This window comes from Carcharhinus amblyrhynchos, chromosome 16 (genome assembly GCF_965287045.1).
Source record: "Carcharhinus amblyrhynchos chromosome 16, sCarAmb.v2.hapA, whole genome shotgun sequence".
Classification (NCBI taxonomy): Eukaryota; Metazoa; Chordata; class Chondrichthyes; order Carcharhiniformes; family Carcharhinidae; genus Carcharhinus; species Carcharhinus amblyrhynchos.
The window spans coordinates 44691744-44980101 of NC_137339.1; the positions used below are offsets into that span (position 1 = coordinate 44691744).

Consider the following 288358-nt stretch of genomic DNA (forward strand, 5'->3'; position numbering starts at 1 on the left):
GAGGCATCTAGACTCGAAACATTGGCTCTATTCTCTCTCCACAGATGCTGAGATTTTCCAGCATTTTCTGTTTTTGTTTGAATTCCAGCATCCGCAGTAATTTTATTTTATCTTAGAAAAAGATACAGTTGTTTAATCATGTCAGCTCATTTTGAGAGTGATCCTCCCAGCCCACTATGCTGCTTTTGTAGTGCAGTGGGCCGGGAGACTCGGGTGGAGTTTCATAAAAACCTACAGTGTAGAAGAAAGCCATTCAGCGCATTGAGTCTGCATCGATCACAATCCCACCCAGACCCTATCCCCACAACCCCATGCATTTACCCTAGCTAGTCCCCTGAACACTAAGGAGTAACTTAGCATGGCCAATCCACCTCACCTGCCCATCTTTGGACTGTGGGAGGAAACCTGAATACCCGGAGGAAACCCACGCAGACACAGGGAGAATGTGCAAACTCCACACAGACAGTGACCCAAGCCGGGAATCGAACCCAGGTCTCTGATGCTGTGAGGCAGCATTGTTAACCACTGTGCCACCGTGCTGCAGGTTTCCCGCTGGGCACCACAGCCTCTGCACATCCCCCACAATCAGGAGTGTTTCACTCCAGCGGGGTTTACTATAGTCCCCACTTGTGAGGAGATGGAGGCCTCACCCTGCTGGAGTGAAGGGGGGCAATTGAGATGCCCCAGAGGGTCGGGTACCAGGGGAGTGGCCCCTAAGCATTGCCACCTTGGCAGTGCCAACCTGGGTGCCCTGGCACTGCCAAAGGGGCAAACTGGGGTTGGGGGGGTTGGTCAAGGGGTCCCACTGCCAGCTTGCACTGGCATCATGATCAGTGAGAGGAAGGCCTGTGATCAGGGCTGGGCATCGAGGTGGGAAAAATCGGGAGATCCGAGCCACAGGGGGAGGAGATCAGACCGTGTGGAGCCACTGTGCTGCTTTGATTGTGGCACTAACAGATCGACGCATGTGCAGTGGCCCACTCAGCTGTATGCTACCAGCCTCTCCAATGGGAATAAGCCCACCTACTGATTTTCAGCATGATTCACACTGAGGCACTCTGCAGTCTGCAATGCACAGAGTGTGACAGATTCATTTTGAAACTCCAGCTGAGAAAAAACAGTGAGATTTACTCCAATTTTTATGCAAATTCGACACTTGGAGAAGTTTTTGTGAGAATTGCCCCTGTTGTCTTGTTTTCGATGGCCCTAACAGACAATGAAGAAGCATGGCAGGCTGGTGCTAAATAGATATTGAAGGAGGATTGAGTAGATTTATACCAGGCCATTTTGCAGAATTTAAGCATGTAGTAGCCTGCGTGAGATACAATTAAACCTCGTGGACGACCTGCAGAAATTCTGCAGCACTGCCAACAACCATAACTCTCAAAAGCAACTTCTCAAGACAGATATTGCTCAGTTTTGCTGAAAAGTCACCAGCCTGAATGTCTCTCTCTCTCTCCACAGATGCCATCTGACATGTTGGCCGAAAACCTACCGATTCGCAAGTGGACGAGGTTCCCAATGGAAATCTCTGATGGCCTCGGGGGGGATTTCAATTCCCGCCCATTGAGTTTTTCCACGTTTTATTTGCCTACATATCTCATTGGGTGAAACCAAATGTGGCGAAGTTAACATCAGCTCACACATTTTTCCAGGCACATTATTGTTTCTCTGAATATATGACAATTATTTTAAACAAAATTATGGGGTTCACAATTCTGCTCACTTTCTTGCAAAAGATTCTTTATTCCAGTTGGAAGGCAAGAAAGTCTAACTGGTGATTATCGCACAAACATCAATGACACTTAGTGAACAGCCCTATCTGACTAAGCTCAGCCCACTGTATAGTGTGCTCCGCATACTGATGGAGTCCCTAAGAGTTCTGTTTTAGCTTGTAACCTCTTCCTGTTTTTGTGATTAATGTCACCATCTTCAGACGCATATCGCCAGGGACCCTGATTCAATTTCCAGCTTGGGTCACTGTCTGTTCAGAGTCTGCACATTCTCCCTGTGTCTGTATGGGTTTCCTCTGGGTGCTCCGGTTTCTTCCCACAGTCCAAAAGATGTGTTGGTTAGGTGCATTGGCTATGCTAAAATCTCTCTCAGTATACCCGAACGGGCACCGGAGTGAGACAATTAGGGGATTTTCACAGTAACTTAATTGCAGTGTTAATGTAAGCCTACATGTGGCACTAACAAATAAGTTCTAAAACCTTAAACTTTAAAACTTTGAACTACCCCAACCTGGTCCACCCACCCCCTCCCTGACCCTCCTCCCCCTACCCCATCTCCCCCAAGCCCTCCAACTGCAATTGCCTCCCATTTTCCTTGTGATGACGAGGCTCAATACTGTCCATTTATTTAGCAGCTGCTCTGTTTCATTTTCAGGTTCTTTCCCTAATTTGCCTGCAGCTCTCTGCCGTGTTTATTATACTCATGGATCGTTCTGGATTGTTTTGAGGAATATCTTGATAATTACTATGTAAATGTTTGCAATCTTGTCTGCTTATGCATTGTTAATGGTTTGATTTGGGTTTTCTTCGGTTTGGATTATAAGTTGCGTCCAATCATTGGTTTCCTACTGCACATTACTGTTAACATCAGCAAATAAAAAGCCATGACCAATGATGAATTCAAAGAACCATTAATCCGAGGTAAAGGAAACCAATGCGAAAAACACAGAGTGGAGCCGAGCGAAATGGCAGACCTAATAACTACAGATGATAATGGGCTATGCCTCAACCTGCTAATTTAGTCACTCACTATTGAAAAATTTCTAAACTTCACTGTAAGATGTTTGGGAATGCCTAGAATGCTGATGCAGGAAAGCTCCTCAAAGGACTCTGTGGCTGTGGAAGGTGGAGCTTGTCTCTCTGAACATAAAGATCAGAGCAATCTGGAGAAACATCTCAGGAGGCACATCACGGCTCTTCCCACTTCAATCTCAGCCTCAGAACAAAAGGGCAATTGGCACATCTCAGGACAAGAAACAGCACACAACCAGAATGTAAGATAACACATCATACTGCTGAAAGAGGCACCATGTAAGTTGCCAAGTCAAGTGAGTAATAAACATGAAACGAACAAAATAATTTTACCAACAACATTGCTTTCTTCTGTTTTCTTTCTCCGATAGTTTCAATTACTGTCTTAGTTTTTGCGTAAATGTTAAGCAGTAAGACATTGTGTGGCAACTGGGTAGAAATTGAGATTTTAACGGGTGGTGTTAGTCAATGTCTCCTCTAAGTATGGGAATGCACCATGCAGTAAAATCAACAGGCCACACAAACCAATGTTTCCTTTAAGATGTACAAAGTGCAGCTGTGAAGTAGTCTTGAATGCATCATGTAATTCAATAAATCGACTGCAAGTGACAAAGAAGATTGGAGAGAATGTCGGTGTTAACAATTACATGCTGTGACTTTGATTTTTACCCTGATACGCTCTGTTGATTGTTAAATTTTATCTCTGGCACTGGTCTATATGTAAATTAGGGATTTTAGCTTCAGGATTATAGTGCAGTGCTGCTAAGTGCAGTTCTCGGCATTGTAGCACATGTAGGAAATCTTGGTGGCATAGATCCCTTTAGTTTTTGGCTTATCACAGATTAATGTGACTTTGTTTTGAAAAAGACTACGCTGTTTATTTTAACTTTGTTGGTAAGTGATTTATATTAGTATTGTTGATACGTGACCTGAGAATTTGCATACCGAACTGGCCCCCGTAGATAAAACAACGCTACAAATATTACCAGGATTGGTTCCTGGGAATCTGGAACTGGCTGTAAATCAGATTTAGATAATTAGCCAGATTTCATGGCCAATGATCAACATTGGTATTGAGTAGACTATAATTACCTGTGATAAGGTATCAGAATGCCAAGTAAACCATAGGGAATGGAGTCAACTTCATTCTTCAGTTGCCAGGCATGTCCACCCTGGAATTATTCCTATTCCAGGTGAGAATCATCATATCATAGAATCATAGAGTCCGTACACTACAGAAGAAGGCCATTCGGCCCGTCGAGTCTGCACCGAACACAATCTCACCCAGACCTTATTCCCCTAACCCTTCATATTTACCCTGCTAATCCCCCTGACACTAATGGACAATTTAGCATGGCCAATCAACCTAACCCGCACATTTTTGGACTATGGGAGGAAACCGGAGTACCCGGAGGAAACCCGCACAGACACGGGGAGAACATGCAAACTCCACACAAACAGTGACCTGTGGCCAGAATTGAACCCAGGTCCATGGCGCTGTGGGGCAGCAGTGCTAAACACTGTGCCACCGTGCAGTCAGCAGGAGTGAATTGGCTCCCCTTCAATTCAATTCCCTTGATCAGTTGCAACAAAGCTTTTAAAATTTATTTTCCCTATAAATACTTTTCCAATCCAAATGTTACTTTGATAATGAGAAAATAAAACTTGATTCCTTGAGTCAAAAAAGAAGTATTAGTTTCTAAAGCTAAGAAAAAAATAATGATACAATGACATGGACCTTAGAAGTAAGGAAGTTATCATAGAATCCCTACAGTGCAGAAAGAGACCATTTGGCCCATCGACTCTGCACCAACCACAATCCCATCCAGGCCCTACCCCCATATCCCTACATATTTACCCACTAATCCCTCTAACTTAAGCATCTCAGAACACTATGGGGCAATTTTTAGCATGGCCAATCAACCTAACCCACACACCTTTGGGCAGTGGGAGGAAACTGGAGCACCTGGAGGAAACCCACACAGACACAAGTAGAATGTGCAAACTCCACACAAACAGTGACCCAAGCCGGGAATCAAACCCAGATCCCTGGAGCTGTGAAGCTGCAGTGCGACCCACTGTGCTACCATGCCACCCAAGTTAGAGTGCAAGAAAATGTTTAAAGAATGTTGAAGTCCTTTGCTTGACTTTGAGGCAAAGATTTTTGAGCGTTGCAGCCATTTGAAGTCAACTGGTTTCCTGTAGAATTCCTGTGTTGACTTGGATCAGGTCCACACTTCAGTGAAGGCACTCTTTTAGCTTGAGAGAGAGAGAGATATCTTTACTGCTCTGTTCCGGCAATGTTATCAGATGACTGTGATGTTTCCTTTTCTTCCTCCTGATTCTGCTTGGCAGAAAGTTTTTAAAATTCCTGTCTGTATATTCACAATAAGGAATTTGATTAGTACGTCTTGCAGTTATTGTTGTAGGTCAAGTAATCACATTTTTAATATTTTCATCGCTAAACTTTTGACACATTTCAAGATGGTATTCAAAAGAAAGCGGTGCTACTTTGTCCTCTTCAGGGGACTTCGAATGGCTGATAAGTATCTCGTTGGTGAGCATTTCATTGCCTTGATAGAATTTCTGCTGATCAAAGTCCAACACTTTGCATTTTTAAGAGAATCCCTGTTTGTAGTCAACCTTGACATCCCCTAGGTGTGAAATTCCATGCAACAGGTGACACGTGGCAGCTATGTTTTGATCAGTCTTTTCTTGTATTGTTTTTAAACAGATCTTCTTTAAACTGCTCAGTATAGAACATAGAACACTACAGCACAAACAGGCCCTTTGGCCCACAAGTTGCACCAATCACATCTTTACCTACAAAGCCATAGAACTATCTGTAACTTCCAATGCCATTAGATCCTATATACTCATCCAGAAGTCTTTTAAAAGACCCCAGTGAGTTTGCCTCTGCCACCACCGACGGCAGCTGATTCCACTCACTCACCATCCTCTGAGTGAAAAACTTACCCCTAACATCTCCTCTGTACTTGCTCCCCAGCACCTTAAACCTGTGTCCTCTCGTAGTGACCATTTCAGCCCTGGGAAATAGCCTCCGAGAATCCACCCTATCTATTCCTCTCAACATTTTATAAACCTCTATCAGGTGGTAGATAGGTAAACCTCTATCAGGTGGCTATATCTGTGGTTAGCTGGTGAAGTTGTAAGTGGATCTGACTCAGTCACAGCTTCCCATCATTGTGACGTTCATGCATTTTTTTTCTCCAAATCTCCCAGAAGAAATACTGTGAGTAGATGATATGGGCTCTCATGATTCCTTTATCCTGTGAAGTGTGCGGGCACCGCAACTCTTCTGTGAGTGATTGCTGGGGACAAGGGTTACCCCTGAAAATGTGCCTCCTGACCAAGCCAGGGCCATCTCACAGCAAGTAAAAGTTGAGAAAGTGGAAGAGGCTGATTAGGTGGGGACAAGGGATGTACTGCTTGATGGGTACCAGCCTCCTTGGGCCCTCTGACACAGAAATGATCCCTACCATAAGGCCCTGTGACAGAGGCTGCCCTTGTTATAATGCAGGGCAGCAGCCTGGCAAGGAAACCCATGGGTAGAACCAAGGAAAGGATGGGAGCCACAGACATCTCAGCAGGATGCAAGTACTATGAATTAGGCTGCCTCCTTCTCACCCTCAGCCATGGGGTGCACCCTGTAGGAATGAACACAAGCACCAGGCAACATATTGTTAGATATGCTTGATAGGCACAAAGTAATCTGTTTCTTTTATCATTTGATTTTTAATATTGCAGAAATATTATATGATGATATTGATTGGACTTCTGTGTTTTCATGAATTGTGGTTGTGACTGACAAGAAGGCCAGCAGAGAAGGGAGGGGGCCAGTGCAGGTGTATAGTTTTTCTGTGGGAGCCTGGGCTGTGATGTGGGGTGATGATGGTGGCGGAGGGCATGTTCTTCATGTCTTTGGGTGGCAGTGAGATTATCCCACTGAATAATCTCTCTCTTTGATGGAGGTTTAAGTTTTTAAATCATTTACCATAGGCCTGGAAGTTGTAGTACTGCTGAATCAGCATGGTCCCTCTGTGCTTCTTGTGAAGGGCAATGGGAGAACGATTTGTGAGGAAGCTGTGCTCCCTTAACTCTCAGAGCAGGAGATTGACATGAGCTGTTGTGTGCCTCAGTGGTGCTCCCTTCTTATTTCTAACCTATGTGTGAGTGTGGTTGACCTCTCAGTGATGGGACTGGGCATTCACTCTGACAATGTTAGAGAAATATGGGTACGCAGTCTGCTAAACTCATGTGCATGGTGTTACGGATGGGATTAGAGGCCGATTACCCCCGTACTACTAGACACTTTCCTTCCCAGATCTTACCAGGTCATTGAAATGCTTGCAGTTCAGAACCCACGGCCTCCTAGTGATTCCACCACTACTGATCTCCACCATGCCTGCCCTGCGGGTGGGGGGAGGGTATTTTACCCAGATACCTGGCCACAACCTCAGTGAAGACTTCCAAAGAGCCATTTATAAACCATGCACTTCTTCCCTTTGCAGTGCCAGTCTAATCCTGAGGCAAACCTTTCCACAGCCAGTGGCAGATTCTGCCATAGCAGCTGCTCATCTTTACAAAAGGCCCTTCAGTTCGAAATCCCACCTCCTCACCTGGTGTCACCATTTATGCACTGAACACATCCCTGGGCCAATTGAAACATTGCTTTTGAAAACCCTGTTGTGTATTAATACTGATGTGAAACAGGGATCAGGACCCCGAACTGCTTCAGCGGATAGGTTCTTGGCCCAGAAATAAAAATCCAGCCCGAGAGATTTTATGCTGGAAATGTGGAGATCTGAAAGTATATTTTCTCTCCTTGTTGCCCCAAAGGAACTCATTACATCAAATCACCACAGCACTGCCCTGGGATTGACTGGAACTTCCCAACTTGATGTAAAAGCAGACCCAGACCTAACTTTTTATGAGGCAGGCAGCACTACCTTAGGATCACGGCCTTATTTCATTCTTTGTTGGACTTCTGGGAAAGATAATGGAATAAGTTTGAAAGAAATCTGGCAGAACTTTAATACTGTGGGAATTTATAGCTTGAAGGAGACAATTATCCCCACGTGCTGCATTACTCAAGATGGTTGTAATAAACAGTACTATTGGGTCGAACTGAAGTTTAAAATCAAAATTATGAAACAATCTCATCCCAGTGGAAAATTCAGTTCACAGAGCGAAACTGATTCAAATGATCATTACAATGGATTGCATTTAACTTCCAAGTTGCAGACCTATTGCAAAGTATTGTTTTTGGAGATATAACATAGGAAAGAGGAGCAGAAGGCCATGCAGCCTCTCATGTCTGCTCCGTCATTTAATACGATTTCTGCCCCAACTTTACGTTCCTGTCTGTTGCATGGTGGCACAGTGGTTAGCATTGCTGCCTCACAGCGCCAGGGACCAAGGTTCGATTCCCGGCTTGGGTCACTGTCTCTGCTGAATCTGCTCGTTCTCCCGGCTTCTGCGCAGGTTTCCTCCGGATGCTCTGGTTTCTTCCCACAGTCTGCAAAATGTGCTGGTTAGGTGCCTTAGCCATGCTAAATTTTCCCTCAGTGTACCCGAACAGGTGCTAGAATGTGGCGACAAGGGGATTATCACAGTAACCTCATTGCACTGTTAATGAAAGCCTACTTGTGACACTAATAAATAAACTTAACTTCCAATCCCTTAGATTCCAAGGGTGGAAGTTTCCAGTTTTCTGCAAAGTGTCGCAGTGGGTGGGAAAAGCGGCATTGAAACCATAGGCCGCAATAGCATCCTTCTCCACCATATTGTTGGTCTGATAGAAAAAAAATTCCAAGGGGCAGGTTGCACGACATCATGCTGGTGGGGCGGTCTCTGATTGAGACTGCCCTGATCCTCAATTTAATTGTCAAATATCAGGCCACCATTTTTAAAGACCCCCCAATATATAAAAAAAACCACCCTTCCACCCACCACCCCCCAACCAAGATAATGTAACAGGGGGATGGGGTTTATCAGGTGAGGAGGCCTGATAATTAGATGCAAATTTATTGTAATGGAGTTCCCAGTGTCAAATATTGGGATTCCCATTATGTTGCAGGGGTGATGACATTTGCGTCATGTCTTTAATTTGCCTGAAATGAGTTTTGGGCCTTACGGGAGTTTCCATTTCCATCACTGATCCAACCTAATGAAAATTGGAGCAGAAAACGCCCCTCAGGAGTCTGTCAATCCCAATCTTAAAAATCCTCAACAATGAGGCACAACCCCTTGGATTCAAAAGATTTACAACCCTGTAAGGGAGAGAGAGAAAAAATGTTTCTAAATCACGATTAAAAAAAAGGTAGAGTTAAAGTTAATTTATTAGTCAGAAGTAAGGCTGACACTGCAATGAAGTTACTGTGAAATTTCCCTAGTTGCCACACTCTGGCACTTATTCAGGTCAATGCACCTAACGAGCACGTCTTTCAGACTTTGGAAGAAACCAGAGCACCTGGACGGAACCCACACAGACACAGGAAACTCCATACAGACCCAAGCCGGGAATCGAACCCAGGTGCCTGGCATTGTGAGGCAACAGTGCTAACTACTGTGCCACCATGCCGCCCGTTCCTGAGTCCATTCCTGAGTCACTGCCTCTTTGTTCTAGCTTTCCTAGTGAGGGGAAACAACATCTCAGTGTCTATTTGGTCAAGTCCCTTAACAATCTTACATATTTCAATTAGTTCTCCTCTAATTCTAAAATCCAGGGAATATAGGCCCAATTTACTCCTCATAGAACAAACCTCTCATCCTTGGGACCAATATCGTGAACCTTTGCTGTATTGGCTCCATCGCAACAGATCATTCCCTAAATATGAAGAGGAAAACTGTGCACAGTATTTCCGGTGTAGTCTCAGCAAAGCTTTATTATAACCAATTATAGAATGGAATCCAGACAGTGCAGAAGGAGACCATTCAACCCATCAAGTCTATACCAAATCTATGACAGGACGTCTTATCCAGGCCCATCCCACCCTATCAGTATAACTCCACACATTTACCTCACCAATCTCCCTAAATTATAAATGTCTGGATACTAAAGGGCAATTTCACATGGCCAATCCATGATCTGCACATCTTTGGACTGCAGGAGGAAACCAGAGCACCTGAAGGAAACCCACGCAGACACAGGAAGAATGCGCAAACTCCATGGACAGTCATTCAAGTCTGGAATTGAACCTGGGTCTCTGACACTGGTGAGACAACGGTGCTAACCACCGTGCCATGTGTAGCAAGACGTACTTATTCTTGTAGCCCAATCGCATAGCAGAAGCCACACAACCACCAATTGCTAAACAGCAGCATAATTGCCTTCACCTCAGCCTCCTGCCCATCCACAGAGTCTATTTCATCATAGGGCTCACTAGCTAGTTACTGGTTACATAAGGAAATATCCCAGCATGCAGGAAGAAAGGACTCACTTATGGGAATTGTTCTGACACTAAGCAAGAGGGAAATAACAGGGAAAACATTTCAAAAATGCAACAACCTTATTGTGAAGCCACTACCTCATTTATATTTTTAGTGTCTGCTGTACTCAAAAGTTTCCCCACCATATAATTTATAGCAGCTAGCCCTGCAGGAGTGGATTCGGCAAGTTGCCAAATTTATTGTATCAGATGATCAGCCCCAGGGTTATTGCCCATTTACTGCTCACACCGTCCTTTAGCCCTTTGTTTAACAACTGGCATTCTTCAACAGAAAGCTATGTCGAATTAAACCTTCAAAGGACCCGCCCAAGAAAGCACCAACAAGCCCTATAATACTGAGGTCTCTGAATCATTTCTGAGGTCCACCCAAAGAAGCCAGAAATGTGTTTTTTAATTAATATGCCTGGACATCTAAATATTACCCTAACGTTTCACCAGCATGCAATTTATATAGCTGCATTTGTATAATCAGCGGAGACATGGCAAACCACAGCACACATGCATGAACTGAGTGCCCCACTTGGTACTAAAAAGGTGTTGGATTTAGTCTTAAATCCAGGACCTTTGTATCTGCCAACTGAGAAACCATTCCTTTATTGTGAGGGTATTTTTTGAGTTGGTTCTTTGTTGTTCATCTCTTTAACTAAAGAAACAATTTTAATTTGTACTGCAGCTGAATCACGTACTCAGGGTGTTTCCAAAATGTTTCAATTCCAACAAATTGCTTTTGGACTGAAGCCCCAGCTGTTCATAGAATCCCTACAGTGCAGAAGGAGTCCATTCTGCATCAACCACAATCTCACCCAGGCCCTCTCCCTGAAACTTTACGTTTTTACACTGCTAATCCCTCTGACACTAAAGGACAATTTAACATGGTCAAATCAACCCAATCTGCCCATCATTGGACTGTAGGAGGAAACCAGAGCACCCAGAGGAAACCCACGCAGACATGCGCAAATTAAAAAATGTCTCTGGACTGGCTAACGCCCCATGTGTTCACCACAATTTAGCTTGTGCTTTCTATTATTTTTTACAATGCTGTAAATTTTCCAGCTCTTCCCACCGGCAGGATTTTCCAGTCCTGCCGATGATGAACCTCCTACCCCCATGGTGCATTCCTCCACGGCTCAGGGTGTGGGGCGCGCAAAACCTGGTAGACATTGGTGAGGATGGCACCACTGGCAAAATGGCAAGCCTCCTCTGTCACTGGAAGCTACATAGGGGTGGGGGTGGGTAACCCCCACAGACAAGTGACCTGAGGCCAGAATTCAACCTGGGTCCCTGGCGCTGTGAGGCAAGAGTGCTAACCATTATGCCACCGTGCCTTGTGTTGAGAGAAAAAAAACAGCCAATTTTCATACAGCAAGATCCCACAAACTGAATAAAATGAATAACCAGCACTCCACCCAACACTAAGATATCACCTGGATGATGCACCAGATGATTCACTGATTGGAGATTGAACCTAGGGCCTTTTCAATGGTTGGCTCCTACTCTGTATAAACATCAGGCAAGATTTTCCCACACCCTGACCCATGTAGTTTCCAGTGGCAGAAGAGACCGCCATTTGCCCGTGGTGCGATCTTCCAGCCCCAATAACGTCCATGGGGTTTTGCACGCCCCACACCCTCAGCCAAGGAGGAATGCACCATACAGGGAGAGGGGCGGGTGTTCACCTTTGGAACTGGAAGATCCTGGTGCCGGGAAGGGCCAGAAAATTTACGGCATTGTAAAAAATGACTGAAAGCACAAGCTACATTTGGTGAACTCGTGTCATGGGACATTCGCCAGCCCAGAAACATAATAAAGGGAGACAGCACTCACACATTCTTACCATACAAGATTCTAGAGTGAAGCACATGTAATCGTTTAACAGGCAGCGAACTCCAAAACTCCAAACAGGATTTGAAAACAATACACATTAAAAAGTGTTTCAGATGTTTCCTCAATTCAGCATGGCTAATGTTCCAAAAGACTGTTGTTTCAGCACTCTTCATACAATATGACATCACTTTGCAACATTAGACAGATTACAATCAGAATTAATTTGAATCCAACTAACAGTAGGGATTTGCAGTAATTAGTACAGCTTTGGTAGCATGTTAAAAGATAACTACAATCTTATAAACATGTCTGATATAACATTTCTGGGACTTAGAGTCCAAAATAAATCACTTATTTTGGTTTTTCAGACATGCCACGCCTCATTTGTTGGCCACGACTTCAGGTTTTTCAGAAGTATAGTCTCAAGTAGGCTTCCAGAGACAAAATTCAATTCAGCATGTTTTGCTCTGTTTTGGCACATTGTGAATGATGTTGGCTGCAAAAAGGGCCATGGATATAACCCTAAACACATTTGGACAGTCACCAGATAAAGCACAAAGAAAGTAGCTTGTACCTCAATTTACGCTTTGATCTTTGCAGATTGATGTTAAGTGACCTGCGTCGGAAAATACTTTTTGATCGTTGTGCTTCTCAAGAGAAGTTTGAATATTCATGCTGATTCAGACATCCCCCTCTGTGTAGCAGGACTCCCAAATTGGAACTGTGTGGAGGATTGTAACCCATCAGCGAGTGATCACAGAAACTGTATGAGAATATTGGTGCAACTTTCAGGACAGATGGTGCATGGCAACTGGGTGGTGATCAATTTGCATGTAATCCACACCACTCCTAATAAATCTCCAGTATGCATTCCTGTCAACTCTTTGTTTAACCTCCTTCTCATTGGCTTGTTAAAAATCCTTCAGGACTGAATGTACATATAGACATTCCCAATGATGCCTAACCTTATGACCTTAACATAGGCTTGAGGACGATGATCTTGTTCCAATTTTAAAACAGAAAGGTCACCTTTTGGCTCACATTTACCCAATGCCGGTTTATCATCTAACAAAACTGTGCCACATCTGTAACCATGATAGGCAACAGCCTATCAACAGCTTGATAGGCTGTTGCTTATCAAAAACAGACATGGCGTAGCTTTGGCATATTAATACAAACATTCATGGGCAAATATGGTGAGTGCTTTATTTGACATATTGACATATTTGGTAGCATGATCGCCAACACCTAATCTGCATCTGCAATCTAGAACTGATAATTTTATCAACCTAATTTTTTAGGAGTTCTGGAAAGTTGCCTGAAAAAGGCTTTTGGTTTCTTGAATTGGAGACCTTGTGTCTGTTGAAAGAAGCAACTGTTTGCAATGAACAAGGTGCTGAATCCTCCCCGCCCTGGATTTTTCAGTGGCCGCTATTTATTTTTCACCTCTTTAAACTTTCCTGTGAAGTCACAGGAGGAGGAGGGCTGTGTCTCAGACAATCATTGCAATCTATTCCCTTTCTACACTGACCTCTACCTGGAGCTTACCTCTGGTTTGCTGCAATGCTACCTGTAGAAACATAATTGGGGCCAATAGTTCACACATAAATTACAAATGTGCCCACTTTGAGGTGTGCATTACCTACACAGAGTCATGTCCGTACCCTGAAATAGGCCCAGACAAATTCCTACCTCCCACTTTTCCACTACTTTTTGTTTCAATTGGAGCAGGACATAGAAAGAGAGACTCTTAGCAGGAGTGCTGAGAGTAAGCAAAGTACTGGTGTTTTATTTATTTATTTATTCTGTTTTTCGCGGGTTTTTCTTTTCAAGGTTTAAACTAAGGGAAGTGAAAGTCAACCACAGGGGATTCTGTGAGGCTGAGTTTTTCTTTCCTCGAGGCTGTGCAGGCACCTGACATCAGCCAGTGGTGAGCAGGAGGTATAAAGGGCAGGCCACTCTATACAGCGAGCAGCATCGAGAGCGGGCAGCGGAGTGAGAGGGAGCAGAGTGAAGGGTGAAGGGCTTTGACTCAAAACAGGCTTCGGCGAGAACAGGCAGAGGCGAGAGTAGGGTTTTTGTTTTCTTTTCAGGAAGTTTATTCTTGTTTTTCCCCCAGAGTAAAAAAAACAAAAAAAATGCCAGGCAAGATGTTGGAATGCTCCTCTTGAAGGATGTGGGAGATCAGGGAGCCCTCCGGTATCCCGGATGATAACACCTGCAAAAGATGCATCCAGCTGCAGCTGCTAGCAAAGAGTGTTAGGGAACTGGCGAAGGAGCTTGATGACCTCTGTTTAATTCGGGAGAATGAGAAGTATATAGACAGTAGCTTTAGGGAGGTAGTTACACCTAAGCAGCAAAGCACAGGAAATTGGGTTACTGTAAGGAGAGGAAATGGAAATGTGAAAGGACAGGCAGAGCAGGGTTCCCCTGTGGCCATTCCCCTCCACAACAGGTATACTAAATTGGATACTGTTGTGGGGGATGCTTTACCTGGGACAAGCTGCGACAGCTGGAACTCTGATACTGAGTCTGATTCTGCAGCGCAAAAAGGTGGGAGGAAGGAGAGCAGTAGTGATAGGGGACTCAATGGTCAGAGGTACGGACAGGAGGTTCTGTGGTCGGGACAGAGACTCCCGCATGTTTTGTTGCCTCCCAGGTGCCAAGTTCAGGGATGTCTCTGATCGTGTGCACAGTGTTCTAAAGTGGGAAGGTGATCAGTCAGATGTCGTGGTACACATCGATAACAATGACGTAGGTAGGAAGAGTGAGGAGGTCCTAAAGAGAGAGTATAGAGAGCTTGGACGGAAGTTAAAAAGCAGGGCCCCGAAGGTAGTAATCTCAGGATTGCTACCTAAACTACGTGCCAGTGAGGGTAAGAGGAGGATGCTTGGGCGGATGAACACGTGGCTGAGAAACTGGTGTAGGGAGCAGGGTTTCCGATTTTTGGAACACTGGGACATCTTCTGGGGCAGGTTGGACCTATACAAGAGCGACAGGTTACACCTAAACTGCAAGGGGACCAATCTACTTGCAGGGAGGTCTGCTAGTGTTATTGGGGAGCGTTTAAACTAGATTTGCAGGGGAATGGGAACCAGAGTGCCAGAGCAGATAGTGGAGCAGGGGTAAAAAGACAGGTTAGTTCAAACAAAATCACAAATGGAAGGGTTGAGTATGGTGGAAATGATCTTTTGAAGTGTGTCTATTTCAATGCCAGGCGTATAATGGGGAAGGCAGATGAGCTGAAGGCATGGATTGACATGTGGAAATATAACATTATAGCCATTAGTGAAATTTGGCTACAAGAGGGGCAGGACTGGCAGCTCAATGTTCCAGAGTTCCAATGTTTCAGACTTGATAGAGGTAGAGGGATAAAAGGTGGGGGGTGGCATTGTTGGTCAGGGAAAATGGTACAGCAGTACTCAGGCAGGATAGATTAGAGAGCTTGTCTACAGAGGCCCTACGGATGGAGCTGAGAAACAGGAAAGTATGATCACGTTAATGGGGTTGTATTATAGACTACGCAATAGTCAGCAAGAATTGGAGGAGCAAATCAGCAGAGAGATAGCTGACAACTGCAAGAAACAGAAAGTTGAAATAGTAGGGGATTTTAATTTTCCACATACAGATTAGGACTCACATAAAGGTTTAGACAGGGTAGAGTTTGTAAAATGTGTTCAGGAGAATGTTCTACATCAGTATATAGAGGTGCCAACTGGAGAGGATGCGATACTGGATCTCCTATTGGGAAATGAGTTAGGGCAGGTGATGGATGTGAGTGTGAGGGAACACTTTGGATCCAGTGATCATAATGCCATTAGTTTCAACCTGATCATGGATAAGGATAGATCTGGTCCTCGGGTTGAAGTTCTGAACTGGAAAAAGGCCAAATTTGATGAAATGAGAAGGGATCTGGGAAGTGTGGATTGGCACAGGCTGTTCTCTGGTAAGAATGTGAATGGAAATTGGGAGGCCTTCAAAGGAGAAATTTTGAGAGTGCAGAGTTTGTATGTTCCTGTCAGGATTAAAGGCAAAGTAAATAGGGATAAGGAACCTTTGTTCTCGAGGGAGATTGTAACACTGATTAAGAGGAAGAGAGAAATGTACAGGCAGCAAGGAACAGATCAGATGCTCGAGGAGTATAAAAAGTGCAAGAAACTACTTAAGAGGGAAATCAGGAGGGCTAAAAGAGGACATAAGGTTGCTTTGGCAGACAGGGTGAAGGAAAATCCAAAGAGCTTCTATAGGTATGTAAGGAGCAAAAGGATAGTGAGGGATAAAATTGGTCCTCTTGAAGACTAGAGTGGTAGACTGTGCATGGAACCAAAAGAGATGGGGGAGATACTAAATGGATTTTTTGCATCCGTGTTTACTGAGGAAACGGGCATGGAGTCTACGGAAATATGGCAAACAGGTAGGGAGGTCATGGAACCTTTACAGATTAAAGGGGAGGAAGTGCTGGCTGTCTTGAGGCAAATCAGAGTGGATAAATCCCCAGGACTGGACATGGTATTCCCATGGACCTTGAGGGAGGCGAGTGTTGATCTTGCAGGGGCCCTGGTAGACATATTTAAAATGTCAGTATTCATGGGGGTGGTGCCGGATGATTGGAGGGTGGCTCATGTTGTTCCGTTGTTTAAAAAAGGTTCCAAAAGAAATCTGGGAAATTATAGGTCAGTAAGTTTGACATCAGTGGTGGGCAAGTTATTGGAAGGTGTGATAAGGGATAGGATCTACAAATATTTGGATAGACAGGGACTTATTAGGGAGAGTCAACATGGCTTTGTGCGTGGTAGGTCATGTTTGACCAATCTATTAGAGTTTTTCGAGGAGGTTATCAGGAAAGTGGATGAAGGGAACGTGGTGGATGTTGTCTACCTGGATTTCAGCAAGGCCTTTGGCAAGGTTCCTCATGGGAAGTTAGTTAGGAAGGTTTAGTCGCTAGGTATACATGGGGAGGTAGTAAATTGGATTAGACACTGGTTCAATGGAAGAAGCCAGAAAGTGGTTGTGGAGGATTGCTTCTCTGAGTGGAGGCCTGTGACTAGTGGTGTGCCGCAGGGATCGGTGTTTGTCATCTATATCAATGATCTCAATGATAATGTGGTAAATTGGATCAGCAAATCTGCTGATGATACAAAGATTGGAGGTGTAGTGGACAGTGAGGAACGTTTCCAAAGTTTGCAGAGGGATTTGGACCAACTAGAAAAATGGGCTGAAAAATGGCAAATGGAATTTAACGCAGGCAAGTGTGAGGTATTGCACTTTGGAAGGACAAACCAAAGTAGAACGTACAAGGTAAATGGTAGGACTCTGAAGAGTGCAGTTGAACAGAGAGATCTGAGAATACAGGTACAGAATTCCCTAAAAGTGACGTCACAAGTGGATAGGGTCGTAAAGAGTGCTTTTGGTACATTGACCTTTATAAATAGGAGTATCGAGTATAAAAGTTGAAGTGTTATGGTAAGGTTGTATAAGGCATTGGTGAGGCCGAATTTAGAGTGTTGTGTACAGTTTTGGTCACCTGGTTACAGGAAGGATGTAAATAAGGTTGAAAGAGTGCAGAGAAGGGTCACAAGGATGTTGTCGGGACTTGAGAAGCTGAGTTACAGAGAGAGATTGAATAGGTTAGGACTTTATTCCCTGGAGAATGACAGGAGATTTGATAGAGGTGTATAAGATTTTGATGGGTATACATAGAGTGAATGCAAGCAGGCTTTTTCCACTGAGGCTAGGGAGAAAAAAAAAAGAGGGCATGGGTTAAGGGTGAAAGGAGAAAAGTTTAAAGGGAATATTAGCGGGGGGGGGGGCTTCTTCACGCAGAGAGTGGTGGGAGTGTGGAATGAGCTGCCGGATAAAGTGGTAAATGCGGGGTCACTTTTAACATTTAAGAAAAACTTGGACGGGTTCTTGGATGAGAGGGGTGTGGAGGGATATGGTCCAAGTGCAGGTCAGTGGAACTAGGCAAAAAATGGTTCAGCACAGGCAAGAAGGGCCAAAAGGCCTGTTTCTGAGCTGTAATTTTCTATGGTTCTACTGTTAATTGCACCATGGCAATGCATCAAGCAATTATCAAACAGGCATGTGTATGATCCATGGCAACAGACTGGTGCCAGCAACTGAAAACCCCTGCACCAGTATCAAATTATTCCTCTGATGGGCTTGTATATGGTGGATAATGATGTTCAAAGTTTAATTTTATTCATTTCACAAGTAGGCTTACATTAACACTGCGATAAAGTTACTGTGAAAATCCCCTAGCCACCACACTGCGATGGGAGCATGAGGGGGTGGGGGTTGCTATCCGTGGGGGTGGAGAGTGAGAGATCTCTCAGGGTACTATCTGCACTCGCACAGAACACTGAGTGAATGACGCATGTGCAATGGCAGCCTCTAGCTTTGAGCAGCCTGCTTTCTGGCATGAATAGACCCCATCTACTCCCCCTTACATTGCAAATCACAATTTGCCTCTTTGTTTTGTACTAAGTGCCTGAGAGTTCATAGAAGAAATGGGTGCAATTCTCTCCCCTTTTCACACTTGTTCAGCACTTAAAATTGTTTTGGTAAGATTGCCCCGTGTCTCTGATTCTTGCAGTCCTGTAATAGCATGTGTCTGAACCCTGCAGTTCTGTAACAGCGTGTGTCTGATTCCTGCTGTCCTGTATCAGCATGTGACTGATTACTGCAGTCCTGTGACAGCATGAGTCTGCATCCTGCAGCCCCATAACAGCGTGATCTGATTCCTGCAGATCTGTAACAGCGTGGTCTGATTCCTGTAGTCCCATAACAGCATATGTCTGATCCCTACGGTCCTGTAACAGTATGTGTCTGATTCCTGCATCTTGTAACAGCATGTGTGTGATCCCTGCAGTCGTGTAACACCATGTGTCTGATCCCTGCAGTCCTGTAACAGCATGTGTCTGATCCCTGCAGTCCTGTAACAGCATGTGTCTGATCCCTGCAGTCCTGTAACAGCATGTGTCTGATCCCTGCAGTCCTGTAACAGCATGTGTCTGATTCCTGCAGTCCTGTAATAGCGTGTGTCTGCTCCTTGCAGTCCTGTTACAGCGTGTGTCTGATTCCTGCAGTCCCATGGCAATGTGTATCAGGCTTTATGGCAGTTTACTGTGAGCATTAAAAAGGAGAATCAAATTTTGACCTTGAAATTCAGATTTAGTAGAGCACTAACTGGCTGCACACTGCATGTGTGCTTTGTTGCTATCATGCCTGTCCTGAAACACAGAAGGATGGTAAATTAGTTCTATATTTAGGATGACAAAATAATCTCGTGGCCTTCGTGACTCAGCTCGTAAAGCTGTATCACTGCAATATAGATCTCCTGAGCGGTAAGACTCCCAACCAATAATAGACACTATGAACTGCTAATTATAAACTTAAAATATTTCTCTTGTCGCACATTTCTGATGGAGTTGCATAAAATACTTTTGTGCACTCATTTGATGAAGTTGTATTAAAATAGCGGAGAAATTTGAACTACTTAATTAGCAATGTCGTACCAGATAAAAATTACATGTCCTCAATGTTATTGGAGTCTACATGAACTTAAAGCAATCATCCCATTTGGCAATTTACAGAAATAACTTTCAGCTGACAAATGAACTACAGATATGGAATAAGTTGCTTTTAATGCAAGCTTTAATCAAAGGATGGCTAAGTTGACTTTAGCATGCAACTGAGCCAGTGATCAGAGCATAATTAAAAATTTATTGGTACCATTGCAATTCAGCTACCATCGTGACTTTCTGACTGTTATATCCATTCTTACTTTGAAAATCTTTAAAGTGTTTAGTCCTGTTAAAACACTTAGCTGGTCATTCATTATTCTGACAGCAGACATTCTTCCCCGTATGTAATTCCAAACTATTTCTAAACTAGTTAAATTTGGATTCCCCTGGTTGAACATGAAATATTATTTTAGATCTGCCTATCATAGAATCATATAACGTTGACAAAGCCATTCAGCCCATCATGCGGGTACTGAATCTTTGAAAGTGCAATCCAAGTTTCATTCCCTACTCTTTCCCAATAGTCCTGCTAATTGTTGCTTTTCAGTTATTTCTCTAATTGTCTTCTGAAAGTTACAGTTGAATCTGTCTTCAAGAGTTCTTGAAAGATTATAACAAATCACTGAATGAAATAAAATGTCTGCTCCCCTCTAGTTCTTTTTCACATTATCCCAAAGATTATTTTTGGTTCATTCAAAATCTTTTGGATTTCACAGAACCATAGGAACATAGGAATTAGGAGCAATAGTAGGCAATTCAGCCCTTCAAGCCCGCTCTGACATTCTATATGATCATAGCTGATCTCCATTTCATCCCAACTCCACTTCCCTGCCTATTCCTCATAGTAAGAAGGCTCACAACACCAGGTTAAGGTCCAACAGGTTCATTTGGTTGTACAAGCCACAAGCTTTCGGAGCACTGCCTCTTCATCAGGTGAGTGGGAGTTTTGTTCATAAACAGGGAATATATAGATACAATTTACAAGATAATGGTTGGAATGCGAGTTTTTACAGGTAATCAAGTCTTAAAGATACAGACAATGTGAGTGAGAGAGGGTTAGGCACAGGTTAAAGAGATGTGTATTGTCTCCAGCCAGGACAGTTAGTGAGATTTTGCAAGCCCAGGCAAGTCGTGAGGGTCACAGATAGTGTGACATAAACCCAAGATCCTCATGTGTGCGGAACTTGACTATCAGTTTTTGCTCAGCGATTCTGCATTGTCCTGTGTCGTGAACACAGTAAAAAGTCTGACAACACCAGGTTTAAGTCCAACCGATTTATTTGATAGTACACTCACTAGCTTTCGGGGTTAGTCCCTTCGTCACCTTGGTTGGACTTAAACCTGGTGTTGTCAGACTTTTTACTGTGTTCACCCCAGTCCAACGCCGGCATATCCACATCGTGTGTCGTGAAGGCAGCCTTGGAGAATGCTTACCCGAAGATCAAATGCTGAATGCCCATGATCGTTGAAGTGTTCCCTAACAGGAAGAGAACACTCCTGCCTGTGTTTGTCCAGTGGTGTTCATTCATCCGTTGTCGTAGCGTCTACATAGTCTCCCCAGTGTACCATGCCTCGGGGCATCCTTTCCTGCAGTGTATCAGGTAGACAATGTTGGTCGAGTTGCAAGAGTATATACCGTGTACCTGGTGGATAGTATTCTCACGTGAGATGATGGGATCCATGTCAATGATTTGGCATGTCTTGCAGAGGTTGCTATGGCAGGTGTGTGTGGTGTTGTGGTCACTGTTCTCCTGAAGGCTGGATAGTTTGCTGCGGACAATGGTCTGTTTGAGGTTGTGCGGTTGTTTGAAGGCAAGAAGTGTGGGGAATGGCCCTGGCGAGATGTTCATCTTCATCGATGACATGCTGAAGGCTCTGGAAAAGATGTCATAGCTTCTCCACTTCGTCATCCAGTACTTCTCCGGAGCATAGAAGCTACAACATCTTCTCTGGAGCCTTCAACATGTCATCAATGAAGACGAACACCTCGCCAAGGCCAACCCCACACCCTCACTTCTTGCCTTCAAACAACCGCACAACCTCAACAGCAAACTACCCTGCCTTCAGGAGAACGGTCACCACGACACCACACAACCCTACCACAGCAACCTCTGCCAGACGGCCGGATCATCGACACAGATGCCACCACCACACATGAGAATACCATCCACCAGGTACATGGTATATATTCTTATAACTCGGCCAGTTTTGTCTACCTGATACGCTGCAGGAAAGGATGTCCTGAGGCATGGTACATTGGGGAGACCATGCAGACGCTACGACAACAGATGAATGAACACTGCTCGACAATCACCAGGCAGGAGTATTTCCTTCTTGCTGAGGAACACTTCAGCAGTCACGGGCATTCAGCCTCTGATCTTCGGGTAAGCGTTCTCCAAGGTGGCCTTCATGACACACAACAACGCAGAATTACTGAGCAAAAACTGATAGCCAATGTCCGCACACATGAGGATGGAATCAATAGGGATCTTGGGTTCATGTCACACTATTTGTAATCCTCACAGCTTGCCTGGGCTTGCAAAATCTCACTAACTGTCCTGGCTGGAGACAACTTTAACCTGTGCTTAACCCTCTCTCCTCTCACATTGTCTGTACCTTTAAGACTTGATTACCTGGAAAGACTCACATTCCAACCATTATCTTGTAAGTAGAGTTTGTATCTATAAATGCCTTGTTTATGAACAGAACTTCCACTTACCTGATGAAGGGGCAGTGCTCCGAAATCTTGTGCAATCAAATAAGCCTGTTACACTTTAACTTGGTGTTGTGAGACTTCTTACCATGCGTACCCATAGAAAGAGTAAGAAATCTCACAATACCAGGTTAAAGTCCAACAGATTTATTTGGTAGTAAACACCACAAGATTTCGGGGCTCTGCCCCTTCGTCAGGTGAGTGGAGAGTTCTGATCACAAACAGAGTTCTGATCAGATAAAGGCAGTAAAAAGTCTGACAACACCAGGTTTTAGTCCAACCGATTTATTTGATAATACAAGCTTTCGAGGGGACTGCCTCTTCGTCAGGTGAATGGAGAGTTCTGGCCTCAGACAGAGCATATAAAGCACAGACAGTTTAGAGATTTAGACAGTTAGAGATTTGTCTGTGCTTTATATGCTCTGTCTGAGGCCAGAACTCTCCATTCACCTGACGAAGAGGCAGTCCCCTCGAAAGCTTGTGAGTATTATCAAATAAATCGGTTGGACTAAAACCTGGTGTTGTCAGACTTTTTACTGTGTTTACGCCAGTCCAACGCCGGCATTCCCACATCATGTCAGATAAAGGCACACATAGTTTGCAGAATACTGATTAGAATGCGAGTCTTTACAGCTAGTCAGCTAATCAAATCTTAAAGATGCAGACAATGTGAGTGGAGATAGCACTAAGCAGAGGTTAAAGAGATGTGTATTATCTCCAGACAGCACAGTAAGTGAGATGTAGCAAGCCCAGGCATGTCATGGGGGTTACAGATAGTGTGACATGGACCCAAGGCTGTCCTCATGTGTGTGGAACTTGGCTATCAGTTTCTGGTCAGCAACTTTGCGCTTTCATATGTCGTGAAGGCCGCCCTACGACATACCGCAAACTTAGCCACAGAACCATAGAATACTACAGCACAGGAACAGGCCCTTTGGCCCTTAGCTGTGTCGAATCATTTCTCTGCCTAGTCCCACTGACATGCACCTGGACCATATCCCTCCACATCCCTGTCATCCATGTACCTGTCCAAGTTTTTCTTAAATGTTAAAAGTGAGCCTGCATTCACCACTTCATCTGGCAGCTCGTTCCACACTCCCACCATTCTCTGTGTGAAGAAGGTCCCCCTAATATTCCCTTTAAACTTTTCCTCCTTCACCCTTAACCCATGTCCTCTAGTTTTTTTCTCCCCTAGCCTCCCCTACCCAAGTCCAATGCCAGCATCTCCTCATCATTATTTCACATACTCCTTTATCTTGCTTTTGATCAAATATTTATCTATTTCTTTCTTGAACCTATTGATTGACTCACATCCACTGCACTCTGGGGCAGTGAATTCCATAGATTCACAACGCTCTGTGAGAAGTAGCTGCTCCTTATCTCAGTCTTGAACCTTCTCCTATTACTCTACAATTATGATTTCTTGTCCTAGACTGTTTTGGGAAGGGGGAACATTTGGTTAATATTTACTTCATCAATCCTGTTAAGTATTTAATATTCCTCAAACAAATCCTCCCTCCTTCAGTACTCCAGTGAGTACAAGCCAATTTATTCCACTGCCCCTCCGTCAAACCTGGAATCAATCTAATGAACCTCTTCTGAACTGCTCCAGTGCTACCATATCCTTCCTCAAAGAAGGTGACCAAAACCGAACACGATACTGCAAATGTGGTTTCATCAATGCATTATTTAATTGTAACACTTCTCTACTTTGCAATAAATCCCAAGGTTCTAGACCCTTTGCAATAAATGCCAGGATTTCATTTATCTTCCTTATGACATTCTGTACCTGCATACCCACTTTTTGAGACTCCTGCACAAGGACACCCAGATCCCTCTGCACAGATACCTTTTGAATCTGTCTCCCATTTAAATAGTAATTTTCTCTTTTATTTTTCTGGCCAAATTGGATAACTTCACATTTATCCATGTTAAACTCCATCTGCCAGATTCTGGCCCATTCACCAGCCTATCAATATCCATTTGTAAACTTTTTGTCTCCTCATCACAGCCTGCATTCTCTATTTTTGTGCTGTCAACAAATTTTGTTATGTTACACTCTGTCCCTGCTTGTAGATCATTGATATATATTGTAAGTAGTTGTGGCCTGAGAACTGATCCACTAGTTACAGATCGCCAACTGGAGGAGGACCCATTTATCCCAACCTCTGCTTTCTATCAGTTAGCCAATCCTCAATCCAAACCACTACTCTACCCCCAACCTCTTGGGATCTAATCTTCTGAATCAGTTTCTTGTGTGGCACCTCATCAAATGCCTTCTGGAAGTCCAAATAGATCACATCCATCTCCTGAGTGTAATGATAAACATTGGGTATTTGTCAATGCAGTTTGAGCACACTTGCTTTTTATCTTACTTTTTAACACAACCTTAACTTAAATTTTACAAAGAGTCAGCATGACATATGTATGTCAAAATTATATCAAGAATAATATTTCACAGAGTTATGAGAGCCAAAGAACCCAATAATTCTCTTTATATGAGATGTTTTGCAGTCCTTAATAAAGGGCTTCGATCACAGGATTTCAGAAACATGAAGGAGCCTCTTATTAAGTGGTACTTCCCCAACACCTTCAATTTAAGAAGTCACAGGACTAGTGTCATTTGCTTACTGCTACATTTTCATTCAATACTGCCAAGAAAGGACACTGGATAAGTGAACTGAAGATGAAATAGGCCTTGCACTTCATTACCTTTCCCACGGCTGTGTCAAAGAACTTTACATTCAATCAACTGCAGCGAGCGTGATTTTATCAGTCAAAATTGATAGACATTTTGTTCATAACAAGGTTTCATAAATACTAGTACGTGAAAAATATTAGTCAGGACTCTGTGAAACTTTTATTCCATTCACTTATAAACAGTTAGATCCCTAATTTGGCACCCCATCTTGAAGATAGCGCTACTAACTATGGTTCACATTGTTATTATTTCACTGTGCATTGATGCTTGAGCATATAAGGAAAGCAAGTGATCTTGGTGAGTTTGAGACCACATAAAAAGCATGAGCTTAATGGGTCCAAATGTCCTTTCCCATTTAGAAAGAATACCTGTTGTAATAATGATGTTCAGGCACTAACAACGTAGTCGACATATCATAATTTATTTCTAACATCTCAAGCTCAAAGAATACTATTTAGACAATGCACATCCTCTTCCTCATCCACTTTTTTTTAAGAATAAAGAGCAGAATTTAAAAATTTGATCAAAAATTGTTCTGAAAAGAAAAAATGATGCCACATTTTGTGTTTGGACTTGCTTTGTGTTTCTTGTAGTATACAGTGACATTGGTCACTTCCGTAAGCAATCCAAATATTTGGCTTTTGTCGAAGTTGCAGATATGATAGTGTGACTCAAAAAGTGTGACAATAGTACCCTTGAAACCTGGACCAGATAATATTTCAGATTCCAGACCAAGGGTTGGTGAGATGAGATTTAATTCAGATCATTGTGTTTCTAATGACACATGGACATACAGAATGATAGTTATAATATCACAGGCTAACTTTCCCATATCGTTTGGTCATCTAACTTGCATTATGCAGTATAACCTGTCAAGTTCTGTGCTCAATGTACTAGCTGCAGGTTCTACAGTCTTCTAACCTCCGTCTTTTCTTCTCCTTGCCTGCCTTCAGTGTTAGCTTTTAACTAAATTAACTTGCCTGTTCATACTCATATAATTAGCTTTATTTAAGTTTAGTACTCCAGTTTCAGACTTAACTAGATTACTTTTGAACATAATATAAAATTCTATCACAGTGTGACCACCCTTCCTCGGACGGAGAATCCCTTATCCTGAGATTACTAATCAACCCCCTTTCATTGCAGAAGACAAGCTCTAAAATTGCCTCTTCCTTCACTGGTTTCATGGTGTTTTGTTCTAGGAAACTATCTTGAGTGCAATCTATGAACTCATCCTTTGCCAACTTGATTTGTCCAATGTGTAGCAAGATTAACATTTCCCATGGTTATTACACCTAAAGACATCCGTCATTAGTTCACTTGCCATTGAAAGTTTTGCAGGTTCTGTGAAAGAAAGGTCAATATTCACACTTGAATATGTTAAAAATATATACCAGACATATTTGGGTATTATTTTACATTTATTCGTACTGTCGTAAGTTCTTGGAATGAAATTCAGCATAGCAATTTTGATCATTGAGAGCACGAGGATGATCCCGGGTAAGGAAGGACTGCCTAATGAGGAAAGATTAAATAGGTTGGGCCTGTACACCCTGAAATTCAGAAGAATGAGAGGTATTATGATTGAAACATATTAAACTCTTACAGGGTTAAATCAGGGTAATTGTTGGGAGGTCGCTTCCACTCATGGGAGAGTTTGAGATAGTCACAGAATAAGGAGGTGCTCATTTCAGATAGATTAAGGAAGAATTAAGGCTGAATAAACTAGGCTTGTACTCGTTAGAGTTTAGAAGAATGAGGGGAGATCTCATTGAGACGTATTAGATGATGAATGGGATGGATAGGATAGAGGTGGAGAGACTCTTCCCGCTCAAAAAAGACAGTAGGACTAGGGGGCACAGCCTCAAGATAAAGGGGAGGCGGTTTAGAACGGAGTTGAGGAGGAACTTCTTCACTCAAAGGGTGGTGAATCTCTGGAATTCTCTGCCCGTTGAAGTGGTGGAGGCTGCCTCGCTAAATATTTTTAAGAAGCGGGTTGATGGGTTCTTGATAAGAGAGGGGATTAAGGGTTATGGGGAGAGGGCGGGAAAGTGGAACTGAGCCACAACAGATCAGCCATGATCTTATTGAATGGCGGGGCAGGCTCGAAGGGCTAGATGGCCTACTCCTGCTCCTATTTCTTATGTTCTTATGTTCTTATGAATTTCTTCTTTGAAAGAGTGGTGAATCTTTGAAATTCTTTACACGGAAGCTACAGAGGCCAAGTTGTTGAACACTTTCAAGATTGAGATTAATAGGTTTTTAATCAGTAAGGGAATTAAGGATGATGGAAAGAAGGCAGGAAAGTGGACTTAGTACATAAGTGTTAGATCAGCCATGATCTAACTAAATGGTGGAGCAGGCTTGAAAGTTGAATGGCCTACTCTTGTTCTTATTCTTATAGTCATCCTGTAATGCAAAAGTGTTGGCAGAAAGAAGTAGCAAATCAACTTTCTACACAATCTTCTCCTCATATTCAAATATACAGGTTCTCAATTTTAGAGATGAGACATTATCCACCTGGTGGGAAGGTGAATCATGCATGGAGCAGACTTAGGATCTTACAGCTGCTGGAAAAAATGCAGTGTCGGCTGGGATTAACAAATGAACATCACAATGTCTGGTTTTGGACATGAGCTATAAAATAGGTCAAAACCTACATTGTAAAAAATCCTCCATCTGGAAAGTTTGCAGAGATAGGGTTATGGTAAATCTTCAGGGGTTTTTTCAAAATCTTATTTGAAACCTCAGGTGAAAAATAAATATTTCAATTTGCAACAGGTTTAATAAAAAACAGTCTGACATCTTTTATTGAATAGCATGCCTCAACTAGTAAAGGAACAATGTCACGTATAAATTCTCATCTTGCTATTGTGGATCTTTCAGACATTCCTAAATTTCAAGACTCTCCTACAATACCAGAGCCAAATTTCCACCTATTAGCCAAAGCCAAAATTCCCCACCAGATAGGTATTCAAATACAGTCCATGCTATTTTTGGCCCATTGATCAGCAATGCTACATGAACTTCCTTTGTATATAACTTTACCAAAGTTATACTGTCTATTTTATTAACTGCTATTCCAATCTCTCTTTCTCTGCAGTGATAATACTTCTGATGTTCTTGTAAGGTCCCCAGAGGGCAGTGTGGAACCTATTAGCATTTAGAATGAGGACAGTAACAGAATTCTCCAGCTTTCCAGAGGATACCAAAATGGAATGCTAAGTTAAATAAATTTTCTTCTTTTAGAGTGGGCTTGAACCATGATTTCCAAAGCTGGAGGTAAAAGTGCTACCAGCTGATAATGCAAGGATTCTCAACACAATATCAAATGCAGACAAATCATATATTGCCGCTTTCTCCTGACATGATAACACCATTTTCTCATGTAGTCTTTTTCCGGAAATTCCCACAAACCATAACATCGGGCCCAACATTTTATTTCACCCACATGTTGTCATGGTTACACATAAATGAACTTCAATCAGAGATAAAACTGGACATAATGCCCAAATTCTTCAGCCGTTCATGCCAGCAGGATTCTCCGGTCCCGACAGCAGCGCGTGCCTCCTGCAGTTTTCCGCCGGCATGGAGTGATGTCAGTGGGAATTCCCATTGACAGCAGTGGGACCAGAGAATCCCGCCACTAGCAAATAACGAGTCACCTCCCGCCAATAGGAAACATGGGCTAGGAGGCCAGAAAATCTTGCCCAATATAAAAGAAAGGGATAATAAAGGTCATCCAACCTATCAAATGTGTTATTGTTTCTCACCTGCACCAGTTAGTGGACAGGACAGATTTTCATTTGTTCACATAGCAAGTTTTTTCCTGGAACAGGTCGCTAGCCTGTTGGCAGAGGCTTATAGTTGGGGATGCTATTCCACCCTAAACGTGACTGACCAGAAGACTCTCCTGCTCTTACTGCCAGTCATTGGTGTAGTTAGAAGGATTTGCAAACCTGTTTGGCCACATTATGAATGCACCTCCCTTAGCCATCAAGTTCTGGGGTGGGACTCAAACCAGAGCTTCTGGCTCAGAGGCAGGGATGTTACCAACTACGTCACAAGAGATCCTCATGATGCGTGATGCTTTGATGTTATTTTTAGTTCTGTTTAATTTAATGGCAGATACCTCCACGGAGGTTCCAAAAAAATAGATTGTGTGTTACTATTCAGCATTAAGTGACATTAATATTTAATTTCATCATTGTAAGGTACAATATTTGTAACATTATGTTCAAAATCATCACTGCAAATGGAAAACTGCTACTGCATTCGCCATGAAAGCTAAATGCATTAGTTGGAAGGAAATGGCATCTATTCATTTCATAGAAAGTGAAATGTTAGTTAGCCAAAAATACAGCTGATGACAATATATTTGGATATAGCAATAATACGCAGCTCAAATTAATCTTGGCTGAAGATAGTGAATATCATCCACCTTTGGAATGTCTTTGGAAGGACATAAAATTGAGTCATTGAAATTTTAAACTCTAGCTCCATCTATCTGAATAAATTGGTGTTTCTCCAGACCTAATTATCAGTACTCCATATAAAAAGAAATACAGGTTCACTTCAACTTCCATATATTATCACTGATATCACTTGAAAGGTAACTTAAGGAGTGACACATGTAAGCAGTCAGAGCTTGCTTATCAATTTAAGTGTGCGACCCTGTGTGCATTTTTAAGAATGGCATGTCAAAATGCATTATGTTTGAAAGTAAACTAAGTTTGACACTTCAGATGAATGACACTTAGCAATTCAACTCACACACATTTTTAAAGTCACCCTGTAATTTGTATATTGTAAATTCTAAGCAAGATTAAATCAATCCATCACCATTAGGAACCTGTCCTTCTTGTATCATGAATCAAACCCAGATTTGATAGACAGAGATTGATTATTTATGAATCACTTGCTTTGGAGTAGAAAAACACTGGAGAATATATAAAATAACTTGAGCTCGTCTGATGGTGCAAACAACACTGAGTTTGCTGGAATGTGTAATGGTCCCAAGCTGTTCTTTTTTCAAATTTTGCCAGCTTCCTATACTCTTAAGCAAAGAAACAATTGTGTAAAATTGTTTTGAAAATTTGAGTACCAATCTTCTTATCTGATATTAGAATATTCCAAATGTCATGTCCAAAGCTTTTATATAAATATGGTGTCTAATACTGGATTATGATAGATGTAAATCATTGCAGACTGGAAGCCATCACACATAATTCCAAATATTGCAATAATTACAGATTGAGGGGAGAACTTCTGATCTCTGTCCACAATAGGTATGAAGCCAGCTTCATCCTCAAGGAGCGTCAAGAGGTACTCAACCATTTTCTGGTTGAAGTGGCTGGTGAGTTGCAGGCATTAAACATAATTAACATATAAACATTAAACAATTAAACTAATTTGGAAGGGGGAAACTTATCTTTAAAAAGAAAGGGGGATGTTGTAAGATGCTTCTAAGGGATTAGAGCTGGCCAGGTACAGGTACACTGGTCCTTATAAAGAGCAGGCTTGAATGGGGAGGGAAACTCATCCTACAAGAATTAGAAAACAACAAGGCAGAGAGACTGCCCCTCCTGCTTCCACCACCCCTCTTTGATTTATTATTGTCACATGTATTAACATACAGTGAAAAGTATCATTTCTTGCACACTGTACTAAGCATACCATTCATAGAGAAGGAAACGAGAGAGTGCAAAATGTAGTATTACGGTCATAGCTAGGGTGCAGAGAAAGATCAACTTAATGCAAGGTATGTCCATTCAAAAGTCTGACAGCAGCAGGGAAGAAGCTGATCTTCAGTCAGTTAATACATGACCTCAGACTTTTGTAATTTTTTCCCAAAGGAAGAAAATGGAAGAGAGATGTCCAGGGTGCATGGGGTCCTTAATTATGCTGGCTGTTTTGCCAAGGCATTGGGAAGTGTAGACAGAGTGAATGGATGGGAGGCTGGTTTGCGTAATGGATTGGGCTATATTCACATAGTTTAATAAAGATACCTAAATTTGTGAAGTCGTCATCAGTACACATTTTAAAATTCATGGATTAGGTTGCTCACTGTCACGTTTTTATGTTATAAATGCATCAGTCACTCAGAAGAAATTTGCGATACATGTTGTGGGTTCATTTATTGAGACTAGGCATGAATACATGGGTCTAAAGCTTGAAGACATCGATGCTACAGAGCTACGTGTGTTTGTGCTCTGCTGGAAGCAAACGCAAAGTAAAACTGGATCACATGACACTTCCATTCTAGTGATATCATGCTGCAATCCCTTAAAGGCATCTTACAACATCCCCCTTTCTTTTTAAAGATAAATTTCCCCCTTCCAAATTAGTAAGACTATTTGCAATACATGCTCATGTTTAGTTACCATTAAATAAATGTATAGGATTGGTGAACCTATGAGTCTTTGAAGCTTAAAGATAACCTGCTGGTACACCCACATCTTGTGATGGTAACCTTGTTTGAATGTTTCTTTAATGGCTCACAGTGACCTGTGGGATTATAATTTTTGGATGTTTTTCTGGTTGTATTTGGGATCTAATCCTCAATGCAATAGGACTTCACGGTGGCTGAGGAACTGGAATGGATTTGATTTAACTTTAGTTATGTCTCACCATTGTGTATTTTTATATATTGACTTCATAGGACCTTGGTTCTGAATAAATCCTTTCCACCTCAACTGGTTACCATGTATCTTCTGTGGGTTCCTTGATGCGAACATGTTGTTTCCAACTCTAAACTTAGAAATTCTGTGCCCGCATTTTATCGTGCATGTTGGTCATCTTCTCTTGCGTAACCAAGGTCAAATCAGATCCATTCTGTTTTCCAGTGAGACTAATGGTGTGAAAAATGTGTTCGTCACTTTTCATCTTGTTGCACACATCACCATTTTCTTATTGGTCAATACCCCATGTATTTGTTTCCGACTGGATATCAGATGATCATACTTATTGCTTTAGAGTACCTGGTGTGTACAGTCTGTTTGGATTAGTGCATGGCTTTTTGTAACTGCATTAATAATTTAGTGCCCTGCACCGCCAATGGTCCTTTCTGCCACATGCTTTAAAGATCTTGCATGCAGAAGTCCACACATGTTTTGCTCAGTTTGGTTGTTCTAGTAAGTGCGTAAACAATTGCATCTATAAGCTTCATTGATCTATGAGGTTCACACCACATCTACATCCACATTTGAGTAGTTCTTTGATGCTCTACATTTCTAGAAGTCTTCCGTGGGCATGGATATGATCACCAACTGAACAATTCTGTCTACTGGCTCTACAATTCTATTTGAAAAATCAAACTACAATATTTCCTGATAAAATAGATTCTGTATGTTGTTGTCGAAATGACATGAAATCTAGTCAATTATTTGATTTGATTTGTTATTGTCACATGTATTAGTATAGAATGAAAAGTATTGTTTTTTGCGTGCATAACAGACAAGGCATACCATTCCTAGACAGGGAAAAGACAGAATGCAGAGTGTAGTGTAACAGTCATAGAGAAAGATCAACTTAATGCAAGGCAGGTCCATTCAAAAGTCTGATGGCAGCAGGGGAGAAGCTGTTCTTGAGTCCTCCGACTTTTGTAACTTTTTCCTGACAGAAGATGAAAGACAGTATGCCCGGGGTGCGTGGGGTTCTAAATTCTGAGGCAGCAGGAAGTGTAGACAGAGTCAATGGGTGGGAGGCTTATTTTACCGATGGACTGGGCTTTGTTCACGACCCTTTGTAGTTTCTTGTGGTCTTGGACAGAGCAGGAGCCATACATACCAAGCTGTGATACAACCAGAAAGAATGCTTCTTATGGTGCATTTATAAAAGTTGGTGAGAGTCATAGTGGGCATGCCAAATTTCCTTCGTCTTCTGAGAAAGTAGAGGAATTGATGGGCTTTCTTAACTATAGCATCAGCATGGAGTTATTGGTGATCTGGGCACCTAAAAACTTGAAGCTCTCAGCTATTTCTACTTCATCCCCATTGGTCATTGATGTAGACATGGGCTTGTCCTCCACTGTACTTTCTGAAGTTGATGACATTGTCTTTCATTTTGTTGACATGAAGGGAGCGATAATTTTCACTGCACCAGTTCTTTTATCTCTTTCCTATATTCCACCTCGTCATTGTTTGTGATCTGATCCACTACGGTGGTGTCATCAGCTAACTTGAAAATCGAGTTGGAGAGGAATTTGGCCACACAGTCATAGGTGTATAAGGGACTGAGGACACAGCCTTATGAGGCACCGGTGTTGAGGGTGATCATGGAGGAGGTGTTGTTGTCTATCGTTTCTGATTGCGGTCTATGGATAAGAACATAAGAACATAAGAAATAGGAGCAGGAGTAGGCCATCTAGCCCTTCGAGCCTGCCCCACCATTCAATAAGATCATGGCTGATCTGAAGTGGCTCAGTTCCACTTTCCCGCTTTCTCCCCATAACCCTTAATTCCAAAAACCTATCCACCCGAGTCTTAAATATATTTAGCGAGATAGCCTCTACCACATCAACGGGCAGAGAATTCAGGATCCAGTCACAGAGGGAGGAGCCAAGCCCCAGGCCACAGAGTTTGGAGATGAGTTTCGTAGGAATAATGTTACTGAAGGCCCAGTTGTCGTTGATAAATAGGAGTCTGACATAGGTGCCTTTGTTATTTATGTGTTCCAGGGTTGAATACAGCACTAGGGAGATGGCATCTGCTGTGAACCTGTTGCAACGGTAGACAAGCTGTAGTGGATCTAGGCAATCTGGGAGGCCAGAACTGATTTGTACCATGATTAACCTTTAGAAGCACTTAATAATGATGGATGTCAGAGCCACCAGACAATAGTCATTAAGGCAAGCTCCCTGGCGTTTCTTTCGTACTAGGATGATGGTCACCTTCTTGAAACAGAGATATGGAAATTTAACCTGATTCTGAACCGGACTTCCAATGTAGCTCTTATTCTTAGGGACCGTTTCGTTCTTCTTCTATTAATCTTGCCATATTCTGCCAGCGTAGACCTTCATTCCCAATTGCTAGGTGATGGTAATGGGTTGTTTGTCTAGTTTAGACAATCCTGAATTAAGAAACCATAGCTCCGTACACTGTTTAAACATTTTAAATTCAGATAGTAAGTCAACTGTATCCCAAGTCAGAATGGGGAATTTTTTGGACATTTTGACTATATCTCTTTGACCTTCCTTCTTTTGAAATACCTGGGATGAGAGTCACTGCAGCTGCTTTCACATGTTTTTCTGAAACTCTGCCTGTTATAATCAAAACTTTCTCTGGTCTGGTTTTTGGAGTTACATTTTTTACTTGGTCGACACTCATTCCCTATTGTTCCAGTCCACACTTTGGTCACATTCCTTCCCTGACTAATCTAATCTGGTGTTCCAGCCCTTGGCACACTGTCCCACTCACTGAGATGGCAAGCAGGGATCTGTTTGCTTTATTGAGCGCTGTGCCTTCAAAGCTTTGTAACACCACCACCATGCTGCAATTTCAATACTGTCTGACACTGAAGGTGAGATGTTACAGCCTCTCTCATCCCAAAACTGTAAAATCCCAGCCGGGGTCAACGGACGTTCCTATGGTCCATTTTTCACCCACTCTGATTCCTGTGGCAGAAGTCCAGCTGAAGACTCTGTTGTGTTCTAACCTGTCATGAGTTGTTTCATGCCACGTAGCAAACTCTTTACCAAGTCGTTTGTACGTATACTCAATCCTGCTACTGGACTGAACACCATGTCCTTTAGAATGAACCGTTGCAGCATAATGTGATAAATGCACCAATCACGCATAAGGTAAATATGTTGTGGGTTCATTTATTGAGACTAGGCACATGTGAAAGGATATAAATGGATATAAAGCTTAAAGACATCAGAGGTGCAGAGCTGTGTGCTACTTTTGGATAACCAGGTAAACTAAATCAATAAATTAAAAGGTTGCCCCTTAAAAAGATGCTGCAACAAAGTCAACGGAAACTTAAAACATCAGAATAAAATGAGCTTGAAGATGTTAGTACAATACTTCAGCCCCTGCAGTGTCCACCAGGAAGGAAACCCTTGATGGTGCCAGCATACCACATATTTTCTTTCTAAGGATACCCGGCACTGAATATGGCTGCAAAAGAGGGGCAGACAGTCAGGATGGATGGTCCTTTGACCACCCACCGTCTAGACCTATTAATTGACAGCTTGGCCCAGGAGCAGGCCCATGATGGTTCTTCCTTTCTTCGCAAAAGTGAAACTAAAACTGATCACACTTCCTTTCTAATGATGTTATGCTACAATCCTTTAAAGATATATTACAGCACTCACCGACTCATAGAAAATGAGTCACCTGCACGTATGGGGTTAACGTTCACAGTTATGTCATCACCACCCAGCCCTGTTATTCCACACCAACTTTGATCCTGCAATTGTCAAATACATAAGCTCGTTGTGCTTCTGATATGTGCCTCTAGCTTCCCCATCTCTTTCTCACACAATGCCTGACTAACTGTGCCCCTTCCTAGATAGCTGGATCGTCAATGTTTCCTCTCCTAAATGGCCCCTTTAAAACCGTCATGATCATCACTCCTCTCTTCACATACACAATTCTTCCCCCCAACATTTCAACCATGATCATGTACCCACTATGCCCAATTTCCCTTTATTTTATTTCATGCCCCATCTCTCCCACAATTTAAAATACAAATCCCTTCAGTTGGGAGAATTTCCACCCAATCCATAACATTGAAACAGCCCTAATCAAAGTTTCAAGTCACATTTTCTCTGACTAGAATTGTGATGCTCTTCTTTTCTCTCCTCCTTAACTCCTCCTCTGCATTCAAGCATATTAGCCGTCCTCCTCCAATACTGGACTTCCATCATTCAGTTTAACTGTTCGATTCCTACCTTTCCAAACAAAAACCTTTCCCCCATGAATCATATAGTCACCTTTGGAGATGTCCAAGGACCTATCCTTGGCTCCACTTCTTCACTTACATTGACATTCTGCATTTCTACCTCGCCATCAGAATTCTTGACCCTTCAGTTGCTTTTGTACATTTAGGCTGTTATTCTTACATCTAGTTTTCCAAAACACTGGGAAGGACAAACACCATTCCCCTCTCCAGCCACTGAGTTCACCTCTTTAAGTCTATCCACTACCTTGCACACCTTATCTCTGCAATTTTTTCCAACTCTGTTTAATACCACCCCAACCCTCCACACTCTAAACACTCTGGCCTTTCATGCCCCATTGCTGCCACAAGCGAGGACAGAGAAACCCCATTCACTCCGGCGGGGCCGGACAATCTGGTCATCTCTCTGACTCTGACCATTGCGTATAATCCCTTGTTCTTTGCTTTACATGCTCACAAGGCATTCAGCTGTAAGACTCTGATTCTTTGAGATTCCCTTTACAAATCCTTTGAAAATATTTCACAAAGTCAAGGCAAGTACTGTCTCTTAACTTGCAATCTCTGGCTCAACATTAGTTTTTACAATGTCCAACTTGATGCAGCTTTGAATACGCCTTCCATTACATGCACTGCATCAAGCATTTATTATAAGAACATAAGAACATAAGAAATAGGAGCAGGAGTAGGCCATCTAGCCCTTCAAGCCTGCCCCACCATTCAATAAGATCATGGCTGATCTGTTATGTCTCAGTTCCACATTCCCGCCCTCTCCCCATAACCCTTAATCCCCTCGCTTATCAAAAACCCATCAACCCGCGTCTTAAAAATATTTAGCGAGGCAGCCTCCACCACCTCAATGGGCAGAGAATTCCGGAGATTCACCACCCTTTGAGTGAAGAAGTTCCTCCTCAACTCCGTTCTAAACCGCTCCCCCTTTATCTTGAGGCTGTGCCCCCTAGTCCTACTGTCCTTTCTGAGCGGGAAGAGTCTCTCCACCTCTATCCTATCCATCCTATTCATCATCTTATATGTCTCAATTATCCTGACTGTTAGTTTCTCAGAGGTAAAGTTCCAAGTATTGAACTTTGTTTTGTCAATGATTTGATTTATTATTGTCACATGTATTAGTATACAGTGAAAAGTATTGTTTCTTGCATGCTATACAGACAAAGCATACAGTTCATAGAGAAGGAAATGAGAGAGTACAGAATGTAGTTTTACAGTCATAGTTAAGGTGTAGAGAAAGATCAATTTAAAGCAAGGTGGGTCCATTCAAAAGGTGGCTTTGTCACTAAAGTGAATATGTACATCCAGTCTGAAGTTAAACTCAGGACTGATCAAAGTCCTACATTGTCACACACAACCAGGGAGGACAGTGGAATTGAGTGAGAGGTTGCAGATTTCTGGCACAAGCTAGTTTTGTCAATGATTTGGTTTATTATTGTCACATGTATTAGTATATAGTGAAAAGTATTGTTTCTTGCACACTATACAAAGCATACAGTTCATAGAGAAGGAAATGAGAGAGTACAGAGTGTAGTTTTACAGTCATAGCTAAGGTGTAGAGAAAGATCAATTTAAAGCAAGGTGGGTCCATTCAAAAGTCTGATGGTAGCAGGGAAGAAGCTGTTCTTGAGTCAGTTGGGACATGACTTCAGACTTTTGTATCTTTTCCCAATGGAAGAAGGTGGAAGACAGAATATCTGGGGTGCGTGGGGTCCTTAATTATGCCGGCTGCTTTGATGATGCAGTGGGAAATGTAGACAGAGAATGGGAGGCTGGTTTGTGTGATAGATTGGGCTATATTCATGACCTTTTGTAGTTTCTTGCAGTCTTGGACAGAGCAGGAGCCATACCAAGATGTGATACAACCAGAAAGATGCTTTCTATGGTGCATCTGTAAAAGTTGGTGAGAGTCAAAATGACATGCCAAACTTTCTTAGTCTTATTTATGAGCTGATATTGACAGTCCATCAATATGACAAACAGTCACATATTCCAAGGAGGGCGTAGAGAGGAAAACGTGAGCGACATCAGCCTGAATAAGAAAATTATCATAATGTTATAGGCATTGGCACTGAGTGTCTCTATGCATAAGGTTAGATGGTGCCAAACTGTAATATTGGAGCAAATTGGCGATGACCAGGCAGATGAAAGAAGAGAAATTACTGCACCAAATCCTTTTGGAAAGGTGAGAATGGGGTCAGGAGAAAGCAATGTAACACAAGTAAATCACAGAAGAGAGGCAATGGGCGATACATATTGAGGACAACTGAAGATTTGAGTAAAACACAGAGGAAGAAAATATCACAGTGTATCACTCGTCACTTTGCCCAAGTCAGCTGGATGAAGCTAGACTTAAGCACCTCAATTTGTACTTCCATCCCACACTGCCAACTGGCACATACGGACTGGGGAGGAAAACTATTCCTTCTCTATTCCTGTAAGATGGTAGGATGTTCCTGACATAATTTAACTCAATGTGCTAAGTTCCAACATTCGAAGATGCAGAACACTAGATACAAATCATGTCCCTAGATATTAGGGCATAGTCCACATTCCAGTGCTCCCAGAATGAGTGAAGCTCACAAGCTCAATTTTAAGAAGTGAAAAATTACACGCTTTTACCTGACCAATTAGTAGTTAAGTTTAGAATATCTCACACTGTATTTGCTTCTCCTTGTTTGACTGGAGAATTGAATCAGGGCATCTTGCTGAAGATGACAAAACAACAGGTTCATATACCTTCAAAGAACTGTCTGCTATAGACATCAATAACTCTGAGATACCATTCTCCATGCTCCCTTTCACAACTTTGAATGTATTCAGGGTATGCTTTTGTCTTTAATGTTTGATTTTGAACATTTGCATGAAGTTCTAACATTGGAATGCAAATAAAAATAATACTTCAATGACCTCATAATAAATTATTCAGAAATCTTAATACTTGAAAGATTTCCATGAATAGCACGGTATTACGTTCACTGTTCAAAAAATACATCAATGTACAATTTATGTCATTCACAGGAAAGTATAAAATATTTAAGTGAACATTAAAGAATAATTCATATTTAAAATACAGTGTGAACCATAAAGTTTGCTGATGCATTAAGTTTAAAATGTAGTACCTCACACTTTTAACACCAGGATAAAACTATTTAAGTCAACTTAAAAGTCAACCGGTAGTAAGATGGCCTAGAGCCAATGTATAATCCGGCCTATGCAGTCAAGCTGTGGGCTCAACTAGTTTCCATGGAGGTTAAGTAAAAGTATTGAATTTCTGGCAGAATTAATTTATCTCACGTTCGTGTGAGTTCCATTCTGTATACATCAAAACATTTAAGGTGGAATTTTTCTGACAGATAAACATAACTAAATTTCCAATCAAGAAATTTAATGCCTTCATCCACTGCAGTCTTGCACATAAATAGTCAAACCACTGAAAGGAATAAATGCAGTTTTCAAAGAAACAATTCTTCTTTAAGCCCTGATATCACAGAAAGCAATTGAGGCAAATTCCAATAAATCTTTCACTTTCATTAATCAAACTTCGTCATCTTCAGCAAAATGGAAGAATTGGAGGCTTCCAGTGTCAGTCCTGTACTTGGCTGAGGAAGAGTAGCTTTTGATAGAAAGACAGTCACAAGTACACTTCATGCTTTATGTACTCATCCATTCCCAGCCACGGTGGCACATGGTTAGTAGTGCTACCTCACAGCTCCAGGGACCTGGGTTCAATTCCTGGCTTGGGTCACTGTCTGGGTGGAGTTTGCACATTCTCCCCATCTCTGCGTGGGTTTCCTGTGGTTGCTCCAGTTTCTTCCCAGAGTCTAAAGATGTGGGGGTTAGGTGCACTGGCTATGCTAAATTGCCCCTTAGTGTCCTGGGATAGGTAGGTTAGAGGGATTAACAGGGTAAATAATTGGGGTTGCAGGGGTGGGGCCTGTGTTGGATTGTTGTCAGTGTAGGCTTGATGGGCCAAAAGGCCTCCTTCTGCACTGTAGAGATTCTAGGAATACTATGAGTTCTCATTTACTGTCATATATAAACATTCTTAGGCATGTCAGAGGAGAGAAGCATATACTCTTCACAAATGCTACATAATATGCTATCTCCTGAAGGCTGACCTTCAGATCACCTATGAGCATTATTTTTTTAAATCTCATAATCCTTCCAAACCAACACAAATGCTGAAAATACTCTCCATGGATGTATTAAGTAAGTGGCAGACAATGCTTGCAAGGAGCACTGCGTTCATCACCTTCCCTGTGGAAAAGACACACTGAACAATCCCCGGATTGCGGAGTTGCCAAGAATCCAGAGTTTCATAATCAGCAATTAAGTATTGAATAGGACAATGAGGCCAATCCTCACTTCCTGACAGGAAAGGTACATTGCTTTGTTTTGGGTTGGCACTCTGTAGTGATAGGCATGGAAATTGGGCCTTTAATTGGCTAAGCAGGAAGTAGAGATGCTGCCCTTACCACTGTTGTATTTTCCTGGTGGCAGAACTTTGTAGAAGAGCCATCCTACACAGCTCCCCTCCATTTTACTGCCCTCCAGAACCCTACTCCTCCATCTCCTTACCTGCCACCTGGATAAAATCTCACCCTGAACTTGAAAAAGTACTTCATTCACTGAAAAATGCTTTGACATCCCAGGAGTTATGAAAGGCACTTTATAAATACAAGATTTTTTTCTCAATGAATGTCATCCAATGTTTGGGTAACGCATCTGTCATAGTTGAATAGCTGCCAGTGAGTGAGTGAGTTGAAGCATACGAATGGGTATGGGCCCTGATTGATAAGAATTGTTGGTAGGTGAGTGATGGGGCTGAGGTGAATTGAGCAATGTCTGAGATTAGCATAGAATCCATAGAATCCCTAGAGTACAGAAGGCAGCCATTCGGCCCATTAAGTCTGCACCTACTCTCCTGAAAAGCATCTTACCCTGGTTCACCCCATCCCTGTATTCCTATGCATGGCTACACCTAACCTGAAGAAGTAGCGATACTCCAAAAGCTTACGCTACCAAATAAACCTGTTGGACTTTAACCCGATGTTGTGAGACTTTTTACCGTACACCTAACCTACACATCTTCAGACACTAAGAGGAAATTTAACATGACCAATCCACCTAACATCCTTGGAGAATGGGAGGAAACCCATGCAGACATGGTGTAAAGGCACAAACTCCACACAGTCACCCAACAACTTGACGCAGCAGTGCTAGCTGTCACCATGCTGCCCAGTAGTGCATTTGGTTGAATATGACAATTACTTTGGCTTTTACCATTCACGTGAGGCCATTAAACAACCTGCAGCACCAGTGCCTTACAGCTAAACCCCAGGCACTGACCTTCCTGCCTTTCTGTCCCCACGGCTTTCTCATAACATAGCTGAAGGATCTCCTGCTTCCTTGCTAATGCAAGACATCTCTCATCCTTTCCACATGCTCCACCGAGACTTCCAGTGCATCATGAGAAAATTCTGGTCCACACTCTCTTTATTGAGGGCTTTTGTACAGCATTTTTCTCAATGATGGCAGCAGTACAAACAGCAACATTGCAGCTCTTCTTTTAGGAGGTGCAGGTTAGCTTAAAGTAATGTAAGCTTGCTTTATGTAGTACTAGCAAGTAACAATATTCAGGCCCCCTGCTGGTGTGAACAGCTAATGTTGACTACATGCAGCAATCATAATAATCAGCAGATGCCACAAATTTGGCATGGTTCCTGAATTATACCAAATATCATGATTGCTATGCCCATTTTCAAGAGATATCCAGTTTTCAGCTTTCCTGTTACAGTTTGTTTGTCTAATGTTACTTATCTGCGCCACTGATTTACAATGTTGCAAATAATGACGTCTTTTGAATATATTTCAAATCATTATAAATGCACTCATGCCCATCAATTTACCTACAAGTGGGCATATCCCTCTAAATTTGAGCTGGCAGACAGTCCATGCACATTTCAATTCAAAGAGGCAAGGGTATGGTGGGAGCTTATACTTATTATTCAAATGACCCAACTCCACAAAATCGTACCAGTGAGCAAAGTGGACTTTCAGCCACCAGCCAAAAGCTCTTGACACATATATTGCCTTGACTTCAATATCAAGACTTACATACTTCCTGAATTAGAATTGGCCACAAAAGAGATTTGGCAGCAACTGATTTTTTTTAAAAAAAGTTATTGCCAATCTTTATTTCATAGTCAGGGTACAAATGGGTAAAAAAGAAATAGAATGGCACAGGCTAAATCTATAATACTTCAGCTGATTAAAATCAGAGAAACAACTAGAAAGAAAATGTGAAGTTGAGTTCAAAGACTATCGCATGATTCAAATGATAATGTAGAGGGAACTGATTGAACACAGTTTGTATCCAACATACTCTTTTAAATGTTAAATTTCTGCCTGGATAAGATGATGTTATTCCTTGCCAGATGTAGATGAGGATGTCAGTTTCAAACCATTCTTACCATAGCAGAGCCCACACTGGCATTCTTAACCAGCATGTCTGATGTACAAAACAGAAATACAACACTTGCTACAGGGAATGCTCTTCTGATGTTGAATCAAAGGTGTAAAGCTACAACAATGTAGAGGACACTTTACTCAGACTAGTTCGTCATCGATATGACCAGAGGACATTGAATTACAGGGAAAAGGCAAATTGTTCAAAAGAGGGAATTGTTAATGTTATTTGGGTACTAAGGGACATGCAGGTAGTACAGAAAACCAACCAATCCCACAGTGAATAGCAGAAAGGTTTGAAGGGCTAAAAACCCTTTCTTACAATCTTGGAACCTGACCTGCAGCCTCAAAAGATGATGAAGACAGTGCTGCCAGTGGCCATCAAGGTGTTGGCAGTGCTTAATTTTTATGCAAGGCGTTCTGTAAGGATTCTTTCAAAGACTTGGACAATCCACGTGAGGTCATTGAAATTTTTATATCACTGCTTCCATGTACTGAGTTCCAAACAATAAACATTGATTTCTACAGACATCAGCTCCCACAACCTTCCGAGCAGTTAACTGGAGGACCTCCTTGGCCCCTGAGTGAAAAGAGCCTCTTACTTTTAGTCCAGCTGCTGCACCAGTGATTGCAGTGTGACATCCAAAGCACTAGAGGCACACTCTACTGCATCATTTTTGTTTGTTCCTAAAAGTCTTCCATTATTTCCAGAGCAGCTTTAGACCCTGCTGCAGCCAGAATATGCCTCATCCTGTTATTAAGTAGGGCAGGCAAGATTGCCGCACACAATCTTGGGATGTCTACAATGAGAGCAACCACTTAACAGAGCATTCAATGCTGGGCCACTCACCTAACCCAAGCAAGTGAGAAGGCAGCATGAAATTTTCCTGCAGAATAATCACACCCAAATGTGGACACTAACCCATTTAGCTCCCAAACAATTTACATTCGCTTTACATGTTCAACGTTAAAAAGCACATTGCCCAGTTTTGTGAAAAAGTAAAGCTTAACTAATCGTTAGAATCAGCACATGTATCAGAAACTCATCATTATATATTGGGAAACAAGAGTTCATGGAAACTTAACCACATAAACTGTAAACTCAATTTTGATGGTGAGGGAAAATAAATCTCACCAATTAATGGAAATTCGTTCTTACTATCCAAGGGAAACATTTAGATTTTCTGTTGGAATTAATTTCTTCAAACTTGAGCCAGACAAGTCTGTTAGTCACTTCAGAAACATTGTTTTTTATGCTGTGCCTTTCACAACCTCAGGGAAGCCCAAAGGACTTCATGGCCAATTATGTACATTTAAAATGCAGCCACTGTTGCAAAGCAGGGAATATGGTAGCTAAATAACACATACCAAGATCCCACAAACAGCAATATATTAATCACCAAATAATCTGTTTTAGTGATGTTGATTGAGGGATAAATATTCAAGTTTGGTGCGAAACTAGGTAGAAGGACCAAAGAACTGATGCGTGGTTGTTTTAATTTTAACCTATAGATTGAAGACTTCAAGGACACAATGAAGTGGGCTAGAGATCTTGTATTCTGCATTTCCATTCTCCACATAGTCAGTGTCTGGACAATTAATCCAGGATTTGAAGGAAAAATTACTACCAGAGGAATTAATTATGGTATGTGAGCGCAAATTTATATGCTTATACCTTAAATTGGAATGTCTGTACATATATGTAGCTCATTGGAAGTACCTAGGATATCACATATTTTTATAACACTTTTCACATCAACTTTGTATGAAGTTTGATGAACCGTTGCTCTAAAATCGTACGCATGCCTTATATTCATTAGTGGAATAACAATATGCCAATTGGAAATCAATATGAAACCAGGTAACTCTTACCTCCATTCTGCCTGAAATGCTTTTTAATGTTTAATTAGATTTTCCAATGCAGTGGTTAAGAAATCTTCCTCCTATAGTTAAACCGAACTTTCTGTAAATCATGGTTCTCCAACAATTCTTACTCACTCTCATTACAAAAAGTCAGCTTGCATAGGCAATGTCATGCCACCTATGAACTAAAATTTAATTTAATGCAACTTACAAAAGGAAATGACATTTGCCAGGATGGCCTATCCCTTTAGCACTAAAAAATGATAACAATAACTTGTCTATTGTATGGTCCTGATCTCTCCAACCAGTGAGAAAACAAAATTATGACTGACCTTATATTTAAGAGTAAACTACTATTTCTGTTTATTGCCTACTTCAAATTATAAATCAGCATGTAAAATAGTAATCCCAAACTCACTCAGTGAAAATTTAAACTATTTACTGTGGCCAACATAATGAATTTCTTTGTATTATTGGTTACAAAGTCTTATACTGTATATTTTGATGACCTTTTTAAGCTTGTAAAGCGAATTGAATGAAGCCTCAATTTTATCATCAAAGTCATTTATTCATTGTATCATTAATTACACATGAGCTTTGGAAATTGGTGGACAGGACAAAATCAGGTGGTCCTTGAAGTCTGACATATAGCATGATGGCTGGGCCATTACAGCACTGTAATCAGATTTTATTAATTTATTCTTATTTCTATTACCTTGTAAACTCAGGAGATGTTCCTGCTTGGCCCCTGCCACAGCCTTAACCTCAAAGAAAGATCATTCATCAGACTATCAGAGCTCTTTTGGAGTCACTCCAGCCCTCCTGAATAGTCCCATTGTAGTAAATCCCATAATTGGCCCAACAGTGATAACTTCTGTTTTGACAACAAGGATCTAAGGATAGGGTGGGGAGAGATTAGATTGACAAAAAATGGGCCAGCACATTGAAAGAGTTTAGCGATGATGTATGCAAAAAAAAGTTAATCTTGTAATTCCCTCATTTTCATTTAGTGGGAGATTCATAATTGCAAATTAGCTGTTTCGTTTATCAGAGAACAATTTGAACTGCAACTCAGAAGTAATTCATTGCTTTTAAAATATCTGAGGAGGATTCTGCATTAAATAAAGGCAGATCAATGTTGATTAGTTTCCATTTTCTTTCCCCAGTGATTGGGTTTGTATTCAGAAATAGGAAACTTGAGGCAGCCCTTGTCTCAATTTTGTCCTTCTTATTCTTCCTCTGAGTTCAGGTAATTATGGCATTGGGATAATAGATAAGGATATCAGATTAGATTTGTCAGAAATCAAACCTGTTCCTGGCTCTAATATCTGAATGGGTGTTTTAGTTAGATGAATGTGTATAAATAGCAACTTGTGGCTACAATTTCATTCTTTAATTTTAATTTTGAGAGCCACAAAAAAAAATCTTAGGAACATAGGAGCTGAAGTAGGCCATTTGGCCCTTTGAGCCTAGTGCACCATTCAATAAGATCATGGCGGATCTGGTTATGATCTTAGCTCCACTCTCCTGTCTGTCCCTAACACTCCTTGACTCCACTGCCTAACAAAAATCCAGCCTCTACTATTTTCTGGGGAAGAAATTTCACATACCAATAAATTGTTGGGAGAATAGATTTATCCTCATCTCTATCTTAAAAGGGAGGCCTTTTGTTTTGAAAATATGTTCCCTAGTTTTAATCTCCTCCACAACAGGAAACATTCTCTGGGTATTAACCTATCAAATCCCCTCAGGATCTTATGTGTTTTAGTAAGACCACGCCTCATTCTGCAAAGTTCAAAGAGGTGCAGGCCCAACCTGTTCAAATGTATCTTCATAAGACAACCCATTCATCCCAACAATGTGTCCAGTGAGCCTCCTCTGAACTCCTTCTAAAGCAATTACATCATTTTGTTTTAAAATAAGAAGACCATAACTGCAAGTACTTCAGATGTGGTCTCACCAAGGCACTGTACAGCTGCAGTAAAACTTCCCTACTTTTAAATCCCATTCCTCTGGCAATAAACGGCAACACTCTACTACTGACTTTGTCAGGAACACAATGGATTTTTTAACGAAGAAAAACTGTAGAGAGGCCGGCAGCACTAGGCTGCCCCAATCCCTTTAAGTCCTCTACATGTCTTCAGTCTGACTTCTGCCCAAGAGAGAGCTCCACCTCCTGGGGTGTTTACTCTCTCTCAGTTCCAGTTGGTCCCCCAAGCCAGGTGACCCTTTTCTACTGTGTTACTCTTAAAGGAACGATCACCAAAGTTATCACATCCCTAGTCCCTTAAGTTTTTTACACAATCTTAAAAACTAGATTACTAAATCCCATATCTAACTAAACTAGTTAGACAATTCTGGGGGTTTTTTTTGTTTTGTGTAGAAAGGTGTAATTCTGTAGTCTGAGATGTTTCCAAAACATCAATGTTAACAGGAAATGCACTAGCAGGTACCTCATCTGCCACAGACCATTCATTGCTACTTGCTTCCAGGGAGACATCAGGGAGACACCGCTTTTTTCCTGTACTTCCAGTTCTCGGGGCTTGTTAGAGTGTAGTTTACTTCCGTACCGGAAGTTAGGCCAGGAGATAGTCGTTAAGGGGGAACGGGGGGTATAAATCGGATACTCACCCGGGGACCCACCTCATTGTTCTCTGGAGGATTGAACCTGGTGGCGGTGGCTGTGGCTGTGGTGAGTGACTGATTTAAAGTAAAAACCGCTTTTTTCCTGTACTTCCGGTTCTCGGGGCTTGTTAGAGTGTAGTTTACTTCCGTACCGGAAGTTAGGCCAGGGGATAGTCGTTAAGGGGGACCGGGGGGTATAAAAAAGGGGTAGCAGCGTACAGTGGGCAGCATCGGGAGCGGGCAGCGGAGTGAGTGGGAACTGAGTGAGAAGGGCTTTGGCTCGCTGGGCTTAGGCGAGAGTAGGCTTAGAGAAGGGGCGTTGCACATTCTACCTTTGGGCACTTACAAGAGGTTGGGACTTGGCAGGGAATATAGGGAGGAATGTAAGTTGTGTCAGGTGCCACATGTGGGAGTTCCTGGTGGTGTCACGTGTCCCCAAGGTCCACATCTGCAGTAAATGTTTAGAACTGCAGCGCTTGAGGGCCCGGGTCAGGCAACTCGAGGGGCATCTGGAAGATGCGTTTCTAGTCAGGGAGAACGAGGAGATAATGGCTGGGAACCATGAGCAGGAGGAGGTCTCAAGGGCTGAAGAGAAGGGAGGATGGACGACTGTGAGGAGGGGAAAGAGGAAGAAGAAGAGTAGTCAGGGTCCCCCGGCCTCCCCAGAGGCCCCCCATGGTTCGTCGACAGGGGTACAGAAAGATAGGCAGGAGGGGGAGACTGACTTAGAGGGACAGAAGGGGGCTGGCAAGGTGATAGTGGTAGGGGACGGGAGGATCAGAGGTATCGTTAGGAGGTTCTATGGACAGAGGCGTGACTCCAGGATGGTGGTCTGCCTCCCTGGAGCAGGGGTAAAGGATGTAACGGACAGGGTAGAGGGAATTTTGAATGGGGAGGGGGCACAGGCTGAGGTCATAGTACATGTAGGGGAGGGCGACATAGGAAGGAGGAGTAGGGTAGAGGTCCGTAGGCAATTTAGGGAGTTGGGGGCCAAACTAAAGAGTAGGACCTCCAGGGTGGCACTCTCTGGGTTGTTGCCCAATACCAGCAGGGCAAAGAATGACGAGATCATGCAGCTGAATGCATGGTTGAGGGATTGGTGTAGGGTAGAGGGCTTTACTTTTGTGGATCACTGGGAGGTGTTTAGGAGAGAAGGGCAATTGTACAGGAGGGGTGGGGAGAATTTGAACGGGAGGGGAACTAATGTCTTAGCGGGGAGGTTAGCTGGGGTGTTTATGAAGGATTTAAACTAATATGGAGGGGGGAGTGGGGAGGTGGCTGGGAGAGAGTCGGGTGAAAGGAAAAGTATCAGGGAGAAGGAGGTTCCGAGGGACACTTGTGGGTTGAACTGTGTCTGTTTCAATGCTAGGAGTGTGGCAGGGAAAACGGATGAGCTTAGGGCCTTGATGTTTGTGAGGCAGTTAGATGTGGTGGCTGTAACAGAGACATGGTTAAGGAAAGGGCAGGACTGGCAGCTGAATGTTCCTGGGTACAAGTGTTTTAGGTGTGACAGAGGAGGGTTGAAGAGAGGTGGAGGGGTGGCACTGTTAGTCAAGGAAAACATCACAGTAGTGCAGAGGGAGGACAATATAGAAGAGATAGGGATTGAGTCACTGTGGGTGGAGTTGAGGAATAAAAAGGGAGAGATTACGTTGCTAGGGGTGTACTATAGGCCACCCAACAGCCCGAGGTCAGTGGAGGAAGGCATTTGCAGGGGCATTTTGGATAGGTGCAGGAAGAATAGGGTGGTTGTAGTGGGTGACAATCTTCCTGGAGTGAATTGGAGGGGGCCTAGAGCTGGGGGTACGGAGGGAGAGGAGTTTGTGAAATGTGTTTTGGAAGGGTCACTAGAGCAGTATGTAACTAGTCCGACTAGGGGAGGGGCTATACCGGATTTAGTGTTGGGTAATGAGCCGGGGCAGGTGGTTGAGGTAGAGGTAGGCGAACATGTGGCTAATAGTGACCACAAGTCTGTCTACTTTAGGATAAAAATGGAAAGGGACGAGTGCCGGCCGAACGGGAGTGTGCTGAACTGGGGAAAGGCGAGCTATGGCAGGATTAGGAGGGAGCTGCAGGACACTGATTGGGAGGGACTGTTAGCTGGCAAGTCCACGGTTGGCAAGTGGGAGGCTTTTAAGGGCAAAATGAAATGGTTGCAGGGGAGGTATGTTCCGGTTAAGCGGAAGGATGGGAAAGGTAGGATTAGAGAGCCGTGGATTACAGGGGGTATTGAAGACTTGGTCAGGAAGAAGAGAGAGGCGTATGTTAGGTCGAAGCGACTGGGTACGGAGAGTGCGCTGGAGGAATATAGAGAGAGTAGGAGGGAGCTAAAAAGGGGAATTAGAAGGGCGAAGAGAGGGCATGAAATGGCTTTGGCTGGTAGGATTAAGGAAAATCCGAAGGCATTTTATTCTTATATTAGGAGCAAGAGAGTAGTTAGAGGGAAAATTGGTCCTCTTAGGGACAAAAGTGGGGAGATATGTATTGAGTCGGAGGGAATGGGGGAGCTCCTGAATGAATACTTTGCGTCGGTATTCACAAAGGAGAGGGGTTCGGAATCGTGCGGTCTGTTAGAGGGAGCTGAGGATCAGCTGCAGGAAATATCTATTACGAGGGAGGAAGTGCTAGGGCTTTTAGGTAGCGTAAGGACGGATAAAGCTCCGGGGCCTGATGGTATTTATCCCAGGCTGCTTAGGGAGGTGAAAGATGAAATTGCTGGGCCTCTGGCGCAAATCTTTGTCTCTTCTTTGGACACAGGTGAGGTCCCAGAAGACTGGAGGGTAGCAAATGTGGTACCGCTGTTCAAAAAAGGTAGTAGGGATAACCCTGGAAATTATAGGCTGGTGAGTTTGACATCGGTGGTAGGGAAATTAATGGAAAAAGTACTTAGGGGTAGGATGTATGAGCATTTGGAGCGTTGCGGTCTGATTGGGGATACGCAACATGGCTTTGTTAGAGGGAGGTCTTGCCTTACGAATCTGGTGGAATTCTTTGAGGAGGTGACAAAAACGGTTGACGATGGGAGAGCCATTGATGTCATCTATATGGATTTCAGTGAGGCGTTTGACAAAGTCCCTCATGGTAGGCTGGTAGAAAAGGTTAAGGCGCATGGGATACGAGGTCAGGTAGCTAGGTGGGTTGAGAACTGGCTGGGTAATAGGAGACAGAGGGTAGTTGTGGAGGGGACTTTGTCCGGCTGGAGGCCAGTGACCAGTGGTGTGCCGCAGGGCTCAGTACTGGGACCTCTCCTCTTTGTAGTCTACATAAATGACTTGGAAGAGAGCGTAAGTGGTGTGATCAGCAAGTTTGCTGATGACACCAAGATGGCAGGGTTGGTGGGTATTGAAGTGGATTGTGAGGTGATACAACAGGATATAGATAGGCTGGTGCATTGGGCAGATAGGTGGCAGATGGAATTTAATCCTGACAAATGCGAGGTGATGCATTTTGGAAGGAATAATGTAGAGAGGAGCTATGTGATTAAAGGTAGACAAATTAGGAGTATAGAAACACAGAGGGACCTGGGAGTGCAGGTTCACAAATCCATGAAGGTTGCGACACAAGTGGAGAATGTTGTCAGGAAGGCTTATGGAATGCTAGCCTTTATAGGAAGGGGTATAGAGTTTAAAAGCTGTCGTCTAATGCTTCAGTTGTATAGAACGTTGGTTAGACCGCATTTGGAGTACTGCGTCCAGTTCTGGTCACCTTACTACCGGAAGGACGTGGAGTCTCCGGAAAGGGTGCAGAGGAGGTTTACCAGGATGTTGCCTGGCATGGAGGGGCTGGGTTACGAGAAAAGGTTGGAGAAACTGGGACTGTTCTCCTTGGAAAGACGGAGATTGAAGGGGGACATGATAGAGGTATATAAGATACTGAAGGGAATAGACAGAGTCAATAGTGAGAGACTGCTCCCTAGATTGGTTACAAATACAAGAGGACATGATTTAAGGGTGAGGGGTGAGAGGTATAATTTGGATATGAGAGGAAGGTTCTTTACGCAGAGAGTTGTGGGGGTATGGAACGCGCTACCGAGTAGGGTGGTGGAGGCGGGAACGTTGGACTCGTTTAAGGTTCAGTTAGATAGGCACATGAGTGAAACGAGGATGGAGGGTTATGGTAGGGGTTATTAAATAAGGGTTAGAACCTCGGGAGACACCGGAAAGGCAGGCTTGTGATTAACGTTTTTGTCTTTTATTCCGCAGGTGGAGGTCCACCTCGTTGTCAAACGAGGGGCATGCACACGGTGGGTCGTGCGTGGGCTACTCTTGGAGGTTCCGGGAGTGGCCTAGTACTTCGTGTCGGTGTGTGTGCTTGATCCTGGACCGGTAGACGGGCGCCGCAACAGCTCGGTGACTAGCACTGCTAGCTGTGCAGATACATGGATTTGGGCCTGTGTCTGTGGGAGTTTGTGCATTCTCCCTGTGGATGCGTGGGTTTCCTCCGGGCGCTCCGGTTTCCTCCCACACCCCAAAGATGTGCTCTTAGGCTGATTGGTTTTACCAAATTGACACTATTCTCCCCTGAATCTGGCTAAGTCAGGGGTTCTATTTATAGATACGCAGGGTAGAATAGGTGTAGGGTGATGCGGCGGCGTGGGCTTGTTGGGCCGAAGGGCCTGTTTCCCGTGCTGGGTTGTTCTTTGTTCTTCTTTGTTCTTTGTATGTCTGTAACATGTCAATCAGGTACTTCGGTGCTCACAGATTCAAAGATATTTCTTGATGGCAACACTGACTGCTGGAGTGCCTCTCGTCCTCAAGTGATCTATATGTTTACGAACGATCCTTCCCTCCAGGTTGAGGATTTCTTTTTAAAACTTTGGAATTTGTTACCTATAGTTTCTCAGTGCAGGGACCGCTACCCAGAGCCCACCCTCCACCCCACCCAGGCATTGCTTGTATCAGGAACTCAGCAACCTCAGCCTCTTCACTTTCCCATACTCTGTAGACCAAGCTACAACTCCTTGGGATAATTTTTTAAAAAATTATTCTAAATGCTGCTCTTTTTATTTAAGAAAAAAACTTGCAATAACTTTTTGTCCTTTTTAAAAAAACTTAAATTCCATTTTTCTTTAAAGACAAGATCACAGCTCTTAGGGATTTCACAGCCTCGATGGAGCAAGATCAGAAATTCCTGCCTGAGGTCAACAGACATTTTTGTTGTCTGCCCCTCGCCTGCTCCGATTCTGTGGCAGGCAGGGCGCTAGAATTCCGGTGCTTGCTTCTAACGGTTACTTTTCCTTTTTCTTTATGTATTCTATAACTTGTGACTCTACTGGCCAATTCAGGTCTGTTCTGCAGCTGTCCCTCAGGGTCTGGCAATATCTCAACATTTGACTACCTACACCTGTCAGGACACAGTCAGTGTCCTCAAAATCCATCCCATCCGTGTCACCAGTGTAAGGTGTGCACACTACAGACTTCATCAGGTACACACAGGGTATTTATTAACGAGGAAAATCTGTACAGAGGTTGGCAGCCCACCAGCTGCCACAGTCCCTACACCTGACCCACACCTATCCATTTTCTTAGTTTTATTCCGATCGGCTGAAGAGCCCTGTTTCTTTAGCCCTGTTAACAAATGCCAAAGATTCCCAAAAATTGATGCAGGGCATCAGATACTCAAGGAGAGCGAGCTTATGCTGAAAACAAACACAGCAGATGGCAATCGAAGCTCCTTAACCACTGACAGCAAAATCCAATATATTTTCAAGTGCACCATGATACTGCCAATGCAAGGATTATTGAATCACAGAGTTTGACAGCAAAGGCCAAAGCGAGATAATAGAATCACGCCAGTTATGCCAATTGTGGAAATAGCTCTCTGTGTGGTTTTATGTGGGAGGGCGAATGAAAATTGCTGAAGACATTTGACAATCACAAAGCCCCATTAAGATTAAGGGCTATTTTGCCATTTCAAATTACTTGAAAAAAATCAGTCCAATTGTTTTCCAGGTTGCCAGATCGTAATGTCTGTTTTGCAAAATAGATTGTTCAATATGAAAATTCCAGACATTTCGGGCATCAAACACACTAAGGTCTTACATCAACTTCAATACAACATAGAGAGGTATGTTAATTACAGTTTTTTTAATAATAATAGTCTAAAGGAGGTGAGTGGATCATATTATTATTCTTAGTATATGTTATCAGAGACTCCGCTTCCTTAAACTCGACATATCGTCAAGGACAAGCATTACAAAAAATGACACTCATGAGGAAATAGCATTTTAATTTGATTTGATTGGATTTATTATTGTCACGTGTATTAACATACATTGAAAAGTATTGGTTCTTGTGCGCTATACAGACAAAACATGCCATTCATGGAGAAGGAAGTGAGAGAGTGCAGAATGTAGTGTTACAGTCATACCTAGGGCATAGAGAAAGATCAACTTAATGCAAGGCAAGTCTAGTCAAAAGTCTGACAGCAGCAGGGAAGAAGCTGTTCTTGAGTCGGCTGGTACATGACCTCAGACTTTTGTATCTTTTTCCCAAAGAAGAAGGTGGAAGAGAGAATGTTTGGGGTGCATGGGGTCCTTAATTATGCTGGCTGCTTTGTCAATGCAATGGGAAGTGTAAAAAGAGTCAATGGATGGGAGGCTGGTTTGCGTGATGGATTGGTCTACATTCACGGCCTTTTGTAGTTCCTTGTGGTATTTCAAAAATACAATAGCAAAAGCTACTCTTTTTTATACTTCAGATTCAATAACACTGTAGGTGGTAGTAAAAGTTGTTGGGTTTGTTTCTGAATCAAGGACTGAGTCAAGTTAACATCCCCTTACCTTCAACGTTTGGTGTCTATATATTGAAATCCCCTTACTGTACAAGCTTGACATAATCATGTTTCCAGCAGCACCATCATATACGAAAGAGTAATTCATTTTCCAACATTTTGTATCTGTAATTGTTTTGTATTTGTTGAAATCTAAGTGTCTCAATATTCTCTGGTGAATATTAAAGTTGGTTTAAGTTCAAAAATTAAAGTTCCAAGTAGCATTCTTACTGTGTCATTGGTTCATTCAGGGTCAATGCTGGATAGCTTCCTTTCTCTGTGGTAGCAATGTAAGGGGTGGCTTCTGATAAATCTGTGCACAGTGACACAGTGGTTAGCACTGCTGCCTCACAGCACTAGGGACATGGGTTCATTCCCAGCTTGTCTGTGTGGAGTTTGCACGTTCTCCCCGTGTCTGTATGGGTTTCCTCCAGTTGCTCCGTTTTTTTCCCACTGTCCAAAGATGTGCAGGTTAGGTTGATTGGCCATGTTTTGGGGGGATTAGCAGAGTAAATATATGGGGTTACTGGGATAGCGTGGGATTGTTGTCGGTGCAGGCTTGATGGGCCAAATGTCTTCCTTCTGCTCTGTAGGGATTCTATGTTAGTAGACATTGAATGAAGTCAGAGTCCCTAGATCTTCCTTATACTATTACCAAATGTCCATATATATTCCAGCACACCTTTAAATATCTTGGCCTCAAATTTGCATAAGGGAATGAATTCCACCAGATGCCAAAATATGTGGGATCAGTGGGAGTGCACTTCATTTTTATGGATCTTACAGATACCACCTACTGGGGTTGCATCTTGGGTGTCCTTTCACCCAAAGGCTGTAAACTCTTGCACTTGCTTCTCACCACTCACAGAGAAACTAATTTTCTCACCTGACCAATAGGTCTCACTTGCACTGGCTAGAGTTACATCAGCCCTCTGAGTTAACCAGCCTTCAGTACCCACTGAGATCAGGGCTAATGCTGTTGCTTCATGGCAGGGAACTATAAGTTCAAGAGGTTTTTCTCAATCAAGGTCCCTTACAAGTCCTTGTGTTGCCCAGGATTGAGCCTAGCAAGCTCAAGGCCCATTTGCAGGGCTATCTGCTCCACACCCACCAGCGTTATGTGTGACAGAGTGTGCAGATTCTGGGCCCTTTTCACTAATGGCTAAAAGAAAAGTACATTTTTTCTGTTCACGTAAGTCAGCCTTCCTTCGTGAAGTAAGAGAATTTTTCTGGCCATTAAAGTGATGATGTTGATGCTAAAGAGTGAAACAAATATTTCTCTAATTTTTCACATTCAGGAAAAGCACGAAGACCATCTAGCTCAGGTATAATGCGGTGCAGATGTTATATAAACCTTCCTCCAGCCTGGTCCAAACAAGCCTTAACTGCAATCTCAGAGCAGCGCTAGAGTAATTTTATTTTTCATTTCCTTATCAAGCATTCTAATAAGCTACCAAAGATACATAATTTAGCGTCAATTTGTTCCAAATTTATGTGGCGTTTTTGCAGAATGTTTAATTGAAATTGTATTCAAAATATTTTACAACATTGAGGAAGGTCAGTCAGCCTACCACACTTGTGCCAGCTCTCTCAGATACCACAGGATCACATTGTCCTACCTTACCCCCTCATCATTTTATTTCTTTTTTTAAATGCATTTGCACTACCCTTTAAAAGCTATCATAACTTACGCTTAAACTGTTTCTGACAAGGCTTGTTCTCATAGCACATGACAAATAATTCCCTACGTGATTTGTTGTTTGTAAATGATTTATGCCCTTTAGCTACCTATTCATCAAACCTATAACTAGTTTACCTCACCTACAGCCATCATCACCCTGTGCCCAACTTCCTCTTAATCTTATTTGTTCCAGTGAAAACAGTCCCACTTTTTCTAGTCTCTCCTCACAACTAAGGACAAAATCTTCTGCTTGCTTTCTGAAGTATCATGCATAAAGCTAGATATAATATCCCGGACGTCTCCCTTTCTCTCTTGGCATATTCAGGGTTACCAGCCCAAGCTTTGGACTTGCTTCAGTGAAATAAGAGGCTATCATTTATTATTTGGCTTTCTAGATCTTCCTTCATGTGGCTCGGTAGTATAGTAGTTAGCACTGCTGCCCCACATTGCCAAGGACCCAGGTTCAATTCCAGACTCGGAGTTCGCACATTCTCTCCGTGTCTGCGTTGGTTTCCTCCAGGTGCTCCGGTTTCTTCTAACAGCCCAAAGATGCGTGAGGTAGGTGGATTGGTCATGCTAAAATTGACCCTAGTGTCAGGGAATTAGCAGGGTAAACATATGGGTTATGGGAATAGGGCCTGGGTGGGATTGTGGGTGGTGCAGATTCGATGGTTGAATGGCCTTCTTCTGCACTGCAGTTGCATGCTGTTGCATTGGGCCCTCAGATTAATTTGTCCTTGCCAAATGAGTATCGTGTTATAATTTCAATCTTATTTTTGAGGGTTTCATTTTCGGAGCGCTGTGCTGAGCCACCCTGGACCGGTCTGTGAAGGTCATTATGCTGCATGATGCACCAGTGTCTATCTGACATTTTTTGTTTACTCTGTGGTCATTATTGTAACAGTGATAAACTATTTGTCCCCTATAAACTTGTTGGACCCAACTTTGTTATACTGTACACAATTCTTCATCAGACACATCTGCTGAAATCTCTGCTGTAGCCATTTGTATTGGCTTATTTTGCTTCTTTGGGCCAAACACTTGTGCTCAAAATGATTCTGCTTCTTGCAATGTCTCTTTTTCTCCCGCATAAAGTTTGCAAAGCCAGGAATGTCCCATCTCTATCGTGCTGACCCAGGAGATAAAATCAGGCCAAGCATAAAGATCCTAAATTCGAAGCATTGAGGAACCATTCAGTGAGATCAAGAGAAAGGAAAACAGGGCTGGAGCAGGAAGTCAAAGCTTACAGATGGTGAATAGTGGAAAGTGGTGGGTTAATTAATTAAAGTTGAAGGCAACAATAGTAGAGAAGAGCTTTGTTGGGGAGGATACAGATAATGTTGCTGCTCAGTTCAGATCATATTTTGTTTGGGAGGAGAGAGAAGCAAACATTGTTGTTAGCATTGGAGTAGGGTTTATGTCAGGCGGTTAAAAAAAAAGCTTAAGGCTAGAATTCTCCAATTTCACCCGTGGCTGGGATTTTCCAGTCCTGTTGTGGTGAATGGAAAGTTGTCTAAGTGCCAAGTTCTCCGTTCTCACTGGCAGTGGTCACAGGGTGTGGAAAATTCTGGCTTAACTCTTTCCAATGTTCAATGGAAGTTTTGACTCATCCAAGCCTTAGGCCACATTGTAAATTCTCCCATTTGGCCAGTTATTACAGTCCTGCAGAATTGATTGGAGAGTTAAGTGGCCTGCCGCATCCATTGGGCAGAGACACACCACAGAGGGGCCATAGAATCCTGGTCTAAGGGTGCAATTTTAACCTAACATGCGCAGAGGGACTGATGGGACTGGCCACTCATTTAACATTTTACATGAAACATATAAAAATGTATTCCCTGAACATTGAAATTCTATGTAAGTATGAGAGTAAATTAATCCACTTGTGCAAAGATGCATATCTATTTCCTTAGTGAGTGTCATGGAAGTAGCCCCAGTGGAAATCAAAGCTGAGGAACTGTGTACCCATATTGCTCAAATTATAAACACAATTCATCTCACAGAATTTTTTTTCCCCTTCCAGGGTTACCATACGTAATGTGAACTTACCAAACACGAATATCATCCTAGTCCCTAATATGGGACTGAAAGTTGCTATGTCCAATGGTTACATTGAGACGAATGGTAGCTGGCAGATCAAATCAAATATTTTGTAAGTACTCATTACCTTGGAAGAAAAATTACATAATTTGAAATTATTTCTCTTGGAGATTTATTTGCAGCATTATTGTTGAATTAAGTCATTCCAAATACATCGGTGTATACGCTGAATACACCAGATTTGACCATTGCCTCATTTTCAATTAGTGGTTGAGCCTTCTCCCAACATATTTGCAATGTTTGAAAATCCAGTACAAGTTTGGCAGTAAAATAGGGTAGGATCGAGATTAGCCATGACCAAGCTTTATCTAAACATTTTTGTATGGCCTTGTGAGGAACAAAGTTTCTGGCTATCCCAATAAAGCTAGAGAGATATGGAAGGCAGTGCGGCTGGAGTCAACATCGCAAGTACCAATGTCCCTGGTCAACCAGATGTCCAGCTGATCATTGATGAGTGGTCTACCAGGCCACTGAAATGCAAAATTGAGGCCACCTAGAGATCCAAGTCTGCTTTGTGGCTTTAATTCTCAATGAAAATAATTACATTTTTTCCAATTTATTAAGATGCAACATGAACTTGTTTCTGGTTAAAGCAGCAAAAGTTTTCAAATCTCTGGGGGTAAGTGAGCAACCCTTGAAAGACAACAGTGGTCTACTCTGCTACCATTGGCAGTTAATTTAAGAAACTTTGCCACGACCTGAGCATCTTTGGTGTCATTATCATTACCCTGGATGAGCTCACCTCAACCCTCTAGCCAGACTGTGTTTATCACATCTTCTCCTGAGGCCAACAAGCCAAGTGTTCAGAAATAGATATGTGTACCACAGAGATTTTAGATATAACAAATTTTCACATTTCAGAAACTTTCAACCCATGGAACATAAGTCTCTAGATTTAAATCAAAGCTGAATAAACATAGCTGTGACTTAATGCCAAGGGAATTCTTTTAATTTTATGGCCAAGTCTTTGAAGTTTTCAGGTAACCTGAGAATGCAACAGTAAAGAAAGATATCAATGTCAGGATATTAGAATCTCTCAGCAAATGTAGTTTAATGATTTATCCAGCAGAGTGATTGAGTTTATTTCTTTTCTTGTTAACCTGCAAGATCATTTTGAGTATTCTGTTCCAGCATCAATTAACATCTGGCTTTTATCATTTTTACCTTCCACTATCTGTAGCAGTACTAGTGGTATGCTAAAGGCACAAGTCAACAACATTGCTGTCTCATTTCACCTTATGTTTGGCAAAGATGATACAGGCAGGCCAACTGTCTCCATAACGAATTGTGCAAGTTACATTTCAAAACTCCATATTTACGTTTCGGGAAAAGCTAGGTAAGTGTCGTTCTGTGATTTTGTACTTAACTGTCATACTTTATCATGTGTCGAATAAATGATTGTGTTTTCATTACAATTTTCAGAATTCTGCCCGAGCTGCTAAGCATTTCCAGAATTTTCTGTTCTTATTCCAAATTTAAATGATAATGTTGCAAACCCACACCCAAAGCCTGCAGCTGTATAACCCGACCATGTACTTGTTCTATGAGGGTACAGAGTGTGTATTGTGTGTCTGCTATGAGTGCAGTCAACAAGGCTGAACATTTACCATCATAGATTTTTGAAAGATTGATCCACGGTTGCCACCTCTAAGTATTGATTCCCCATTCATCTATCCACATATTTAGACTACCCTGTTTTTCAATTCACTGCAGTCTTTCTTGTCTCTCTGTGTTTTTATACAGCAATATGCTCATGCTCTTCCACTGCCTCTTCTATTCTTCCTAAACTCTAAATATACTGTTCTACATGATTGTTTCTTCACTGCACTCTAACCATCAAAATAGAGGTTTATTGTACCATTTCTTTTTATAAGTCACTTATTGCCAGATTTCTGAACTCTGGTGTTCTTTATCTTCCCCAAGCCATCTCTACCTTTTATTATTTTCAGGCTGATGAATACACAGTTTGACTCCACCGAACCAATACCTTCTCCCCCATTCTTACCATCCTTAATAATGTCTAACATGGATTCTTAGCTCTTCACCCACGTTAATTTAATGAAAAACAATGATCCACTCATCAGACTTTTCATTCCCTTCATCCCTTAAAAAGATGTTCAGGTTCAGTGGATTGGCCATGTTAAATTGTCCATTAGTGTCCCAAGATTTGTAGTTTAGATGGATTAGCCATCTGAACTAATCTAATGGAAAAGGAAGAAAGGGCCTGGGTAAAATACTCTGTCAGAGAGTTGGTGCAGATGGGCTGAATGGCCTCTTCTACACTGCAGGATTTCTGTGATTCTAAGTCACAGCAAACAATATAAAAGAGAAACAGATCTTGTTTTTCACTGGGGAAGAAGAGAGCCACCCATCACTTTCACCTGAATTGCATTATGTGTAAGTAAGGATGAGGCAGATTTTCTTGCTGTTAATCTCCAAAACAAAATGGCCATGATTTTACCATTTCGCACCATGGCCAAAGCAAGCCAGTAAGATCATGAGAAACAAGAAATTGGGTTCATGCACAATTGCTTGCCTCTTGCAATCTTACCAGCACAGGATATGTGGCTCGACCAGCCTTGCACAGAGACTGATCTCAATATTAACTTTGATTTAAAATCAAATTTTAATACCACAAGTGAGCCTGGGATACAATTGTTGCCTCTGCGGTCTTGCTGGTGAAGGTTCACTCCAACAAGAATCACATTTAGTCCCTATCAATGGGGACTATGAGATGTGAGAGCCTTGCTGGTAGAACTGTGGACCGTTGTGACCACCCAGGTGGTCCGGGGCAGGGGCTTGCTCTTGGGCAGTGCCAATCTGGCACCCTGACAATGCTAGCCTGGCACACTGGGCACCAGGGAGTGCCAAGGGGCCTAGGCCTAAGGGGGCAGAATAGAGGGCACAGGGCCTGAGAGGGGTCAGGCTAATCAAAGTGAAAAGATGCACTGTACACTCTGCAACAGTGATTGGGGATGGAGGAGGAACAAACTGTGCACTCTACAACTGGTGGTCAACTGGCCCATGCATGGGAGGTGATGGGTGGGTTCAGGCTGTGGAGCCCCACATGGTGGAGGGGGTGAGGAGGAAGCAATGGGCCCATATGGCATGGCATCCAGGGGTAGGAGTATTGGATGGCCTATGTGGAGTCGGGGGGGGAGGTGCAGAGGCTGTGGTAGCTGGTGAGTAGGTGGGGGGAGGGCCGAATCAGCCATGATGGCCAGCTATAGTTGGGGGAAACAATGAATGATAGATCTCTGTGTTGACAGATCACAGAGATCTGAGTTTGCACGACTGCACCCTCTACTGCTATCTGCCAGTTTTTGGTGAGCTTAGGCCCTGTCCCTGCTGGCGGAAAACAAATTTGGCTTCATTTTTTGACAGCAATGTAAGATTCCACTCCAGAAAAGTAGTGTGAATCTCTCCTGTTTTAATGCTCATTTGGCACTTGGAAATTTTATTGGTAAGATTACCCCCAAAATGTTTCCATTGCAAGAATAAGGAAAACAAAATGGTCATACGTAATGCCAGTTGTCCACCCCCATTATGTTGCCTGAATTTCTCAGGCTAATCCCAAGGGAACAGAATAAACTTGCATCACCTATAATCAGAAACCAATGCAGCCATGGCAACAAGGCATGAGGGGGCTTCCCCCTTATGTTCCTGTTGTTGTGTCTGAGGTTAAAACCATTTCCAGTATTATTCCAATGCTTCAAGCTTGGACCTCATTGAGATTGCAGATCTAAGGAGGCCCCTCTCAGGTTTTCTGACCCTATTCCTCAGAACATAACCTTTGGGCTAGTGCCAGGAAGAAGATAAACCATATCACTGACCAGGCCCAATAAAATATTGGGAACACAAAAACCTGGGTACGTGGAATGTTTTAAAGTACAACTCAGCCCACACAGCACTCCTGTGAGAGGCCAGGAAAATCAGCTCATTATGCTTTTCCACCATGTCATATGTATAGGGAAAACAGTTAAAAGGTAGATTATCGTACTGTTTTGCACTGAAACATTTGATAATTATTTAACTTCCTATTATGGATGTCAAAGTTAGAGGAATTACTCTTGCAACAATAATTCAGTCAGGCTGGTGCCAAAATACGAGGGCACCAGATACAGTTGGTGGCACCTTCTGAAAAAGAGCATACAGCAAAGTCAGAGAGGCATTTAAAGTTGTCCTTGCCCCAGTTCAAAGTGCTGCTCCAAATCTTTAGAGCTGGAGAAATTGTGTGTGGCTGATGTTTTTAGCCATGACTGGATCTCCTGCCATAGAGCATACACACACCTGGGGAGAAAATCACACCACGTGCAAATAACCTGAACCTGAAACAGCAGGAGCTTGAGCGTGCGCCACTTAACTGTATAAGGGTGGGGAAGTGTGGATAATTGAGGCCAATACCTTTTAAGATGGTGTTAATTCACCAATGTACCTGTGCATACGCCAACCATTAGCATTTGGGAATTCTGGGCAATGACAATATTTGGTGACACAAATCATCACAGTAAGTATTTTAATGACCTCCCACCAGACCACCCAGTCAAGTGACTAAATATAACTTGCCCTCTACACCAGTTGTTGCTAGTACTAAGGACACTTGTGTCTGTATGCTAAAAATTACAATTTCCACTTCCTGTAGAAAGAGGCACTCATCAGACCATCACTAGAGAAACAAAAGGAGGAGAAATGGAAACTGTCCTATTTTGGTATTCCAACAATGGCTACATTTTAAAATTACTCATTGTATGTAAAGGAATTTGGAATGTCCTGAAATGAGATTACTGTTCTATAAATGTTCTAATGTTTCTTCTTTTAATCATTGACCCTAATTTTGAGCAAAGGTTTTATCGGCTTGACAGCGTAATGCAATTAGAGGCTGAAAGAATACAATCCGATCAGATTGTAGGGTGTCCGAGCAGATCATACAATCAAGTCCTTGGGGGCGATTCTCCCAGCCCACAGCACTGCTCCAGCAGCACAGCAGGCCAGGGGACATAAGCAGAGACTGTTTAGCAGGCTCCCTGCTGGGCACCATGGCCTCCTGGCTTCTCCAGCTACCTGATTTCTGGAAATTGGCGTGGAGCTGATTTGAATATTTAAATCCACATTTAAATCTTATTAGCAGGTCCAGGACTTCAGTCTCTGTGCCCGCTAGCCTCTCCCCACTGCTTGGAGTGGTTCACACTAGCACGGTTTACAACTGCTCCCCGCTGTGGGGCTGCCAGCTTCCCACTGGGGAGCTGGCAGCCAATCCCAATGGAGTGAAGGGAGGCCATGGAAGTCCTCAGGAGTCAGGGTAAGGGATGCATGGCCCTGAGAATTGCCAGCCTGTCCCCCTTGCATTGCCCAAGAGGCACCTTGGCACTTCCCACGGGACATTCGGCAGTTCCAAGGTAGCAGGGCACATTTGGGGGTGGCTGGGGGGGGTTGGAGCCTGTGGGGGAGATGGGGGGGGGGGGTCCCGCACTTGGGATCAGTGAAGGGGGAGGGTGGACAGCAATCGGGGTTGACAATTGGGTAGGGATGGGTTGGTCTGCCGGGAGGATTGGGGCTGTGAGAGGGTCGGATTGGGGCTGCTGGGTTGAGGGCGCTATCGAAGCAGGCCGGCGTCCTGGAGGTGCTCAGAGATGTCCGGAAGGCCAGCAATCAGGAGGTGCAGGGTTGTGGGATTGGCCAGTGATCGAGCTGGCCAGCAATCAGGAGGCCGGCAATATAGGGCTACTGCGCACGCGCCGACCTCCACTATGACAGATCAGCACATGCGCAGTGGCCCACTCAGCGCTATGCTGTCGCCCTCTGCAGCAGGAATAGGCCCTGCCCACTGATTTTTATTGTGATTCACGCGCTGGGTCTCTGTGATGTACAGAGAGTGGGAGATTCATTCCCAGTTAAAAAGAACAAAGGCTCCAGGTTTTATGCAAACCCGGCACTTCGAATTTTTTTGGGAGGAACTGGTCTGTATATTTTATGCTCATAATAGTAATTACATTTCTTACCTAAAACATTCCATAACTGTGTTTTTATATCCAGCTGGTTATACAATCTAATCATCAGATGGTATGAACCATCCTTAAGAAGATATCTGAATGACAAGGTATGATATAAAATATATTTAATGTCTCCAAAGTAACACATGGAGTAGAAACATCTCTAGACCTCCATCCATCACTATATACTGTTAACGTAAATAATACAGTTAAATTGGCAATTCGAAGATGTAATGATAAAAGAGAATACATTTTGTGCACTGCTTATTTGATATTTCAATCTGTTTGGAATAAATTCATTTAAGGTCAAGCTGAATAAACACATGAGGGAGAAAGAAGTAGAAGCGTGTGATGCTGGGGTGAGATGAAGTAGGATGGCTCATGTGGAGCATTAACAGTGGCTGTGCCGAATGGTCTGTTTCTGTGTTGTAAATTCTGTGATGTGGGGATGCTGGCGTTGGACTGGGGTAAACACAGTAAGAAGTCTCACAACACCAGGTTAAAGTCCAACAGGTTTATTTGGTAGCAAACGCCACTAACTTTCAGAGTGCTGCCCCTTCTATGGCCAAGATGACCAGGGAACATGCAGAGAGGTGGTGGAATTGTGAGTAAAATAGGTTTGGATGCTGGAGGAGGGTGGCTTTCTGAACATCTTCCCATCAGCACTTGTAAAATGCGAGCACTGAAATGGGTGCTGGACAGCACCCTAAGTGACCAATTAAGGGACACTTCCTGCTCTTCCTGCCACCACCGGCATGTACCAGTGGGCTGGCACTTTTCCATGTGAGCCGAGGTTTATCCTGGCAATCGTCCCGCTGGCCTTTCCGATCGAGCACACTGTGGCCCAAGGTGTGCCTCCTGGCATCAACAGCAGCCATACAGAATGATCCTCTCCATTGCCTCACACCAAACCACCCCATCCCCACCACCATCACCCATTTCCATTGCCTGACTGACTGACCCCAGTGAAAGCACAAACTCAGCCTAATTCTGGGGCCTCCGCCATGTGGCCTGTTGCAGTCCAGTATTGACCATTGCTGCCAGCGGCACTGCTAGGACCGAGGAGCTGCTAGCCCTTTGATTGTTTGGCAGCTCTTGGGAGTGGAGGGCGGGAGACAGGGTGGATGGTGGGGCAGGCGGTGGGGTGGGTGGGGAATGCCCCCACTTAATGCAACTAATAGCCTGAAGAATATAAAATGCAACTGGGGCTTCCTTAGCTGGCCATTTCAGGGTTGCCCCTGACTTTCCAGCTTGTGGGTGGGGCCAACTGCTGCCCCATGAAATTCCAGTCTGTGTTATTAAAAGTAAAATATATGGTCATTCATACAAGAGAGGAGAGAAATAAGAAAATGTTTCTTCTTTGCACAAGTTTTCATATTTTAAAGAGTATATGCAATTTGCCATGATAAATGAGGCATCTCCTAAAAAGAACATGTCGGAAAAGATGATCAGGAAGGAATCTTGTTCACTACTATAAAAGAACAAACTTCAGCAAAGATGTTTACTACATTAATAAACTGGGAAGGGTCAAATTTGCTGTGCAAAAGGTAATATTAAACAAAATAATATTAGTTCCTTATGAATTGTTTGATGGTGGGATCAATAAGTATGCAAATAGATCTTCCAGCTTTCATGAAAATAATCTTCACCAAAGATACTGAAGAAATCTTTTCTTACCTCACTGCCCCATTTTTTACAAATCTGACATTTTAAATTTCAGGTTGCTTACTGAATCAAATTCATGTAGGCAATTTACACTACTTTTGGCCAAAGATTTAGAGCTAATCTTGTCAATACTTGCTATTTATTTCCTTGGTTAAGAGAATTTTCTAATATTTATAAATCTGATACCAATTGTCAGAACAAAGAATAGAGCCTCTGGAACAAGCTTCCTTCGTTCATGCATAACAGACAGGAGCAATATGACAAGGTATTTATGTTTGTACATGTAAAACAAATAGCCCAAGCTATAGAAAACCTAAATGGGGAAGGGCACTGATCAGAAAAGAATTCCCAAAAATTAAGATTGAACAGGTCATGATATAATAAGTCTTGACAAATTCTTCAGAGTCCAAACAGAAAGGTAATTTGAGCATCATTTAGACAATTTTAGCAAAGAAAATATTCCCCACCCCCCAACCTAGTTTGATTCTTGTCCTGGATTCCAGCTGGGTCACCTTGGGCTCAATATAGAGACAAGTTGTTCATCCCCTCTCCCAATGTCGGATAGTCACAGGCCGGAGTAGAGTACATGATTCCACCATTTCTGCACCATTAGGGTGCACTAAAACAATCTGTGAAGAAATAACACTTGGGGCGCAATCTTACCAGCCGTTCACGCCGCGCTCCCGCTGCAGTGAGGTCAGAGAATTTAGTGCCCAACCAAATCTCTGTTCCCTGCAGCAGGATAGGAAAATCCTGCTGGTGTAAACGGCCATAACATTCCAGTTTCCGTCACTAACATATGCAAACAAAAGGAGCTGATGTATAATTCAAAATATAATGGAAATAGACAATTTTTACAAATGGTGGTTCTTTTGTTAAGTCGCCTAAGTTCACATGTTTAAAAAAGGAAAAGAAATTTGTGCCTTGGAGCATCATCATATTAATTTTTTTTAAATATTAAATGTTAGGTTCTGTAACAATTGTTTTAATGCTCGCAATAACTTTCTTCACTTTTTCAGATCTGTCTTGAATTGCAGAAAATACTCAGTGAAAAAATAGATCCGTTTCTCCAAACTATGCCCGGTATGAGAAAAATATTAAATACCCAGACTACAATATTGAAACATAACTGGCCAGTATGGACTCTGTGGGCTGAACAGCCTCCTTTTGTGCTGCAATGACTCCGCGAATGTGAAAATGTGAAGTCAGTGGAGCCTGACGAATTACAGCATTGTTCATTTATTATGTAATTAAGTCAAGTATTTGAGAAATTATTTAGATTTAAGGGTTTAAAATTAAAATGAACTAAACAGGTTATAAGACAGAATCACAGAATTGTTTTGGTGCAGAAGGAGGCCATTTGGCCTATTGAGTCTGTACTGGCTCTCTGAATGAGTATTATGACTTAGTGCCATTCTCCTGCCCTTCCCCATACCCTTGCCATTGTTTATAAACAAATAATCAATTAATGCCCTTTTGAATGTCTCAGTCGAAACTGAGTGGGATTTTCTGGCCGTGCGCACCCCGAGACCAGAAATGTCCACCTGAGCTCAATGGATGTTTAAATGTTCCACCGAATTTTTTGTTTTGTCCACTGCGGCAGGTGAGATGGGAAATTTTCTGCCCCTGCCTCCTCCACACTCCAGACCCAAAAGACACGTTGGGTAGGATTCTCCCAAAAAATTTCTAAGTGTCAAATTCGCATAAGAATTGAAGTAATTCCCGTTGGTTTATTCAGCAGGACTTTCAAAATTAATCTCCCGCCCACTGCAGCGTCCACACTGACATAAATGCCACTGGGCAGGGCCTATTCCTGCTGGAGAGGCTGGCAGCATAGCATTGAGTGGACCATTGCACTGATCTGTCAGCGTGAAGCCACTGCGCCCCGCTGACCCCCTACAACCTGATCTGCCCCACACTCCCCCCCGCCCTCAACTCCCCACCAGTCCTGATCTCCCAGTGGCCCGGAGATTTCAGTCCCAGGCCTTCTAATAAAATAACCTCTTAAATAATCTCTGCACCAATTTCTGGCACTGGAAATCCAGCCAAAGACGCACAGGGGCCATGGCGCCCAGCGGGAAACCCACTACACGGCCTCCACTTAAGTCTCCTGGCCCGCTGTGCTGCTAAATCAGTTACGCAGGCTGGGAGAATCACCCCTACATTATATGGAAAGGACTTTCCTCATATCATATTTGCTTCTTTTGCAAATCACTTTCAATCTGTGCCTTCTCGTTCTTGATCCTATTATTCGTGGGAACAGTTTCTCCCTAGCTTCTCAATCTCATGATGTTGAACATTGCTATCAAATCTCCTCTTAGCCTTCTTCTCTCCCAAGAGAACAGTCTGAACTTCTCCAATCTGTCCCCATAACTGAAGCCATGGAACCATTCTTGTAAACCTCTTCTGCGCTCTCTCCAATGCACTCACATCCTCCCTGGAGTGTGGCACCCAGAACTGTACACAATAACCAACTCAGGTCTAGCTAGCATCTTGTGTAAGTTCAGCATAATCTATTTGCTCTTGCAGACTATGTTCCTATTAATAAAACCTAGGATACTATCTGCCTTATTAGCTACTCTCTTCACCTGTCCTGTCACCTGCAATGATATATGCACAAATACACCCAGGTCCCTATGTTCAAGGATTCTGAATTTTATTCAATTAAAATCTGGTATATAACAATAATAAATAGGGGTTCAGGGAATAACAAAATAAAGGAGCTAATAAATTTTAAAATGTCTAATCGAAGATTAAAGCAATTCCATCAATAAGATAAAATCTTGATCTAAATTATAAATTGATGTGAACAAATAAACAGAAATGATAAAAATGGGCATTTTTGAGAATATGTGGATATATGCCATACTTGCCTTAAAAGTCTCAGGTTGGAGACACTGGATGGGCTTATCTGGTCTCATTACCTGCTGGACCACCCACCTAAAGTCAATAGATCTTTTGAAGGTCTTTCAGATTATCCTTCCTGCCCACAATGATTCCCGCAATAGGTAGGATCAGAGAACTTGGGCCATTGTGGCTCAGACTTGGCATTGGAATTTGAGTTAGAGACACACTGACACTTAAAGCAATGGGTTGGGGATGTGGGGTTTTGGTGGAGGGTAGTTTCTGAATACTTTTCTCCAGAGTATAATTGCACCTCCAAAAGGCCCAGGTGCATGAGGAGTGATTGTGATCATTGATCAGCTGGAAGAGGGAACTAAGGTGAGATCAAAAAGGAGATCCAGAGTCAACGAAGCTCTCCAACAGGTACCATGTACTTGCTGCCTGTGAGGATAAGGGTGTATAGCTTCCAGGATCGATAAGTCAGAAAGTTAATGATGGCACCATGAAGCAAGATGCAGTTCAAGGATACAAGGGTTTGGTGGGGAAGGGGCAGAGTAGAGATATTGTGATCAAAGAGAAATGGATATAATTAGAGGGAGAGATAGTGTCCTTTGAAATTGGGCTTCAGTATCCTGAAGGGTGTGTTACTTCCCTAGGGCAAATCTACATGGACATCTCAGAGCAGGTGGAGCAAAACCTGGAAAGGGAGCAGTAAGATCCAATTTATGTGAACCATTTATGAGTTAGGGAAGACAAGAGAAGGGCCTATGGGGAGAATTAGAGATTGTGAACTAAATGAAATAAAAGGACTTCACAGTTGGTAATCTTGGGATAGCCACATGTGTAAACTGCACAGAGATATTGAGGACAGGAAAGTGAGAATTTGCTGTGCAAAAGAGCTGTGTTGTTTCACGGGAGAATGGCATCATTGCTGGAAGGATCTGTACCAGTAAGATGTTTCCAGAGTTGGAGCAGTGTTCAAGCACACAGATAGTCAATATGACTTTAAACTAGCTGGGAGAGAGGGACCTGGTGAAAGCAACATAAATCTGCAGAGATTTCAGAATTAAGGCTGGGCCAAGGTAAGAAACCATTGGTTACCATGGGTAGTCATGAAATAACTATAGGTATATAGTAGAAATATAAAAGGACAGGTTTAAATAAAACAGAAGGAACAACATTTTTAAAGATAAATTAAACGGCTTGTACATCAATGTACACAGCATCTTAAGTAAAACAGGAGAACTGGAGGCAATAATCCACATGGAGAATTTGGAGAATCCATATGGATGGAGCTAAGAGATAAGGAGGGATCAATCATACTTGGTAAGACTTTCCCCCATAATCTTCTACGAAGGAATTTTCACAGAAGGCGCATAATGAGTGCAATCAGTGGTCACATTTATTTAAAATGCTCAACAATTGAATACGCTAACAGACCACTTATTATTGAAAACGGTGGAGGAAGCAAATATAAGCAAATATGTGAAATGAGATCATTAACCAAACTTGGAGAGGTTCAAATCCCAGATGGACTGTACCTGAATAGATTAAACTGGGAAAGTGATAGACATGTCTTTAATAAAAATCATTTGAGAAACAATAGTGTCAGAGGACTGGCAATCAGCTAATGTGATTCCTATATTTAAAAAAGGGAGATAGAACAAGTCAGGGAAACTACAGACCAAGTAGCTTAACAATAATGAGGGACATAGATCAGCTAAAAAGTCAATATCTTTTCCCAAAGTAGGGGAGTCTAAAACTAGAGGGCACGGGTTTAAGCTGAGAGAAGAGAGATACAAAAGGGTCCAGAGGGGCAATTTTTTCAGACAGAGTGTGGTGAGTGTCTGGAACAAGCTGCCAGAGGTAGGAGTAGAGGCGGGTACAATTTTGTCTTCTAAAAAACATTTAGACAGTTACATGCGTAAGTTGGGTATAGAAAGATAAGGGCCAAATGTGGGCAATTGGGACTAGCTTAGGGTTTAAAAAAAAGGGCAGCATGGACAAGTTGGGCCAAAGGGCCTGTTTCCATGTTGTAAACCTCTACGACTCTATGACTCTAATAGTAATAGGAATTTTAGACCCTTTTCTGACAAGAGAAATCTATTGCAACAGGTTGGAGACATGTGACATTAAAGTCAGCTTCTGATAATGAGATAATATTATGTACTTATTCACCTAGTCCAATTAAATAATTTTAGGTAAACTTGATACACATCCATCTTATGTAGGTTTATAGGATGAGTGTGCTTGGCGAAACAGGTGATCTTTGCTTATTCCACAGGTTTCTGTTTGCATGTTTTAATCTGAAGAACACTCAAAAATTTGTTAATATTTTAATGTTTTTTAACTTCTTGATTCTTCCAGTGACAAAGAAAATTGACAAATATGTTGGGATTGACTATTCTTTAACCAGTCCTCCAGTAGTGGCAAATGATTCACTGATTTTGCCCCTCAAGGTAATGATAAAATGGAGAAGCAATGGTTTTCTAATTGAAGGAAAATAGATATTTCACCAAAAAGTAACCTTTTACACAACAGTATAAACAAAAAAATTGTTTCATGACAAACTTGATAAAATATAAATGGTACTCACTTCAGATCTACAATTGTGTATTCTGGAGAATTTTTTGACTGAAAATGTGTTGACTTATTTTGACATTACTTGAGTCAGACAAAATGTAATTTTAGCAGCGCTATATTGTCAGAGGTGCAATCCATTATATAATATGATCTCCTGATCTCCTGTCCCATGGCTCATAAAAACTAGTGTTGCTGAAATTATCCATCTTGTTCTTTTCTATTGTCTAATCTTCCTACAACACTTACTGCATTTTCTATTTCTCTTTTTTGGGCAGCAGTGTGGCATATGCTTAGCACTGCTCCTTCACAGTGCCAGAGACCTGAGTTCGATTCCTGGCTTGGGTCACTGGCTGTGCACAGTCTGCATGTTATCCCCATGTCTGCTTGGGTTTTCTCTGGGTGGTCCGGTTTCCTCCCACAGTCTGAAAGACATTCTGGTTAGGTGTATCAGCCATGCTAAATTCTCCTTCAGTGTACCTGAACAGCTGGAGTGTGGCGATTAGGGTTTTTTCACAGTAACTTCAATGTAGTGTGTTAATGTAAACCTACTTTTGACACTAATAAAATGAGTAAATAAATAGAGATTGTTGATAAAAGCCCACACCAAGTCTTGAAATGCAAACTGTGCTCCACCCCAGCCTTTGATGGCAAGTTTTGTTTTGGAGATGCTCTCACACAAGATGAAACTTGAAAAATAAAATTCACTTGTCTGTTCAAGTGGTTTTGAAAACCACCTGAACATTTTCAAAAAAAAATAGGGAATTCTACTACCTAACTAATCTTTGATCTTTGTATAATTTTGGTGAATAAACAAATTGGTTGCTTCTTCATCTCATTATGAAACATTATTGCTCCAGGATAGCTGCTGAATTTGACTTGACAATAACAGTTGGTAAACAGTAATTAATTGCATGGAATGCTTCAAGATTTTTCAATATGATATGGCATGACAAAGTGTTTCTTTTTACTTCTTTGTACTTGCTCATTGGGTATATTTTCTTCTTCATGTTTTGTGAACATACTACAAAGTACATGAAGGTGTAGAAAGAAAAACAATTTTGATGGTTTACTGAGAAATATTATGCACCTGTAAAATACTAACTGAAATGTAATTTCATACCAGGGGAAATTCTATCATCTCTTAAACCAAACCAGCATTCCTTTTACTGCTCCACCGTTGGATGTTTTAGTGGACCATGACCGCATGATTTACATTGGATTCTCTGAGTATTTCTTTAATACTGCTGGTTATGTATTCAACTCAGTCGGAGATTTATCTATTAACATTACTGACGACATGGTGAGTAAAAGATGATTCACGTATTAGTTCAATCACATAATCTCTAATCTCTGCAGACAGTTTCCACATTTAAAATTGTGTCAAGGATCCCCCAACCTGAATAAGACTGTCTGCAAGTCATTACTTAATCACAAGACTAAATCCAGAGGTCTTGCTGCAACTGTACAGGGTACTGGCGAGGCCGCAGCTGGAGTACTGTGTGCAGTTTTGGTCGCCGCACTTACGCAAGGATATTTTGGCCTTGGAGGGAGTGCTGAGGAGGTTTACTAGGCTGATACTGGAGTTGAGGGGGTTGAACTATGAGGAGAGGCTGAATAAACTAGGCTTGTACTCGTTAGAGTTTAGAAGAATGAGGGGAGATCTCATTGAGATATATAAGATGATGAATGGGATGGATAGGATAGAGGTGGAGAGGCTCTTCCCGCTCAGAAAGGACAGTAGGACTAGAGGGCACAGCCTCAAGATAAAGGGGGGGGCGATTTAGAACGGAGTTGAGGAGGAACTTCTTCACTCAAAGGGTGGTGAATCTCTGGAATTCTCTGCCCGTTGAAGTGGTGGAGGCTGCCTCGCTAAATATATTTAAGATGAGGGTTGATAGGTTTTTGATAGGCAAGGGGATTAAGGGTTATGGGGAGAGGGCGGGAATATGGAACTGAGCCACGACAGATCAGCCATGATCTTATTGAATGGCGGGGCAGGCTCGAAGGGCTAGATGGCCTACTCCTGCTCCTATTTCTTATGTTCTTATGAACCTCCCTCAGTAAAGTTGAGGCTATTCAAAACTCTGTATCCTAACTCACACCAAAATCAGATCACCAGGAAATTCTCTGCTCATTGATCTAACCTGGCTCCTTGTTAAGCAATGGTGCGATTTAAAAATAGTCATCCTAATTTTCAAATTCCTCCAATTCACAACCTTCTCTATTTGTGTAATCTCCTCCAGCCATATGACCCTCTTAAATATCTGCGCTTCCCTAATTCTGGCCTCTCTTGCATTCCTGATTTTAATCCTCCAGCGTTGGTGGCTGGGCCTTCAGCTACCTTGTAAGCCCTAATTTCTGGAAACTCATCCTTAAATCTCTGCAACTCTCTACCTCAAACTCCACATTTAAAACACTTCTTAAAACCCAGTACTTTTACCAAGTTTTTGGTTATTTGCCCTAATATCTCCTTACAAGGTTCTGTGCCATATTTTGCTCTAAAATGCTGCTGTTTATTCCATTAAAGGCAGTATTGGATATAAATAGAAGTAGTTGTTACTTTCAGGAAGTTTATATCCTTCTAGAAATATTTATTGATATACTAACAAAATTCCCCAGTACCACAGAATTCCCCCAAAGTTGGTTGTGAAATGGAGGCAGGCAAGAGCTAATGTGAATATCCCCATTACATTTAGAATTTCCCATGGAGTTACCATGGAGTGGAAGCCCAATGGATACAGGTTCTTCCCCAGATTCCTGTCCATCAGCAGATATAACTCCAATTTCCACCTCCTCCCTCACAATGAAATTCCAGGCCTCATTTATTCTACTTGTACCATTGTTATGCAACATAACTGCATGTTCACTGTTCTAGTGGAAGGGAATCTCAGTTCTTGCTTGAGGCTTGTTAACTTTGTTACATCCTCTAACTCTGTAGTAGATTTACATGATTATAATTTAGTACACATGTCTCCTCTCAAATATTTCCCTAATGCAAACAAGATCAGCTCTGTGAATTTCTCCTTCCAAATATAGCCCAAACTCTTGGAATAATTCTTGTTGATCTACTTTAAATCTTTTCCATCAATGTCCTTTAAAAATGCTCCCTATAAAATATCGCTTCAAATTTGGAAGCCTTCCAATATTCTAAGTGCAGCAAAGAAAAGGACATACTTGCGCTGACTTGCCCATCTGGGCTTAAGTTCCAAAGTGTATGCAGCCTAGACCTTCCTTGCTGCCCCAGCAAAGCTCACAAAGTCAGTGAGAGGTCCTTCATATATCATTAGTGAACTTGTAAGTGACCAGGGATGCGTCTGCATCGCCCACCACTGAGGTAACCATAAAAGTTCATTATAAGTGCTAGGTTCTTTTGAAAGCTGACTATTGTGAAATGTAAATCTCAAAGCTTGCCGGTTTTGTTGGAATGCTGTTGTGTTTATATAGAGGGGGTACTAATAAATTGAACTGGAAGATTGCCTGGATTGTAAGTAGAGCCCAGTTTCTCAAATATACTTCAGATGGAAGATGTCTATCATTGAATCTACAAATGAAGCATTACATTTGGGTTTGGAATTAACCCTTGGAATATCTTAGTTATTACCCAGTTTTTTTCAAAAAATCAAACAATAGTCAACTCCTTTCATTGCAGAACATTATTTACATTTCTTCCTTTATTTTTCTCCATTATATACTTAATTAACTAGCTTATAAACATCCAGCAATTTTAAAACACCCTGTACGACTATTATAAAGATTGGGCATTATTAGAAAATGATGAAAAACAGGTCCAGTTTACAAAAAAGCCCTCCCTAGTTCAGTTCCCTTAGATATCAGCATGGGCAGTATTAAAATCAGATTAAAGTTTGTGAATATTTAAAAGCAAATCTGAATATCATTTTGACCAATGTGAGGTGATGTGATTTGGAAGGTTGACTGCAGGAGGAAAGTATATGGTAAATGGTAAAGCCCCCAGAAATATTAGCATACAAAGAAATCTAAATGTGCAGATCCACAATTCCCTCAAGGTGGCAACTCAGGTGGACAAGGTGGTCAAGAAGGCATATGGCATGGTGGCCTTCATCGAACAAGGTGTTGAGTATAGGAATTGGAAAATCTTGTTGCAGCTGTATAAGACTTTGGTTAGGCCGCATTTGCCGTATTGTGTACAGTTCTGGTCGCCACACTACCGGAAGGATGTTGATGCAAAGGAAAGGGTGCAGAAGAGATTTACCAGGATGTTGCCTGGTTTAGAGGATATGGACTATGACGAAAGATTGAACAAACTTAGATTGCTTTCACTGGAGCATCACAGGATGAGAGGAAATCTGATAGATGTTTACAAGATTGTGACAGGCTTAGATAGGTAGATAGTCGGAGTCTTTTTCCCAGGGTCGAAGCATCAATTATTTGGGGGCATAGGTTGAGAGTGAGATGGGGAAAATTTAAAAGATATATAAGGAGCAAGTTTTTCACACAGAGAGTGGTGAATGCCTGGAACACACTGCCAGAGGAACAGGTGGAAGCAGATTCTATAACAATGTTCAAGAGGCATCTGGATAGATACCTGAATCGACAGAATAGAGAGATATAGACCATGTAGAGGCAAGAAAGTATTAGATTAGAGAGACAACTGTATCAGCACAGACTTGGTGGGCTGAAGGGTCTGTTCCTGTACTGTTCTTTTTTCAATAGAACTACACCACAAGATTTCTTTTTTTTTAACCAAAATGAATTTTACTGTATATAAAAGAATTAAATAAAACAAGCTCTATTAACTTAACAAGCTGGTCTATAACTGTGTACCTTACGCATTCAAATTTATTTCTTACACCCCTCCAAAAATTATCTTACAGGCCAAACTTTATGGCTCTGTCACAGAGGGGGTGGATCTGTCAAATACAATAAGCAATTCAAAAGTCCTTTTGTCTTCAGTGGAACCATCAAATCCTGCCAGCACAAAATTCCTCCCTTAAAGACACAACAATCTTAAAGTTATGTACTTTTGTAGGAACCACACATAAGGGTGCCACCTTCTGCACCAGCTATTCTCTGAGATACGGCATTCATTTACCAATTTTTGACTGTGATGGCCTAAGTCCCTTGTTCTGGTTACTTCTTTGATACTTCTTATCTAGTCTGTTGGCTGCTTTCTTTTGCAATAAGACATTGTGAGGCACACTGTACATTCTCCCACTCGCTTCAAACTAGGCAATCTTTCTGCTTCTGATCCTCACACAATTCAAACTGAGATAAAACTCACCAGCCATCTCCATGGCCAATGAAGGAGTTTGTGTTTTACTTTGGTTACAGTGCAGATCAGCCTAAAAATAATTTATTTTGGCTAACTTCTCTCAGTGAGCTGCAAACCACATGAGGTCCAAACTAAAAACCTCTCCCAGGCAAACTGAAAGCAGAAAACCTTCCTAAGCTCTACATATCTCCATGATGTCGCAACCTGTTCTGGATTATCCTCAAACCAACCTTTATGTCAATTATCCCTCATTTAAAATTTCACCGGCTAAGTAAGTTTATCTGCTGTGTAGCAATCACTAAAGCCCAGTATTGTATTACCTTATCTTTAAAGCAATAATCTTCCCAGCGCTAAACACTATCCCTAATGTATTAACACGAACCATGAGCAACAGTATTAAGGTAAGTAAAATGGTATGGACCAATTCAACAATGATTCCTTTGTTCAGAGAAAATGAAAACGTACATTAAAATATTTCCAGTCATTAAGCTTAACTGATAATGTGCATTTTTCTTCTTGCAGCTTCCCAAGAATTCCCATATACATTTGGATACAGCAACCATTGGAACTCTGATACCACAGGTATTTTAAAATGCACTTCTTACATGGTATTAATATTTGTTTTGCAATAACTGCATTAAATGAAAGGTGTTATAATTCTACAATTAGTCACAATTTAACGTACAAATGATCCTGCTTCCAATTGGCATGTTTTGCACAAACTGTTGCTCACGTTGAACAAACTTAAGCATGGTGAATGGAATGCAGTGCAGATCTGTATAAATATCCTCACATGTAACAAACAGATTGCCCATTTGAAATTAACAAACAACAAACAATCTGCCATTAATCCAGAATACAATTCTTCCATTCGCGAGTCAGATTAACAAGAGAATGTGGATTGGATATCGGCCTGCAATGTTGCAGCCATCATTGTCAGGTGCACGATTTATAAAAGCACGACTCTCCATTGGGAACACGGCATCAAAGAATCATCCTTCATAAGTCAGATAACTGCAACTCCTTTCAGAATTCTGCACAACTTGTCCAAACTCCTGCCTTTATCTGCTTGATCCTTTCATTTGTATGAGTGAGATAACTAATGTTATTCTAATTGGTGCAGAAAAATAGGAACAGGAGAAGACCTTCAGCCACTCAAGCTTGTTGCATTACTCAGTTAGACCATTTACTCACCTAAGTCCCAAATTCCTGACTACCCGAGCCCAACAAGATAATAATTGGGTGAGATTTTCCAGTCACGCTCACCCCAAGACTGGAAAATCCTGCCCAAGGTCAACATGGTCTAGCCCTCGCCAGCTACAATTCCCATGGTGAGTGGGACAGAAGAATTCCACCCAATATCCCACCCCTTCATCATTATTCAATGATGTCCAGCATTCTATGTGCTTAACTGCTCGGGTCAGTAGTAAAGAGGCCATTTGGATATAACATCTGCCATATCAGCTTTACATTGGCTCTCTGCTAAGACAGAATATTTTACTTCTGTTGCCTAAATTGACATGTTAGGAATGACCACTTGGTTGAGCTACAAAAGGACAACTAATAGCCTTGGAACCTTTTCTTTATTGAGAGGGAGAAAGGGAGAGGAAAGAAGGAAATAGATGGAAATAAATAAAACAGCTCCTGATGTGACCATAAAAACCACCTTGACAGATGGGAAACATTTCTGTAGGTCTACAAACTTCTGTCTTGAAAAAAAAATTTAAAAATTCAAGAGCGGGAACAAATACAAAAAACAGGTTGAATTGTTCAGATAGAAGGAAAAGTTATTCTGGACAAGATACTTATGAACTCACTCGAAATAAAGGCTTAGTTTTTTTAAAATTTATTTTTAGTTATTTTTCTCAAATCTAAACTGCTAATCCAGCACACCCCAGGATTTGATTTTTTTTATATAAAATGAATTTTTGATCAATGTAACAATAGTGACCCCTTCTGGTTAGTTATCACTAAATTCAAGCTAAGCTTACATAAACCAGCAAATAAAACTGACTAATTTCTTTCTACAATGTACTCAAAGGTAACGTTTTGAAATATATAAAGCTTATTAACACAGAATTATGAATAGAATTACTAAAATCCAACCTGCAAAAATTACACAAACATTTTCTAAGTTAAACTGCTATTTTTAAGAGTGCATTCACAATATACCTGTAGCGTTGACATAAGGGGAATTTACAATTATAGAGTTTGGTATTCCTCTTCCCTTTACACTTGTATCCATATGAAGGGATTGGGGCTTCAAATCATTAGCATAGTGCCAACATGCTACCACTAATGAGCTGCCCTTAGCAGGCCAACATTCAACATTTCAAAGGCTGCCATGCAGTCTCCTCTGCATGCTGGCATACAAAATGTATAAGCCGTGGGCACAGAAACATTTCCTCCTACTACATGCATGTGAACATCTATACGAATTAGGAGTAGTAGGCCATTTGACCCCTTGGGTCTTATTTGACAAGATCATGACTGATCTGTTTTTTTTATTTGTTCATGGAACATGGACATTGCTGGGTGACCAGCATGTATGGCACATCCCTAGTTGCCTTCGAACGATTGACACAACTGAATGGCTTGCTAGGCCATTTCAGAGGGCAGTTGAGAGTCAACCACATTGGTGTGACTCTGGAGACACATGTGGGCCAGACCAGGTAAAGATGGCAAATTTCCTTCCCTAAAGGGCGTTAGTGAACTAAATGGGTTTTTCTGACAATCCACAATGGTTTCATGGTCATCAGTAGATTATTAATTCCTGGTTTTGTTTATAGAATTCAAATTCCACTATCTGCTGTGGCCTCAATTCTACTTTCCAGTCTAACGGCTATAACATTTGACTCCCTTGTTAATCAGGAATCTATCCAACTCAGCCCTAAAAAAATTCAATGACACTCCGTCCACTGCACTCTGAGGAAAAAAAATTTCACACACTAGTGACCCTCAGCAAAAAAAAATCTCCTTATCTCCAACTTAAATGGGGGATACTTTTTTTAAACTGTGTTCCCTAGTTCTAGTCTCTCCCACAAGTGGAAGAATCTTCTAGGCATACACCCTATCAAGTTGCCTCAGGATCTTACCTGCTTCAATAATATCACCTTTCATTCTGCTCAAGTCCAGTGGATAGAGGGTCAGCCCTGCCCAACCTTTCTTCATAAGATCAATCCCTTCATCCTAGGAATCAGCTGAGTGAAACTTCCCCGAACTGCTGTTAATGTTTTCTTCCTTAAGTAAGGAGACCCCAACTTTAGTTTTGGTAGATAGTTGAAATGTGTTCTGAAGGGGCAGTATTGCAACGTCAATGTCAGCAATTACACCCTTGTCCTTCGACAACACTTGACAGCCCTATTATGCTGTTGTTACTCTGTGATGTTAATTCAATTCCTCTGTAAAGAGTATCTGATGAATTTATTCTCAAACTGCAACCTAGCTGATCACCCGTGGGCTGTCTGAAATGATTTATTGTTTGTAAGAGTTGAGAGTGGTGATCATCCCCAAAGCCGAGCATTGTGGGCAGAGGACTGTCATTATGGTAGGTCATTACTGGGCAAGACGACAGCTCAGTGACTATCGCTGATTGCTGTGTAGACACATGGATTTGGGCCAGTGTCTGTGGGAGTTTGCGCATTCTCCCCGTGCTTGCGTGGGTTTTCTCCGGGTACTCCGGTTTCCTCCCACACCTCAAAGATGTGCTGTTAGGCTGATTGGCAGTAATAAATTGTCCCTAAATCAGTTTCCCTCAACCTGGATGGCCATAAAACAGTAGACAAGGGTCGAGGGTGGAGAGGGGGACTGGTGGTGTTGAGATGGCGGCGCGGGCTCGTTGGGCCGAAGGGCCTGTTTCCCGGGCTGTTTTTGTTCTTTGTTCTTTGGTTGCCCTCTTGACTCCAGCACAATTCCTCAGCAAGTTCATCAGTTGACCTTGTTGCCTCTATAATCTGTGGGAATTGGGAGAAGGTACAGTCAAAAGGCTGAATATTATGCATCAGGAGTGAGCTAAGATCAGAGGTAAAACTTTTAAAATCTGAAACCCAGTACTCACCCACCTACTCCCATGTTTAAAGGAGATAGAATAGGGTGTGACAGCTAATCCACTCCCAGGGGATGGGTTGGCCAAATTAAGAATTTATGAGGATAAAAGGCTCTGAATTAAGCTGTTCCGTATGTTTAGTCCTGACCAGCCAGCTCTCCCGGCCTTAGGAAACTTGCAACTGGAAAGAGGAGAGACTGCTTCAGGGAAGGGATAAGTGTTTCCACTGAACCCTGAAGCACCCCCTCCCCAGCAGCAATAAAACTTTCTGGGCTCTGTAACTCTACACCTCCATCCGTTTCAGCTCTAATGCTGGCAGCAGGTCAACCTCGTAAATCCAAGTCTAAATTACTCTGAGTGTGTTTCCTGTGTAAAATCAGGAAACTGGGAGCCGGGCCACTGTCCAGATGTCATTTGGGTCCTGAGCGGATTGCAAATGAGCCAAAGAGCATGAGGAAACCCTAAGATCGGGCAGGGGAAGCAAACTACCTGTGGAAAATAAGCAGAAATTACTTTTACATCAGAAATACATCAGCAATGGTTTGATATGTGATTTATTATTGTCACATGTATTAGTATACAGCGAAAATATTGTTTCTTACATGCTGTACAAAGCATACCGGACATAGGAACAATAAGGAGAGAGTGCAGAATGTAGTGTTGCAGTCAAACTAGAGTGTAGAGAAAGATTAGTCTAATGAGAGATAAGTGCATTCAAAAGTCTGATGGCAGCAGGGAAGAAGCTGTTTTTGAGTCGCTTGGTACGTGATCTCAGACTTTTGAATTTCCAACGGAAGGTGGAAGAGAGTTTATCTGACGTACGTGGTGTCCTTGATTACGCTGGCTGCTTTTCCTAGGCAGCAGGAATGTCAATGTCAATGACAAGGGAATTAATTTCTTTGACCCTTCACCTACCCAAACCCTGCACCCAAAATATCACTTAGCATTGGAATCCATCTCAATTGTAAATACTCTTTGTAAACTTTTTAATGGCAAAAATTATCAATCTGGGACTTAAAACCTACTCATTGGTGAGCAATCACTATCATTTTAGTGGTCCAATTGCCAAGCAGTTCCTTTTTAAATTATAATTTTTGAAAGATCCTTCATATATAAGCAAATATCAACGATAATCTGCTGCCATTGGACCAGCCTGGCCATGGGATCTGATAATAAGTGTCTTATTTAATTCAGACAAGTTAAATGTGTACAATTACTGGTTCAATCATTCCAGGTGAAAAACATGTATCCAATCATGAAGATAAAACTGCATCTTATAACTGACTCAGCACCATCTGTAGCTTTTTTGTCTGGGAAAATCATCCTCACAACATCTGGAGACATCTATGCTTTTGCTATCTTACCAAATTCTACGTTAGCTCCACTCTTCAGTATTAAACTGGTAAGTTTTTGACTTCTCGTAACTTGAAAATCAAATTATTTTTGCTTGTTGTGTTGGAATCTGACAACTGAATATTTCCATTCACAGAATGCTCAGATCACAACCACAATAGGTGTAAAAGATGACAAGATTACGGGGCAACTAACGTTGGATAGGTAATATTAGAATATGTGATAATAAAGTGATTGATAGAAATTAGCTTAATTAACTGTGTTGGTTCAACCATTCTCAATTTGTGGTCATAGTCACTCAGGTATAAATATTTGTTAAATGAGTACTCTAACATCCCTGATCACTACCCTTCAGCAGTCCTCAAAACTGATGCATCTGTTGTCTCTGATTTGCTACATTGCTTGTCCAGCATCCAGTCCTGGATAAGCTGAAATTGCATCCAACAAAACATTAGAAAAACCAAAGCCATTTTTTGTGGCCCCTACCACAAACTCTGCTCCCTCACCATCAGCTCCATCAAACTGACAACAGTTTGAGGCTGAATGAGGCTATTCACAAACGTGGTGTTATATTTGACCCCAAGATGAGCTCCAATCACATATCCACTTCATCATCAAAACTACCTACTTCCACCTCTACTCTGCTGATTCTGTCCCTCAGTTCATCTGCTGTTGAAAACTCTCATCTTTGCCTTTATTACCTCCAGATCAATTTGAACTCTGCTGCTTCTACTTCCATAACTTCACTTGCACCGAGTCCTGTTTACCCGTTATCCCAGTACCCACAGGCCCACATTGGAATCCAGCCCAACAACACCTTATTTTCAGAATTCTTATCGTTGTTCTCACAACCTTCCAGGACTTCACCTCTCTCTATCCCTGGAACCCCTCCAGCTTTACAAGCCTCTGAGATCTCTGTGCTCCTCCAAGTTTGGATTCTAGTGCATCCCGGATTTTAATCACTCCACCTTTTGGGTACCATATCGTCAGCTGCTGGAGTTCTAAGCTCTGGAATGCCCTCCCTAAACCTCTTCACCTCTTGATGCCTCTTTCCTTCTAAGAGAGTCAGCTGTCCTGCTATCTTCTATGGTGGACAAATGTCAAATGTAACGGAATGACAGTTGTCCAAAGTGTCTTGGATCATTTTACTATGTTAGGGCACTATATAAATGCAAGTTATTGTTGTTGTTGTAATTTGAATTACTAATGCTAGAGACGGTGCTTGTGGGAGAAACACAATCCATGATATTATACAAGTTCTCAGGCATACCTTTACTGACACGTCTTTGATGAAAATTACCAGGCTACAATTCCCAGCATGTATCTGACAAGTAATTTAAAACAGTTTCTTGTGAATTGTGTAACTTTTCATGTGTCTATGTCATAAATTGTGTTTTCAGATTTAGAGATTAATTAGTTCAGGAAGCAACATGATCACCAGTAGTGTTTGGTGACAATTGAGTAATTTGACTGTGGAAAAGAACCAGCTCACAAGAAAATTCTGTTTGACCTTGTCCTCACCAACCTTCATATTGCAGGTACATCTGTCCATGACAGAATTGTAACAATGGCTACCACAGAATGAAACTCCGTCTTCACACTGGAATAATGGTGCATGTCACTGTCACTGTACAAAGCGGAATAGATTCCAAACACAATAATTCAAAACTGTGTGTTCTTGAAGTGCTGTGGACCATCAGTGACAGCAGCAGAATTGTATTTCAGCATTATGTGAAACCTCATGGCCAGACATTTCACTCACTCTACCAAAACCATCAAGACAAGTGACCCATTCTACTTCAATGAGCAGTATAGAAGACCATGCCTGGAGCTGGATCTAGGTTATCTAATAATGAGGTACCTACCTGGTGAAGCCATAACATGCAAGCTAAGCAGTGGAAGCAGTGTGATATGAAAAGAACAAGTAATTACAAAACAAATAGATCTGATCAAGACTCTGCGGATATTGCATATCCAGTCATGAATGGTGGTGGATAATTAGACAGCTAATTGGAAGAAAAAGCTCAATAAATATCCCTATCCTCAATAATGGCAAAATACAAGGGCAACAGACAAGGCTGAAGTGTTCTCAACCAGCTTCAGCCAGGAGCGACAAGTAGACAGTCCATCTCAGAAATTCATATCAAAACAGATGCCAGTCTTCAGACAACTGGATTCACTCCACATGAATCAAGAAGTGGCTGAGTGAACTGGATGTGCAAAGTCCAGATCCTGACAGCATCCAAGCTGTTGTATTGAAGGTTTATGCTACAGAATTATTTGCAAGTCTGCTGAAGGTGGTCATGTACATCAACAAATGAAGCTGGTCTTCTACATCAAGTTATCTACTTGACAAAGTAGAAACTTGCCCAGGTATGCCTTCTCCACAGAAACCAGAACAAATCCAACTATTGCCCAATCAATCTACTTTCGGTCATCAACAAAGTGATGGATGGTGTTGTTCACGGCACTATCAAACGTTCACCAATAATTGACTCACTGATAGTCAGTTTGGGTTCCAGGACAACTCTGCTCCACTGTAGTATGATCTGAAAGTGGACGAAGTGTTGTGTTCAGCGGATGAGGTGAGAGCAACTTCCCTGAACATCAAGGTAGTATTTTACCTAGTGCAATACTAACAAACCCTTGTAAAATCACCTCAAACCCAGACATTATTACAAGATTTTCTCAGGATGGTGTCCCAGATTTAACCATATTCATCTCCTTAATCAACAGAACAAAAACTTGCACAATTAAAAGCATGACACAGAGCCTCTGAAGGTGTTTTGCAGGGCAGATAACCAAAAACTTGGTTAAAATGATAGATTTGAATTGCATCTTAAAAGAGAAGACAGAGGGAGACAGGTGCAGATGTTTAGAGAGGAAATTCCAGAGTATAGGGCTAGGCAGCTGAAAGCATGGCCACCAATGGTGCAGCTGTGAAAATCAGGAAAGCACAGGATTACACAATTGATGAAGCCTGGAGATTTCATGGCTTTAAGGGCTGGAAGAGGCCTCGAGGTAGGGAAGGGGCTAGGCCATGGAAAAATTTGGTAACAAGGATGAAGAGTTTTAAATTGAGGTGCTGCCGAACTGAAAACCGATGTAGATCAGCAACTGTGGGGTAATGGTTGAACCAAATTTAGACAGCAAAGTTTTGGATGAGCGTAAGTTGATGGCAGGTGGCACTGTGGTTAACACTGTTGCCTCACAGCGCCAGGGACCGGGTTCATTTCCTGGTTTGGGTCACTGTCTGTGTCGAGCTTGCATGTTCTTCTCATGTCTGCGTGGGTTTCCTCCAGGCACTCCGGTTTCCTCCCACACTCCAAAGATGTGTGTGCCATGTTAATTGGCCATTCTAATTTGTCCATTAGTGTCGGGGGATTAAAGGGTAATATGTGGGGTTAAGGGGATAGGGCCTGGGTGAGATTGTTGTATCTGCAGGCTTGATGGGCTGAATAGCCTTCTTCTGCACTATAGAATTCTATAAAATTCTTCCTCAACATACCCGAACAGGCACCAGACTGTGGTGACTACAGAATTTTTACAGTAATTCAATTGCAGTGTTAATGTAAGCCTACTTGTGACACGAACAAATAAACTTTAAACTTTAAAATGTAGACCAGTAGATAGGAGGTAGGATGGTATTTTAATTAACCAGTCTAAATGCATGACTGAAGGGTTCAATATCAGATACATTGAAGAATGCTACTAAGGTGGAAGAAGCTAGTTTTGGTCATGGAGCTGATATGTGGTCAGAGGGTCAGTTCAGGATCAACCACAACATCAATATTGCCAAAAGTCTGGCTGAGCTTCAGGCAGTTGGCAGGGATGGGAATGGTGATCAGGGAGCAAAGTTTTTGATGGGCCCAAAGCCAATGGACAAAATTTTCAGCCCTCCTCCTCCCCACCCCATAATTTGGCATGTTTTCTGGTGATGGAGACAATCTGCCATTGGCTGGCAGTGGGATCTCGCAGTCCTGCCAATGTCTATGTGGCCTCCACCATCCACTGGAAGGTCCCACGGCAGAAAGGACCTGAAAATTCCACCCAATTACTTTACTCTTCACTATATTTAGTCATCCAATACAGGGTGCCAAACAAACAGTATGACAAGTCAGAGACAGTGGAGATATGAGGTAGTGAGGAACAGCTAGGTGTTGTCAGCAGACAGGTGAAACATGATGTTGTATTTTTAGATGAAATGAGGCACAGAAGGGAGCCAAGGATAAATCTTTGGGAACTCCAAAGGTAACAATGTTGAGGTGGAATAACTCCCATTGTAGGTGTTTCTCTGGTTATAATCGAATAGACAAGAATTAAATCAGGCAAGAACAGTTCCACCCAACTGAACAACAGAAAAAAGATCCTGGAGAAGGAATGGTGTACTTACAGCACATGGACTGTAGTGAGTCTATAAAGCACTACCTTCTCAAGAGCAGTTAGGAATGGACAGTAAATGTTGGCCTTGCCCATATCCGGTGGAAGAATAAAAGAAAACTATCAACATCCTGAGGTCAGTATTGACCAGAAACTTAACTGGACTAGCCACATAAATATTGTGGCTCGATCGTTTTGTGACAAGTGATTCATCTCCTTGCTTTCCATCATCTGCAAGGCGTAATTCAAGAGTGTGATGGAATATTCTCCACATGTCTTGGCAAATGCAGTTCAGAAAACATTCAAGAAGCTCGACAACATCCAGGACAAACCAGCCTGCTTAATCAACAGCACATCGACCACCATAATCATTCAGTCCCTCCCCCACCAGTGCACTGTAGCAGCAGTATGTGCCAACTACAAGTTGCAATTCAGTGCTTTCCAAACCTGTGACCTCCACCATCCAGAAGAAGGTAAGCAAGTTTATCGGAGTGTCATTGCCTTTGGGTTCTCTTCCAAGTCACACACCATCTTTCTCTCGAACTACATTCCTTGTCCTTCAGTGTCACTCGTTCAAAACCCTACCTAAGCAAAAGTGCGGCTGTGACTTTGCAATACAGACTGCAGTGTTTCAGGAAGGTATCTCACCACCACTTTCTGAAAGGCAACCAGGGATGGGTAATAAATGAGCAGTATTTCCATATCACATGCAGGAATAAATTAAAGAAGAAACTTTAGATGCGAAGTTTTTGAAATAATTGGCATCACAGGCTTACTCAAATCTCTGTATGCCTTTTATATAGTTAGATACAAAATACCCCTTGCTGCCTTTCCACTTCAAACTATTCCATCATCTCCTAAAACCAGCTGTGAGGTATCTAATTACTAGCAAATGTAACTTTGGATAAAATTAATGGATATCTATTGTTCTTATTTAGGATACAATTGTCTCTAAAGAAGTCAAACATTGGTCCTTTTCAAGTAAGCATTTTTCAAACTTCATTTTCAGTTGCAGCAATTCAAAACATTGTTTTAATGTTAAGTTAAATGGGGAAAATGAGGATAAGATACTTTGGCTAAGAACTTCCTTGGAGCTTCTCTGCATACCCACCGCATTGCAGCCCGACGCCCTCCCCCAACCACCATAACTTACATAAAATGAAAAACCCGCTTATTGAGGGGTGATTCTCCAACCTCGCCACGCCTTTAGCAAATTGTGCCAATCCTGGAGAATAACGTGCAGGCCTAAAACTTGGATTCGTACCCAGTGCCAAACAATGTGCAATTCTACCACATCCTTTCTGATGGCACAAATTGATTTGCACCCAGAAAGGGCATAAAGCTAATTAGCATAGTTAAAGCAGCATTTAAATATGCTTAGATATGCACACAAAATTTTCTGGCCCTCAGATGCAGCGCAATAACACCAAGGATCACTATTGGTCTCTACAAGTGGAGGCCTGGTGCAGTGGTCATGCCAGGGGACTCAGGCACCCCCAGGTGAACGGGAGCATGACTGAGCAGTCCCCATCAGGCAGTGACATCCCGATAGTTCCCAACTGGCACAGTGGTGGTGCCTAGCGGCATACTGGCTGTGTCCACTAGTGGCCACTGGACTACCTGTCGCCAGTGTGCCAGGTAGGCACTGTCAAGGAGGCTGGGCTGACATGGGAGACTATGTGGGTGGGGGGTGCATTGCTGACAGTGCTGACGATGGGAAGGAGAATGGGGGTCATGCAATGGTGAATTTGAAGATGGTATTGATGGGAGTGCACATTGGGAATCTTGATTGGTGGGGTATTGGCGATTGGGCAGGGAGACCCATTGGAAGGGCCCTGCTGCTGTGACGTTGCTGACCCATGTCAGGGAAAGGTTGGGAGAACATGCCGCTGATTGGGGGAAGATGTCACGATGTCTGTGGGGAGAGGGAGGAATGGCCAGAGTGCTCTGAAGCCAGGCTCAAAGGCATGTTTAGGCACTACCCTACCCTAGTATTGATGCGTAAATCCCAGTTCCTCAAAAATTAAGAGTGGAAAGATTGTGGCATGTGCCTGAGAGACTGGCATGGATCACTCCATTATTCTTGCCTTTATGTCACTCAGAAATGTTTTGGCAGAATTCCACCTATCAATCACCCATTTTCCTCTCCCCCCACCTCTCCCCCCCACCCCCTCCCTGCACCCCCTCTCTCCCTAGTGTGTTTTGCAGCAATAGAGGTGACTTACCACTGATCAGCAGCAGAATCTTCCAATGCTGCCACTGTCAGCTAGGTTTCCAATTATTCACACCTCCGCTACCAGGGAACACACGGGCGGCAGGGCGGGGGAAGGGGAGACTGGAAATTGCCAATAATGGACGTTTTACTGGTTTGCCAGATTTTCCATCCCACTGCTGACAGGTCCCACCATCCCAGCCAAACTCCTTGAAATATAGTGACAGCTGGACTAAGCAATATGCTAGCAAGTAGGATTTCATGTTTTATAGCTGCTTTTACTTTGTTAGTGCACTGTTACTGAACAGGCACTTTGTCCACTTTATCTTCACTCTGGCATTTTAAAGTTTGCGCAAATGATTTATGGATCATTAGGCTTGAAGCAGATCCCAAGAGGAATGTAAAATGGCAAACATAACTCCTACTTCCCAGCTGGTGATAAAAAACATCTATAAGAACTCCCAAAAACTCCAAATCTTAAAAATTCTTCATGAGAAGAAAAAACATTTCCTTTCTGGCTCTTCTGCCACTTATTTTAAATCAGTGATGATTGGTTACTAACACAGTTACCAAAGGAAATAATTTCCCCATAACTTGATCTTTCAAAACCCATCATATATTTGAATACATTTCAAAACCCATCATATAGTTGGGCAGCATGGTGGCACAGTGTTTAGCACTGCTGCCTCTCAGACCGGGTTCAATTCCCGGTTTGAGTCACTCTCTGTGCAGAGGCTGCATGTTTTCCCCGTGTCTTCATGGGTTTCCTCCAGGTGCTCCAGTTTTCTCCCACAATCCAAAAGATGTGCTGGTTAGGTGCATTGGCCATGCTCAATTCTCTCTCAGTGTACCCGAATAGATGCTGGAGTGTGGCGACTGGGGGCTTTTCACAATAACGTCATTGCAGTGTTAATGTAAGTCGACTTTTGACACTAATAAACAAATAAGAAGAGCATTATTAGGCTTCTCCTTAACCTTTAGCTGTTATAAGGAGAACAATCACAACGTCTGTAATCTCTCCACCTAGCAGAAATCCCTCCCATTTTTTCACGCACAGAGATGTTAAGATATGGACCTCTGTCAGTGACCGAAAGGACAGTGGAAAAGTCTCAAAAAGCATTTGGGCATCTACTTAAGAGGATTAATTTGCAGCAGGATTATGGAGTTTTAGAAGGAAGGGTCTGTTTCTATGCTTTGCTTTTTTTTAAAAGCTGCAACATATGGAGGTCAGTCACCAGTGGAGTGCCCCAGGGATCTGTTCTAGGACTCTTGCTGTTTGTCATTTTCATAAATGACCTGGATGAGGAAGTGGAGGGATGGGTTGGTAAGTTTGCTGATGACACAAAGGTTGGTGGTGTTGTGGATAGTCTGGAGGGATGTCAGAAGTTGCAGTGTGACATAGATAGGATGCAAGACTGGGCGGAGAAGTGGCAGATGGACTTCAACGCGGATAAATGTGTAGTGGTCCATTTTGGCAGGTCCATTGGGATGAAGGAGTACAGTATCGAGGGTAGGACTCTTAGCAGTGTTGAAGAGCAGGAAGATCTTAAATCGGCCAGGTGGAGGATGTGGTCAAGAAGGCGTATGGTGTACTGGCCTTCATTAATCGAGGGATTGAGTTTGGGAGTCAGGAGGCAATGCTGCAATTTTATAAGACCCTTGTCAGACCCCACTTGGAGCACTGTGCGCAGTTCTGGTTGCCTCACTACAAGAAGGATGTGGAAGCTATTCAGAGGGTGCAGAGGAGATTTACTAGGATGTTACCTGGATTGGGAGGCATGCCTTAGGTTGAGGGAGCTAGGTCTCTTCTCCCTGGAGAGACGAAGGTTGAGAGGCGACCTGATAGAGGTTTATAAAATGTTGAGAGGTATAGATAGGGTGGATCCTCGGAGGCTATTTCCCAGGGCTGAAATGGTTGCTACGAGAGGACACAGGTTTAAGGTGCTGGGGAACAAGTACAGAGGAGATGTCAGGGGTAAGTTTTTCACTCAGAGGGTGGTGAGTGAGTGCAATTGGCTGCCATCGGTGGTGGTAGAGGCAAACTCGCTGGGGTCTTTTAAAAGACTTCTGGATGAGTACATGGGATTTAATGGGATTGGGAGTTATAGATAGTTCTATGGCCTGATAGGTACGGATATGATTGGCGCAACTTGTAGGCCGAAGGACCTGTTTGTGCTGTAGTGTTCTATGCTCTATGTTCTAACGTGGAACCAAATTGGACAGTTACTTCAATGAACTACCAGAAGGGCCAACTGAATTCCTTGTGTGGTGCTGCATTGAATTAATCAATTCCGGCCTCGGGTCTCTGTTTGTGTGGAGTTTGCACATTCTCTCCATGCCTGTATGGGTTTTCTCAGGGTGCTCCAATTTCCTCCAACAGTCCAAACATGTGTGTGTTAGGTTGATTGGCCATGCTAAATTGACCCTAGTGTCAAGGGATTAGCAGGGTAAATATGTGGGGTTACGGGAATAGTACCTGGGTGGGACTGTGGTCGGTGCAGACTTGATGGGCCAACTGGCTTTCTTTTGCACTGTAGGGATTCTATGATTCCATGATAATGACTAGCTGAGATAAAAAAAAGGAGCAGTTGTAAGTGGGAAGACATCTAAGTCAGAAGTAGCTGCTAACAATGCATCATAGAGAGTCAGTTCAATGTTACGTGTCTTTTCAGAGAGAAGCAGAATGGCCAATGGTCAGTGGAGGGTATCGATGTCCCAAATTCAGAAAAATAAGGAAATGCCTGGGCTAATTTTCTTCTACTTAGATCCCAATTTTTATTTTTCATTGATCCTGTTTGGGATATGGATGTCACTGGCCATCCCAGCATTTGTTGCACATTTCCAGTTGCAGTGGAGATGATGGTGGTTCAATCCCCTTCTTCAACCTCTGGAGCTTGTGTAATAACAGTACTCTCATAGTGCTGTTAGCAGGGGAGCTCTAGAAATGTGACCCAGTAACCATATAGCGATAGAGACATTTGTCCAAGCTGAGATGGCATACAATTTGGAAGGGAATCATGAAGGTGATGATGTTTCCATATGGCTGCTGGTCCCGACCTTCTAAAGAGCAGAGGGCATGGGTTTGGCAGTTGCAGTCAATAAAACCTTGTGCATTGCTGATCATGTAGATACCAATGCATAACAGAACTGATGGAGAGAAAATATAAGAGGAACAGAAGCAAATAAATGATGCATGCAGAAATGGAATGGCGATAATTATGGGGGATTTTAATCTGCATATTGATTGGATGACCCAAGTTGGACGCGGTGGGCTTGAGGAAGAGTTCTTGGAATGCTGTTGGGATAGTTTCCTTGAACAGTATGTGACGGAACCTACGAGGGAGCGAGCTATCTTAGATCTGGTGTTGTGCAACAAGGCAGGTAGAATTAGGGATCCTCTTGGGACAAGTGATCATTGTATGGTTGAATTTTTGATGCAGGTGGAGGATGAGGAAGTAGGGTCCTGAACCTGTGTCCTCTGTTTGAACAGAGGGGAGTACGATAGGATGAGAGCGGAATTGGTGAATGTAGATTGGGGGCGCAGATTGGTTGGTAGGACTGCTGAGGAACAGTGGAGGATCTTTAAGGAGATCTTTTTCGGTTCTCAGCAGAAATATATTCCAATGGTAAAGAAGGACTGTAGGAGATGGGATAACCAGCCGTGGTTATCTGAGGAAATAAAGGAGAGTATTAAATGAAAAGCTAATGTGTTCAGAGTGGCTAAAAGTAGTGGGCGATTAGAAGATTGGGAAAAATTTAAAAATCAACAAAGAATGACTAAGAAGGTGATGAAGAAAGGAAAGATAGACTATGAAGCTAAACTAGCACTAAATATAAAAAAGGACAGTAAAAGTTTTTACAAATATATAAAGAGAAGGCTGGCTAGAGTGAATGTTGGACCCTTAGAGGATGAGAGGGGGGATTTAGCAGTGGGAGATGAGGAAATGGCTGAGGCTTTAAATAAGTTTTTTGCCTCGGTCTTCACAGAGAAGGACACGAATAGTTTGCCGGATCTTAAAAATAGAAGGATGGTAGGAGTTGAGGGCCTGAATGCGATTACTGTCACTAGAGAGGGAGTGCTTGATAGACTAATGGTACTGAAGGTGGACAAGTCCCCAGGACTGGATGGAATGCATCCCAGGGTTCTGAAAGAAATGGCAGAGGTGATAGTGGATGCCTTAGTAATTATTTACCAAAATTCGCTGGATTCCAGGGAAGTGCCGGAAGATTGGAAAACGGCTAACGTTACGCCGCTGTTTAAAAAAGGTAGCAGACAAAAGGCAGGGAATTATAGGCCGGTTAGTTTAACGTCTGTAGTTGGAAAAATGCTAGAATCCATCATCAAAGAAGAAATAGCGAGGCACCTAGAAAAGAATGGTTTGATAGAGCAGACGCAGCACAGATTCGTTAAGGGCAAGTCGTGTTTGATGAATTTATTGGATTTCTATGAGGATGTGACTAGTGCGGTAGACAGAGGGGAACCGGTGGATGTGGTGTTTTTAGATTTCCAAAAGGTGTTTGATAAGGTGCCACATAAAAGGTTGCTACAGAAGGTTAGGGCGCACGGAGTTGGGGGTAAGGTGTTAGCGTGGATAGAGGATTGGTTGTCTAATAGGAAGCAGAGAGTTGGTATCAATGGGTGCTATTCTGATTGGCGGTTGATGACTAGTGGAGTGCCGCAGGGATCGGTTCTGGGGCCTCAGCGATTTACCATTTATATAGATGATCTGGAGGAGGGGGCTGAGTGTAGGGTGACGAAATTTGCTGATGACACGAAGATGAGTCGAAAAGCAAATTGCATGGAGGGTGTGGAAAGTCTGCAGAGGGATCTGGATAGGCTAAGCGAGTGGGCAAGGACCTGGCAGATGGAGTTAGCAAGTGTGAGGTTATCCACTTTGGCAAAAATAATAGTAGGAGGGATTACTATTTAAAAGACAAAAAGCTGCAGCATGCTACGGTGCAGAGGGACCTGGGGGTCATTGTGCAAGGGTCGCAAAAACCCAGTCTGCAGGTGCAGCAGGTGATCAAGAAGGCAAATGGAATGTTGGCCTTTATAGCAAGAAGGCTAGAATATAAAAGTAGGGAAGTCTTGCTGCAACTGTACAGGGTACTGGTGAGGCCGCAGCTGGACTACTGCATGCAGTTTTGGTCGCCACATTTGCAGAAGGATATATTGGCCTTGGAGGGAGTGCAGAGGGGGTTCACTAGACTGATACCGGAGATGAGGGGGTTGGACTATGAAGAGAGACTAAATAGATTGGTTCTGTACTCATTGGAGTTTAGAAGGATGAGTGGGGATCTTATAGAGATGTATAAGATAATGAAGGGGATGGATAGGGTAGAGGTAGAGAGATTCTTCCAGCTTAGGAAGGATAGCAGGACTAGAGGGCACAGCCTCAAGATAAGGGGGGGGGGTGCAGTTTAGATCAGAGTTGAAGAGGAACTGCTTCACTCAAAGGGTGGTGAATCTCTGGAATTCTCTGCCCGTTGAAGTGGTGGAGGCTACCTCGCTGAATATATTTAAGTCACGGGTAGATAGGTTTTTGATAGACAAGGGAATTAAGGGTTATGGGGAGAAAGCAGGAAAGTGGAACTGATCCACTTCAGATCAGCCATGATCTTATTGAATGGCGGGGCAGGCTCGAAGGGCTAGATGGCCTACTCCTGCTCCTATTTCTTATGTTCTTATGTTCAATTCCTGGACAGCACCCATTTTGGGTGAGCAGTTCTAACTTTAGACCAGAGTTTTTAAATGGTTTGCAGATGATGCAAGTTTTTTCCACATCATTTTCCAGTGGTTCTGTCAGGTAGCTATCTGGAATGATACCTTGAAATGTATCAAATGACAAGTGTTGGAATCTTCAACAGGAAAAAGCAGCCTTTTCATATCAGGGGATCCACTGAGCAAACAACATCCTCCACTTACTTCACGTCTTTTGTTCTGATTCTTCAATGCAGAGCGGCATGGTAACGCAGTGTTTAGCACTGCTGCCTCACAATGCCAGAGACCCAGGTACAATTCTGGCCTCAGGTCAGTGTCTGTGTGGAGTTTGCACTTTCTCCCTGTGTCTGCTTGGGTTTCCTCCAGGTGCTCCAGTTTCTTCCCACGTTCCAAAGCTGTGCATGTTAGGTTGATTGACCATGCCAAATTTATCCAGTGTTAGAGGGATTAGCAGGGTAAATGAGGATTAGGGGAATAGGGAGCGGGGGATTCTGGTCAGTACAGACTCGATGGGCCGATTGGCCTCCTTCTGCACTGTGGGGATACTTTGATTCTAGAGCTATACTGTTTTAGCAGAAATCTTTGGTTCACTCAGCAACACAAAATGCCCAGAATTTGCATTATTATAAGCCTTTAAGAGCTGCAGCAGCGTACAGCTCACCTGATTCCTGGCTTGTAGTCCCACAGTTTGTGAAATTCAGTTGAAATTAATTCCAGTGTTACAAAAATTGCAATGCCCAACCTGATGCTGAGGTAAAGAGGCAGAAAAATCTGCTGAATTCACTGGCAGAAAATTGACAGTGCAGCTCTATGCAGATAGAATAACTGATGACATTTAGCGAAAGGTAACATCTGGGAAGTTGAAAGGTAGCATCACTGTATTGGTTGGAAACATGCCAGAGATATCAAACCAGGAGAGATTTTGGAATATTCATGAACAAACTACTGACATCATTCACCCATTGCTCCAGGGTGCTAAAGAGAGCAAAAAATAACACTGGTTTGCTGAGGAAAAGGTATTATTACAATTGTATTTGCTGTTGGTGAGGAAGCATACATTGTTCCACGTTAAATTCTCTTCTTCCTTTTTCAAAAAAGACACTGTTATTCAAAAAAAGTGAAGGAGATGGTTCCAAGATAACCAGAATTTACAATGAAGAGCAAGTGTGGATTTGTTTATTTACAGAGGAGGCTGTGGAGAGACTTAATTGAATCTTTTAATATTATGAAGGGGTTGATAAGCAGGTCCATTTTTCTCCAAAATACAAGATTCCAGAAATGGATGGGGATACGGCTTTAAGAAAAGGAAACGATAAATAGGGGAATTAGGCCAGACTATCTTGAATAATAGTGAAACATGTTCCAGCACATTGAACAAACAAGAAGCTTCAAGGAATTTTAAAAAGGAAGTAGATAAATTTATGTCATTGGAAGGATACATGGTTATTAAATTTTATAAATAAATCAGACATTTCATGTAAAGAAGGATAAAGGAAAAGATTAGATGCCTAAAGGCTTGTCCTGTCTGAAGTACATTAATATTTTAGCTCCAAAATAGAGGAAATCATTTTAAAGAAGACTTTCGCAATGACTGTGGAAAGTAAAGCCTTTATTTGGTTCCAGCAACCTAGCCAGGGTTGGTGACACTTGAAAATAGGACATTAGAAAAGAGAGCAAAAGATTAGTATTCAGATTACCAAGTTCCTACATTAATCTTACTTTAGAATAAAAATGTAAATTTTACTGAGAAATCATTTAGTAAAGCGAGAAGCAGAAGTATTCTCGCTTGTATTAAACTTTCATTTTGCTTTGAAAGGTAAGACTGATAATTAGGCCATTTCCAGTTTAGAAAAAAATCAGCGAGATTTTCTGAGATTTTTCTCATTTTGATTTCATTTATTATTGTCACATCTATTGGGATTGAGTGAAAAGTATTGTTTTTTGCATGCTATATAGACAAAGTGTACCGTTCATAGAGTGCATTGGGGAAGAGGAGAGGGTGCAGTGTTACAGTCATAGCTAGGGTGTAGAGAAGAATCAACTTAATATAAGGTAGGTCCATTCAAAAGTCTGATGGTAGCAGGGAATAAGCTGTTGTTTAGAGAGTTTGTACATGATCTTCGACTTTCGTTTCTTTTTCCCGATAGAAGATAGAAAAGAGTATGTCTGGGGCGTGTGGTGTCCTTGATTATGTTGGCTGCTTTTCCAAGGCAGTAGGAATTGTAGACTGAATCAATGGATGGGAAGCTGGTTTGCTTGATGGAATGAGCTTCATTTACAACCCTAGTTCCTTGCGCTCTCTCATTTGCAATTTTTTTCTGGCATTGATGATGAAAATGTTGGAAAATTACAGTCAAAATATACTTGAAATCACACTGGTTAGGTTACATTAAAATCCAGTTTCTGAAGTAAATTAAATACTTTTTGACATTAAAATGCTTCTAAAATGTGCCGAAGGAAACGATTGTAATTCGAAACAACATTGTGGGTAGTATCTCACAACGTGACCTGGGACATGGCCAGTTTTGTGGATGGGGCTTGACTCGAGCGAATTGAATCCAGAAGCACTTCAAAGGAAATGGAAAATATGAACTCAAGTAACTTTCTTTGGTCATAGGTCATTATCATTGAAAATTCCCTGATCTTTTGTATTGATTTGGCCAATGGCACAAAACTAATGAAAACATTTCCCCCATTATTTCTGCCTGTGATGGAAAAAATACTTTATTACTTTCACTCTAGACTCAGAAGTATGTTAGCTCTGACATAAGCAACTGTTGTGAAGCTTCACTGAGATGGAGCTTTCGCATTTTATTTCCTTTCAGTACAAAACTGCACAGTTGAACTCGAGGATAATGAGACTGGGAAACATGGTTATTTAAAAAACGTCTTATTCTCTATCTCTTTTTATTTAAGTAGTGGAATGTAAATCAACTCAAATTTTATGTCTAGAGCCATTAATGCTGTAGTCAGCAAAGCCTGTGATATATTTATTACATTTTGGTTTTCATTCAAAATTGGCTTTTAATCAAGTTTCTTACTTGGCATAGTCAAAAATAGTGAATAAATTACTCCGGACTTTCCTGATCATTTGAATCAGTTTCATACATGTATGAATGTGGCTCTTTTTTCCTCACTGTACTAATGTACTTTATTCTCACAGGTAAACTGCCTGCAAACTGCGATTGATTTCCTGGTTTCCATTGTCATTTTACCACATATTAATGGTAAGTGTCGATCTGGAAAATAAAACCGAACTTTCCAACTATTTACTGTCATGAAAGATTATGACTTACAATTGAGATTTTCTGCATTAAAAAGGACAGCAATCTCCAAAAGTATAAAGATCACTCACTTATGATATCAGCTCTCCTGATGACCCAGTGAGCTTTGCAAATGAGTAGCTGAATTATAAAGTCTAGGAAGTCCACCACTTCAATCTCAGTCTTTGTTCAAGTAGCTGATTGCAGTAAGTGGTGGCGATAGGAGGTAAAGAAACAAAAATGAATCAACATTCCCCCTTCTGAACACAATGCAGCAGTACTTGGCTCAACAGAATTGGCTCACATATTAACTATGGCCACTTGCCTGAACTCCTGCAAATTGGCCCAGAGATTCTGATCCTGGAGGGTTGTATCCTACAGATATCCTGGCAGCTGCACCAGGGGACTCTCTGGATGTCCCATGCAAGGAATGCACAGGAACTGGTGGGAAGTTTATACTTCCGATGGAGAATTACCCTCACCAGGGGCCATCCAAACCTCTGATATGAATCGAAGACTTCAGATGGTTCTGACACTCATGACGGAACAGTTAACTTCTGAATCCACCCTGCCACTTCCAACTGTTCCACTGCATTCCCTAACTACCTATCACCTACCCCCGCAACCAAACCCTCCCCAACCCTGTGTATTCTCCCAACGCCCTGATTAACACACATACCCATTTCCAAACTTTCACTTTAACTACTCCCTCACCCCTCCAACTAGCTTCCCACCCCTCAAATATCCACTCCCCACACTCCACCCTCAGCTACCATCCCACCCCAACTAATCACCAATCCACTGATTACGCTCCCACACCCTCTTCCCTGACTCATCCTACCCACCCTCCAAAACTCTACCCACATATCTTATACACTTAGCTTATCCCTGGCTTCTCAAAGTGGCATTTGAACACAGGGATCTTAACCTCACCTGGTTTACAGCAGCTAGTATCATACAAAGATGTCACTTCACTTCCCCTAACTCCAAGGTTTCAGGACCCAGGTGCACATTTATCACTAGGCCCAGGTCAGATGAGCAATGAGCAGGTCCGAATTAAGGTGGGGAGAAAAGGGGCAGAGTGGCATTCCAACTGTGACTGCCACTGACCCGACCTGACACTCTCCCAACCCAACCTGACAGCGTTTCCCCCCTTCCAGTATAACTCCCTAACCAAAGCCAACCCAATTCCCTGTCTGACTCCGCTCTGTGTCTGACCTCTCCCACATCTGAACTCCCCCTATCCCTGATGACTGAAAACCCACTCACATCTGTGCCCCTCCATGTCCGATCCCCACTCCCCACATCCTACACCTACTACCCCCACTGGCTTTGCTTCCAACTCCCCACCCACCCTCCAATCTTCAATCCTCCCATTCTGATTTCTGACCTCTCCCGACCTCTGACCTCTCCCACTACCCTGATATCCAAACCCCTCCCACCCCAATGCCTGACTCCCCACCTCCCATTTCCAACCCCCTCACACCTTCCCATTTCTGAGCCTCCCCCCACCTCCTATCCGAGCCCCTCCACAACTGACCCCACTCCCATATACCATCCAATTTCCTTCCCCCCAGCCGCTATTTTCAGTGGGATCTAAAAACTCACTCGCTAATGCCACAAAAAAGGACATGTTTTCCTTAGCGCAGTTATTTTAGACTCAGAAGCCGGAACCAGGCAACTGCTGCACTGTTTGAATCTCACCCAGCCTTAGTCAGGAAGGTTGAGTGAGGTGGGCACTGAAAAAATTTAGCACAGGTTAATGTGGTGCGGAGTGGCAATCCAATGCTGACTGCTAATCTGAGAAAGATATGGCTCACCATTGCTTCTTTTGCCAGTAACCTTAAAGCTGTGCCATCTGGTTCTCAATGCTTCTGTTAAAGGGAACAGTGTCTCCCTATCTGTTCTGCCCACCTCATTGGAATGGTCAAATGGAACTGTCAAAGGAATCTGCCAAGCAATTTAAATCTCTTACTCCTTATGTATTTGACTAAATTGCCTACATTGCTAAAATAAATCAGTGCCAATCACTGTTTGTTGACATAAACCTGAGGACTACAATTGTAGGATAAGTGCTGATTGGGGCAACATGATTGTGGCATGGTGGCACAGTGGTTAGTACTGCTGCCTCACAGCACCAGGGACCAGGTTCTATGCCAGCTTTAAGTCATATTCGCCCTATATTTCCTCCACGTGCTCCAATTTCCTCCCACAGTCCAAAGTTATGCAAGTTAGGTAGATTGGCTATGCTAATAATAATAATAACAGCCTCCAAATCCTGCCTATTCTGGTTGCAGTTAGCCTCCCCCAATTTAGCACCTTAACCTTAGGACAACACTTGTCCTTTTCCATGAGTATCTGAAAGCTTACGGAATTGCGGTCACCACATTCCCCCACTGCAACTTTGATGACCTGACCGGGCTCATTCCCTAGCACTAGATCCAGTATAGCCCCCTGCCTAGTCGGACTATCTATGTATTGTTCCAAAAAGCCTTCCTGGACATAATTTAAAAAATTCTTCACCATCTGGATCCTTAGCCCTAAGGGATTTCCAGTCAAATGAGGAAAATTAAAGTCTCCCACTATAACCCTATTATTTCTACAACTGTCCAGAATCTGCTTACATGTCCGTTCCTCAACTTCCCATGGGCTGTTGGGAGACCTGTAGTACATTCCCATCATAGAGACTGTCCCCTTCTTGTTTCTGAGTTCTATCTTCAGTGACTCATTACATGATTCTCCAAGATGTCCTCCCTCTGTACAGCTGTATTATGTTCCCTAACCAGTATTGCAACTCCCCTGCCTCTTTTACCTTCCCCTCTGTCTCACCTAAAACACTTATGTCCCCGAATACTTAGCTGCCAGTCCTGTCTCTCTTTTAACCAAGTCTCTGTTATTGTAACCACATCCAAGTTCCACACAAGAATCAAGGCTTTGACTTCATCTGTCTTACCTGTTATACTCCTCGCATTGAAGCAGATGCACTCCAGATCTCCAGCCCACTGAGTTCGACCTCCCCCAGTCTGCTCTTCCTCTCAGCTAACCTGGCCTTGGTTCCATACTCATCCCCAGTCTTTACACTTCCTGATCTACTATTTTAATTCCCACCCCCACCACCACATTAGATTAAATCCACCTGAACCATACCAGCAAAGCTCCCAGCCAGGATATTGGTGCCCCTCCAGTTCAGCTGTAACCTGTCCTTCTTGTACAGGCCCCATCTTCCCTGGAAGGCACCCCAACGATCCAAAGAACTGAAACCCTCCTTCCTGCACCAGATCCTTAGCCACGTTTTCAGCTGCACTATCTCTCTCTGTTCCTGGCCTCACCAGCACGTGGCACGGGGAGTAATCCTGAGATTTCAAACTTGTACCTAATTCCCTAAATTACCGTTGCAAGACCTTGCTACTGTAGGTGGATTAGCCAGGGAAAATGCACGGGGTTACATGGATAGAGCAGAGAATGGCCTGGGTGGGATGTTTAGTTCAGACTTGATGGGGCCAGATGGCTTCCTTCTGCACTGTTGGGATTCTATAGTTCTGTGGTTCATCACGAGTATGTAACTTTACCAAGAGATAATGCAACACATAGCAAAAGTGCCATGCAGAAAGGCTTAATTTGCAATTATCCTTTTTTTTTAATATCCATTTTATATTGGCAGCTTGCTGGCCAATGGCAAGCCACCTCTGCCACCGCAAAACACATCACGGGGTGGGAAGTTCCACACTATTTATATATAAAAAGCATTTTGTTACAAAGCATATTTAAGGACTCTTGCATTTTAAGTAGCTTTTTCTTTTCAGATTGATTTTATCGTTCAGGGTGTTCTTGGAATTGTATTACACACAATCTTGTGCATCTTCCATTCTGCATATAAAATATATTGAACTGCTACTAGTTGGATAAACTAGTTGGTAAAATAGACACAAAACTGCCTTTTTGGGTTAGTTTTAACCCATTCAAAATCTACCCTCTTACAGAGAGTTAAAATTGGTCCATTCATCTCAGCAATCTGTATTAAAGTCTGGCCCAGGCTGATGTAATAAAGGCCTCCATAGTGTGCTGTCAGAGTATAGACTCATACTACCCAGGAAACAGTCATTCAGTCCATTGTACCTGTGTTGATTCTTTGAAAGAATTCTCCAATTAGTCCCAACCTCCTACTCTTTCCCCACTGACCTGTAAATTTGTACTTTTTAAGCATACATCCACCTCTTTTTTGAACTCGCCAAAACGCTACATTGAGGATTTGTCCCTTTTAGATTGAAAAATTACATATATAATTCCATTATTTAAGAAAAGCAAGAAAGATAAATCAGTAAATTATTGGACTCCTCATTTAACATCTGTGGGGGAAAGATAATGGAATCCATCATTTAAGATCGTGGAATGCTTCTGGATACATTTTATATGGATTGCCTGAAGCCATACATAAAGTTTCAACTGTGAGGCTATTAGCTAAATTTTAAGGTCGTAGAATGGAAAATAAATTCTTAACATTATTAAGGGATTAATTAAGCAGCAGAAGATTGAAAGTAGGAATAATGGGTAAATACTCCAATTGAGAGGAAGTGAGTAGTGATGTCCCACATTCTTGTGCTGATGCAGCAACTCTTCAATTTATAATTAACAATTTAGATAACACAATAGAGAGCAATATATCCAAGTTTGCTGATGACACAAAGATTAGTGGCTTGGCAAGTAGTGTAGACAAGAGCAAAAAATTACCAAGGAACATTTATAGATTAAATGAGTGGACAAAATAAATGGATTTCAACACAGCTAAGTATGAGGTCATCCATCTTGTACCAAAATAGAATAAATCTGAGCATTAATCTGAGGAGCAATGAAGGTGGAAAGAGATTTAATGGCTCATGTGCACTGATCATTAAAATCTAGCACTCAGATACAAAGAAAAACAAAGAATCTAATGAAATGTTAGCTTTGATACCTAGAGGGCTAGAAAATAAAGTGGATGACATTCTCCTGCACCTATTTAGCACTTGATTAGATTACACATGGAGAACTGTGTGCAATCTGGGCACTGCACCTTAGAAACAAGAGACTGACCGAAGAATTAAATTCACAAAATAGATTAGATAAACTAGGTTCCTCTTCTCTGGAATATGGAAAGCTGGGAAATTTCATTGAGGTGTATAGGATTTTGAAATGATCTGATAGTGTAAAACTGGGGGTGGGGGAGTAGTGGTGGTTGGGGGGGGGTGGGGAGCAGAAGAAGTCACTTCCACGTTGGCTACAGGCATGACATGTAAGAGCAGTTGGAGCACCTTTTGTACTAAACTGTTGAAGTTATTACCTGTGTCATCATTCTGGCACAGCCACACAATGTGGCCTGCTCTGGTTTCTGGAGATAGACTTTTCCAAAAGAGGAAAATATAATACAAGATATAGGGTGGAATTTTCCCCCAAAAAAATCTGAGCGACAATTTTACCAGAAAAATTCTAAGTGCCAAATGGGAGAGAATTGTGCCCATTTTTAGGAGAGCTTCCAGATGCAATCATACAGCACTTAGTTGAAAAAAAGAGCACAGATATGACCCTCACCAATAGGGGGAAGGGCGGAGCCTATTCTCACTGGGAAGTCAGCTGCTGAGCTCTAGGGACACCATTGTGCAGGTATCTCAATCTCCCTGTGCATACTGATGTCACCCCCCTCCAGACATTGCCACCCCCTGCCAATTGCCAACCCAGCCAATCATCGCCCTGACTTCAACCCCCCCAATCCTTGATCACTGTCCCAGTTGATTGCCCTTCCAACCTTCTTCAATGTAGAGATGCCCTTCTCTCCCCTTCCATGCAGCTCCTGCCCCACCTTCCCCCCATTATGCCCTGCGCCTTATCATGTCCTGCCCCGTCAGGTTCCATCCCCATCAGGCCCTGCCCTTTGGCACTGCCCAGCAAGCAGTGCCAGGCTCGCACTATCCAAGGGGCACTATGCCCATCTGTGGGCATCAATGGCCTTCACTTCAGGTCCCATTAGTGGGGGCCATATATCACACCTGCTGGTAATGACCTCGACTGGCAGGCAGATAAGGGCAAGTGAACCCGGACGATAGCGTTGGGAACTTGCCAATCATCTTCAAATATGCCCATAAATTTCAAAATAAGTCAAATTTGCCTTACTCAGCATCAGTAACATTGTGAGAGGTGAGAAATTAGATGCAAGCCCAATTTTTCACCTCTTGTCTGATTTTACCAGCTCACCATGTCGACCCTCATCAAGACAAGTCAATAAGATTGTTTCCTGAATGTATAATCGTGAGAATACCAGAGCAGTCCACGCCAGTCTCTCCCGTTTGCTCTAGGTTGCAATCGTCCCACATTCAGTCGCTTTTTGGGAGAGTGATAAGTTGTTAGTGGAGATCAGTATTGATTCCTGCCATTCTTGTGTCGCTCCTGAAGGCCAGAGGATCCTGTGCATGCTGAGTTGAACAGGTTATGCATATTTAAATGCTACTTTAAATATGCTAGTCAACTTCATGCCCTTTCTGGGCACAATCTGTTTCGTGACAAAAGGGACCGGTTACAGACTATTTGTCGCCGGACCCAAAGCTGATTTTTAGGCCCTCCCGCAACTTTCAGGGATCAGCGCAATCTGTGCCAGGTGCAGTGAGGTCAGAAAATCCCTCCCAACCCCCTTAAATAAAATCCAAGCCGTTTGAAAGGTGGTGGGAGAACTTCTTCGAGGAAGGGATGATAGTAATGTCGAACATTCTCCCATAACAAAACAGTTGAAGTGAGCTCAATTATTAACTCTGAGATCCATAATGTTTTGCTATAGCAGTTGCTACCCTCTTCCAACTGCCCTTTCAAGCGGAGCACTCCATTTATAAAGCTCTCCACACCAACCCTCCCACCCCAAACCCCCACCTCCCTCTGGAATAGGTTATAAAGAGCTTCATTCTTAAACTGTGTACAGTACCTTGCTCCAGAACTGCTTATTGGTGACAAAATGGAAAACATCTGGTCTCCCAACATTTTACTGGCAACAAAAATTCACCATCTTAAAAAATATCACACTGTGTCATTCACATAATTGATGTATTGCAGGTGAACATAAGCTCAATGGAAAGTCTTGCTTTAAAATGGGAAAATATTTAAGAGGTGAACAATGAGTAAAAGAAAATGCTCCAAAATTATATAAAGTATTGCAGAAAATGTTATTAGAACCAAAATGAACATTTCAGGAAAACTAACAGCTGAGAATGAGAGATCTTCCACTTCAGTTTACCTGTGAATCTTGACATAGGCCATCCATGGCAAAACAGCACATCTTTCAGATGTTGAACACATCCAACAAACAGCTTGTTCTAAATTTTGCACCAACACAGCATTCTACAATTTTTGCAACAAATCATATGTAAGATTTGCTCACTTTGGGGATGAGTAGTAAAAGCTAGTTGCTCATTGAAGAAGTATGCCTGTAATATTTATAGCCATCATGAAAACTATTGTTCTCTGCAGAGGCCCTGGACAATGGATACCCACTTCCTGTGATCGACCACTTCAAACTTTCCAACCTCATTGTACAACCACGCAAGGTAAAGTTACTGAGTTATAGATCTATTCAATAAGGAACAGCCTTTTGACATTATGAAGCAATATAAGTTTAAGTTTATTTATTAGTGTCACAAGTAGGCTTGCTTACATTAACATTGCAATGAAGTTATTGTGAAAATCCCCTAGTCGCCATACTCCATCGCCTCTTCACGTACACTGAGGGAGAATTTAGCATGGCCAATGCACTTAACCATCATGTCTTTCAGACTGTAGGAGGAAACTAGAGCACCTGGAGGAAACTCACGCTGACACAGGGACAGCATGCAAACTCCACACAGTCAGTGACCCAAGCTGTCAGGCAGCCGTGCTAACCACTGTGCCACTGTTTTATACATTAAGTACACAAAAAGGCTCTGTTTTAACACATGTAGCAACCAAAAATACGGGCCAAAATTTTCTGTTCTTGCTTGCTGCTGGGATTTTCCATGCTGAAAGTGAACAGAGTTTTGTCTGGATCACCAAATATTCCATTCTTGCTTGCAACCAGTACAATCATGAATGAGATCGGGGAATCCTGCCCAAGATTCCACTATTATGCTATATAATAAATCCAAGTGCAAGAATATTAAGGATTGCAATGGAGAGGGTATGAGTACATTTGATACTAAAATATCCATCTCTGCAGAGCAACAAAAAAACAAAGGAAATAAAATACTAAATCAAGTAGATTAGGAGGAAGTCATACTTAAACTATTCAGTGTTCTGGGAACACCACTCTGAATTCTGTGCCTAACTGTGGACACTAATTTGCCATGAGACACCATCTCTTGTCTTGTGTATAAGTTTCATACTCAGGTTTCCTTCTTTCAATTACCAGGTGCCCAAGATCTGGTGCTTTGAGGCACCCCACTCAAGGAAAGCCATTTCCCTCCATCTAGTCAGCTACACCCAATTCCGTGCAGGATTTTTCTTCCTTTCCGTTGCATGTTCGGTTGCAGCAGCTACTCACTGGAGGTGGGATCTTATGGTCCCACTGTTGTCAGTGGAGTTTCCAATTGAATGCACTCCTTGCTGCTGGTAAACCCATGATGGGGGTGCACTGTCAGCGGGAGCATAAGATCCTGCCAGCTTGAACGGCAGCAAAATTTCAGCATGAATTTAAATTGCTCCTGTTTTTCCTGGATGCCACTCAACTCCATCATTCCTGGCTCACTCTCGCCTGACCTCCTACATCAAGGAGGCTTATATTTTTATCCGCCCCTTATTGTCTGTCAGATGCAGATCTGGTTGCAATTGCTGCTGTCTGTTGCATACACTTTGTCCTTTCTACATTGCTAACCAGTTTATTTTCATTGATATCTGCTGATTAGAAGCTTTCACCTCCTTTAGGTTGGGCCCTCTTACTGGTTTGGTAACCTTCTCTCTTATCAACTTCTACTTCTCTTATCCTGCTTAGGTCTCTCCCAGTAGTTGCAGCATGCCTACTGAAATAACCTGTAAATTTCTACATTCTATCCATTAATCAATCTTCCGTTCATCCAGATGTATTATCCCCAATCTCACAGGTGCTAATTTTATGTAACAACCTCTTGGACATCATTTTAACAAACGTTTTTTGCAATTCCAAATACACAACGTTTTCTGGTACCCCCTTGACCACCTTGCTAGCTATAACCTCATGGAATTCCAACAGATTTATCCAACACAATTTCCCTTCAGTAACTCCCTGTTTATTCTGCTTAATCGTATTATAATTTTCAAAGTGCCCTGTTACCATAGATTCATAGAAGCACTACAGTGCAAGGGAGGCCATTCGGCAAATCCAGTCTGCACTGACTCTCTGAAAGTGCACCTTACCCAGGCCCATCCCACAGCCCTTTGTCCGTAACTCCACACACTTACCATGGCCAATCCACCTAACCAAAAAATCTTTGGACTGTAGGAGGAAACTGATCACCCAAAGGAAACACACAGAAATGGGGAGAAAGTGCAAACGCCACACAGTCACTCAAGGTCTGAATCAAACCTGGATCCCGTTGCTGTGAACCAGCAGTGCTAGCCACCATTTCACACATTCCTGACAATAGTTGCTAGTATTTTTCTGGCTTCTGATGTCAGGCCTCTTGTTTTAAATGGTACCTTTGCAATTCTAAATACAGATTTTCTACATATTCTTTGTCCAACTATGATTTTTTTTTCCATTATTGCTTTTCCAGAACAAGTCCATGAATCATTACTTTTTGTAGCTGCTTTTCAAAGTACACTTTTCTGGTGTGCCAGGTAGTAATGGAGTACAGTACTTCAGTTGACTGGATGGTTGGCTCATGATGCAGAATAACTCCAGGGGTTAAATTCCTGCATTCTGAGGTTATTCATGACAGCCCTGACTGCTCAATCTTGCCCCTCGCCTGAGGTGTGTCATCACCAGGGGAGAGCTGCGTATGGTCATCTGGAACTATGGCGACTTTATCTTTTCTTTCACATACAATTAAACAAATGGCAATATGTACCTCACTACCCATCCTTACAAAGCTACAAATTAATGCATTTGTCTGAACTCACCTATTGGGAATGCTCATGCTACTACACTGGACAGATGTGCATAAAATGAGTTGTGATAACTTCTAAACCATTGTTCTCAATGCTTACTTGTTTTTTTATTAATTATATTTTAGAATTTCCTGCTGTTCGCCACAGATTTCACCTATACTTGAATACCCAAAGAATTTGCACATCATGGACACTGAACAAAAATTGAAACACCAAGGAGAAATTCATTATACAACTCTTTATCCACAGTCAGTTGTTTGCCTAAAGCAGTTTTCCTTTGCATTTAATAATGCTTTACATAAAAACACATTCATGCTTTGTATTATATATTATAATGTTTGTCTATGCCACATACAATTTTCCACATTTTTGAAATTATGTAATAAAGACTACAAATGTCTATGTCTGATTCTTCAATGTATTTGTTTACTTTGATTGATTCAGCAAATTGAATACCATGTTTTGTCATGTCACTCACTCCTGTATTTGTGTTTTACTATTGGACACTGCGGATTATTTGCTTACCATATCACAGAAATTCAGCTGTTTTCCCAGCTCATTTGACTGATCAGCATGTTCTTCCACATGCTTTGTTCTCCCACATTCATTCACATTGAAGAAATATAAGTAAAGACAATGGCCAGGATTCTCCCAAAAAAGTTCTAAGTGTTGAATTTGTGGGAAAACTGGAGTAAATCACACTTTTTTTTCAGTGGGATTCACACTAGAATCTCCCACACTCTGTGCAATGTAGAGGCCACCAGTATGATTATCACTAGATTTCCCGCCCGGAAGGCTGAAACAAGCTGTGCATGCGCTGTGGCCCTGAACTGTCAGCCACCCCATTTCCTCAATCGCCAGCCAGATCAGAACCCCTGCAATGTAGTCCCCCAACTACCCCATGGCCCGATCGCAGCGTCCCCATCCATTCGTGGGCCAGGCCAGCCCAAACCCCCTCCAGGCCCGGACCGTCTGATCTCCAGCCCATCTCCATAGTAGTGACGATCCCCCCACCTCACCCGTGAGAACAACACCCCCCCCACACCCTCTGGCAGACCCTTCTCACCTCCCCCCCAGGAGGCAAACCCCCACCCCCATTGCAGTAGAAAATTAGTGCAGCAGGGTGGGAGAAACACACCCCCCCCCACCTCCAATATTTAGTGCATCACCCCAGGATATGAGTAGGTGAATTGTTTTATCATACATATATATGACCAATTATATAGAAAAATGATGGTGGCTGGGGACAGTTAGAGGCCATCTGTTGAGATACACAAGCCAGGTGACTTTCATCAATATTCTACATAAAATAATTAACTTAAAAACACTAAATTGAAAGCAAAGTACTGCAGATGCCAGAAATCTTAAATAAAAACAGAAAATGCGGCGTAATTTCAGCAGGTCTGGCAGAATCTATGAAGAGAGAAACACAGTTAACATTTTGAGTCCATATGATCCACAGGGACTCAAAATATGGGATTTACCATGGAGTTCTAACTGGCATGAACAACTGGAAATTTCTGCTGTCTTTTTCTTTTTCCACAAATGCTGTTTGACCTGTTGGGTTTGTCCAGCATTTTCTGTTTTAACTTAACAGCACCTTTACGGTTAAATCTTACCAAAAGATGGCTGAGTGTTAGTTCCAGCATGAAAAACAGAGTGATTCCTGCTGACAGAGGCAGTGTGATAACTCCCACGAGGTCAATGGGGGGGTTCGATGAGTATGAGTTCCCCCGACAACAAGCAGTATGTGGCCTGCCCAGCTAGAACTCATTCCCTGAACCTTTTGTAAGGCAGGCCTTAGACTGGGCCTGCTAACAGTCATCTCAGGCAAGGACTAGTATACACCATGGTAATAGTTTTACTTTGCATTCTGGAATAAATTATGTTCCTTTCCAATCAGGCCTCCTAAGTCATTACAGCCAAGTGTTTTCGGGCCAAATCTTATGCCTCATTAGTAATAATTCTTATGTCCATGAGAATCAGGCTGCTCCTGCGGTGTGTTCCCCTGATTCACCCATTCCACAACAACTTAACTTCTACAAGGGGAGCTCCATATAAACGGTTTCCCAACGCTATGCTTCCCAACACTTCTTCCTTCTTCCACTTTGTGATTAACTATTTCCATCTAGATATTTTGCCTGACTACTGACTGCGTTCCTGAGTTGTTGCTGCACTGATAGTATTCCTAACACGAAACAATGCTTGCATCTTTGCTGACTTAAGATGTTGAAATTTAGGAGCAGGAGGCCCTTGACTCTATTGACTGCAGGTGCTTTTTGGAGGGGCCCTTCAACAGGCCCTTCTCCACTCCAAAAAACAGCCTTCCAGAAGGATCACTTGGAATGCAGTACCAGCCCTAGTCAGTGCAAGCGCAGAAGATGGGGCAGCAGTTGTTGGTGAAGATGAATGATCTTCTTCACTCAGACGGGGTAAATGAACCACCCACAGTCTCCAACTGGACCCCCTTGCATACCTCTCGCACACCCAACCCTTTCCCTCACCCAGCCACCTTGGTCATTGCCAACACCAAGCACCAGGTTTCCGCCTCCATTATACAATAACCATGTTCCCTCAGTAACTCTATGCTCCTCACACTCCAGCTCTCATCCACGCTTCATGCCTGCCATATCTCATCACCATCTTAAATTACTCCCACCTACACTCTATCAGTGTTATTGCAAGACAAATTCAACCATAACAAACATCAGTGGGTGCAGTCACGCCCGAATTGAGAGCCCTCTCATGTTTTGAGGAGTGAGCCGTCGGCTTGGCTGGGGAGGAGGAAGACCATGCCTGCACTGCTGGTGAGGTGGGAGCAGCTGAAAAACGTGAGAATCCTCAACACATATGATGTCATTCCTCAAGTCACAAGTGCGTAATCAATGTTCCCTCCGTATTCCCTGTAATGGACCAATGCCATGTTCCTTCTCTTGCAGGCCAACCAGGCTGCACCATCTTTGCGCCCCATAGATGCAGCATATTCCAACAGCTTAGAGGGGGACTTCCCTAACCCCACCATTGAAGAGGCATCACAGCTGTCACCTGCACCCGGCACTAGACACTCACACCTCGGTGGGTTCACTAAATAGGCAAGCTTCTGGGTCACTCATTCATGAGCAATTCGCAGCTGAAGAATCACAGCATGTGAAGGCAGGGATCTGGAACTCAGGGAGATGCTGGAGGCCAGAACTCTGCTGAGCCTCTTGCCAATGACGCGCCCCAGGCCCGGTCATCTCACAGTTGCCAGAACTGCAAAGGCAGAGTCACAAAGAGCAAGAAGGGATGACAGTAGCCCTCCTCGGAGTGCAAGGCCAATTGGAGGAGTCCCGTCACCTTCCATCTGAGGAGATGGTGCCATCACTGCAGTGCACTGAGGTCAAACTGCAAAGATGGCATCCACAGTACAGCCCTTGGTGCAGGACTTGTACTCCATGGCAGGTGATTTCCACACCTCAGGGCATCAACTACATGGTGCAGCACTGGTAGGATCTCATTCTAGCTGCCCCTCCATCCTATGGAGGAGCACAAGGCCCCCGTGACTCCAAAGAGAAGAGGATCAGCTGGAGTACAACACAGGCCTCTCCAGCCAGGGGACTGTGGATGTCTCCGGCCCATCTGACACCCATCTCACCATCAGCAACACACCTCCAACCCCTGACACTGAGGAGGGGAGCAGTCAAACATCCATGCTGCCTGAAAGCAAGCCTGGGCTCTCCGTGACTCTCCATAAGAACATTCTTATGTTCTTACGTCCTGGCCCCACAGGGGATACCAGCCAAAGTCATCTCAGGCAAAGCAGCATGGAAGTCAATTAATCTCAGCTGTGGATCCTAGGGATACACCGAGATGTAACGTGAGGGTCAGGAAAATTAAGAAATCATCGACACTGAGTGGGTATGGGTGAATATAGGCACTCGTGTAAATAGGTCACCATTTTGTACTGAATGTTTGGCATTAAATTTCACTTCATTCATCCACAGAGCCTCCACCCTATCTGCTCATGGCATCAAGCTTGGGGCACCACTACTCTCACCCACTGCCTCAGCCCTGTGGATTGTGAGAATGTCAGTGCCATGTCCCTCCCACACTGATGACACAGTAAAGAGGTGCTGCTATTGACATTCCCTCACCTCTGGAGCCCAGCCCCCGGTCATGGATGGGTGAACTTCCTTGTCCCCTTCCAGCAAAGTGCATCCCTCTCATGTCTAACAACGTTCTCTAGTGATCACAAGGCCATCTCAGCTGTAAGATGGGTGTGAACACCAGGGCCCCTCAAGTGGGTGGAGCCTGTAGTAGCAGACACCATGCATCCTGCAGTTATAAGCAGTGTGATAAGCCCATTTGATGGCTGGATGCATTAGGCTCTCTGTCAGGAAGGAGTCAGACTTATCGCTGATGATGAGAAGAGCATCACTCTGTCCTCAATACAAATCACCGCCATTCTCCTGCAGAGTCCGACCAACAGCTTCAGCACATTGCCCATGATGCCTGGCAACAGCATGGGAACCCACCACTGACATCACATAACTGGTTAGATGTCAGTCCCCATGGTAGGAGAGCTAATCAATCCAAGTCCTGCTTGTCCCCAAAACAAGGCGCTATGGGGCCATCCTTACTGCATTGGCCCAGTCATGCCTTTACTACAGCCTGGAGTTTTTCTGTTTCCTCCTCTACATAGTCACCCTATCATCCTCCTTGACATCCTCCTCATCTTGGGAGATGTGGCACTTCTCCAAGTCCAGGTGGTCTCCCCTCCACAGCACCCAGTTATGGAAAGCACAGCAGGCTACAACAATGTAGGAGTCCCTCTGGGAGCTGCATTGTCACCATCCCGCCAGTCAGTCCAGGCATCTGTATTGCATTTTCAGCAGGCTAATCATTTACTTGACCAGCAGATGTGCCTTATTGTAACGAGTCTCCAGCGGCGTTTAGCCACCTCTGATTCGGTACCTCCAGTTCCCCAGAAGCCATCCATCCTGCCACTGCTCTCCCTCAAAGAATACTGGGATCTGGGAGCACCCCAAGATGTATCTGCCATGGATGTTCCCCAGGAAATGGGCACACACCTGTATGAAGCGCATTGTGTGGTCATAAATAAGTCACACACTGAGGGAGTGGAATCCCTTGCGGATTATGAATGCAGCATGCAGGGCCACGTTGTACAATCAATTAAATCTTGTGCTGGTAGAAGCTTGCTAAGATGATGAAGCCCATGGCCCTGACCATCTAGACGTGGTCCTGGTCCAAGTTCCATAAAGGGCACCTGCAACCTCCCAGATGCATCTGTGTGTGGCTGACTGGGAGATGCCACACTGGTCACCTGTGCTGCCCTGGAATGAGCCACTTACATAAGAATTCAGTAAGTAGTCTCACAACACCAGGTTAAAGTCCAACAGATTTATTTGGTAACACAAACTTTTGCAGCACTGCCCCTTCATCGAGGAGCTTTCCATTGAAACATACCATTACATGCAAACACCCCCCTGACAACTATTTTGGGCTGCCAGGCAACTTTTACCCTTTGTTCTCACAAAGCTGTCTGAATGTAGGTTCCAATGACACTGCAATCATTCTCCTCCAAGTATGAGGCTACATGAGACGAACTATTCCAAAATCCTCACTTGGCCTCGTCATGAGACTCCAGCCGGACAACTCCTAGTCACCCTCAGAGCTAAGCCTCTTATTTTCAAGCTCTCCCACCCACTTGCCAGCCTCACGTGGAAGTATTTCTTCAAACATTTTCAACAAATTTATTTTGTTGTAGGCAATGTTTAGGAAGCAGCAGCAGTTAATCCATTGTGTAACTTGGTGCATATTGTCCATTTACATAATAATGGTCTCTAACTGTCCCAGCTGGAGACAATATACATGTCTTTAACCTGTGCTTAACCCTCTCTCCATTCACGTTGTCCATACCTTTAAGACTTGATTACCTGTAAAGATTGGTATTCCAACCATTATTTTGTCATTTGAGTTTGTGTCTTTACATGCCATGGTTGTGAACACAACTCCCACTTACCTGATAAAGAAGCAGCGCTCTGAAAGCTAGTGTTATCAAATAAACCTATTGGACTTCAACCTGGTGTTGTGAGATTTCTTACTGCGCTTTAAAGATGACAGCACATTGCCTTTACGCACGCGGGAAGGTCACATGCCTTTACAAAGATGGCAGCACATTGCTTCTACTCAAGCGTCGCGTCACACGACTTTACAAAGATGGCTGCATGATGCTTTACGCATGCGTCATGTCACCGCACTTTACAAAGATGGCAGCACTGCCTCTACGCATGCGAAAAGTTCACGCGACTTTTCAAACATGGCGGCACATTTCTTCTTAACGCATGCGGGAAATACACCTGACTTTACGACGATTGCAGCGCATTGCTCTTCTGCGCATGCGGAAATGCGACTCTCGTGTCATTTCATTTCACTGTCAACTCCCGCGATGGCGGCTTTTATGTCATGCGCACTGGCGCTGCTGGCCGCTCCGGCGATGAGGCCGTTAGGTGCTGCGAACAGGCTGTTGTTGGACTATTGTGTGTCCCGGCGTCATGGGCGGATTGAGGCCGGCTGCCGTGCCTCAGTGTCCAGGAGCGTGGTCGGACGCAGACAGTACAAGTCGGAGCGACCTCCTAGCGGCCGGAAAGGCGACACTGCTGCTGGACTGTCCCTCCGGGACTTTATTCGGAGGGCACCCGGGAATGGGGTCGGGGCTGCTGGCGGGACGGACCAGGAGGCGCCGCCATACCTGTGCGGGGTGGGAGTGTCAGGAAGCGGGAGGCGAGGTGGGTCACGGGAGACCCTCCAAATCAGAGGCGCAACTTATTGACTGTTCCGGGTTGGCTTAGGCGGGAACTTCCTTACGAGTTACGCCAATTTTGCGCCGTTGGAATGCTTCAACTAAATCTGAGCGCCAAGCTTATTAACTAACGCCAAAGTTTTAAAAATCCGGCAGAAGCAAGGCTGGGAGTTTCCTGAGTTTCTATAAATGAAAATTAATAATTAAAATTATGTAACTTAATTATTTACATTGTGTTGCCATGAAATGATTTAATGTTTGCAGGCAACACAGTGCAGATCTCCTGCCAGAAGGAATGCATTTTAAAGATTACTAAGAACACTTCTAACCTATGGGGCTAGTAGATGTATTGAAGTGCCCAGTCATCTAGTATTAAATGGCAGAGTAGGCTTGAAGGGCTGAATGGCCTTCGCCTTTTCCTGTGTTCCAAATTGTGATGTGAGTGAGCTCAGGTTGGTGCTATGTTTGCCTCTGGGTGCATCTTGTCTGGCATATCATGGTGATATAAGCTCTGTAACTCACTTACATGATGTGGAGATGCTGGCATTGGACTGGGATGAACACAGTAAGAAGTCTCACAGTACAAGGTTAAAGTCCAACAGGTTCATTTCGTAGCAAACGCCACTAGCTTTTGGAGCGCTTTCGGAGATCTTCCACTCGCCAACGAAGGAGCAGCATTCCAAAAGCGTTTGCTACCAAATAAACCAGTTGGACTTTAACCTGGTGTTGTGAGACTTCTTACTCTGCTTACAGCCAGATGGTTTATATAACGGGTATGTTTTAACTTGCCCTATTTCATCAAAAATCATTAGTAGGTTTTATGAAGATTTTATGAAATCTTGTTTATTTCCAGCAAAAGTACAATTTATATCAAGGATTTTCACAATAATACAATGTCAAACTGCAGCATTAAAATAAAACTGCTGAAAGTAGGAGCATCTCAAATCCGGGGACACGGTCTCGGAATAAGAAGGAAGACATTTAGGACCGAGAAGGGAGGAATTTCTTCACTTGGCAAATCTTTGGAATTCTTTACCTAAAAGGGCTGTGGAGGTTCAGTCATTGAATATATTAAAGACTCAGATGGATAGATTTTGAATTATTAAGAACATCAAGGAATATGGGGATAGTGCAGGAAAACTTAGTTGAGGTACGTGATCAGCCATTATCGAGTGGAATGGCAGAACAGGCTTGAGGGAGTGAATGGCCTATTTCTGCTTTATTTCCTACATTCCTGTAAAGGACTGTTCTTGGGATGCCCAAGGTCAACATGGAGTAAGCCGCTGGCAGGACTTGTGGCAGTAACTGCCAGTTCTATATGTCTTTGCCTCCTGCCATGTGGCAGTGCTGCCTTGCTTGACTTCACCAATATCTCAAACCGCGTCACCTCCACTTTGTTAGCAGTTAGATGGTTAGAATGTTGTGCCATTCCATCACATGGGCACAGATTTGCTTTGTAGGACTATAGATAGAAGGTGAGGAGGTGGACCAAGGTGAATTGCCCTTGCAGAGAGCTGGCACGGATGTGGCAGGTCAAATGGCCCCCTGTGTTATAACCATTCTGTGATTCTATGATTCTTGCCTTCAAATTCCACATGACAACCATGTTGTTTTGCTGCACAATCACAAAAGCTGAGATTATACTTTAAAATAAACCGTCTTTATAATAGCTGTGAATGTATGTGTTGCCATATGTAATCACTTGCATTCAAGTGGCAAATTGAAACCAATTTCAAACTCTTCCCCCTCACCCCAAATCATGAATTTCCATGCACAGTTTTCGCACTCCTTTTCAGTACATTCTTAATGCCAAATCCAGCAGAAACTGGAGCTTGCTTATGATAATGCAAGTTCAGTTAATGGATGGCACAGTGGTTAGCTTTGCTGCTTCATAGTGCCCAGGAACACAGGTTCAATTCCTGGCTTGGCTCGCTGTTTGTGTGGAGTCTGCACATTGTCCCTGTGTCAGCATAGGTTTCCTCCAGATGCTCCAGTTTTCTCCCACAGTCAGAAAGGCATGCTGGTTAGGTGCATTGGCCATGCCAAATTCTCCCTCTGTGTACCTGAATAGGTGCTGGGTTGTTGACTAGGGAATTTTCACAATAACTTCATTGCAGTGTTAATATAAGCCTATTTGTGAAACTAAAAATAAACATTGCATCCTGCGCACTAATAGCAACTGTCCAATGGAGTCCGATTGTAAAGTCTACTCCATTGTTTCACTGTCTTCATACAGCCAATATCTTGTTTCTTAGAACTGAAAAGATTTTTTTGTACCCTTGACTAAAGAATATCATCTGATTCCTAGTTCTACCTACTTGAGTTTATAAATCCATTATTTTTATGGGTGCAGGAAAAAAGAAATCGACTATTTCTGGTAGTTTTGGCTTATATTTTAGTAATTTTTAAATTTGTAAATTTGGAGTGTTAGAACTGTCAATGGAATCACCCCTTTAACAATGGACAATAAATATATTTTGTTTGCAATGGAAAGTAAAATATGAAAGGCTATTTTCAGCATTTTTTTAGTGCTGCAAATTAACATTTCGATCAGGGAAAAACCAAGAAATAAATTGGACTCTTGCTGTAAATAAGAGATTTAGCAAGTTGGCAAACCTACAAATAAATCTTGATGAAATTGGGTAAGCTACAGCATTCTCCTGATCCCCTCAGCTTGGGAAAATGTATAATGGATGGGTGTTGCAATTGTTTGCGATTTATTATTGCTTTCTTACTGAAGTACCTGATATTTACCTATCTGTTTTAAAGAGTAAGCACATAGCTACGCAATTTGCCTTTAAAGTAGTAAAACATTCACTTAATGGAGGGAAATAAAAGATTGCAAGAATGTTGATTTGAGGATTGTTGTTGCACTTGAAGTATGCAGTTTGTATTGTCATTTCTAACATTTGATTTGTTTTACTGTTTGTCATTTATAGTGTATTTTGAAACCTACGGGTGTCAAATGAATGTTAATGACACAGAAATTGCATGGTCCATCCTCCAGAAAAATGGTTATGTGAAAACCAGCAACTGCACAGAGGTAAATAATGCCAATTTTCTTGACTTATAGCTATATTAGACCAGTTTATTCAATATTTTTGACACTGTGGCAAATTGACCACAGATATGTGGTGAATTGATGTTTTTTAACATTAGAGCCTCACAACATTGCGTTTTAAAAATTGCAACGGTGGGAATGAATACGGTTGTCAGTCATTAGACCACAATTTGGTTTCCTAATTGAGCAAGGAAAGTCAACCTTGTTTCTATTAGAATCGCATCTCACTTAGACCATGACTATGATTACCATAATATCGTTCAGTTGTTGGGTTTTTAGGGACCTCGAAGATGAAAGGCTACTCACTTAATGGAACAAGAAAAAAAAGTCCACCACTTGTTACTTTCTCTGTATGAGCAGCACAATGTATTGTTGCCTCACAGCACCAGGAACCCCGGTTCAATTCCAGCCTCGGATGATTGTCCAGTTCAAAATAAACTCGGGCACACTGTCAGAAGCAGAACACACAAGGTGACATTTGTTCTAAAGACTGTTTTTTTGTATTAATGTTGCCTGTAACTTGTATCATGTGGTAAATATGGCGACCTGATTGCCACACGTTTGGCAACAATAAAAACCTATTGGACAACACTACTTTAGACACTAAAAATATTTCCTGCAGATCCAAATGTGTTAGAAACAGAGCCAACAGTACTGTACCTCATTTGTTTGTGTTTAAAAGCTATATAATAATTTGTATCATTAAAATAACTGGGAGTGGGCTGAGGGAAACAATCAATGAATAATGACCAGAGGTAATGTCAAAAGCAATCTGTCTGAGGTTACCAGATCCAAATCTATTTTCCACGTTTGGAATATTACTTTCAGTTTCAGAAATTTATTAAATACTTGGAAAATTGATGGAACCCTTGGACATTGTTCTCTGAACTTTAATGCATTGAATATGCTGGTTAAAAGCAGTCAAAACATGCCACCTCACGTCTTCTATTTATATCTTATGCTTTAAAAGTAAAACTGAAGTCTTGGAGAACTGCTTTAACCTTGTAAGTTATATTCTGTTTTGGAGCCAGAGGGAATGTTAGCACTGATTTTCTGTTTCCAGTTGTTTATATGACCTGTCGATTTCATGTTGTAACAGTGAAAAGAGGCTACAAGAAACTGACGTGCCCAAATGATATTTAGCAAGGATTGTGCTAAAAGATTTTAGAGTTATTTTCAGGATCAGTTTAAAGTATTAATGGAAATCTGACATATTGGTGATTATTTGCTCTCTTGGAATCTCTTAGTTCTATCTAATCTTATTTCTTGAAAATAAATGTAACTTGCAGTTTGTTTTCAGTCAGTATGTATGTATGATATAGGTAATTTCCATTTTATAAAGTAGAAGGATTGCATAATGGACATTGCCATTTTCTATTTCTGATGTGAAATATTATGATTAAAAAGGTGACTGTTAATCCTGTTGAATGCTATTCCCACTTACTCCGTGCATAAGATTGTAAATGACTGAGCATAGCAAAGATGGCTGCATATTGCCTTTTGCAGATAACACAAAGAAAGTGTGTTGGGAGAAAGTTTGAATTGTCCCATGGCAGTTACCTGATTATTCACACATTGATCTGCACACAGATGTAATGAGGCTTCAAAGTTTAAAATTTGTTTATTAGTCACAAGTAAGGCTTACATTCACGTTGCAATGAAGTTACTATGAAATTCCCCTTAGTCGCCACACTCTGGCGCATGTTCGGATCAATGCACCTAACCAGCACGTCTCTCAGACTGTGGGAGGAAATCAGAGCACCCAGAGGAAACCCACACAGATGGGGAGGACGTGCAAACTCCACACGGACAGTGACCCAAGCGGGAATCGGACCTGGGTCCCTGGCGCTGAGGTAGCAGTGCTAACCACTTCTACACACCAGCTTTCCTTCTTCCACCCCCATAAACTTCAGTTTGTCCAAAGTGCCACTACCTACATTGCTAGGTGCACAAACCATTCCATTCCCAATGTCTTCAACCTCGGTAAACTGCATTGACTTCTGTGCCCCAGAAGATTCATGTTTGATGTCCTTGTTCTACCACAGTGATGGTCAACATCGGCTAATGAGTGTGCCTCATGGATGGTCCTCTATCTCAGTAGGCCACAAGATTGAAATCGAGCTTGTACATTAACCTGACCTCATGAATAAGATTAAACACATTTAATACGCACCGAATATTCCATAATGTTTTACAGAAAATGCGAAGTAATCCATATATTAATGAACCTATCGTCAACTTCATATAGAAAAAAATGAAATATTTACACTTATGTTAGGTATTTTCCAATTTTTTCTGCTTATCAAAGCTAAAATCAGCGACAACTAAAAGTTATACGTTTCTTAGTTGCACAGATATGCTTTACATATTTATATTTATTTATCTCTTAATTAATAAAACCTTTCTCCCAAGAAATTTTTCTACTGCTGTTATTAAAACTCTTTATTATGAAGAAAACCTTGTGGTCACAACAAATTGTTAAAGTATTTAAAGATAAATGAGGAAAACCAACCAATCGCTCCACTCTTAGTCTCGTTCTTTCCTATGGCCTTTATTTCCTGGCTCTGTTCTCAGTCTCGCAAACTCCACTCTCAATCTCACTGTCTGTACGCAACATCACATGGGCCACAGTCAGAATCCTGATGGGCCGCAAGTTGCTTACCACTGTTTTACCTAGCTTTGCCCCACCAAACTTAATCCAGCCCCCAGCACACATCCTGTAATCACCTATATTAACTTGCTTTTCTTCTGTCCCTCTCTGCAATCAGTCAATGCTTCTTCTGATTCTGTACCTTGGCTTTCTGGAATGAGGCATTTGAAAACTCTCTCCTGCTTTCTAAACTTAAAGTTCTTCTCTTTGATCACGCCTTGGCCTCTGCTGCTCAGTACTAATGGAGTAATTTAGTGTTAATATTTTGATTTGATAACACAATATTGTCAAGATTTCTGAACAACTTATAGGTACTTTTTGGTTAATAATTGTGTGCAGAACCCTGCAACAGCTTAATTACTTTTTTATTGACTCTTTAGGCTTGAGACAAATATATCAGGTTAATTTCAGTTTATTTACCAATATGCCATAAAATAGATTGCTCAATGATGTTTAAAATCCACAAACGTGCATCATTGAATAACCTTGTCAGCAACAAAGAAATAAGTTGTCACCAAGACCAGAATAAAACTACTCCTTTCACCTGTATGTATTTGATACAGTAAAAGACTAGTGTGTGCGTTGCAGTGCTGTGAACTATGTCTGAGTTTGGATTATTTTGATAACCTCAGTGTATATGTTCTATAATAATTAATTCTATCCTTTATCTCATTGCAACTGGGGTTATATGTAAAGCACAAACTGTATTTAATTTCTGTAGATTTCTATGCATTGCTGATTACTGACTTCTTGAGAACCAATCTGACTTATTTTTCTTTTGATGCAGGCTGATGTGGTTTTACTCGTAACATGTTCAGTCAGGTATTATCTTTTTCTATGATCTTTCTGTATTCTTAATGCATTTATTTTAATTTGTATTTCCACAGTGAGTTTTGCAGGTTTCTTGTTCCAAACCCAACTTGATCTCATTTAGGTGAATTGTAGGACAAAGTTTACAAGGGCACTGGTTACTGGCATGATCTTGAGGCTATCCATTCAAATCAGACCCCCTATCTCCCAGTGCTAATTTGGGGTGAAAAATGAGGCCATGCTACCAGTGTGCGCACACATTGAGACCTTCCTGAAATTTGTCATCCAGCCGAAAGGAAGCCCAGACAGCTTTATTAGCTGCTACTTAAATTTTAAATGAGGGAGGGAAATCATATGAAGGCAAACACGGGGAAGCTACAAATTTAGTTTAGCATAAGATATGAATGTTTAGAAACTTTTGTTTTTTATAATAAAAGACTACTTTTATTTGCAGGGAGAAGGCAGAACAGACCATCTGGAACAGGCTGAAGCAGCTTGCATCACTGAAATCCAAGCGGACAAAGTCTCAGGTTCCACTTAAAATAGGAATTTTGGGTATGTTAAGTAATCCAATGTTTATAAAACCAACAAATGGGTAACCATGGAGAGAATCCATCTTCTCCATTGGACCTGTGTGAATGTGATCAAACCCTTTCAGCTAGCCCAAATGCATCAGTCATACAAATATTGTAGTTGTACGGGACTCGTAATTTAAGAAAATAGTGTATGTTATTTATCTATGATTTGGCCATAACTTCCAGCTCCAGGGTGGTGTATATGGCATGGGGTAGCCCAAAGATGCACTGGGGAAACACCTCGCCCTGAAAGTTACCTGGTAAGGATTACAGGGCAATTGCCAGGGAAGCACAGATTTCCCGTGGGCAATTGCCCTGCGCTGGAAACGATCTGGTAATTGCGATTCAAATCACAAACTTTGGATATTTCTGACTGTGCTACTGAGTTACTGAGAAAAGGTTAGAAGAATTAAAACTGCTTCTGGGTACCTAGTAACTATTCTACAGACCTACGCTGAACTGCCGCTCATCTCCAGAACAACACAGCTCCTATGAGTCTCTATGCCTTTCTTCTCCCTTATGAATATTCAACTCTCAATGGAATTTCCAAAGGACCTGAGCACAGTATTCACTCTACATTTAGCAAGATTTGGGGCACAAAGTAGTTGGATGGCCAAGTTATTGAATTTTGGGGGTAAAAAAACACCTCCTGGAGGGGAAAAATAAGAAGTGTCAGCAGTGTTTATATGGTTAAAATATAAATTTGAGAACATTGGAAATTTTAAAAGGTGAAGTGACAAACTGTCTTGCAAATCGAAAATTCATCATACTGGAGAATCCAAGCTGTGGAGGCACTGCTCTGCAGAGCCACGGGAATCTGCAATTGCAAACAGATGCAAAGCATTTATTTGAAACCATATTTTTGCTATAAAGCAGCAGCAATTGTGTCAAGCCAAATGTTCCACATTGTTGGCAAATTGTGACACCCTAACATTAAAAACACACAGCACCACTAACAGGTTTAACAGTTATGCTGGTAATGTGAACATCTTTTACAAAGGGATATTGTTGGAGATTGTTGACAGGATTTCAATATAAGCAGACCAAATAGACTGAATTTAATGTAGAAAATGGATGGAGTAAAGCATTAATATGGTTCTTTTTTTTTAAATCACCATTTCGTTTTCTTTAACCTCAAGGCATTGTAATGGAAAAGTGCAAAATATCTGCTTACACTTCTCATTTTCAGTAGTTAAGTCAAAACCTATCTGGACCGCGAAAACATTCAATAGTGCAGATTCTTAAGTAAACATTTTCATTTCCCTGTTTTAAACAAACATATCCATTCTGATGAAAATGCTACAACTTAAAACCTAGAAATGAGGGGATGTATATTGACATGAATTATTCACTTTCTAAGTTCTTCAAAAGCTGAAATTCTGTGGCCTAACACTCTTGCTGTATTTTGGTGATAGGTTGTATGGCTGAGAGGCTGAAAGAGGAGATCTTGGAAAAAGAGAAACTTGTTGATGTAATTGCTGGACCAGATTCCTACCGTGATCTTCCTAGACTCTTGACCGTGGCTGAAGCAGGCCAAAAAGCTGTAAATGTTTTGTTGTCACTGGATGAGACCTATGCAGATGTCATGCCAGTTCAAATCAACTCTGACACAAAATCTGCATTTATGTAAGTGTAATATCCATTTACTTTGCGATGGCGGTAGTAATATTCCAGCCGCAGGACGTGCTTTCATAGATCCCCGTCTCTACTCATTTGCAGTTGGCCCATTAAGAGGCAAACGAGATCTTAGGAAACGATGGAGAAAGCATCATACTTTCCCTTTGGAAATCTCAGCTGGGACAAATAGGATCATAAATTTGCTATCTTTGAAGTTGCAGATCCATAACTGAATTCACTAATGTTAGTCCTGGCTCAGTTGGTAGTACTTTCATCTCTGCGTCAGAAGGTTGTGGGTTCATGTTCCACTTTGGGTCCTAAGTACAAAAATTAAGTAAGAAGTCTCACAACACCAGGTTTAAGTCCAACCAGATTATTTGATAGTAATCCCACAAGCTTTCGGAGACGGTGTTCCTTCGTCAGGTGTGTGGAAGGTTCAAATAATTACTGTCAAACAAACTGGTTAGACTTAAACCTGGTATTACTGAGTTTACCCCAGCATCTCTACAACATTACAAAAATTAAGCCAGATGCTCCTGTGCAGTACTAAGGAAATGCCACACTGTCAGAATTGTTAATCTAAGACCCCACTTACTCTCAGGTAGCATGTAAAAAGATCCCAACACACTGTTTTGAAGAAGAATGAGGGTATTCCCTGTGTTATGACAAGTATTTACTCCTGAATCAACATCACAAAAACAGATAGCCAGGTCGTAATCATATTGCTATTTGTAAAAATGTGCTGTGTGCAAACTGGTTGCTGCATTTCCTACATTAGTGCGTACATTTCAAAAGTACTGAGTTGGCTGCTATGTGTTATCCTGTGCTATCAAAATGAAAATCTTTTTGATTGGTCAATGAGGGTGGTCAAGCAGTTTGTTCCCATGCTTCTGAGAATATGGCTCCTTCAGTTGGGCAGTAGGACTTGCAGATGAATGTTTCCATATGATGTGTGTCCCTCCCTCTGGTCTAACCTTCATCATGGAGTGGCCAAGAAAATGTGATTAACCTCAGCAGTGAGCTCTGTATGTCACTGCTTTGAACATAAGAACATAAGAAATAGGAGCAGGAGTAGGCCATCTAGCCCTTCGAGCCTGCCCCGCCATTCAATAAGATCATGGCTGATCTGTCGTGGCTCAGTTCCACATTCCTGCCCTCTCCACATAACCCTTAACCCCCTCGCCTATCAAAAACCCATCAACCCGCGTCTTAAAAATATTTAGCAAGGCAGCCTCCACCACTTCAACGGGCAGAGAATTCCAGAGATTCACCACCCTTTGAGTGAAGAAGTTCCTCCTCAACTCGGTTCTAAACCGCCCCCCCCCTTTATCTTGAGGCTGTGCCCCTAGTCCTACTGTCCTTTCTGAGTGGGAAGAGTCTCTCCACTTCTATCCTATCCATCCCATTCATCATCTTATATGTCTCAATGAGATCTCCCCTCATTCTTCTAAACTCTAACGAGTACAAGCCTAGTTTATTCAGCCTCTCCTCATAGCTCAACCCCCTCAACTCCGGCATCAGCCTAGTAAACCTCCTCTGCACTCTCTCCAAGGCCAAAATATCCTTGCGTAAGTGCGGCAACCAAAACTGCACACACTACTCCAGCTGCAGCCTCACCAATGCCCTATACAGCTGCAGCAAGACCTCCCTACTTTTATATTCAATCCCCCTCGCTATGAAGGCCAGCATCCCATTAGCCTTCCTGACCACCTGCTGCACCTGCAGGCTGGGTTTTTGCAACTCATGCACAAGTACCCCGAGGTCCCTCTGCACCATCGCCTGCTGCAGTTTTTCGCCACGTAAGTAATAGTCCTTCCTACCATTATTCCTACCAAAGTGGACCACCTTGCACTTGCCAGCATTAAATTCCATTTGCCAGTTCCTGGCCCATTCGCCCAGCCTATCTAGATCCTTCTGCAGACTCTCCACACCCTCCGCGCAATTTGCCGTTCCACCAATCTTGGTGTCATCAGCAAATTTCGACACCATACACTCGGTTCCCTCCTCCAGATCACCTATATAAATGATAAATAGCTGAGACCCCAGCACCGACCCCTGGGGCACTCCACTAGTCACCAACCGCCAATCCGAATAGCACCCATTAACCCCCACTCTCTGCCTCCTATTTGACAACCAATCCTCTATCCACGCTAACACCCTACCCCCAACTCCATGCCCCCTTACCTTCTGCAATAACCTCTTGTGAGGTACCTTGTCAAACGCCTTCTGAAAATCAAGAAAGACCACATCCACCGGCTCTCCTCTATCCACCGCCCTAGACACATCCTCATAGCGTAGTGGAGATTAATTGCTTTTCATTCTGTTAAATGTAGTTTGACTGTTCAGCAGAATATATTGTTGCTGTTCTCCAGGAATAATTAATAGGTTAGGATTAGCTTGGTGAGACTGAAGAGTCTGGCTAAAAGGAAGTATTTCTCTTGCTCTAGCTCTGTCATGCGGGGATGCAACAACATGTGTAGCTATTGTATTGTTCCTTTCACCCGTGGACGGGAGCGAAGCAGACCAATTTCTTCCATTGTACAAGAAATCGGAATGCTTTCAGATCAGGTAACTCCAGTTTTAAATGCTTAAGACACATAGAGCTTTGACCTTAAAGTGGAATTGTAGAAAAGTTCAAAGACATGCACATTCATGTTTTATATATAAATTTTACACCCACATTTTATAAGATCAGACCATTTTTCCACAGAGCTGCCGTGAAATCATCATGCAAAAGGTTGATTCCCTTGAAATCAACAGCTATGTAATATAGTATCAGCCTAGAAACATTTCTGACCAGTTGTTTGCCTCCACAATCATTGGCTAAGGATCAGTTCCTTGGCCAAGTTGTCAGAAATGTTCAATCTGTTCTACCTTTTTGGTCTTCTAAATATTACACACATGAGAGAATTAAAGAAGCGGAAGTGATTGCTAAAAACCACTTAATATACTGAAATTTCTGTCTTGGATGCCGCAACCTATGTGGAATCTAGCAGTTTGCAAAGCATAACGTGACTCTAATTTTAAATGGAGCGCGTGTAACTTAAGTTAATGAATACAGAATGGAACGATTTGGTGAATCAGGAACAGCTGAGTTTTTTCTCATTGAACTGCATCAGTTTACCAATGATGCCTGGTTCCCTTAAGCAAATCCATAAATATAATTGCAATGGCATTCTCTTGAAATCAAATCAAATATGGGCTGTAATATTTGCAGGTGGGAATCCACTTCGCGTGCTAAATTCTGTACACAGTGAACTCTTATTTTGACACCCTGTGGTTTGTCTGTCCTAACTGAGTAACCAATTATAAAATGGCTTTCGTCAGATATGGAAGACTGGTCTATCCTCTTGAAGAGAGATGATCATGTAGAAGCCATTCAAAGATTGGGTGAAGATCAATCTAAAAAAGAAAGATGGGACTCCGTAATTGGTATATGCTGATTAAACAGAATTTTGTCTTTGACTTCAGGGAGTGAAGGAAGCCACGTTGCTGGGACAGAATGTCAACAGTTACTGTGATACATCGGAGGTTTCATTTCTCATAAAGGAACCCACACATCTAAGCCATGGGTTTAGTACCATATACAGGAATAAATTTGGAGGCTTGCGTTTTGCTGATTTACTAGATCGGGTTTCAAGAATCGATTCTGAGATGAGAATCCGTTTCACATCTCCCCACCCCAAGGATTTCCCAGATGAGGTAAAATGCTGTTTGGTTTGCACCGTTGAAGTGGAATTATCAAAGTTTCTTCCAAGTATACCGTTTCTTTCTGCTGTTCTATATAAATTTTACAACAGTGTGCCAGTGTTAAGACTCGGGCCAGAGACTCCAAAATGCTCTGTGAAGTTGGCCTAGACCCTAAGTTTTACATTTGTTTTGGCATGTTTTTGTTATGGAGTAAAACACAATCAGGTATTTCATTCCAGGTATGATTCAAGTGACCCACTAGGAAGCTTTTATCAAAGCTTATTTAAGAACACAGTTCACACATAACAAAAAGAATTAGCGTGGCTTCGACCAATTACAAGACTTAAACGTGACACAGTATAATTCGTAACAGCTAGCTAATTCTGCTGTTCCAATTTAAAACAATATCCCACAGACATACACTCTTCTTCAGAATTAGCATAAACACAAGTATGCTCATGTGATGCTAGATTTTCAGCTCTTTGACACTTCTGGACAGGGATCCCGACAGCAGTTTTCGGAGAAAACTGTTTGGAGTTTTACTGTTTACATCCTCCAAACAGTAAAACTTCAGAGAGGTAAACCTAGTCTCTGGTAGTTCCCAGTCTTCAGATTTCAGAGAGGGGTAAAGAGAGAGACTGCTCTCTGTTAACTCAAAAGCAGCGTCTAAGACAGCAACACTTGGACAGCAAAATTTTGCATGATGTGGATATGCTGGCATTGGACTGGGGTAAACGCAGTAAAAAGTCTGACAAAAGTGTCTCATTTGCAAGCAGTTTTGAAAAACAAAACTAAACCTGGACTTTACTGTGAAAACGTTACTGTCCCTAATCATATGACCTGACTTGTCAATCACCTCAATCTACTCTGCCATCCCAAGGGGGAACACTAAAACAACAGAACACTATATTAGCTCAGATTAAAACCAAAATGATGTCAACTGTACTGTCAATAAACGTCACTGGCTGCAGATGACACAGCTTCAATAAAATCCCAGGGACTGCGAAAATATCCTGCAGAGAAATATGATCATTAAAGTCAGCAAAGCAATGCCGTTAAGAGATGTAATTTTGAAATAGTTTTCCATACTGGAAGCTCTGGGGGCAATGTTCTACGAAACAAAGGGGAACAGATCCAAAGGGAAATTAAATTTTAAAATTAAGATTGAAGTTGGGAATATCAACCAGATAAATCCTGAAGTATCTACAAATGGTCCACCTCCAGGAAATGGTCACAATTGCAACACGAGATAGGCCGTTAGAAGCTGGGAGAACCTAATTGCATTTTGTTTATAGTTACTGTTCATATGTTTGCTATTTCTGGTAGTAAATTCGGAGAATGAAATTTGTGCAACATTCGACCGATTTATAGAAATCAGCAAGGCGGTGGTATCATGGGTTTCTTGCTGGACTAGTAATCCAGAGACTTAAGGTAATGCTCTGGGGAGCCAGATTTAAATCCCTCCACAGATGGCGAAATTTGTATTCAATAAAAATGTGAAATTAAAAGCGCAATGGTGACTATGAAACCATTGCTAATTGTCATACAAAAACCATCTTGATCACTAATGTCCTTCAGGTGAATCTGCCATCCTTACCTGGTCTGGCCTACGTGTGACTCCAGATCCACAGCAATGTGGTTGACTCTTAAATGCCCATTGAAATGGCTGGTTTATTTATTAGTGTCACAATTAGGCTTACATTAACTCTGCAATGAAGTTGCTGTGCAAATCCCCTAGTCACCATACTCCAGCGCCTGTTTGGGTACATTGGCCATGCTAAATTGCCCCTCAGTGTACCTAAACAGCACATCTTTCAAACTGTGGGAAGAAACCAGAGCACCTGGAGGAAATCCACGCAGAGACGGGGAGAACATGCAAATTCTTCACGGAGAGTTACTCAAGCTGGGAATGGAATCCGAGACCCTGGCACTGAGGTGGTAATGCTAACCATTGTGCCACCATGCCTAGCAAACCACTCAATTCAAAGGCAATTAGGGATGGGTAATAAATGCTAGCCCAGCCAGTGATACTCACATCCCCTGAATGAATAGAAACAAATTGTACTAGTGATATCCAGCTGTAGATAACTGTTCATTTCAAATCTTTTCTTTTGATTCAGCATTTGTTGGTGAGTGCATTGTTATTTTGATTTTGTTTGTCCACCTCCATAGGTTTTACAAATTATCCAGGAGAGAGCCAACATTTGCAAACAGATCCATTTGCCAGCACAGAGTGGGAGCACTGCCATCCTTAAAGCTATGAGACGAGGGTAACCAACTTGCTGCTTATTCTTTATAAAGTCCCCTGTTCAACAGTCAGTATGACACATAAAGGTCATTCATGCTATAAAATTCACAAAGGGGCCTTTTTCTGTGCTGTATACCTTTTTGATTCTATTATCGACTTGGAGTATACAGCAAAAGAAACAGGCCTTATGGCCCAAATAGTTTGTGCTGATGTTTATACTCAAGATTGGTAGCATTGTTACAATTTAAGAGTACAACCTTAAATCACTGGGTATATTGCAAAGTACAGTGATTTCATGCTCTACTCACACTGCCTAACTGTGTGTTCATCTCCAGCAAGAGAACCTAAACATCTCCTCATAATATTCAATTCATTACAGCACTGCATCCTCCATCAGCAACATCCTTGGCATCAACATTGACCAGAAATTTAACTAGACCAGCCACATAAATACTGTGGCTATAATAGCAGGTCAGAGGTTGGGAATTTTGTGCGAACAGCCTCGCCTTTTGCCTCCTATTATCTTTCTATCATAAGATGCAAGCTACAACTGTGATTAAATATTCCTTTCTTGTGTGGGTGACTGCAGTTACACAACACTCAGAATTTGGCACCATGCAGGACAAATAAGTTTGTTTTATAGACATCCGATCCAGCACTTTAAACATTCATTTCTTCCACCCCCCTTGGCGCATGGTAGTCGTCGTGGGTATCACCCAGAAGATGCACTGCAACAACTTGCCGAAGTTTTTGTGAAAATGCTTCCCAAACCAGACACTTCGAGCCAGGGTGTAGACCCATGGGAACACCATCTCGAAGTTCACTTCATTTGCAAGCAACTTGTAAATTTATCACCATTCCTTTAGTATCACTGGATAAAAACCCCTGAACTTTGTACTTAAAAGCACTGTGGGAGTCTCACAAGCAGCAGAAGTTCCCGATGCCGGATGCCTTGATCTGGCACATGTGAATGAGGTACCCCCTCTGGGAGCTCACTGGCAACTCTGAGTGGATTTTTTTGTTATGCTCCCTACATGACAAGTCCCTCCCCACCACTGCGTTAATGCAAGCAGCATTTGGTGGCATGGGGGAGGGGGTGGGTGGGGTTATCCAGTGGCCTTTCTGCTACGTCTAGATTTAATCACGGTGTAGGTGGAAAGGTAGGGGCCCCCACCCTTGTCCTCCTGTCTAACTAAATGCTACCCCTAACACCAGTGTCAGGCAAATGTGATGCCACTGTTTAAAAAATGAGATAAACAAAGACAGGTAACTATAGGCCAGTTAGCTTAACTTCTGTAATAGGGAATATGCTTGAATCTATCATCAAGAAAGAAATAGTGAGACATCTAGATATAAATTGTCCCACTGGTAAGATGCAGCATGGGTTCATGAAGGGAGGGTCATGTTTGACTAATTTGGTGGAATTCTTTGAGAACATTACATATGCAGTGGACAATGGAGAACCTATGGAACGTGGTATGTCTGGATTTCCAGAAGGCATTTGACAAGGAGCCATATCAAAGACTGCTACATATGATAAAGGTGCACAGTATTGCGGGTAATGTATTAGCTTGGATAGAGGATTGGTTAACTAACAAAAAGCAAAGAGTGGAGTTAAATGGATGTTTTCCTGTTTAGCGATCAGTGACTAGTGGTTTGCCTCAGGGATCAGTGTTGGGTCCGCAATTGTTTACGGTTTACCTAGATGATTCGGAGTTGGGGACTAAGTATAGTGTCAAAATTCACAGATGACACTAAGATGGGTGGAAGAGTGAAGTGTGCAGAGGACACTGAAAGTCTGCAAAGGGAATAGATAATCTAACTGAGTGCGTGAGGGTCTGGCAGATGGAGTACAATGTTGGTAAATGTGAGGTCATCCATTTTGGTAGGAATAACCGCAAAATGGACTATTATTTAAATGGTAAAAAAAAATTGCAACGTGCTGCTTTGCAGAGGGACCTGAGTGTCCTTGTGCAGGAATCTTAAGGAGTTGGTTTGCAAATGCAGCAGGTAATTAAGAAGGCAAATGGAATTTTGTCCTTCATTGCTAGAGGGTTGGAGTTTAAAAACAGCGAGATTATGTTGCAGCTGTATAACGTGCTGGTGAGGCCACACCTGGAGTACTGTGTGCAGTTTTATTCTCCTTACTTGAGAAAGGATATACTGGCACTGGAGGGGGTGCAGAGGAGATTCACAAGGTTGATTTCGGAGATGAGAGGGTTGGTTTATGACAAGAGATGGAGTCGACTGGGGCTATACTCATTGGAATTCAGAAGAATGAGGGGAGATCTTATAGAAACATATAAGATTATAAAGGGAATAGATAAATTAGAAGCAGGGAAGCTGTTTCCACTAGTGGGTGAAACTAGGAGGCATAGCCTCAAAATAAGGGGAAGAGATTTAGGACTGAGTTGAGAGGGAACTTCTTCACACAAAGAGTTGTGAATCTGTGGAATTCCCTGCCCAGTGAAGCAGTTGAGGCTACCCCATTAGATGTTTTTAAGTCAAGGATAGTTAAATTTTTGAACAGTAAAGGAATTAAGGATTATGGTGAGCAGGCGGGTAAGTGGAGCTGAATCCATAAAAAGATCAGCCATGATCTTACTGAATGACGGAGCAGGCTGTTCTTATGTCACTACAGGGGAGGGAATTAAATTCTATTCTAGATATTTGGTCATGCCTGCAGTCATCTATTTGCTAATCTATGGATTTTCATTTGTCTGAAGTTCCTTTTCTACATTTAAATGTGCTAAATGTCAATTTTATTGATTGATGGACTATGTTTCTTAATTGTCTGTTTTCATTGCAGGTATACTAGAGAAGCATACCTAGAACTAGTTGAACATATACGCAGGATCATCCCAGGTAACTTCACCTTCATGATTTCCTAACAGTAATGCTGTATTCCATTATTACCTTTGGTTTATATATTAAAAGCTCTTTATTTTCTTTGCTAAAAGCAGAGACGTGTCAGTATCTGTGATGGAGTTCCATTATACTTTAGAATGGAAATAGTTTTAATTTATATGACTGCAGATCTACAGGATAACATTTGCTTTTTTAAAGAAGTAAGGTTAAGATAGAATTTGTCTGATAGTCACAGGCAGGCTTTTGTGGTCCAATCATTAGTATATAGTAGTTTTTTATTTAATGTGGTAGTTGAAAAATCAATTGTTTGTTTTTTGTAGACTGCAATCAAAGGCGAAAAATTGTTGAGCTCAGCTGTCAAACACTGGACATTTTTATCTGGAATATTAGAAATGGTTTATAGCTTAATTGACTCTTAACTGTTCTTGGGATGTGAATGATGCTGACATGGTCACAATTAATGGATTCAGAAAATGGAAGCAGAGAAGTTGTGATAAGGAATCTAGTTATTGGAGAGGAGAGATACCTTTGGGTGGGGAAATATTGTTGGGAAATGCAGTTTGATGGAGAGGAGGTTTTTGTAAAAAGGAAAAATTAAATGAGGTATGCTTATCATGGCAGGGGAGTGACTGGAGACAGTGAGAGTTGGAGGTTAGGATGTGGGGGAAATTGTCAGACAGTGAGTGGGATAGAACTGGAAATTCAGCCACTTGTAGGAAGTGCTGATCAGTAGGAGGAATCTTTAAGGGGAAGTGACCAATTGTTGCTGAATTTGGGGCGGGGCTTGAGAAGCAATAAAATGCAGGAAGGTGAGAGTGAAAAACATCCACAGTACAGGACGGGAAGTTTAAGAGCTGAGATTTGAATCAGTGTATGGACAGGATTAGGTCCACTTATTGTACTGAGTGATGATGGGCTGTAAAGTATTTAAGTGTTGGTGGATGTTGGGTCTGATCCAATTGAAGCCAATTGTTCATATAGTGTTAGAGTTCTATGGCCGCCTGCAAAATTCTGAAGCCACTTGCTTTTGAATTTATTGTTGTTGATTTACTTGGTTACCATGTCATTTGCATTTTTCTATGAATGTCTTTCTGAAACAGGTGTCAGCTTAAGTAGTGACTTCATTGCTGGATTTTGTGATGAGACCGAGGATGATCATCTGCAGACCATTTCTCTTCTTAGACAAGTCCGATTTAACATGGGATACCTTTTTGCCTATAGCATGAGAAAGGTGAGCTATGATGTGGAGATGCCGGCGCTGGACTGGGGTAAGCACGGTAAGAAGTCTCACAGCACCAGGCTGAAGTCCAACAGGTTTATTTAGTAGCACAAACCACAAGCTTTTGGAGCACTGGTCCTTTATCAGGTGAGTGGGAGTTGTGTTCACAAACAGGGCATGTAAAGACACACACTCAATTTACAAGATAAAGGTTGGAATGTGAGTTTTTACTGGTAATGAGTCTTAAAGGTACAGACAAGTAAGTGGAGAGAGGGTTAAGCACAAATTAACAAGATGTGTATTGTCTCCAGCCAGGACAGTTAGTGAGATCTTGCAAGCCTGGGCAAGTCGTGGGGGTTACATACTACAGATAGTATGACAAGAACCCAAAATCCTGGTTGAGGCAGCCCTTGTGTGTGGAACTTGGCTGTAAGTTTCTGCTCAGCGATTCTGCATCGTCGTGTGTCATGAAGGCCGCCTTGCAGAACATTTACCCGAAGATCAGAAGCTGAACGCCAACAAGACCATGACACCACACAACCCTTCCACAGCAACCTCTGCAAGATGTGCCAGATCATCAACACAGATGCCATCATCTCACATGAGAACATCATCCACCAGGTACACGGTTCATACTCTTGCAACTCGGCCAAAGTTGTCTATCTGATATTCTGCAGGAAAGGATGTCCCGAGACATGGCACGTTGGGGAGACCATGCAGATGCTACGACAACGGATGAATGAACACCGCTCGACAATCACCAATGTTCCCTTCCTGTTGGGGAACACTTCAGCAGTCACGTGCATTCAACCTCTGATCTTTGGGAAAGTATTCTTCAAGGTGGCCTTCACGACACACAACAACACAGAATTGCTGAGCAGAAACTTATAGCCAAACTCCACACACACGGGGATGGCCTCAACCGGGATCTTGGATTATGTCACACTATCTATAATCCCCACGACTTGTCTGGGCTTGCAAAAATCTCACTTGCTGTCCTGGTTGGAGACAATACACATTTATTTAACCTGTACTTAACCCTCTCTCCACTCACATAGTCTGTACCTTTAAGACTTGATTACCTGTAAAGATTCACATTCCAACCATTATCTTGTAAATTGGGTTTCTATGCCCTGTTTATGAACACAACTCCCACTCACCTGATGAAGGGGCAGTGCTCTGAAAACTTGTAGCTGGTGCTACCAAATAAACCTGTTGGACTTTAACCTGGTGTTGTGAGACTTTTTAAAGGTGAGCTATCCAGATTGACCTGAAGGATATATTTGGAAGAGATGGTGATGGCTGAACATTGTATTTTTGTGATCCCATGATCTCATTACTACCATTCTTCTTGTTTGAAAGCTATTTATTCACCTCTGTTAGAACATAGCCTATTTACAAAAATTAGGTAACTTAGGGATACATAATACCTATACCTATGTTTGGATCATCCTGTAGCTGTGTCCTATCTCACAAGCAGATCCCCAAACTGACTTTTTCTAAGATGTCTGACTTTCTTGTTCTTTTACCTCAGTACAACATACCACCATAACTTGCCACTTAATGGTTAAACCAGGTAATTTAGAAAGTCATAGCTTTCATTAATTATTCATAACCTAACTTCTGAGAAAATGAAGTTGTCACGATGTGAGTTTGATTTTGATTTTATAATTCAGATGATTGTGAAGAATTGGATTAACTGCTATTAAGACTTCAGGTAGTTTAGTTGCACACAGATGGATCATTTTCCATTCCATCATATTGTTGTCTGCCAAATTTACAGCCAACACTAAGAGGTTTTCTAAGAGAAGCAGTTAGTTTGTTGTATACTTCATTATATTTGTTTTCTTCATCTTGACCTCTTAATTTACTAGGGATCCTCTTTACTGCCAGACATTAGCGCAAAAATAAAGTGTTATAGTAAAATTGTTTTTTTCCAGAAAACACACTCCTATCATAGACTACAGGACAACGTTCCTGCAGTTGTGAAGCAGCATCGTTTAGAGGAACTCATCACTGTGTTCCGAGAAGAGGCAGCTAAACTCAACTCTGAGCTTATTGGAACTGAGCAACTTGTGCTTGTGGAAGGGGTATGTAGGAATATTAAAGCTGTTTGAACTGTGAGTTTTATTTCTTGAGAAAAAGAAATAATCAACAAATGTTGAAATAGTAACATGTTCTTGATCAGAATGTTCTGATCAATGGACAGTATTGCTGTCAGAAGATCAATAAAGGTCAATCATAAAGTCTTTGCTAGTACTAATTGGTTATGTTAGGTTTGATGAATAGTTGCAACTTTATGCAGAACTTGTTTTCAATTTCGCATTTATATCAATGACATTACTAAAAATGATGCATAAATTTGCATTTCATGTATGATACACTATGCTCAAATTTATGTCTCGCAATAAAAGCTGGAAATATTCAGCAAGTTAGGCAGCATCTGTGGAAAGAAAAAACAGTATTTCAGCTGGATAACTGTTTCCAAACTAAAAAAGGTTAAAGATTAAACTTTTTTGGAAGGGGCTGCAGTTTCACTTTACAAGAGTGAGAAATTTCCACTATTTGCCAAATGTCCAACGGTGGTATTCTGGAAATCTGCCATTTTGAATTTATGTTCTGATTTTCAGGGCTAGTTCAAGGTACGGAGATTTTTTTTTCCCCCATTGAATTCCTATAGTGCAGAAGGAAGCCATTCAGCCCATTGAGTCTGCATCAACCCGCCAAGACTGCATCTTGCCCAGGTCCATCCACACCCTCTCCCCCTCCCTAACCACTCCCTGTCTCATAACCCCATGCATTTGCCATGACCATTCCACCTAATCTGCACAAATTTGGACTGTGGCAGGGTAGCTTCATAGTGACTTGCATGTTACTTTGAAGTTTCTATTTGTAATGAAGCTACAAACTATTAATGGATATTGCTTTTGACTGGCATTGGATAGTCTTTGTTTAAGTTGATATGTTCAAAAATGCAAGATCATATGAATTTACAGTAAATTCTTCTATGAAGATAAAGCTGAAGCGTTTGGTGCAATCTTCAGCCACGTGTGCCAAATGGATGGTCCAGCTCTGTCTTCTTTGGAAGATCCCAGCGTCAGAGATGCCCATCTTTGATTTATTTCACATGAATTCAAGAAACAGTTGAAGGCACTGGTTACAACAAAGACTATGATCCCTGACAATATTTCGACACTAGTACTGAAGACTTGTCCTTCAGAACTTGCTGCACCCCCTAGCCAAGCTGTTCCAGTACAGCTACAACCCTGGCATCTACTTGGCAATGTGGAAGATTACCCAGGCATGTCCTGCACACAGAAAAGTCATATTCAACCTGGCCCCCTGACAGTCTATTCTCAATCATTAATAAATTGATGGAAGGTGTCATCAATAGTGCTATCAAGCAACACTTACTTAGCAATAACTTGCCCATGGATGCTCAGTTTGTGCTGTGCCATAGTCATTTGGCTCCTGACCTCATTATAGTCTTGGTTCAAACATGGACAAAAGGGCTGAACTCCACAAAAGAAGTGAGAGTGACTGCTCTTGACATCAAGGTCACATTTAACTGAGTATGGCATGAAGGAGCGCTAGCAAGACTGGAGTCACTGGGAAATGGGGGAAAACTCTCCACTTGCTGGAGTCGCACCTAGCACAAAGGAAGATGGTTGTGGTGGTTGGAAGTCAGTCATCACAACACTAGGACAACACTACAGGAGTTTCTCAAGGTAGTGCCCCAGGCCCAACCATCTTTAGCTGTTGCTTCATCAGTTACCTTCCTTCCTTCAAAAGATCAAGAGTGGGGATGTTTGCTGATGATTGCACAGTGTTCATCGTTTACACCTCCTCAGATACTGAAGCAATTCATATCTAAATGAAACAAGACTTGGACAATGTCCAGGCTTGGGCAGATGAGTGGCAAATAACATTCACATCACACAAGAGAGAATCTAAGCATTGCTCCTTATTTTTAGTCAGTGACCCCTAGTTCTAGATTCTTCCACAAGAGTAAACATCCTGTCCACATCCACAGAGTAATGACCCCTCAGGAACTTATGTTTCAATCAAGTTGCCTCTTACTCTTCTAAACTCCAGGCACTAAATGCTAGCCTAATTAATGAAGCCCACATCCCTTGAATGAATGTTTAAAAATGCCAAATGCTACCCTTGGGTGTTTCCTTCCTTTATAAATAATCAGTAGTCACAGGATAGCCTGTGATGTTCCATAAACCTTACAACAATTGAGTTGATTTTAGTTTTGTTTTATTTTAAATGTTTGCCCTAAGCATTTCAGAAAATACAATACTTCGCTATTGAATTTGTAACTTGTAATATATGACTGGTATTCTACATTTGTAAATCTCTTGGGTTTTGTATTATAGTTTAAAACCAATAATACAGAAACCAATGACCAATTATTTCATGTTGTTACATATTCCCAGGCCAGTAAACGGTCTAAGCTGGAATTGTGTGGAAGAAGTGATGGTAATATTAAAGTAATTTTTCCCAATGTGGAGGTACCATGTGACTGGTCATCTAGAATGCTTGCGCCTGTTGGAACGGGAGACTATATATCTGTGCAAGTAAGTGAATAACTGGTTTTTCAGAAATAGTTCTAATGTACAATGGACATTTGAGAAATTGTCACATTTTTGCAAAATTCTGAATTGCAAGCAAAATTTGCACAATGGTTTCTGTAAATCAGAGATTGGTGTCTTCAAAATCAGAATGGAATGCAGTCTGTGTCTCTTTACGAAACTACTTTATTAATACAACTGAGAATATTGCAGGAACATTGAAGACCAACCTTCTTGAGTTCAATACGAAGCCTTTTAAACAATGATCATTTTATAAAGAGAGTTTTTACATTGCAACAATTAGTGCATCTAAAACTGCATCTACCCGTGTAGAACTGACAACACAACCACAATAAGATGCAAGAGTGGTTATTGCTAATCCTATTCTTTATCTTACCGTAGCATTGAATTTGGAAGTTTTGAAATGCTTGCACAGAGCATTCCTATTGTTTGCTGTTGTTGCCCGTGCAGCATGTAGTTGAGAAGTAGCAAGGGGCCTAGGACAGATCCTTGAGGGACTCCAGTGGTAACAATACAAGATTGGAAAGAGAAGCCATTGCAAGTGATTTTTCTGACACTGGATAGATAAGAATGTAATCAATTGTAAGCAGTCCCACCCATCTTAAAGACAGAATGAGATATTTTGGAGGAGGATGGTGTGGATAATGGTGTCAAAGGCAATCGACAGATGAGAAGAATGCTGTAACTGTGCTTTGGTCTGAATGGCCTCCTGTCCTGTAATGACACTGACTCTATGCAGAAGAGATTGGAGAGGCATTGAACCAATATTTCTCTTCGGTGTTCACGCAGGGGGACATAAATGTAGCTGTGGAGAACACTGGGTTACAAGGTTGTAAACTGGACAGTATTGCAGTTGTTAAGGAGGATGTGCTAGTTATTCTTGAGGGTTTGAAAATAGATAAGTCCCCTGGGCTGGACGGGATTTACCCTAGGATTCTCTGGGAGGCAAGGGAGAAGATTGCACAGCCTCTGGCTCTGATCTTCAGGTTGTCGTTGGTCACCGGTATAGTGCCAGAAGATTGGAGGTTAGCGACTGTTGTCCCATTGTTTAAGAAGGGGAACAGAGACTTCCCCAGGAATTATAGACCGGTGAGTCTTACTTCTGTTGTGGGCAAGGTTTTAGAAAAAATTATTAGGGATAGGATTTATAGTTATTTGGAGTGTAATGAAATGATTAGAGATAGTCAGCATGGTTTTGTGGAGGGTAGGTCGTGCCTTACTAACCTTATTGAGTTTTTTGAGGAAGTGACCAAAGAGGTGGATGGGGGTAAGGCAGTTGACGTGGTATATATGGACTTTAGTAAGGCGTTTGATAAGGTTCACCATGGAAGCCTTCTGCAGAAATTGCAGATGTATGGGATTGAGGGTGATTTAGGAAATTGGATTAGGAATTGGCTGGCGGATAGGAGACAGAGGGTGGTGGTTGATGGTAAGTATTCGACATGGAGTTCAGTTACGAGTGGTGTGCCTCAAGGATCTGTTTTGGGGCCACTGCTGTTTGTAATTTTTATAAATGATCTGGATGAGGGTATAGCTGGGTGGATTAGTAAATTTGCTGATGACACCAAAGTCAGAGGTGTGGTAGATAGTGAGGAAGGGTGTCTTAGTCTACAGGGAGACTTGGACAAGTTGCAGAGCTGGGCCGAGAGGTGGAGGATGGAGTTTAATGCGGAAAAGTGTGAGGTAATTCAGTTTGGCAGGAATAATAGATGTGTAGAGTATAGGGCTAACGGTAGGACTCTGAATAGTGTGGATGAACAGAGGGATCTAGGTGTATGTGTACATAGATCCCTGAAAGTTGGGAATCAAGTAGATAGGGTTATTAGGAAGGCATACGGTGTCTTGGCGTTTATTTGTAGGGGGATTGAATTTAGGAGCCGCAGCGTCATGTTGCAACTGTAAAAAACTCTGGTGCGTCCGCACTTGGAGTATTGTGTGCAGTTCTCGTTCCCACATTATAGGAAGGATGTGGAGGCTTTGGAGAGGGTGCAGAGGAGGTTTACCAGGATGTTGCCTGGTATGGAGGGGAGGTCCTATGAGGAGAGACTGAGGGATTTGAAGTTGTTCTCGTTAGAAAGAAGGCGGCTGCGAGGGGACTTTATTGAAACATATAAGATGATTAGAGGTTTGGATAGGGTGGACAGTGATAGCCTTTTTCCTCAGATGGAGAAAGCTAGCACGAGGGGGCATAGCTTTAAATTAAGGGGTGGTCGTTATAGGACGGATGTCAGGGGTAGGTTCTTTACCCAGAGGGTGGTGAGGGATTGGAATGCCCTGCCTGCTGCAGTTGTAAATGCGCCTAGTTTGGGGGCATTTAAGAGATCCGTGGATAGGTTTATGGATGGAAAGGGTTTGGTTTAGGTTAGAGGGTCATTGTTTTTTAACTGGTCGGCGCAACATCGTGGGCCTAAGGGCCTGTTCTGCGCTGTTATGTTCTAAGTTCTATGTTATATTCTGCCGGCCCATTGCACTGCGAGAGACAGAAGCAGGGGCAAGTTTTTCACCACCGGATTTCTGGTGTCATCTGATTTCTGGTGCAAAGTTGATTGAAGTATTTAAATGAGCATTTCAGTATGGTTAGTGGACCCGGGACTGTAGTCTGCGGGCCCACTAGCCTCTCTTTCCCCACCCTCGTGCCAGGTGTGTTTCACTCCAGTGGGGTTTACAATAGCTGCCCACTAATGAGGAGCTACTACTGGAAACCCTACTAGAAAGAAGGGAAGCCGTGGAGGCATTCTAGAAGGTTGGGGGTAAGAAGGGGGTGCCCTCTAAACATTTCCAACTTGGCAGTGCCAGCCTGACCCTGGCACTGCCCAAGGAACATCTTGGCACTTCCCACTGAGCATCAGGTAGTGCTGTGGGGGCAGAGCCTCTGGGGGCAGTTGTGAGGGGTCCTGCTGGCACTTTGCATTCAGGATCAGTGACAGAAGAGGTGTAGGAGGGAGAGTGGGGCTCAGCGAGATTGGGACTGCCTGCGGGGGAGGGGTGGGGGTGGGGGCGAGAGCTTCGCGTGGCCAGCGAAGCAAGATTGAAGGGCTGGCCAGCAGTTGGGACACCAGTAGTGCAGGGCTACTGTGTATGCGCTGATCTTTGCTATGACAGATCAGTGCATGTGCAGAGGCCCATTCAGTGCTCTGCTGCCGGCCTCTCCAGTGGGAATAGGTCCCACCCCCAGGTTTTTATCATGATTCACACGAGTGCATTCTGTGATGCCAGAGTGTAGAAGATTCATTTTGAAAGTCCCACCAAATAAAGTAGCGGGATTTACCCCAGTTTTTACGAGAATTAGGCACTTAGATCTTTTCGGGAGAATTCCACCCCAATACTTTGATTTTGATGAGAGTTGTTTCAGAGCTATGGAGTAGAAACTTAATTGGAGAAACATGATTTTTAGCAGAAGTCACTAGAAAATAAAGCCCTGTGTTTTATTTATGCAGCTTTTAGCTTAATCATTCTGAGGTCAATTCAATTGCAATTTTAAATAAGAGTTAATGGTGTTTGACTATAATTGTGAGTCATTTCACGATTGGGTTGTGAACCAACCCAACCCACTCTGAGGTTCTCTGTACTGTGCTTGAGTAGCGCATGAGGTGGTGTATGGGAGCAGCTCAGAATCAGATAGATACTGCAATATTGTTTTCCATTCTTTCCACTGTCCCGCAAAAAAAAAATGAGAACTGCAGATATGTAAAACATTGTAAACCACTTGCAATTATGTTTTTAATAAATATATTTTTGGATATATTTAATTCAGATTTTTATCTATATTTTCAGATAACATCTGCCAGTTCTCAAAGTTTGAAAGGTATCCCAATCTGCCATACAACACTGAACAGTTCAGCAAAAATGATATCAAAACAACTGCAAGCTGTCAATAGTGGACAGTAACCTCTATCTGGGGCTGGAGTTGTACTGTAAGATAATTTGGAGAAAGTATAGAGTTTGTGGTTCTGCACTTGGGGCATCACTGAGAATTGCAAAGTGAAACCCGATGCATGCTTTCACCATAGAGGAAGTAAATACGCGTTGATTAGAGCTTAAATACAACGAATCAGTGTGTGTGTATCTTCTTGAGTTCTGACCCTGGCAATGCGTTAAATGTTCAGTTACTTGGTTGGTATTACAGTATGGAAACATTGACACATCGGTTAGAGATAAATAATTGTATAAATTATGTTGCACGTGTATTTTGTAATAAAGATTTCTAAATGTTTGCATATTGCTTTATTTCATTGAGGATCAGGCACTTTGCAGTCAAGCTCACCACACTGGAGAAGAAATTTTGAAACCTTGAATTTGTTGAAATCATCAAACTCATCCTTCACAGCTCTGACAAAGGGTTATCCTGACTCAAAATGTTCACTCTATTCTCTCTCTATAAATGTTGTCAGACCTGCTAAGAGTTTACAGTATTTTCTGGTTTTGTTTCATCCTTTACTTTCCCAGTCCACAGCCTTAACTCAGCGATAACACCCTTACTTCTTGAGCACATAATGGAACCCCTGGCATTATTCAAAGAGCAGGGAGTTCTCCCAGTGTCCTGGTCAACATTTATGTCTCAGCCAGCATTGTCTGGCCACTTATCTCATTTGCAGTTTGTGGACCTTATTACATATGCACAAATTTGATTGCTGCATTACAACAATGGCTTCAGATTTATTTTATTGGCTGTAAAGTGCTTTTGGAAGTATGGAGGAAAGTGCACTTTGGAGATGCTAGTTTGTTTGTTAACTTTTCCAATCTCATCTCCACATTGGCCCTTAATATCTGTCATGCCTTTATCATCAACTTTGTATTTTCTGGACACTTCAACACCCTTCTGGTATATACTAGCCTCTGCACCCTGGGGAGAAGAAAATTGCTCAACTTCAATGCAAGCTCTAATCTTTCCTTCTCTGCCAGCTGTCCGATTCCTGAAGCTTCTGTCAATTTGTTTTGTAGCTGTGTGGGAAATGCTAAAATGATGTTAGTTGATATTTTGAATCTAGCTCAAGTGCGCATGATGTGTGACAGACCTTCCTGTCCATCACCTGATCTACTAGGCAAATTACATTTTTCAAGAGTTTGGCAGCTATTCCCCTTGTATCTTAAGATAGTGAGAAGCTCGACCGGCCAGCAGATAAGTGTTAAGTGAGCCTGGGTGATAATGTCACACACTCACTAATGATGTCAATCATGTTTTTTTTGCCTCTCACCCGATTGTACCACCTTCTCTTGCCAAATGATGGGTGGGACGACGTTGTAAGATCACACCCACTGTTGTTGTTGAGCCAAGTTCAAGTTAGCTGCATGGTCATGCTCCTGCAAGTAAAGATTGATGGATGCGGAAGGTCTGGTTCACAAGGGAGCAGCAAGGGAAGCCAGAGATTTGTGTGAGGAATCAGGATGATAAAGGGAAACTCAGTGCAGATTAAGATCCAAAATACTAACAGCATGTGCAGTAGTTAAAATAAAAAAATTAAGGGCATTAATTTGAGGAAAAAAGACAATGTAAATCATACTAATCTTCCTACAGTAAAAGAAGAACTGAAATTATTGGAACTTTTTTTATCTTTGCTAACATACTTCAGTTTTTTGGTGGTTACTGTTGCAGATCGGAAATAAAAAAAGCTGCTGGTTTTCTGAAATACATTGGTTGCAATTTGATGATCACAGTGTCTTTTCCGTTTATTTGTAAAACAACAAATTTGTAGGTTAAATTCATGTCAGTGTAGATATGAGGGTTTTCAAATTAAGATTAAAGTTCTTAATTGAGTAGTCCATCAGCAAGAATAGCTACTTGATTGGTATTACAGTATGGAAACATGCTTTAAAGTTCCATTGTATATATTACATCGCAACCAAGGTGAAGACATATGCATGGTCCTGTGTTTAATGAAATTCTTCAGAAGTTCCTGTTGCATTTACTTATCAATTATTCTAAGTTCCTTCCCCAAATAATTGAATCAAAAAAAAACTCCACTTCCTGCATTGGTTGCCCCCAAGTAAACTTGAACAAAACAATTTTTTTCCTTGATTACATTGTTAAATATTGTGGCCAAATGAGCCATCTAAAATGGCAATTTGTAAAGCACCCTGGGACAATTGGCAAAAAATTAAATGACAGGCTGCAGCCTGAAAGACAGATAAACAGGCTGCAACCCAGATGAATGAATGCATAGGATATGGGTCATCTCCAGGACAAACGAGACTTCAGTCAAACTGGGTTGTTTACTAGGCATAGGGACACTAACCATTTATTTGGGAGGGAGGTGTGAGCCTTACCTGCTCCCAGCACCTACAGACATGGACATTGGGGACACACCCAGAGATTGGTGTGGCAGCCCCTGATTGGACTTTATTGATCAGGGTGAGCAAGACCTGATCGATTCATTGGCAATGGCCAAAAGGGGTGAGAAAACCAACAGGGTATAAAGGGTGCTGTGCAGCCAAGAACCTCTCTGTCTGACCTCACAAACGAGTTACAACAATGGTGACCGTCGCCAGCCAATGACCAGCACAAAGAGAGCCACCACACCCGAGAAGGAAGGAAGACCAGAGCCAGAGTGCCAGACCAGAGCAAACGATCAGAGTACGCAGAGGACAACCGAGACCAGCGTACAGATAAAGGCCAACCTCTGCTTAGGTATTTGCCAGTTGCGCAAAGTTAAGTCAAGGTTTTGTATTGGACTTGAACTTTCGTACTTTCTGTAAGATAACTTATTTTGGTTGGGTGTGTGCTTATTGATTGTGTGTTTTAATTAAACATTGGCTGTGTGAACAAGGCATCGACTCGCAGTTCTTTGTCCACCGTATAAGGCTAAAGCAGACTGCAGCAGGTGCAACAATTGGTGAGCTCCGCCGGGACACCGAGTCAAGTAACTTTGTTCGTTGATATTGAATCCCCAGAATCTGTATTGAACGATTATTCAAAACTCAGAGCCAAAAGATATAAACTCTGTTGGACAAGTAACTGCTTTCAGGAAATTGTTTATTGTGTGTGCATTGTAACTAACAAAGAGGATAGGGTAAACTCTGTAGGTTTGCATTAGAATCCGGAGGGATTAGGACCGGAACATAGCCCAAAGCTGTGTTGTTCGTCCATCGTCATTGATGAGGATCTCGACACCATTAGTCATTTTGAGGTTGGATGCGGTGTGTCTGATGATGACTGATCAGGCCAATTTGGGCACAGAATGTCCTGGCACATATTGGACAGATTTGCGTAGACACTGCAGTTGTTGCGCTGGTGGCTCTGGACTTGCGCAGCTCGCGCTTAAGTTGTGCTTCAGCAATGCACCTTGTTTCGTAAGCTTGACGGCCTTTGTGGATGAGGCAGCGCCAGGTAGGGCAGTTTTGTGCCAATGTTTCCCAGGTGGTCGAGTCAATGTCAAGCAACTTCATGGAGGCTTTGAGTGTGTCTTTGAAATGTTTCTTCTGCCCTCCATGTGAGTGTCTTCCTGCAGAGAGTTCCCCAAAAAGGAGCTGCTTGGGTATGTGCTCGTCTGACATACGGGTGACATGACCTGCCCACCGGGTCTGCGCGCTCATCAGCAGTGTGTGGACTGATGGTAGACATGTTCTAAAGAGAACTTCAGTGTCTGGTACTTTGTCTTGCCATCTGATGCGTAATATTCTGCGAAGACAAGTCATGTGGAAATGATTGAGCTGTCTTGCATGCCTTCGATACACAGTCCACGTTTCACAGGCATACAGGAGGGTAGTGAGTACCGCGGCACTGTAGACCTTCAGTTTTGTTGCTGGGCTGATTCCTCAACATTCACATATAGTGGGGCGCAGTCTACCGAAAGCAGAAATTGCTTTTGCTATTCTGCAGTTAACTTCCATATCAATAGTCACTGCTTGGTACAGGGTGTTGCCAAGATAAGTGAACTGGTCCACTGCCTGTAGTTTCTGCCCTTTGATTGTGATTATGGGTTCTGTGTACGGTGCATGAGGAGCAGGCTGGTGCATGACTTCGGTCTTTTTATTGTTGATGGTGAGTCAAAAGTTGTCACAAGCCGTGGAAAATTTGTCCATACTGACAAAATGAGCCAGCATACAGGGCACAGTCATCAGCAAACAGGAAGTCTCTCAGAACAGTCTCCTTCACTTTGGTAATAGCTTGAAGTCTCCTCAGGTTGAAGAGCTTCCCATCCAGTCTGTACTTCAGGCTGATTCCAGCAACACTGTCCTGGAAGACATCATCATCATGGCAGTAAACATCATGCTGAACAGTGTGGGTGCGAGCACACAGCCCTGTTTGACGGCATTGGTGACTGGGAATGCCTCAGAGGATTCTCTGCCATCCAGTACTCTGGCCATCATGGAACTGGCATACCATCTGAATGAATTTGGAGGGGCAGCTGAACTTTGACATGATCCTCCACAGGCCTTGTCGGCCGACAGTGTCGAAGGCTTTCGCGAGGTCAGCAAAGGTTGTGTAGAGAGCTTGCAATTCTGCTCCTGACACTTCTCCTGAAATTGGCACTGTGACTCTGGAAGCAGGCCTAGCTCCAGATGAGTGACCAGACAATTTAGCAGGACTCTTGCGAGGCTTTTTCCTGTGATAGAGAGCAGCAAGATTCCTCGGTGGTTGTCGCATACTTGTCGATTGCCCTTTCTCTTGTAGAGCTGTACAATGGAAGCATCTTTAAGTTCCTGAGGAATGGATCCTTGCTTTCAAAAGGACTGGAACAACTCGGTGAGCTTCTTGATAAGTGCAGGACCAGCAGCTTTATAGATCCCTGCAGATATGGCATCTGCCCCTGGGGCTTTGCCACTGGATAGCTGGCTGACAGCTTTCGTGACTTCAGCTACTACTGGTTGGTCATCCATGGTGCTGTTGATATCCTGGGGAATCCTGTCTATTGCTTCATCGTTAATAGATGACAGCCGCTTGAGGATGGCTTCAAAGTGTTCAGCCCATCTCTGCAAGATCTGAGCCTTCTCTGTAATGAGAGTTGTAACATCTGTACTCGGAGGGGGGATATCCAGAGAGATTGAGGTCTGTGGAGAGTGCTGAGGGCTTCACAGAACTGTTGCGCAGTGTCAGCCTCACTCTCTCTTCCCAATTCCCATCTAGATCCAGTGGCAAGACAAATAGCAAGACGTTTGGCATGTATGAGGTGTCAGGGAGGGGTATTACCTTTGTTGGGGGAACATGTTGCATCCTTTCAGGGTGGTTTGTCCACCCTTTTTCCCCACCTGGCACTCAGCTCTCACCTGTGGCTCCCCGTAGCTGTTTGAATGCGACAGCGACCACACCCTGTGCAATGGCCTCAACAAGCCGGCTAAACCAGTTGAGATAGGGAGATGTCAATCCCAGCATGTGAAGACAATCCGGCGGATTGAGCGGATGAGACCAATGGAAGGTCCAATGGTCAAGAAGGCGGTCTGTGCAAGTGTCATGGAATGTGAAGAGCAGGACACGATACAGAAGACATCCTAGTCATCCACTGCGCACTGCGCCTAGTCCCACCTCCAGCCGTCTTGACTCTTATCTCGCCCAAAGATGTACCCGCAGTCCAATCAACTCCCTATCCCTTGTAGTTGAATATAGAATGGCAGGAAATAGCACAGAGACAGAGAAGCGTCTCATATGGGAAACAAAAATCAAGGAATATATTAAGAAGAAAGGGTGGGCCCCTCTGGCCAGAATCTTGTGCCAATACTGAGATGGGACTGGGATCCCTAGGGCAGAAGTATTGGGATGATCTAAGGAAAGTTCAGGGAAAATGTGAAAATGAAATTGCCATTATGAGCTGCTTAGGACAGCTGCTAGGAACAGAAAAAGAATTGGATGCAGTTCATAAGGAACTGGAGGAATCAAAGTGGGCACAGGAGGAAAAGGAAGAGGAGATAAGAAACTAAAGGAACAACAGCAGGAGAGGATAGAGCAGATAAGAGCCAAAAAGGACAGGTAGATGAATTAGGGCGAACCAACCAGGCAAATTTATTACATCTGGGTAATTTTCAAACTGTGTATGAGAGAGCCTACCGAGATGCCCAGTGCATTGTCTTGGCCAAAGGTGAAGCCGAGCGAGCGGTAGCACAATTGGAGTGCCCCAGGGGTCGGTGCTGGGGCTTCAGCTATTTACCATTTATATAGATGATCTGGAGGAGGGAACCGAGTGTATGGTGTCGAAATTTGCTGATGACACCAAGATTGGTGGAATGGCAAATTGCGCGGAGGGTGTGGAGAGTCTGCAGAAGGATCTAGATAGGCTGGGCGAATGGGCCAGGAACTGGCAAATGGAATTTAATGTTGGCAAGTGCGAGGTGATCCACTTTGGTAGGAATAATGGTAGGATGGACTATTACTTACGTGGCGAAAAACTGCAGCAGGCGACGGTGCAGAGGGACCTCAGGATCCTTGTGCATGAGTCGCAAAAACCCAGCTTGCAGGTGCAGCAGGTGGTCAGGAAGGCTAATGGGATGCTGGCCTTCATAGCGAGGGGGATTGAATATAAAAGTAGGGAGGTCTTGCTGCAGCTGTATAGGGCACTGGTGAGGCCGCAGCTGGAGTACTGTGTGCAGTTTTGGTCGCCGCACTTACGCAAGGATATTTTGACCTTGGAGAGAGTGCAGAGGAGGTTTACTAGGCTGATGCTGGAGTTGAGGGGGTTGAGCTATGAGGAGAGGCTGAATAAACTAGGCTTGTACTCGTTAGAGTTTAGAAGAATGAGGGGAGATCTCATTGAGACATATAAGATGATGAATGGGATGGATAGGATAGAGGTGGAGAGACTCTTCCCGCTCAGAAAGGACAGTAGGACTAGGGGGCACAGCCTCAAGATAAAGGGGGGGTGGTTTAGAACAGAGTTGAGGAGGAACTCCTTCACTCAAAGGGTGGTGAATCTCTGGAATTCTCTGCCCGTTGAAGTGGTGGAGGCTGCCTCGCTAAATATTTTTAAGACGTGGGTTGATGGGTTTTTGATAAGCGAGGGGATTAAGGGTTATGGAGAGAGGGCGGGAAAGTGGAACTGAGCCACGACAGATCAGCCATGATCTTATTGAATGGCAGGGCAGGCTCGAAGGGCTAGATGGCCTACTCCTGCTCCTATTTCTTATGTTCTTATGTTATGATTGGAAGCTAAGTGCACTGATCTGTATGCGGCAATAAAAGTGCTACATCAAGCCAGTAAAGAACAGAGACAGGCAACCGCTGACCACTCCAACTGCCAGCGAGAAATTTCATGGATAGAATCCCTGTTATTGGTTCAAAATGGATTTGTGTACCTTCGAGACAGTAGAGGAAGAGGAGATAGAGAATGCGGATTGGGGAGAGTTAAAAGAGAATGCTAGACTTTACATTACGCAAACCGGGGATTGAAGTCCACCACCATCTTTTCCAAAGGCAGTCATACCCACTGCACCCCCAGCTGTACCCAGTGACGACTGAACATTGGGAAGGAGAGTCTAAGGACCCAGCTGTTACATTCACGATCCCATTTACGGTGGCAGAATTGACCAAAATCACAAATAAAATCACAACCTTTGAGCCATTGACTGATCCACATAGTTTCTTTGAGGATGTTAGGCAGCAGAAGATAATGCATGCCCTAGATGAAAGGGAAGAAGTAAAGCTGATAGTCATGTGCATAAGCAAGTCTGTATGGTCTGCCCTGCCAGCCCCTCAAAATGTTGGGATATAAACCTTAAATGAAATTAAGGAAGTGATATTGACCGCGATAGGGTTTAATAAAGGGGATCCTATAGATGGGTTAAATAAATGTAGACAGAGGACAGGGAAACATCTGGCTGCCTTTGCCGGTCGTTTATGGATCTACTCCACGGGAGTATATGGGGAACTAGATCGGACTAGATTAAATGAGGCTGATTCATCCAAATGGGCTAGGACATTACTCTCACACACCACAGAGGAAGCAAGAAAGCCTGCACTAATTTTGACCCCACAGACCACACACAACGAAGCGTGACTTCTCAGGCGCTTAGCTCGAGTCTGGGAACAGAAAGTTCAGGGAGTCTCAATGTCACAGTCAGAAAGAGAAGTGAGAATGCTTCCAAGAAGGGCTAACCAGGGTCCAGTATGAAGAAATGAGGGTAGAGGGGATCACCAATACTAGAGAGGTACAGCTCCACCTTACACAACAGCCCCGGGGAAAGATAGAGGGACAAGTTTTAATTGCAAGCAGCCAGGACACTTCACCCGAGATTGTAAAAGACCCCCGCCGCCATATACACAGTCCCTGAGACTACCAGGACCACCGCCTCCTCCAGTTAGGCCAGCTCCTAGGTACGTGAAAGAACACCACCGATGGAAGGTCCCGGTCAGGTCATGCATACCATAAGCACAAGCCCATCACTGTATCCAACTGTGTCCACCTATGGAACCCTAGATTGATGGTGCCCAGCCTCCCCAACCTGGATCTAAAGCACCAGGTGGGTAGCGTAGGGAGACCCCTAGTTAACGGTGAGGTAAGAGGCCACCTCGTAGAGTTTCTTTGGGATATCGAGACTCCCAAACTACCCTGAATGTATCAAAATTAAAAACAGACATCCCTTGGCCAACAATGGGCACAATTACACTCAGTGGATTCACAGGTTACGTGCAGGAGGGACACATTACAAGCCCCTGTTCAGGTACGCCTAGGCAACATGGTGAGTGATCAACTGATGGTGTTAGTTGAACTTCCCACAAATGCTGAACACATCCTTGGGTCCAATTACATGAATAAATGTAATCTTTCATTTGATCCAGCTCATCAATGCATTTGGCAGATGGCTATGATTAGCAGAGCGCTATCAATCATCCCAGTCAGGACATATCTTTTTTTAAGTATTCACCAAGGAGAGGGGCCATGTTTTTGAGGATGAGAGTGTGATACAGGCTGATAGACTGCAGGAGATAAATGTTCTGAGGAAAGATGTATTAGCAATTTTGAAAAAGCTGAGGGTCAATAAGTCCCCTGGGCCAGATGGGATATATCCTAGGATTCTTTAGAGGCAAGGGAGGAGATTGCAGAGCCTTTGGCTTTGATCTTTGGGTCGTCACTGTCCATGGGGATAGTGCCAGAGGACTGCAGAGTGGCGAATTTGTTCCTCTGTTCAAGAAAGGAAATAGGAATGACCCTGGTAATTATAGGCCGGTCAGTCTTACTTCGGTGGTTGGTAAGTTAATGGAAAAGGTTCTGAGGGATAGGATTTATGACCATTTGTAGCTTAATCTGGGATAGTCAGCTCGGATTCGTGAAGAGTAAGTCTTCCCCCACAAATTTGATTGAATTCTTTGAGGAGTAACTAAGAGTGTGGATGAAGATAGAGCAGTTGATGTCATATACATGGATTTTAGTAAGGTGTTTGATAAAAGTTTCCCATGGCCGGCTCATGAAGAAAGTAAGGAAGTGTGAGATAAAGGGAAATTTGGCCGATTGGATAAGTAACAGAGAAGACAGAGGGTGGTGGTGGATGGGAAACTTTCAGACTGGAGACCAGTTACCTGCGGTGTACTACAGGGATTAGTATTAGTCCTCTGCTATTTGTGATTTTTATCAATGACTGGGAGGAGGCGGCTGAAGGGTGGGTCAGTAAATTTACTGATGACACCAAGATTGATGGAGTAGTGGATGAGGTGGAGGGCTGTTGAGGGCTGCAAAGAGAAATTGACAGGATGCAGAGCTGGGCCGAAAAATAGCAGATGGAGCTTAACCCTAATAAGCGTGAGGTGATTCATTTTGGTAGGACAAATTTGAATGCGGATTACAGGGTCAACGGGAGGATTCTGAGGAATGTGGAGGAACAGAGAGATCTTGGGTTCATATCCACAGATCTCTGAAGGTTGCCACTCAAATGGATAAAGCCGTGAAGAAGGCTTATAGTGTGTTAACGTTTATTAACAGGGGGTTTGAGTTTAAGAACCATGGGGTAATGCTGCAACTATACAGGACCTTGGTGAGACCACAATTGGTATATTGTGCGCAGTTCTGGTCACCTCACTATAAGAAGGATGTGGAAACATTGGAGAGAGTGCAGAGGAGATTTACCAGGATGCTTCCTGGTTTGGAGAGTAGGTCTTATGAGGAAAGGTTGAGGGAGCTGAGGCTTTTCTCTTTACAGCGGAGGAGGATGAGAGGCAACTTAGTAGAGGTTTATAAGATGATGAAAGGGATTGATAGAGTGGACGTCCAGAGACTATTTCCGCAGGTGAATGTAGCTGTTTCTAGGGGGCATAACTATAAGATTCATGGTGGGAGATATAGGAGAGATGTCCGAGGTAGATTCTTCATTCAGAGAGTGGTTGGGGTGTGGAATGGACTGCCTGCTGTGATAGTGGTGTCGGACACTTTAGGAGCTTTCAAGTTATTGGATTGGCACATGGAGCACACCAGAATGATAGGGAGTGGGATAGCTTGATCTTGGTTTCAGACAAAGCTCGGCACAACATCAAGGGCCGAAGGGCCGGTACTGTGCTGTACTGTTCTATGTCCTATGTGCTGTTAGGGTTAGCACAATAGGGGAATTCTGATTTTATCCCTTAACGATTAGCCAGATCCAACCATCAGGGAGGTGCTTCAAAGAAACAATGGGGTGCTTGTGCGACATAAACATGACTGTGGCCAGATACCTGAGGAGGTGTAAGTTGAAGGGCCGGATCCGAAACCACAGAGACAATACAGTTTCCCCAGACAGGCAGAGGGGGAGGTGGCCAAAGTAATTGATAGTCTATTGCGGCAGGGAGTGTTGAGACAAGTGGCATCCACAAATAATGCACCGATATGGCCCGTGAAGAAAATAGATGGATCATGGACGTTAACAGTCGATTATCAGGAATTAAATAAGGTTTTGCCACTCGCGGCCCCAACAGAAGTCACAAGCCCTGTCACCATGATGAGACAGGGAGCCCAGGCAAAGTTCTTCATGGTTCTAGATACTAGCAATGGCTTCTGGTCCATCCCTTTAAATCGGTCTTGCCAGTACAAGTTTGTCTTTACCTTCCAAGGACAGCAATACACTTCAACTTGCCTACCATACGGTTTCCATAATTCCCCATCCATCTTCCACAGGCAACCAGACTAGAAAAGTTTTCCCGACCCAAGTGCTTGGTCCAATATGTAGGTGAGTTATTGTTACAGACTAACACCAAAGAGGAGCATATGATAGTGCTGGATGAATTACTCACCATGCTCCAATCATTAAGCTGCAAAGTCAACCTGAAAAAGACCCAAATTTTGCAACCTAAGGTTATATACCTAGGTACAGTGATTACCCGTGGAAAGAGGAAGATTGAACAGAAAAAGATAGTCTATAGTGCACCTCCCACTGCCCTGAGATGAGTGCCCTCCGATCTTTCCTAGGTCTAGTAGGATACTGTTGGAACCATATAGACAGCGTCGCCACCAAGGCAGCCCCACTTTCCGAATTGCTAAAACAAAAAGTGACCTGAAGTGGACTGCGCAACAAACAGCTGCAGTAACCGATTTAAAGCTCACCCTCGCGAGCCTTACTAGTCCCCGACCCAGATCAACCATACACCTTGGAAGTTGCAGCCACTGACCACACACTTTCAGCAGTATTATTACAAGAAAGACCTGGTAGACCAGGCCCAGTAGTCTATGCCTCATGTGTATTAGACCCAGTCGATCAAGGCTTCTCCGTGTGAATGACACCTGCTCGCGGTATTTTGGCAGTGCAGCACTTTGCCTATACCACCGGTCTGAACCCAATAACCGTCCTCACTGAACACACCCCAACACAGCTTCTGCTGGATGGCTGCCTTAAAGACAACTCAGTAAGCCAGGTCCATGCTGCCCATTGGACAGTACTACTGCAGGGTGGGGATATCACTGTAAAGTGAACTAAAGTGCCCACGTTCCTGGGGAATTATGGGGGAGATCCACATGAGTATCAGGTTATAGGCACGAAGGATCCCACAGGTCCATTTATCCCGAAACAACAGGAGAGATAATCAGGGACAAAACAGAAGCCACCCAACAGACAGTATCAGCCATGATAATTTATGTAGACGGTTCATCCACCGTAGAGAATGGGACCAAAATCACAGGATATCACATTTATGTGGAAAATCAACAGGGACAGCCACTAATAGAATACGCCCTCAAACTACCCAGCCATTTGAGCGCTCAAGCAATCACATAGCAGTTGCATACGTAGTGAGCCACCCAGACCTATTTCCAACCCCTGCCAATATACATTCCGATAACATGTACATGTGCAACAGCCTGACTGAGTTCCTACCGTTATGGGAAGCCAAAGGCTTCGTATCTGCAGACGGAAAGCCGCAGATGCCCCAGGACACTCACAGAGGGGAACTTTGCTTTGTACAAAACAAGAACTGGGCTGAAGCCAACCCCATCTTATCCCATTCACTTTGTCCTGAAGCCACTCCTGGACCACAGAATGGATTGATACTAAAACACACAGGGAAAACCCTGAATGACAACATCCTCCACAACTTGGTACCTGAGGTGGTGGATATAGCTGGGACCCAACTGCTAGAGTGGTGCTCTCCCCAACTTAATAAACTATACTTCCACTTGACTTGTAGACTGTTAGGACGGAAGATAGGAGTGGATGAAAGACAGGAAAGATCCAGGAGGGAGTTAGTCAATGACATGGCCACAGCATACGGGGCAGGGGTAATAACCATCAACTCCCTTGATTTAGCCGACCTGGACAATAAACTTAGGGTTCTGACCCAACAGGTTAAACAGTCACTAATTTCTATCAATGAGGATAATCAGCCAATCTCCAATGCAAATGATAAGCACTTTAACACAAATAAATAAGGTATTTCTGTAGCAATCTTTGAGACAGTAAACGTGATTATAATAAAACAAAAATGCACGATTTGGTCTTTTAAACTTATTTTTAAGGAACCTACTCAGATATTTGACAGGAGCCAAGTTTTGAACCTATTATTAGTCTACAGATAGGTTAAATTATGCCAGTTATTAGGAATGACCTACAATGACTGTTGTAGATCATGGAACTTGTTGGTGCTTTTATTTTGTGACCAAATGATTGAGTGTTGAAACATTTGATACTGATCTTTAATATTGCATATGTTTGTGGTGAAACTACTTCAAATGAAGTCTAGATTGCTGATCATTAGATTAGGGCATTATTTTATTTTCCTTATCATTATTTTTGACATTGAAGGAGCAGATATATTTGGTTCAGAACAGGTATGCTCTCATTGAAGAAGAAGGGCGATATTCACAAATCCAGAACATTTAGATGTCAAGAAGCATGTGTGGTACAGTAGGGTATAAATGGAAAGCTAATATTAAATAGCAAGGACGTAACATTGAAACCACCTTGGTGTCATTCAGGAAATGTCAATTTATTCTTTAAAAAAAGTGAAGGAAAGGAGAGGAAGTGAAAATATATTAGCAAGTAAAATCAAAGACAACCTAATGGTGTTTTATAAATACATAAAAAGCAAGAAGGTGGCTAACCAACAGCTGTGCCTATTAGAGTCAAAAAGATAAGCTATGTGTGGAGACAGAAAATATGAGGATAATTCCGAATGAAGACTCGGGTCTAGATTTTCACCCTGTAGGTGGGAATTGTAAGTCAACTGTTTCCTCATGTCACAATCCCACTTCCTGCCTCGTAATGCCCATGCATGATAGATTTTTGGTGGGGTGAAGGAGATGGGATAAAGTTAGGGTCACCATCAACTGATCAGGTGGGAGGTGAAATAGATTTGGCAGATGCAGCTGCAAGCCCATTTATCCTGTGCATGATTATTAGATAGACTAACCCTCTTCCTCTACCCATTTTTATGCCTACTCCAAACCTGTGCCAGCTTATCCATTATGAATATAACCTGTGAGCTTTATTATAACATTGAGAAGTCTTTGAGATGCTCATGAAACTGTCAAAATAAATAAACAGCTATTCAAATCCTCTTAAAATAAATCTTCACTCATAAAACTGACATTCAAACTCTGCTTGGAAAAGAATTTACTCTTCTAAAGTAGTCATGAAATTAACAAAATAAAAAAAAGCCAAAATGTAATTTTACAAATGGCTCATATACCTGCCAATCACAACTAAAGTTCACAGTTCTCTTGACAGTTGTTGCAACAACACTGCATGGATGAATCCATTGTGGGCTTTGGAGTTCAGCCAAGCATTCATAACAGGATTCCACTACATGCCTATCTCAACACAGCCTCCAGAGCTGAATGTATTAAGTCTTTAAGCAGCGAAACAGATGGCCAACTGTTCCACCACTTCAAAGGCTCAACAGATTTCTAGACTGTCAATCTCAGAAATGGTCAAATCACAAGGGGATGTTGACACATTAAAATCTGAATTCCAATATTGTGAAATGCTGCAGAGCATGTTATCCATTTGGACATTTTGATAATGTTGGTCAATTGAACGGTCATGTATCTTTTCTGAACAAAGCCCTATCATTAATTACTGAATTGAAAGCATATTTATCTTATGCACTATTATGTTATGGCATGTGAAGTTGTCAACACTTTTGAACTTACCTGTTAAAAGGTTCCTGCTTACAGTCTAGACATCCTTCATGGTTCATGACTCCTCTTGAAATGCTTTCTACCGTGTCTACCAACATGGTCCTAACTTTATGGAAATACAGGGCTGGGGGGAGGGGATTAATATGTCCACCCCTTACAATGGCAAAGGCAAGGATGGGATTGCTGCATGCAGGATCGCTACCCACACCCTCATCCTGCATCCTGAAAAAAACTAATATGATGGGAAACTTTTTTTTGGCTGAAAGTGATGTAGCAGCTGAACACGATAACATGGCAATTGGCCAATTAATGTGTGGCATATGATGCGATGGCAGCAAGAAACTAATCTTAGTGTCACATAACAGGAAGGTGCGAGTAACATCTTGAACAGCAACCAGATCCAAATGCTGTATTCCTTTCTTCTTCCAGATTGCCAGAGCAGCTAGTATATAAAGTCCCTCTGTCTCCAGCAAAACACCTCTCACCCAATCTCTGCTGCAGGTCCCTTAGCCCATTGTCTGTGGTGCAAGACCCCCCATCCAACTCCCACACTGTCTCCAATGCAAGATTGTATAATTCCCCTTTCTTCCGCCTCCAACTCAGAAGACAATCCAAGGAATTGAGCATGGATGCATCAAACAGCAACCTGATTGAGGGAAGATGCATGTGACCTCTTGGTTTAGCAATGCATTCCCTTAAGGCCTCTTCCAGATTTGACAGTAAAGGGCAAAGGTACTCTTCCCTAGGGATGAGATCTTCCTGCCTGAGCAAGGAAGCCTGGATGAAGTTTGCAGTGGAATTAGCAGCTGTGAGGTCTGGCAACATTCATGGGTCCAATGTCACAAATCAATGACCTCCTCTGCACATGAAAGGCTAAGTCTAACTTACTGCTAATACTGTTATCGCTATTAATACAGATAGATTACCATATGGGGAGGGATTGCCCAGGTGGGCTCTGGTACTTGACATCTCCAGAACCATCTACCTAATGATGCACTGATGTTTCTAGATAAGCATCGTCTGTCAATTGGCTGCCCTCTCCATGTCTCACGACTATAAACAAATAGAGTAAAGGCATCCTGGGGTCCTCACTCTGTATCAGATGGATGCCAGCAGAATATGTGTTCAGCAAATCATTGTGTGCAGAGCCAGGCTAGGCCCACTCCTTCAGCATGCAGGAGAAAGAAGAAGACAGTTTCCAAAAGAGCTCCACAAGCCTCAGTTCTAGGCCCATTGCTTCATGTGGTATAAATATACCTTAATATCTATCTCATTGATTTAGATTTAAATGTAGGTTCTGGATTAAGAAATTTCTAGTGTAACAAAAATATGTCAAGTAATTGGTAATGAGAAAGACCTATACTGCAACAAGGCAGCAATGGACAGGACAGCCGGCAGAAAAGTGGCAAATGGAATTCAACACGGAAGAGTAAGGTAATGCATTTGAGGAGGACAAACGTGGCAAGGGCTACAGAATAAATAGGATATCGAGAGATGTAATGGAACAGAAGGACTTTGGTGTGTCTGGCCACCAATTGCTGAAAGTAGCAGGGCAGGTTTAAGATGATTATTAGACTTATTAGCCGAGGCATAATGTACAAAGAGCCCTAGCAAAATGAGTTAATGAGAATTGGGAGGGAACTCTCTGCTAGTTGGACTCATGCTTACCACAAAAGAAGATGGTTGTGGTGATTGGAGATCAATCATCTCAGCTCCAAGACATCACTTCAGGAATTGCTCAGGGTAATGTCCTAGGTTCAATCACCTTCGGCTACATCATCATTGATCTTCTTTCCATCATAAAGTCAAAACTTGGGATGTTCACGGATGATTGTACCATGTTTGGCATCATTCATGATATTGATGTAGGTCATGTCCAAATTCAACAAGGCCTGGACAATATTAAAGCTTGGGCCAACAGTGGCAAATAGCTTTCACACTAGATTACTGTGAGGCACTGACAATCTCTAACAGAAAAGAAACTAATCATCTAACCATTGACATTTAATGGCATTACTCTTGCTGAATCTCTGTCTTATGAAGCTACCATTTGCAATTTGATGGCATTATCATTGCCAAATCTTCCACTATCAACACCCTGGGGATTGCCACTGACCAGAAACTGAACTGAACTGGCCATTTGAATACTGTGTCAACAAGAGCAGGTCAGAGGACAGGACTCCTGTGTTGAGTAACTTTCTTCCTGATTCCCCAAAACCTGTTCACCATCTACATGGTATAAGTAAGGAGTGCATTGGGATACCCTTCCTGTGCCTGGATGAATGCAGCTCCACCAACACTTAAGAAGCTTGACACCATTCAGGGCAAAGCAGCCTGCTGGACTGGATGTTCACTCCCTCCACCACCGATGCACAGTGGTAGCAGTGCCCTCTACAAGGGACTCACTAACCCTCCTTAGCCAGCACCTTCTAAACCAATGATCACCACCATGTAGAAGGACAAGGACAACAGATACCTGGGAACATCATCACTTGGAAGTTCCTCTCCAAGCCACTCATCATCCTGATTTGGAAATATATTGCTGTTCCTTCACTGTCATAGGGTCAAAGTCCTGGAGCTAAGTCCCTGACAGCACTGTGGGTGGACCTACATCTCATGAATTGCAGCAGTTCAAGAAGTCAGCTCACCCCCTCTTCTTCAAAGGGAATGGAATGGAATGGGGCAGGGGGGGGCAATGAATGGCCTAGCCAATATCGCCAAATCCCATGATTGAATAAAAAAACAGACTAGGGGCATCATGCTAGAACTGCAAAAGATACTAATTAGACAACAACTAGAGTACCTTTAACTGTTCTGGCCACCATGTTACAGGATGGATGTGATCATACCAGACAGGGTACAGAAAAATTTTACAGACATGTTGCCAGAAATGTAGAATTTTAGTTACAAGGGAATATTGTATGGGTTAGGAATATTTCATTGAAACAGAAGAAGTTGAGAAGAGATGGACTTGACATGTATAAATTTATGAGGAGCCTAGATAGAATGAATAGGAATTATCTATTCTCCTTAGCAACGAGATCAACATCCAGCTAGCAAAGATTTAATAGTAAAGAGTGATCGAGAATTAGAGGAGGCAAGGAGAAACCTTTTCACCCAAGGTACAAGTTAAGAGGGTGGTGGAATATTCTCTATTTGCCTGCATGAGTGTTGTTCCAACAGCACTCAAGAAGCTTGACACTGCGCAGAACAAAGCAGCCTGCTTGATTGGCACTGATATACTACTTCCAACATCCACTCCCTCCACCAACGCACATTGGTGTGTATACCAGCTACTAGATACATTGCAGCAACACACTAAGGCTCCTTCAACGGCACCTTCCAAACCTGTGACCTCGATCACCTAGGAGGAAAAGGGCAGCAGATGCAAAGGAACACCACCACCTGCAAGTTCCCCTCCAAGCAAACACCATCCTAACTTGGAACTATATCATCAGTGTTACTGGGTCAAAGCCCCATAGGTCCCTCTCAAAGAGGCCTGTGGCTGTACCCACACTACATGGACTGCAGTGATTCAAGCTCACCATCACTTTCTCAAGGGCAATTAGGGCAATAAGGCCAATAAAATGCTGGCCTAGCCAATGACACCTCATCCCATGAAAGATTTTTTTTTTAAATCCAGAATAGGTAGGGGCCTAGAGTTCACTGTCTCAAAGGGTGGTAGAGACAAAAACTCTCATTGTATTTAAAAAGTACTTGGATATATACTTGAAGCCATTGCCTACAAGACTACAGAAAGATGATTGGTTTTTTTGCCAGCACAAAGGGTTGAATAGTTGCCACTATTGATTCTGTGACATTTGTCTAGCAAATTTGATGTAAATCTGTGAGTCATTGTATTTATAATCTCAAAAATCTGTAGCAAAGGGGAACCAGTTTATAAATTTAGCCACAGTACTGGAAGGAAAGCTAACTCTGAACTGTGAAATGGCATGTATATGCACTGTGTTTTGCCACTTTCCAAATCTTGTTAAGCCTTAGGAATGATGAGGTTCAACATAGCACATTTATATGAAGATTAATTATGATAAGAATATGCATTACTTTTCTTTCAATTTTTGTTTGCTGACCAAACCTCTAGGGGACTTTGAGTTAAGTATAATATGATTAATTATTAATGGTACTGTTCTTTCATTCAATGGACATTTCCTGTTTCTGTAGAACTGAAACAAAAATACTTTGGAGAAGTATATTTTGCTCATATTAGTTGCACTTGAACCATGCATAGAAGGTAAGCTGATCACAGTGGAAGACGATGCTGTCCTTACTTTGATAGTTGAAGTTTATTTAGACTATAGTTCATAAAAGTAAGCATCAGAACTGTTTGTGCACCGTTATTGTACATAATATAGAGCTTGACAAGTTTAGTGCCTTCAGAAAGTATGCCGCATGTTGCTAAATCTAGCTTTAGAAAGCAAGTTTCAGTTGAAGTTGATTTTTTTATTGTTACTTTAACTTGAAAATCTTATTATCTCAACAAAATACATGAAATCCTGCAAACCATAGGTTTCTAATATACAAGAAATTATAACTAATGGCAATCTAATATGGCAGTGATTGTTGAGACCATCAGTTTTGGATGTTACCAAGCAGAATTTCCTTTGGCAATGTAATCCTGAATATTTTGTTAGCATTGCTGATGTATGTGTGAACTGTAATAAACTTAAATAACATCAAACATAATAACAGGAAATTTTTGTTATTCAATGTAATATTTTGCAGCTGTATCCTGCTGATGCAAACAAAATGTCCATAGCAAAAATGTACCTGTCAACCTGGGTCACTCTTGTTTTGGTTGGAACTGCGCTTGGAGAGACGGGCCCCAGTCCAGGAATACAAAGTAAAATTACACAAAAAGCTTTGGAATATGGTGCGTATGCTGTGAATACTGAGTCTCAATGTTTCCTGTGGCTTTCATTTTGAGTCAGGGCAGAATTCTCAAAATGTGAAATGGCGCCAGTTTATAACCTTCCTATTTCAAACTTACATTAGAAATGTATAGTAAAATGGATGCAATGTTTCAGCCAAATCAAATGCACAAGAAAGAGAACAAGCCATGAAAGAAAATGACAATAAGTTTGTAATGTCATTTTCAAACTCCTGTCAAAGGGTGGGATGTTCTAGTTAAGTACCTGTGCTGTAGATTTTAAGAAAATCTAGCTCAGGAAATTGGACAGGCACTTTTGCAATATGAGTTTGGTAAATTATGGGTGCTGTGGCATGTTGATGTACACTCATGGAATAGAACCATGGAATGATTACAATATAGAAAAGTTCTTTTTGTCACAGAGTTATTGAGGTTACAGCACAGAAACAAGCCCTTCGGCCCAACCAATCCATGCCGACCGTGATGCCCTCCCATCTCAGATAAAGACACCTGTTTCACAGGCACCTTAAACATTGATCCCCCCACCACTGCTGCACGTTGGAAGTAGTGAGTTCCATCTGCAACAAGATGCACAGTAACAACTCATCAAGACTCCTTCAACAGCACCTCCAAAACTTCTGAGTTCAACCAACTAGGAGGGGAAGAGCAGCGGTTGCGTGCAAACACCACCACCACCATGGGTATGATGTTCTGTTGGAGAGTTGATGCAGATGCAATGAGCCAAATGGCCTCCTTCTTCACTGTAGGGTGAAAGTCTAGAACTGGGCTTAATGAGTGAAGCTTATTAAGATGCCAAATTAAGTGAAACCCACAGTTGTAGTAATCTCAATCTGAAAAGCAAGGCACTGACATAGTGAAATAAAAGGAGCAACTTTATAATATTGGGCAGATCCAGTCTTCCACTGTCCAAATATATACAGATTTAATTCGAGGTGGTTTCATCACATAAGCGCGTCAAGGACGATAGACAATAATCTGATGTTTTATCTCACATTTAATTTTGACAACTAGATAAAAGAAGGTATTGGCTAAGATTTTGCAGTCAGCAGTAATTGAATGACATCAGCCGATTAACGCATTTACATTTGCCCATGAGTGCTTGAACTTCTGTGAACATGCATTGGGATGTTCTGCAATTGGGAGGTCAGTGAAGCATTGCAGTCACTACCATAACAACCTGTGTGAACAGACCAAACACCAATGTAATTAATGAACCAATCAGAATATGGAATGTTTACTGGAGCAAACAGAGGCCGGGATTTTACCAGCTCACCCCGCCCATTGATGGGTAGGGTGAGCTGGTAAAATCACGCAAGAGCCAAGAAATCAGGATCACACCAGTTTTCTTGTCTCTCATGATGTTATGTGAGCTGTATTTCTGGCAAGGCCAACCTTTCCCCGGAAATGGGCAAGTGGCTAAATAACTTAATTAAATTTATTTAAATTTACTTACTTACGTTTGTTTAGTGAGCCCGGCATTCAATCACCTGGTGTCACTTGCCTTTATGGCCATGCCAGAGGCATGTTCTCTCCAGTGAGGAAAACACCTGTGCCCCAGGAATGTGAAACAGTTGTGGGGCCCCTCCGGGGTGGCTGAGGGCATTGCCACCCTGGAAACTTGGCACTGCTGGGCTGGCACATGGGCAATGCTTCTGTCCACTGGGCGGTGCCAAGGGCAGGTTCTATGGGAGTGGGGCTTATGGGGGCAGGGTCTGAAGGGCACAGCCTGATCATGGAGGGAGGGGGCCCACTGCGCATTCTGCAAATGCTATTGGATCGGGAGGAGAGCATGCAACTAGTCTCGGCAGCGAGGACTAGATGTCCATGTGTTGTGGGGCTCATGATCGGTTGCAAGTCCCCATGATTGCAGTGGGGTGGGGGGGGGGGGGGTGGGGGGAGAAGAGTTTGTGAAGCTGTCTGCAGCAGGGGCCTGACAACTCTCTCTCTTACTGTCAGACCCCTGCCATTGCAATTGTTCATGTACAGCATCAGAGGTCTGCACATGCACAGTAGCTCCCTCTACAGGTTAGTGAATTAAGTTCAGCCCACTGCCTGCTGCAGCTAGAAAGTCTACATCGTTTTTTTCAATGAATAAGTACATTAGATTGGGTGTGAAAACTCACCCGAACAGAAAAGGACCAGGAATTAGCCCATTTGCACGCTAGCTGGACACTTAAAATCAATCTCATAAAAATCTGCCTAGAATCTAATCAGGAAGTAACAGAGTATTAAATTCAATGTCAATACAGGAAGTATTGAATGCAGAAAGCAAACAAATAGAACGGAATAAAAGACATTTTTAAGAGGGAGAATTAAACAATTTTTAAAACTTTAGTTACATATGTTAAATCTCTAATAAAAATTAAAAGCTGAAGGAATAGAACTCCACTGTTGGAAATGTTAAATTTCATTGCCAAAGATGTTGTTTGGTGATTGTTAAGACCTATCAAGCTTTTGAAAATGAATTTACACTGAATTGTGTGAAGTTGCTGTATTTACCTGTTATATGCAAAATAAACTCACCACAAAATGTTCCATCATAATTTTTTTTGTATTTCAATGTTATGTTGTTTGATGAGATGCCCATATAGTATAGCTTCTGCAGAAACAAAGCATTTTGGCCACTAATTTTCTGATTTCCAGATTTAACCATGCATGTATATCTACTGCAGATTGCTGCCTGATTAAACTTTAACTGATAACTCACTGTTACTTTTCGCACAAAATCTGGGCCCATTTGAAAATTATGCTATTGAAACAAGGTGAAATATCATACTGTCCAAAAACTTAATTTCATAAGAAAAAATCTGTTAATATGCTTAACATTTTTTAATGAAACAAAGCCTGGTCATTAATACTTGAAAGTGCCCCTTAACCTAAGATAATGCTTGTTTTCAATAAAAATATTAATTGACTGTGCAATTTAATGTGGGCAAACTGTAAATGATAATTAGGGAAAAATAACAAACTAATTTGTTATTATTCATTAGTATGTTACAGATTAATCTGTGACAGGTTAAAATTATTGCATATCATTGGTAATTAGTGACAATGAATCATAGAGTCCCTACTGTACAGAAGGAGACCATTTGGCCCATTGAGCCTGCACTCACAACAATCCCACCCTGGCCTTATTCCTCACAGCCCCACATATTTCCCCTGATAAACCCCCTGACACTAAGGGGCAATTTAGCATGGTCAATTAACCTAACCTGTACATCTTTGGACTGTGTGAGGAGACCAGTGCACACAGGAAGAGTGTGAAAACTCCACACAGACAGTAATCCAAGGCCAGAATTGAACCTGGGTCCCTGGTGCTGTGCGACAGCATTGCTGACCACATGAAGTTGAGATTTGGAAATGTCATCCAGTATTATGTTTTGAATATATTCAGAGAAAGCTTCTATTATTTTTAATATGTGTAAATTTATAATTTCCGATCAAGTTTATGTTCTCTAGAAATGCCAGTAATGCTCCCTTCTGATTGACTTTACAGCTGGCAATCTTTACTGTGAGCATTCACATTTTGCAGGGTAGCTTTTTGATGCTCTGTCAAATAATAAAATCCACTGCAGAAAGCAAGAAGTTGAATTTATAATATTTTGCATGGGTTTGACACTCTTTATATATTGTGCTCCTGTTTTAAAATGATTAGCCAAGCAAATTGCCATCACTGATGCTGAGAAGAAGATAATGGAGTTTCAACCACCAGATTTAAGTGGGACAATAGACCTACTTGGGTGGATGAAGTATCGTATCACAGGGTATGTATGATAAGAGGTAAACATGTTTTTATTGTATAAACAACTCTTACTGTATTACAGCCTCAATCCCTTTGTAAAGTCACGAGGCAGTTACAGAAATGAAAAATTTACAGCCTATTATCTGTGTGCTGGATCCAGTAGAGTTAATTACCTACCCTAATCCCATTTTCCACCTCTTGGTCCTATAGGGAATTACAGTTCCAAGGGAACTATCCCATTCTGCCTGCCATGAGAATCGTAGTGGGCAGAGGGGACAAGGACCATGCAAAGGTTTGTTGATCTCAGGTGGAATTTTTCTATTTTGGCGAGTATGGCCAGAATATCCTACTCTTCAAGTGCATTATTCAAATATTCCTATACTTTAGCAAATGACGAAATACTAATGGATTTAATTATATTACCATACTTCTATTACCATATACCAGAAAGTGCCATAAAATCTAAGGAAATAAAGATCTATTTTTGTAAAGAAAAATACTACCTGTCCGTATCCATTCCTTGGCATAATCATTGTGCCTGTTTGTATCTTGCTGTAGCATCATTTTCATTGGAAAAAATGTTTAAATTCTTTCATCTTCTGCTCTCTAATTGACTATGTTCCATCAATTAATTTGTTTGCAGAAGATTATTCTTCATAGATTGTTCAAATAAAAACAAAATATTGTGGATGCTGGAAATCTGAAATAAAAACAGAGAATGTTAGATAAACCCAGCAAGTCTAGCAGCACCTATGGAGAGAGAAATTTCTCCATGATGGTGCCAGACCTACTGAATTTATCCAACATTTTCTGTTTTTATTTCCTAGCATGTTATTTTTCTGAACACTAAGCAATTTGAGATTAAAGGATGAATTTGGTAAAACAGGAGGAAACCCATGCAGACACAAGGAGAATGTGCAAACTCCACACATACAGTGGCTCAAGGCTGGAATGGAACTCGCGTCCCTCAATGTGCCAGGGACCTGGGTTCAATTCCGGCCTTGGGTCACTGTCTGTGTGGAGTTTGCATGTTCTCATGGCTGCGGGGGTTTCCTCCGGGTGCTCTAGTTTCCTCTCACAGTCCAAAGATGTGTGGGTTAGGTTGATTAGCCATGCTAAATTTTCATTGAAAAAAATGTTTGCACTCTGAATTGGGACAGATCAGTTACTTGCCTCTCAGAGCCCTTAAAACATCACCCAGCCAACCCACTCCAATGATTCATACAAGTATAACCATTTACTCCTAAAGATGACTTAGGCAGGGAATGGCACCATGTCATGATGCTCATTTAGTGAGCTGCTGCAGACATGATGGGCCAAGTGGTAGTGATTCTGTGATGTGATGCACTTGGTTTTGGGACCTTTCTGTGAACTTACACAAGAAAGTGCATGGCCCCTGCTACTTTCAAGAGCCATCCTTTTTCAATCAAGCAGCCTGTCATCAACCTTCCTCATTCTCTCTCAGATGAAAATCAAACATAATCAGCATGGGGAAATCACAAGAACACAATAATTAGGAACAGGAGTGAGTCATGTCACCCCACAAGCCTGTGGGTCACCTCCACCTTGCCCTTGACTTTCCCAGAGGGGCTTCAGTGGCCTGCGGTTCCACGAGTGAAGCCAACTAACTGCTCCACATTCCTGGGGAGCACGTGCTTTCCTCACCAGAGAGAACCTCCCCCAGCGAGGCCATAAAGGCAAGTGAGCCCGGACGATTGAGTGCTGGGATTATTAAATAGATGTAATTAAGTATTTAAATAAATTTAAATAAATTATTCAGCCTCTCACCAATTTCCAGCAAGAGGCTGACCTGGCTGGAAATCTGACTCACGTAAAATTGCAAGAGCCAAGAGTTTGGGTGTGATCCTAATTTCTCGGCTCTGGCACAATATCATTGGTTGCCATCAACCCAACAGATTGCTGCTCAGACAAAAATGATCCCATTGGTCTCTAAAATAAAAGATTTTTCATGATTTAACATCCAAATATTCTGAAAAAGAGTCTTGAATTGTTCAGTCTATTTTCTCTCTCCACTAATGCTGCCAGAACTGCTGAGTTTTTCTGGCATTTTTTATTTTAGTTTGTGATATTGTCTGCAGTATTTAGCTTTTATCTAAATGTTATCACTGAGTGTGAGTGAAAATAAGAGTGTAGGAAGCACTTTTACCATGATCTCCTCATTCCTGAACTTTGGAATAAATGGAGTATACTGACTTTATTTTCTAACACTGACTATATTTTACAGTCAAATTAAAGAGAAAAGGTTATTTTTCTATAGTTTGAAATGGATTGGTGTTTCTTACTGTTAACTTTTGCAACAGTAGGGTGCTAACAGATAAATAGACTGTTGTGCAACTTAATCTTCAAGAAGATATTCCTTTGCTCATGCCAGAGACTATCTCTCTCAACTATATAGTGCTTATTAATAGTGCTTTCATGAGAGTGTCTGAACAAATCATCACCAATGCAATGTTTTGAGTATGCACTGCAATCTCTTGGTTACAGATATGGCTGTGGTCCTAGTACACATTAAAAGTTACAACCTACATTTCGAAGCTATGGAAATATTTTTGATAGAGTAAATTGAGATTGTGGTAAAATTTTTTGGAGCTGCCTTCAGTATATCTTGAAATCAATCTACACATAATATTTTTCCATCTTTATTCATGAAGGTACAAAGTTAATATTTCTTTGCATTTGCAGGATGCACATAAAGAGTTTTGGATTGCCTAATTCTGACATAGGATTCGTCTCCAATTCGGGTATCAAATTTTCAATCGATAATGCCCACATTGACATTGCTGGGAAATGGCATGTGACATTTGGACTGATGTATGTTTTTGTGCTATATTCCTTATAGCGTGCTAAAGGATTAAGTATATAATATTCTGTTAAAATAGCAAATGTCCAGTTTCAAATGTTTACCATAGACAAAGGTAGAAAATATACTGTCAAAGTACAGTATTTTGTGTAGTTTTTTTATACAGTATAATTGCTCTGTCTGAGAAGTATAAGAAAATCAAATTTGTGCCTCAACTGTGTACCCCATAACTCCAACATGAAAACTGTTTCTGATTTACGTGTTTATTTTAACAAATATACTTTAACAAATCTGTAAATTTATTTGTTAAAAGTAGCACACAGGGCAAAAATTTCAGGTTACCCTTGAAGAATATTATTAAATTCGAGAATTTCATCTCCAAAAAGCAGATATTGGATTACAAGTGTCAGCTGTGGCTCAGTGTAGACACACTCACCTCTGAGTCTAAAGGTTATGGAACAATGTTCCAGTGCAGTACTGATGGAATGTTGCACTTCAGAGCTGCCATCTATCAAATAAGGCTTTAAACCTAGACCCCATATGTTATCTCACGTGAACATTAAAAAAATCCCATTACATTATTTTGAAGAAAAGCAGGGGATTGTTCCTAATGTCCTGGCCAATATTGATCCTCCAAACAACGTCACTAAAATAAAATGTAACAGGACATTACTATTTGTGAGACCTTGCTGTCTGCAAATTGACTGCTGCATCTCCTATACTCCAGGAATAACTAAAGAAGTTTATTGACTATAAAGTGTTTTGTGGTGTCCTGAAGTCACACCAGGCACAGTCTGAATGCAAATTATTTCTTTCACGCATTGGGATTGTTTAGAGAGATAGGGCTCATGTCTTCTGATGGAAGCAGGAACTTTCAGTAAAAAATTTAGAATTTTTTGAAGTGAAATTCTAATTTTCAGTCCCAACCTCATCTATTTTTGTGTAGCCTTTCCATGGGCCGTGAAGTTCTTGATCTTCTGAGGTTGGACTCGTCTTTATCAGGACAATCAGAAACCTGAATTTCCTCCACCATGCTATTCCATGTGCTGATCAGTCCCAGTCTGATGATTGTTGCCATTCCTCTGAAGATTCAGCCCTGAGTTTTGGTGGCAGCCCTTCATTGCTGATTTAAGACTCTAACATCACCCTTGGTACATTGTTCCAAGCTTGTTTCAGTGCCTTTACCTTCCACAAACATGCAAACCAAAACAGGTTTCAGCACTGCAAGTGAGGCCTCTTTAATTTATGCTGTGGTTATGTTTATAAACCCAGATCTCTGCCTATGCTGTCACTTGTGGCCAGTGATTAGTGCACAAAAATATCTAAGGGCAATTGACCATTGTCTTTTCAATCACTACATGTGGCAAAGCCCATAATGTGAGCCATAGTGTGAATTATCCAATACTGTAATTAAAAATGGGGACTCTCAAATTAGTAATTTGGTGACAATTGCTTTCATTAGTTATATTTCAGCATTCTAATATGTTAACATGTCTAATTATTTTTATGACTATGGTTAAATCTTCTATATTTGACAGTGCTCTAATTTTTAAATAACTGCTTCAAGTTTACTTCCCTGTTTTGTATTTACCTCAGAATCCATTCTGTAATATTATGCATTAAATAACAGAACTTGGACTTAATTTCACAAGTAGGAAGGACTTGAATAGTTGTCAACAGTGGCACTGTTGATAACTATTATCTACACCTATTATCATTAAATCTATGGACAGGGGAGCAGGAGCAAATGCTGCAAGGAAGATTCTAGCTCAGCTGGCAGACAAAAGACTGTTATAACATTTAACAAGTCAGTTAATCATTTTGGAATAAACAACATTGGGAAGTTAGAGATCTATCTAAGACAGCAGTGCTGCTCATTACTCCACACATAGTGGTTTTGCATTTTACCCTTGAGTTATTTATAGGACCGTCTCATTTTTCAAGTTCAATTTGTCTAATATTCTCAGTCTCTTTCTCCCTGTTTGTCTACACCCTCCTAGTCTTCCTTCAATCTTCTCCTTCAACTAGTTCTCATGCCTTAGGTTACGGCCAATCCAACCTGATTGCCTTTTTTTCATGATGTCGAGCTTTTCTTCTCCACCATCCTGAGAACTTTTTCATTAACCTTGTGTTCTTTCCAACTGACCCACTTGATCCATCCTTCTGCAGAACTACATTCTACAATTTTCCAGTCTTTGTATATCCATATTTCTTAAGGTTCAGATCAGTTTTGGTAATTCTTTGCTTTCCTACTCTTCCTCTGCTAAGAATTCTTGATATTTGGAGAGTGAAGACTTTGCTATTGCTGAAACCAGCCATTCCGTCAACTGTGATTAATCCGGTTTTAGGTGGAATTAAGGAGGTTATAACAGTGATGGGATTATTAAGAGAAAGCATAGAATACCAGCAAGAAATTTACACTTGCTTTCTGGATTATGAGAAAACTTTCATGTGGGTGAATTAACAAAAGCTGTAAGTTTTGAAGGCATTCAGAGTCGACTGGAGAGATAAAAGAATGATTTAGTTCTGTACATGGAACAGACCGCTACAATTGGAATAGTATTTGAAGAACATGTGTGAGATAATACTTCCATTATTATATGTGCCAACATTATTAGCTACTCTGTACTGATGCTTTGTTTAGGACATAAGTAGCAGTTTAGAAAAAATGCTGCAACTAACGAGCATTAAGTAATTTATTGGTGATTGTAGCAGATGTATCAGCAATTGTAACATGTGCATTACTTTCAACAGAAAAGATGGAGGAACCTTTGAGCTGAACATTAACGATCTTGCAGCTACCTTCGTTGTTAATGTTTCTCAGGACAACGGTCGACCAGTTCTGAGTTACAAAGACTGTGACGCAAAATTAAACAGTTTTGGACTTCATCTTCATGGAGGAGGGAGGTAGGCTCACTGGGCAATCTGGAAGGTGTATATAATGCAAATTCCTTCTGTAAAGGAATATATGTTGTGAAACACGCAAGGTATATATATTGTGATTCATTCAAGCATATGCATTGGACATGTATAACATTAAAACAATTCTCATGACAGTCAGTTTGACAGTAACCAGATGCTTCAGGTTTCTTCACAGTAGGGGGTAATTTTCTTTTACTGTGCAAGCAGTAAACTGGTATTTGTGGATCAACCATCTGTTATAAACCTCTCCTGCTTTTACTTTTCAATGAATGCAACGGAGAGAAATTGGGCAGTTTATGTAATGTGTACCTCCTTTCTATGTTGAGCAGAGAATACATTGCAGAGAAATTAGAAGTCAAGAAAATAGGTAAATAGGGAAGAGTTACTTTCCCATCCTAAAATTGTGGAGTCATGTTGTTGTTGGAAATGTCCGTTGACCTCAGGGAGGATTTTCCAGTCTCGTTCAAGCAAGGATGTAAAATCCTGCCAAAAATCCTGTCTGGGAGGTGTATTGCCATCCCTTCACTGTCGCTGGGTCAAACATGATGTGGAAGTGCCTTCGATATACGCAATCTTCTTGGAGATCCTCTCCACTTGGAACCTGCAGCTTGCAGTGTTGATGGTAGCCATGATGTGGAGATGGACTTTAACCTGGTGTTGTGAGACTTCTTGCTGCGCTGGGTCAAACAACAGAACAACTGTCCTAACAGCACCGTGGGTATATCTACTCTAAATGGACTGTGGTGGTTCAAGTAGATGGCTCATTGCCTCTCAGGGACAATTAGGGATGGGCAATAAATGCAGACGGTAAGGGGGCATGGAGTTGGGGGTAGGATGTTAGCGTGGATAGAGGATTGGCTATCTAGTAGGAGGCAGAGAGTGGGGGTCAATGGGTGCTATTCAGATTGGCGGCTGGTGACTAGTGGAGTGCCCCAGGGGTCAGTGCTGGGGCCTCAGCTATTTACCATTTATATAGATGATCTGGAGGAGGGAACCGAGTGTATGGTGTCGAAATTTGCTGATGACACCAAGATTGGTGGAATGGCAAATTGCACGGAGGATGTGGAGAGTCTGCAGAAGGATCTAGGTAGGCTGGGCGAATGGCCAGGAACTGGCAAATGGAATTTAATGTTGGCAAGTGCGAGGTGGTCCACTTTGGTAGGAATAATGGTCGGAAGGACTATTACTTACGTGGCGAAAAACTGCAGCAGGCGACGGTGCAGAGGGACCTCGGGGTCCTTGTGCATGAGTCGCAAAAACCCAGCCTGCAGGTGCAGCAGGTGGTCAGGAAGGCGAATGGGATGCTGGCCTTCATAGCGAGGGGAATTGAATATAAAAGTAGGGAGGTCTTGCTGCAGTTGTATAGGGCACTGGTGAGGCCGCAGCTGGAGTACTGTGTGCAGTTTTGGTCGCCACACTTACGCAAGGATATTTTGGCCTTGGAGGGAGTGCAGAGGAGGTTTACTAGGCTGTTGCCGGAGTTGAGGGGGTTGAGCTATGAGGAGAGGCTGAATAGACTAGGCTTGTACTCGTTAGAGTTTAGAAGAATGAGGGGAGATCTCATTGAGACATATAAGATGATGAATGGGATGGATAGGATAGAGGTGGAGAGACTCTTCCCGCTCAGAAAGGACAGTAGGACTAGGGGGCACAGCCTCAAGATAAAGGGGGGGCGGTTTAGAACGGAGTTGAGGAGGAACTTCTTCACTCAAAGGGTGGTGAATCTCTGGAATTCTCTGCCCATTGAAGTGGTGGAGGCTGCCTCGCTAAATATTTTTAAGACACGGGTTGATGGGTTTTTGATGAGAGAGGGGATTAAGGGTTATGGGGAGAGGGCGGGAAAGTGGAACTGAGCCACGACAGATCAGCCATGATCTTATTGAATGGCGGGGCAGGCTCGAAGGGCTAGATGGCCTACTCCTGCTCCTATTTCTTATGTTCTTATGTTCTTATATAAATGCTGCCTGAGCCAGCAGTACTCAGATCCCAACGACAAATATAAAAAAGGTCATTTGGATTAACCAATCTTTTTACAACCAGCTTAATGTAAAGTCCAAAAACCTGGTTCCAAATTCAGTCACTCTTAGAAGCAAATAATGGATTAGTAAAAAATTATGTAACTGCCTTGCATCATGTTACTGCACTTTGAAAACATTATTTTTCTTTTCTCAAAGCTGGTTTTACAATATGTTCCTTGCTCAAGTGAAAGATAAAATCAGATATATTGTTCCTCAGAAGGTAAGCTGAGACTACTGTTCTTTTTCTCTTTGAATCCAAATTGGTAGCATAGATATGTTTATAAAATGCAAGAGATTGTGGGTAGTTAGTCATAGGATCATGTGTGCAATGAGATAGATAGAACTGAATGAAAATGCTTAAAAAGGATTAGGTTAGGCGGTCAGATATGTGGGGGAAAGAGGGGGCAAATGGGAGGATAAGTAGCACAAGGAGAACATTGTTAATAAGTTAAAAGTTAATAATGATAGACATTATTTGTTGCTGAGATGTGACACTGATAAGATAATACTTGTTGCCCTGAGGATTTCAGTATTTACATTCAGGACTCCAAACAGGACAATTTTGAATTTGTGGATTTTTACAATAGTTCAGCAACCTTTAAATCTATTGCTAGCCTGCATATTGTTAGATTTGACTCTGGGCAACATGAGACCCAAATCAGTCCAAATGAAACCACTGGAATCACAGGAAGAAAACTGATTTGTGGCAATTCCGACAGGCCACTGACAAGTAGGAGATTGATTCATCTGAATGACTGAAAATTGCATCAGCAACAGCTGTGGGATGAAATTACCCTTCCCACAGCACAAAAAACAGCCATAGTAAATTGACAACATGGCTGGTTCTGAAGTGGCTTAGCAAGCCACTCAGTTGTATCAAATCACTACCAATATAGACTGCAGCAGTTTGAGAAGAAGGCCCATGACCAGCTTTTAATATTTAATGGCCTTCTCAGTCCTGAGAAGAAAGATAAAAGAAAACAAAATTAAATAAGATGAGGCAATAAAAATATCTAGATATATATATATATATAGATGTGTGGGCAGCACAATGGCACAATGGTTAGCACTGTTGCCTCACAGCCACAGGGACCTGGGTTCAATTCCGACCTTGGGTGCCTGTGTAGAGTTTGCACATTCTCTCCATGTCTGCATGGGATTCCACAGTAAGAAGTTTCACAACACCAGGTTAAAGTCCAACAGGTTTATTTGGTAGTAAACGCCACTAGCTTTCAGTGTTTGCCCCTTCATCAGGTACATGGAATCATCATGGGATTCCCCCAGGTGCTCCAGCTTCCTGCCACAGTCCAAAGGTGCGCAAGGTAGGTGGATTGGCCATGGTAAATTGCCCCTTAGTATCCCAAGGTACATAGGTTAGGCGAATTAGTAGGGGGGAAGTGTGGGGTAAGCCTGGGTAAGAGTTGGTGCATACTTAATGAGCTGAGTGGCTTCCTTCTGCACAGTAAGAAGTCTCACAACACCAGGTTAAAGTCCAACAGGTTTCTTTGGTAGCAAAAGCCACTAGCTTTTGGATCCACTAGCTCCTTTGTCAGGTGAGTGGGAGTTCTGTTCACAAACATGACATATAAAGACACAAACTCAACTTACAAAATAATGGTTGGAATGTGAGCCTTTACAGGTAATCAAGTCTTAAAGGTACATACAATGTGAGTGGAGAAAGGGCTAAGCACGTTGAAGAGATGTGTTTTGTCTCCAGCCAGGACAAGAGATGTGTATTGTCTCCAGGCAGGACAGTTAGTGAGATTTTGCAAGCTCAGGCAATTCATGGGGTTACAGATAGTGTGACATGAACCCAAGATCTCAATTGAGGCCATCCTCATGTGTGCAGAACTTGGCTATCAGTCTCTGCTTATTGACTGTACGTTGTGTGTCGTGAAAGTCACCTCGGAGAATGCTTACCCGAAGATCAGAGGCTGAATGCCCATGATCGCTGAAGTGTTCCTCAACAAGGAGAGAACACTCTTGCCTGGTGATTGTCGAGCAGTGTTCATTCATCCATTGTCATAGCGTCTGCATGGTCTCCCCAATGAATCATGCCTCAGGACATCCTTTCCCCACATATCAGGTAGACAACGTTGGCTGAGTTGCAAGAGTATGGACCATGAACCTGATGGATGGTGTTCTCACGTGAGATGATGGCATCCATGTCAATGATCCGGCACATCTTGCAGAGGTTGCTGTGGCAGGCTTATGTGATGTTGTGGTCATGGTGCTCCTGAAGGCTGGGTAGTTTGCTGTGGACAATGGTCTGTTTCAGGTTGTGTGTCTTTTTGAAGGCAAGAAGTGAGGGTGTAGGGATGGCCTTTGCAAGACGTTTGTCTTCATCAATGACATGTTAAAGGCTGCAAAGAAGATGTTGTAACTTCTCCACTCAGAGGAAGTATTAGATGCGAAGGGTACTTTGTCCGCCGTGTCCTGTGTTTGTCTTCTGAGGAGGTCAGTGCAGTTTTTCGTTGTGGTGTGTCAGAACTGTCAATTGTTGAGTTGAGCGTCATATCTTGTTCTTATGAGGGCATCTTTCAGCATCTGGAGGTGTCTGTTGAGATCCCTGATATCTGAGCAGATACTGTGTATACGGATGGCTTGATCGTAGGGGACAGCTTACTTAACGTGTTTAGGGTGGAAGCTGGAGAAGTGGAGCATCCTACATACTCCCCACATTGGAGAGCTCTACTGCCTACCAAAGCTACACAAGGCAAACACACCCGGCCACCCCATCATATCAGGCAATGGGACCCTGTGCATGAATCTCTCCGGCTATGTTGAGGGCATCCTGAAACCCATTGTACAAAGAACCCCCAGCTTTTGTCGTGACACTACGGACTTCCTACAGAAACTCACACATGGAGCAGTCCTCATCACAGTGGATGTCTTGACACTTACACCAGCAATCCCCACGACGATGGCTGCAACTGCCTCAGTACTCAACGCCAGCAACTGCCAGTTTCCAGATGCAATTTTACAACTCATCCGTTTTATCCTGGGCCACAATGTCTTCATCTTCAACAACCAGTTCTTCATCCAGACACACGGAATAGCAATGGGGACCAAATTCGCACCTCAATATTGCCAACATCTTCATGCACAGGTTCAAACAAGACCTCTTCATCGCACAGGACATTCATCCGATGCTATACACTAGATACATCGATGACATTTTCTTCCTTTTTAATCATGGTGAACAATCATTGAAACAACTATATGATGACATCAATAAGTTCCATCCCACCATCAGACTCACCATGGACTATTCTCCGGAATCGGTTGCGTACTTGGACACACGCATCTCCATCAAGGATGGCCACCTCAGCTCTTCACTGTACCGCAAACCCACAGATAATCTCACAATGCTCTACTTCTCCAGTTTCCATCCTAAACATGTTAAAGAAGCCATCCCCTACAGACAAAAGCAAAAAACCGCACTGACCTCAGAAGACAAACACGGGATACGGCGTACTGAGTACCCTTTGTCGTCCAGTACTGCCCTGGAGCGGAGAAGCTACGACATCTTCTCCGGGGTCTCAACATGTCATTGAGGAAGACAAACATCTCGCCAAGGCTGTCCACACACCCCCCACCTCTTGCCTTCAAACAACCGCACAACCTCAAACAGACCATTGTCCGCAGCAAACTGCCCAGCCTTCAGGAGAACAGTGACCATGACAGCACACAACCCTGCCACAGCAACCTCTGCAAGACGTTCTGGATCATCGACATAGATGCCATCATCTCACGTGAGAACACCATCCACCAAGTACATGGTACATACTCTTGCAACTCGGCCAACACTGTCTACCTGATATGCCGCAGGAAAGGATGTCCTGAGGCATGTTATATTGGGAAGACCATGCAGATGCTATGACATCAGATGAATGAACACTGCTCGACAATCACCAGGCAAGAGTGTTCTCTTCCTGTTGGAGAAAACTTCAACGGTCACGGGCATTCGGCCTCTGATCTTTGGGTAAGCGTTCCCCAAGGCAGCCTTCATGACACACGACAACGCAGAGACTGATAGCCAAGTTCCACACCCATGAGGATTGCCTCAACCAGGATCTTGGGTTCATGTCACATTATCTGTAACCCCCATGACTTGCCTGGGTTTGCAAAATCTCACTAACTGTCCTGGCTGGTGATAATACACATCTCTTTAACTTGTGCTTAACCCTCTCTCCACTCATATTGTCTGGACCTTTGAGACTTGATTACCTGTAAAGATTCACATTCCAACCATTTTGTAAATTAAGTTTGTGTCTTTATCTGCGTGTTTGTGAACAGAACTCCCACTTACCTGACCAAGGAGCAGTGCTTTGAAAGCTAGTGGCTTTTGCTACCAAATAAACCTGTTGGACTTTAACATGGTGTTGTGAGGCTTCTTACTGTGTTTACCCCAGTCCAACGCCGGCATCTCCAATTCATGAATCCTTCTGCACCGCAGGGATTCTATGAAAAACTTAACGCAGTTTTGTCGCAGTAAAGCCCAATAAATATTGGGGATTATTATTGGATCATCAATATAATTGCAAACAAGTAAGATGTTCAATCTGTAAAGTATTGGCATAACCTTGTGTAAACTGTTATATCCAACTATCAGGTCTTTGAGAAAAGGTACAAAAGCATTGGGAAATTCTGAAAGGGTCACAAATGATTAGAGAAGGCTAATTTCCCAATTCTCCTTGCATGACCCTGAATGCACATCAGAAAACTTATCTTCTATCTTGGGGAAAATCATGGGGAGCAAAAACAGCTTACATTTATATAGTACCTCAAATATAAAAGAGCATCCCAAGGCATACAAGGAACTAATTGGACAAAAAAATTAATACCAAGCCAAGGAAGCAGACATTAGGGCAGATGACCAAACATTAGGTCAAATAGACAAGTTTAAGTTCAATTCTAAAAAGGCAAGACAAGTGAAGAGGTAAAGAAGTTTGGAAAGGATAATTCTACAGTTTAGGGCTTGGGTGGCCTAAGGCATAACACCACGAAAGAAATAGGGATGAAGAAGTCAGGTTTGGAGGAATACAATATCTAGTAGTGCTATAGGGTTGGAAGAAGTTAGAGATAATTGAAAACAAGGATGGGAATTTTAAAGCTGACACATTGGTGGACATGGAGCCCACTTGTAAGTCAATGAGCTCAAAGGTGAAGGGTGAATGGGACAAATATGCAGGTTAAGATATGGGGAGCACAAGTGTGGTTTCCTGTGCTGGGAGCATGCATTCACACACCGTCCATCAGATTTAACAAGAAGCTAAGGAACTCTAACTTATCTTAAGGCAGAAGTAAATTAGTGTTATTTCTTGTTCCATACTTTCTTATAAATTATAATAATGGCAGAATGCTGTTGCACTAAATTCAAAAACTGAAGTTATTTAAAAAAAAACTGGAAGGAATGTTGGTGAATTTCTCCGTATATCTTTTCTCCTTATGATTTTAATTTTTTGTTTTATTTATTATGCAGTTGTGCGGGGAATTTAAAAATATAATTGGAAAGCTTGACACCTTCATTCAGGGACTGAAGAGTAAGTACACTTCATAAGGCTATCAGAGGAAATATTCAGTTATTGTGTTGTTGACTTTCGCTGGTTTTACAGTTTGTGTTTTTTTTTTCACAGTTTCAAAGCAACTGGATAAGTATGTAGAACTTGATTATTCATTAGTTGCAGAGCTGGAAATCACAACTAATTCCATTGATTTTCCCATTAAGGTAGGGTTTCTACAACTGACAAAAATTATAATGTTATCAACATTTGATTAGGAAGTAATTTTCTAGAGTCAGGTTCAGTTTTCTCAGACCTGCATTTTCAAACGTGCTGCCATTTATTTTAAAACATGCTTTTCTGCAGAGCTTCCAGATCATTTAAAATAGCTATAAATGTATTAACTCCACGGACGTAACCTGGACAAAACCAACTGCTTAAAAATTGTATAATCTTGACATTTTGAAAGTATCTATGGGGACAAAACTACTTTGTCCTTCTCTTGTTAGAATAGAATCCAGAATAGATAAGGAAATGGTAATCCCTTGCTCAGCACTGGAAGTTCCCACTCAATGGGACATCAAGCCACAAGGACAGTAAGGTAAAGAGAGGGTTAGCTGTGGATGGAGGTACCCGCAGGGGGATATAAGGTTGAGGGTCATTACACCCAGTGTGATATGATGTACAATCTTCAGGGGGTATCATACAAGTGATGGCCACTGAGGGAATCCAAGCCTGGCAGCACTACTTTGTAGGGGAGTTAACCCTCAATCAGAATCACAAAAAACAGATGATCCGGTCATTATCACATTGCTGTTTGTGGGACTTTGCTGTGTGCAAATTGACTGCTCCATTTCCTACGTTATTACAATGATTACAGTTCAAAAGTACTTCTTGGTCACGAAGCTCTTTGGTATGTCTGGTGATTACAACAGCCACTATGTGAATGCATGCCCTTCTTTTCTCCTGACTCTCACTCTAATTTCTTTGTTCTCGACCTTCTATAAAGTTCTAATGTGATAGAATCATAAGCCCCTCATCTTCCGATTAAGTAGAAACTTCCAGTTCTGGATCATGTCTGTGGCTTCTGAAAACCTGTCTTTTTATGTGATGATAGATTTCCCATAAGAACTGCACTTCTACAATTTATTGTGCATTCCTGTGCAACTGAATCATTTACTGTGCCTTGGATTTGTCTTTGACTGCACTCCCACATTTAATACAGATTTGTGAGCACTCCTCCCAGTTCCCTGTTCTTTTTAGTCTGCCTGGTGGTTGCCCCTTCTTAACTGAACTGTCAGCCGCTGTGGTTGACTAACATGTGAAATCTGTTACAAAACTCTTAATTTCCTGGAGCAAGACCAGCTGAAGCTCAAAAATACTCAATTTGACCTCAAGCAGTTGGGGAACTTCCAGCATTATGTGGCTTTCCAGGATGCACAAGGAGGCACACTTCTCATATGGTGCGTGATGTTCACGCTACAGCCCCAGCTGTCTTGCTAAATTAGTCCATTTATTCTTCATGCTTTCAAGCTATATATCTGTTTACAACAACACTAAAACCCTAACCACTAACACTAAACAAACTAATAAACAAAATACTTACGTTAACCATCAAAAATATAACCAATACTAACACTATCTCTCAAAAACATGAACCAACCAACAGCAAAACGTTTACCTGTAACAAAGTGTGCTGTTCCACATTCCCTGCTGACGTGATGGCACTTTTTCAGTTTCTGGCTATGTGCATTATCTGCCATTCTGGCTCTTTCAATCTACTCTGCATTTAAAAGGATGGCAGTGGCATAAGTAGTATTGTTGCTAGACTAGTAATCCAGAGACCTGGGGTAATGTTTTGCGGATCACTGTTCAAATCCCAGCCATGGTAGATAGTCAAATTTGAATTTAACACAAATCTGGAATGATGACCATGAAACAATTGTCGATTGTCATAAAAACCTATCTGATTCACTAATGTCCTTTAGGGAATGAAATGTGTCGTCCTTACGGGCTCTGGCCTACATGTGACTCCAGATGTACAGCAATGTGGTTGACCCTTAATTGCCCTCAGGGATTGGCAATAAATGTTGGCCCAGCCAATGATGCCCCCTATCTAAATTATTATTAGTTTTTGTCTGTGGTAAAATCCAGTTTAAAATCACGAACATGCAATATCAATTATGATTGTTGCTACTGTGTTCAGTATTTGCAGCAATGCAACACATTACTCCCATGTAAATACTGTTTTGATCTTTTTAGCTTCGAAATACATAAGGTATTTAGGAAGAAAGTCAGAAAACCCCTGCTCCGTGGTGTCTCTCCTACACCCTCTAGTGACTGTTCATTCAAAGTAGCTTGAGATAGCTATTCTCCATAAATGACTATAAATTTGTTGACTCCATGTCACTTCTTTCTTTCTATCCATTAATTCCCGGTACCTCATTTCATCACCTTCCACCCTTCTTTACCTCGTATCCTCTCCCTCTCACTATCTTATCCCACTTTCCTTTTACTCCTCCTTGCTTCACTCCACCCCAATGTCCTCCTGCCTTTCTAATTGTTCCTTTAAGTCCCATTCCATATTCTTGCTGGTCCCGCCTGTCATGGCTCAGTTATCCTCTAATCTGAAAACTAAACTCAAAAATTTCCCTTAGGAGATTAGTTGGTATTTTAAAATTATGCAAGTATGGGTTCAGCAATAAGTACAAATATATATTGAACAAGAAAGCAGTACATTTAATGATGAAAAACTTTGAATTGTTGAAGTATACTGGAAATTGCCTTGAATATTGTGCAATAATTCCACATCACCTTGTAAAATAGTTCAGTATTGTAGCATTATATTTGGGGATTCAATTATTTGGTTTTTTGGGGATTCAGTTATTGGGTAAAAAAGTAAAGTTCCCATCGTTCCAGATGAAAAATGCTGCTCTCCCCTTTGAGGGAGAGACTGACTGGTGGTGATTTAACCTGAGGCTCACCACATCTCAGGCGAGGGGCACAGTTGAGAAGGCAGGGCCTTCACAAATAACCTCAGACAGTACAGGAATTGACTGCGTGCTGTTGGCATTGCTTTGCATCACGAATTGGTCTCCAACCAATTGGGCTAACTGATTATTTGGTACAGGCTAGCCTGAAAACTTCTCATTTCTTTCTGCTGAGTTTATAATCAATCAGTTCTGGAATTACAGCGAATCTTATGTGATGTCCCTTAGGGTGAATTGTATGATGTCCAACACCATTTGGAGTCTCCATTTACTGCACAATCATTTAACCTCCCAAATTCCACCGACTATATGCTCATCCTTGGACTGTCGGAGTATTTTGTTAACACGGGAGGATTTGCATATTTTTCAGCTGGAGCTTTTCATTTGAACATCACAGATGATATGGTAAGTGATTTTCTTTGGAGAGTACTGGTTGCAAAGAAAATCTGCAATGGTCAAACAATCCTTCCTCTCCGGGAAATACAAGTCACACTCCCAGTCCATGCTTTGTCTTTGGAAATTACTTGCCCTCTTCTGACGTCAAGGGCGGATGCAGCTCACCTTCAGCTGCCAATGGGATCTTGTGGTCCTCCAATAGCTACAGTATTTTGCATGACCCATCCTGCCAGAGTGGAACCCACCATAGAGAAGGTTCACCTTCAACCTTGGAAGATCCTGCCAGCGGGAAGGACTGTAAAATTCTGCCCGAACTTTGAGATATATTTTTCGTAATGCTGGCTGAGATTATATTCCAGCCAGTGTGAAACTCTTCTCCAAGCAATTTCATGCCACTGGTCAGAATTTGGTGCAACACTGGGAGTTTGTACCCCCGATTTTATATCAACATAACATTCAAATCATGGGCCTGCAGTTTCCCACACTTCTCCACTGCAGTGTGACTGTGTCTATAAACTACGTAACATTGAATAACAAGAACCACCTAAGTGAGTTACGCAGTTCACATAGTTCTTCCTGTAATTTTTTTTTGGTTGGATTATGGTCTGCCCTGTAATCCTCTTGCTGGCATCCATATTAACTGCACCAATCATACATAGAAAATGTATTAGTGAGACAATAGCCATGGCTGTTTAAGAATTGGGGAAAATTAAAATTAAAAAGATGAAATTGGTATAAAAGAGGAGAGTTGATATAGATGTTTGAAGAGATATTGAGATGCAAATTGGCATATCACTGAGAAAAACATGTGTTTACCTAAGTGACTAGGTGAAAACAGTGGGGGTATTGAAAAGATAACTTCAAAGTGGAGAGATAAGGAAATTGACAGGTTTATGCGGAAAACCAACTCCAGAGAGGGAATAGCATCAAAGGGGAAGAATGATACATCCATTGCCCAGTGACTGGGGAAGAGGCACTTAATCTTAACTCACACACCTCCTCACCTGGTTCCATTTAGAGTCATTGAGGTTTACAACATGGAAACAGGCCCTTCTACCAACTCATCCATGTCGTCCGTTTTTTAAATTGGTCCCAGTTGCGCACATTTGGCCCATATCCCTCTATTCCCATCTTGACCATGTAATTGTCTAAATGCTTTTTAAAAAACAAAATGGTACCCACCTCTACTACTACCTTTGGCAGCTTGTTCCACCCTCTGTATGAAAAAAATTGATCTTCTGGACCCTTTTGTATCTCTCCCCTCTCACTTTAAACCTATGCCCTCTAGTTTTAGACCCCTCACCTTTGGGAAAAGATATTTACTATCTAGCTGATCTATGCCCCTCATTATTTTATAGATATCTATAAGATCACCTCGCAACCTTCTATGCTCCAGAGGAAAAAAGTCCCAGTCTATCCAGCCTCTTCTTATAACTCAAACCATCAAATCCTGGTAGTATCCTAGTAAATCTCTTCTGCACTCTTTCTAGTTTAATAATATCCTTTCTATAATAAGGTGACCAGAACTGTACACAGTATTCCAAGAGAGAACTTATCAGTGTCTTGTATAACTTGAACAAGCCATCCCAACTCCTGTATTCAATGAAAGCAAGCATGCTTCACTACTCTGTCCACCTGTGACTCCACTTTCAAGGAGCTATGAACCTGTATCCCTAGATCTCTCTGTTCTATAACTCTCCCCAACACCCTACCACTCAGTGAGTGAGTCCTGCCCTGGTTCAATCTACTAAAATGCATCACCTCGCATTTATCTAAATCAAACTCCATCTGCCATTTGTCAGCCCACTGGCCCAATTGATCAAGATCCCATTGCAATCCAAGATAACCTTCTTCACTATCTACTGTGCCACCAATCTTGATGTCATCTGAAAATTTACTAACCATGCTTTCTATATTCTCATCCGAATCATTAAAATAAATGACAAATAACAGTGGACCCAGCACCAGTGACCCTGAGGCACACTGCTGGTCACAGATCTCCAGTTTGAAAAACAACCCTCGACAACCACCCTCCAACTTCTGTCATCAACACCAGGTTAAAGTCCAACAGGTTTATTTGGTAGCACAAGCCACAAGCTTTCAGGGTGCTACTCCTTCATCAGGTGAGTGGGAGTTCTGTTCACAAACAGGGCATATAAAGACACAAACTCAATTTACAAAATAATGATTGAAATGCAAGTCTTTATAGGTCATCAAGTCTTAAAGGTACAGACAATGTAAGTGGAGAGAGGGTTCATGTCACACTATCTGTAATCCCCACGATTTGCCTGGGCTTGCAAAATCTCACTAACTGTCCTGGCTGGAGACAATCCACATCTCTTTAATTTGTGCTTAACCCTCTCTTCACTCGCATTGTCTGTACCTTTAAGACTTGCATTCCAACCATTATTTTGTAAATTGCGTTTGTGTCTTTATATGCCCTATTTGTGAATAGACCTCCCACGCACCTGATGAAGGGGCAGCGCTCTGAAAGCTTGTGGCTTGTGCTACAAAATAAATCTGTTGGACTTTAACCTGGTGTTGTGAGACTTCTTACTGTGCTTACCCCAGTCCAACGCCAGCATCTCCACATTCTGTCATCAAGCCAATTTAGCTACCTCACCCTGGATCCTATGAGATTTAACTTTATGTAACAACCTACCATGCAGTACCTTGTCAAAGGCCTTGCTAAGGTCCATGTAGATAACATCAACTGCACCCTCACTCTCCTCACTCTCTCTTCCCCTACACCCAAGAAAATCTGCTTTTCAAAATCCCACCAGTTCTTAGTGGTGTATATTTTCAATGTGGTTTATTATGAGAAAGTTATGTGAGCCTGGGAGAAATAATCCAGTCATTGTGTGAACAATTAGTAATTAATATTTATCAATATAAAAAAATATACACACACCAAGGACTTAATACACTACAATATTTAAGTATACTGATGGCTGTATATACAGAGTATTACATGAAACTACCACTTTGTTCCCAACTACCTACATTCCTGAACTCTAACACCCTATCCCCCAACTGCCGCCCCCCCCCCCATTCCTAAACAACATCTAATATTATGTAACTCTCTGAGTTAAATTTAGCAAATAATTACCATGACAGGCTATGTGGCCATATTACTCCTCTCCGACCACCCACCCCTCCAACCCCGCCCTTCACCCCAACCCACCGCCTGGAATGGCTTCATCCAGTGGGGTTTACTCCTGCTTTCCACAAATGGGGACAGGCGACCCAACTTTGTTGGAGGAAAGAGAGGCTATTGAGGCAGCCCCCCCGGTCTCTGCCCCCCCCGAGGTTAAAGGTAATGTGATCGGGATGACTGGGACCCTTGCATTGCCCAAGTGACAAACTGGCACTGCTGACTAGGCATTGGGCAGTATGAAGGGGGTTGGGCATACTCGGGGGAGGATTTACTGGGAGGGAGGGTGCTTGTTGGGCAGTGGGGGGAGGGCCCCGCTGCTGCTCTGTCAGAGGATCAGTGGGGAGAAAGGGAGTCAGGGCAATTGAGGCTGGACATCAGAGGGAGGGGGGTTGCAGTTGCTGAGAGGGGACGGAGTGTGGACATGGTTGTCGGTCAAGGGGAGATTGGGGCTGCCAGGGGTGGTCAGAGCTGCTCATCGGGATCAGGGGAATGGGGGGATAGGACTGTCCAGAGGTGGGGGTGGGGTAAGTGGGGGTTGGGGAGCTTGGGACTGGCCAGTGGAGTGGGGACATTGGGACTAGCCTGGGGAGGTCCAGGAGGCCAGTGATCAGAGTTGCAGAGAAGGCTAGCGATCGGGCTGGCCAGCAACCTGGAGTGGAGATGCTGACATTGGACTGGAGTAAACACAGTAAGAAGTCTCACAACACCAGATTAAAGTCTAACAGGTTTATTTGATAGTAAACGCCACTAGCTTTCAGAACGCCATTCCTTCGTCAGGTGCGTGGAGAGTTTTGATCACAAACAGGGCATATAAAGGCACACACAGTTTACAGAATACTGATTAGAATGTGAGTCTTTACAGCTAATCAGCTAATCAACTCTTAAAGGTGCAGACAATGTGAGTGGAGATAGCATTAAGCATAGGTTAAAGAGATGTGTATTGTCTCCAGACAGGACAGTAAATGAGATGTTGCAAGTCCAGGCAAGTCATAGGGGTTACAGATAGTGTGACATGAACCCAAGACCCCAGTTGAGGCCGTCCTCATGTGTGCGGAACTTGGCGATCAGTCTCTGCTCAGCGACTCTGCGCTGTTGTACGTCGTGAAGGCAGCGTTGGAGAATGTTTACCCGAAGAGCAGAGACCGAATGCCCGTGACCGCTGAAGTGTTCGCCAACAGGAAGGGAACAATCTTGCCTGGTGAGGAGCGGACAACGGGAAGGTCCATTGACCTTGGGTGGGATTTTCAGTGCCAGGACTTCCGAAGCCATTAAATTCCACCCAATTCTCATTGTCCGTAAATAATGTACCAAACAAATCTTGATGCAGTGTGACTTCACATGCTCTTAACAACTGAATGAATCAAGTGTTAAAAATGTGCACCATCCATCAGGATGATTGATAGCTAAAACATCAGGGTCAGAATCCAAACTCAACAGCACAGTAGGAAGAATTCCTCATTTATTCTCAGACTGTATCGATACCTCAACTGGATGTTACATTTTTCTATCTCTTTTCAGGTTCCAAAGGACATACCATTTCGGCTCAACACATCCGATCTGGCACATTTCATACCCAAGGTACCAATTAAATATTTTGATTTCCACGAGCAGTAACGTAAAATATTTGTGTTTGTATCAATTCAAATTATACTAATGAATATTCATGTTTTTCTGGATGTATGAGTCCTTTCTACAAATCTACACATTGCATTTTTCAAATTATTATATATTACAAATATTTTTGCACTCTTTGAAGTTATTTATTCCTCACGTTTGAAAACAACTGTTTTCTTCCTCATTCCTCCCTCATACTTGGAAAGTTCACAAAAGCTAGCGACCTAAAATTATAAACATAGGCAGCACCTTTCACCATCATTTTCTAATACACTTTGAAACATCTTTCTTTCATGTTCAGCACTGCACCACAGTTTCACTGGTCATTGTGTAATCCCTAAAACAGCATCATTGACTGCTGGGCTGCAATCATTTCATCAACATTTGAATGTAATGCTATTGCTATCAAATGATGTTTAATAGCAAAAAAATGACTGGGCTGAACCACAGGATAGGTTTCAAAGAGACTGACAATAGTATTCTTCAGTGACGTAAACAGCAGTTGTAAAAGTGGCTGAAAATTTACATTATATCATCTTGCAAATTACAAGGCTATCAGAAAGGGGTCACACTGCCTGGAAATAGCCCACCAAGGCAAATCAACTTAATTGAATGTGAATGGCCCATCCCCAAAGCTTCTCACAGAAATCCAAATGTTGCTTCTCGCCTTTTGGCTAAGATCAAGTGTGGCATAACATGCTGCGCTTGGTTGAAGTCATTGGGTTACATTTCGGCTTCACTTGAAGCAATTTCTTAAAGCGTCATCTCGGCCTTCTGGCTAAGATGCAAATAAGATCAAGCCTTGGAGGAGGAGCTATACCTACTGCAATCAGCTTGGATCATGTAGATCAAGCCCAAGACAAGAGGTGAGAGCCCTGTCTCGTCAGCTTGGATTGGGAATGCCTCAACTTGTTGGGACTCTGAATTGGATTTGATTTGACTGGATTGAATTGGAATAAAGTATAAAAGTAAATCCAAATGTAATCTGCTGTTACAAACCCTACTGATGCCCAGTATGAGGACTTCCCAAATATCAGGAGGGAAATCCCGAACGCTGGTTTTTCACTATTTTTGTGATTTGGACAAAGAAATGTGAGAAACGAGATGAAATCTGGTAAGGAAAGATATTGAGTCTTATTGTAAGTTATGGTGGCTCAGTGGTTAACACTGCTGCCTCACAGTACCAGGGATCTGGGTTCAATTTGCGCCTAGGCTCACCTTTTATGTGGAATCTGCACGTTCTCCCTGTGTCTGTGTGGATGTCCTCTAGGTGGTCTAATTTCCTCCCAAAGTCCGAAAGATATACTGGTTAGGTGCATTGACCAAGCTAAATTCTCCCTCAGTGTAGCCAAACTGACACCCTAGTGTGGCGAATAGGGGATTTTCACTGTAACTTCATTGCAGTGTTATGTAAGCCTACTTGTGACATTAATAAATAAAAAAATAACAAAATGGTTATTAGACTTTAAAACACACAAGAATAAAGGCAACAGTAAAGTACAGCATTTTCAATTAATTAAATAATGATTACCCAGAAACTATAACACACCCCTACTCTCTCCCAATCTATATCAACATTCACTGTGGGTACAGGCAATTGCCTAAAATGCACTTCTGCTTAGTCACCCAAATGTTGGTATTGCCAGAACTTGCTATGACCATACATTTAACACAGTAAGAAGTCTCAACACCAGGTTAAAGTCCAACAGGTTTATTTGGTAGCAAAATCCACTAGCTTTCGGAGCGCTGCCCCTTCATCAGGTGATAATGATTGGAATTCGAGCCTTTACAGGTAATCAAATCTTAAAGGTACAGACAGTGTGAGTGGAGAGAGCATTAAGCACAGGCTAAAGAGATGTGTATTGTCTCCAGACAGGACAGTTAGTGAGATTTTGCAAGCCCTGGCAAGTCGTTATGGGGGGGGGGCTACAGATAGTATGACATGAACCCAAGATCCTAGTTGAGGCCGTCCTCATCTGTGCGGCACTTGGCTATAAGTCTCTGCTCAGCGACTCTGCGCTGTCGTGTGTTGTGAAGGCAGCCTTGGAGAACGCTTACACAAAGATCAGAGGCCAAATGCCCGTGACCGCTGAAGTATTCCCCAACAGAAAGAGAACACTCTTGACTGGTGATTGTCAAGCGGTGTTCATTCATCCATTGTCGCAGCGTCTGCATGGTCTCCCCAATGTACCATGCCTCAGGACATCCTTTCCTGCAGCGTATCAGGTAGACAATGTTGGCCGAGTTGCAAGAGTATGTACCGTGTACCTGGTGGATGGTGCTCTCACGTGAGATGATGACATTCGTGTCGATGATCTGGCATGTCCTGCAGAGTTTGCTGTGGCAGGGTTGTGTGGTGTCGTGGTCATTGTTTTTCTGAAGGCTGGGTAGTTTGCTGCAGACAATGGTCTGAGGTTGTGTGGTTGTTTGAAGGCAAGAAGTAGGGGTGTGGGGATGGCTTTGGGCTAGATGTTTGCCTTCATCAATGACATGTTGAAGGCTCTGGAGAAGGTGTTGTAGCTTCTCCGCTCCGGGGAAGTATTGAGCGACAAAGGGTACTCTGTCCATCATGTCCCATGTTTGTCTTCTGAGAAGATCAGTGCAACTTTTCGCTGTGGCGCGTCAGAACTGTCGATCGATGAGTCAAGCACCATATCTTGTTCTTATGAGAGCATCTTTCAGCATCTGGAGGTGTCTGTTGCGATCTTCCTCATCTGAGCAGATCCTGTGTACACAGAGAGATTGTCCGTATGGGATGGCTTATTTAATGTGTTTAGGGTGGAAGCTGGAGAAGTGGAGCATCATGAGGTTATCTGTGGGCTTGCAGTACAGTGAAGCGCTGACGTGACCGTCCTTAATGGAGATGTGTGTCCAAGAATGTAACCGATTCTGGAGAGTAGTCCATGGTGAGTCTGATGGTGGGATGGAACTTGTTGATGTCATCATATAGTTGTTTCAATGATTGTTCACCACGAGTCCAAAGGAAAAAAATGTCATCAATGTAAATAGTGTATAGCATCGGTTGAAGGTCCTGTGCGATGAAGAGGTCTTGTTCGAACCTGTGCGAATTTGGTCCCCATGGCTATTCCATGTGTCTGGGTGAAGAACTGGTTGTTGAAGCAGATGAGTTGTAAAATTGTATCTGGAAAGTGGCAGTTTTCAGCATTGAGTACTGAGGCAGTTGCAGCAATGCCATCGTCGTGGGAGATGCTGGTCTAGAGTTGACATACATTTAACAGCAGTGTTTGTATTTAATTGTATGTGACACACTTAGGAATACTTTCAAGGAAGACAGTGAACAGTGAACATACTTTATAATGGCAGTGAATTGGATAGGTTCCAGCCATCACAAAGCTACTTGCCTACTTTGCTTTTCGTATCTGGAAATCTGTCCAATTTTTTCCAAACTCTCCTGAACAGTGACAACCTTCAAAGTCACGCATTAAATACATAAATAGCAATGTCCTGGAATGCCATCAGCATAAACAAAATCTTTATTATCGAAACAAGCAATTAGTGTCTTAGATTTACCCAGCTTATAATTGCTCTGCCAGCATGTTATTTTGCAGTTTGTCTTTGAGCTTATTCACACTTCATAAAAAAGCTCCATGCACTTTTAACCTTTTCATCCAATCAAATCCATATTTCTGTCTCAACAAATTCAAATCTGCAAAGCATTATTCTGTGAAGTAGCTCACCAGCTGACTGCTTCCTACTCCCCACATTGAATTAGTATTGGGCAGAATTTTAAGGTCTCCTGCTATTGCTAAGAATTTCCTGTCCCCATGAAGCCAATGGACATTTGAAAGGCTCGCCACATTTCACAGCCTCACCCCTGTCACAATAGGACAGTAAAGGTCCACACATTGTGTTTGAAACTTGGCCACTGACGACAGTACTCTTTCCCTTATTTGTAATCCCTTGGAGATGATGAAACAGATATTTTAAAATGAATCTTAAGAGAAACCTTCCAATTTCTGAAGATATTTTGCAACAAGTATGAATGAAGATTTGAGCCACAGTGCGTGATCAGGTGTACAAAACCTTCTGTCTGGATAAATGGATTTGCAAAGCGAGAGTTTGTGAACTGCAGGAGGTTTCTGTATAAGTTACTATGTGGGTGGGGGGATGGGGGGAGTAGATTTTCTACTGCTGTTTTTGGTAAGCAGAATAGCCAGAAAGAGCAACAATCCAATGGCTTTATGCCGATGGGCTTTTCCATTGACATTGTCCCTGCCCCCTGTCAATGACATGATGGGGTTCCTGCCATGAAAGGGTGGGAGCCCTATTAACATACATTTAACTGCCATTAGCAGGCTTTCCCGCTGTACTACTCCCCATATAAGGAATTCCCCCCTTGCCAGCATGACACCCCATTGGTAGGTTTACAACAAGTCTTGACCACTGGTCACCACCGGGCACACAGAGATAAGTACAGCTCTCAGGGAGAGTCAGGCTTGACACTGCCCCCTGGAACTTTCCCCTGAGGTGTTGGATCCCAGGGGTTTCCTTGTGTCTTGAGGGAGGGGGTTTCTGTATTTGGGGACAGGACTTTTTTTTTACACATTGGGGTGTCCTTTGAAAATGCTCCCAATCTGTCAGGGGCTAAGATTGCTGATAAGCCACCAGCATGATGTCGTGGGGCCCATCTCCAGGATCTTTAATCCCTCCACCAGCCAATGGCGGCCACCTTTACCACCGCAAAACACATCATGGCGGTGGGTGGAGGGTTTGGAAAATCCACCATTGTTAAAATAAGAGAAAATTCTGCTCTATTTGTATCTCACTTCCTTTGCTGCTTTAGAATGCAGTCCTGAACAAGGTTAAATTTTCAGATTGTCATACCGGCTTTCTTTAATAAATGGTTGTGTCTCAGATCTGATTTGCTTCTCCTAAGATATGCTCAACAGCAACCAATCTGAAGATAAAACCAATCCATCACGCCTTTTGTGAGTCAATCACAGCAAAGTTATTATTAATAATTCGTTATTTTAGACATACAGAAATGCCTGTTTTGCACAAAAATGTGACCTCAATGTACAGACTTTTGGAGCTGGAACTGTCTGAGAAACATTCAGAAAGGAAACAAGTGCATTAATTTGCTCTTTCACACTTTTGTTTGAGATGCTGAACAAATAGATATTGCCATAAGTTCTACAAGTATCAGTTTTTATGTTGGTGTAAGATGATTTTGACTCCTTCCAGGTTGCAATGCTGTATCCCAACCTGCTGATGAAAATCGTGATAAGCGCTTCGAAGCAACCAATAGTGAGGCTTGTTCCAGGAAAACTCAGAGCTGATGTGTTTGTTGCAACTGAAGTATTTGCAATCCTTCCGAACAAATCCGAAGCGGAATTATTTGTGCTGGGCATTGTGAGTGTTGTTACCTTTGCTCAATTTTCCTATTAAAAAAATAAATAAATAGCAGTGAAAGATTATAACAGAAAAATACAGTGATCAATCAAGCTTTTTGTGTATATTCATGTTTGTACAGACCTGGGTTCATTCCTGATTTAGACCTCATTTAAAACCAAAACACACCACCTTAGTTTCCTTGTAAGTTTGAGGTATGATTTTTATTTCACAGAAAATTATGCTATACTTGAAGCAGAAAAATAATTTTAGAGTAGAAACCAACATTTAAAAAGCGTTTAGATAAGTACATGGATGGCAAAGGGCTAGAGGGACATGGGCCAATCACGGGCAATTGGGACTATACGGGAGGGCATCATGGTCAGCATGGACCAGTTGGGCCAAACGGCCTGATTAACTGACCACAATTTTCTTTCAAGCTGATAGTTATTGTCTAGGGTTGACATGGTGGCACAGTGGTTAGTACTGCTGCCTCACAGCACCAAGGGTCCAGTTTCAATTCCAGCCTTGGGTGACTGTGTGACTGCATGTTCTCCCCGTGTGTGTGTGTAGGTTTCCTCCAGGTGCTCCAGAATCCTCCCACAGTCCAAAGATATGCCGGTTAGGTGCCTTGACCACGCTAAATTGCTCCTTAGTGCTCCAAGATGTATAAATTAGGTGGCTTAGACATGGTAAACGTACAGGATTAGGGGCATTGGGCAGAGGGATGCACTTGAGTGGTGTGCTGTGTCGGAGATGCGGCGCAGAATCGATGAGCCGAATGGTCTCTTTCTGCACTGCGGGGATTCTATCACTCTATGGTCTGGCTTGCCCACATCACAATCTACCAGGCCCGACATTCCCCTTCCAAAATAACCCACATCTCTAGGATTTTCCATGATAACAAGAATAGCCTCAGGCTCCTTTTTTCTATCCTTAATTACCTCTTTTTTTTCCCTGATGTACAGAAGAAATAGTAAACTGTATCAAAATGTTCACAGATAATAACCCCTTCTCACCCTCCCGCCCATCCCTCAACCCACCGCCATACCACCTCACAAATGCCAAAAGTGTTTTTTGTTTTGTCAGCATTACTAATATTTAACTTTGCCACAGGAAGTGGTGGCAAATCTGGCATCAGGTAAATAGTATGCTTTTGTGATCTCTTAAAATAGGATTGTAAAACCAGTAACAAATGTAGTATATTTTCTATTTATAGATGCCTGTTTACGAGAAAACACCCCAGTTCATTTTACTTCAAAACAATTTTATTCCAGTAAGAGTTGTCTATAGATGTAAGCTTGTCTGAACTTAATTAAGTCCAGCACTGTAATTGCAACAATGATCTACAATCTACTTCACTGTTTGCTTCAATCTATTCCATTACGTCAAAGTTATGGATTTCTGTTTTAAGTAATTTGCAAGACAATTATAGAAGAGCTTGATCTTGTAATATTCAGCAAGTTTGGTCCATTCTTTGAATAATGAATGCAAGACCATAAGACATTGAAGCAGAAGTGTGCTCCGCCACTCAATGGGATTATGATTGATCTGATATACGAGCCAGATTTTATGGTCTCGTTCACCCCGAAATAGTAAAATCCCACCTGAGGTCAATGGATCTGCCAATGCTCCACCCCTTGCCCACTCCGATTGCCATGTCGGGCGGCCAATAAAATTCCAGCTGATAATCTTCAACTCCACTTTCCCACCTTATCCCCATAACCCTTGATTCCCTTACTGATTAAAAGTCTGTCTATCTCAGTCTTGAACATACTTAATGATACAACCTCTACAGCCCTTTGCAGGGAAAGAATTCCACAGATATATAACCCTTTGAAAGAGTAAATTCCTCCTCGTCTCTGTCTTAAGTGGACAATCCCTTACCCCCGAGGTTATGTCCTCTGGTTCTAGACTTCTAGTCTCTCCCATAAGGGAAAACAACCTCTCAATATTTACCTGTCAAGCCCCCTGAGAATCCTATGCGCCTCAATAAGGCCAATAATATGTAAGATCATAGATGTCAGCAAGAACCTTGCCCAGTAAAAAGTGCCTTGGTTCAATACAGAAAAGCAACGACACGATGATTCAAATTTGTTTTCTTGTGAAGTCATCATGTGTTAACATTATTATCATAAATTGTGTTGATCACAGACAGTCAGCATGCGCGGACAGATCTTCACTTCAGACATGAGACTTCATGGATCAGTATCTTTGAATAGGTAAGAAGGACATTTTTATTTCTTTATAAAAAGATTCCAGCTTTATTATTTCAAGCTACAAACTACATTATTTTGTTCCATGCAAAAAAACAGTAGTGATAATTAACAAATAGCAAGGATTTAGTACTCTATTCCAATTAGTACTCTGCTCCTTTGCTTCAGATAGTGAAACACATATGTATAAAGCTTTGGCCTTGGAGGGAGTGCAGAGGAGGTTTACTAGGCTGATACCGGAGTTGAGGGGGTTGAACTATGAGAAGAGGCTGAATAAACTAGGCTTGTACTCGTTAGAGTTTAGAAGAATGAGGGGAGATCTCATTGAGACATATAAGATGATGAATGGGATGGATAGGATAGAGGTGGAGAGGCCTCTTCCCGCTCAGAAAGGACAGCAGGACTAGGGGGCACAGCCTCAAGATAAAGGGGGGGCGGTTTAGAACGGAGTTGAGGAGGAACTTCTTCACTCAAAGGGTGGTGAATCTCTGGAATTCTCTGCCCGTTGAAGTGGTGGAGGCTGCCTTGCTAAATATATTCAAGACGCGGGTTGATAGGTTTTTGATAGGCAAGGGGATTAAGGGTTATGGGGAGAGGGCAGGAATGTGGAACTGAGACACGACAGATCAGCCATGATCTTATTGAATGGCGGGGCAGGCTCGAAGGGCTAGATGGCCTACTCCTGCTCCTATTTCTTATGTTCTTATGTTCTTATGTTAACCCGCGTCTTAAAAATATTTAGCAAGGCAGCCTCCACCACTTCAACGGGCAGAGAATTCCAGAGATTCACCACCCTTTGAGTGAAGAAGTTCCTCCTCAACTCCGTTCTAAAAAGCCCCCCCTTTACTTATGTTCTTATGTTCAAAGATCTGTCTGTTTTTGAAGTAAGCTGCACTTCAATTTATCTGTATGAATGGAACCTTCACAGCAAATGTACGTCTGTGGTTTTCACCAGGAGTACAGTGAGAAAGAGATGATGTTAATTATTCCCTCACATTGGAGATCTCAATCACAAGAGAAATTCTCCACAAATCATATTTGTTGAATATAAATTGCTTAAAGTAATAAATGGGGACAACTCAGGGATTGTACTGTTCTGATTCATTCTTGGAGTATGAACATTTCTAGCAAGGTTAAAACTTATTGCCCATCTCTAGCTGCCCTTGAGAAAATGGTGGTGAGGCACTATCTTGAACTGTCCCCACTGCACTGTTAGGTAGGGCATTCCAAGATTTCCACCAAGGAGCAATGAAGAACAGCAATACAGATCCAAGTCAGGATGGTGAATCACCTGGTTTAAATCATGATGGAAGTAAGAGGCATATGGAAAGACACGAAGTTACTGGTTGTAATAGTTTACTATTCTCCTGATGCTGATGGTCCAAAGAGTCTTAAGATTGCCCCACTGCTGGAATGGTTTTCAATCTATCCCAATTTTCATATTGGTCGTACCACACAGCACAGTGGAGGATGGCTTGAGTGTGAAAGTGGAACTTACTCTCCGCAGCAGATCTTCAGTGGCCACTTTTAACAATGCTGTTGGGTTTGTAAGGAAGAGGAAAAGTTGATTTTTCCTCATGTTGATTTTTTCACCACATACCATATCCCAGTTCTTAAGGATTGCTTCAGATCAGATAGTATAAATATTATGTTCCTTATGGAGTTGTCTGGTAAGGTATGTGTTATAAAGATAGATTTGTGAGTAAACAGTTTAGAATGGTCAGGTTCTATTGTCATAATCTCCATACAACATAAATTACTGTCTACATTCTCCTAGCCCTTCATCAATTCCTGAAGGGAGAAAGTAAGTATGAAACTTATCTCTAGAATGCTGTTAATGCAGCTACAGAAGAGGTATCCTTGTAAGCAAGTGTTGGACTTTGAATTAGGGCTTTTTTCCCCAGAGTTCCAGCTGAGATTTGATAGTTGCATCATGTAAAACATCCATAACCAGCCATTCCATCAGTCCCAGTATGATTTGTCAAAGTCTTCCCTTTGTTTGTTGCAATTCATTTGTTTATATGACTTCTGTAGTTTATCCATATAAAACAGGATAATTAAAAACAACTTTCTAACTTTTAAATCAGCGTGCACCTAACCGTGGAAGAATCCAAAGTGGGGGAAATCCCAGTAAGTCTTTTTATTTCTCTTATTTCCATGGACACTTTAAACTGATTGTTGACGTTTTACAGTGAAATGTCAAATATTTTGGGGGAATACTGTGTTATTGTACAGGTGTGTGTGTGTCTGTGTGTGTATGTGTGTATGTGTGTGTGTGTGCGTACATGCACGCCTGTATACATGTGTGTGCATGTGTGTGGGGTCTGGGACAGTTGAGAGATGAAAAGGTAAATGTTCTAAATACATACACTTGTAATATGTCATGATGAAGTGGATCTATAAGTAAATAGGTTAAGTGACAAATTTGCTTAAATTTTTTGAAGATGCAACAAGGTGAATAGGTAGAGGGGTCCTGTAGATGTAGTGTATTTCCAAAACACTTCTGGCAAGATGCCACATAAGAAGCTAGTGCATAAAATAAAAGCCCATGGAATCAGAGAAAGTCAGTTAGCATGGATTTAAAACTGACTTATCGAAAATGGAGAGTTGGATAAATGGTTCCTTTCAGAGTGGAAAGATGTAACTAGTGAAGTACCGCTGGGATCAGTTCTTGGCCGCAATTGTTCATTATTTACATGATTGACTTGGAGGAAGGAACAGTATATAACGTTCCCAAATTTGCCAATGGTACATAGGTAGGTGGAAGGGCATGTTGTAATGAGGATATTGTGATTCTACAATGGGACATGGATAGATTGGGCGAATGGGCGAAAACCTGGCAAATTGAGTTTAATGTGGCGAAGTGTGAGGTCATGCGTTTTGGTAAGAGGAATCAAAAGGCAGAGTATTATCTAAACGGAGGGAGACTGTAGGTGAATGAAGTACAGATGGATCTGGGTTCTAGTGCATGAATCACAAAAGGCTAGCAGACAGGTCCAACAAGTTTTTAAGAAGGTAAACAGATTTTGGTCTTTATTGCAAAGGGATTGGAGTTTTAAAACAGGGAGGTTTTGTTGCAGTTGTACAGGGTATTGGTAAGGCCTCAACTGGAATACTGCATACAGTTTTGGTCCCCTTACCTTAAAAAGATATAGTAATATTGAAGGTAGAGTAAAGGAGATTCACCAGGCTAATTCCAGGGGTGAGTGGGTTGTCCTATCAAGAGAGACTAAATAGTTTGGGTCTGTATTCCTTGGAGTCTAGAACAGTGAGGCTTGAACTTATTCAAACATATAAGATTCTGAGGGGACTTGACAGGGTAGATGGTGAGATGTTTTCACTAGTGGGAGAGTCTCCAATTAGGGGACTTAGCTACAAGATAAGGGGCTGCCTCATTTAAAACTGAGGTGCATAGAAATTTCTTTTCACAGAGGGTGGTGAATTTCTGGAATTTTCTGCCCCAAAAGGATAATGGAGCTTGGATCATTAGAAATTTTTAAAGTGGAGGTGGTTAAATATTTATAGATCTAGGACTATAGGGTTGAGGGGAAATGATGCAGAAAAGGATTTGAGACTGGAATGGATCAGCCATAATTGTATTGAATGGTGGGGCAGGCTTGAAGGGCCTGGTGGCCTCCTACTGGTTCTAATTCTCATGTTCTTGTATTAATAAATCTTTTAATTTTTAAAATCCCAAAGGTGTTACTGGAATTCTATGCTTCTGGGATCAGTAGGTTTCTCCTCATTTTCAGCATACATAAAAAAGGATTATGATCAGTTAGACGAGTTTCCCTCTGGGATATGTCTTGCTCAGCAAATAACATCTGCTGTGGTCATAACAAATGTAAATGCTGCAAGGTACAGCTTTTTGTGTTTACACAGAAATGCTTACTGTTTAGAGTGACTCTTGATTTTATTAGTCATTCTAGAACTGGCAATTGCTCACTCTTAAGAGCCTAACCACTTACCACAGACTAAGTGTTGTGTAAAATTAATTGTTACTATAATAACATTTTGTTATATCAAAGACACAAGTGATGGAAAACACGCTGAAGCTTGGGTTACACATGATGGTGATTCCAAAGATAAATGGTAGGTCTATCTAAAAATAACAAACTACTGTTTAAACTGCATTTGTACAGTCAAAATGTCATATTACAGTCTCTCTTATTTATCCAAGTGGTCTCTGCTGTCATTTTTTTATTATTATTCATTCATGGAATGTGGGAATTTATTGCCCATGCATAATTGCCTTTGAGAAGGTGGTAGTGAGATGCCTTCTAGAACGGCTGCAGTCCATGAGGTGTAGGTGTACCCACAGTGCTTTTATCAAGGGAGTTCCAGGATTTTGACCCAGCAATAGTGAAGGAATGGCAACGTTTCCCAAGTCAAGATCAAATGTGGCTTTCTGAGGATCTTGCAGATGGTGGTGTTCCCATACATCAGTTGCCCTTTTCCTTCTAGATGGTAGTGGTCATGGACTTAGAAGATGTTACCTAAGGAGTATTGGTGATTTCCTGCTGTGCATCTTGTAGATGGTACACACTGCTGCTAATGTGCGAGGTGATAGAGGGTATGAGTGTTAATGGATGGTGTCTCAAACACGGGTGGTGTCAACTTTTTGAGCTGCACTCATCCAGGCAGGTGGATATGCGTGCAGAAGTAGTAGTAATTATTAGTGAGTAATTCAGATACAAAATATGAGAGAAATTACTGGATGATGATGTGACATTGTAATGTAAAATACTGCTGCAGAGTTGCTCATGTGAAGCTGAGGTTAGTCTGTTGCAAGGAGTTGGGGTACAGTGGGGTTAAGTCTAAATATTCCACTGTGGACAACGTCAACAAATGACTTCCTCAGAAAACATCAGTTAGGGCGGGAATCTCTGATCTCAAATGTCCTGCCACAGCTGCCAACGAGAACAGAGAATTTGGCACTCAACTAAAATGGGACTGGAGAATCCCAGTCACAGGTGAGATTGGAGAGGGTTCCTACAGAAATCCTACCTATAGAGACCTTACATGCCACAACATTGAAAATAGCTAGGGGATATCTTCAGTCCGTTTTAATATTAAAATTGAGCTGCTACCATTTGTTAGATGATTGCATTTATTCCCCTTACTTCATAAAATACCATCAATGTGTAATTGGACCTTGAGTAATTCATTTTGCAAAATTGCCCCTCCAAAATCAGATTATGCAGTTGGAAAAACTATGGCTGACATCTCCGAATTCTTCTCTGTGTACATCCCATTCTGAGAAAATGGCAGCCTTGCAAAGTCTACCACGACAGACATGGGAAACACTGAACCACTAAATTCCCATCATATCTTGTGGTTCAGACCCTCAGAGAAATGTGTAGATCACATTAAGACCAATGTCATTATGCAAGTAATCCTTCAAGCATTCTTTAACAATTTGTTAGTCTGCATGAGGTTTTTTGAACTACATCTAAAATATTGAAATTGAGAATTTTTCATTTTCTAAGATCCTATTAAATATATGTTATTGTGACTTTACCAGTATAATCAATTCAAAAGTGGCTGCTAACACCAGTATGATTACAACATTGATAAAATAGTTTAGTTTGTAAATAGGACATATATTCAAACTATCTCTGAATGATTAAAGTTTGCCAGTTATTTGCAGAAACTAATATTAATAGTTTGGCCTCACATTTTAGACATTGTGCTGTAGGATTAATCTTTATATAGGGCTGAACTGACGGCAAATTACCGTAATGGCTGGAAAATTGGTTGAGTGGCAGGTGACAGAAAGTAGGGATAATAGGTAGGCACTCGAATTGGACAGATGTGTCAAGTGGTGTCCTGTGATCTGTGTTGGGGCCTTAATTATTCACACTATTTATTAACAATGGCATTGAAAATCACATATCTAAATTTGCTGATGACACAAAGTTAGCCAGCATTGTGGACATTGTAGATAAAATGTAAAATTATCAAGATAGACTAGGTGAATGGGCAAAACTGTGGCAGTTAGATTTCAATCGAAGCAAGGGTGAGGTTATTTATTTTGTACAGAAAAATGATATATTAGGATACTTTCTGGATAGTATAATATTAAATACAGTAGATGTCCAAACATCTGGGTGTCCAGGTGCACAGATTTTTAAAACGGCCCAAATTGAAAATAATGCAGGAAATAATCAAGAAGGCTAATGGAATGCTGGCCTATATATCTAGAGGACTGGAATAGAAGGACACAAAGGTTATGCTGTAGCTATACAAAACTCTGGTTAGATCCCATTTGAAGTACTGTGAGTAGATTTGGGCACCACACCTTAGAAAGGATATACTGGGAGTGCAGTGTAGGTTCAGAATCATAGAAATCATATAAACCCCACTGTGCAGAAGGAAGCCATTTGGCCCATCGAGTCTGCACTGACAACAATCCCACCCAGACCCTATTCGCATCACCTCACATATTTACCCCGCTAATCCCTCTAACCTACACATCCCGGGACACTAAGGGGCAATTTAGCATGGCTAATCAACCTAATCTGCACATCCTTGGAATGTGGGAGGACACCGGAGCACTAGAGGAAACCCACGCAGACACAAGGAGAATGTGCAAACTCCACACAGTCAGTCACCTGAGCCAGGAATTGAAGCCAGGTCCCTGGAGCTGTGAGACAACAGTGCTAACCACTGTGCCACCATGCCGCTCTACAATGATACCTGGACTTCAGGGATTTAATTATGAAGGCCTGTTTTCTCTTGAATTTAAAAGAATAAGGGGTGATCTGATCGAAGTCTTCAAGACACTAAGAGCAAAAGACAGGATACACAAAGGTAAACTATGTTCACGAGTCGGAGATTCTAGAACTAGGGAACATAATCTAATAATTAGATCACAGAACCCTACAGTGCAGAAAGAGGCCCTTTGGCCCATTAAGTCTACACCAAACTCAATCCCACCCAGGCCCTACCCCCATAACCCTACATATTATACCCACTAATCCCTCTAACCTACACATACCCTCGACACTAAGGGGCAATTTCTTAGCAAGGCCAATCAACCACATCTTTGGACTGTGGGAGGAAACCGGAGCACCCGGAGGAAACTCACACAGACATGAGGAGAATATGCAAACTCCACACAGACAGTGACCCAAGCTAGGAGTCGAACCTAAGACCCTAGAGCTGTGAAGCAGCAGTGCTAACCATTGTGCTACCATGCCACCCAATTAGGGACAGACTATTCAGGAGAGATGTTAGGAAGAACTTCTATACACAAAGACTGGTAGAGTTTGTAACTCTCTTCCACAAACAGCAGTTGACGCTAGATGAGTTGACTTCTTTAAACCTGAGAAAGGTAAATACTTGTTAAGCAAAGATGTTAAGGGATTTGGGCAAAGGCCATAGATCAGCCATGATCTCACTAAATGGTGGAATAGGCTCAATGAACTTAAATTCCCAAAAACAGGAAGGTTTAGGGTAGAGTGAGATTTACATTATATTTTTCACCCAACTCCTACCTGTTTACTTCCACGTAGAGTAGGATAAGGTGTTGAAAGCCAACTTTTCCCCACAGGCAGGTTGGAACTGTCATTATTATATTGAGACTACCCTAATAGATTTAACCCTGGCCAGCTGAGTTTCCCAAGTCTCAAGGTATTCAGCAGCTCAAGGGAGAAAGTTAAACGTTGCTACAATTCTGCTTGTGGGCTGAAGAGACAGCAGCACCCACTGGCTTACTGTTTGGATTGGATCCTCTGATCCCACCAGATTCCCTCTCCCAATGTCCCCCAACCCATTCCCACCAAACATGGCTTCTGCCCTCCTCTCTCAAGAGGGGATTAGTACAATGGGGAAAGTGCTCCCAATCATCAAAGGGGTAAATATATCCTTAACTTTTTTTATATATGAGCAGTTAATAAATGTGTTTCTCATTCTAACTGTCATGTAGCAAAGCTGAAAAAGGGATTCATCATACCAACATTGGACAAAGTATCGCTGATTGATCCAGTTCTTAAAATTGAACAGGTAACAGATTCACATTTTTAATGTTCTATGGAAAGAGAAAGTACTGCTTCATCTTTTTTTCTCATTTACTCAAGCAAAAGATTTAATTGTGTAAATTGTGTTCTTTGTTCTTTATATGCAGAAAAATGTACAGTGGAGTACAGATTAACTTTTTGCCCAGAATTATGCAGTTGTAATGATGGTGAAACTATTCTCTGTCGCTACAACGGTGAAATTAACAACAACTTCTGACAAATACACAAAAACAGTTCATCATACAAGTTCAGTCCTAACACTGATTCCCTGTTCCTCCACAAGGTGTAATATTGATGCCCCACGGATCTTTAGGATTACTTAAATTGAAATGAACTGTCACTTTTACACAACGGGTGGGATTTTCCAACCATGTTCACTCCAAAACCAGAAAATCCCCGGAAGTTGGCATGGTCCATCCCCCCGCCCGCTACAATTCCTGTGAAGGGCGGGACGGGAAAACTTGCACCTTTTAGTCTTGATATAAAATCTTTCTAAAGGTCACATCTGGCTAAATGAGGTTTAAGTGAATGTTAATGGCCTACTGAGTCATGACTACTGCTAAATATCCTCTCTGACTCTGAAAAATTGATTTTATACTTGGGGAATGTTCAACGTTTTCACTAGGATAAATGTTTGATATAAAAATATTTTTAAAAGTTTTCTTTGTTATTTCAGTTTCTATCTTATTTCCTTGTGTATGCTGCAATCTTTATTTTGCTGTCTGTAAAATAATTTAAATGTGAATGATAGTCAATGCATATTACTTCCTGGTTTGCTGTCCCTGAGAATTCTTCACTAAGATTGGCTAGCCTATTTGATGACATCACCATTACTGGATTCCAGACATCACCTAAAATTTCCACCCACCAGAATCAAATTAATGCTGGGATAGATGGAATCTACTTCATATAGGCTGAGGGGTGATCTTATAGATGTCTATAAAATAATGAGCGGCACAGAGCAGCTATATAGTCAACATCTTTTCCGAAATGTAGGGCAGTCTAAAACTAGGGGACAAGGTTTAAGGTGAGGGGAGAGATACAGAAGTGTCCAGAAGGACAATTTTTTCACACAGAGGATGGTGAGTGTCTGGAACAAGCTGCCAGAGGTAGTAGTAGAGGTGGGTACAACTTTGTTTTTAAAAAACATTTAGACAGTTACGTGAATAAGAAGGTTATAGAGGGATATGGGCCAAATGTGGGCAATTGGGATTAGCTTAGGGGTTTAAAAAGAAGGGCAGCATGGACAAGTTGGGTCGAAGGGCCTGGTTCCATGCTGTAAGCCTCTGTGACTCTATGAATGAATATAAATCAGTAGATCTTTGAGGGCTGCTTTCTTCAAGATCAGGAGTGCATTCATGTTGTCAATAACTGGGCTTTCAAAGCAACAACAGCCTCATTTATATAGTGCATTAAATGTAGAACATTTCAAGGCATTTAGCAAGATGGATATAATCAGAAAACATTTTTCACATACTTTGAAACTGAGGCGCAAAAGGAGAAATCAGGGAAGATGATGATAAAGCTTGATCATTGAGATTAATTTTTAGCAGCATCTGAGGAGAGAGAATTACTCTTTCTGGACACAATATTGGATGTACAAAAAGCAGTGTGACAATGCAGAGAGGGTTGATAGGATCCGAAGAGTGGGTGATGTGATAGAACTGAGTGTCGTCAACATATATGTTGAACGTGATGTTGTGTTTTTGAATGATATCACCAAAGGAAAGCATCTAGGTGAGAAATAAAAGGTAGTTGCTTGGGGAATTCCAGAGCTAGCAGAGCAAGAATGGACAGAGATCAGGAAATTCTCTAAGATAGCTAAGAAGGGAACCAAATTAGTGCAATTTTAATGATCAAGCTGACAGGGATAATATATAAGGGGAGATTATCTGAGGTCAGAGTAAAGAAAGGAGGCTTAACGGTGGGAAAGGGTAAAGGGGAATGGAAACACAGAGGGGTATTAGAAATGATGGACTCAGGTTTGGTTATGGAATTCAATAACATATTAAATGTTGAATTGATTTTAAAATATAATTGAACCTGAGATCACCACTTGAAAAAGCTTTAAGATAAAATTCTGAAGTAACAGTGTAATTAATCTTAATTATATTTCTATTAATCATTAGTTTGTGAATTTAGCTATCATATGGCCTTCATATGTCCAAATACTTATATAATGGAAGTGTGCCTTAACCAGAAATAATCAAAATTATTCAAGATTAAAATCAATATGTTCTTGCATTTAAAAATACATTGGAAGAATTTGTATCTAAAGTACTTTAGAAAAATAAGAAGCCTCAAATGCATGAGTAATAAATTCCTTCACATTGAAGTACAAACAGAAATGGAGCATATTCAAGAAGTACCATCAATAAATGAAGCCAGTTTATTGCCAACACAAGCCTTGTGCAAAACATTCAGCAATAAAGTCCAATTTCCCCGACCAAAAAGCATAACATTCCACTTAATGCTCCCTGCAATTTTTTTTTGATGCAAAAGTTACTTGAGGAATCAGCCCTGTCATTTCACAGCCTAATCCATCTACTTTGAAGGAGAATTAATGCCAATAGTCAAGGAGTTGATTTTACAAATTCACACTATTGGCAAGGAGATTCACCCTTGATTTTATCACCTTCACATGTGATCAATATTTGAGGTTTCGCTTGTGTTGCCAACTCTGGTTGAGTGAAGGTTTCATTGCATGACCTCTGACCTCTCCCACTTCATGTCCCACCATCAAATCTGCCATGATTTTGTTAAATTGCTGAGCATTCAAGGGGCCAGATGACCATGTTCCTATTCCATATATTCTTATCAAGCATCTAAAACACCCATCTTTGTGGTTTACTCTCTTCTCCCACTAACAAGAAGGCAAACAGACTCTTCATTGGTTGATGAATTGACTGATCCTGACTCTGGTTAGCTGCCTTTTTATCCAATGTTTTTATAACTAACAAAGGAAAATGTTCAAAAGAAAATGAAAAGTAATCACGTTCTTTTTCACCACCACTAAGATATTTTTCTTGATTGCTTGCAACAGTCATGGAGATGTGCCTGATGTCCCGAGAACAATGCTGGGGGACTGACAACCCTACTTTTCCTGCCTGTAATATACATTCATCAAGTCATCAGGAGTTTTATAATTATGGAAGAATATCTAATGTTGGACACTATGGCCAGGGTTTTCCAGTTCTCTGTGACGGGTTTTCTGGTGGTGGGGGTGGCTCGCCCTGGACCGCTGGCGGGACTTGAATTCAGTGGCCATTTGTGTTACTCACTGGCCATTCTGAACGCACATAAAGGGGTCACCTTTGGCAGAACTGGAAAATCCTGCCAGTAGAAAGGGCTGGAAAATCTGCCCTATGTTTTGGCCAATGCAAACACAAACTGGCTGGTACAAAGAACAAAGAACAACACAGCTCAGGAAACAGGCCCTTCGGCCCAACGAGCCCACACTGCCATTTTAACATTATGAGTCCCCTCTCTACCCATGACCCTTGTCTATGCTTATGGCATTCCACATTGAGGGAAGACTAATTTAGGGACAATTTGTTACACCAATCAGCCTAAGAGCACATCTTTGGAGTGTGGGATACAATCTGCTAGTTACTGGGAGTATGGCCTACATACCTGGCATCAAACTGGCACTGACATTCATGTACCACATTAGTCATTTGTGTGGTAGAACATCTTTTTGGTTTGACAGCGGCATCCTGTTAGTGGAGAAGACCACTTGTATTGCCAATGCATAGTTATAGGGTGCATTGGCTAGCTTCACCTGTTGCTCAAATGTTTGAGACACCGTACCCCACTGATGTAGTCTGGACCCGAGCCATTTTTCAGCATGTAAGCTTGATGCTGAAGTAGGCTGTACCAAAGCTATCTTGCAGGATAATGGCTAAATCCAATCAGCACTCATGCTCTGCTTCTTGTCTCTTTTATCAGCAGTAGTTTAGTTTTTAGTTTATTTATTGTGCGTAAAAATTAATTAAACTCATTACCATCAAATTCATTGGAACTATCAACAGACTTGATTGAATCAACAATCAAAACTGTCAGAAGCACCTGTCAAGAAGATCTGTCAAGCTGTCAAGTCATTTAAAAGTCCTGCTTTTAAATTTTTTGAAAAATATTCAGAGTATTTAAAAAATTACTGCTTGCTATTTCACTTTGTCTGTTGACGTAAGCCTGAGGGCTTCCAATAGTGAATGAGTGCTGCATTGCTGATTTCACAAACATCCAGTCTCACAGTTTGATTGAAATTACAAGTGGTTACAGAATTTTTGATGTGGGTTCATGATCTTGATTTGATTTGATTTATTATTGTCACATGTATTAACATACAGTGAAAAGTATTGTTCTTGACAAAACATACCATTCATAGAGAAGAAAACGAGAGAGTGCAGAATGTAGCATTACAGTCATAGCTAGGGTCTAGAGAAAGACCAACTCAATGCAAGGTAAGTCCATTCAAAAGTCACATAATGTCTTAGATTAACATCGCAATGAAGCTACTGTGAAAATCCCCTAGTCGCCACATTCTGACACCTGTTTGAGTACACTGAGGGAGAATTTAGCATGGCCAAGGCACCTAACTAGCACATCTTTTGGACTGTGGGAGGAAACCAGAGCACCAGGAGGAAACCCACATAGACACAAGGAGAACATGCAGACTCCACACAGACAGTAACCCAAACTGGGAATTGAACCCGTGTCCCTAGGCTGTGAAATAGCAGTGATAACCATTGTGCCACCATGCCGTACTCAAATACTGTACTACCAAATGACTATTATGTTAATTAAAGTGTTTTTTTTAAAATTTTAGATTATTTTGTAAAGAGGTTGCATTTTGCAAGAATCAAAAGAAAACCACTGAAGATGTTTGGGGTGAGCTGATGCTCAGGAATCTGGGATATAGCAAACATTGAGTCACCATTTTCATTGCGGCTGTGAGAAACAATCTATCATAATTGAAGTGAGGAGCTTCCACAGATTGGGACTGGAAGGAATTGGGAAAGTGGTGCAAGTCTCTTCCAAGCAACTTTTTAATACACATTAAAAAATAACTTCAGTAGAGACCTAGCAAATGTTTGCCCAGTCTAGTTTTCTTATTTTAAAAGCTGGGTGAGGGAATGAGAGGAAAAAAAGACTACAACAAATAGTACCCTTAAAGTCTACAGCTGCATTCGGCATCGAATAGTGTTGGGTATGAAAATGTGAACTTAATTTTAACCTTGTTATTCATTTGTCTATCTTTCAGGGTTTAATTCTGATCACAACTGATCTTCAATATGGAAACTAAAAACAAGTATGCTTCAAAATGTAACAACAAGTAGCTGAAAACCTGTTACATTCATCTGTAACAAATAGGCAACATCTGCACTTTTCTTACAGTATTCTAAGGCGCTTCATCCGAATGACAACAGAAATTGAAATAGCTTTGCACCATTGTGAAGCTAGGATGAGAAATGTGTCTCTTTGGACTAATGCTATTATTAATCAAAGCTTCGCTAATGGTATAGCAAACAGAAACAAGAATGCAGACCGGGCAGATTCAGTCTTAGGTTCACTGACTGGACAATAATAACGAGTCTACAATTGGCTTCTCTTGTGATAGAGAAGTAAAAATTGCTCCTATTGATGATCACTCTGGAAGCAAATGTACAAGACAACACACGAGGGAAGAATCAAGCTTGCCTGTGATGTGCTCACAGAAGACAAACTACAAGCTGGCACAATCTCAAACAGACCATTGTCCGCAGCAAACTATCCAACCTTCAGGAGAACAATGACCACGACACCACACAACCCTGCCACAGCAACATCTATCAGATCATCGACACGAATGCCATCATCTCACGTGAGAACACCATCCACTAGGTACACGGTACATACTCTTGTGACTCAGCCAACATTGTCTATTTGATATGCTGCAGGCAAGGATGTCCTGAGGAATGGTACATTAGGAGACCATGCAGACACAACGATAACAAATGAATGAACACCACTCAACAATCTCCAGGAAGTGTTCTCTTCCTGTCGAGGAACATTTCAGCAGTCATGGGCATTCAGCCTCTGATCTTTGGGTAAGCATTCTACAAGGCGGCCTTCACAATACATGTCAACGAGAATCGCTGAGCAGAAACTGATAACTAAGTTCCGCTCACATGAGGACAGCCTCAGCTGGAATCTTGTGTTCGTGTCACACTATCTGTAACCCCCAACACTTGCCTGGGCTTCCAAAGTCTCACTAACTATCCTGGCTAGAGACAATACATATTTCTTTAACTTGTGCTCAACCTCTCTCCACTCACATTGTCTGTACCTTGAAGACTTGATTACCTTAAAGACTCGCATTCCAACCATTATCTTGTCAATTGAGTTTGTGTCTGTATGTGCCCTGTTTGTGAACACAGCTCCTCACTCACCTGAAGAAGGAGCGACACTCCGAAAGCTTGCGCTACTAAATAAACCTGTTGAACTTTAACCTGGTGTTATGAGACTTCTTACTGTGCTTACCCCAGTCCAATGTCAGCATCTCCACATCATAAGAATCATGTTGTCACCATTCAAGCAGTTGAAGTTTGTAAGGTGATCTGGAGAAGCAATTACCAGATTTTCCAGGGACTAGCACACATTCCTGGATCGGGAATCTCATCCCCTGGCTGGTGTGTCTAGAAATTATGGACACTGTCTCAGAATAAGGGATAGGCCATTAATGACTGAAACTGAAGAATTTCTTCACTCAGAGAGTGGTGAATCTCTCAAATTCTCTAAACTGAGAACGATGGAAGCTCATTCATTGATCAGGTTGAAAACAGAAATGGATAAATTTCTGGAGACTAGATACGGAGGCAGTGCTGGAATGTGGCATTGGGTAGATGATCAGCCATGATCTAATTGAATGATGGAGCAGACTCGATTGATCGAATGGCCTGCTCCTATTCCTATATTCTTATGTTAAAAAACTTGAGGTTATTAAGAGGCTTGAAGGGTAAGCAGTGAAACATTGTTTCCCCTGCCTGTGGTATCTGGAAGGTGGGGGCATAATTTCAGGATAAGGAGAAGATGATTTAGGACTGACATGAAGGTGGTGGACCTTGGGAATTCTCAATCCCAGAGGAATTTGGACTTGCTGTCACTGAATATTCTTAAGGCAGATTTGGACGATTTTTGGCTTCTCAGGGAATCAAAGGATATGAGGTGTGAGTGGAAGGGGGCGCGGGAGGGGGGGAGGGGGTGAGGCCCAAATAAACTATGATCAAATTGAATGGTGGAGAAGGCTCTTATTTCTTATTTTTGTTTGACCACTCACTCCACCAACAGGGTCATATCAATATTAAATGGAATAGAAAGGGAAGCTGAGATGAGGTGGAAAAAATGGAAGATATCTAGTGTGGATTATAAACACCGGACAGGCTGCTTGAGCTACATGACATCCAGCTTCTATGCTGCAGATCCTATAACTGGAATTTTCCCAAAAAATGACTACCAGACCTCAATTTTCCAAAACATAGTCATTTTTTGGGAGAGTGGTGACCCGTGTGCTGTTTCTGGGAGAAACGAGGCCTAAACAAAGCATTCAGGTGCCATTTTTGAAAAAGCAGCCGAATCACACAGTGCACTAGGAGACCCTCTCTCTTCCCCACACGCATGAGGCATGGGTGGCACTGTGGTTAGCACTGCTACCTCACAACACCAGGGTGCTCCGGTTTCTTCCCATAGTCCAAAAGATATACTGGTTAGGTGCATTGGCCATGCTAAAGTCTCCCTCAGTATACCCGAACAGAGAGTGGCAATTAATAACTTCATGTAGTGTCAATGTATGCTTACTTGTGACAAATAAATAAACTTTTAAAAAAAAGTTTAAACATCGGTAGAGCCCCTACTCCCTATCCCCCATCAGCAGCATGTTTCCCTAACCACACCCTCCCCTGCAACATGGATTGCTGATATTGGGGCACTGGGGCCCTCTCAATAGGTCCCTCATCATGATCCCCAACATGCCTTACTCCTCATGACTCCTTCCCCCACATGGGTCAGGTTCATGCCAGTAGAAAGAGACCAGGATGATTGTAGACTGTTCGATGCTGGGCGCAAAACCCCTTTTTAGGCCTGCACACAATTTTCCAGGATTGCCCCAATCTATGCCAGGCTTGGTAAAGCAGGAAAATCACCACCCCCTTTGGAATTTTTTTCTAGGCTGCAGTTCGCACAATGTGGGCAGAAATGTACCCCACACCAACACTCAGTAACTTTCAAATGGTTTTTACTAAAACCTCTGCTGTGGAAAGGGAAGAATACAGTAATATAAGAAGAGTACAAAATAGTAATTTTATTGCTTCCAGAAAAAAATACCAGTAACAAGAGCACAAATCAAAGATTCTTTCTATATATACAAAAGCAAAAACTGATAATGTGTTTAATTTTGTTTTAAAAATTAAAGATCAGCAAAATAATGTTTGGTATGGAGAAAGTGAAACAAGGAAGAGTATAAGGAAAATGCTCCAATTACAGTTTAACCTAACTTGCCCTTTGGAAAACCTATGGGATTGCTCACAATGTTCGTTTTACACTTGCTGAATTTCATTCTGCATTGTAGTCACTAGAGGGTGACATTGAGCTGGATGTTAAAACACCAAACTTGTGGCTTTCCTATCCAATCAGTTGGGTTCACAATATCCCAGGAGATTAAAACAATTGTAATTGTTAATGCACTTCATACAACTCTCCTCTGATATTTTAACAGAAATATTAACTAGTTCAAAATAAATGGATTAAAGTTTTAAAAGACATCCTAAAAGCTACATGTAAATTTCTACAATTAATGGGGAACAATTCCAAAAACTCAATGGGAATGAGAACTAATACCAGAACAAATATTCTGATATAATGAATGCAAAATGATTTAAAACTTGTTATTTCAATATAATTTGTGACTAAAACAAAGGATTGAACAATAAACTTTAAAGTGACAAATTTAAAGTGATTTGTAAAACAAATGATATGTAAGAGAAAACTGTTTTAGGTCTGGAATGCATTGCTTGAAATTATGGTGCAGGCAGATTCAGTTGAGGATTTCAAGAGGGTATTAGATGATCTTTGGAATGGAAGAAGTGTGCAAGGGTATGAGGAAAAGGCGGGAGAATGGCACTAAGATATCATGCTCATTTGGAGAGAAAGTGTCCACCTTGAACAGGTGCCAGGGTGTGGCCACTAGGGGATTTTCACAGTGGCTTTAATGCAGCGCTAATGTAAGCCTACTTGTGACACTAATAGATAAACTTATAAACTTACACACATCTGTGATTCAGGAATGAATGAAATAGTAAATTAAAGGGAGTGGACTGATCACTGCCTCAGTTGACACGGATGGTCTTAGTTAGCTATCAAGATGTTCTAATATGAGAACAGCTTCATTTTACTGAATGACATGAGAGTGTGAGAGCTCCCAGCAGCAATTCTGTGTGTATTTTTTTTGGAATAAAAAAAGAGTAAAACTGGCCGTTATTAATTGTTTTTTATTTGCCTGGCTAGGGAGAATGCCCAAAGGAAAATGGAGCTTTGAAATGGTAACAATAAATGGGTAGCTATTTAACGTTCCTTTGCCAGCTATTCTAATAAATGGGCAGAACAACAAATAGGGCCTACTGCTAATAAAATCAAATTTTACATCAGAAGGTTGGAAGTATCCAAAGAAAAAGAAGTGGTATTGCTCTTAAGACATATCTTTAGCTTTGCTTGAACACTGTGAGGGGCCAATGACAGAGTGATCAGTGTGATTATGGGAGATGGAGGTAAAATGGTGATCCACATTGCACCATTTCACTTTTCTGTTGTTTGTGTTAATATTTTTAGTGTAGCCATCCATTTTCACTTCAGGACACCAGTACCTAAAGCCAAAGCCACTTCAACAAAAAGGTATAATGGGCAGAATTTTACTGGCATGTCAGTCCAAGGTTCTTATGATCCCACCCAAGGCCAATGGACAATGCTGTTTTCCAAGCCTCGCCCGACCCCGGAATCAGGGCGATTAAATTGCGGCCAATGTCTCAGAAGTGGAATCCTTGGGACCAAGTCTGTGTTAAATTTTGGATCTTGCTGGGTTTCAGGTTGGGGGAGAGGCCAGGGGGTGGGGGGTATGGTCAAACTGGATGGGATTAAGAGTCACTTGCACCAGAAGCAAGGACAGATGTGTAAAACCAATAACTAGTCTACACACCACCACACCAAAGCAACACCTAGCTTAATAAGCCAGTAATTTTAAGTTGTTTTATGCGCTGAATACAATTCAAATTCATGTATGAGAGCTTAAAAAAATGCCTGGATTTTGGATATTTCTGGATTTTGGAAGCCGGATTTGAGACACTACCTGTATTTCATTGGCTGAAAAGTACTTGGGGTGGATTGTGAAAGGTGTAGTACAAATACCAATCTTTGAGAAAGTGTGACACATTCTTGTCAGCTGACAGTGAAACAGTAATTTTCTATTAGTGCTCCAGAAATAATGCTGCCCAAAATGCATGTGTTTGGGATACGGGTGTTAGAACCAGTCTCAAGCTCCCACCCTGTTTACAACACAGACTGGTGTCCTTCTGTATCATTGAGGTATTGTGAATAAAAGTGTGAAACTGTTGATGAATTGGTCTCTAAAATTTAATGGGTGTAACCAGAAATCCTTCTGCTTCAGAGCACTTTGAGAGCAGTTGGGATACCTTAAAACTACTGGCCATGGTCCCCAACAGTGGCTAGTCACAACACCCATCACAACACCCTCCTGAATCGCAGCCTCCTGAATCGAAACCGCCCGAATCGAAACCACCTGAATCGAAGCCTCCTCCCGAACAATAATCAGATGTGGTTGTGTTAAAGTTACTGCTACTGGATGCACCTCTGAATCGATTCTTCTGTTTCTTCCTCTTCTTCTTCGATTCACTGTTATCTTGATTCGGTCTTCCCCCTTTTTTGCTGGTCCCAGCTCCCATCTTCTTAAAATTGCTAAACGTGGTCCAGAAAACAAGGTTAGGTATTAACATAATTATTAATAATATAAAAACAAAATACTGCAGATGCTGGAGACCTGAAATAAAAGCAAAAGGTGCTGAAAAATCTCAGTAGCAGTGGCAGTATCAATGGCGAGAGCAACTGCGTCATGAGTCCACAATTTCTTCTTCAGAACTGAACAGAGGTAGCAATGTGATGCGTTTTGTGCTGATGATAATGAGGCGAAGCAGGCAGAATCAAAGAGAAAGTCAGAAGTAAGTAAGAGGGCAGGGGAGATTAAATGACAAAGATGTCAAAGAACAAAGAACAACACAGCACAAGAAACAGGCCCTTCAGCCCTACAAGCCCACGCCTCCCATTTTAACACTCAGTGAGTGCCTCATTCCAATCCTTCTTCTACCTACGACTTTTGTCATGGAACCAAAGACAAAGAAAGTGTTAATAACAATATTAAAGAAGTGAATAAGGTGTTACTGTAAATAAGGAGGTGTTAATAATAAAACAAAGGTCAGCACTGTCTGAAAACAAAGTAGCAGAATGTGTTTATAACATAATAAAGGTCAGCGCAGCAAAAACAGAAAATGATGGAAAATCTCAGCAGGTCTGACAGCATCTTTGGAGAGAGAATAAAGCTTATGTTTCAAGTCTGGATGACCCCTCGTCAGGGCTGAAGACAAAAGAAAATAGAATAATATCTATACTGTTAGAGTGAGGACGGGGAAGAGATTGACAAAGATGTCATAGGCAAAAAGGAAAAGGGAATGTAAATAGTGGTAATCATGGCTAAGAAGGTGCTGATGGTGGCATTAAGAGATCAGAATGTATAAACGAAAGAACAGGGGGAGAGTGTCAAAGGACAACCTGAGACATGTAAAAGATGTCCCTAGTGGAGTGGGGGGGATGGGGGCAAGAGGCCTTGGTGGAGAGAAAACATGGAAAGAGAGATTTTTTTAAAAAGGGTGGAAAAATGAAACAATGGAGGAAATGAAAACAAAAAATAAATAAATAATCACTTGTTACAGCGTCGACTGATTTGGTGAATGAAATTAAACTGAGGATGAGGACAGAAACATAGAAATAGGAGCAGGAGGAGGGCTTTGAGCCCTGCCATTTATTATGGTCATGGCTGATCATCCAACCCAACAGTCTGATCCCACCTTCCCCCCATATCCTTTGATCCTCTTCACTTCATGTGCTATATCGATCAACAGTCCAAGGAATATTATATGTACTGGAGATAACTGTAATCCTGGGTGGATTCAAAACAACTGTCACATGTTTCATGTTGACACTCTGCTTACCTTTGTTCTGCAATTTACACATTCTGATCTTTAAATGGCCGCTATTAGCACTCTTCACACAATGATCACCACCATTGCATTGTCTTTTTGCCTATGAGCTTTTTGTCAATGCCCACCATCTCCCTGGCTCACCCGAACAGCTTAAATATCATCCTATATTCTATCAGCTCTGACAAAGGGTCAGCCAAATTCAAAATGTTGGCTCTAATTTCTCTCCACAGATGTTGTCAGACCTGCTGAGATTTTCTAGCATTTTCTGTTTTTCCTTTAAATTCCAACATCTGCATTAATTTGTTTTTATCTAATGGGAAGTACAGTCTAAAAGCAAAATAGCAGAATGTGTTATTAATAGAATAAAGGTCAGTGCTGTCTGAAAGCAAAGTAGCAGGATCTGTTACCAATAGGATAAAGGTCAGCACTGTTTGAGGACAGCATGGTAGCACAGTGACAGAAAATACTGGAAAACCTCTCCAGGTCTGTCATCATCTGTGGGGAGAGAATAGAGGTCTAACAAAGGGTCATGTAGACTCAAAACATTTGGCTCTATTCTCTCCTCACAGATGCTGTCAGACCTGCTGAGATTTTCCAGCATTTTCTGTTCTTGTTTCAGATTCCAGCATCCACAGTATTTTGTTTTTATACTATGGTAGCACAGTGGTAGCAACAGTTAACATTGCTGCTGCTCAGGGCAAAGCAGCCAACATAATTGAGAACCCCACACATCCTGGACATTTTCTTTTCCACCTTCTTCCTTCAGGAAAGAGATACAAAAGCCTGAGGTCATATACCAACCGACTCAAGAACAGCTCCTTCCCTGCTGCTGTCAGACTTTTGAATGGTCCTACCTTACATTAAATTGATCTTTCTCTACACCCTAACTATGACTGTAACACTACATTCTGCACTGTCTTATTTTCTTCTCTATGGACGGTATGCTTTGTCTGTACAGTACGCAAGAAACAACACTGTTCACTGTATACCACTACATGTGACAATAATAAATCAAATCAAAGACAGAATTCAGAGAAAGGAGTGGTTCTGATTTTACTAAGCTCTTACTCGCCCCTTGTTTAATCAGGGGGATGTCTGGAGAACACAGGTAGCAATTGTTAGAAGGCGATTGACAATGGCCTAATGGGACATAAAAGTTGATTTTGAACAGAAATGCAAACAGAGTGGAAACATTTACGTTGTTTCTCGTCCCACAATGCTGCCAGGCTTGTTGAGATATCCCAGCATTCCCTGTTTTTATTTCAGATATCCGCAGTACCTTTACTTGACTGTTGATTTTTCTTCTTACCCAGAGAAAGGGGGGAATGTAGTGGCAAAGCACAGGGGTGCAAAATTTCTATTTGGGCCTCTTTTGAAAATGAGACCCAATGTTTTTCAGCAAATTGTGGTGTTGCGGTTTTTTTTAATAAGACACAAGAGGAGCACAAGAATTTGCAGAGCAATGTTCAGAAGTGACAGGCAAGAAAAGACATCCTAGCCTCCAAATCGAACACTTCCCACAAAAGCCATGACATTTCTTGGGCGAGTGAGCCAGAAGCAAGGTCCTGGTAACAACTCAGAGAAATTCTCCCAGACCCCTCGTAGTGATCACAAACTAGCCCAGGGGAACACATTAGCCATGCTTATGCTGCCTGAGAATTTGCCTGTCTTTTATAAGACGATTAACACAAATAGAAAGGTCTCTGTTCCAACCATTCATTCCACACAACGCACAGGTCATTGTTTCATTTGTCATTGTGTCTGTGCTAAAACTACCAAAGATTCCATAGTGATACAAAATGCCCAGGTCCATGAAATTTACCCTTAAGTGAATGTCAAACTGGAAATTAACATTCAAAAACCGCCCTTGCGTTGCAATTCACACGCATTGCTAACTGGGGGTTTCCTCACTTTGAGGCCAGTCTGATCTCGCTGCTCCGACTAACAGCAGCACATCCGACACATCCACACTCACCCAGTGCAGAATTCTCAATCCCCAGTCCAAGTGGACTTCGCTTAAGGGAATAACACACACACCCTTTATCTCCTGTGAAATTGATACGAGACAATGATTCACACATGAAACACACACAAAATAAATTCTGTCAGGTGGAAAAACCCTCAACGTTACTTTAGACCATAGACCATAGAACCCTATAGTGCAGAAAGAGGCCCTTTGGCCCATTGAGTCTGCACCAAACACAATCCCTTCCAGGCCCTACCCCCACATCCCTACATATTATACTCACTAATCCCTCTAACCTACACATCCCTGGACACTAAGGGGCAGTTTCTTAGCATGGCCAATCAACCTAACCTGCACATCTTTGGCCTAAGAGCAGGATCGCTCATGTCAATGATATTTTTCCAACCTTAATTAAATTCCCTCACCCTGCTTCTCACTCAATAGTGATAGATGGAGAATTAAATAGAATGTCCATTCTGCCCACACTCTGATGAAGGGAAATTGAATCCTGAGTGAGGTTTAGCTTTGATCCCTCCCCTGATTAAATCAAATGAAGACACTCAGTCCTGGGCTCTCATTGAGAAATGCCCACTTGGTGAAGTGATTGCAGTGTGGGATGAGATACCCAGCACACAGCCTGGGCAAAGCAAAGTAGAAAAAAATTGAAACTGAGGAAGCCGGAAATATTTTAGACATGTGAAGATTTGAAATTGTGCATTTTGTTTTGTCCTTAACCTCAGGTACAAATTGGAATGGGGCACTTGAAGAAGCAGATGGGGATTTCCAGCCTTGTTGGTGCATGTCTGAGTCTTTTGGTGATTTTGCTTATTCATTCATGGGATGTGAGCATCACTGGCAAGACCAAATTGCTCTTGAGCCTGGTTTAGCCAGCGCTCTGCATATAAACACTGGCAAGGTTCTGAAATCTGAAATAGAAAGATTAAATGCTGGAGCAACTCAGCAGATCTGACAGATTCTGTGGACAGCGAAAAACAGAGGACACAATCCTACGAGACTTTGGCAGTTTGTTGATCCTGCTGAGAAAAATGGTGTGATTCCTGCCGACAGTGCCAATGTGATTTTGGACCAAATCTTATCCCTCATTAGTTTTCATTTTTGTGCCCACCAGAATCACGCCCCTCTTGTAGAGCATTTCCTCTGTTTCCGTCACACAACTTCACCAAGGCAATCAATGGGGAGATCCATATAAATGGTCCCCAGCACTTGATCCACAGCAACTGCAGGGCGTGGCAGCCAGGAAGCCAGCACCTTGATTCTCAGAGAGAGCCATGATGGGGTGTGTACCAAAACCAGGATGCACTCTACCCCACTCCCAAAAAGAACCTTTCAGCAAGATCACCACCCCTGCCTGGGATGCAGTGACAGCACTGGTGAGTGCCAGCTCACTGCAGAACAGGATGAGACACAGGTACCACAAGAAGATAGACTATCTTCCCACCTCTACATTTGTCTGTCATTTAGCCACTTCAGCCTTGCCAACACCTGTAAGGAGGCCCCCCCTTCTCCCTTCCCCAATCAACTTTCCCCCCCTGCCCCCACTAGCTTCCATGTTCCTCACACTCCAAGTCGCACTCAAGACCCATGCCTGACACACCTCATCACTATCTTAAATGTCAACACTCCCACCTACACGTTCCCTATTTGTGTCACTGCAGGACAAACTCAACTACAACTAACACCAGCAAGCATGCTCACCCAGAGTAAAGCCAGAGCTCAGAACCCTCATGTCATTTGAGCAGAGAGCCCTTGAGCTGGCCGGGGAGGAGGAAGAGGTTGGTGGTGAAGTGGGGCAGCAGACAAACATGAAAATCCACAAACATGCTGTCATTCCTCAAGTCTCAAATGAGAGTCACGAACATCAGGAAGATGTTCCATCATCACAAACCGCAAATCCAACTGGAGGAGTCCCATCGCCTTCTATCCAAGGGGATGGTGCCATAATTTCAGTGCAATGAGGCCAATATTGCAAGGTTTGTGTCCTTGGTAGGAGACCTTGGTACAGAATATGCACTTCATGGCAGGAGATGTCACTTCATGACCACCATGTCTCATGGCCTCAACGGAATGGTGCAGGCACTGGTGGAGGACTTCTGGACCTCACTCCCTCTATGCTGTGGAGGACAACCAGGCCCTTCAGGCACCCAAAAAGATGAGGATTGTGTGATGCACAGCCCAAGGCCTTCCACCCAGGAGACCCTGGGGATGTCCAGCCTATCTCAGTCACCCCATCCTGTGAACGTTACTCCTCCAGCCTCACACACCAATGAGGACAGCACTGCAACACACATGTTGCCCGAAAGCAGGCCCAGGCACTCAAGGTCCAGGTCTTTCATGGGGCATCTGCCAAGGTTATCTCAGGCAACAGAGCGTGGAAGTCAGTAGGCCTCCTCAACCTCAGCCGCAGATCCTGGGGAAGCACTGGACATAGTGGGAGGGTGAGGAAGATTAAGAAGATTAAGGCATCTAGATGGCATGGCTGAAAATGGGCATGAATGTATAGAGGTCACCGCTGTATTGCTAGAAATAATAAATTGAGGGCAGCACAGTGACACATTGGCGCTGACTCTCAGCCATGATATGGATATGCCGGCGTTGGACTGGGGTAAACACAGTAAAAAGTCTGACAACGCCAGGTTTAAGTCCAACCGATTTATTTGATAGTAAATTCACTAGCTTTCGAGGTTACCCTCATTCACCTGACGAAGAGGGTAACCTCGAAAGCTAGTGAATTTACTATCAAATAAATCGGTTGGACTTAAACCTGGTGTTGTCAGACTTTTTACTGACTCTCAGCGCCAGGAACCCAGGTTCAATGCCTGGCCTGTGCAGAGTTTGCATGTTTTCCCCGTGTCTCGTGAGTTTCTGCTGAGTGCTCTGGTTTCCCACAGTCCGAAAGATTCACTGGTTAGGTGCACTGCCCATGCTAAACTCTACCTCAACATACCCGAACAAGCGCAGAGTACAGCGACTAGGGGATTTTCACAATAACTTCATTGCAGTGTTAAGGTAAGCCTACTTGTGACACTAATAAATAAACTTAAAATTTAAACTTAAACATAAATTTAAACTTACTAACACAGCCTCCACCCAGTCATGTCATGCTAACAAACTCGGTCTGCGCTGATCTGACTGTGACCTTAATTCTATTTTGAGGCTGATTAAAATTGGATGTCCTAAATTAAAGAATTGGGCATATTAAAAATCACAGCCAAACCTCAGGCAGGCCAATTGTACAATACACAAACCTGTCTGGGCCTGAATCATCAATCTCCCCTGCACCCTACTGATACTTAGCAGGAGATGATTGCACCCCATTGAAATGCACCAGCCTATTGTTAGAAGCCCAGGTCGGGCCAGACTTTCTGTCACCAAGAGTTCCTGCAATTGGCTTAATCTGATAACAGGTTACATGTAAGCAGCAGCATGGAGATGGACACTTGAGGGCGTACCCTGGTGTCCTGTCAGGCAGACATCAAGAAACCCACTGGGTATTGGAACCCCTTCCTGGGACCTCATTGGCCGGAAGCCAGAGAAGTTTCTGGAAAGGCAAGCAGGCAGGGGATAAAGGAACACACTATCAGACACCAGCAGTGAAGACGAGCGGAGACTCGATGAAGGAGGCGACCCTTGACCATTCGGAAGGCTGACCAGAGAAGGAAGGAAGAAGCTGCCATCGAGACTCACCTTCGTGACGACTGACCAGAGGGACTCAGAAGATCGAGCCTGCAGTTTTAACCAAACCATCTTTGCGGGTAGTATATCTGATTTTGGGGTATCCTCTTGTTTTATATGGGTAATTTAAGGGTTAGTCGTGTTATTGTTAATAAACTTGTTGAACCTTTGCTTGTGTTTGTCCTTTGTCCATCTTGCAAATAACATAAGAACATAACATAAGAACATAAGAAATGGGAGCAGGAGTAGGCCAACTAGCCCCTCGAGCCTGCCCCGCCATTCAATAAGATCATGGCTGATCTGTCGTGGCTCAGTTCCACATTCCCGCCCTCTCCCCATAACCCTTAATCCCCTCGCTTATCAAAAACCCATCAACCCGCGTCTTAAAAATATTTAGCGAGGCAGCCTCCACCACTTCAACGGGCAGAGAATTCCAGAGATTCACCACCCTTTGAGTGAAGAAGTTCCGCCTCAATTCCGTTCTAAACCGCCCCCCTTTATCTTGAGGCTGTGCCCTCTAGTCCTACTGTCCTTTCTGAGCGGGAAGAGTCTCTCCACCTCTATCCTATCCATCCCATTCATCATCTTATATGTCTCAATGAGATCTCCCCTCATTCTTCTAAACTCTAACGAGTACAAGCCTAGTTTATTCAGCCTCCTCATAGCTCAACCCCCTCAACTCTGGTATCAGCCTAGTAAACCTCCTCTGCACTCCCTCCAAGGCCAAAATATCCTTGCGTAAGTGCGGCGACCAAAACTGTACACAGTACTCCAGCTGCAGCCTCACCAATGCCCTATACAGCTGCAGCAAGACCTCCCTACTTTTATATTCAATCCCCCTTGCTATGAAGACCTGCATCCCATTAGCCTTCCTGACCACCTGCTGCACCTGCAGGCTGGGTTTTTGCGACTCATGCACAAGGACCCCCAGGTCCCTCTGCACCGTCGCCTGCTGCAGTTTTTCGCCACGTAAGTAATAGTCCTTCCTACCATTATTCCTACCAAAGTGGACAACCTCGCACTTGCCAACATTAAATTCCATTTGCCAGTTCCTGGCCCATTCGCCCAGCCTATCTAAATCCTTCTGCAGACTCTCCACACCCTCCGCGCAATTTGCCGTTCCACCAATCTTGGTGTCATCAGCAAATTTCGACACCAGATCATCTATATAAATGGTAAAAAGCTGAGGCCCCAGCACCGACCCTGGGGCACTCCACTAGTCACCAACCGCCAGTCCGAATAGCACCCATTAACCCCCAATCTCTGCCTCCTATTTGACAACCAATCCTCTATCCACGCTAACACCCTACCCCCAACTCCATGCCCCCTGACCTTCTACAATAACTCTTGTGAGGCACCTTGTCAAACGCCTTCTGAAAATCAAGAAAGACCACATCCACCGGCTCTCCTCTATCCACCGCCCTAGACACATCCTCATAGAACTCCAATAAATAAGGGCACCAGGGTAAAACATTGGAGTAAGCAAACTGGTCGAAAGCACAAGAGATTTTAAAATTACAAGACCCTGAAATGTATTCACAATATATTTCCTTACCTGCTGGTTTCACAATCTTTTGAAGTCAGCTTATGTTAGTTTTAAATCTAGGTTTGTATGTTGGAATCTGTGCTAAATCGCAGTCATAGTTTTATGTCTTAGAAGAAGGAAACAGGTTTTTCAATAAGTCTGCCCCTAATCTGAGGCCTTCTGGTAAAGGGCGGGCTTGGAAATTGAATGGTTGCCAGAAAAGCTCTTTCTCTTTCTACACACAACATATTTTGTCCACACCCTCAGCTTCCGGGACAGCGCATGTCAAAGGATTGAGGATTAGTAGCTTCTTTCTGATTACTGGAACAAGTCAGGTTTGAAAAATGGAATGTGATCTGCATGATAATGGTAAGCATGCACTTTCTGAAAGGACTTGTTATTTGTACATAAAACACGCAGAACTAGGGTTCCTGTTAATGGAGAAATTTACCAGAAAGATAACAAGTCCAAATCCAGCAAACTGATCACAAAGCCCAAGAATGCTGAAGAAATGATGTTCAATGGAACGTTGAATTAAAGCCCCCTCTGCCCACTCAAATTGGACACAATAAAGAACTGGGGAATTTAGAACATAGAACACTACAGCACAAACAGGCCCTTCGGCCCACTGGTTGCACCGATCACTTCTATACCTACTAAGCCATAGACCTATCTATAACCCCCAATCCCATTAGATCCCATATACTCATCCAGAAGTCTTTTAAAAGACCCCAGCGAGTTCGCCTCCATCGGCAGCCGATTCCATTCACTTACCACCCTCTGAGTGAAAAACTTACCCCTAACATCTCCTCTGTACTTGCTTCCCTGCACCTTAAATCTGTGTCCTCTCGTAGCGACCATTTCAGCCCTGGGAAATAGCCTCTGAGAATCCACCCTATCTATTCCTCTCAACATCTTATAAACCTCTATCAGGTCACCTCTCAACCTTCGTCTCTCCAGGGAGAAGAGTCCCAGCTCCCTCAACCTATCTTCATAAGGCATGCCTCCCAATCCAAGCAACATCCTTGTAAATCTCCTCTGCACCCTTTCAATAGCTTCCACGTCCTTCCTATTGTGAGGCGACCAGAACTGCACACAGTACTCCAAGTGGAGTCTGACAAGGGTCTTATTTCCCCCATTCTACATGACAATATTCATCCCTCAACCAAAAACATTAAAACAGATTATCTGGTCTCTATTACTTTGCTATTTGCTAATTGCTGCCATGTTTCCTACGCTGCAACTGATGATGCTTCAAAAAGTGATTAATTGGTGTACACTGCTTTAAAACAGCCTAAGGTTATGAGTGTCATAGAGTCATAGAGATTTAAAGCATGGAAACAGGGCCTTCAGCCCAACTTGTCCATGCTGCCCCTTTTTTAACCACTAAGTTAGTCCCGTGTTTGGCCCATATCACTTTATACCCGTCTTATCTATATAACTGTCTAAATGCTTTTTAAAAAGACAAAATTGTACCCGCCTCTACTACTACCATGAGCAGTTTGTTCCAAACACTCACCATCTTCTGTGTGAAAAAATCGCCACTCTGGAATCTTTTATATCTCTCCCTTCTCACCTTAAACTGATGCCCTCTAATTTTAGACTCCCCAAACTTTGGGAAAAGGTATTGACAAATAGCTGATCTATGCCCCTCATTTTTTATAGACCTCTACAAAATCATTCTTAATCTCAGGGAGTAATCTCAGGGAGGTGCAAATGGTTCTGTGCCAAGTAAAGGGGAATCAAATATTGGCAGGAAAACTGTAATTGAACAATGGACAGAGTTCAAAGAGGAGATTGTTCGGATATGGTTGATGTACATTCCCAAATGGGTGAAAAATGTGAAAATAATGCCAGAGCTCCCTGGGTGAAAGAAGATAGAGAATAAGATGAAACATAAAAATGATGCATATGATAGATGTCAGGTTGATAGTATGCATAAGAACCAGGCTAAATGTAGATGTTCAGTGGGAAAGCTTCACAGAAAAGAAGTCCCGGTCTATCCATCCTCTCCTTATAACTCAAACCATCAAGTCCTGGTAGCATCCTAGTAAATCTTTTCTGCACTCTTTCTAGTTTAATAATATCCTTTCTATAATAGGGTGACCAGAACTGTACACAGTGGCACTAAATGAATGCAAGAAAATATTAATGATAATGTAAATGATTCCCATACTTGTGGAGAATCATCGAAAATGCTGGCAGGATCTTTGTAATGAAACCTTAAACCAAGGTCCAATCTAACCTCCAGTTAACATGGGTCCCACAGCACTAATTCATTCAGTCGTCCCTCAATAAACTTCATAATCATAGTTAACACTCTTTAAAAGTAATTTATGGGATGTAGAGCTCATTGGAATGACCTGAGTCTGTGAAAGTCACCATAATTGTAAGAAATTTCTCTTGTTAAATTAGACCTAGTACTGTTTATCTGTCCATATCCATCTCAAGGTAGAGAACATGTATTCTTTCACTTTCCCACTGAACATCTACATTTAGCCTGGTTCTCATGCATACTATCAACCTGACATTTATCATATGCATCATTTTTATGTTTCATCTTATTCTCTACCTTCTTTCACCCAGGGAGCTCTGGCATTATTTTTACATTTTTCACCCATTTGGGAATGTACATCAACCATATCCGAACAATCTCCTCTTTGAACTCTGTCCATTGTTCAATTACAGTTTTCCTGCCAATATTTGATTCCCCTTTACTTGGCACAGAACCATTTGCACCTCCCTGAGATTACTCCTCTCCAATTAAGTATTTTTCTGTTAGATATCTGCTCGTCCTTATCCACCACTAAACTGAATCTAATGATTACTAATTCCTAAAAGATACCCAACAGACACTTGATCCTCTTGTCCCATCTCATTCTCTGAATCACATCCAACAATATCCCCTCCCATATTGGGTCAGAAACACACTAATCAAGTAAAATCTCCTGAACACATTCTTTCCCCTGTATGTCCTTTGAACTGTCACTGTTCCAATCTATATTGGAATAATCAAAGTCCCCCATTATAATTACTGTATAGATATAATTTCCCTCCAAATGTGCTCCTCATTATCTTACCTTTTAATTAGCCCCATAGTGTGCTTCCTGGTGCCTTGTGACTAACGCAGCACAGGGAGACCATGCAGACTCTGCACAGACAGTGACCCAAGCCAGGAATAGAACCCAGATCCATGGTGCTGTGAGGCAGCAGTGTTAACTGCTGTGCCACCATGCTGTCCCATTAGTACATTAATGGTTACAGATGCTTTGATCTTCTGGAATATTGTGAACCTAATTCCCTGGATAGGAAATTCACAAGATCACCTGGAACACAGTTTTACATTCAGCTCAATGTTACTCTCCAGTGACTGCAATGGGGAATGAAATTCAGCAAGTGTAAAACAAATATTGCAAAGCAATCCCATTATTTTCCTAAAGGGAAAATTAAGGTAAACTGCAACTGGAATGTTATCTTTACTCATCCTTGTACTACTTTCTCCACGCCAAACATTATTTTACACTGGAACTCACACTCCAGCTCTGGATCTTTAATTATTTTAACTCAATTAAACCTATTAGTTGTTGACTGTTTTTCATTTAAGAATCTTTGATTTGTGTACTTGTTGCTGGTATTTTTTCTGCAAATTGAATAAAATTACTATCTTATGTTGTATTTTTCCTTCTATAAAACAATCTTTTTCAGTCCCCACAATTTCAATTTAACTGAGTGCTGGTGTGGAGTGAAGTTTGCTCCATCAAATTCTGGAATCTGACATTGAGTTCAGTTCACATTCATTAGTTTGAAATGGGATTCATTTTGCAATTGGCTGCCCCTACTGCTCCTGGTAGTAACTGGAGGGGGCATATCTCAACAAGTCATAGACATCACGAACAGTATGTAAAATGGTAGTTAAATACATCAGGTTAAGAGCTGACCTCTGCATTATGACTTTGGTTAGCTGTCTATCTTACCCTGTTGTTCCAGCTCATTCACACTCCAGTCTGACACAAAATGCCATTGAATCTGCAGCACAGAGGCTGCTGGTTGCTTGGTCCAACTAGTCTGTCCTGGTGATTGTAATCCATACCTGATTTCTGCCACTATATTTAACCCAACTCAACTTATCAGCACCTTTCCATTTCCTTATTTGTCATTGTGAACTTATGTCTGTGAGGACTGGCTTGTGTCAATGTGAGCTCACTGTCTTATGTCAAAATGGGACATAACTGGGCATAAGATTCTTTGGATGTAACTGGACATAAATAACGTTAAACATATTGGAAAAGAGGAGGGAACGATAATAAATCCCATCAAGCCTGCTCTGCCATTCAGTATGGTCAGGCTGATCTTCCCCTCCTTCGATTATACTTTCATACCTGCTTTCCAAACCCATGTGCTCTCAGTTTTCTGGGGCCTGTCCTTGTTGTTTTCATGAGCAACAGACCATCTACATGTCGCTCTTCATCATCTCTTCACCTACTTCCCACTCCCATACATGCTTCACGCACCCCAAGGCCAGTCTATGTCAATTTAGTACCAACCCAAGCCTCCCTCCAACCACCCTTTTCCCTTACGTCCTCCATGTCAGTATGATTTACAAGTAAGGAATCACTGCCACGTGGAGCAAGATAACTGGTGCAAGCTATATCTAGGTGGGGAAGCTCTATTAAGGGGAAAAGTGCTATTAACCCTCAGTCTCTGTCAATGTAATGATAAGTACATGGATGACAAGGGTGTAATTCACAATTAAACACACATTCTGGAGGGGAAAGTGCATAGAAACTGTTGACAGTCGATCTACACGCAGAGTCCATCAGAGCAGAGTACTAAATGGGATGAGATTTTTTAAATTCTTTCTTGTGATGTGTATGTCATTGGCAAGGCCAGCATTTGTTGCCTGCCCCTAATTACCCTTGAACCAAATGGCTTGCTAGACCATTTCAGTGGGTGGTTATAGGTCAACCATATTTCTGTGGGTCAGGAGTCACACATAGCTGGACCAGCTAATGATGACATATTTTCTTCCCCAAAGGACATTAGTGAACTTGGGTTTTTGCCACTATCAGTGATTGTTTCATGGTCACCATTAGTGAGATTGGCTTTTAAATCAGATTTTAATCATTAATTGTACTTAAATTCTTCCAGCTTCCCTGGTGAGGTTTGAACACGTGCCCCTGCAGAATGAACCTAGCTTAGAGACATTTCTAGTCCAGTGATTTTACCGCTAGGCGTCCAGCAGGTAGGCAGGTAAGAAGAGCAGGGAGATAGGATGAGGATAATTGGATTAAGGTGTTAGGCGTACATACCCTTGTTTGCTCTTACTGCCAATTCTTGACATTAGGAATTTATAAAGAACAGTATTAGACACAAGTTTTAGACTTAACCACAAATGTTCTTAACAGAAAAAAGAAACTCAAATCCTAATATAATAACTTTAAACCAGTATAATGATGCCACATAACTCTTGAAACAATTAATAAAATGCCTTCTCAAAAAAAAATCACAGGTGAAACTCCAAGTTTCTGGCTATCCCTCAATTCAAACCCCCTCGGTGTTTAGTTGCTATCTTTTAAACTTTCTTTAAACCTCAGCCGCAACATCCCTTGGACCTGTCTGATAGTTATAACTCTCCACGTGGCTGGTTATTAAGGTGTGGGCTGTAGACCTTGAATCAGGATGACCTTTCCTGACCCTCCTTCATGACTGCAGACCAAGGCTCAACTGTCTTGGCCATTTTATTACAAAGCTTTATCAAAAATATCAAAGCATATTTTCGAAAACTCGTAAATGGCTCAATCACAAATGATGAACGTGCTTTTCAATGGGAGTAAATTAGATAGGTTCCAGCAACGGGAGGGCAACATTTGTTTGTAGTACCTGTAGAAGACAGAAAGGGGGAGCCTCTGAGCAATACAAGATGTATTCAACATTTTTAAAAACCATCCTCATTTAAGGAAAAAACAAATCATCTCAAAACTGGCAGACAAAATCGATGAACATTTGAAAATCAAACAGCCATTATTACACCTCTGTACCAAGAGATTCAGACCATTCCAGGTTAATCTCACCATTTGGGCTACACTTCAACAGCAACCACTCCAGGCACTGCTTCTCACCTCTGCTGGAAAGATGCTTAAAAAAGAGAATTAAATGTCCATGCCCAGGATTAATGGAAGGAGTCTGCTCCAACAGGCTTCAACACAATTCCCCCATTAAAACATGTCAATGGGGGAGGGGGATTCACATGACATAGGCACAGGAACGACTATGTTTTCGTGAGCTCTGGCACTACTTATCTTTTAATTATTTTATTTTTCCTGATGCACAACCCATAATGATCTCATCCTGAAGTTTATACTCCGTGCTATGTTCCTGAAAGATTCTGGTTACATTTCTGATGACGAGATGCCGAGCTAAGTCAGGAAAATCCATGTTTAATTGAGGCAGTCAGAGATGGCCAAGGTGGGGCCTTGTTCACAGTGGCAGTCTTTGCTGGTGTGCTAGTTTGACTCTTTTAAGATGCAAGTGTTCATGGGTTACAGGACCAAACCCCACCCCCCCCAACTGCCAGGGGCCTATCAGAAGGAACCACGCAAACCAGCACCTATCGGGTGTTAGAGTGCGGCTCCTGGTAGGAAAGAACCTTTATTGTTAGACTGGGAGTTGGTGGAACTAGACCTGTAGTTCCATTGAGCTTGTTTGTTCTTAGTTAATAAATCACTGCTGTGAAACAAGAACTCCTAATTGTTACACCTTGTGCTCCTACAGCAGGCACATGCTGTCACAAGATAATGACTGCCATTGAGCGTAAAGCTGTGGACGATGGCCTCAGATCCCTGGCATAGTGTGTTCACATTGATGAACTGAAAAACATCCGTAAGAAAATGTGTGAAATGGAGATAAAAATCCTGTCAGTTGAGAGTACAGTTTCCTCAGTGGGAGCTCACCTTCAGTACTTGGGAATCTTGCTGCATGGTATATTGAATATCCTGTTTAATTCAGAGATATAGGTCTGGAAAAGGAGTGCCCATGCGTCCCATCTCCTGAGGGGAGCTGATGATGAATTCCCGGTTGAATCTGTGAAGTGGCTGCCATGTTTTCACAATCTCAATTTGAGGGCTGGATGTTTCAAGTTCAAAGGGGGCCTATTGTCTCTGACTTTCGAGGCCTGGGGTTGGCATAGGGTACAAATTGTGGGTCTTATGTGGTCTTGACCTCTTTGTTCATTAAGAAGGGCTGGAGGCGATCAGACGCAACGAGACTTCATCACCTGCTGAGGCCCAGATTTCTCTTCAGCGAAACTTCTGGGCAATGACATAGCAGAAGTCAAAAACAATTTGTGTATTTTTGGATGGACCTTTGATGTTTTTGACTTGCCTGTTACGGCATTGACTTTTTCAAACTCCACTGATGGCTATGTAATGCTGCACTTCATCAGTAATCCTGAATTTGTCGCTTGTGATTGTACTCCTGGTTTTATAATGTTTTTACCCCTTTTTTGTGTTGTAATCCTTCCATTTTCAGTGAAGGAGCTTTCTTTTGGTGTGGGTTGGTTTAGTTCAGTTGGTTGGACTGCTGGATAGTGAAGTAGGGTGATGCCAACAATGTGAGTTCAATACTAGCTCAGGGGTATGTGTGAGAGTGAGATACTTTCTCTTTACCTGATATGTGGTGATCATCAGGTTAAATCATCACCAGTCAGCCCTCCACCTCAAAGGGGAGAGTAGCCCGTGGTCATCTGGGATTATGGCGACCTTACCTCTATCTTTTTTTTTAGTATCCTTTGCTTTGTTTATAGATAAGATGAGCAGCACCACAGCAAGATGGTGGGTAGATGGTATGATACAGAGGTGGTGGGTATGGCCATCTAAGTCCTCATAATGAGTGAGAACAACCCTATGTTAGACCTACCGTATTCCATATTATTTTTGTACTTTTGTCATTTTGGGGTTAAAGAATCCTTGATAGCCTTCAGCAAGGGTGTGGACAGAAAATGTGTAAAGAAGGAAGTTGGGAAATGCAGGACTCTACTGTACTGTGATTAGACACTTTGGCTGCAGAGTTGATTGCAGTGGTAAGATAAAGGCACCTGCCACACTCTCTCTGTCTCTGGTGAAATTCTGTTGACAAAGGACTTGTATTTCCAGCTTTATCTTTTAGCTAAGAGCATTGATGGTTGTCTAAGCCATTTGACCTCGTAACAAGTGTTGCATCATCGTCCAAATGCGGTATTGTGGTAATTCAGACAGCAATCTATAGAACCACGCAAAGTTCTGCTGGTTTTGAACAAACAAAAACCAGCATGGTTTTGCCCATGGATTAAGTGTCTGTTGGGTATCTTTTAGGAAACAGTGGTCAGAGAGTGTCATTAGATTCAGTTTAGTGATGGATAAGGACCAGCAGATATCTAACAGAAATACTCCGTTGAGTAATTTCAGTAAGGTGCAAGATAGTTCTGTGCAAAATAAAGAGGAATCAAAGATTGGCAGGAAAATCTAAAATGGGCAGAGTTCAAAGAAGAGATAGTTTGGGTCCTATTCTCATACATTCCCCCAGGGGTATGAGGTAGGACAAACAAAATTTCCCCACATGCCAAGAGAGGTAAGATGAAGTAGAAAAATGTTGCTTATGACAAATGTCAGGTTGATGATACAAATGAGGACTGAGCAGAATATAGAAAATTCAGTGAGGAAATGAAAAGGCCAACATATGGTTGCATAATCAGAAATAGTTCTAATTTAATGAAAGAAAATAGTTGCAATTATGGTACCTTTTCAGGTTCAGGACATTCTAATGAACTCTACATTCAACAAGTTACTTTTGAACTGTGCTCACTACACAAAATCAACATTCAGTCCATGCACAGCTGTAATCCACAAAGAGTCCGTGTCAGGTAATATTTAGTGAGGGAAGAATGAGTAAAATAGTGCTGGGGGATTGTTCTTATTCATCAGAGAGAGTAGAGTGGGCCTTGGTTTGAAGTTCCATCCAAAGGTAGCACCTTTGGCAGTGCAGCACTTCTTCAGCACTCCAACAAAATGCCTTCTGGGTTTTCTGTTCAATTTGTTGGATTTGGACGTGCGACCCAGTCAGCCACTGCTGCAAAAGAATAAACAGCAACTGTCTCTCAGCAAAAATAACAATTGCCGCTGCTGCAGAAGCTCTTTAATTTTCTGCTTCTAAGCCTGTGAGCTCCTACAGGCAGCTATTGCATGCAGGCTAACTGAATATATTCAGGTCCAAATGTTTAGTGCATGATTACTGCTAATTAAATCCTCCATTAACAGGAACTCTAGTCCTGTGTATTTTATGTACAAGTGGTAAGTACTTTTAGAAAATGCATGTTTACCAGTTGTATGCCGATTTCAAACCTGACTTGTTCCAGTAATCAGGGTCAAACTACTAACCACAATCCTCTGGATTGCATTGTCCCAGAACTTGAGGGTGTGGCATAATAAACTGGATCTAAAAAAGTGAAGAGCTTTTCTGGCAACCATTCAGTTTCCAAGCCTGCCCTTTACCAGAAGGGTTCAAATTAGGGGCAGACATGTTGAAAAACCTGTTCACTTATTCTAAGACACAATACATTCCTGGCTGTTCAGCACAGATTCCAACATTCAAGCCTAGATCTGTGATAACATATTTGGCTTAAATGGACTGTGAAACCCGCAGGTAAGAAGATATTTTGTAAGTACATTTACATACAAAGGAACATGAATGGGCCATGCTGTCATTCACCTGTCTGCCAGTCAACTAGATAGACATTGATCTGTTTCTCACTCCTTTTCCAAGACTTGTTCCATATGCAATGAAATCCATGAAGTTTCTAGATTGGTTCCTTGCCAGATATGATCTAAGGAGATGCATCAAAGATGCCAAAAAGCAGTAACGAACCAAGCTAAAGTTCCAGGCTAGCCATACTGACCCTGACTAATGCAAGGTCTGCAAGACATAACAGGCTACAAGATGAAGGCGTGTAAAATCGCTGGCTCCCCTCCCTGATGGGCTCAATGCATTCGACGTCCATTTTGAGCAAGAGGTCAGCGAGAGCATGCCCTCCACCCTGGAAGCCCTGAATGAACCTGTATCTGGGGTCACCATCGCAGATGTCAGAGCAGCTTTCTCGACGGTCATCCCATGGAAAGCTCCTGGCCCGGATGGGGTACCCGGACGAGCACTCAGACCTTGCGCAGATCAGCTGGCGGAGGTATTCACAGACATCTTTAACCTCTCTTTACAATAATCTAAGGATCCCATCTGCTTCAAGAAGATGACCATCACCCCGGTACCTAAAAAAAGCCAAGCAGCGTGCCTTAATGACTATTGGCCAGTGGCTCTGACATCTGAAGTGCTTTGAAAGGCTAGTCATGGCACAAATCAATTCCAGCCTCCTGGACAACCTGGATCCACTACAGTTTGCCTACCACCACAACAGATGCCATCTCCCTGGCCTTGCACTCAATCCTGGAACACCTAGATAACAAGGAACCTATGTTAGATTCCTATTTATTGACTGCAGCTCAGCCTTCAACACCATTATTCCCATGAAAGTCATCTCCAAACTCCATGGCCTGGGCCTCGGCACCTCCCTCTGCGACTGGATCCTGAACTTCCTAACCCACAGAGCACAATCAGTAAGGACAGGCAGCAACACCTTCTCCATGATCATCCTCAACACCGGTGCCCCACAAGGCTGTGTTCTCAGCCCCTACTATACTCCTTATACCCCTATGACTCTGTGGCCAAATATCTCTCCAATTCGATTTTCAGGTTTGCTGACGACACCACTATAGTTGGTCAGGTTTCAAACAACGATGAGACAGAGTACAGGAGTGAGAGAGGGGGCCCGATCTTACTATTTTGATTCTAAGTGCTGAATCTGGGCACAATTCAGAACCAATGGAAACCTGTTCTCAGGTGCCCCCATATGCACTCAGCCTGTAAAAATAATTGCGAGTCTGAATCACGCTGTGGGTAGGGCTTATCGCACCCGAATCACTGCAGCTCCTATCGGAGCTTTGAACTGCACATGCGCAGTGAAAAAAAATTGAAAAATGCACCTCTGTCACATCATTCCCGGGCCGCAAAAAGCAGATAAAGCGGCCTGGGAGCAATGGCCCCACAGACATCACCCCAGCCCCACAACATAACTGTCCCCCTTATCCACCCACACCCTCCCCCCACTACCCAGACCGATCGCGACCCTCTGCCCCCTTTCCCTCCCCCACCGATTGCCCACAGAGTGGCATCGGACCTCTCCAGCTCCCCCCTTCCCCCCCACCAGAGATCCATCTGGCCTCCCTTTCCCTCTCTCCCTCCCTCCCAACCAGTGAGCGATTGGGCCTCCCTTCCCCCGCCCCGCACCCTCCCCCGCCCCCCCCCCCCCTCCCCCACCCCCCCCCCCCCCACCCCCCCCCCCCCCACAACCAAAGATACATCTTCCCCGCCTTCGCCACCCAACTAGAGAATGATCTGACCTCCCCCCAACACGCACCAGAAATACATTTAACTCACCTCCTCCTTCCCCTCACCACAAAATGATCGGGCCTCCCCCGCCTACCATCCTCCTCGTCAGAAAATGATCAGGCTTTCCTCTTCCCCCACCCCACCTGAGAATGATCGGGCCCCTGACCTTCCCCCACCCCATCCGCCAACCCCTCCCCCCCCGACCAGAGAATGATCTGGCCCGTCTCCCTCCCCTTCACTACCGATCTGAGTTAGAGAGCTGTTGGAAACTCTGAACTTACCTCTTCAGAAGTTGCAGTACCTAAAACAGGGCTTTGCAGAGCATGTCTGTTTTGTGTTGAACCTGGACAGGCGAATGCAATGGTAAAGGGGGGAATGCTGGTAAAGTTGGGAAGGCAGTCCATTAATTCAATTTAAGTACATGCAAATGCATTTAAATCACCGTTGCGTCAGTTTCGGGCGCGATTCAGATCACAGCCATATTCAAGCACGGACGCGGGTGCAGATCACATTAATGGCCTCAGACCCGACTTTACCAAGTTTTTGTGCCTGTTTTCAAACATAAAATCAGGCCAAGAGAATCTGGTGAACTGGCATGGCCACAATAATCTCTCCCTCAATGTCAACAAAATGAAGGAGATTGGCATCGACTTCAGGACGTGTAAAGGGGAACATGCCCCTGTCTGCATCAACTGGCACAAAGTAGAAAGGGTCGACAACTTCAAGTTTTTACACGTCTAGATCACCAACAACCTGTCCTGGTTCCCCCATGCCGACACTATAGTTAAGAAATCCCTCTACTTTCTCAGAAGACTAAGGAAATTTAGCATGTCAGCTACGACTCTCACCTACTTTTACAGGTGCACCATAGATCAGGCCTTCCTGAAAGCATTCTTCCTGGTTGTTTCACAGCTTGGTATGGCTCCTGCTCTGCCCAAGACCACAAGGACATACAAAACGTTGTGAATGTAGCCCAATCTATCATGCAAACCAAACTCCCATGCATTGACTCTGTCTACACCTCCCGCTGCCTCGGCAAAGCAGCCAGCATAATTAAGGACCCCATACATTCTAGACATTCACTCTTCTACCTTCTTCCTTCTGGAAAAAGATACAAAAATCTGAGGTCATGTACCAACTGACTCAAGAACAGCTTCTTCCCTGCTGCCAACAGGCTTTTGAATAGACTTACCTTGCTTTAAGTTGATCTTTCTCGACACTCTAGCTATGATTGTAACACTACTTTTGCACTCTCCTATTTCTTTCTCTATGAATGGTATGCTTTATCTGTATAGCGCACAAGAAACAATAGTTTTCACTGTATGATAATACATGTGACAATAATAAATCAAATCAAAATCAAATCATGGTCCTCAACTTTATATAACAAAAATCTGACTTCTACATCTGCAACCCCAATGTGAAATAGATCATTGCTTTTATTCATTCGATCCAGTCCTTGATCTCTGAAAGGTCTCTCCTCTTTATTAAAGTCATAGCTAAATGCAAGGCTGCCTCAGCACACAGTTCCCCCGAGTGGTTTCTAAATATTTTCATCTGTTCATTTAAAAAGAATAAATCTTAGAATCACAAAATGATACAAAACACGAGGAGACCATTGTGCCATTCTGACTCTGGAACAACTCTGCAATTAGCCCTTTTACACTTCTTTACTCTGATGAATGGTTTCTCTTTAGATATATACCCAATTCCCTTTTGAAAGCTACCACATTGCACATGCAGTCATGTCATGTACCAAGGAAGCTGCTTGTGGTAATTAGAGGTCAATCATCTCAGGCCTAGGATTTGACTAAAGGAGTTCCTCGGGGTAACATTGTAGACCCAACCATCTTCAGCAACTTCATCAAAGTCCTTCAAAATTAATGTGAAAATGCTGTTAATCATTCAGCTTACTGCTGATAGAAACGATATGCTTTGATAATTTGGTTTCCAGTTTGTATATAAAGGAGATTTGGTTCCCCACTGATCTTTTAGGAGAAAGTAACTTCTCCCAACTCACTGAATTTACTTTGTGCGTAAAAGTTGCTCCCAATTAATACATTGATCCCACAGTCAGGAATGCTTATTGGTTCTGTGAGATGTCAGTCAAACACATACCTTGCATTGTTTTCCATTTAAGGATTTGGTGACAGGGCTTCCTCTACTCCTCAACGCAGAACGCAGAACTATTGTGTTCATAGTTAATTTGACCACAGTAGAGTGGAGTTACAGGGTGTTTCCAGAGATGTCATGTCAACTACAATTACAGCTTGAGAATTTGCTACAGGTGAGTGTCAATGCTGTTAGTCAGAGCAGTGAGACCAGAGTGAGTAAACCCCAGAACAGTGCCAGAAAGTTAGCAGTGAAATGTCTTTAATGTTTCTATGACTGTATTGAAACACCTCAAGAGTGCGCAATGTATGTAGAGAACCTGAATATTATTGCACTTAGTGTGGTATTTGATGAACAAATTATATTTTGCAAAAAGATTTTGGTGTGAATTACAGAACCAGCTTTTGAATGTTAACTTCCAGTTCAACATTAACTTGAAGATTACCTTGTAGAACCGTGGGTTGCAGGCAAAAGGCGGGGAATTATAGGCCGGTTAGTTTAACGTCTGTGGTAGGTAAAATGTTAGAATCCGTCATTAAGGAGGAAATTGCGAGGCATCTTGAAGGGAATTGCTTGATAGGGCGGACGCAACACGGTTTCATTAAAGGGAAGTCGTGTCTGACAAATTTACTGGAGTTCTATGAGGATGTGTCTAGGGCAGTGGATAGAGGAGAGCCGGTGGATGTGGTCTTTCTGGACTTTCAGAAGGCGTTTGACAAGGTACCTCACAAGAGGTTATTGCAGAAGGTCAGGGGACATGGAGTTGGGGGTAGGGTGTTAGCGTGGATAGAGGATTGGTTGTCAAATAGGAGGCAGAGAGTGGGGGTCAATGGGTGCTATTCGGATTGGCGGTTGGTGACTAGTGGGGTGCCCCAGGGGTCGGTGCTGGGGCCTCAGCTATTTACCATTTATATAGATGATCTGGAGGAGGGAACCGAGTGCAGGGTGTCGAAATTTGCTGATGACACCAAGATTGGGGGAAAGGCAAATTGTGCGGAGGGTGTGGAGAGTCTGCAGAAGGATCTAGATAGGCTGGGCGAATGGGCCAGGAAATGGCAAATGGAATTTAATGTTGGCAAGTGTGAGGTGGTCCACTTTGGTAGGAAGAATGGTAGGAAGGACTATTACTTACGTGGCGAAAAACTGCAGCAGGCGACGGTGCAGAGGGACCTCGGGGTCCTTGTGCATGAGTCGCAAAAACCCAGCTTGCAGGTGCAGCAGGTGGTCAGGAAGGCGAATGGGATGCTGGCCTTCATAGCGAGGGGGATTGAATATAAAAGTAGGGAGGTCTTGCTGCAGCTGTATAGGGCATTGGTGAGGCCGCAGCTGGAGTACTGTGTGCAGTTTTGGGCGCCGCACCTGCGCAAGGATATTTTGGCCCTGGAGGGAGTGCAGAGGAGGTTTACTAGGCTGATACCGGAGTTGAGGGGATTGAGCTATGAGGAGAGGCTGAATAAACTAGGCTTGTACTCGTTAGAGTTTAGAAGAATGAGGGGAGATCTCATTGAGACGTATAAGATGATGAATGGGATGGATAGGATAGAGGTGGAGAGACTCTTCCCGCTCAAAAAAGACACTAGGACTAGGGGGCACAGCCTCAAGATAAAGGGGAGGCGGTTTAGAACGGAGTTGAGGAGGAACTTCTTCACTCAAAGGGTGGTGAATCTCTGGAATTCTCTGCCCGTTGAAGTGGTGGAGGCTGCCTCGCTAAATATTTTTAAGAAGCGGGTTGATGGGTTCTTGATAAGAGAGGGGATTAAGGGTTATGGGGAGAGGGCGGGAAAGTGGAACTGAGCCACAACAGATCAGCCATGATCTTATTGAATGGCGGGGCAGGCTCGAAGGGCTAGATGGCCTACTCCTGCTCCTATTTCTTATGTTCTTATGCCATAACGACACTTTGTATGACTACGGACTATTTGGTAGTTTTAGCACAGAAGCAATGGCAGATGAAAGAATGACTCTTCCATTATTTAGGATGGATGTTTGCACCAGAGACAGAGAAGGTGGAGATTAAACTAAACAAGAAAATGCTGGAAAATCTCAGCAATGGCAGCATCTGTAAGGAGAGAAAAGAGCTGAGTCCAGATGGCCCTTTGTCAAAAGGTTCTTTTCCAGCATCCGCAATAATTCGCTTTTATCCAACTGCCACTTCTCTTCCAGGAATGCCTTTCCTCTTTTCTCTTTTGGTTTTCTCTTTTCGTTTCAGATTCTAGCATCCGCAGTAATTTGCTTTTATACAGAGGGAGATTAAAGTTTTTATTTATTTTGTTAGTGTCACAAGTAGGCTTACATTAACACTGAAGTTACTGTGAAAATCCCCACACTCCGGCACCTGTTCAGGTACACTGAGGACAAATTTAGCATGACCAGTACATCTTTTCAGACTGTGGGAGGAAACCGAAGCACCAGGAAGCAGACGTGGGCAGAACATGCAACTCTGCACAGACAATGACCCAAGCCAGGAATGGAATCCAGGTCCCTGGCGTTGTGAGGAAGCAGTGTTTCTATGTGTGCTTGAAAACAACAACCCAGCTAGCAGCAGTTAGCAAAGAGGCAAACGAATGACAGATTATATGGATTATATGTTGAATTATGAGTTTGTCAAAATGAGTGAGAGAATGGAAATTGAGGGAAGCAAATTGTAAATTGCAAACCAAACTGAACAATGTATCAGAGTGTGTCAGTTGAGGTTATTTCCACAGGAAAAGAGAAACAAAAAATACTTAGCAGGTTGGATCGCCACTATGGAGAGAGAAACTGAATTATGTTTCAGTGGATGAATATCTTTCTTTCCACACTTTCCTTAGATTCTTTAATTATTTGATAAATGTTGTCTTGGACTTCTTGAAAATTTTGTACTATATCTGCTGTTCAATACACTCCCTCCCACAATTCAAACCCGAGGGGACCGTAATTCATCGTAATCTTTTCCAGCATTCTTTTCCACAAAGAGTGTAACCATTTATTTCACTTCAATGAAAATATTACCAGTAAGATATGATCCATCATCAATATCTACCTGCAGATCACTCACTGATATTCCTTACCCGTCTGAGGAAGTGCAGCTAACTCTAAATTATTGGCATAATGCAACTGTACATATTTCAAACAACATGTATAAGTTTAAAAGATTCTGCAGCTCTCTGTTAACGTGCATCCAACTCATGGATAGTTCTTGCTAAGTGTTATTTGTCCCTTGCCTTCAATTTTCTGAATTCAAGTTCTATGGCCTTCCTCCCTGATGGTTTCCAAGTTGGTTTCTCTAGGTGCCAATACCTTGATGATTTTAAATGTTGTCACACTCTGGTGGCCATTTAACCATTGTATGCTGTGCTGTTATCAAGTAGTTGAACATATCTGATATCCATTTTACAGTGTGAGTTTACCATGCTTCTCTGCATGTTAATCTCACTTACACTGGTATTCCAAGATCATGTTATACATACCATTTGCTGCAAGCCATTTTTGGACACTCACTGATCTTATTAAATGATTTGGAAGACAGTTTTGTCTGGAGGGGCAGAATTTAATACTGGCGATGGGGTTGGGGATTGGCAAAAATCAGCTGGAAATGAGTGGATCTCACTTACTCTGGAAAGCTGCAGAAGCCTGTTGTTCTCCAGTATTGGCCACGCTACTGAGACAACTGGTCACTGTGGGTACTTCACTTAGAAATTCATCAACAATCATCATTGGATTCCTGGAGAAAGTTGAGTGTGAGCTAGATGTGGAGGGGACAAGGAGGAATCCAACCTGATTTTCAAGTTTGCTGATGACACCACCACAGTGGGTCGAATCTCAAACAACGACAAGGCAGGGTATAGGAATGAGATGGAGAATCTGGTGAACTGGTGCAACAACAATAATCCTTCCCTGAATGTCAAGACAACAAAAGAGGTTGTCATTGACTTCAGGAAGGATAGTGGAGAACATGCCCCAGTCTACATCAATGGAGACAAAGTAGAAATGGTCAAGAGCTTCACATTTTTAGGTGCACAGATCACCAACAAGCTGCCCTGTTCCCCCCCATGCCAACAGTATAGTTAAGAAAGCCCACCAATGCCTCTACTTTCTCAAAAGACTAAGGAAATTTGGCATGTCAGCTACAACTCTCACCAAATTTTGCAGATGCAGCTTTTCTGGTTGTAACACAGCTTGGTATGGCTCCTGCTCTGCCCAAGACCACAAGAAACTACAAAGGTTGTGAATGTAGCCCAATCCATCATGCAAGCCAGCCTCCCATCCATTGACTCTGTTTACACTTCTTGTTGCTTCTGAAAAGCAGCCAGCATAATTAAGGTGGAAGAGAGTATGTCTGGACACACACCCCAGACATATTCTCTTCCACCTTCTTCTGTCAGGAAAGAGGTACAAAAATCTGAGCTCACGTACCGACCAACTCAAGAACAACTTCTTCCCTGCTGCCATCAGGCTTTTGAACGGACTTACCTCACACTAAGTTGATCTTTCTCTACAAACTAGCTATGACAGTAACACTACAGTCTGCACTCCCTCGTTTCCTTCTCTATGAATGGTATTTTTTGTCTATATAGCATGCAAGAAAAAATTCTTTTCACTGATTACTAATACATGTGACAATAATGCATCAAATCAAATCAAAAAGTGGTGACAAGATGAGGGATAGGGGTAGGAAGCAAGCACTAGAGGGTGTTTTCCCAAGGCATGAAGCCTCATCTCATTCCATAGTCCCTCAATTAACCTAAGAAGGAGGGGCCATGCCCAAAATTTGGCCACAAGCAAACCCAACAGCATGGGTAAAATGCTCCTTCGGAGAGTCATTGCAGACTTGATGGGCCAAATGTTCTCCTTCTGCATGTAGAAATTCTATGGTTCCAAGGTTCTCACAGTTATTTTGGAGGATCGTCCATATTTCCCCCTTTGCGTGCATTTTGTCCTGAAAAATAGTTCAACATTGAAAGACAAAGCCTCCACCTAAATAACGATGTTGTGACTTGTGCAATGGAATTTAGTGGGGGTGCAAGCAGACCATGCAAAGATCCATTGACCTGGGCTGGGATTTTCAGGTTAGGGGTGAGCACAGCTAGAAAATCCTGTCCGTAGTGTCTGCAGATCAGTCCTTAGATTTTAAAATTGTTGGATCTCTTGCTGTGCAATCAATATTCACACAGAACTGAAAGCTATGGTCATTTGTTTATTAAAAAAAGATGAAGAGACCAATGGCTTAATTTGTCCAATTATATAAAGAACAAAGAACAAAGAACAACCCAGCACGGGAAACAGGCCCTTCGGCCCAACGAGCCCGCGCCGCTGCATCGCCCTACACCTATTCTACCCTGCATGTCTACGAATGGGACCCTACTCAGTCAGATTCAGGGAAGAAATAGTGTCAATTTGGTAAAACCAATCAGCCTAAGAGCACATCTTTGGGGTGTGGGAGGAAACCGGAGCGCCCGGAGGAAACCCACGCAACCACAGGGAGAATGCGCAAACTCCCACAGACACAGGCCCAAATCCATGTGTCTGCACAGCCAGCAGTGCTAGTCACTGAGATGTTGTGGAGCCCGTCTACCGGTCCAGGATCAAGCACACACACCGACATGAAGTACTAGGCCACTCCTGGACTTCCAAGAGCAGCCCACGCACGACCCGCCGTGTGCATGCCCCTCGTTTGACACGAGGTGGACCTCCACCTGTGGAATAAAGACAAAAAATATTAATCTTACAGCCTGCCCTTCCGGTGTCTCCTGAGGTTTAACCCTATTTAATAGCCCCTACCATATCCCTCCATTCTCGTTTCACTCATGTGCCTATCTAACTGCATCTTAAACGAGTCCAACGTTCCTGCCTCCACCACCCTACTCGGTAGCGCATTCCAGACCCCCACAACTCTCTGCGTAAAGAACCTTCTTCTCACCTCCAAATTATACCTCCCCCCCCTCACCTTTAAATGATGACCTCTCGTGTTCGTACCCAGTCTAGGGAGCAGTCTCTCACTATTAACTCTATCTATTCCCTTCAGTATCTTATATACCTCTATCATGTCCCCTCTCAATCTCTGTCTTTCCAAGGAGAATAGCCCCAGTTTCTTCAATCTCTCCTCGTAACCCAGTCCCCCCATGCCAGGCAACATCCTGGTAAACCTCCTCTGCACCCTTTCCAGAGAGTCCACGTCCTTCTGGTAGTAAGGTGACCAGAACTGGACGCAGTACTCCAAATGCGGTCTAACCAATGTTCTGTATAACTGAAGCATTAGACAGCAGCTTTTATACTCTAAGCCCCTTCCTATAAAGGCTAACATCCCATAAGCCTTCCTAACAACGTTCTCCACTTGTGACGCAACCTTCATGGATTTGTGAACCTGCACTCCCAGGTCCCTCTGTACGTCTATACTCCTAATCGGCCTACCTTTTATCACATAGCTCCTCTCTGCATTATTCCGTCCAAAATGCATCACCTCGCATTTGTCAGGATTAAATGCCATCTGCCACCTATCTGCCCACTGCACCAACCTATCTATATCCTGTTGTATCACCTGACAATCCAGTTCCGTACCCGCCAACCCTGCCATCTTGGTGTCATCAGCAAACTTGCTGATCACACCACTTACGCTCTCTTCCAAGTCATTTATGTAGACTACAAAGAGGAGAGGTCCCAGTACTGAGCCCTGCGGCACACCACTGGTCACTGGCCTCCAGCCTGACAAGGTCCCCTCCACAACTACCCTCTGTCTCCTATTTCCCAGCCAGTTCTCAATCCACCTAGCTACCTGGCCTCGTATCCCATGCGCCTTAACCTTTTCTACCAGCCTATCTGGCAACTGAAAAACTTAAATGGCCAAATAACAGAAAGGTTATTGTACAGTAAATGTATGTTTGAAAAGATTGTTAATGGAGAGGGTTAAATTCTCTACCTTTAGCAAGAGGCCAGGGCAAAACATTCCAGGACATGTGATTGCGTCACTTCAGGTAATATTTTGCAAAAAAAAATTCACAGTTGGAAAGAACTGTCACCACCTGCGCCCTCCATCCCATCTCAACATCTCTTGGTACTTGTTAAAACTTGAACAATTTCTGATGTTTACAGACAACAACCTGAGTTAACAATGATTCAATGTTCACTCAAATGTATCACATACTCTCTGCGAGCTAATGGTACTGCTTCTCGGGAACAGGTTCATTTCTTCAGATCTCTTCATGTTTATGAATCATGTTAATGGATTGTGAATCTACTTAACACTGCCTCTAGGATGGCCTGTAACTCAGAGCCATCAGAGATGGCTGGTTCACCTGGCTCTGATTCTTTTCAAGTGCACGTCACACATCAGAGTGGAGGGTGCGTTTTTTAGTGTTACATCAGAGGTAATACATTACTGCTTGATAATCTCTAGGCCCATCAGTACTCCAAATCCCTGAATATTATATATGGTCATCTGGATGGAGCAGAGGACTGTGACTTGAACCCTATCATTGTCTAGCTTGAGGCTGAGAGGTTCTTGCATCGTTATCTGGCTTAAATTGTCACATTCTACTTAAACTTGAGGCATGAACAAGGTTTGTGTTGAGGTTTGGGAATGATGCTAACAGTGGAACTGATCAAACATTAATTTTGATGGCCTCCAGTGTGGGGTTACAGGTTGCCCAATATCATCACGTCAAAGAAGAGAAACCAACTTTGCCAAGAGGCCTGCTGGAATCACTGGAGATCTTGAGTCGTTTGGATGACAGATGCACAGTGGCACCCAGCTGTGCTCCATTATTGATCTACAAGGTCTCTGTTGCTGCCCTCATCCTCTCCAGTAGCTCTTCGACAGTCTCAGGCTTCATCTGTCCAGGGAGAGGAGGGGAAAATGGGACTCAGTGTTATAGTCATGATCATATAACTATTGCAGCAGTAACAAAGAGAATGGCCCAGGAATTAGCAATTAAAACAACCCTTTCTTTGTCCATGGGTTCTGGACGACCTAGATCCCTTGCTGGATATCGGATCTTTGTCGGCCTCAATCTTAATTTTGATGGTTGTTTTGGAGAATACAGATATGGGTGTCTACAAAGGGAGCCAGATCACCCCAGGTTGTTTTTAATGACGGAGACACACAGGGTGCTGCATGTGAATATGTGGAGGCCATTCTGAATGAAGGTACTGAAGCCTCTACCATCCCCAGTTTACTGGAAGTTGTGATGAAGCTTATCTGTAAAGATACTCATGGCTTTCAGTGGAGTCCTGCTTGATAATTGTCAGGACTTGGTGGAAGTCAATGCCCCACTAACCGAGTGTTCTAAAGACATATTGGTTAGGTGCATTGGCCGTGGTAAATTCTCCCTCAGCATACCCAAACAGGTACCGGAGTGCGGGGGGAATTTTCACAGAAACTTCATTGTGGTATCAATGTGATGTAATGACAATAATAAAAACATTTACATTTAAAGATGATTCTGCAGTCTTTCTATGGAAGAGAATGAGGGGAGGGGGTAAGGTTCCCAACTACATCACCTCAGCCCACTCAGTAATAACTGCCCTCAGTTGGCTGATGTGCGCTTGGATCTGACAGATTTTAGTGAAACCTCCGGAGAGATCATGGTTTGGTGCCAGACTAATTTCCTTGAAGCTCCTGCTGCATCTTCTTGCTCCTTGAATATTCTGGCATTCTCAGCCTATAGCTCAATGTATTGTCCCAGTATTTTCTCCAGTTTTCTTTGTGTGTAATGTCACACACTTTTGGGGGGAATCTTACTGAAAAGATGGTCGAATGTTGTTTCTGGCAAAAAAAATCGGTCAGCTTTTTCTCCAGATTCTGCCAAAAAAATCAAGGGGGCCTGATTCATACTGTCTTAGAATGAAGAGGGGCCTAAACACACGCCAGAAAAACCCGAATGCTCAGAGATCAGAGCTCTCCAATAAACCAGCCCCCCACCCCACCACTGAGACCTCAAGGGCTCCCCTCCCCACGATCAAATGGAGCAAGCATTCACTTCTCCCCACCCCTCCCTGCCCTCCACCAATCATTGGCCCCTTGCTCCCCCCACAGTCAAAGTTGGTGCAACCCTCCCTGCAACAGTTATTGCCAGCATCCCCTTCTGGTTGGACTGCTCCTGGCCCACAATCACAGCTGCATGAACTCCCACCACTCCCATGACACTCTCACTGGGACCAACCCCTTGGCACAATTTGGTACAGCCAGGTTGGCATGCTGCTGGCTGGGCTGAGCTAACCTGTGCCAATGGGCAGTGCCAGTGGGCACTGGGCGATCAACCCTAGGGACACCAACCACAACATCTTCACATCTGTTGTAAACCATATCGATGTGACATCACGCAGTTTGAAGATATGGCGAGGGAGTCAAGATATGACGAGGAATGGATTAAGTAAATGCATGCAAAGCAGGTTCACACCCATTCAGGGCTTGCACCTGATGGAGTTGCAAGCGAGGGATGTGAAGGATCCAAAGTCGCGACAGGAACTACAACTTTCAGATATTGAGCCCCCACTGGCAGCCTCGCCAATGGCGAATGCAGGCTCAAGATTTTGGCCAGTGTGTTCCCAGTGTAAAGGATTGCGCAGAATGGCTCTCCTGCCAGCCTTCACTTTCCTTTTGTAATTTACCTGTTCCTTTCAATCATTTTACTTTTTAACTTTAATGTGTGTACATGTACCCCGTAGGCCAACTTATCAGCCCTCCTTTAGCTTGAAGCTGCTTAACTTGTCGATCCACAGGAAGCCGACTGACAGGTCAGAATCTCCAAAATTCTTAGGAGGTCTTTCACCCAGGTATGCTTGTTTCCTCTGGCAGGCTATTTACAAATTGTTCCTTTTGAAATTCCATTGCCTTGTATTTCTGGTTTTACTCATTTCAAACACCCTCACTTCCTCAAGATTTCCTACCAAATTGACTGAGTTTCGCAATTATTACAAACCGAGGCAGAAATGGCAGACATTGATGCCTCAGAACAGCAGAAGCCGTGGAGGAGTACAGAATGTGCAAGAGGGAACTTAAAAAGAAAATTTGGAGACCAAAAGGGGTACATGAAAGGACAGTGACAGGTGAAATAAAGGAAAATCCAAAGTTGTTTTACAAGTACATAAGAACATAAGAACATAAGAAATAGGAGCAGGAGTAGGCCATCTGGCCCTTCGAGCCTGCCCCGCCATTCAATAAGATCATGGCTGATCTGTCGTGGCTCAGTTCCACTTTCCCGCCCTCTCCCCATAACCCTTAATCCCCTCTCTTATCAAAAACCCATCAACCCGCTTCTTAAAAATATTTAGCGAGGCAGCCTCCACCACTTCAACGGGCAGAGAATTCCAGAGATTCACCACCCTTTGAGTGAAGAAGTTCCTCCTCAACTCCGTTCTGAACCGCCCCCCCTCTATCTTGAGGCTGTGCCCCCTAGTCCTACTGTCTTTTTTGAGCGGGAAGAGTCTTTCCACCTCTATCCTATCCATCCCATTCATCATCTTATACGTCTCAATGAGATCTCCCCTCATTCTTCTAAACTCTAACGAGTACAAGCCTAGTTTATTCAGCCTCTCCTCATAGCTCAACCCCCTCAACTCCGGTATCAGCCTAGTAAACCTCCTCTGCACTCCCTCCAAGGCCAAAATATCCTTGCGCAGGTGCGGCGCCCAAAACTGCACACAGTACTCCAGCTGCGGCCTCACCAATGCCCTATACAGCTGCAGCAAGACCTCCCTACTTTTATATTCAATCCCCCTCGCTATGAAGGCCAGCATCCCATTCGCCTTCCTGACCACCTGCTGCACCTGCAGGCTGGGTTTTTGCGACTCATGCACAAGGACCCCGAGGTCCCTCTGCACCGTCGCCTGCTGCAGTTTTTCGCCACGTAAGTAATAGTCCTTCCTACCATTCTTCCTACCAAAGTGGACCACCTCACACTTGCCAACATTAAATTCCATTTGCCATTTCCTGGCCCATTCGCCCAGCCTATCTAGATCCTTCTGCAGACTCTCCACACCCTCCGCACAATTTGCCTTTCCCCCAATCTTGGTGTCATCAGCAAATTTCGACACCCTACACTCGGTTCCCTCCTCCAGATCATCTATATAAATGGTAAATAGCTGAGGCCCCAGCACCAACCCCTGGGGCACCCCACTAGTCACCAACCGCCAATCCGAATAGCACCCATTGACCCCCACTCTCTGCCTCCTATTTGACAACCAATCCTCTATCCACGCTAACACCCTACCCCCAACTCCATGTCCTCTGACCTTCTGCAGTAACCTCTTGTGAGGTACCTTATCAAACGCCTTCTGAAAATCCAGAAAGACCACATCCACCGGCTCTCCTCTATCCACCGCCCTAGACACATCCTCATAGAACTCCAGTAAATTTGTCAGACACGACTTCCCTTTAATGAAACCGTGTTGCGTCTGCCCTATCAAGCAATTCCCTTCAAGATGCCTCGCAATTTCCTCCTTAATGACGGATTCTAACATTTTACCTACCACAGACGTTAAACTAACCGGCCTGTAATTCCCCGCCTTTTGCCTGGCACCCTTCTTAAACAACGGCGTAACATTAGCCGTTTTCCAATCCTCCGGCACTTCCCCGGAATCCAGCGACGTCTGGAAAATAACCACCAAGGCATCCACTATCACCTCCGCCATTTCTTTCAGAACCCTCGGATGCATTCCATCCGGTCCTGGGGACTTGTCCACAATCAGCCCCTCCAGTCTGTCGCGCACCACCTCTCTAGTAACAGTAATAAAAGGATAACTAGGGAAAGAGATAGGCCCATTAAGGACCACAGTGGTAATTTGTGTGTGGAGTTGGAAGACGTAGATAGGGTTCTAAATGAATCCATTCTGTCGGTGTTCACTAGTGAGAGAGACAATGTGGGTATAGATATCAGGGATTAGGACTGTGATACAATTAAAGAAATGAGCATAAACAGAGAGTAGGTTCTGAGTGATGTGGCAGGCTTAAAAGTAGATCAACCTCCAGGGCTGGATGAAATGTTTTCCAGGCTGTTGAGTGAAATAAAGGAGGAAATAGTCGGGGTGTTGATAATAATTTTCAATTCCTGTCTGGCCACAAGAGAGATGACAGAGGACAGCCACTGTGGTACCATTATTCAAGAAGGGAGGAAAGGATGAGCTATAAAACTACATGCCAGTCAATGTAACCTCAGTGGTGGGGAAACTATTGGAACCAATTCTAAGAGATAGAATTAATCTGCATTTGGAGAGGCAAGGATTAATCAAGAACAGTCAGCATGGTTTTGTTAAGGGGAGATCATGTCTGACCAACTGCTGATTAGGTGCATTGACCCGTACAGGCACTGGACTGTGGCGACTAGGGGAATTTCACAGTAACTTCATTGCAGTGTTAGTGTAAGGCTTACTTGTGACTTAGAAATAAACTTAATAGAGCTTAATTCAATTTTTCGAAGAGGTGACCAGGTGTGCAAATGGGGTCAATGCATTTGACGTAGTCTTCCTGGATTTCAGCAAGGCTTTTGATAGATTCTACATGACAGATTGAAACCAAAGGAAGAGCCTTTGGGATCCAAGGAAATTTAAATTGGATCCTGGAATGGTTGGGTGGCATTAAGCAGAGGGCTATGATTGAGGGGTGTTGTTATGACTGGAAGTCTGTATCCAGTAGTATCCACAGGGATCAGTGTTGGGGCTTTTGCTGTTTGTGGTTTACATAAATGGTTTAAACTTGAATATAGGAGGGTTGATCAGTAAGTTTGCGAATGATATGAAAATTGGTGGGGTGGTAGTGAGGAAGGATAGCCTCAGATTATAGGAGGCTGGTCAGGTGGATTGATCAGTGGTAAATGGAATTTAATCCAGGTAAGTGTGAGGTGATACACTTAGGTGGGACATTATGAAGTGGGAAGCATTGAAGATCAGAGACCTTGATGTGCGTATACACTTGACCCTTAAGGTAGATAAAGATAAGGTGGATAAAGTGGTTAAGAAGCATGTGGTATACTCGACTTATTTGCTGAGGGATAGAGTTTAATAGCAGAAAGATTATGCTGGAACTATATAAAGCTTTAGTTAGGCCACAGCTGGAATATTGTGCACAGTTCTGGATCCACATTATAGGAGGGATGTGATAGCTCTGGAAAGGATGCAGAGGAGATTGACCAGGATGTTGCCTGAGTTGACGAGTTTTAGTTTATGAAGAGAGATTCGATAGACTGGGATTGTTTTCCTTGGAGCAGAGGAGAATGAGGGGGGACATGATTGAGATGTATAAAATTATGAAGGGCATAGATAGAGTAGACAGGAAGAATTTTTTCCCCTTGGTCAAGGGTTCAATGACTTGGATTTAAGGGAAGGGGCAATAGAGGGGATGTGAGGAAATATATTTTCACCGAAAGGGTGGTGGGAGTCTGGAACTCACTGCCTGAAAGGGTGCTGGAGGCAGAGACCTTCATAACATTTAAGAAGTATTTAGATATGCACTTGCAATGCCAAGGCATGTGAGGCTATGAGCCAAGTGCTAGAAAATAGATTAAAATAGTTAGGTGATTCTTTTTGACTGGCTCAGACGTAATGGGCCAAAAGGCCTTTTCTGTGCTGTAGACTTCTATGACTCTGAGACTCTATGGCAAAGCCTGGTCGGCTCCCAGTGCTGTGTATCCCAATTGCCTTACCTATTGCTTATAGAATCTTAAAACCAACAATCATATCATCTCGCAATCTTTTCATTCCCAGTGAGAACCTGCTCAGTTTATGTTATCACTTCTGTTCCCTCAATCATTCTGCTTCACGTTATTTAAAGGTGTTGCTTGTGTGCTTGCACCTCCTAGCTCCAGATCATTTGTAAAGATATGAAACAAAAGAGTTCCCTAAACACACGCCTGTGAGAACTCACTATGGATTCCCAAGGATAATGACAATTCCTGTGCCACCACCCTTTGATCAGCCATGTACATTTCATCTACAAATATTTTTGCTGATTTGCATTTCCTCTGTTTTCAGTGCCAGCCTCTCCAGTTGAATTGTATCAAAGGTCAGACTGAAATTGAAGATCCCCACCACCATTGTCAGCTACTCTGCCACAGTCTCAAAGGAAAGCAGTGAGTCGGATTGTTAACAATGATACTGTCAGTGATAATAAGGAAATGGGGGACATGTTAAAGAATTGCTCTGAAACAGTGTACCTCCCAAAGAAAGGGAAGACTGAATCATAAGCAAGCAATTAATGTAACAATAATGAAGAAAACAATATCATTAAAGGGTGACAGGATTCTAGGACTAGATGGATTAAATCCTAGAGATTTAAATGAAATAGGTGAGAACATTGCAGATGCCCCAACTATAATCTTCCAAAGATTACTGGCGGCAAGGTGGCACAGTGGTTAGTGCCTCTGCCTCACAGCACCAGGGACCTAGGTTCAATTCTGGCCTTGGGTGACTGTCTTCATGGGGTTTACACATTCTCCCTGTCTCTGCGTGGATTTTCTCCAGGTGTTCCAATTTCTTCCCACAGTCTAAATATGTGCGGGTTAGGTTGATTGGCTATGCTCAATTGCCCCTTAGTCTCAGGGGGATTAACAAGTAAAATACATGGAGATACGACCTGGATGGGATTGTTAGCAGTGCAGGCTCAATGGGTCGAATTTTATGATTCTCCCGATTCAGAAGTCATATCTCTTGAACAAAATATTGCACAGCTCATTCTGCTATATATAAAAGCTGAGAGAGGGAAACTGGGAAATTAGAAATCAGTTAGCTGAATACCTGTTATCGAAAAATTACTGCAATCTATAAATCATGCTCAAGGAACAGTGTATATTCACTTGTTTACCAATTTTATAGACTTCATTATCACATTCACCCAAACACACTTCCCAATGTTCCAGTCAGCATTTTTATTTTTTATCTTCATATAATTAAAAATCATTATTATTACCTTTCACTTCACTTGCCATAGAACCATAGAACCCTACAGTGCAGAAAGAGGCCCTTCGGCCCATTGAGTCTGCACTGAACACAATCCCACCCAGGCCCTACCCCCATATCCCTACATATTTTACCCACTAATCCCTCTAATCTACGCATCCCTGGACACTAAGGGGCAATTTCTCAGCATGGCCAATCAACCTAACCCGCATATCTTTGGACTGTGGGAGGAAACCAGAGCACCCAGAACAAACCCACGTCATGTTCTATCTAATTTTATTCTTTTCCATTTGGAAGTCCATTTGAGACATTCCTTTGGTCTTTAATGTATCCTGATGCTTCTTTCATAAACTCTAACGCATTTAAAAAGATAGGTAGTCAATAGGGGAGTCTAAAACTAAAGGGCATAAGTTTAAGGTGAGAGGGGAGAGATACAAAAGTGTCCAGAGGGGCAATTTTTTCACATAGAGAGGGGTGAATGTTTGGAACAAGCTGCCAGAGGTAGTAGTAAAAGCGGGTATAATTTTATCTTTTAAAAACCATTTAAATAGTTACATGGGTACGACGGGCACAGAAGGATATGGGCCAAATGTGGGCAATTGGGATTAGTTTAGGGGTTTTAAAACAAAGGGCAACATGGACAGGTTGGGCTGAAGGGTCTGTTTCCATGCCGTAAACCTCTGTGATTCTGTGATTGTAAACTCAAATAGTTCATCATTATTCCTGTCATAAATAAACATCCATTGCCCAGATTGAGGATGGCGCTGAGAATCCGAGCCTCGGTGGGAGGGTTGGCAGGGCTAGGAGGGGATCAAAAAATTGGGGAAAGGCTGCTGGGGAAGATCAGGCGAGCAAAGAGGAAAAGTTGTCTGACCACTGGGATTTCCCTGGCAGGCAAGCAGCATCCAGCAGAAAAGTGAAAAGGTGGTCATCAGGAGATGTCATGAGTGTTGTGGAAGGAGGTTCTTTAATCCCAATGCTTTGCACATTCTGATTGTGTACAGAAGACTCCATGGTATTTTCCTCCCTCCCAGTTTTGTGTGTCCCTGTGCAAATTCCCCTGGGTGCTGATATTTGCTGCAGTTATGTCAAACTTGTTACCCTTTAGGAATCATTACATATTGAGGTAACAACACAGGACAGCAATTTATTGAAAATCACTTGGCCCAGTGACTAAAAGTGACCCACAAATGAATTTCAGTCCCAGTGCTTACACAGCCTCATTGTGGTTCTGAGTTGAGGCCATGACTCTCTGACTTCTCCCCTTCCCCTGGGAGACAAGGAAAATCAATGGTCAAGTATTATCAGGCTATTATCCCTCACCTCCTCACAACTCCTACTGATCCTGTGGGCGCTGAGCTCCTGAATACAGAAAGATCAAGCGAGACTAGAAAAAACAGAATTCCTCCTTTGTCTCATATACTAAGTTGCTTTTTAGTCTTAATCCCACTACCTCCACATAGATCTATCTCTGTCCTTTCATTGTTCCTTCCTCATCTCTTAGTCATTTTCTCTCCAACAAAAACTAATACAAAGCTTAATGTCATCAATAATTATATCAATACTTACACCTGTTTTTTAACTTCATTCAGCAAAATTAAGTCGATATGGGAGGCAGCACTAGCCAGCAAGAAGAAAGACCAAGGCAAAATAACAATACAATGAGGACTGCAGGCAGAAGTGGAAAGAAGAAGCAGAGGAAATCTGGAGCGCACAAATGTTGTCGCCTTTGCTTAAAATTATTTTTCCGTATCTGTTGTAAAGGCTGTGATGTAGAAGATCTCAATTCAGGTGGCCTAGATTCAGGGGGCCTTGATTCAGGAGGGCTCAATTCAGGTGGCTTAGATTCAGGATGCCTCAATTCAGGAGGGCTGGGTTTAGGAGGCCTCTACTCAGGAAGCCTCGATACAGGAGGCCTCGATGCGGGAGGTCTCTATCCAGAAAATCTCTGTCCAGGAGGCATTGATTTAGGAGCTATTAATTCAGGAGGCTGCTGTTCAGAAGGTCTGTATCCGGGAGGCATTGATTTAGGAGCTATTAGTTCAGGAGGCTACTGTTCAGAAGGTCTCTATCCGAACTGCATTGATTTAGGAGCTATTAATTCAGGAGGCTACTGTTCAGAAGGCCTCTATCTGAACTGCATTGATTTAGGAGCTATTAATTCAGCAGGCTACTGTTCAGAAGGCCTCTATCCAGGAGGCATAGATTTAGGAAGTTTCAATTCAGGAGCCTTCAATTTAGGAGACACTTATTCAGGAGGTATTGATTTAGGAGCCCTTAATTCAGGAGGTATTGATTTTGGAGCCCTTAATTCAGGAGGTATTGATTTAGGAGCCCTTAATTCAGGAGGTATTGATTTTGGAGCCCTTAGTTCAGGAGGTATTGATTTTGGAGCCCTTAGTTCAGGAGGTATTGATTTTGGAGCCCTTAGTTCAGGAGGTATTGATTTTGGAGCACTTAGTTCAGGAGGTATTGATTTTGGAGCCCTTAGTTCAGGAGGTATTGATTTTGGAGCCCTTAGTTCAGGAGGTATTGATTTTGGAGCCCTTAGTTCAGGAGGTATTGATTTTGGAGCCCTTAGTTCAGGAGGTATTGATTTTGGAGCCCTTAGTTCAGGAGGTATTGATTTTGGGGGTCTCTGTTCAGGAGGCATGGATTTAGGAGGCATGGATTTTGGAGGCTTCGATTTTGGTGGATTTTAAGTGGCTTTGGCTGAGGCCAGTGGACACTGAAGGATTCCAACTGCTCTAAAACACAGCAGCAGAATGAACTTTACACCCATCCCAACGCAATAACAATTGCACAAATCTAAGCACAGTACTAAATGATGCAGATGAATCACAGATTTTGTTAGGGATGGGTGGAAGCGTATATTGGGAGAGATTTTAGCAGCCGGATCCCTGACACACACACTCATTTTGGATAACATTGTGTTAGCTGTCCTAACAGAAGTTAGGTTGGAATTCTCTACCCCCCGCCGTGGTTGGGATTCTCCAGTCCCACTGCAGTGAACGGAGATTTGGCTGGGCACCAAATTCTCCGTTCTCACTGGCAGTGGCGGCAGGGCATGCACCATTGAAGAATTCAGGCCTTGGTATCAGCTGTCAGGAGTTTATTGTGCTTTTGTAAAGATTTGCACAAACAATTTACATCCAATGAAGTATTTTTGAAGTGGCTTGGCCTAAAGGTATAATGAATGAGAAAATGGATGACTTACAACAAAAAAAATGAATAAGAGCAACAGCAAATGATTCAAATGTGAAAGAACATTTTACTTCCCCCTCCCATTACCACATTGACGTCATCATCACTGGCTTCACACAGCGTTCAAGTAAAGCTCAACATATATTTTCAGTGCAATATAATCACCATTCAACTTTCTACACATTTATTTTAATAACATGGGACTCAAGTTATTCTGTCCATTTATTTTAATTGCACTGCCACTCACAGTAGAAAGCTGACTAAGCAACGTCGTCCAAGTAGTTTGAATTGTCACCCATTTATTGTCACCAGTTCAAAGCTATATTTCCCTTTGAACATCATCTCAAGCCAGGCTAAAACATCAATTTTTGTCATTTTTATTTTTTTTTATTTTGTTACACACCGAGTGCATGCTTGCTGCTGGGGGCTCTCACACTCTGGTGTCCTTCAGTAAAATGGAACCATCCTTGTATTAAAACATCCCAATCAGCAACTGCAAAGTTATTAACAGAGACCACTGGTGTCAGGGACAGATAACATCTGAGGCAGTGATCTGAATTATCCAGTCCCACTATCAGAAAGGTGGGTAGTATGAAGTGCATTTACAGTTAAAGTTGTTTCAATCTTCTTTAATCTGGGATACCTAACTTGTGAACCCAACTCCGGGATAAGAAAACCACAAGGTCACCAGGAACACAGTTTTACATTCAGCTCAATGTTACCCTCCAGTTACTGCAATGGGGAATGAAATTCAGCAAGTGTAAAACCAACATTGCGAGCAATCCCATAAGTTTCCCAAAGGTTAGGTTAAACTGTGCAATTGGAATGTTATCCTTATACTCTTTCTTGTTCCATTTTGTCTACACCTAACATGGTTTTACCCTGGAACTCACACTCTAGCTCTGGAACATGATCTTTAATGTTTTAAACAGAACTAAAGCTGTTACTTTGTATCTTGTTTTTGACTTGTATATTATTTAGGAAGAATCTTTGATTTGTGAATTTGTTGCTGGCACTTTTTCTGGAAGCTGAATAAAATTACTATTTTGGACTGTATTTTCCTTTTTTACAGCAGAGTCTTTTAGTCAAAACCATTTGACAGTTACTGAGTGTTGGTGTGGGGTAAATTTCTGCCTACTGCTGCATCTTCACCTTGTTGTGCAAACTGCAGCCCAGAGAAAATTCCATAGAAGCCGCAAGTCACATGGCCCAACTAGCCTGTCCTGGCATTTATAATCCACAAAAGACCATTTCTATTTTATCCACCTCACCTCAGCTTCTCTTTTTGTTCAATTTTGTGCTGATATGATCTTGCTAATAGAGTGACTGGTCAAACAAAAGTAAGAAATAGGAGCAAGAGAAGACCCCATGGTCTGTTGAGCCTTCTCCACCATTAATATGATCATGGCTGTATTCGGCCTCTACCCCACTTTTCCACTCGCCCTTCATATTCTCTGATTCCCCAAGAAACCAAATATCTGTCCAAATCTGCCTTAAGAATATTCAATGATGGCACATCCAAAATCCCTCTGGTGTAGAGAATTCCAAAGATCCATCACCTTTTGAAGAAAAATCTCTTCATCTCAGTCCTAAATCATGTTCTCCTTAACCTGAATCTATGTCCTCATCTTCTGGACACCACAGGCAAGGGAAACAATGTTTCACTACTTACCCTGTCAAGCCTCTTCATGACTTCAAGTTATTTTAACTTAGTAACATAGGAACAGAGCAAAACATTTGACCCATTAAGTCTGCCTCATTGTTCAATTAGATTAATGACAATAATCTCTCCCTCAATGTCAACAAAACAAAGGAGGTGTCATCGACTTCAGGAAATGTAGTGGAGAACATGCCCCTGTCTACATCAATGGGACAAAGTCGAATGGTCGAAAGCTTCATTTATTTTAGGTTTTTAGGTGTCCAGATCACCAACAACCTGTCCTGGTCTCTCCATGCCAACACTATCGTTAAGAAAGTCGACCAATGCCTCTACTTTCTCAAAGACTAAGGAAATTTGGCATGTCAGCTACGATGCACCACAAAAAGCATTATTTCTGGTTGTATCACAGCTTGGTATGCCCCTGCTCTGCCCAAGACAGTAAGAAACAACAAGAAGTTGTGAATGTAGCCCAATCCATCACGCAAACCAGCCTCCCATCCATTGACTCTGTCTACAGTTTCTGCTGCCTCAGCAAAGCAGCTAACATAATTAAGGATCCCATGCATCACGGACATACTCTCTTTCATCTTCTTCCTTCGGGAAAAAGATACAGAAATCTGAGGTCACATATCAACTGACTCAAGAACAGCTTCTTCCCTGATGCTATCAGACTTTTGAATGGACCTACCTTGCAATAAATTGATCTTTCTCTACAATCTAGCTATGACTGTAACACTACGGGCCCGAGTTTACCATCAAGTTGCACTGTGCCCATTTTCAGATGCGAAAACTTGGTAAAGTCAGGTATGAGGCGAGTAGCATGATCCATGCTCGCCTCCATGCTGTTTTCCCCTTTACCAAGACCCTAAAATGGCCGCGATCAGGACCACACCCAAAACAGGTGCGACAGCCATTTAAATGAATTTGCATGCATTTTTAAATTGACTTAATGGACAGCACGCCCAACCTGACCGTCACTTCCCCCTCTACCATCGTGTTCGCCCATCCAAAATTAGCACGAAGCGGACATGCTCCACAGAAGTTTGATTCAGGCATTCCAGTTAGTGAGGAGGTAAGTGCCAAGCATCCAACAGTTCTCTGCTTGAGATCAGAGGGGGGTGGAGGAGGAGGGGGGGGTTTTCCGGGGTGGGGGGGGTGAGGGCAGGGAGGAAGGTGGGTCCAACAGCTCTCTGCTTGAGATAAGTGCGGGGGAAGGTGGTCCGCAACAAAATAAATCGAACTGAAACAAGAACACTGGAGTTCAGTGTAGTGTCAGAACTGAGCTTCTCCACAGCATGGCAGAACCCGGTACTGAACTTCAGAAGGACAAATCTCTCTGTGCTATCAACTATTATAAAACATACTTTCCAGTATATTGCAGACAAACTGCAGAGTAATCTACTCACCAGCAGAGGGTGCCATTGCTTAAATTTGATTTATTTTGTCACGTGCAAGTTTAAGTTTATTTATTAGTGCCAAAAATAGGCTTACCTTAACTCTGCAATGAAGTTACTGTGAAAATCCCCAAGTCACGTCACTGTGGCGCCTGTTTGGGTACACTGAGAGAGAATTTAGCATGGCCAATGCACCTAACCAGTGGGATGAAACCAGAGCACCCGGAGGAAACCCACAAGACACAGGGAGAATGTGCAGCCTCCGCACAGAGAGTCTAGCCAGGAATCGAACCTGGGTCCCTGGCTCTGTGAGGCAGCAGTGTTAACCATTCTGCCACCATGCCAGCTTCAAGTTTATATCTGAAAGCTTTATTGATTATTTGTTTCATTGTGTTCCAGCGCTGGAGCAGCAACTTTAGTGGATTTGGTTATAAATTTCCAGTTGGATATTTATCTTTATAAACTACTTTATAGCACTTGATTGACCATTGTGAATATGGCCTTGCAATTAACTTTTACCAGTTATTGGCCTTTCTTCTTTAAAAAAATGGAACATGTGATTAAAGGTAGACAAATTAGGAGTATAGAAACACAGAGGGACCTGGGAGTGCAGGTTCACAAATCCATGAAGGTTGCGACACAAGTGGAGAATGTTGTCAGGAAGGCTTATGGAATGCTAGCCTTTATAGGAAGGGGTATAGAGTTTAAAAGCTGCCGTCTAATGCTTCAGTTGTATAGAACGTTGGTTAGACCGCATTTGGAGTACTGCGTCCAGTTCTGGTCACCTTACTACCGGAAGGACGTGGAGGCTCTGGAAAGGGTGCAGAGGAGGTTTACCAGGATGTTGCCTGGCATGGAGGGGCTGGGTTATGAGGAAAGGTTGGAGAAACTGGGACTGTTCTCCTTGGAAAGACGGAGATTGAGGCGGGACATGATAGAGGTATATAAGATACTGAAGGGAATAGACAGAGTCAATAGTGAGAGACTGCTCCCTAGATTGGTTACAAATACAAGAGGACATGATTTAAGGGTGAGGGGGGAGAGGTATAATTTGGATATGAGAGGAAGGTTCTTTACGCAGAGAGTTGTGGGGGTATGGAACGCGCTACCAAGTAGGGTGGTGGAGGCGGGAACGTTGGACTCGTTTAAGGTTCAGTTAGATAGGCACATGAGTGAAACGAGGATGGAGGGTTATGGTAGGGGTTATTAAATAAGGGTTAGAACCTCGGGAGACACCGGAAAGGCAGGCTTGTGATTAACGTTTTTGTCTTTTATTCCGCAGGTGGAGGTCCACCTCGTTGTCAAACGAGGGGCATGCACACGGTGGGTCGTGCGTGGGCTACTCTTGGAGGTTCCGGGAGTGGCCTAGTACTTCGTGTTGGTGTGTGTGCTTGATCCTGGACCGGTAGACGGGCGCCGCAACAGCTCAGTGACTAGCACTGCTAGCTGTGCAGATACATGGATTTGGGCCTGTGTCTGTGGGAGTTTGTGCATTCTCCCTGTGGATGCGTGGGTTTCCTCCGGGCGCTCCGGTTTCCTCCCACACCCCAAAGATGTGCTCTTAGGCTGATTGGTTTTACCAAATTGACACTATTCTCCCCTGAATCTGGCTAAGTCAGGGGTTCTATTCGTAGACACGCAGGGTAGGGTGATGCGGCAGCGCGGGCTTGTTGGGCCGAAGGGCCTGTTTCCCGTGCTGGGTTGTTCTTTGTTCTTTGTTCTTTGTATCCCCCAATGAGATTTGTTCTCCGGAATGCACTTGTTTTTGTTTCCCATTCTCCCTCATGCACACCCAGATCATACAGTTTTTAATCTACTTCTACAACTCCGTGTTACCTTTACAAATATAAATTCTGATCTGTCTCACTCTCTCATGCTCCATCTCTCATTCACACACAAAATTCATAGCATTGCATAGAACAGGTTCAGGCTAGCGTTTGGGTTCCGCACAAACCTCTTGGCAATTTCATCCAAATCCAGGATCGCCAACCCTTGAGAATTGCTCTGTAGGCTCCAGGAATTGGAGATTAATCTACCCCGCAGTGCAGGAGAGATATTATAGCGGAATTTCATTTTAATTGTTCCCTTTTGTTTACCAGTTTTAAAATATCTGGGAAAGGAGTAAATGGTCAAGAATTATCCAATTAAATAATGAGCTGCTTTCTAATTGGTCATGCCACCATGAGGATAGATGTGTTAGGTGACTAATAATGGATCAAAGGGTGGGGCAGTTAGTGACAGGGGTTCAGGTTATGACATTGCCAGGAATGTGTCCAGCCAGAGTTGGCATCTCCATCACTATTTCCTTCTATTTCTCTCTTGCTCATTTTAGCGCCTCCTCAAGTCCATCACACCATTTAACCTTAATTACCATTCTGCTTGCTGTTGTTTTTCATTCAAGGGCATCACTGACTCGGCCAGCATTTATTGCCCATCTCTAATTGCCCTTGAGAAGGTAGTGATTAGCTGCCTCTTGATCCTCTGCAATCCATGTGGTGGAGGTACACCCACTGTGCTGTTAGGGAGGGAGTTCCAGGATTTTGACCCACCGATGGTAAGGAACAGTGGTATATTTCCAAGGCAGGATTTTGGAGTGACTGGATGGGAAATACCAGGCGATGGTGTTGCCATATGTCTGTTGCCCTTGTCCTTCTAGATAGCACAGTAAGAAGTCTCACAACACCAGGTTAAAGTCCAACAGGTTTATTTGGCAGCACAAGCTTTCGAAGTCTCACTCCGAAAGGTTGTGCTGCCAAATAAACCTGTTGGACTTTGACCTGATGTTTGAGACTTTTTACTGTGCCCACCCCAGTCCATCGCTGGCATCTCCACATCAGTTCTAGATAGTAGCAGCCATGTGTTTGGAGGGTGCTGTCTAAGGAGCCTTGGTGAGTTCCTGCAGTGTATCTTATAGGTAGTACACACAGCTGCTACTGTGCATCGGTTGTGGAGGGATTGAATGTTTGTGAGTGGTGTGCCAATAAAAATGGATTGTGTTTTCCTGGATAGTGTGAAGCTTCCAATGTTGTCACACTTGCAGTCATCCAGGCAAATGGAGATAATTCCATCACATTCCTGACTTGTGTCTTGTAGATGGTGGACAGGCTTTGGGGAGTCAGAAGGTGAGTTGCTTTCCACAGGATTCCTAGCCTGTAACCAGCTCTGGTAGTCACAGCATTTATATGGCTAGTCCTGTTCAGTTTCTAGTCAATGGCACCCCCCACAATGGAGGTTAAGTGATGATAATGCCATAGAATGACAGGGAATGATGGTGAGGTTCTTTCTTGTTGATCATTGCCTGACACTTGTGTGGAGCGAATGTTACATGCTGCTTGTCAACCCCAAGCATGAATATTGTCCAGGTCTTGCTGCATCTCAACATATACTGTTTCAGTATCTGAGGAGTATCCAAAGGTGCTGAAAATTGTGCAATTATCAATGAACATCCCCACTTCTGAACTTAGCATATAATTATAGAACCCCTACAGTGTACAAGGAGGCCTTTCAGCCCATTGAACTTGTACCAACAACAATCCCACCCTGGCCCTATCCCTATAACCCCATGTATTTACTCTAAAACTTTAGCTTGGACAATCATCCTATCCCACACATCTTTAGAGAGTGAGAAGAAACCCATGCAGACAAGGGGAGAATATGCAAACTCCACACAGACAGTCACCCAAGGCCGGAGTCGAACTCGGATCCCTGGCACTGTGAGGCAGTCATGCTAACCACTGTACCACCATGCCACCCTTATGGTAGCAGGAAAGTCATTGATGAAGCAGCTGAAGCTGGTTAGGCTTCGGACACTATGCTGAGGAACGCCTGCATTGATGTCCTGGAGTTGGGATGATTGACCTCCAACTACCACAACCATTTTCCTTAGTGCCAGGTATGTCTCTAAGCAATGGAAAGTTTTGCTCTGATTCTCATTCACTTCAGGTCTGCTAGAGCTCCTTGATGCCATACCCATCAAATGTAATATGCATGCAATCACTGGAAGGGAAGTGTGTCATGTGATCCAGTTTCAGTTTCACTTCAGTCTCTGAGCGAAATACAACAGCTCTGCTGCTGATGATCTTAAATTTTCTACCTTTGAATAAATGTTCTCACATCCTTTGTCTAATAAATTAAGCCCCATCGTGTCAACACAAAGCCTTATGAGTGTTTTGAGCCTTTAAATCATTATAAAAATACAATGTAGTGAGTCCCATATAATAATCACTCGTTGAGAAAGAAGTTCCCAGAAATCCCAATTGGATTTATTAATGCCTATCTGATATTCATCGTCCCTAATTTTGGTCTCCCTGTTGTATTACCTCTTTCTAGACTAATACAAAGGGATCTGAAGATAGACTTGGAGCTTGAATACACAATAATAATGGAGGCTTCTTCTTGCTGATGCTGCTACAATGTGCCACTTTGTATGTAGGGAATTGTATGTGGCATCGCATCACTTCTTTTAATTACACGATTATCTACACAAACATATTTAAACGAGTGCACTTTACAAATCAGCAAGCACACTATTACAACTTCCACCTTTCCTTGAGTTAAATAAAAATCAATACTGCCTGGCATTAACACCAACATGAACAAGTAACCCAGATGACAATTGGCAACCATGACCATTGTTTACAGATAACATCCAGCTGTGGCCAGGTGTTACCTAGGCTTCATATTCTCAGAAGTGTGCTGGTCTTCTGTTGATTCACCCTGACCTTGTAACTACTACATATGGGCAAGATTTTGAACTCTTTGTTCTCTTACTCTGAAGAATGTGTGGGTTGATCATGTTCATGTACAATTGTTCTGATGTTCAGTCTGTTGTTCATTGCTTCTTCATCTGTAGAACATACATGCTTGCACGTAGGTGATGATGGCTGATCACCTTATGCATAACTAGCAGAGAGCTCCTACAGGTGAAATCTAATCCTTCACAGTGCCTTCTTACCAGTTGGTGTTGTAACCTTACACAAGCATGGTTCTTTACAAGCGTCTGTACTTAGATCTTGGAGGCAATTCTCCAAAAAAGTTCGAAATGCTGAATTCATGGATGAAATGGTATAAATCACAATTGCTCATTCAGTGGGAGTTCAGGCTCAAATTTCCCACACTCTTGTGCACTGCAGAAGTCACAGTTGTAAGTATCGTTAAAGGCTAAGGGGGGCAGGGCCTATTCACACCGGAGTCTGACAGTTCCGGGCTTCTGCACTTGCACAATGGCCCCAAACTGTCAGCCTCTGGTTTGCTGGCCAGTTCGATCGCTGGCCAGCCCAGGGCCCTCGCAGTGCTGCTCCCCCAGCCTGCCCCCCACCTCCCCCCCACCTCCCTCCTTCACCACCCCAACCCCCCCACTCCCCCCCGGCCTGATTGCAGCTCCCATAAGCATTCCCAGGCCAGCCCTAATCTCCCCTCCCATTCTGGCGACCCCCCCCCCCCCCCCCCCCACCGCATTCAGCAGTGATGATCCCCCTACCCCCAACCATCCTGGTAGATCCCTCTCCACAGGAGGCAGGCCTCCCCAGCAGACAGAGAGAGCGTGAGGGAGAGCACGAGAGAGAGCCTCCCCCCTCCCCCAGCCCACCCCAATCGCTGGCCTCTCTCCAGCTCCAATCGATCCAAATGGCAAAGTGGCAACAGGACACCCCCACCAATGGCCCCTAAGCCCCACTCCATCAGGCCCCACCCAGATAGGCCCCACCCCTTTCTACTGCCTGATGCCCAATGGGCAATGCCAAGGTGCCCCCTGGGCATGGGCATTTTGCATCTCCTGCCACCCAACTCCATGGGGGGGTCCTGACTGCCCCCCCAACTTCACTCCAGCTGGGTGTCCCATTAGTTCCCCACAAGTAGGGAGATATTCTAAACCTTACCGGAGTGAATTTACATTGGAGCAGTGGGAGATGCTATCAGGCCCAGAGAATTCAGTCCCGGGCCCAATAATCACAGTCAAATAACATTAAAAATAGATTTAAATTATTTATCTGGTCTTCCCACTGTTTTCCTGCATGGTCCTGACCGCATTGTATTTCCGACTGTGAGAGGTGTTGCATGTGTCAGGAATGCATACGTTAATCCCACAAATCGACACACATGAGCATCTCCCGATCGGATCCACCAAAAAATTAGCATTCAGAATGGGAGAATCGCCCTCATAGTTTGCAAACACTCTTCGTTCAAGATTTTACCATCCATTCAGCCATCCCTTTTGACCAAGGATTGTACCATCATTGACACATGCCCTGGAATGTTTTTCCATTGTACTGTGGACTGCAGTTAGACACTGCTTCTACTGGAGCATCACAAAGACTAACAATAGAGCAACAGTGCTGCCCACTGCTGCTCTCAAACTTTCTCAAAGCTGCTGAACAATAGAGAATTTTGTAGCTACTCAGTCATGGTCAATGTTCATCTCCATCCACCATGACCACATTTGGAACTGTCTTGGTCAGAGTGTGGATGGTATGTCACACAGTTGAATCGATTATTTTTGTTGACTAGCTTGGTTTCCCTCTTATACATCACCACCTGATCAATATCCTTGCTGATGTCAAACCAGAACAACAAGGGAGTCCTCGCAACCTCTCTATTCCCATGTGTCCTTGGTGGAATTGAGTAAATATGTCGGACTAGTTTCATTAAAATGACCATCTACGGCCCTATGGATAAAACTCCATTGGATCGGTTGGGAAAGTCCCTGAGAATGGTCAGGATTTCTTGGATATTATCAAGCCAACTCTCACTGATTACCTGCCACAGAGCTCGGAGCATGGGATCCTGAGAAGTCTTCCTCTGGAGTTCCTCTCTCTTGTTTTGATTGAAGTCCGTGGTCTCTGCATAACAGACATCCTTGAAACTTGCACACACTTGGTACATCTGGCAGTTGAGTGGTACATTTCATAACTTCACAAGGTTAGGCAGTCTACTTAGCATATCTGATATGAACATTTGGTAACTTGTTCTGTATTTGCTATCACAGTTCTATTGCTGAATCTTAGTGAGTAAGCTCGGAGTTGTGGAATGCACTCGTGAGTGGTTTTCTCCAGTGGCTTATGATCTGTCTCGACTGTGAACTGTTTCCCAAGTAAGTAGGTGTGGAAACTAGTAAGCCTGAAGACAAGAGTTCCTCATTTGATATTGGGGGAGTTTGCCTGCACTGATGATAGACCTTTTGACCCAAATACAACAGGTTTACCGTCTTACAAAAGACAAGAATCATTGGGTCCCTACAGTCCAGAAGGAGGCCATTTGGCCCATCGAATTTGCACCAACTCCCCAAGCAAGCATCCTACTCAGTCCTTTATCCCTATAACCCCAGGTATTTCCCCCAGTAATCCTCCTAATCTAAACATCTTGGGACACTCAGGGGCAATTTACCCTGGCCAATAGTTAGACCTCAGCTGGAGTATTGTGTACAGTTCTGGGTGCCACACCATAGGAAGGATGTGAATGCATCACAGAGAGTGCAGAACAGGTTTACAATAATGGTTCCAGGGATGAGAAACTTCAGTTATGAGGATTAACTGGAAAGGTTGAGACAGTTCCTTGAGTGAAGAAGGCTAAGAGAAGATTTGATAGAGACGTTCAATATCACATACGGGGAGAAACTGTTCCTGCTCATAAAAGGATGAAGAATGAAATGGAACAAATTTAAAGTGATTTGCAAAAGAAGCAAAAGTGATGTGAAAATAAAATGTTTTCACATAACAAATCGTTCAGGTCTGGAATGCAGTGCCTGGAAGTGTAGTGGAGGCACAAGCTTTTCTCTCAAAGGGTCAATGCAAAGAAGAGCTTAAAGTGTCGGGCCAATCTAACCCCACCAGAACATCTCTTAAAGGGACAGTAGTACGGATAGCTCAGGGAGGGTAGAGGTGGTTTTAAGAAAGAAAATGAACAGAATTAACAAAAATAACAAACTTGAATTAAGCCAGAAAAAAACTTTCCAAAAAAATGTCACCAGATCTCTGGCAGAAGCAAGAACATAAATTTTTCCTCTCCTTATATCACAATCCAACTATTATAGCACAGGCTCAATATTGAAGCTTGGGTTTCCCCTAGTCTCTATAGTTCAATATCACACTGGGCAATGAATGAATGCACTGAACCATTAGGTAGATGCCTATTCAATCTCTTGCAATGCTTTCCCATACTGACACACTAGGACACAATGGTACCCCCTTGCTTTCCAAAGTACACTTCCAATCCCTAGGAGTCTATCTTCAGTCTGTCGCACTCTGCTTCCTGTCCTGTGTTTACGGCAAGAGAAAAGGAGAAACTTTAAAACAATTTAGATTCAGAAGGAAAAGAAAGAAGAAGTTCACAGGCCAGAACTGAGGTCAGACATGAGAAAGGCTCAGTTGGATCTTGACTTGGAATAAGCTCCCGAGTTCTCAGCTGCATCAGTAAACATCTATCCGTTGTCCCCAGCACAGAAACAAGCGGATGTTTGTGTTCACATTACACAATAAATAATCTAAATGCACCACTGGGGTGGTCTGTGCTTGTCAAGCATAACAGCACATTGACATGGCCAAGCAGCGAGTGATTGAAACTGGCTTGCAGTGTGAATATATTCACAAGCTTGGCAGCCTGGGCAGAACATGGTGGATTTCAGGGCAATTCTTTTAATCGTTCATCTCAAAATCCCCAGTGATTGTGAGTGTTCGACATCTTCATTCCAAACCTGCTTTCTGCATTGTAACCTCTGCTGTAATTTGAAAGGACACAAACGTCAAATCTACACCATGAATCATAGACTCTTGCAGCACAGGAGGAGGCCATTCAGCCCATCGTGCATGTGCCAGCTCTTTGAGAGAGCTGTCCAATTACTCCCGCAGACATTGATCTTTTCCACACAGCCCTGGTATTTCTTTCTTTTCAAGTAGTTGACCATGTCCCCTTTGGAAAGATATGGATCATTTCCTGCCATTTGCTGCCCAGCTTGGCCTGGGCTTAACTCCCAAGTTGCAACTTTGCACATTACGTCTGTGCGAGGATCAGTCACACAAGAGCCTTAACAGACTTTTTCATTCCGTTTTCTCACTGGAAGTCTGGAATTTTGCAAGGTGCAAACAGGGGCGGTATGGTGGTTAGCATGACTGCCTCACAGCAAGAGGAACCTCGGTTCAATTCCGGCCTTGGGTCACTGTCTGTGTGGAGTTTGCACGTTCTCCCTGTGCCTGCGCAGGCTTCCTCCCGGTCCTCCGGTTTCCTCCCATTGTCCAAAGATGTGAGGGTTAGGTAGATTGGCCATGCTAAATTATTCTTTTGTGCCAGGGGGATTAGCAAGGTAAATATATGGGATTATAGTGATAGGACCTGGGTGAGATTGTTCTTAGGGCCAAAAGGCCTCCTTCAGCACTGTAGGGGTTCTGTGATTTTAAAGCAAAATCAGTAAAAATAACAACAGAGTTGAACAGTGGCTCCTTGTTTCCAGAATAATAGTCTTTTAGTAGTTAACAAGAGGGCTGTAACCTTCAGAAAATCTTGAACAGAGCATGTCTAAGTGCAGGTTTAACTATATTAATGATAAAAAGATTTGGTCAAATCTAAAGCTCCGTCACCCCTCTTAGTTGATGTAAAAGTTCTCTTGTCACTTTTATAAAGGGCAGTTTTCCTTGGCATCCTGGCTAATATTTACCCCCTCAACACTTACTAATTTAATCTAAAAAAGATGGTCATCTGAATGCTCATCTCATGTCTGCTTGGGAAACTGGCTCTGTGCATATTGGCTGCAGTGTTTCTTATATTACAACAGTGACTATACTTCAAAAATACTTCACTGGCTGTGAAGCTCTTTGAGAGATCTGGCACTATATAAATGCAAATTCTTTCAGTGAAAATGACTTCATATTAACACTCCTCTGCTCAGGGGAAAGCAGAGCCAATGAACAGCAGTAAGGCAATAGTAAGTAGGAAGTCAGGAAATAGAATAGATCCTGCACAGTCACATTACAAAATTACCTCTATCTAATCACTTATCACATCTGAATCTTCACAAATACATTCTGCATTGCAGTCTTACGTAGTCAAACACAAAAGCAGCAATTTTGCACATAGCAGACAAGATCTCAGACATCTTAAATCCACCTAAGTGTTCATGTTGTGCATTGTTACACTATCCATAGACACTGCAGCAATTCACCAAGTATCGTTCAACAACACCTCACAGGGGCTGCAAGCACGTAGCAACACCACCACTGCATATTCCCTTCCTGGTCACATACTATCTTGACATGCACAGGCACCTTTTATCCATTCCAACATCATCACAGGGTCAAAGTCCTACAGTTCCTTTTCTAACAGCACAGTGGACGCACTTACAGTACAGAGACTGGAGTGATTCCAGAAAGCTGCTCCTTATCAACAAACACCGAATGTCAGTAAATATCAACCTTCTCAGTGACTCCCACATCCCAAGAGTGAATTTTTAAAAGAACTGTAAGGTCAACGTCCAATCATGGATGCCGATGGTTAACATGGGCTTTTTGCACAGGAGAATTTGCTACTCCTTTCTGAGTGTTAAATGCCTTCTCCAAAGAGTAGCAACTTTGACAGTACAGCACTCCCTCTGCATGACACTGGAGTATCAATTGAAGTTAAAGAATTAGTGAATGGTACATCATAGAACGAGGACATTTGCTGCATTGAGCCTATACACACTATCAGTTAGTCCCATTCCTGCTCTCTCTCTCTCCATAGCCCTACACATTTTTCCCTTCATTTATGTGTGAAACTATCTTTTGAAGGCTATTATTCAATTTGCAGTCATCACCATTTCAGGTGGTTGTATTTCAGATGCTAGCAACTCACTGCCTGACACAAATTTTCCCCATCTCAACTCTGGCTCTTTTGAGAATTACCTTATACCCGCTGCTTAATATCTCTGCTACTGGAAATAGTGTCTCCTTACTTACTCTACCAATGCCCATCATTCATGTGAAGACCTCTGTCAAATCTTCTCTTAACCAGAAACAATAGCGGAAAATGCTGGAAATACTCAACAGATTTGGCAGCATTTCTGCAGTGAGAAACAAAATTTACTTTCCAGGTCAGAACCTTTCATCAGAACTGGAGAAAGTTAGAGTTGTAACAGGTTTAAACAAGTAAAGAGACAGGGAGAGGTTGGGGTGTCAGATGATATACAAGAATGATAGAGTAGAGGGCAAGATATAGAAAGTGATAAAAGAGGTGATGGTGTAAGGAAAAATGAAATGATAATGGAACTCAAAAAAAATCCCAAAATACTTGTCTAGAGCAAGTGCAACGGGAAAAATAGAATCATCTGTAACAGTTACCATACAAAAACATAATGGGGTTGAGGTTATGATCTGAAATTGTTGAGTTCAGTGTTCACTCCAGAACCCTGTAAAATATCTAATCCAAAGTTGAGATGCTTTCGCTTAAACTCATGTTGAGTTTAATTGGAACAATGTAGGAGGCCGAGAACCAAGAGGTTGGAGTGGGGCAGAGAATTAAAGTTTCAGACAATTAGACGCTCAAGGCCATGTTTGCTGACCAAACAAGCAAGGCAGTCACCCAACTTATGTTTAGTTTCCATAATGCGAAGGAGACAAAATCGTCAGAAGTGAAATAAGTGTACTAAGTTGAAAGAAATACAAGCAAATCACTGCTTTACTTGGAAAGATGGTTTGGAGCCTTGCTCAGTGAGGGGAAAGGAGGTGAAAGGGCAAGTGTTGCATCTCATAAGCTTCCATGGAAAGGTGTCCTGGGGAGGGGATGTTGGGGGTGACTGAGGAGTGACGCAAGGCATCACAGATTGAACAGTACACTGAGACCATAAAGGAAAGTGAAGTTAAAGTCACAATTGGATCTTTTCAAATAGTGAAGCAGGCTCAAGAGCCAAATGATTCCTATTCTTGTGAAGAATGAAATGGGAAGGAAGGAGCAGATTTGCTTGGTGGTAACATCATACATCATGGTGGCAGAAACAGAGAAGGTGAGGAAGGGAAGGGAGAAGTTGGAACTGGACCTTATGAAGTGAGGAAAGTGTGAAAGTTGGGAACTCATATTGACATATTCCAGTTTGGAGTGAGAGTAGGAAATGTTGCCAATACCATCATCAAGGTATCAGAGAAAGGGTTGAGGGAGGGGAGCAAAGTAAATTGGAACAAAGAAAGTCCCACAAATCTCATAAAAAGACAGTCATAGCTAAGATTATAGGAGTTCCATAGCTACACCCATAAATAGTGAAGAGCATAAGAACTAGGAGCAGGAGTAAGCCACCTGATATCCTAAATGAGGCAGCTTATCCCAATGACTCTATGAGTGGCACCCAGCTGGCTGGGAGACTAGTGTCAGTCTCCGCTCTGTGAAGATTTAACCAAACTCAGCTGGTGTAGTAGAAAGGGAAGCTTGCAGCACTGTTGAAACCAAGGTGATTGGAAAATCCCATAGGCTTACACATGAAGAATGGCCCTCCACTTGTGTTTGTATAGTATTTGTCACAGCCGTTACTGTGCATCGGTCATGGAGAGATTGAATGTTTGTGAGTGGTGTGCCAATAAAAATGGGTTGCGTTTTCCTGGATAACCAGTCTGTTAAAGTGCTGGTGGAACATGGAAAAGGTCCCATCAATTGCAATGTGATACTGATCAGATAATCCGTTCTTTTGTGGTTCCAGCTGAGGCAAGAATATGGTCGGGGCTTCATAGAGAACTTTCTTACTTCAAAAACTACCATGGGATCTTTTACATCTACTTGAGGCTTCGGTTTAACATTCAATCTAAAAGATAGCACCTCACGGCTTCCCATGAAACTACATAACAGCATAAGTCTTCTCCCTTAGAGGAGAAACACTTCAGAAAGATTTTTTCATGGTTATGATTTAGATTGAAATATATAAGCTGTTGTTTCACTGCCCTTTTTACAATCATAGAGTTTCATAGAAGCATTATATCGTTGTACCAGCAGGTGGCAGTGCTGACACTCAGACCCAACCTACAGGTTCCATGGGGGCAATTCTCCCAAAACAATTCTATCGAATTTGCATAGAAACTGGAGTAAATCCCACTGCTTTTTTTAAGCAGGGTTTTCAAAATGAATCTCCCACACTCTGTGCACTGCAGAGTACACTGGCATAATTCACTCTAGAAATCAGGGAGCAGGGCCTATTCCCAGGCTGGTAGCATTGCATTGAGCAGACCACTGTGCGTGCACTGATCTGTCAGCGCCGAGATCGGCACATGCACAGTGATCCCTGTCCTGAATGCTGGCCAGCCCCGCGACCCCCATATCATCAGCCATGCAACCAATCCCCCCTCTCCAACAGCCCAATTGCTGGTCTCCTGGACATGTCCAGGTCAGGCCAGGCCAGCCTCTAACCACCCCTCCTCACACCCAACCCCACCCGCCCCACCTTAATCTCCAGCCCACCTTCCCACCCACCACAGTGCCAACCCCTCCTCTGCAGCCCCAAAACCCCCCAGCTGACTGCCACTGCCATCTGCTCCATGCCGATTTCCGGCATGGAGTGATGGCACTGGAAATCTGGTGCTGGGAGATGCACGAAGATCCAGATGTCCAGCGCAAATCAGCCACTGCTACAGTCTCCCGGCCCGCGGTGCTAAAAAAGCAGGGATGAGAGAATCGCCCCCACGTTATTATGTCTATGTCCAGATGCAGCGAGTCCTGCGAATGTGGAGCAAGTAATATTCGCTCCACATAAGTGCCAGGTAATAATAAGAGATAATCTAACCATAACCCCTGGACATTTGATGGAATTAACATTGCCGAATCTTCCACTATCAACATCCTGGAGATTGCCACTGACCAGAAACTGAACTGGACACGCCGTACAAATACCGTGGCTACAAGAGCAAATCAGAAGCTAGGAATCCTGTGGTGAGTAACTCACCACCTGACTCCCTAAATCCAGTCCACCATCTACAAGTGTGATGCAATACCAAAACAGTAAATACTGTAAATCTCAGCAGGTCTGACAGCATCTGTGGAGGGAGAATAGAGCCAATGTTTTGAATTCCCTTTGTCAGAGTTGTGATGAAATATTCTCCATTTGCCTGGATGAAGGCAGCTCTAACAATACTCAAGAAGCTCAGCAACATCAGGACAAAACAGTCTGCTTAATTCCTACCCCCTCCACAAACATTAAGTCCCTCCACCACTGACAAACAGTGACAGCAGTGTGTACCATCTACAAGATGCACTGCAGAAACTCACCAAAGTTCCTTCAAATTCCAAACCCACGGCTATTACCATCTAGGACAAAGCTGACAAATACCTGGAAACACCATCACCTGGAAGTTCCCCTCCAAGTCATTCACCAGCCTGACTTGGAAATATATTCCTTCACTGTTCCTTCACTGTTGCTGGATCAAAATCCTGAAACTCCCTCCCTAACAGTACATGGATTGCAATGATTCAAGAAGACAGCTCACCACCATCCTCTCAAGGGCAATTAAAGATGGGCAGTAAATGTTGGCCTATCGAGCAATGCCCGTATCCCATAAATGAATTTTAAAATATCCAGTTGTCCCATTACATTGGTAGTGCCTTACCAACACAGAGCTGGCCACACATCGAGATGCAAGTGTTTGTGTAGCGTTCATGGTGACTATTTCAAGATTGAGTTTAACAGTAAATCCTCTTTGTTGTTTGAGGTGAAGATGACCATGTTCATTTTCTGGAGTGTTTGATTTAAGAGGGTGCCAGATTGTTTAAGAAGGGTGCCAGGCAAAAGGCGGGGAATTATAGGCCTGTTAGTTTAACGTCTGTTGTAGGTAAAATGTTAGAATCCGTCATCAAGGAGGAAATAGCGAGGCATCTTGAGGGGAACTGCTTGATAGAGCAGACGCAGCACGGTTTCGTTAAAGGGAAGTCGTGTCTGACAAATTTACTGGAGTTCTATGAGGATGTGTCTAGGGCAGTGGATAGAGGAGAGCCGGTGGATGTGGTCTTTCTGGATTTTCAGAAGGCGTTTGACAAGGTACCTCACAAGAGGTTATTGCAGAAGGTCAGGGGGCATGGAGTTGGGGGTAGGGTGTTAGCGTGGATAGAGGATTGGTTGTCAAATAGGAGGCAGAGAGTGGGGGTCAATGGGTGCTATTTGGATTGGCGGATGGTGACTAGTGGAGTGCCCCAGGGGTCGGTGCTGGGGCCTCAGCTATTTACCATTTATATAGATGATCTGGAGGAGGGAACCGAGTGTAGGGTGTTGAAATTTGCTGATGACACCAAAATTGGTGGAAAGGCAAATTGTGCGGAGGGTGGGGAGAGTCTACAAAAGGATCTAGATAGGCTGGGCGAATGGGCCAGGAAATGGCAAATGGAATTTAATGTTGGCAAGTGCGAGGTGGTCCACTTTGGTAGGAATAATGGTAGGAAGGATTATTACTTACGTGGCGAAAAACTGCAGCAGGCGACGGTGCAGAGGGACCTCGGGGTCCTTGAGCATGAGTCAAAAAACCCAGCTTGCAGGTGCAGCAGGTGGTCAGGAAGGCGAATGGGATGCTGGCCTTCATAGCAAGGGAGATTGAATATAAAAGTAGGGAGGTCTTGCTGCGGCTGTAGAGGGCATTGGTGAGGCCGCAGCTGGAGTACTGTGTGCAGTTTTGGGCGCCGTAATTACGCAAGGATATTTTGGCCTTGGAGGGAGTGCAGAGGAGGTTTACTAGGCTGATGCCGGAGTTGAGGGGGTTGAGCTGTGAGGAGAGGCTGAATAGATTAGGCTTGTACTCGTTAGAGTTTAGAAGAATGAGGGGAGATCTCATTGAGACGTATAAGATGATGAATGGGATGGATAGGATAGAGGTGGACTCTTCCTGCTCAGAAAGGATAGTAGGACTAGGGGGCACAGCCTCAAGATAAAGGGGGGGCGGTTTAGAACAGAGTTGAGGAGGAACTTCTTCACTCAAAGGGTGGTGAATCTCTGGAATTCTCTGCCCGTTGAAGTGGTGGAGGCTGCCTCGCTAAATATTTTTAAGACACGGGTTGATGGGTTTTTGATGAGAGAGGGGATTAAGGGTTATGGGGAGAGGGCGGGAATGTGGAACTGAGCCACGACAGATCAGCCATGATCTTATTGAATGGCGGGGCAGGCTCGAAGGGCTAGTTGGCCTACTCCTGCTCCTATTTCTTATGTTCTTATGTTCTTATGATAGTGTTCCCATGGTAACTGCTAAAGCCAATCTGCATCAGGAAGACAATCCTGGCAATTATAATAAAATGCAAAATGTCAGAATAGCTGGAAGTTGTGAGACAAAAATATAAAACACTGGGAGCTCTCAGTGGATAAGGCAGTGTCTGTGGAGAGAACAGACAAGTTAACATTTCAGGTGTGGATGCTACATCAGGGCTAGTTTTAACTAAAGATCTACACCCGAATCACTAATTTACCTCCATGGATGCTATCTACCTCAGTGCTTTGGGCCCAATTTTAACTGTGTGTGAACAGGTTTTCAGTTGTAAAAAACGGGCCTTTCTGAGACATATCTTGTTTCCCAAACATGTTGATTGTTTGGAAAATCCAGCAGAAACAACAGAGATCCTGGACAATATGAAAATGTCTATTGAGCCAGAAGATCTATGGTTGTTCACTCAGAATAAGTGTTAACTAGTGTGGCAGCAAAAGGGTCTGGTCCATGGATAGTTCCCTCCTGCAACTCTACTATCTTTCATGGCCGATGCCGAATATACAAGCAGGTAGAACGACAGTATAGCTTCACATCCAGAGAATTGTTATCAGAGTACCATCTCTGTAGCACTGGAGGCAAATGCGTCCACAGAAAGATCCCATAGACAGTAATGAGTGACTGATAACAGGGCAGATTTTGACATTGCCTGGTAGTCTGAAGTGGGTGACAGTGAGACATCCCCAATTTACATCTTTCCATTCACTTCAATGGAGAAAATAAACAACTGGGACAAATACCAAACAGGCTGTGAGTCTGATGCGCTGTCACCAGCAGGATGCTATCACACAAACTCACATTCAACACTTTGGTCCCAGGATAAATGTCAAACTTTTCCTTCTCATCTTCAAGTGATTCAGTAAGATTTTTAAGGCTACTTGAGAATACCAGCATTGGATATTTCAGGGAACAATTCCTCTGCTCTTTCAAGAAACTGATTGGAAGAAGGAGTGGTGCAATCTGATACCAACACTAATGGGAACAAATCATTAGATGGGTCCGAGGCACAGAGAGGCTTGCAGAATTACAGCTAGTTTTACTGCCTGTTGATGGGTTTATTCCTCACCCCTTTCATACTGTTTGTGAGTGGTAACAGCAGGATTAAGCAGCTGATGGGTTTGTTGATAGGCTGCTGTCCTCAGATGGGTTTTCTAATTATCTCTAGATTAGAGGGGTGGGCTGCTGAATTTCCATGTAAACTGAAGGGAGTGGCCCTTTCATCCTGCCTGTCCTCAATCAGCGCTGCTGAAATGCTCACCCTGGGGACCCTGAGCCTAATCTCCCTCTCTTGCTGGTGAGATGGTCAAGATAATGCAGCCTGGACCTGTGCTGGGAAGCCCGGGGCTTGTCGCTTTAAAGCCACTGGAGCTTTGAGTTGGGGGAGGGGCATATGAAATATCACACTCACGTTTCACTAAACCTCTCAACATTCTTATTTATGAAAAGGGAAATGAGTGAAGTTTGTGAGTTCTGTACTTGGCAAACAAAAGCTGAGTTATTGAAGGAGTCTGAATGAAATCTGAGGTGAAGAGTATTCCTCCCTTATCATTTCCCTCCCCTCCTTTCCTGAAGGTTTTGACTCTCCAATTGGTAAAAAAGGAAAATGAAAGACCATCATTTATACTGAGTTACCTCGGAATATCCCAAAAAGATCTTTACAGGCAATGAAACTCCTTTCTAGTGTAGTCACTCTAGCACTATTGGAATGGGATAACACAGAAAGAGGCCATTCAATCCTTTGTACCTGTGCAAGCTCACTAAGAGAGCTATCCAATTCGTCCTACTCCCCTGCTCTTCCCTCGTGGCTCAATTATGTGGCAGTATTTAACTTTTTAATGTCTCTGCAAAGTGTCTTTTGATACTTTACTATGTTGAAAGGTGCCATATAAATGCAAATTATTGCTGTAAATTATTTCCAGGATGTAAAAGATCCTCGGTCCTTCTTCAGAATAGTGCCATGGGATTTATTGCAGAGTATAGGGGCATAGAGTGCAAGTGCATGGAGGTTATGCTGAACTTATGCAAGATGTGGATATGCCAGTGTTGGACTGGGGTAAACACAGTAAAAAGTCTGGCAACACCAGGTTTAAGTCCAACCGACTTATTTGATAGTAAACTCACTAGCTTTCGAGGTTTCCCTCTTCTTCAGGTGAATGGCAAGATCAGAGGCCAGAACCCTCCATTCACCTGAAGAAGAGGGAAACCTCGAAAGCTAGTGAGTTTACTATCAAACAAATCGGTTGGACTTAAACCTGGTGTTGTCAGACTTTTTACTGAACTTAGGCAAGACAGTAGTTAGACCTCAGCTGGAATACTGTGTAGTTCTAGGCAACACCATATAGGAAGGATGTGAACATGTTGGAGAGGGTGCAGAAGAGGTTTACAAGAATGGTTCCAGGGATGAGGAACTTCAGTTCTGAAGCATTCAAGAAGGCATTAGATGATTACTTGAATAGAAACAATGTGCAGGGGAAAAGACAGGGTAATGGCACAAAATCATGATGCTTGTATGGAAAGCTGGTGCAGACACGATGGACCAAATGGCCTCCTTCTGTGCTGGAACAAACTGTGATTCTGTGATGCCACCTGAGGGGAGCCTCGGGTTTGACACCTCTTCCAAAGGATGACACCTCCAGCAGTGCAGCAGTCCCACAGTACGGCATTAGATTGTCAACTTGAATTATGTGCTCAAGTCTCCAGAATTAGAACTAAATTAGTATGAACTAAAAATTAAACCCAGGGCTATCACGGACTGAGTGTCACTCCCTGCACAAAAGTGCTGAGCCACTGAAGAAGCAGGGAGGTGAAAAGAATGCAATAAACTCTGCAGGAATTGTGCATGATGCCTCCAATTACTTGGCATCAAAGTGAGAATGTAGATTTCTGTTACGCCCGCCTCACAGGACCCCTACCGTGCAGAAGGAGGCCGTTCGGCCCATTGAGCCTGCACCAGCAACAATCCCAACCGGCCCTACCCCCTGTCCCCCAAGGTATTTACCCTATTAATCCCCCTGACACTCAGGGGCAATTTAAAGAACAAAGAACAACACAGCACAGGAAACAGGCCCTTCGGCCCAACGAGCCCGCACCGCCATCTTAACAAAGCATTTCCCTACACCTACCTTGACCCATGTGTATTCGTACGGTACCCCCATTGGAAACCAGATTCAGGGGAGAATAATTTAGGGACATGGCCAATCCACTTAACCCGTATACCTTTGGGATGTGAGGGAAAACAGGCGCACTGAGTGGAGACGGGGAGAATATGCAAACTCTACAAGACAGTTGACCGAGGCCGGAATTGAACCCAGGTCCCTGGCACTGTGAGGCAAAAATGCTAACTACTGTGCCACCATGCCAGCTTCAGTGTAAATCTCTCAGTGGCCCTTCTTTAAGAGGAGAGCCTGGGCAGGGAGTCGTTAATTTCCATTTTTGCAAGGGCCAGATGACCACGAGTATTGGATTAGCAGTGGATCCTGTAATAGAGTCAAGTCAATGCAGAGAAAATGGGGCTGGGGCGTAATGGGTGGGTGATCCATGATTGGAGTTTTCTGCATGTCAACAGTGCAAATAGCCGTGAAGTGTCACATTTTATTGTGCTATTGCAGCATCACAAGTGTAAAAAATCCTTGATCATTGGACAACACACTTACTTCCCAAGCAATCCGACGCATCAACAATCTGTACCTTTAACATCACAAAACATCCCAAGGCACTTCACAGGAACATTGTATAATAAAATTTCACCCTAAGACACAAAGTGACAATGACCAAAATCTTGGGTCAAAGAGGTAGGTTCTAGAAGTGCCTGAAGGAAGAAAGAGAGAGTCAGAGAAGTTGAGGGAGAGAATTCCAGAGCTTGGGGTCTTGCCCAGGTCAGAATTAGAGGAGTGTGGATATCTCTAATGGTAGAAGGAAATGATTGAGATAGGCCTGGTCAGGAAGAAATTTCCAATCAGGGATGAGAATGTTAAAATTAAGGTGTTGTGTAACCTGAAGCCAATGAAGAACTGCAAACAGCGGACAGATGGATGAACAGGACTTGCTGTGAATCAGGTCACAGGCAGCAAAGGTTTGGATGACCTCAAGTTTATGGAGAGTAGAATGCAGGAAACTGACAATGTGGGTATTGGAATAGTCAACAGCTTGAGGTGACTATAGGGTGTGAATGAGGAACCCAGGTTCAACTACTGTTCCATTCTGATTCCAAACAGTAAAGATGTATCAGTGTTTCTGGGCTGGAAAGATTAGACAGAGATGCAAGGAAGTATCCAGAATATCCTTAACTGATAGGTTCAAAATGCTGTTTTCAGGATCAGATTCAATGTTGCACAAACTGCAAGAGGGAGGCTGGAGGCTGGCTTGCAGTTGGACATTGGACCTCATTGACATTTTGTACAAGAACTGCAGGACTTGACGTACCCCCCCCACAGGCACCAGCCCCCATTGAACAGTATCAAAATGGACACACTTGTCAGACAGCTGTGACTTGAAAGTCAGGCCTGGAAAGAGTGGTTGAAGTGGACAAGAGCAGGGCGAGGCCGACTGTGACAAGTACATTTTTTGTTTAAAAGTAAAACTTGCTTTTCATTGGAAGCTGTTGCCTAGACCACAGAGAATTTTGAAGAAACCTGAGTGAGATTGAACCAGGGCCAATCCATCGCATCAATCTCCAATTTCTGTGGGGAGAACTAAAACAGGCATGTGGCCCTCATTCACATATTTGTGGACTCTGTTGTAAATATAATGAAAAATGGCCCAGTCCAGTTTCAAGTGGATATTTTTCAGTCATTCTTGGTGTTTTATTGAATCTCCTTGCACCCATTGCACCTGTGCAATGAGGTCCAATTCACCCAATAAGAATACCCAACCTTGTATGGGCAAGGCAAAGACCCGTGCCTGAGCAAATATGAAATGCAGCACAGAAACAAGGCTCAGCTGGTCTTTTAAGGTGCCCATATCTCGCACATGACCCCTTCCTCCCTCCATCAATTAATCCTATCTGCATATCCTACTAATCCTTCCTCCACACAGTTCCCCTAAAATGCATTTAAGTGAATCACCTTAACTACTCCCTGTGGTAGTTGCTGTTAGTGTATTGTCACACCCATACTGTTATTTTTACCCTTTGGGGGATAGTAAGGGAAATGGTGGAAGTATTTCCAAACTGATTATAGGCCCATTGAGCCGTGTGAACTTCTGACGTTAGACTCGAACCCACTGCTTCTATCCAATGGTAAGGGAGCTACCACTGAGCCATAAGGCCTCCTTTTCCCTGTGGTAGTGAGTTTTGTATTCTAACCGTGCTCTGAGTGAAGAATTTTCTTCTGAACTTCTTATTCAGTTTGCTTGTGACTATCTTATATTTGTGGCTCCAGTTCACCTTTTCTAAGTCTATTCCACCTCTATCAGGTCGTTTCTCACTCTTCGAGAGAAAAAAACCCCACCCTGTTCAATCTTTCCTAATCTCTCAGCACTGATATCATTTCAGTGAATCTATCAGTGACCAGATACTGAATGACTAGGGCCAGAATTAATGACCAGAATTGATGACTGGAAACTGGCAGTGCCATTTTCTTAAACTCATACAGCAAATGGAGGCGATTCTGCCCATCTTGTTTGTGCCAGCACTTTGAAAGAACTATCTAAAGAGCTTCACATCTTCCCCCTCTTCCCCTGTTGTCCTCTGTTTGTGTTTCTAATTAACAGCATCCAGTTTTTTTTTAAATTTTGAGATGTTATCTCGATATTTACTTGTTGCAAGATCAGGATAATATTACAGCCTTCTCACGTAGGCCTGTGGGAACTTGAAAGAACTTGCAGCTTGTTCTCCTGCCCTCAGTAAGTAGGATCATTAGTTAAATTTAAATGGATTCATTACCTTTCTGCTACAAGGAACAATAAGCAGGCTTCAGCACTGCTAATTTCAGAGGATTAGTGATTTATTTGCAGCTATGCAAATCCCTTAATGGTCTAATCAGGGATTTATGGTCCCAGTACAAAGGAAGCCCGTGAATCATAAAAGAAACATTTTCCCTTCAAATGCCAATGTCTCCAGGACACAGATAATTCCTCTTCAAAGTAGATTCTACAGATAAACAATTCAAATTAAAAAAACTTCACTCAAATAGTCAGTGATGAAGGAAGATTTTGCAGTACTCTGTGTGGTATCTTCTGCAGTTGATTGTTCTGTGAACTTATCCTGTTAATAGTTTAGTTACGCACAGGTAAACCTGTTTCTTTTTGTCTCTGTTGGTGTTTTGTGCTTATTGGAAACTTTATCATGCTCAGGTGCTTCACTCAGTCCAGACTGCTGGGAAGGTGTTTGCATTCTTCAAGCTTTGCCCCTGATAGAATTTTAGCCTTCGCCGGTTCTGAAGCCTGGATCAGCCTGGCTGTCCTGACGTTGTAAATGTGGGGAGATAGGCTAATGATCACAATCCGAACTAAACAACACCAACAGTGATGTAGCACCTTTATTATAACAAAACAAAAGGGTGGCATGGTGGCACAGTGGTCAGCACTGCTGCCTCACTGCGCCAGGGACCCAGGTTCAATTCCCAGCTTAGCTTCACTGTCTGTGCGGAGTTTGCACATTCTCCACGAATCTGCTTGGGTTTTCCCCGAGTGCTCCAGTTTCCTCCCATACTTGTGACATTACAGGGATAGGGCCTGGGTAGGATGCTCTGTCGGAGAGTTGGTGTAGACTCAATGGGGAGTCTACACTTCTGCACTGTGGGGATTCTGTGATTTTGTGAAAAAATCCCAAGAAGCTTCACAGGAGTGTTATCAAACAATCTGACCCAAAGCAACATGAGGAGATATCAGGGCAGGAGACCAAAAGCTTAAAGAGGCTCTTAAAGGAGGAAAGGGAAGTAGAAAGATATATCAAAGAGAAAAGAAAGACTTGCATTTCATGACCGCTGATCATCCCAAACTGCTTTACAGCCACTTAAATACTTTTGGAGTGTAGTCATTTTGTAATGTCAGAAACGCAGCAACCACTTAACATACAACAAACTCCCACAAACAGCAATGTGATAATGACCAGATAATGTTTTTGTGATGTTGATTGAGGGATAAATATTAGTTTGAACGCCATGGAGAACTCCCCTGCTCTTTTGAAATAGTCATGATGTGGAGATGCCGGCGTTCTCACCTGACGAAGGGGAAAAACCTGAAAGCTTGTGGGTTTACTATCAAATAAACTTGTTGGACTTTAACCTGGTGTTGTGAGACTTCTTACTTTTGAAATAGTGACATGGAATGTTTTACATCTCACCTGAAAGGGTAGACAAGTTTAAATTCTCACCAAATGGCAGCAGCTCTAACAGGTACAGGACTCCACTACTTGTGGTGAATCAGCCTGGGCTGCTGTATTCAAACTCTGGAGTGAGATGTGAAGCGACTGCCTGCTGACTCAGAGACAACAGTGTTACTAATCAAGCCACAATTAAACTGAATGTAGTTGGGGAGGAACCATTGTCAGGCTGAACTCATCATTGGGCTACAGGTTTTGTGCCATAGCTTCACTTTCAGCTTCTGTTATTATTAAAAAAGGATTACAAATTAATAACTTGGAAAGCAAAATGAATAAATACTGAAATAAAACAGAATGTGCTGGGGAGTCTCAGCAGATCTGGCAGCATCTATGGAGAGAGAAACAGAGTTACTTGCTGGAAAATTTTGGCCATTCACACCTGCAGGATCTTCCTGTCCCTCCGACGGTGCACACCTGCCATGGGTTTCTCAGCAGAGAGGGTACATTCAACAAGAAACTTTGTCAACAACGAGTCCAGTTGATCCTGGTACCAGCCAATGGTATGCCACCTCTGTGAAAGATGTAGATGGTTGCGTGGAAAATCCCACCCAATGTTTTAACATAGAAATATAGAAACTAGAAGCAGCAGTACACCACTTGGCCCTTCGAGCCTGCTCCACCATTCATTTTGACCATGGCTGATCATCAAATTCAACATCCTGATCCCCACTTCCCCCCATATCCCAAAATTCCTTTAGCCTCAAGTGTCATATCTAATATCTTCTTGAAATCAGGTAATGTTTTGGCCCTCAAGTACTTTCTGTGATAATGAATTCCACATATTCTCCACTCTCTTAGGTGAAGACATTTCTCCTCACCTCAATTTTCAAAGGTTTACCCCTTATCCTCAAACTATGACCCCTAGTTCTGGACTCTTCCACCATTGGGAACATTCTTATAAGTTTCTATGAGATCCCCTCTCACTCTCCTAAACTCAGGTGAATGTAATCCTAACCTACTTAGTCTCTCCTCATATGATAGACCTGCCATCCTAGGAATCAGCCTGGTAAACCTTCGCTGTATTCCCTCTATACCAAAGACATCCTTCCTCAGATAAGGACACCAAAACTGCAGACAATACGCCAGATGCAGTCTCACCAACACCCTATACAATTGCAGCTAAACATCCCTACCCCTATACTCAAATCCTCTCATTATGAAGGCCAACATACCATTTGCTTTCTTTACTGCCTGCTGTATCTGCGCACTTACTTTCAGTGATTGATGCATAAAGACACAAAGGTCTCACTAGTATCCACCTCTCTCAATTTATATCCATTCAAATAACAATCTGTCTTCCCATTATTGCTACCAAAGTGAATAACCTCACATTTATCCACTTATACTGCATCTGCCATGCATATGCCCACACACTCAGCCTATCCAAATTACAGTGAAGCAACTCTGTGTCCTCCTCACAGCACACCCTCCCACTCAACTTTGTATGATCTACAAACTTGGAGTTTTGTTCCCTCTTCCAAATCATTAATATATAACGTGAACAGTTGGGAGTCCTCGGAACCCCAACCCTGCGAAACCTGATTAGTCAATGACTGCCAATCAGAAAAAGACTCATTTATGCCAACTCTTTGCTTCCTATCCACTAATTAACTTTCTATCCATCTCAAGACATTACTTGCAATCCCATGTACTTTAATTTTTGTGTCCATTAAGAAAAAGAGGTTTTCCAACACTTTCAATTTTTAACACATCCCCAGAGTACGTAGTACTTTGCTTCTATTTGAATAAGTACTGAAATGCCGTTGAGTTTGAGATTATAGCTATCATCCATATCTTCCTCAAATACGCTCAAAGACATGTGCAGATAACCTCAGGCCCTCTCAGGTAGGTATAAAAGCTCCCAGAGAACTATTTTGAAGAAAAGTAGGGAGCTAGCTGTTGGCCTAGCTTGCACTCACTCACTCAATCAATATTACTAAAACAGATGATTATTTGTCCATATCTCCTTTGCTCCCTTTCCTACTATATATTCTGTACATTTCAAGCTTTCTTCAGTCTTATAGAAGGGTCACTTAGATCCACTCTCTTTCTCTCTACAGATGCTGCTTGGTTTATCCAGCATTTTCTGTCTTTATCTCAGGTTTCCAGCATCCCTAGTATTTTATTTTCATATGACCATATTGCAGAATGTGGAACATTGCCATGTACAAAGTTGCCTGTGACATTTTCACACTTCAGCAGTGACTGCATTTGGCTGTGAAATGTTCTGGGGCATCCTGAGGCAATGAAAGGTGCTGTATATATACTCAAGACTTTTATCTTTCACCCTAGTAGTGTGTCAAGAAATTAATCAGCCAATCTAACCACTTCCTCCTACAATAGTGGCAGCATTTACTTTTTGCTGCAAAGTTGACTTTTACCTTCTTATGTTTTGCCTGGGTCTTTGCGTGATCCCATTCCACTGCTGCTCGCAAACTATCCAGCAATTAAAAATTATCTAATCCACTTTTGGAATTTTGATACTCTTCCCTAACCTTAAAAAAAATATTCTGGAAGTTTCTTAACATTTTTGTAAACATCTCCTATGTCAAGTTCTGTATCAGTTTAGAAATATGAACCCCTTTGGGATCCATTCATCATCTTAAGATGAAAATTGGGGCAAAATCCTGGGGCCCTTTTCTTACCATATCACAATTTCCCTGTCACAGTGCACCAGAATTGCTCTGCAGTCCATTCACTAAACACCATGGAGCCACCACTTTGACTGCACTAATAGATTGCTAGCAAAATGTGGTCCTTTTCGCAGGACCGTGACAATTATAGATGAGGTAGACCATTCAACTCATCTTAATTCAACAATTCAAGCTTTGAATTAAGTAAGCAAAATGAAGACAACTACATTGCTGGAATTTTCCAGCATCCCTAGTATTTTATTTTCATATGACCATATTGCAGAATGTGGAACATTGAACATAAGAACATAAGAAATAGGAGTAGGAGTAGGCCATCTAGCCCTTCGAGCCTGCCCTGCCATTCAATAAGATCATGGCTGATCTTTCATGGCTCAGTTCCACATTCCCGCCCTCTCCCCATAACCCTTAATCCCCTCGCTTATCAAAAACCCATCAACCCGCGTCTTAAAAATATTTAGCGAGGCAGCCTCCACCACCTCAACGGGCAGAGAATTCCAGAGATTCACCACCCTTTGAGTGAAGAAGTTCCTCCTCAACTCCGTTCTAAACCGCCCCCACTTTATCTTGAGGCTGTGCCCCCTAGTCCTACTGTCCTTTCTGAGCGGGAAGAGTCTCTCCACCTCTATCCTATCCATCCCATTCGTCATCTTATATGTCTCAATGAGATCTCCCCTCATTCTTCTAAACTCTAACGAGTACAAGCCTAGTTTATTCAGCCTCTCCTCATAGCTCAACCCCCTCAACTCCGGTATCAGCCCAGTAAACCTCCTCTGCACTCCCTCCATTGCCATGTACAAAGTTGCCTGTGACATTTTCACACTTCAGCAGTGACTGCATTTGGCTGTGAAATGTTCTGGGGCATCCTGAGGCAATGAAAGGTGTTGTATATATACTCAAGACTTTTATCTTTCACCCTGAGCAGTGTGTCGAGAAATTAATCAGCCAATCTAACCACTTCCTCCTGCCATAAAACTCAATGTTTCAATCATTTTCTTCCTGGTTTTATCTTCTTCAGAAGCAGCCTCGTCAAATCATTCAACTCTCCCAACCAAGTCTACTTACCTCATTGTTACCAGTCTTGATGTTTTTTTGCCCATCTCATCAATTAGATTCCTTCAGTCAGTTTGTGTGTTGGATCAAGAATGTCCAATTTCATTACACATTGGATTGCTCCTGTCAGCAGAGGTAGAAAGTCAGTGCAATAAAAGCAAAATGGTGCAGAAGCTGGAGATCTAAAATTGTAAACTGAAAGTGCTGGAAAAACTCAGCATATCTGGCAGCATTGGTGGAAAGAGAAACAGAGTTAATGTTTTGAGTCCGATATGACTCTTCTTTGGAACTGTTCTTTCCAATAGAAAGCCAGTGTGTTCATCTCTGTGCTAACCCAATTCATAGAAAAACAGATGGAATCACTGAGCACACCCCTGAAAACTGCTCAAAGAATCCCATGTAGTAAAAATTGAGTATTCACTTACTATAAATCAATGGACAAGACAACCCATTGATGGCATTTATTAACATCTTGTTCAGAATGTAAACTTGCACAATCTTTGCAGCTATTAAGGAAGAAGTTAATAAAATGAAGTATCCTGGTATTAATTCTATTGATCTGCCAGTGATAAGAGCTACTCTGATCTCAGGTAAATTGGAGAAACTGAAACTGGAATGTATTAAGACAGAAGAGCTGGAGTTCAAGTGTAAATTTACATAAAGACTGTGTTATCAAGGCCGTAACTCTAACCATCTATCTGTTTCATACCGGGTCTGAATAATGAGAAATATATCCTGACCATTGCTAGAAATCTCATATGTTTTTGGCCTGATGTGTATCCTAAAGAGAACAAACAGTGTGTGTGTCTCTGACAATCTGTGTAATTAGACAGATTAGAGAGGTGCTGAGAGAAACAAGAGTCAAGCTGCAATTTACAGTGACTGAAAGGATATGATTAAGTTACAAGAGATCTCTCTGCCTAGCCTTGGGCAGGACAGCTACACCTCACCTTTTATCAGAACCAGAAAACATTCATTAGCTGGTGATTTTATTCTATTAATAGTGTCCTAACCAAAATTGTTATCACAGAGCCAAAACAACCAGATAAAAGTTTTGTGTTTTACCATAAATAGTTTGCTTAAGAACTTTTAATTGTTATCTGGTCCAGTCAGCAGAATTCCCTTCCTAATACTGGGACTGAGCTGTTTGGATAAGATTGGGCTCTGATTTTAGGTAAAGGCGTGCTCAAATAGAAAATGGATGACCTGGTCCTTAATTCAAAAAGGAGAGTATGATTAACAAGAATATCAACAAAGTGACTGGTGCAAATGTGGCTTTACGTGTGGATCGCCATTTTAACTCCCCCTCACATTCGCACACTGACCTCTCTGGCACTGGCCTTGTAACATTTCAAAGAAAATTCAATACTTGCTTCAATTAGTTGAATTCTCCCAAAAAAAACGTTTCTAGAGAAAAGCGATGAGATTCCCGTTGGGAGGGTCAGTTCACAATTCTCCCATTCCCAAAATGTTTTTGGAGCCTGGGGAGATTCTCACTGAATTTTCCCTCACTTAGAAGTTTTTTGTGGAGTGGGGACCTAAAGATGATGATGCCAGCTCCTCGGAGATGGGGCGCTTTTTTCCCAATCTCCAGACAACCATGCACACCCCTTCACCAGCTGCTGGCAAAGACCCGCCCACTCGCTGGCATCAGCCCCTCACCCCCTTCCCACAAGTGAGCAACACCCTACTCTGGGGTCACCAAAGGCCCCTGCTTCAGGACACCTTTCAGGCCTACCTTCTCCCCTCCTATCACCTTTCAGGGCCCCCTTTAACCCTACCCCCCCACTCATGTTCAGCCCTTCCCACCTCCCTCACTTTGGCAATGCAACCTGACAAATGCATGGGGATATGGCAGGGAGGTGGTACTGTGTAAAAAAGCTCTTTCAGGGGGTTTGTGCAGACTTGATGTACTGAATGGCCTCTTTCCCTTTGATAGGGTTGTACTATAGGCCTTCAAATAGTTGGTGGGAAATTGAGGAGTAAATATGTAAGGAGATTACAGATAGCTCCAAGAACTGATAATAGTCAGAGAGTTTAACTTTCCCTACATTAACTGGGACAGCCATAGTATCAGAGGGTTGGATGGAGAAAAATTTGTTGACTGTATTAAGGAAGAATTTCTCATTCAGTATGCGGATGGCCTGACTAGAGAGGCGGCAAAACTTGACCTCCTCTTGGGAAATAAGGAAGGGCAGGTGACAGAAGTGTTAGTGAGGGATCACTTTGGGATCAGTGACCATAATTCTATTAGTTTTAAGATAGCTATGGAGTTTGATAGATCTGTCCCAAAAGTTAATACTCTAAATTGGCGCAAGGCCAATTTTGATGGTATCAGGCAGGAACTTTCAAAAGTTAATTGGGGGAGACTGTGGGAAGGCAAAGGAATGTCTGGTAAGTGACATGCTTTCAAAAGGTTCAAGGTAAACACATTCCCCTTAGAGTGAAGGGCAAGTCTGGCAGAAGTAGGGAACCCTGGATGACTCGGGATATTGAGGCCCTGGTCAAGAAGAAGAAAGAGGCACATGATGTGCATAGGTAGCTAGGATCAACTGAATCCCTTGAAGAGTGTAGGGGGTGTAGGAATAGAGTTAAGAGAGAAATCAGTAGGGCAAAAAGGGGACACAAGATTGTTTTGGCAGATAAGACAAAGGAGAATCCAAAGAGCTTCTACAAATACATAACGGGCAAAAGAGTAACAAGGGAAAGAGTAGGGCCTCTTAAGGATCAACAAGGCCATCTATATGCGGATCCACAAGAGATGGGTGAGATCCTAAATGAATATTTCTTATCAGTATTTACTGTTGAGAAAAGCATGGATGTTAGGGAACTTGGGGAAATAAATAGTGATGTCTTGAGGAGTGTACATATTACAGAGAAGGAGGCGCTGGAAGTCTTAAAGGTAGATAAATCCCTGGGGCCTGATGAAGTGTATCCTAGGACATTGTATGAGGCGAGGGAGGAAATTGCGGGTCCCAGCTGAGATATTTGTATCATCGATAATCATGGTTGAAGTGCCTGAAGATTGGAGAGTGGCAAATGTTGTGCCTTTGTTTAAAAAGGGCTGCAGCTAAAAGCTTGGGAACTACAGGCCAGTTAGCCTCACATCTGTGGTGGGTAAATTGTTCAAAGGTATTTTGAGAGATAGGGTGTACAGGCATTTAGAGATGAAGGGACTGATTAGGGACAGTCAACATGTCTTTGTGAGTGGAAAATCATGTCTCACAAATTTGATTGAGTTTTTTGAAGGAATAACCAAGAAGGTAGATGAGGGCAGTGCCCTCTGGTCACGCTATTATAGAAAGGATAGTATTAAACTAGAAAGAGTGCAGAAAAGATTTACTAGCATGATGGATTGAGACTTGATGGATTGAGTTATACAGAGAGGCTGGTGATCTTATAGAGGTCTATAAAATCATGAGAGGCACAAATCAGCTAGATAGTCATATCTTTTCCCAAAGGTAGGGGAGTCTAAAACTAGAGGGCATAGGTTTAAGGTGAGAGGGGAGAGATACAAAAGTGTCCAGAGGGGCAATTATTTCATACAGAAAGAGGTGAGTGTCTGGAACAAGCTGCCAGAGGTAGAGGAGGGTACAATTTTGTCTTTGTAAAAGCATTTAGACAGTTACATGGGTATGATGGGTATAGAGGAATATGGGTCAAATCCAGAGGCTGGATAGACTAGGACTTCTTTTCTGTGGAGCGTAGGAGGCTGAGGGGTGATCTTAAAGAGGTCTATAAAATAATGAGGGGCACAAATCAAATAGATAGTCAATATCTTTGCCCAAAGGTAGGGGAGTTTAAAACTAGAGAGCATAGGTTTAAGGTGAGAGGGGAGAGATACAAAAGTGTCCAGAGGGGCAATTTTTTCATACAGAGGGTGGTGAGCTTCTGGAACCAGCTGCCAGAGGTAGCAGTAGAGGAAGGTACAATTTTGTCTTTTAAAAAGCATTTAGATAGTTACATGGGTACAATGGGTATAGAGGGATATGGGCCAAATGCAAGCAATTGGGATTAGCTTAGGGATTTTAAAGACAAAGGGCAGCATAGACAAATTGGGCCGAAGGCCCTGATTCCATGCTGTAAACCTCTATGACTCTATGACTCTTCTGCACTGCAGAAATTCTATGGTAGTATCCTATGGTTCTATCGTAGGCCAGACCAGGTAATGTTGCAGATTTCTTTTCCTGAAGGACGATAGTGAATTGGATGGATTTTTAGTACAACTGGTGATAGTTCCATGATCATTATCCCTAAACTAGCTTTCAACTCCAGATTTAAACGATAGAATTTAAATTCCAATTCAAAATGTTTAGCATAATTCTTTTTTGTATAATTTACCTCCATTGATAAAGTTATGGATTCTATAAGATTTTGGAAAAACATTATCCTGACACCTCCAAGGATTTGTGTACACAGACATTTGTAGATAGGTACATAGACTGCTATTCTCCCGAAATGGGACAAAGTGCCCACGCCAGTGGGAAACCTGGAGAGTTTCCCATTGGTGTTAGCGGCATCTGTCCGCTTGATAAATGTTAATTTTTATTCTTAGCAGGCAACCCACCATCTGATTCCGCTGTTCTAAAATTGGGCCGCCATTTTTAAGTAGTAACCCAATCTTGCACACCAGGCTGTGTTGTTAAATATGTTCAAGGTTGAAATAGACAGGTTTCTAATCAGTAAGGGAATCAAAGGTTATAGGGGTAAGGCAGGAAAGTGGAGTTGAGGATTATATCAGATCAGACATGTTTTCATTAAGCATGACTGCAAGCTTGATGGACCAAATAGTCTACCACTGCTCCTACCTCTTATGGTCTATGGTCCCCTCCTTGTAAAACAGTCTGACAATTGGTGACTTGCATCCACCCAGTTTATTTTGGAACTTGTTCTTCTTTGCAACATTTCCTTTATGTTAGTAAATTCAATTCTTAACCTCTTTCAGTGACACTCTTTTGTCAAAAGAACATTCTTCCAAAGATAACCATTATCCACATAGAGTTCCACTGGCATACATTTCTCAAATTGCCCCTTCTTTCAGTATACTAGTTAATCACACCCTCCTATCCATTGCTTCCACTAAGAGCAATGTTTCAGCAGCTAATGTACATTTAACTACCCTTCTCATTTCTTTTTGCTTCTTAAGTCAATGGATAACATTCATTATTCTTTCCCACCAACAGTATGATAAACCTTGCTGTGCCAGTATATTCATCTGGAAGATTGGCATGTGAAACAGCACGAAGAATGACTAATCCCCTAATTTCTCCTCAATCACCCACGGCTGGAAACCTGAGTGTGCATTTCTCATTATTTAATTTCTTTAATCTTTTATGTTCTCTCAGAACATTTTCAACTGCAGCATTTTTCATCAAAGTTGTGACAATACTGTGCCTTTAAGAAATGTATTTGTGCCATGTTCCCTGTGAAGGAAATGTTAAGATTCAGCTCTGTTGAAACGGTGCCGATTTGTCTGCAACCTATACTTCATATGCTAAGCATGCAGGTGCATAATTGCTCCTAATTATTGGAGTGTTTGTTTTAGTCAGAGCTAATGTATTTCTGTTACTTTTAGGGTTTCCATCTGGGGTTTCATAAGAACATAAGAAATAGGAGCAGGAGTAGGCCATCCAGCCCTTCGAGCCTGCCCCGCCATTCAATAAGATCATGGCTGATCTGTCGCTGCACAGTTCCACTTTCCCGCCCTCTCCCCATAACCCTTAATCCCCTCTCCTATCAAAAACCCATCAACCCGCATCTTAAAAATATTTAGCGAGGCAGCCTCCACCACTTCAACGGGCAGAGAATTCCAGAGATTCACCACCCTTTGAGTGAAGAAGTTCCTCCTCAACTCCGTTCTAAACCGCCCCCCTTTTATCTTGAGGCTGTGCCCCCTAGTCCTACTGTCTTTTTTGAG

General features: G+C 42.6%; 3 protein-coding genes and 1 long non-coding RNA gene across 6 annotated transcripts; all 4 read left to right on the top strand.

Annotated features, from left to right (window-relative positions):
* The first annotated feature begins 2372 nt into the window (after nt 1-2372).
* Nucleotides 2373-107229, top strand: LOC145353984 (bactericidal permeability-increasing protein-like). 2 transcript variants are annotated; one of them, XM_080205045.1, is made up of 16 exons: nt 2373-3061; nt 43893-44025; nt 52820-52934; nt 57344-57472; nt 58601-58756; nt 63454-63517; nt 66095-66158; nt 70287-70378; nt 71626-71802; nt 76276-76335; nt 81033-81200; nt 81288-81355; nt 86470-86512; nt 96629-96692; nt 104214-104290; nt 106925-107229. In XM_080205045.1, exons 2-16 carry the CDS (start codon nt 43914-43916, stop codon nt 106961-106963), a joined length of 1428 nt encoding a protein of 475 aa, XP_080061171.1. In that variant the 5' UTR covers nt 2373-3061; nt 43893-43913; the 3' UTR covers nt 106964-107229. The 2 variants fall into 2 exon arrangements, with proteins under 2 accessions (XP_080061171.1, XP_080061170.1); XM_080205044.1 differs by having other exon boundaries at nt 2373-3044.
* Nucleotides 107230-113081: 5852 nt separating this feature from the next.
* On the top strand, nt 113082-141150 carry cdk5rap1 (CDK5 regulatory subunit associated protein 1). Of its 2 annotated transcripts, XM_080205046.1 has the most exons (13): nt 113083-113587; nt 116541-116644; nt 120100-120134; nt 120577-120677; nt 122113-122323; nt 124762-124882; nt 125786-126016; nt 128177-128274; nt 131062-131117; nt 132221-132351; nt 134280-134429; nt 136782-136922; nt 140712-141150. In XM_080205046.1, exons 1-13 carry the CDS (start codon nt 113119-113121, stop codon nt 140823-140825), a joined length of 1962 nt encoding a protein of 653 aa, XP_080061172.1. In that variant the 5' UTR covers nt 113083-113118; the 3' UTR covers nt 140826-141150. The 2 variants fall into 2 exon arrangements, with proteins under 2 accessions (XP_080061173.1, XP_080061172.1); XM_080205047.1 differs by lacking the exon at nt 125786-126016 and having other exon boundaries at nt 113082-113587.
* Nucleotides 141151-160142: 18992 nt separating this feature from the next.
* LOC145353682 (bactericidal permeability-increasing protein-like) lies at nt 160143-207547 on the top strand. The gene is made up of 15 exons (XM_080204454.1): nt 160143-160286; nt 163960-164068; nt 166750-166878; nt 169622-169774; nt 171964-172027; nt 177293-177353; nt 177447-177538; nt 180530-180706; nt 185373-185432; nt 190674-190841; nt 192975-193042; nt 195124-195166; nt 197065-197128; nt 200967-201043; nt 206321-207547. Exons 1-15 carry the CDS (start codon nt 160163-160165, stop codon nt 206360-206362), a joined length of 1431 nt encoding a protein of 476 aa, XP_080060580.1. The 5' UTR covers nt 160143-160162; the 3' UTR covers nt 206363-207547.
* Nucleotides 207548-234240: 26693 nt separating this feature from the next.
* LOC145353761 (uncharacterized) lies at nt 234241-250728 on the top strand. The gene is made up of 3 exons (XR_013888763.1): nt 234241-234296; nt 248063-248160; nt 250579-250728. It is a non-coding gene; the product is annotated as an uncharacterized LOC145353761 (long non-coding RNA).
* The last annotated feature ends 37630 nt before the right edge of the window (nt 250729-288358 follow it).

What these genes read in the sequence shown, in the direction of transcription:
- LOC145353984 (XM_080205045.1), top strand. Translation starts at nt 43,914, where the DNA reads ATGAAGTGGGCTAGAGATCTTGTATTCTGCATTTCCATTCTCCACATA. An exon ending in TACCAGAGGAATTAATTATG is followed by an intron (nt 44,026 to 52,819) that starts GTATGTGAGCGC and finishes ATTGTTTTCCAG; the next exon opens with GTTGCCAGATCGTAATGTCT. An exon ending in TACGTTTCGGGAAAAGCTAG is followed by an intron (nt 58,757 to 63,453) that starts GTAAGTGTCGTT and finishes TTTTATATCCAG; the next exon opens with CTGGTTATACAATCTAATCA.
- cdk5rap1 (XM_080205046.1), top strand. Translation starts at nt 113,119, where the DNA reads ATGGCGGCACATTTCTTCTTAACGCATGCGGGAAATACACCTGACTTT. An exon ending in CCAAGGATTTCCCAGATGAG is followed by an intron (nt 126,017 to 128,176) that starts GTAAAATGCTGT and finishes CCACCTCCATAG; the next exon opens with GTTTTACAAATTATCCAGGA. An exon ending in AACTTGTGCTTGTGGAAGGG is followed by an intron (nt 134,430 to 136,781) that starts GTATGTAGGAAT and finishes ACATATTCCCAG; the next exon opens with GCCAGTAAACGGTCTAAGCT.
- LOC145353682 (XM_080204454.1), top strand. Translation starts at nt 160,163, where the DNA reads ATGTCCATAGCAAAAATGTACCTGTCAACCTGGGTCACTCTTGTTTTG. An exon ending in AATTATTTGTGCTGGGCATT is followed by an intron (nt 190,842 to 192,974) that starts GTGAGTGTTGTT and finishes TGTTGATCACAG; the next exon opens with ACAGTCAGCATGCGCGGACA. An exon ending in GGTGATTCCAAAGATAAATG is followed by an intron (nt 197,129 to 200,966) that starts GTAGGTCTATCT and finishes ACTGTCATGTAG; the next exon opens with CAAAGCTGAAAAAGGGATTC.